Source organism: Manduca sexta, chromosome 23 (genome assembly GCF_014839805.1).
Source record: "Manduca sexta isolate Smith_Timp_Sample1 chromosome 23, JHU_Msex_v1.0, whole genome shotgun sequence".
Lineage (NCBI taxonomy): Eukaryota > Metazoa > Arthropoda > Insecta > Lepidoptera > Sphingidae > Manduca > Manduca sexta.
Window position 1 is genome coordinate 6351707 of NC_051137.1, and position 273494 is coordinate 6625200.

Here is a 273494-nt window from a genome sequence, read left to right on the forward strand (position 1 = left end):
TATTGCATAACTTTAACCGTTTACGCAGCGCACGCAACGGAAGCTCTCAAAACTAATAATTTTTCCCCGTTTTTGCAACATGTTTCATTACTGCTCCGCTCCTATTGGTCATAGCGTGATGATATATAGACTATAGCACTCCGGGATCAAAGGGCTATCCAACACAAAAATATTTTTCAGTTCAAACCGGTAGTTCCTGAGATTAGCCATTACTGCTCCGCTCCTATTGGCCATAGCGTGATGATATATAGCCTATAGCGCTCCACAAATAAAGGTCTATCCAACACAAAAAGAATTTTTCAGTTTGGACCGGTAGTTCCTGAGATTAGCCATTACTGCTCCGCTCCTATTGGGTATAGCGTGATGATATATAGCCTATAGCACTCCACGAACAAAGGGCTATCCAACGCAAAAATAGTTTTTCAGTTTGGACCGGTAGTTCCTGAGGTTAGCCATTACTGCTCCGCTCCTATTGGGTATAGCGTGATGATATATAGCCTATAGCACTCCACGAACAAAGGGCTATCCAACGCAAAAATAATTTTTCAGTTTGGACCGGTAGTTCCTGAGATTAGCGCGTTCAAACAAACAAACAAACAAACAAACTCTTCAGCTTTATATAATAGTATAGATACATATATAACATCACGCATTTTATCCCCGAAGGGGTATGCAGAGGCGCAACTAGGGCACCCACTTTTCGCCAAGTATGTTCCGTCTCATGATGTGATAGGGGGCGAGCCTATCGCCATATCGGGCACAAATTCCAGACTCCGGGCTGATACTGAGCAGAAAAACCCAAATATCACTTTGCCCGACCCGGGATTCGAACCCAGGACCTCAGAGCGCTATTGTACCGGACGTGCAATACAACTACGCCACCGAGGCAGTCTAATATATAAAGCCGAAAAGGCTATTATATAAATATAAAGGCTATTATATAAAGCCGAAGAGTTTGTTTGTTTGAACGCGCTAACCTCAGGAACTACAAGGGCGAATTTAAAAAAATAATTTAGTGTTGGATAGCATTTATCAAGAACGGCTATGGGCTGTATAATATCACGCTATGACCAATACATGCGGAGCATAAATAAAAAATGTTGCGAAAACGGAGGAAACTATCCATTTTGGAAGTCTCTGTTGCGTGAGTTACGGAACAATCATGTAGATATGTCGGAATTATTTCTCTTAAAATGTTCTATAAATATATTGTAAAAAGAGGTCCCCCGCTGCATTTGTCTGTTTTTCTGTACGCGTTTATCTCATACACTATCTAACGAATTTCGATGACATTTGATATGGAGACAGTTTGAGACCCTAAGAAAGATATAGCTTGCTTTCTATCCCGAGAAAATATATATAACCGGACTTTTATCCAGGAAAATTCTTTCACGCGAGCAAAGCCGCGAACAAAAGTTAGTTTATAATACATATAGAGAAAAAATTAAACACATTTTGTGCAATATGTGATCGTTACATTGATTGTTTTAATTTTAAAATTTGGTTATTGTCTCGTTAAGTTGCCAACTTTCATAACCTCAGCGGGCCCCAGCTCGAATATAAATGGTTAATAAAGTACTTACAAATAGCAGTAAAAGAACAATAAACTAAAACTCATTGCTCTTCAATTAGGTATGAGTAGGATACTTTAAGCTTCCTTAGTCGGAAGCTTAAAGTATCCTTCATGCTATCCCGAATGAAATATTCAATGGAGTCTAAAATAAACGCTACAGATGTCGACGGATAAATAACAACCGTTCCACTCTGGAACTGGCTTCTAGTTTTAAAGTTTGCTATCGATTCGTCTGAGTGTTCGCCGTTGTTTGGATATAAGTCATTTACAATATCTATTTTCGGTTTTTGACAATAAAATATAAAAGTAATTAAGACAGAATTCAATATTTTTCTCTTAATATTTTATTAGTTTGGTTTAGATAGATTTTTTTTAAATATTTTCTTATTCAAAACAATAATCATTTGTGTAACATTGTAAAAATGTTTTTTCTGTTTCTATACGTTCCGCTTTTCAGTTTTTATCTCACTATGTTTAAAATTAAACTACATAGTATTATTCTGTATTTTATAGTTAACCTCACCGTATAGACGTTGTGAATAATATACAGAGCTATATTTCCAAAGAATAAGACAGGTACGTGGAGTAGGTAATTCATAACATAGTAGTGACTACTTTTAAACCAATGAGCTCTTATTTAGATTGACGCACCTAACGTGAATAATACTATATTTAACTATTATAATTATAATTACATATAAATAAGTTTTATTTTTGTGTAGAAATTACGATGCAAATTAATTATTGCCTGTCTTTATTGTAGTTTGTAAGAGAATTGTCTTGCAGCTTCGAAACTCTGATTAAAATGCATGGCCAACAATAGACATTGTGGCAGATCAAACATTTTTGTCCTTTGTGTTTAAATCAAACGACAATGCGACGAGGGACTTTCAATTTACGATATTCTTTGTTCTTTGGCTAAACAGTTTTATCGAATGGTTAATTATGGAAAAGCCAAAGCTCTATATTTTTAAAAATTAAAATTTTATTCTATGGGTCATTTATGTACATACTCTGCTTTTAATATTTTGTATAGTTCAATACAAATCTGCATTGGAATTTAGAGTTTTTTATAACACACAAGTCATTTGATACAATATAAAATACCTAAATAATTAAGTTTTATAATGGTCTACATAGGTATTAATAAAACTCTACGTAAAAATAATATTAAGCTAAATAGTACGTTTCATTATCGCGTCACTGTATATTCTGTAAGATTCAAATTGATATGGTCCTAGGTACAACCTTTCATTTCAAGCATATTTTTTTAATACCATATAAAGACATGATTTACGCGAGTTTATATTTTGTTTTGTGTTATGACAGAACTTTAATACATTAAAGTAATAGCAAATAGAGGTTGACTCTCTGCTAACCCCTTTAAATATACTAATCTGAGATTTATATAGACCTAAAGACTGAGACTAGACTCCCAGACAGCTAGGAGCCTATTTTCATTGTGATCCAATGAAGATAAAAGCACTCAACTAGGACTTCAATATTAAATAAATTTATAAAAAAATTACCCAGTAATTATTTTGGCAAATGATATTTTAAATGTCCGGCAAAAGTTGAGGATGATTTTGTCACGTTTAACTTCAACGTTCAGCGAAGTCTGTCGGCGGAGGACCGTCTGAGGGCGCTTGCAGTGCACTAATTGTCAGCCGCTGTCCTCGGACAGTTTGTATCACTCAGCGTCTGACGCAGTACACTGCTCCTGCTGCCAGTTAACCTGTTTTCTTGCTATTCCCACTTAAGTCACATAATATAATGTTTTTTTTTTTTTTTTTAACTTTCTATGCTTACAGTTATGTAATAATTAGAATTATAACTCTTTTTATTCGATCCATAGCCATTGGGTAATGTGATTATTAATATTAGTTAATGAACTACAATGAGTTCCTATGTTTACATGAATGTTAGACTTTGAAATAAAACTATTATTGAATTTTCCTAAAATTTGTTTGATTTTAATGAACTATATTTATTTGTGACCTAGTTTAGGTCAATATATTATGTTTTGGTATAAACATGTAGCGAATATATGAAATAATACCAATATTAAGCTTATCTGAAATTACTTTTTAATTTAAGTAATTTGCTATCCAAAAATAGATACTGTGCATAAACAATAATAGATACGAGCGTTTCACAAGTTAGTTGTAGATATAATATAAGTACCTTTATAATACAAATTTAAATGTGCTCTTTAAATTAAGTCAAATACCACACCAACTTAGCATTGAAACATTAATCAAATGTCTTATTTAGTGGAATACCAATGCTATTTAACTGAGTTTACTAAATATTTTTTTCATTTAAGACCATTGCTTTTTACTTTTTCCCGCATTTAATCTATACTATTATATAAAGCTGAAGAGTTTGTTTGTTTGTTTGAACGCGCTAATCTCAGGAACTACCGGTCCAAACTGAAAAATTCTTTTTGCGTTGGATAGCCCTTTGTTCGTGGAGTGCTATAGGCTATATATCATCACGCTATACCTAATAGGAGCGGAGCAGTAATGGCTAATCTCAGGAACTACCGGTCCAAATTGAAAAAATCTTTTTGCGTTGGATAGCCCTTTGTTCGTGGAGTGCTATAGGCTATATATCATCACGCTATACCCAATAGGAGCGGAGCAGTAATGGCTAATCTCAGGAACTACCGGTTTGAACTGAAAAAATATTTTTGTGTTGGATAGCCCTTTGATCCCGGAGTGCTATAGTCTATATATCATCACGCTATGACCAATAGGAGCGGAGCAGTAATGAAACATGTTGCAAAAACGGGAAAAAATTATTAGTTTTGAGAGCTTCCGTTGCGTGCGCTGCGTAAACGGTTAAAGTTATGCAATAATGATGTATGACGGGATTGTTCCTCTTAAAAAGTTCTAAAAATATATATTATAAAAACAAAAGTCCCTCGCTGCATCTGTCTGCCTGAACGTGTTAAACTCAAAAACCACCCAACGTATTAAGATGAAATTTGGTATGGAAACAGTTTGAGACCCTGGGAAGAACAAAGGCTCCCGGGAAACTACTACTTTTATAACGGAAAACTTTAGCCTGAAAAACTTTATAACGCGGGCGGAGCCGCGGGCAAAAGCTAGTATAATATAAAGTCCATAGCCAAAACCCAAAACTGCTTTTAATTAACTTTGTTTACCAGATAAGAAAGGTATATAATATTACGATTAACTACTATATTATTGAGTTAATTTCCCATAAAGGCAAAGCACAATCCATTTAAGTGGGTACGTTATAGTGACTTGCTTGTGAATATTTGCCCCATCAATCTTCTATTTGCTGCTTTCGGACGATAAATGGATTGAACTCTACGTAAGGGCTATGGATATTAGCATCTGTTGTACACTCATCACTATTTATTGTTCGTACGTTTGATTATTTACAACCCGCGTTATCACCAATAATACCTAAATCTAAAATCAAAGTAGTCACTTATACTAAATCCGCTTTGTTCCACGGTTGTCGGAACTAGATTACAATTAAGTCCGATTTGGTTACATTATACCTAGTCTTGCCATAAATATTGTAATAAAGAAAAAAGAAAATTGTTAACTGCAAATAACATTTATTACTTTTACAGTGTGTCAGTTTAATACATAAATATAAAACAATTAAAAATATAAAAAGCTTATTCGAAGTGGTCTCCATTGGCTGCAATACAGTCCTTTAAACGATGAGGCCAGTTATCAATAGAAGCACGCACTCTTTCCATGGGAAAATTCTTCACTGCCAATCGTATAGATTGTTTTAGGGACTCCAAATTATCATGGCGTTTAGAGCAAGCTGTACTCTCTAAAACTGACCACAAATCATAATCCAGCGGATTAAGATCGGGACTAGACGACGGCCAGTCTTCAGCTCTGATGAAGTCCGAAACGTTCGATTCCAACCAAGACTGCGTGGACCGAGCTTTATGACCCGGCGCCGAGTCTTGCTGGAAGGACCATACTTGGTTATTGAACATGGTGATGTTAAGGGGCTTAACTACCTTCTCAAGAATGGTATCTTGATACACTTGTGCCGATGTTTTGATACCTTTTTCACAAAAAATATGGCTCAGTCACTCCTTCATAGCTAACACCCCACCAAACCATCACTGAAGTCGGATAATGTCCACGTTGCACTCTGTCGACTAATTGGGAAGCTTCCTTAGAGCTTTGAGCATAAATACGGTCATTTTGTTTGTTAAAATGTTGCTCAATTGTAAAAATTTTCTCATCCGTAAACAAAATTTTTCTGTGACCTCCCTTTGCGTACCGCTTCAGTAGTTGTTTCGATTTTACCACCCTATTCTTCTTTAAATTATCAGTTAAGAAATGGCCAGTGCGTCTCTTATAGGCTGCAAGTCCTAAGTCATCTTTTAAAATACGCGACATGGTTCTAGGTGCTATCTTCATTTCCCGAGATAAAATCTTTTGCTTTCGGACAGGATTTCTTCGAATTCTTTCCCTTACTGCTTTGACCACCTTTTTCGTACGAACACTACGTGGACGGCCAGATCTTTTTCTGTCACAAACAGAGGAGGTCTCATTGTACCTATTAATAGCCCGGTACACAAACATTTTACTAATACCAAGTGTATGGAGAGTTTTAAAAATTGCATTTGGCTCCATACCTACTTTGTGTAATGCTATCACAGCGATTCGGTTCTCTTTATCACCCCACACCATTTTAATATCGCAAAATATTTTACAATGTATTGGCGCCAAAATGAGAAAACACAATGAACAATCGTATAAAAATGACAGATTCGAAATTCAAATGTAATATTTTTTTATAATTAAGTGTAACAGTATTTATGGCCAGACTAAGTACATTTAAAACTTTCGGGTTAACTTAGAACCAAACTCTTACACATGTTGGGTTAAATAATTAATCCATGCACAATGCCTTTAGATAAAAATATCCGTACGAAGCAGCTAGTTAATTATATATAAATCATATTTTAGTCAAAGGGTAAATTGAGGGATAATGTGACGACGGGACAGCAAAGTCACGGACCTAAATAACCATGACCAGCACCGAATTAGCCCCTGTGCGTCATCATGGACGACTGCAATAAAAACTCTTTGGATACAAGTTGCAAATGTATTTGCTTTAAAGAATAAATTATTATCTACTTATATTATGTTTCTCTGCTTTTTTTTTACGTTCATTCATTAGTGAGTTATTAGTGTTGAATCTTATTACTTTCAGGTATTAGAGGGTATACAGTAGTACTGTATAGTGTATACCCTCGGGAATAAAAAAATGACAAAATAAAAGATTAGTGGGCATATAGCCATTAAAATATTAGCATTGAAAATTACATACACATCAACAATTGCAAATTCAGTACGGCGCGGCGGTAACTAACAGGAGATAGTCGTTTTTAACGTTTATTTACAATTAGTCGAAGCAAAGGCCGAATAACGATGGGAGCACTTTTTGCTGATTTTGTAGAAATTCCTATAGTCCGTGCAATCTACTCGACAAACTGGACGCCGCGCGGCAATCGCGTAATTTAATGAACACTTCGCTAATCGAGTGACGAGACGAAAGCCGGCCGTCAGGAAAGTTACATTCTGATTGGATTATGAAAAACTCTTTCGACCTTATTATGTAGTGATTAGTATATGTGTTGAAAACATGATGTTGATTTTACACCGTAACGAGCTTAGCGACGAATTCAGTTTAATGAGCTTACTGTTTATTTTATACTGGATTAAAGGTAACAAATAAGAATTGTATTTTTGTTTTGGTCGAACGATCGATTGAAATTTATTTTATTCTATGTTAAATATAATATATGAGATTGATAATATTGTAAGTAGATATATAAAACGAAATTACCTAAAGATATGAAAAGCCTATGTACTTTTTTCTAAATATTTCTAGGTAAATTTAGGATACACTGAACATTTTCTTTTTAAGATCTTCTTTATTTTCTCATTTAAGTGTTTTATAGATGTGAAAAATCCCTAAACTGTAGTTTTTCATGCTTATTTCTACTTTAATATTATAGTTTTACTTATAGCTCAAATGTATAAACTTTTTGACATTATTACCGCTTACTTTTGAGATTAATTATAATATACAAGAATAAAAAAAATCACTTCAATTATTCTGATAGGATTATGTAGAAAACTATCATAATATTTACTTGAGTATAATTGTTTACGAACGTATTGGTCACGTGATGCATACTTCAACATATTTTAAAATCGAGATAGGTCTTTGTCATCAGCCATGTATCCAATTTATTTAAATAACCAGAAGATATTACAAGGAAGCATTTGCAAGCAGGTCAGAAGACCGATTCATCACTGCGAATATGACGTTTACGACTGATACCATCTGATTTGTTCCAGATCAAATGTGAATCCGATATTTACGTAACGTAATCATAGGGGTAAGGAAATATTTGCTTGTACGCATAAGGAATATAGTGTTGTACCATATTGTTTCACCACATGTCGCATATTTTATCAAATTGTATTTTGGGTATTGCCTTTGCTATTATGTATATTTCCTATAGTAATGTGTTTTGCTTAGATGTTTAAATAGCATTTAAACTATAATATTGGCGATATTTATTGGAAATTAAAATGAATTAAAGTTCTTTAATTCGTACTTTTACGATTAACGTGTCATTTGTGTACTCAGTAAAGTGTCAACAGAATTATTTATAGGTAAATGTCCCACAGTTTTGTACTAACTTCTGTAAAATGTATTCTGTAAATTTTTGTTTTATTGTTTAGTCCGTCGAGAATAAATCCATTTTAAAAATCATTTATTAGTGCTCATTTACGTTATCCAAGATGACTGAAATTTACGCTTCTAAACCCACGGTTCCCCCTGAGGCAATTCTTGTGTGCTCAGTCTCCACACTGAATGCACGCCCATGCATGGCGGGACATTTGTTACGGGCCTAGGCACATAGTAAAATGTGTCTACCTCATGGTTGTAAGTTTACATTGAGGTCTATGAGGGACTCGCGAACATTTACCTTCCTTCTCGGCTCCGCCCATCCTAAGATAGTCCTTTTTCGTTCCTCAACACTTCCTTCGTGGTTTCCTTTTTCTAGTTTTCCTCTAGGACCCTGCAGTTGCTAAGCTGGAGGAAACTGGTATCCCGTTCGCAGGTTTTTCTCAGTGTTGATTGTGGGGTCAGTAACCAAAAAAAAATCCCACTTTCAGCAAGAACTAAGCGTAAGTTCGAATTTTAAATTCAGAAATTAAGTATGTAGGTATTGTATTTTTTCACATCTCCTTGTTAACTTTGTCTATTTAAGTATAATTCGTATAATGCGCTACTTCATTTACAACTTAACGTTATTATTATCATAGAGTAAACGTCATCGTGGTATCCCTCCTGATGAGGAGTAGACAAACTGAACAGTGCCCAAAGAGGCGGTAATTCAAGCTGCCAGTGTTAGATAACTGGGTTTGCTATTCACACATTGTTTAAAATTTAGTAACTTAGTGACATATTTGAAACCCAGTTTTGTAAATCTTGTATTTATTTTTAGTATGCATCGTATATGGGTACTGTTTGTAGGTTCTTACATATTACTATTTTTGATACAGGTACAACAGAAATACAGATAAAAAACGTAACACGAGTACTGGTTAATTCGTTATTTGTATTCTAATAAACTTATTATAACTATTGATTCATCAATTAGACCACCCAATTCAGTGGCCGAAACAATGCTGGTTTACGTCAATTTAATGCAACAGCTGTAAAACGCGGATTAAAAATTTAATGTTACATTAATAACTAAAAGGATTAATAAGTAAAAAAAATTACACGGTACAAGCGTCGCGTCGCCGGCCTTACACTGGCTCATACTCGCTTCGAACCAACTACGTAGGTACCTTTAAAAGTATAAGCATTTGTGGAGTCAGTGACGCGAAAACTACGCGCGTACTATGTACCTCAGCTTTCATCAAACGTTGCGTTCATTTTTTTTGCTATACCTAACTGCGACTGTGATCCTCCTTTCCGCCCTACGTACCTTTCGATTATCCAACGAAATGAGGAATAGCTTCAACGTTGTGTTCCATTAAAATGTATCACTAGCATATTTCGATCGTACATTGCAAAACAAAGCACTTATTTTATCAATTTGCTGACAAGAGTCAGTGAACCACGAACAAATCTATTTGGTATTGTTTTTGTTGGGTGTAATACCAATTTGCTTTTGTTTTATTTTTATATTTTTATGGTATAATATAATATAAAGTAAGTAATGTGTAAAATAACGTAATATACAAGCAATTGACGGTATATTGACGATGCTGCATATAAATAATTCATCTGATCTTTTATTTAATAGTACTATCGTATTGTGTCTTAACAGCTTTTTCGGAATACAAAGATTGTCTGATTGACTGTACTGCAAATCGGGATCTAAAGCTCTAAGGCTCACAAAATGCCGTAATAGATGCAAGTGTAATTAGAAAAGTAGTAAAAAATGTAATCGTTGTAAACACCGATCATTTTGCGAGCAAACATTTCGTTATTACGATCAGCTATTTGTTAGTTTTACATCGCTGCGAATGCACACAAAATAACTTCTAAAATAAACATGCAATATCGGTATTGAATCACGATATTAATAAACTTGGAACATCCGCTGCAAGGTTTACATATTTCGTTTGTCTGTTAACGAAACAACGAGAGCTCAGCTAAATTGAACAATACCTTAGCATTTTTTGATATTATAATTTTATGTTTCCTTATACTATTTATTTAGGATTATACACGGGTATCTTTAAAGATAAAAAAAATTTAAACATATTCGCCGCGCTGAGTTGTTTACCACACCTGGAAAAATACTTGTCTGTCCCACAATTATTTGTTGCGGGCCTTGGAGCTATAAGTCTAAAAGCTCGATTACTTATAATTATGGATTGTGACAATAGTGAAAGTGATCAGGGCCCTTATTCTGTATGATAGTGTAAACGCGTAACGCGGCCGTGTCATGTTATCTTCGAGAAATGTGTGTGGAATGGTATTCTGTAAGCCAAATTTCTATAGTCCTAAACATGATGCGTTGTGTTACGTGCTTGTTACACACTGTCAAAATAACGTGCGGGATAGAGAATAAGGCCTCTGATTATGATGATATTTGGAATGAATTTATGTATTGCGTGTACCTTTAATTATAATAAATAATTTGTGTATATTGTACTCGAATAATGTTGCTGCTGTCACTTCAGGTAGACACGACTTACCAAGGAACAGTGATGGATCACAGTTCTCCGCGAATATTGTTGTTATAGAATGCAGGAACTGGCGACTTGTCGCAACTCACAAGTGATAGATCGATTTTGCCGAAATTGTGTACATTTTACATCTGTTTACCTTAAGGTGGTAGCTCAAGGTCCATTTTCATACATTTTGTTTCGGCTTTAATCTGGGTAACTAAACAAGTATTGGCAAGTAAAGAATTTAAATTCACGTCTAGTTAGTGATTAGTTCTCGCAGTTGAAGAAAAACGTAAAATAATTAATAATCATGGATATTTCGGCCTTTAAAATTTAATATGACGAAATTTTAAAGGCAGAAATATCCATGATTATTAATTATTTTTACATTTTTCTTCAACTGCGAGAACTAATCACTAACTAGACGTGAATTTAAATTCTTTACTTGCCAATACTTGTTTAGTTACCCAGATTAAAGCCGAAACAAAATGTATGAAAATGGACCTTGAGCTACCACCTTAATATGATTCTCCATAGCTCAATTTTCTGTTTCATGAGATTCCAATTCGTTGTATTACTAAATTACAAATACGACGAGAGTTCTATCTGCCCGAGGGAATTTAGAACGCAGTTGTATCACATTGTCATGAATTTTGACAAATATTAAGTATATGATGTTAGATAAGAAATAACTTTATCATGTGAAAAGATCAATTTTAAAATATTTTAGCGACCAATAAAAAATAATAATAAATATAATATGTTACATATATGTCTCCATAAATACTTACATCGCGTCGCGTTGGTGAAAAATTCCATAGTATCGAATCATTTGTAAGAATCTTATTCACACGTAGTAATATAACGAAACCAGCTTTCAAATGTGAATATTTTGTTTTCTAGTTCGATGTATACAAGTTTTTCTATTTCAATGTAGGTCATTTGTTATTTAGAAATCTAGGTTTTAAAAAAACTAAAAGCACTTTGGCAGAATGCATTGCTTGAGGCAGGACTTACACACGGTAATAAGGTTAACGAGATGGGTGAAGGCTCTAACGAGCAAAAGGTTTCCTAGTTTTATTGAATTAAGAGAGACGTGAAAACATAGAAGAGGTGAGAGAAATAAAATGTTTCCATACTAAAATCTGATAGAAAGTGGGGCTTATACAAATAAAGCTGCAACTGCTTTTGATATGAGCAATTCTAAGAAAAACTTGCACAAAGTCGTCGCCTCGTCTTTTGATCCTCGCAAAGTTTTATGACTTGGATACGATAGATCGGGGATCGGAATGAATTATTGGCTATTCAATATTGTGTCATGGGACGGGTTTAACTCAAAGGTGTTAAACAATTCACACATATTCCATTCCATTCACGTCATATTTATGTTGAAATTCTTCCCCATTAGGACATATTTCATTATATCTTGATTTAGCCCAAACCATATATGCAGTCAAAGCTGTTATTATGAGAGCTTTAAAAATAAAAAGGATATTATTAATAAATAGGTTCTTAGAGGGGGTTGTTTTAAACTATTATTACTGTCCACATTAAATATTATAAAATTACGATTACTTTGGGACAGTTCCGCGCAAATAACGGAAGATCTTTTAAAATAATTAAGTAAAAAATTGATTAAACATCATATTTGAGCGTCAATTTTGTAAACCTGTTTTTATTAGAGTCGATTACCAGGTATGAAATCACACCCGGAAACCAAAACGCTTAGAGGCTTGATGGGACGTATAAATTCTAACGTAAATGTCTTCGAGAAATTAATAGATTTCGAGAACAATAAATATTTAGGAAAGCCTTGATTCGTCCCAAACGCTTAGAACTCAGGAAGATTGAACAAATATCCATAATTTAATAAATCTTTTATTCAGACATGGTAGCGGATAAAAATGATAGGTATATTCTAGTTAGCGCTCTCTTGGCTCAAGTGTATCATAGGAAGCAATATGTAAGTGTGCTTGTATTTATATAGTAACAAGTCTATCAGTGAACAGCTGACGCGACGCGACGGCTCGAGAGGCGTCGTTGTTTCAAGTAGACTAACTTCGTTAAATCATCGCTCTAATCCTTACAGTGCAGCTCTGTTTACACTCAAACTGCGAAATTGAAATGATTAAGATTGAACTGCGATTGTGCTAAACTTGTTGGAAGACTTGGAAGAGCCGCCCTCTCATTCGAATCAGATTTAGGTCAGACGTCAATTGACTTCCAACAGAATAATTAACAGACACTTTCACAAGTTAGATTGCTTGTTTTACTAATAAATACCTTCAATAAATTCGTTGTTGTCACGTGACTTTGATTGCCGATAATATTAATTATTGAAATAAATAATATTATGAAAACTTAAAAATGAACGATGTATTATACGTACTTTTCCCCATCCTAAACCGTATTCCAATAATATCTCACTGACATTTCCTCATTTCTTATCTTATTCCATTATAACGTAGTATCAGTAATATGGGTTATTGGCGAACTCAAGTAACAAAAACGATCCTGCTTCCGTCGGTGTCCAAGAGACAATTATTCTTACTCTTTCCATCGGGTTATAGTTTTAAGTTTATCATAAACATACCCACAGGAACTGTCCATCTGAATAATAAATGCCGCTGGATACAAGTAGTCTTCCGGAGCAGATTTATCGTTTCCTAGATCGAAAACCCCTCTATATCCGGCATCTTTAAAAATAACCATCGCTTTTGTTATACGGAAACACCCCTTCTCTAGTAAGTAATAAAACATTCACCATCAGACATGAGATCCCTCGTTTGGATATTAAAGCGGAAACGTGCGTTACTTATCATAGATCGCGTTAAGCAAGATTCGCGAAGGCGCTGAAGGTCTGGCAGACGAACGACTCACGCCCCGTAAGGTCGTTGACCTCACGCTATTCCGGGTTCCCCGCCCCACATTTTTCTATCGGACGGTATACGGCTGGCGCGGGCCATTCTTACAAACAAAATGTGCTGCGTCGCCAACATGCTGAATACGAGACTATTGTTCTTCTTTTACAGCTTCACTATATGACGTAATCTTTATCATATTTATGTAAACACACACGTCTGAAAGCGCGCACTCTTATGTCCGTAATTGGTGTGTACAATAGCGATGTGTCCAGACCATATTTACATGTTTTTATGTAGACATATAATAGCGTATTTTTTATGATCCGTTATTTATAAAACACGATAACATGGTTGATGTTTGTTCAATGTATTAGCTCGCAGACGGATTATTTTAGCTATTATAAGGGAAGCAGTCGTCAAAGAGATATACATATGTACAAGAACCATGATTTTTCCGATACATGGATTTTATAACGCCGGTAAATATTAAGCTATAGCAATAAGAGTTCTCGGTAATAAGTATTCTATTCTTGGAGTCATTAGCCAATTGTTTAAGACGATTAACAATTTTAACAGCAGTGGTCACAGTAAAATTTCATGAAGCTGTGTTGATGAAGAATGAAGAATGAAGATGATTTGGTGAACTTTGAATTCGTGAAATACCTTTTTTTATTATTAAAAAATATCAAATTAGTACGTAGCAGAATGTGTATGCCGTAATAATGTTTTATTGGATCATAGGGTTACATATGTAAAACATACTTTTATCTTAATTTAGGTTCAAGGTAGAGTTACATAATTATTCTACAAAAATAATTGAGTAAGTATTATTTGAAAATGAATAAGTGAACTATATTGTCAGCACATGGCGCGACATTTGAAAATATGATGCCTATTTGGATTCTTTTAGCTAAAAATATAAGAGAACTGTAGTTTTTATATTTCAGAAAGTGAAGTTCCAGTACTCATTGAAGGTGATTCGGTTAGTCTAGCTGGAAGGTTCACGTTAGCGTGCAGGCCGCCACCTTAATGATGAAAATCAGTTTAGCAGTTCGCTTCAACCGTGAAGCGTCAATTTGAGGATATTTGAACACAGCCCCAGACATATCGTTACTTTAAGATCTTTCTCTTTAAGTTTTAAAATAATTTTGTTTTATTACCATCGTGCTAATGTGTTATTCCTTATTTGTAATTTAAGGTCATGAAAAAAAAATATTGGATATTACAGTATTGAAAATGTCATAGATAATAAAGACGTGTAATTATTTATTATTGTCTATATTTGTGCAGGAAAGAATGTGTGAGGGTACAAACTGCGAACAAAAAGAACGTATCTACATTTAAGCGAACTAAATATATTTCCATGACATAATAACCGATATGGGATGAGTTTATTGCCACACTCAGTTTATAAACACTAATCCTGGTTAGCCCCTTAACAGACAATAAAAAATGAGAACGCGGGTTGTCATGGATTTCATGCATTCATAAAAAAAATAAGACACCGCATTTCAGACGTGTCATTTTTTTTATTTTTGAAATCAATTAAACCAGTTCGATAAATGTATATAAGTTATATACAGTGTTTGAACAATTGTCCCCTAAAAAGCATGTCTTTGTATTCATGTAAGACGTGGTCTTTATGTAATTTCGTGCTCTAGCCCCACTTACCGTCAACGTACTTAAAACAAAGAAAAGAACGCCACAATTATATAACTGTTTAAAATCCTAAGCACCATCACCACTGACTAATTATGTAGGTCAAATGTCATTAGGCGAGCAGGTAACGCGAATCGTAAAGTTTTTAATTGTATAATTGTTATTTGGGTCCGCTATTATCCCGCCCGTGTCCGACCCAACTGTCCGTCCGAGCCGTTCTAAAAACAGTAACAATTTTTCCATTTCTCTCGTCAAAACAAAATCCACATGTGCACTCTTCTCCAACATCCCTTTTCAGATCTGTACATTATTCAGACGGTTCCCATTTCAAAATTGAAGGCATCGAAAATAAGAGTGTATAGTCATCATGTAAGCAATGGCCGTTTCATCCTTTGTATAACTACTAACGAAATATTAGTTTTGTAATTAAACTTAGTATTATTACATTTATGACGGCAAAAAAAATATTAAAGGGCGATATTTTGAAAAATGTAACTGATGATATTTAAGTGTATGTTTTATACAATTCAATTATGAGATAGCAAGCCTTCGCCAAAAGGCGAAACATCGCCACCGACAATTTTATACTGTAAAGCTCACTATCTATGTCACAAAATACTTCTCAGATAGATTCTCAGATGCGAGACTCCATTTATAGGGTTATATTTTTTACTTAAAATTTGCATTATGACAAAACTTTTTATAATCGGACTTTATCCACTAACACCTGAAATATTTGATCTACAATAAATAACTGCTGATACAGCTTTAAGTTATTTTTATTACTCTACTTTGAATTCATGTTTATCCTGCCCTTAAAAAAAGTAGTTTTTAAATAATATGATTTCTTTTTACTTACACTGACATATAGAGCTTGAATACAAATTTATTTATGAAACATTCTCGTAATAGTCATCTAAGCCGAGGCCAGGAGGTGCGCGTAAATAAATAACAAGCTTTGAACTGTGAAAATACTCCGCGTATAAAATAAAGCCATTTAAATCTAAACTAGTGTGCCATTCATTTCATGACTGGTGTTGAATAATTTTATTTGCCATATTTAACTTTTATATAATGAAAGTTACAACCGCACTATGGCTGTGTGAAGGTATTTGAAACGTAACCAGCTAATTAGAGATAGTTCCGACTCCCGCGAGTGTTAACGTATATTATCAAGGATTTATAAACGGGTTTGCGTGAGTCCTCAAAGCCCACGGTGTTCTTCTATTATGCAGTACTGTAACACTGGATAAATAGCAGGGAGCACCAATGCAAATGAACGTTTTTATGTCTCCCGGCGTTGTGCGGCGCGGCGCGATGCGACGCGTGGAGCGCGGCCCAGCACAGCGCGACCGTTGCCGTGGTGTATTCGTCTGGCGAGAATTAAACTGTGCGCCTGAAAAGGTTTAAGATGAATGAGAGCAGCTCGCTTACAATGCAACAACAGTTTAGAACAACTTATTCCCGTGGAGCGAATGTAAACAGTCTGGATTTTATCTAGGCAGCCGTGTTTTCGCAATGTTTTGTAGCCACAAAACCCTTTAATTTTCATTTTATTTGAGTTATAATTTAAAGCAGGCAACATTAATTATTGTAATAGCTTTACATGTAAATATTTTTAATATCAGTACGTAGAGGCGGTGTCGGTATTGATTCGTGATATTGGTCCTATATTTAGGGTTAGGGTGTACGATGTCTGAACCGTGTCTGAACAGGAAATGGCCCGCAGATGAGTTGCGCCACGCCGTATAGCTGTGTTTTGCTTATATTTGTGTGGTGTTGTTAGTAATTATTGAGTTACTTGTCATAGCAACGTAATTGGCTATCAAGTTATGAATCAGTGATGGCTAGGTGCAATAAATAAATGCATTTAAACCCGTTAACCGTGTTAAAAATGAATTCGATATCTTTTACGATACATAATAATGGTTTAATTAAAGCATTGGTTGAATAGCGGACATGGCGGGACGTGAACAGGGGCCCGTAGCCAAGAGGCCTTTCTACAATCCGTAACGTCAAAAGAAAACCAAAAACATATATATTATAATATACACATATTATAATGGTATAAGTTAATATAAAATATGTGGCATAAAGCCGTTGTGTTCCGCGCTCTATTTCGAGCGCCTACGTCGCGTCTCCTTCACACCCGTCTACTGTTAGACAAAAGCTTATTTTATCCTTACCTGTATATAATATTTATTATCAGTCCTATATTATATATACTGTCTCACTGCTGGGCACGGGCCTCCTCAACTATCGAGAGGGATAAGCTATAGATATATAGAATATTATATAGAATATAAGCCATAGATAAGATGGCCAAGTGCGGATTGGCAGGCTTCACGTACCCTTAAAATTCTTAGTGAAGATCTCAAGTATGCAGGTTTCTTCACAATATTTTCCTTCACTGTTAAAGCAAGCGATAATTCACAAAGAATACATACATAACTTTAGAAATGTCAGAGGTGTGTGCCCTTGCCCTTGGGTTTTGAACCTGCGGACATACTCCTCAGCAGTCCATTTCACTCCCAACTAAGCTAACGTCGCAATCCTTACATGTACATAATTATAATTTTAAGTATATCAATTGGGTGATTGGCACTTACAAATTAAGTAGGTAGTTGGTAAAAAGCGAGCAACAAATAAATAAAAAATAAATCTTATAGCTTTCTACTTTCTAGTGATCTTATAACTTATATGTAGTGTAGGTGGATCTAACTTTTTACTACAGCGAAAATACATTATCTATATAATTATAATATGTACTAGACATATTTATCTGACCACGAGGGTAGGGTAAATTAGGAATTCTAACCCCTTCTGCAGGATACCTAATAAAAAGGCATGGCGCTACCACGCCGTCATAGCAGGGCTCGAAAGATTAATATTTCGAGAAAAAAATTGCAAACTATTAATCGGTCTATCCGTGTGCCAAATTTCATCCAAATCTGTTCAATTGTTTCTGCTTTTATTTCTAACAAACATCAACTTTTTTCTTATACTTTTGCACTTATAATATAAGTAAGATAACATATAAGATAAGACCGCCTCGGTGGAGTGGCGTAGTTGTATTGCGTGCGGTCTGAGCAGGAGCAGCCGGGTCGAGTACAGTAATATTGCTTTTTTCTGCTCAGTGTCAGCCCGGAGTCTGGAATGCAAGATATGGCGATAGGTTCGCCCTCTATCACACATGGTACGGATCACATATGTCGAAAAGTGAGTGCGTTAGTAGCATATCTGCCTACACCTGCGAGGATAAAGGCGGGATGTATGGATGGTTTTGTATGATAAAAAAAAATTGCTAGATAAGTAGCGTCTAGGGATCAGATAAAAATGTATACCATTTTAGTCAGATTTCAGAAGTGCAACGGCTGCAATTGGTAGAACTGCTTAGTCACAATATATAATAAAATATTCCAAAAATATGTATGTATATATAAATTATACTTACTTCTGAATTTACCTGCCCTTTATGCTACTCCTGAGTGGATAGCACAAAACTCATAAAATCCAAGTAGCAGCATGTTTCGGGAACCGAAGAATGAACAATAATAAAAGAATTGCAATTGGAGACGAACTGTAACAAAGGAGTTTATAGAGGTATAAATTGAACGAGAGTACATTGTAAATGCCAAACATAAACTGTTGCATGTAGCGCGTTCAGTATAAGGTTTAATTTCACATTTACCGAATCAAACGCCGCCTGCCGTGAGTCGGCACGACGACTTTCGTGGAACTCAGGTCAGTGGGCTACCCCGGTCCCCATGAGTGAGACTGCATCGTACTTCGACATTATAGTTTTATACTTGCCTCTCTCTTCCTTACCTGCAAGTGTATACGGTTCACAGTTACGAATACAATAAAAAGAAGCCGATTAGTATTGGTGGAATCTTAATAAACATTTCCGTTTCGCCCTAACGTAAAGTTTTGTTCTTATCCTAGTATTTAACGCTTAGCTGACAGGAAAATACAATAAATTATACATTGAAGCGATGCCACTCTACTTGTCTTGATATATATTTAATATGATGGGCGTTGTAAATTTCTTGCCAAGTCTTTTATGATAAATGAGTTGGGAAGTGACAGTGACACGGCGCAGGTTGCACCCTCGGGCGCCGTCAGCTCTATGATAAAGACTCAATCACCCGATCCTGACGGGCCCAGAGACGCCGTTTGATGTATCGAATTTTGACTGCCAAATAAACTTTATTTAAGCGATAAGTCACACTCTACAAATATATAATTAGAATCTTTTGTTAAAAAGCTGCGTAACATAAAACAGCGCTTTACCTTTAAAGTTATCAAACAATAAGTTAAACGAAAATTTTAAACATATATGTTACCTTTTTATTAGGTACCGTTTTGATTTTTTTTGTCATTTTAACTCTTGGTTAATAACCCTTCAAAATGAGGAGCGAGGGACACTAGAACCGGATGATTTAAAATAAAATCGAATCTACCTATCCAAGTTTTTTCGATGTTACTAAATTATTTATCGACAGAGTTTAATAAATGAAATACGTTTTTATAATTGACTGTAAATATTAAAAAAAAAAACAATCTATTACTTAATAATGTTGGTATACATGGGAATAAGTTATAACTTAGATTAAATTTTAAGGAAAATATCCAATATTGAATTCGTCTATTTGCTGGAATAATTACAAATAATGATTGTGTGGTTTAAATGTTGTTAAATTAGTCCAAATTGGTGTTACGATTTATATATACGAGGATAGGCGCGCGCATTCAGTGCCAGTTGATGCGGTGGCGGTGGCGGCGAGGCGCGCGGGGCTTCGTCCTCGCCACTCGGCTCGCGGCGCCCTCGCGAGTCGCGACTCACTCAGTCAACGTCTGTTCTCGGAGAAGAGAGCGTGTCTCTCCACCCGGCCTAACGACGACTGCACTGCTAATCTAACAGATACATTGCATTTTTTAGGCTATAAAGGTGACATGCTATAATAAAACATTAAAATTTTATGAGAACTCTTGTTTCATGCAAGATAAACGCTTTTACAAGATCGGCTTCGAACTTGACCTGTGATTGTTTGGTTGAACTGTCAGTGCGCGTGTTGTGCTTTATCGATAACATAACCTATACCTATGATTTCAAGGGCACAAGACTTTTTGAGTTAGTGCTGTGTGTAATGTGCTGTTGGACTGTAAATAAAGCTTAAGCGTAGTTGGTCTCTAAGATATTAGTGGGCGTATTCGAAAGTTTGAAAATCGATTGGGTGACGTGCTTGCGTGGGTTTACGTTTACGTAATCTTTGTTTACCTTGGAAATATGCACTGTGCTGACTGCTCACTGTGATATTTCAATTTGACGTTTCTATGCATTGAACGCAATCACAACATCGGTAAGCCAATCACCATTTAATCACATAATTTATGACCTTTTTATTGACTGTTTACTTTTGCATTTACATTTTATTTTGTAAGTATTGTGTGTACATAAATCGACAGTTTGTTGTTTATGTTTCGTATTTAATTTCTAGTTGGCTTTTTACTTAGAGTAGATCATGCGGAAGAAATGTCAAATTACTAAACTTTGTATCTTAATAGTGAAAAATAGGAAGGCTTGACTTCCCTTTATTTACTTCTTTACCGTTGAGAGCAAAACCAAGAAAATAGCCATTTGAATAAAATTGGAAGCATGAACATTAAATAGCTAATTTTAAGTTGTAAGACTTTTACTGAAATTATAAATATAAGTATATTTAATACGAATATAAATATGTTATAAAAATTATAATCATAAATATGTATTTAATATAACGCTTAAATTATAACTATATCGCAATTTTAGTCAAAATAAATATCCATTTGCCATAAAAAAAACTGTCACAATACTTATTTGAGCAAAATAAACCCAATTGTATTTTAATATTTTTAATAAGAAATACCTTGATGACCCTATAAAAACAAATATAGATTTAATAAATAAAACAACAAACCGACGTTATTTTTATTAGTGACTAAACTTGATGTGTTGACATAGTTTCAATTTGTAAGTTTCTATTCTACTATTCTAAATCACTAAAGCATTATGTTTCCCCAGTATCCCCTATTATTGACATGGGTTATGTTAAGAGCTTAACTAAAGCCCAAATTAAAATTTAAGTTAATCATTTAAGTTCGGATGTTCCTAACAAAGAGGAAAATGTGTTTGTTACAAATTTTATGCTAATTTCGCTATGTAAAAATTGAATCTATGGTTATTTAGTAATAAGAACAGAGTAAGTTTAAAATTACACTTGAAGTCTAAATTCAAAAGTACTATGAATACTTAAGAACCTATGAAAAAAAAACAAATAAAGTAATGTTACTTATAAAAGCTAAATATTCGTAATTATTTCAGCTTTTTTTTATTTTAGCTTTTTAAATATTTTTTTAACAAAGGAAAGCCCTTGATTAGATGAAAGAAACGCATGCCGTATTAGTTAATAGTGTAGGTAAAACAATCAAAGTATGTAAAGAAATTACAAAATACTTATAATAGTTAGGTAACATTATACTTTTCATAATATAGATTCAATACGTATTCATCATTTTAATGTCAAATCCATTAAAATTTATGTCCTATTATTTTGATAAACAGACGGATTCGACAGCTTAATAACCGTATTGCATTCAGAAAGTTTATCTGGGCAACTTCTGCCAGAAAATATTAACGAGAGATTTACTTAATCAATATTGTTGGGACTATTTCACCAAGTTTTATTTTTAACATGGTCTCTAAAATATTCGAAGGGATGGGATTCGGGAACGTCAAGAATGTTAATAAAATGAATACTTTTATTGTAATATATTTCTCTTAAACTCTACTGTCCCTTTGATTCCGAACCCCTTAGAAACAACTTGACCAGTTCTGTATAAAAACTACAATAAAAACAGGTTTAATAAAACGTGAAGAAAGGAGGAAAGATTGTTGGCAAACGACCGTTACAATCCGTTATGCGTCATGTATTATACAATAAATAAAGTTGGAATCGAAATTTTATCAATAAAGATAGGACTAGGAGCGTAGAGAAAGCAACGAGTTTACACACCGTTCTTTCAGAGGCGTGCTTACATATTTCATGAGCGGTGGTCGCTGCCACAATGGCGTCGCGATGAGGTCGTCTGGCGGATACCGCTTACCTTTGGCTCTTCCATTACATGCATGTAACTTGGAGTATCTATTTTACCGCACGGACCAAGTTTAATTGAAATGAACATGCTTTCCAGTTCACCAAAGTTGTTATTGTGAACAATGAAAATCTTTTTCGAAATTAAAACAAAACTAATTAAGTATCTTCCTAATCATATTCGTAATCAGGTTTTTTTAAAGAAATGATGTAATGTTGTCACTATAATTTCCTTCGTTAAGGGAATAAAAAGTAGATATTATACCTACTTGTTGTTGATTAGGAAACTAGTAACTGAATGATAGAATAGGTTTGAGTGAAATAAAGTTACTTAACGCCCAAGTAATATCAAGCCTATGCTTACGCGTAATCTATATCCCTTTTACTACACAGGCCCTTTAATGCGTGTAACCGGAATCAAATTAATACTTCAGGGGTAGAAATTCAAACCGAAATTGCCTCAAGACATACGTATAGGTACTCAGCGTGCCAGGAACCGAAATAGCTTTTAAGGGCATCATTAGTCTCAGGGGAAATTACAATGAATTACAAAGCGTAACAGACCTAACGCTCGCATGTGAGTACAGCATGAATATAGATCCTCGGAATAAAGAAAATAATTATGCCCTAATTACAATGATTTACAGATCACTATCGCTAAAATCAACAACTTTGATTGAAAACAAACAGGCCTACGATAAAATAGATTGCGTGTTTGCGTAATTTTCTGTTTGGAGTTAAATTTTACGATGTTTGTGAGTACGAGTACATTTTAAAATCGGTCACAACGCAAAGAAGTACGTCAGTCAATTGGGAAGTCTGTTTGTATTCAAAAGGGTGTAATTGGCACAAGCAAGCTTACACTACCCGATAATATCATATAAAAGTTTTACTATGATTACGCAAATTGTATAAATTTAAACGACCTCAACTGCAACAAGAAGGTTCGCAACTTGTATATACAAATTACGTAATACATTTTAATGGTTGTATTAATTCTTAATGACGCCACTCTCGCGTTGGCGTTGTGGTTAATGTGCATCAAATGTAAAGTTAAATAAAATCTTACATTAATTTCTGTGTGATACATGCATACACGCCGGATGTTACTTCAATCACGTGACTAGCGAAATTCTTTCGAGTATTACTAAAATTACATTACCCACATTTATCTAAATAATATGCGTTCAACTATAATTGTTTGTATAAATTTATATTCATTAACGCAGTAAACTTGTATTTATGGAGTAGTAAATAAAAAATTAAAGCCTCTGCGCCATTCGTGTGGTTGGATTTTGTTTCGAGGCTCTTGCAAAGGTATTTTGCAGTAACATGCGGAGGCTATAGAGAAATTTTTGTTTAGGCCTTTTACAAGGCACGCACTTATAAATATTTAAAAATAAATGTACATTCCTGATAAATGTTCTTCTGTTTCAAAATCACAGTGAGCGTTTTGAAACTTTTTAATATCGGCTACTGGTCCATTTTATTGGTCTCAATTAAAATACTACATAGATGTTATAATGTTGCACAAAATATTTTTTATAATGGCCTAGATTTATTTTATATATCCACCATGATTGCACTTAATGGTCTAAAGGGATACTTAGGTAACTTTACGGATTGAATTATTCATGGCGTTTATTCAATAAATTTTGAATTAAAAGCTTGTATATTGTAATGTAACGCCAATGGCAATACATAACTTTGATTAAAACAAACAACTTCGTACAACGTCGGCGTATACCTTGGAAATTGTATTGTATTGTAGTTGTTGTCGAATAATATTTACCATAAAGAATACGAATATAAACATACTTTATACTCTTTGAAACCAAGTACCTATATGAAGTCAAGGTCCGCTGATCTTAATTACATTAAAATTAACAGGTCAAAGTTTAATTAGTTTTCACGCGACTTCATTTTCGTAAATAGGTAGTTAGGAAGGTCGAGGTTACACTCATTAGGTATTTCTATTTAACATAGGTAAATGCATGAACCCTTTCTTACCCTACTTATGGATAGTTTTTAAATTTTATATTATACTAACTCTTGCTCTCGGCTTCCCTCGCGTGAAGGAGTTTTCCGGGATAAAAGTCTCGCTATATATTTTCCCGTGATAGAAAATTGCCTAACCTTTCCAGTGTCTTAAACTATAGCCATACCAAATTTGATAAAAATCCGTTCAGTAGATTTCGACAAAATCGATAACATACAGACAGAATAGGGCTCTTTGTTTTATAATATGTATTAGAATTGATTGTAGTATGTATTATATTATTATAAGTTACACACAGTCTCCTGTCTCATTCGCACACTTATTTTTCTGAGATTTTGTAAAATTTGCTATTTTTTTTCATGAAAACCTTCTCCTGCCAACAACGAATATTAAAGAGAGATTTATCCAATTTGGTGCAATCGCTTGGAAGTTATGCGCGTAGAAACATTTCGGTGATTAATTTTTATTAATATAGATGTAGATAAGCGATAAGTGCCGGTAGAGCTACTCCATATTCTGTGCTGTACGTCTCTTAGATGTTATGTGTAGGTAAACTAGCAATGTACTCTGTCCGAAGTGATCTCAACGTGATGATCTCATTACAATTGCGTACTATGTGTATATCCTAACTCCCAAGCGACGTTGTAGAGAAACTTCTTCGCTCAATACCTTTGGATTAATCATATTATATGGATGAAACAAAGAATTTTACTTAAGTTAGTATCTACACACAATATTGTTATGAACTATGAACTTCCAACATATATATGTAGGTATCTGACATATTGACGCGGAACAAAGGAAAGTAAGGACATGTGATATGAAATAGGCTTATATGAATGACCAAACCAACCTTAGAGGAGGACATACATATATTTTTCTTTTTTTTTCGAAATTGCAAAGACGTCCTCTTTGAAGTAAGTACTTATTTCTTTAATACCTACCTAAGACACTTCATAGCTGAAAAGAGTAATTTTGTTTGTAGTACCCACATGACGTAATGCGGCCATTGAACTGAAAATAAATCGTGATTTATTTATAAATCTGTGTAAAGCTGTTTCTAAACAATTGACGTCATCGTAAGAATCACACAATTAAACACCCAAGATGTTAATAGCTATTTCTATCGATTACGTCGCCTCTCGGTTAACGATTTAATGTTGTTTCAATAAAAATTATAATCTTCTACAATTTAGCTCTCGACAAACAGTTTCAATAGGGGACCGGACAAATTTTCAGAAGGCGTTTTAAATTGATCATTGTGGATATAAATAGCCAAGAAAAATAGTATTTTGCACAAATAAAGCTTAAAAAGTACATAAAACCATGCCTAAATGTTAAATACCTATAATTCCCGCGCAAACGCTACATTATGTCATTTCGTCTCGTGTGACGTCATACGTGGATAAAGCAACTTGACAAGTCTTGTCATTTGAACAGTGATTCAATAATGCCAGATTAGGGTTATTTACCCTAGATTTAGGGTAAAACTGAATCAGCAGGGTATTTTTTTTATGGTAATTTTGGGGTAATTCTACGAGTTAAGGTATTAAAGCTATTGTTTCACGGTATTGTAATAAATATTGAGCTTAGAGAAAGATGTTTCCTACAAAAATTGTAGGCCATGAAACAATTATAATTTTTATTCAATACAATTTTCGTGTACAGCTAGTTGTTCCTAATAAAATGAGATAATTAAATTAATAATTATTGTAGTGGAAGTGAAGAAAGAAGTGGCGTCTGCATAGATAAGGATATAGAAAAAAAAGTACCGAATTATTTATGATTGGTTTAAGGGTAAAATTTTAAATTCCAAATAATCCTGGGGTAAAGAGAAATTATGATCTGGCAACACTGCATAGACCGTGTTAATCTCAGGCAATCTCAGGTTACTGTGTAACAACCAGAATTCTATATAAATAAATATTCCATTCCATATCATGTGGCAGCTAAAACATAAATAAATACATCTCATAACCATAACCTCCCTGGGTGTACAAATGATTTAATTAATTGAAATATTCATCGATTTATTTTAAACCGAAACACTATTTTTATTTACTTATATCAAAGTGATCCTCACAGAACTAAATCGGTGAGTCTGCAGACATTCCGTCGTAGGTTCGTCTTGCTAACTGCAACCACTTTATTCGTATATCTGCTTTTCGTGGTACATCAATAAATAATTTGTTTGGTAAAGATATTGAAGTATTATTACATTCAGGTACGACGCACCAACGATATTTTTTGCGGTCTATTATGATTAACGATTAAACAATCTGTAAACGTTAAGCTGGAAGATAGTAACAACGTCCCGTATAAATTAATATAAATTATTAGAGCAGTTCTGTGTCAAAAAACACCTTTAAAGCATTAAAATAACACAACGCGGTATGACATCCAGATGACGTCTGTTTGTTTACATTTTACCCACGTGTGACGTCATGCGCCGTGATTGGTGTTTCATTTGCCGTAAAGAATAGACTAAAAATATTATAATTATTGTATTTTATTTATTGATTTAAAAATACAAATCACAATTCTTTTACAAAACCAAATATGAGATAATATTTTTAATATTACAAACTTTACTTTAAACTGAATTTCAGATTTTTTGGTAATACCTGTCCGGTCCCCTATTAATAACCCTATATTATATTAAAAGGCTATAATGAAATAGTTAACTAGACTAGCTTGAACACTTGTTAACCCTATCTCTTATAAATTACACCTCGTTTACTTTCTATTTACTTACGTAACATTCAATATGAAACGCCGTAACTACGTGACTTTAAATTAACACATCTGCAGGAATGTATCTAGAACGAAATGAGGCGGACCGGAACTGGCGGCTGCACTCGACCGAGCACATCTCAAGGTCGCATAACACCCGCCTAAACACGCCACAAAACACCTTTATCATATTTTATGAACGTTTCATTTAGTTACGAGTGCAATATACACTATTTTGCTCTTTAAATTTGGTAACAGACTTGTCCAAAGCGGAGTTTTATTTTACTTTTAAATGTGAAACTTCGTGAAGATATTTGAATGTTTGTTAGAAGTTATTGCAAACGGTTCAATGAATTTGTATTATTTTGACATACTACACCCAGTCTTAAATGTGACTATGGCTATGATAAAGTGTGCAGAGAGACTTTAAATGAAAAATAATACAGGTAAGTAGTTAGTTTCATGTCATTGATAAAGCAGTGTCAGATATTTTCTATAAAACTGCTTCATTTATCAGTAATAGTTTTAAAAACCATATCTTATTCTATGTTATTTAAGATACCATTTTATTCGCTTTTAAGTATATAATAGGGTATGGTAGAGTCGGTAGAGTTGTGTAATGGCGTGAGTGAATTGTAATTTTGTTGATAAATGCGCATGACATTCATTTAAAAGACGTGGTTTCTATGACTAGATAAGCAGCTGGCTATTATGAAGTAACATTAAAGGTTACGCATTCTCACAAGCGTTAAAAACTGGTTATGTCGCATAATATATTATTTGTAAGCAATAGTAAAATATTTTTATAATAAAACTTTAAAACTAGTAGCGAAACGTATAATAGTAGCAATTATTTAGCAATTTACTATATCGTTGACTAAATCTAGACTAGAATTGCTGTTTTGACGTTATCAATCAGCGTATCGGATAACGGCGCGGTCAGCGTCTCTCTGCAACTCTTTATTATGGAAAACGAGCGCAGCCACGCCGCGCCGCCATCATTTATCAACACTATAGTGATTGCACTGTTTCATGACAAACGCACCAGCGACGAAACTTTCCCCAACAATACTGCAGTTAAATATGTAGTTAATGAACTTACCGCTATCTTGTTTATGTTTTACGCCTATTCATAAACAAAAAATATGGAAATCGAAAGAAAAAAATATTCTTTCAAATTAATGTTTGTAAGTGGTCGCGTGACTGTTGACGATTGTAGCGAGATTTCTCTGCAAAAACAAGATTGTTTCAAATCACGGGTATTACGCGAATAGCGCCGAAATAATTTTTCTTTTTTGTCAATTCTTAGTTATTTAAAAAAATGCCGGTCGAACATGCGATGAGAACGTAATACACTTCCTGAATAAAAATATTGTGTAAATTCTTACTTTTTAGGTGAATACGAATTAGGGAAAAATTGTATGGTTGATAATAAAACGTGTAACGAAGGTGAAAGTTTTGCGCGTGGTGTTGACTTGAGCGTTGTTAGTAGGAGCGTGTTACGGTAATACCAATTGTCAGGACCCAGATCACGTCACTGCCGCCGCCGCGTTCACAATGATAAACTATTTGCTGACCTTGCTCTTTAAATTTCTTTAGCTCCTTTACATCTGTGATATAGTATTTGAAATCTCGACATTTTTTATTTTTTATACTTATTATAACATACCCTTTCTATAAGTTAGCAAGCCTAATTTTTGTGCTAAATATAGGTATCTATCAGTTACAAGCAGATCCAATTAACGTCGTAAATCAAAATTATTAGTGGAAAGGTATTTATTCGTCATTATTATTGCATTGGCAATCATTACAAAGGTTCAAAAAGCGACCTCAACTGATAGTTGAGATAATTTGTGCGCGGTGCTCGATCAGCCTCGTTTATGCCGCTTGTAATTTCACTGGTGCGGCGCGGCGGGCTTTCTTGTTGATAAGATTTTTTTTTTGGAAAAGAAACAACCTAAGTTTCGTTGAATCCGGTCACGGCGACATTCAGAGCGCGATGTGCGTATCAAGTATCGATCTGGTGAGCGGCTCAGCTGCGTCGCCCCACATTTTACGCTCGTTGCCAATCGCAACGAACACGTTCGCTTTGGTAAGCTTTGCTCTCGCCGGCCCATCGTGGTTCAAGTATTTATGGATCAAAACAATCAATACAAACAGAACACGCGACGCTATTTGTACCCTAAAAATGGACCTCCTATATTTTATTGTTCCAATACAGTCATCAATTTGGATTGCAGAGACTAATGGTTTGCGTGTGCAGATTTAAAAGTAGTGAATTTTATCATATACAGTAATAAATAACGTCTTATTAGATCATAAGTTAGTTGTTAGAAAAACAACTTTGAGTAGTAATAGGTAATGCTAATCGTATTGAGTATGATCGCTGTACTGGTTCTTTCGTAATACCAGATGTTCGCTGACTCACTGCAAGTAGGTGGCAGTCCTTGCTGTGACTTAATCAGTTCCCTTTATTATTCTAACGATCACATCATGTTCCTTTAATTGATTGTGCAAAGAGCCACGAGTTCATTTATTTCGAAATTTTCATGTTCAACTGTTCTACATATGAGTGAAATTAGAGTGTGTATTAATAGCCGCAATGTACTCGTATTATATTACTGCGTACATTAATGATATCATCCTTGTTGTCTCCTCGCTATTCATGAGTACATCGGTGCTCATTTCGCAAATACATGGTAATGACTACTTAATCTAGTTTCTGCAATTGAACAAATCGCTCGCGATTATGTCTATCACACAAACGTCTGCGTTTGCTCGAGAAGACCGTGAGAAACATTACAGGCAAATTAACTTTCCGTGATTACTGTCACGCAAGAAAGAATATGCAGTAAACTGTACATTAACTTTTTCTTGTATTTGTTACGTGTTGGTCATGATTGGCAGTATTAATCAATTACCACTAAAAAGTTTCACGTACCTTAGCGATTATTGTAGTTGCATTTGGGCCATTGAACCAACAGAATAAAGAATGGGGCATACAGAATACGAAAAACCCGTGATTAGGTAAGTTTAAAAAATTAAGTTTTTTTTGCACATGTTTCGTTCGCGCTAAAGCGCCGAAATAAGAATCCATCTCTGTATATTTCGAAGATAAAAGAGAACCATAGCATATACTCTAATAGACTAATTTAGGATTTGGTGTATCTACTGCCTATGTTGCAAAATATCGTTAAAATCTATAAACCAAACATAAGAATTATTGAAACATCGTCAGGTGGTATTGGTTAAGTATCACAGTAGGAAGTAAAATGAATGAGTATTGATGGACGTGGCTTGTCCTATTAGTGAGTTGTCAGTTACTATTATAATCAATATTCCCAATCCTGTCACTGCACCGCCTGGACTGCACGGTTGTGCGTGGCCCGAGCTGTAAGTGGATAAAGTCGTGCTGTCACGATCGCTCAGTTCGGATGAAATAGATTTGACAGATACTTGGATCATGGATAAAAGTATTTTAAAAGCGTGCTGGGCCGGCCCGACGGTGCTCAATCAAAGAGGATTTGGACTGCCTATTTTACAATTATTTGGAGATCAATAAAAATTTACTGCAGCGAACTAAATTAAGACATTAACTGATAAGTAGAAAGATATTAGCTAACTTTATTGAAATAAGGCTGAGAGATATACCTTGGCTTTGATTTTATAAGTTAAGACCGTCGCGATATCATTTCAACGAATGTAATTTACGGCGTAGATCTTCCACTTTTTTTTTTCAATACCAATAAAAATTAAGCCACGTATTTTTGGTGAGGTGTCAATGGTTTATCGTATGGATTTTATGGCGCGTCAAACGATCGGCACGGCACAGTAGCGTAAATTACGTTGAGCTGTAGCGAGACCTACTGACATACAATTAAAAGAACCTAATAAATAAAATGTAAGCACCTAATGCTTCGATATTATGAAGTTCTTGCAATGAATTGAAAAGGGGTATCAATAAAAACGATTCCTGAGTCCTCTATGCATCCGGATTGAATCTGCTGATAAGAGCGCGGGTACCGGAGCTGGCAGGATCACAGAGACAATCGGCCCAAGCGAATAATGGCTCTATTGTTTGAACGCCTTTAATTAATATCGATCGCGATGACGTACGAGTTACATGTAACAAATTGGAGTGGAACTGCTTTTTGCCAATATTTGCGACTAACGTAGCGGCTAATGCTGAACTAACAACATTTGTGCACTTATTTTTATGTACCTAAGTATTAACTATAACAGCTTATTCGTCCAAATCCGGAGTCTGCTTTAATATCTTGACATATATCTCTCCTTTAATATGCAATTTATCAAGTTAAAGTTTGGATGTTAAAAAAGAGTTCCATATTGCGTCAATACAAAACCGTGTGATTTAAGTCTTATCTTATTATTAATTTAAAACAGATAAATTAATCAATGATTAGTCCTACTATCTTAATATTGTTTTATAATCGTGATAGTTTGTGAAGATATTAGTTTCTTTGTTCAATGTTAACGCGCAAACCCTTGAATAAATTAGAATTAACATAGGTACACAGATAGAAGAAACCCTGAATTAAGGTATAGGACTTAAGCTACCTTTTACGGAGTTACAGTGGGAAGTATTTCGGGAAAATAATTTCATGCGGGACGGGTCACGACCATTAGCTAGTGATATATAAATAACTGCGCACTGTTTTTGTTTTTCAAAGAACAGTAAAAAATGTTAACGTCTTATTTCTTACTCGTATATTTTGTCTGCATTGAACTTAGGATCCGGTTCATCCATTTTGTCTGGATAAAAAAGAGCTCTTAACACATACGTTTGTTGTGTATGCAAACATGTTGGTTGACAACAAATAAGGCGAGCCAAGGTCTCGGCGTGACCGGTGATATCATGCTATCGGCAGTGATTAATTTATTCCAATTGCACAGGTAAATCACTGGTATAACACTTTTTTAGTAGCGTTATAATTTTGTGTAGCAGTATTGTTCTATGAGCATTTGCTGTGTCAGACTCGCATTACACATAATTTTGTATTCTGTGCCTGTTGTCATTGTTAAAAGCATCTGCGCGTCGAGGATCTCTCCTTTTTTATTTCGTGTAACTAAATTAGTTTTTGTGGTTACTTTGGTATTTCAGTCGATGATGCCTAGATTACATCATATGCGATTTCCTACATGGTTTGTTATTATTCGTCGTCGATTTTTTAAATTTTATTTGTCGATTTCTTCTTCAATAATTGGTTACCATATGCCACAGAAAAAGAACGAAAATACTTTATTACCTTTAGTAGAATTGCTCCATAAAAACAATTAAATACAAACTGAAATGTTTGTGACATTTAGTGCTTACCATAATTATATACTGACGATGAAAGGCTTTTTCCGAGTTATATTAGATTACAAAATGGTTTACTGCATATTTCGCAAAAAATAATATCCGAATCATTTAGCCCAATTTTTTATTCCATGAGATGGGTAAGCAAATCCGCCTTTCTCGGCGTTTTACCTTTTTCAATCTCTTCAATTTATGTTCCACAACGCTGTTGGTCCGGAAATGACTAATAAAAATATCGCAGCCCACATTTGCGGATTATTGATTATATTTCCGTCAGTCTGAGCAGAGTTCCCCATACAGCAAGCGCGAAACGTTTATTGAAAGGCTTTAGCGAGGGGTATTCACATGCTGTTTGACAAATTGCGGCTGATCCGCGCTGGTGATGGTTCGAGCCGCGCTCCATACTGTACGCTACTGCAACGCTCGTCACTGACAGTAATGATTAACCCGCCAGTCGACCCGTTGGACCTGATTTCTGGTATCATTATATTTATCAGCAGCGTAATGACTTCGATAGCCTTTTTGCGATTTGCCTACACGTATTATAGTGAAATGGCTGGGTAAATATACTAAAAAAGGCGTTGATGGCGTCGTTTATTAGTAACTTAATGACGTCTTGTTGCGTTGTTTATTTTTTAAATTAACGCGTTTAAATATGGTTTTGATTTTTACTGGTAATTATTCGTAATAATAGTAGTTGTATAAATACTTCGTCATATTTTTTGAATATTATGTTAAAGTTAAAAAGTGTTGGATACACTCATCATAAGTTATGAACAATCGTTGCAATTTAGCAAACAAGAGGTAATAATGTTTAATTTTATTTTATCTGCATTGAGATGTTTCGTTTTGCTTGCGGTTCTAACTCAAGGAAAATGTACAGAGCATACTCGTATGTAAATCAAAAGATTAAACAGTTTTGCTTCGTTGATTCTTTACGTCACAAAGAAGAACGTGAGAATTTTATATACATCGTACATTTTAATATACCTAACATGTATGTGCTTATCGTGTAATAAGGCAAAATGTCTCGAAAGAATCCATTTCAATACAACCTTGTGGATATTCATCAGTAATATATGCCTTTCAATTTGTAAGTAAGATTATTTTATTTTGTTCTTATTTTTTTTGTTTATGCTTCTATAAACAAATAAGTACCTAGTATATAGTAGTATAATCTATTTTACCAACCCTATCGATGATAGTAGTATAAATCATCCTTCTGGATGAAAAAGTGAGTTGTGTAAGTCATATAAACGACTCAAAAAAATTCAATGTATAGTACAATCAAGTATACTTGAATTACTGTTTCAAACGGCTTAACACAACAACATCTCTCTTGGGCTTAAAAGATGTTAACATTCTTTACAATTTTCAAATTTGCATAATTAAGATAGTATATTTTACACCGGACGCGCTAGTCGACTAGTTTATTATCTGTGGTCATAATAATATACACCAGTGTTGGACATAATCGGCAGTAGTAAGTACTTAAGCCGGAACGAATCATCCTCGCAGACAAGTGTTGTACAAAGCTATTACACTCTTTAGTTCGCTTAGTAACCTACAATTTACGTAATTATGTTACAAATGCAGTTCAATCTCATAAAATGCTTACTAATTTCTTTTTAGGTATGAAAGGGAATTGCGTACATATGAGGGCAAAGATTCGCGAACTGAATAATAAAGGATACCGTTGTGCTTGTGGAGCGGAGGTCACGTCCGCGAGGCCGCCTGTGCAGCAGTTCGACGGCCCGACCGCGCCGGGAGTCGGGACTCGCATTGCAACTGACACGTCCTAACAATAACAAAACAACGCAAACCGTGTGACCGTCGCACATAAATCGGCCATGTCGAAAGGAAAGTTATCGCAACATCAATTAGCAATTAAAGTATCGGTGATTATGCACTTAAACATGCCATGTCGTGAATATTAAGTTGGAAAGTATATTATAGTGGTGATCTTTAATTAAATTGATGCGTTGTGGTTACAAACAATGATCTAAGTGTAGCTGCGGTCAATAACGCGCACAGATATATCAGTATTACCGAGGAATGTCGCATCACATCACGCACTGACAGAAATCAATGTATGTTTTTGTAAGACTATCACGTTTAATTAGCTATGTGTGCGGTAATATGCAATTAATAACCACATTCATTAAACATCACACTACCTTGAGTTCACATTATTATGCATTGTATGAAGATGGTACAAGTAGTTAATACTTCAAAACAATTTGCATCGTTATAGATTAAACTTCTATTTTTAATTTATAATGATGCAAATCATTTAAATTATAATATGTGTAACTGAAGAGCGTATTTTATTCAAGCAAATCATTCTAAGATTATAACTTCCCAATCGGCTCTGCTTATACAAAAGGTGAAAGAACCGCAGCACCACATTTAGAAACATCACGGATTGAAAGCACTACAATGCCAACTCAATCTTAAACTGTGACTTGTGTACTTGTAATATGCGATTAATTTCGCACTCTTGCGTACTAGTTTACAACAAAATTAATGTACGTGCACCTGCAGTTTACATAATAACTACTCATGAGTACATCCGTATAGCAGCATTTCTTAGACGTGGTGAACCATTTAATTCCTGCCGGCTCAGCAGACAGATACAAAAAAATACAACGCCAATTATACTGTTGTGTAGCGGGGTCATCGATTGTTTATTACTTTTTGTGCCGGATGTTTCCAATACACTATTTGTATTCCATGTTTATTTTTATATTGCTACTGGTCAAACAATATGTCAAACATATCCGTTGTGGAATAATAGTTATTAGTATATTGTGTTCCTTAATTCAACACATCACTGTTGATCTGTATGTTTTAGAAAGCATTTACTTTTCACTTTGTGGGGATTTATAGACTCAAGTGCAGGCCAGCCGTGGTGTCTGGTGTCATCGCGACTTTCTAGTGATAGTTCTAGTTGGTGCAGCCGGGCCGCTGCCTCTCCTGACCGCATGTTGAATTGCGCCCAATGAGACCAGTGTAAAATGACACCATGACTATTTAAAAATATCTCTAACTTTACGCTCTAAAATTGTGTCGATCAAAATTGAAAGAAAACAATTCCTTATAATATACAATATTTCATGTTTACTACGGTATTTTTTAATTTAAGTATTATTATCATAATATTATGTTACACTATTCAATTTGCTTTTGCTTGCTTAAATCACCGTAACCTCAGAGTACCGTATATTTTTACTGTGTAACTATTTTCGCTTATAATAATATTATAATGTGTTGCCCCGAATGTTTCTTTTATTTTAAAAATAATATGTACTTATTTTTGTTAATCGATTATGAAGAAAGGTTGTGCTAAAACAGATAGTAACTAGCAATGCAGGCGATGATTTGATAAAATATTTTTTAGGATATGATGCATTAAATATACCGTGTTTATTAGCAGTACTTAAAGTGGACACATGTGTACTTTAAGTGTATCTATTATGTTTGATCTTGGATACGGTTGTCACCTGTGACTAGTTTTATCTTTTGAGATAAATAAATCACTCGAGGTCAGTGAACTCAAAGTGGAAAAGCATAAATTAGACTCGGATGTTAGTCACGGTGAAAATATCGAAAGTGCCTCGTTTTAGAAAGAGCCATCAATAGTTCAGCTCGATGCTTTCAAAGGCTCTGTAAGAGCCAATAATCTACTTTTATTGCGGCCATTTCTGTGGAGTCGTGGTTCGCACTTCGCGGATTCGGTTTGTGGTGCATCCGATGTGACATCTTGCGACTTCCGTGGTATAATAAATGTTTTTACAGCGAGTTCACATGGGAACACTTACGCTTTCGCCCGATACAATTAATTACTGATGTTATTCAACACGTGGTGCATTATTTTACGCTTGGCGTGCCCGTCGCTCTTCCGGCGAAGCTGTGCCGCGCCGGGGCATACGCACGCGGCACAGTACACGGCACTGCCTGTGTTCCACAGCCGTGACTCCGCTCTCTAAGTCGAAATATTATCCACACGATTCTGACATTTTTAGCTCACCGGCTGCCACTTGCATCACACGACTTTGAAATGCCGCGCTTGTGACGCGTGTCGCAATATTGTTTATACTGTAACTTTAACCTGACCCTTTTATAGAAAGTTGTTATAGAAGTGTTAAAATTTCGACTAGAGTGCACATGTGATATATAAAACTGGATGATGTTGAACTCTCGTGAGATAAACGATCCTACGTTAAGACATTGCTCGACCATCATAAAAACAGTTACAAGCACGGTTTTCTATTGCTGTAATATAGGAAGGCTTTGTTTATTCACCTAGCACAAATAAGCAAAATGTATAATATTGATCCATATATCAAAAGTGCATTATAATAGACGCGTGCCGGAAACGTTCGCAGTCCGCACTTACTTACGTACTTGTGAGACCACCTTTACGCTGTCACTGTCGTTTACGGTGAACGTAATCGAACCAGTGTTTTTTTTATTGCAGATCTCATGTTGTAACGATGTGAGCACAATAATCGTAAAAACCGGCCCCCTTGTTGAGAAGTACGGAAACTGTCCGCACGGTGATAAAGGAAAATGCATTACTTCCCTGCGAGGGCGAAAGGGGAGTTTTCCTTAAAAGAGCCCTTCAAAATGGCGGGCCTGGTCATTAATGTTCAGCTTAGGAGCTGCCCAAAATTTTAAAACTCTATGTTTAACTTCGTTGTTACTGAGTGTCTTATCTCGACACAATGCGTTACAAGCGAAGAGAAGATAAGGATAAGATGCTCAAGATATCTTTTCCTTATTAAACTGGATGTAATTCAATTTGATATTTTTTTATTTCATAATTTTGGACGCTAGTAAATATTTAATTAATGGAAGTGTGCATTGGCTACATAAATGGCGAACAAAGTTCAACTTATTTAAGCACAGGCCATCCATATTTTAACAATGTTGAGGAAATTGCTAAGTAAAATAATTTAGAGAACGACATAAGTAATTAGTTTAGTTCATTCATGTTATTTTATTAATCTTGGAGATATTCTAATTTATAAAATTGCATATTCCCGTCATATTATCGTCGTTTATACAGATTGGTAATCGTTTGCGTTCTAGTTTCACTAGGAAGTTGCCCTGACTTCCTTGTGCGGTCGTTTATTACCATTCAGAGCAGTCTTGGTTTTGTTAAAAAGAGATAAAGAAAGTCGTATATTATGATTATACCAAGGTACTGTTTACTTCGTATTACCGTTGTAAAAAGACTTGAAACTGTCTCGCGTTATAAATGACATGGAAAAAGTAATTTTCAAAGTAAAGTAGAACAATAAATTGTGCACGCAGTATGTCGCTGTTTGGCAAACTTACCACCTACATAGAGCCAGTCGGCACTCGGCACAGAGGGCGTTATATATTCTGGGGTAAAGAGCAGCGCGAAGCCACTAACGTCGTCGCACACCTGTCGTTTCTGCTTTATCTCTTCGAACCTTGTGATCTACACACCTTGTGTCATATTGTTGAACATGTTGTGCTTTGTAGACATGAATTAACGCGATTGTTATAGATAATTTACAATTGTTTATATCTTGATAGTATAACCTCTTACTAGAAGTGTGGTTCCCTGTCGCGAAAGTATAACAGCAATAATGATTTATAAGCTACTGTAAATCGTATCTTACGTTCTATATATACATAAAAATGAACAATAGATTTCAACGTATTTTAACAATTACATTTGTTTTGACAGACAAGCAAGATGAGATAAGTATTTAAGCTAGTTTTATTTTTTCCGTTCAGAAATTAATAACTTTATATCGCAAATTAACAATTAAAATATTTAAATTGTGTGAAGTTTCTCTATCGACACTTACACTATAATGGTATTAGTACTATCAAGCGGTTAGTAATTCCATAATCCAATAAGTGTTGTATTGCGGCATTATCGGAGATGTGCGAGGTAAATACGTTAATGCGATATACATTACGTTGGGCTCGTCGAGACGTACTCGCTCGCATTAACCACGCTTGTCAACTACGTTACACTATGAAATGACTTATTTATCTCGACATGTACAATTGGCACTTGCGGACAGTAATGTTCTATCAATTTTCACAAATGAAATAATTGAATGAATAGAAACTGATTATGTATAAATAAGTACATCTTCCGATGTTGTAGTATATCTTTCACGCGGTTGATATTGCGTGTGTTGCCATGTTTTATATAACTATTTTATGTATCATCTGTCACATTTAGGAAGTAATAACGCAACGGAAAATGGGGTAAACAGGTCGAGTTGGGCAATATAGTATGCTATCCCTCCGTATGGGTTGCATTATCGTAGACGTTAGCTGACATACAAACACGCTCCGTGAAAAATATTACACGAACGTTGTCTTAATTTATGGTAATGATAAGCATTCCAATTGCTTTCGTTCTGTAAATGTATATGATAATCAAAATAATGGCCACAGTTGTACGTTTGTGTTGAACGTCTTAGTTACAGTAATTAGTATAAACTGGCTTGAATATTGCAGCCGCGGTGTGGAACGAGCCGATACAAGCTGATTGTTCTCTTTAGTATGCGTTATTGTTTTCCGCCGTTTCCTAATTACACTTCATTGCACGTACTTGCATTGAATATATAAATATTTTACATGTAGGTAAGTTTTATTTGCAAACCGTACTACCGTTTACCAACAAAATAATATATATCTATAGCGAAAGGTAGGTGTAGCAGGAGTCTGTCCAGACGCGGGGCTCTCACCCCAAGCGTTTAGAGCCGAACTCACGTCGATAGGAGAAACTTTTCGAGGGGATGGGAGGGGGCGGCAAGGAGGGACGTGACAAGTTTTTATTATGAACACAATCAGGACCTGTGGAGGCCACGTTCGATCCACGTGACTGTTTAGTGGTTTTGTAAATGCGTGTGGCCCATATACGTAAACGTGTTACCTATGCGTGTATACAACTATTTGATTGAACACATTAATACAAATTGCGTCAACAAAACAGAATAGATGAATTACTGAGCTTGTTAATAGGCGTTAACAGCTGCGTGAGCCGTCGCGTATCTGTGCGAAAGTGGTTAACGGTATCTTTAAATTTAAGGTCATTGACCGGCCCTTGCTGCGACACGTGCACTTTGCATTACCTGAATACAATGAGGGTAAAGAGAACGTATACCAGTGATTAACTACTGTTTTTGTTTTTATCACAACCGCTATATTAGGTCATAATTTCCGGTGTAATAATGGAAACAATTTTGTTAAATAATGCATAAAGTTTTAATGAATGGGCGTTTAAATATCTAAGCCATATTTAATTGAAAACTTTGTGCAATTTTTGTTTTCCTTTTCTTCCTTTCTTCTTTTCCCTTTAAACACTTTTAGTATGTTTAATATTTTGCAATTTTTTTTTTGGTTACCTGATAGTGTTTTTAAGAGAAATGCTATATTGCTGAACATTTAGATAAGTTGTAAATTTTCCAAAGCAAATGGTATTTACGTTACATTAATTAAAATTTTAAATTTAAGAAAAGTAAGTATTATAAAAGCACACTTTTATGAGCCTTAATAAATATTGTATTTAAACCGAAACAATTATCTTGAAAGGTAATAATGCAGTTGAGCGATATAATGAATGAGCTCTATTTGTGGCTCATAAAACGTGTATGTAATTATAGTGCAGCGTACTGTGGTCTGTTATGTATATAAATATCAATCATAACACGCACTGGCCATCTGCTACTGAAGGCACACAGTATCGTTGCGAAGAGCGGTACACTTGCCATTTAGTGTTAAAACGTATGCATATCAAAGCCTATGCAGACAACGTGTTTCATGTACGCATTTTTGTTTCTCTGATTTCTTTGAATTTCCAGCATGCAATTTTATCTGTAAAAGTACACATTCCCCGACATCGTCTTTACTGCGTATTTAGTTGCGTTTGTAGAGCTTCGTTGGCGCAAACCTTCTCAAGACGTCTGCGTCTGCCCTATACTCTAGTACCCTTTCTCGAAAAAACAGCCATATATAAATAATAACTAACTAGTCAGAAGAACATTAAGTTTGAGTGTATAGTATGGTTTCCATATTATTATAATCTTTAAATTGTGCTGAGAAAGTGACACTAATTTTAATAAATAGATACAGCAGCATTAATGTAATAATTTTTAATCACTGCTATATAAACAATAGAAGCATATCTATATCTTCGGAAACAATGCCTTCTAGGGCTGGGCTCCTCGACGCCGAGGGCAGGAACTCGGGGGCCGGGACCCCTCGGAATAAGAGTACCTACTCCTGTCAACTGTGCACCTTTTGTCTCTTTCTAAGAGTCTGGGAGCACCGTAAAATCAACGAGACAGTTTTAAATTCGCACGGTTCAATGCGTTATAGTCGATTTAAAGCAGATTATCTGTCGCGTTCTGTATTCTGGAATAGAACACATAAAATCTTGTCGGTGCCACAATCTATAAAATTGTCGTATAAAATCGTGTTTCTAGTCGATTCTAACGAAAGATACATAATTTATTCTAAATAACATTATTATCTAAACACCTAATGCTTATCTATACTATTATATAAAGCTGAAGAGTTTGTTTGTTTGTTTGTTTGTTTGAACGCGCTAATCTCAGGAACTACCGGTCCAAACAGAAACATTATTTTTGTGTTGAATAGCCCTTTGTTCGTGGAGTGCTATAGGCTATATATCATCACGCTATACCCAATAGGAGCGGAGCAGTAATGGCGAATCTCAGGAACTACCGGTCCAAACTGAAACATTATTTTTGCGTTGGATAGTCCTTTGTTCGTGGAGTGCTATAAGCTATATATCATCACGCTATACCCAATAGGAGCGGAGCAGTAATGGCTAATCTCAGGAACTACCGATTCGAACTGAAAAATTCTTTTTGTGTTGAATAGTCCTTTGTTTGTGGAGTGCTCAAAGTTATATATCATCACGCTATGACCAATAGGAGCGGAGCAGTAATGGCTAATCTCAGGAACTATCGGTTTCAATTGAAAAATTCGTTTTGTGTTGCATAGCTCTTTATTTGTGGAGCGCTATAGGCTATATATCATCACGCTATGACCAATAGGAGCGGAGCAGTAATGGCTAATCTCAGGAACTACCGGTTTGAACTGAAAAAATCTTTTTGTGTTGGATAGCCCTTTGTTCCTGGAGTGCCATAGGCTATATATCATCACGCTATGACCAATAGGAGCGGAGCAGTTATGAAACATGTTGCAAAAACGGGGAAAATTATTAGTTTTGAGAGCTTCCGTTGCGTGCGCTGCGTAAACGGTTAAAGTTTTGCAACAATGATGTATGACGGGATTGTTTTTCCTAAAAAGTTCTAAAAAATATATTATAAAACAAAGTCCCCCGCTACATCTGTCTGCCTGAACGTGTTAAACTCAAAAACTATCCAACGTATTAAGATGAAATTTGGTATGGATACAGTTTGAGACCCTGGGAAGAACATAGGCTCCCGGGAAACTACTACTTTTATAACGGAAAACTTTAGCCTGAAAAACTTTATAACGCGGGCGAAGCCGCGGGCAAAAGCTAGTCAAAATCAAAAATAATACTAAATACACCCAATCAGAAAACCTTCATTTATAAAATTTTGAATAAGTAAAAATGATGTTAAAACCGTTAGGAAACGTTCGCCGTGCCGCGCCGGTGTGAAATTCGGATATTATGAGAAAGGATCGTGCATTTATCCCGAAGTTGGACAAAAGAGGTGCGGCGCTGGAGCGTTCGAGACAGCGCCATATTCTACCTTATCAAAGGAAATTTTCTGCTTATCATCCTTGGCACGAATTTAGCCATGTCTCTTTAGATCTAAAATGTTTTACAAAAATAACATTTAAATACACATATTGACGCTAAGATAAACGAAGGAAGTGTTAAAGAAATGCCAGAAAATATTTCCCACATGTCGAAACTCACAAGAAACACTTTTATTTTTTGTATGAAATTGGGTCAACTCATGTAATATGAGAGTGAAACAGGAACAGCGCAGTCATGCGGCCATAGGCGTAGCATCGTTCATACATTTTTATTTGCCTACTCAGTGACCGATGACAGATATTGATGGGAGTCAGCCGCCAGCAGACCCGCAGGGTCCACGTAATATTTGTCGGTGATCGCAGTCGAAACTAATGGGCCTCGAGTTTTATTTATATGACAGCCACATAAAGAGAAGCCAACGATAATATGATCGAAATTAATGGACGCATGCCGAAAACGGTCAAAGTTTTCCCTAAACTAATTTAATCAGTCCGAATGTTTTTCTTTGTTCTAATAATCACAAAGCAAAGTTAAAGTTGTTATACGGTGTTATTCGGGAGGGTGTTAGCTGAATTGATTTAGCATAAAATGTACAGTTACGTTGTAAATTAGGTAATTGTTAACATTAGGGGTTTCAATATTTAAAACACAATTTAGTATATTGGTAAACATTGTTTTACCACAACGGTATATCGACTATGTGGCCTATTATCAGTGGAAAAAACAGATAACAAATTAAAGACGTGATACATCTTACATAGACATCAAGTCTCTTCACCCTTACTTACTACTTTGTCAGCCTACATAAATGATTATATTGAAAATCAAACAAGATTTTGAATTACTCAACGTGAATAATTGGAAATATATTTTTAACCAAAAACAGTAAAGTAACAATTAAATCCAAATCTCTTGAATGCGGTTAGAACAATGGATGAGAGAGGATATTGTGAAGAGGCTAAAGAATTGTACACAATTTTATTATTCAGAGCACTTGACAAGGTGAAAAAGTGAAGGCGGCCGGAGTGCCTATTGTGGATGATGCGTGCTGCGATCCCACCGGAACTCTTCAAGCGTGCCTGCTGCGTAAGGAACATGGTAATTAGGTACCGCGCCGGTGGAGACGCTACCGGACTTAACGCGTCGCTCTTAGTCCAACTTATTATATTAAATTACTTTTCATCAGAATTAACATATTTCAATAATTAGATTTGACAAGTAATATAAAAAAACCTAATATGTGCACTGTCTTAATATTATTTACTTAAAAACTTGCAATTTAACGAGTAAAATTTTTGTTTCAGGTAATCCGACATATTTAAAAGGTATCTAAACGTATTTCATCCTACTATTTATGTTTTTTTTCAAAAACAAAGAACGAAGCAATTGGCAGTTACAAACTACAAATATCATGCGAAAAATATTCGAGCCAATACCGTCATGTTAGTGGCAGTTGCAACATCTTGAAACTATGATTTTTATGTAATCGGTATCATATACACAACTCGTTGGCAATACCGCTCTACTTCACTTGCTAACAAACAGACACTAGACGTCCATTCAGTTTATTTTGAGGGTTTGGATTTCCCGCTGCGCTTCTATGTTTTATTGAAAAAACTTGTGGAATTTAATAGGCGAACGTCATAGGGTTTTTTTTGTCGGAGCCGTGCATTGCCCCGTGTTATTATTGCCTCGTGGCAGCGCTTATTTATGTTTTTAAGGTACGCTAGCACGTATTGCAGTCGAAGGCTCCGTGATTAACATTTGTTATCAGAATAGAACATCGATGAATATTTCTCACTATTGTAAATATTTCCACCATTAAAATAGAAATGTTTACTAAAAGCTGTTATCTCTTTCTATTTCCAACAAAGTTAATCGGGATAATATTATACATATTTTATGCCACGAAATACTTCTACTTTTTAATAATATTTACTTGTTTCCTTATTCTATAATTTGCGGTTTAGTGAACATCACTTCAAAATGTAGAGTATTTCAACACCAGACAGTCCGACGTCGTAGACATAGCAATAGGGTTCTGTCAGCAACCCAAGGAAATTTTATTCTAAAGACAAAGTGAAAGTGGTGAGATATTCATATTAATCAAAATACGTGAATAGATCTTGCAGATTCGCTACAGTGTGCCTCTATCAATAACACCATGCTTGCCTCATTCCGTGGGGAACAGGTACATTATATTCAACAATGGGTTAATAAGATGAGTTAAATCTCAGTGAAATTCAGGAGACACGGCACTTTGTGTTCTTATAAAGTTGTCGTAATGTCGTGGTGTTTGTTACGCGGCTCGCTGCGAGTTTGCTGTGTGCTGACTCCGCTGATTTAGGGTGGAAACTTCACTTGTTTTGCATTTTACGGGAGCGCGGGGAAAGTCACCCCCGAGATTTGCATATTTTACAAGTAGGGTAACTTGCGAAGATGCGGTCCTTTACACAAGTTTCGTGTAGTGGGCTGAGGGCTCACATGCTTTTAGGGAGAGCCTCCCATAAGCGTGGTTAATTGAAACGTGCCTTATAATCCCAAGCTAACAGTCATGCTCAAGGGAATGGAGCGTGTATTGGAGGTTGTAAATCGAAAAAAAACTTCAAATGGTACCGACCAGTTCTATTTCCCGTTGCTAGTCATTTATTTGCTTTGTCAGCGGCCGTGTATCATCGTCGAATGAGTGCAGGTTTTGTCTGCTTCGGAAACGGGTTAAGCAAATAGTCCGTTCGTTATTCATATTCGACAAATTAAATTTTCACGTCCATTCGAATATAGTTTGCATTTCATCTGATCCAAACTTTAATTAACTGTCGGTGTTTTATTGAAAAACATATAAAATATTGAATTATTTATAACGCAATTTATTTAGAGAAATTAATATTGTTTTAAATATGTAATAAAGTAAAATAGCTGTGTTAAATTAGTAATTATAATATTATTGCCGTAAGTAGAACGAGGTGGTTTGGGACGAATACCCAACTTATAGTACATGTAGCTTTGCCAATTACGTATTGATCCCTGCCCTCGTAACTTATACAATACGTTAATGTCCTACATTTGTGCGAGGAATATATTTCGGTCCTTTCATCTTATATCATATTTCTGTGCGGATTTGTGAGGATTCTGTTTCATTAATTTTTTGGTACTTTGGTATTGGAAATGTAACATTTTGAATCAAAGCAAAATCATTGATTTTTTAAATATAATTACCTACTTATTTTCTTATAAATGTTTCTCTTAAGTAGTTGTTTAAACCAACTTAAAAATAGGTAAAGGAGAGATAAACAATTATATTAATTGAACACGTTTCATTTTAACCCAGTGAACAATAAAGATGTATTATAATTAAAGTAAGGAAAATAATTACTGGCCTTTATCTTTGTGGTTGGAGACAACGCAAAGCTATCCTAAACCTCAAAGGTGCAGGGACCAGAAGCAATCTGGGTGTTATTTGATTATTATATGAAACGTTGATATATCATTAATGTTAAATAATTATACTTACAAATGAAAATGCTTCATAATTACGTTACAATCATATCAGTATATTTTAAAAACGCTGTCGCAACTAATTCACTGTTTCGACAGTTTATCAGTTTGTAGACGGTTGCAAGTTGTATGCGCTACATATGTCACCCGCAGTTCTTGTTTGCATTTCATGATCCCCGGCTCGTATGTGCAGCTCGTATGCGCTGCGGTGATTTTCGCTATTGTTAACGCTGGCTGTTTTTATTTTTTTTTAGACATTTAAATCGTTTTTGTTCGAAAGGCTCACACTGATGGGTTTGAGGTTTATTGTTTTTTCCACTGGAAACTTGATATTTTTATCTATGCAGTTTCATTGTTTTTTCTATTGTCAATAAAAATATAACTTGAACTCTTTATTTTATTGCATAAAACCTGATTTATTAAACACAATATCAACTATATCCACGCCGTACTTATGAACATTCAAAATATTCTTAAAATTCCATAAGTGATTTACACGATAGAGGTAACTGCTAAATTGTTCATAGAGTCGACTAGCCATAGTCGAAGCCGGCTTGCCCTCGCGCCATCGGCCACGGCCAATAATCCAGTTAGAGCGACCGCACGAGCCGCCGGCGCTGGCCAGATCGATTCGTAATTGGGTGTACTTGCCTACCGCACCAGTCTGTTAAAACAAGCGATTTTTACAATTACTTACTCGCCAACTGTGATTCATTAAACACTGATTAATGAACTTCACGAAAAGTGTTTTGGTTCGTTAGAAGTGTCTACTTGGCTATCGGCGTGTTGCATGTTGGAAACTGTTTCCTTAGAATTAAAACACTTTTTTTAAGGTACAAGAAAAGAATTGTATTTATTTTATAGAACCTAATATAAGGTTGAATACATATTATTATTACCGTGAATGAAGGGCCTTACAAGCAAATTAATAATATTTGCTTTAATTTTAATAGATACAATTCTTAAGTATTGTAAATCTATTTGACTTTTGTGTAAACAAATATTTGTAAATTTGGCAAGTGGGATGCATTTTAAATGTAATTATAACTTAAAAGACATTTATTTGGTAGAGTCGTGCTGAAATAATAGTCTTCAAAATGAAAAGGTCGACTTTACGACTGATTCAGAGAAAATGAGCGTGAACTGACAGCTCACTTTTGTTTATTATGAGAGTTTCCTGAACGCTTTTTCATAATTCCTATCTCTCCTCAAAGCCCAGCAGCGAATTCATGCTTCATAATATGAAAAAGTATTGCAAGCATGTATTTTAACATAAATGAAATGTTGCGGATTTAGTTTTGTAGTCAAGTTTTTCAAATTACCCGGTAGAAAATTCAATGCGTTCCGTCACGTCACGTTAACAAATAACATTTATTTTGCTAAATCTGCCGTATTTTATTTTATTATTTGAATACACGCCTGGTAGCAAAAATTTAATAAATATTTGTCTTACAGACGGCGACCGTTGACGTAATGCATTTAATAAAATATGCGTCGTAAAACTGTTAGTTCTAACATTCTGTTTAATATTCGTTATTTATTCTCATAGATGGTTGGTTCCCAAGAGAAAGATATAAAATATATTTGTAAATATTATGTACTTATACAATTAATTTAAATCAAAATTCATATTTCATTACATACACCATTGGAAGCACAAGTAATTGGGGAAGTTAAATTAATTCAAAGTTAGTTTCTCGTGAACCATACCGCTAACCTAATCTCACATGTTACTGTTTGCATGTTAAAACTGTCACTGACAACTGTGTACAATCAAATCTAGTTTTCCTTGACTTGCGACTCCAACCGCAAAGTCGAATTGAAATGTCAGCGTTTCAAATATTCACTTCACGTAGTCGTGCGAGTGCTCACTCGTGGAAGTGTTCTTTTTGTACCAGATATCCGGCTTACAAGCGTAGGGGTCGGAGGATAAGTGATACCCAACGTCTATAAACGTACACAAAGCTTCAACAATCATGGAGAACTCAGACTATTAGGAAAGGAATTAAATGATTGATGTCTCGAGATTTTTTAGGCTCCTTGGCGTTGATTTTTATGAGACATAATGCTGACTGGTAAGTTTATTCATTCGGCTTCACATGAAGCATCTTCTCACTATATTCGACACATGAATAGTACAAATGTAAAAATCTTTCGCATCTTCTATATGTAGCGGAGGCGGTACAATTGTTTTTTTTTTTCGAAAACGCTATTTTTTTCTGTTTTAAACATGAGTTATATGTAAGTGCAAGCAAGGCTAGAGTAATTAATTATGTTAAAGAAAAAACATAAATTGAATATATTTATTGAGCAGAGTAAATTATTACGATTTAAAAAAAATATTAACTTTATCTTAATTTGCTTCTCTTGAACCCCCAAGAGGGGTAAATTAGGATAAACCTGATAAAATAAAAGTAGAAATTGTCGTTTCGCGTCATGACTATTAAATACGAAAGAAAAAATAAATAAAAAAAAAAAGATAGTGTGTTCAAAATTGCAATTTATGCTTAATAATTATGAATAGTTTTGTTTATATTTTTTTCCTTTGTCTTGATAAGCCCCTGCGCTATGTTGTCTCCTTCTCCCCTATTATAAATTTGAAATAGATAACTTCTAAAAATATAGTTAGCGCGCCATCTTCCCAGGAGGAGGGCCTTGAGAATGTTTGGCATTTGTTGCTTACAAATAATGAAAATGTGTTTTGATGTAAAAAAATAATAATTTTGCGCGTGAACATTGATTTCATTTAGTGAAGATGGTTAACATGTAACTTGAACGTACGTACTAGGTAATGATAAAGAGGCGTTATAATTATATTTTATTGCTGAAGCTGTTGCATTTAATTTTATAATGCTCTATAATCTAGTCAAAACCAAAACTGTAATAGAACTGAACTGTCACCTGGGTGTCTGTCTATCATAAACATTATTTTCAAAGACTTTCGTGTATATGATACAAAATTTGTGTACTTATAAATTATCTTGTTATACAGATATAAACTTTTTACATAAAGTACTGTATTTCAGGGAGCGCAAAGGATTTTATAAATATCTATATTGTTATCACGCGTAATGTAGTAAATTAAAGCGCAATTATAAAAAAGCGAAGGAATTGTAAATGTGTCTTTACATCCAATGAAGAAAAAAATAGTTATATTAACATAAGGATTTTCAAGAAAATGTTTCAAAGCAACCATTATTTTTTTTTCTGGTATTGGGGATGCTAATAAAAACTGCGATACCCCTCATAAATAGATGACGAAAATTCTCCATTGCTCCTCTCCTACAAAAACAATGAAACAAAGTGCATATATTCCTAGTACCTTTATATCTTGTAGTATTTACAAAATCCTGTTTGTGCAAGAACGGATTGGCTGGTTTTTAGCAGCTACGAAATAACTAGACTGTACTAGATTGAAATACAGTCCAGAAATGACAAAGCCAAACGAAAAATTAGGTCAGGTTAAAATGCAACTGTGTACACTGACCGATACCGAAACGTGGTTCGCGGTAACAAGGCACTGCAGGTTTTTTATTAGGTGACTCTGAAACAAATTATTTGCTCGGATTGATTTGCAAGCGTTGGATATATTATAAAGGAGTAATTCAACGTCGTTTCGGTCTTTAAATTTTGTAAAATTATACTCAAATTATAGTTGAAATCTTTAGTAGCCACAATTTTATATTGAATGAAGTTTTTATACACTATTATATTGTTAATAGCATACTTTTTCGAAAATATATCCTGTTAACACATCTTGAACATGACTACGTAGTAAGTAAGTACATGGCGCGGTGTGAAATGTGTGATGTGTATTTGGTACCTACCTCTGCTATTCAGGGGCCTTATTCTCTATCCCGCACGTTATTTTAATAGTGCCTAACAAGCACGTAACACAACGCATCATGTTTAGGACTATAGAAATTTGGCTTACAGAATACCATTCCACGCACATTTCTCGAAGATAACATGACACGGCCGCGTTACGCGTTTACACTATCATACAGAATAAGGGCCCTGTTTATAACCTACTTAGATAGCGTAAAAACGTCGCCGTGGGATATTAAAAAAGACAACTATCCCTATCCGTCCTTTATAACGGTATCGTCTTTATACTTTCTCCAAGTGAACTCTTGCTGCTTTTATTGTTAAAATGAACGACGGAGCAAAAACTATGCAAATCTAAATTACTCGGTAGCACATGCAACATATTTCAAAATATTAATGTTAATGCAGTGAAGCAAAGTTGTGTCGCGAACGTCGGAATTTCACAATAAAATGCAACTGAGATGAGAAATTATTTAACGCAATCTGCTCTTGTCAGTTTTTCATCAAACTGCCGGATTTATTCTGACGAAACTCGTAATCCCCGATTCACTGCGGCCTGCGGCTGCTTCCTCTACTGAAATATGGATTATGTCTATTCATTTGAAATTCAGAAGAGGTCTCCATCGCTTTCTCATTCCTTATGATGAACTCATTCCTTATACCTAATACCATTATATCTTCCCTTAGAAAACGCAATACTGAAATAAATTTGCTTTCGTGACACCTGCTGCTTATTCAGGGACCGTTTGTTTTTATTTGTTTGCAAATACCTATCCCACGCGCACTTGCAATATTTGCCGTCGAAGTTCTGTAACGATTGTTGTAGTAAATCCAAAGAAATTCCATTTAAGAAAGAAAGAGATCTTACGAAATATTAATATTAAACAATATGAATTTAAATGCTGATGTGTTTAGTAATGTCTCAAAATATTTTCAATACGTTTGGCGCAAGATATCTCCGACTTAATCTTTACAATTTGTTAAATATTATAAAGCACGTCCTTATGTACATTTGTGTTCCGCGAGATTTAAGAAACGTCTGCCATAATTATTTTCCACATTGATATTTAGGTTATCTCAGATAAGCGTCGTCTTGATCTAGTTCGTCCAGGTTATATTCAACAAAGCTAGCTCCGGCGCTGTAGAACGTAGATAACTAGCGTACAATAACTATAAAAGGGTGAAATAAATAGGAAACTGAATGCTGTCACGCGATTCCGGGACGTCTGTGGCGCCTCTCACAATGGCGCTCTAGCCTTGTCCGACTTCTGCATGTTTCACAATAGTTTTCAATAAACACCGCTCGTGTAACCTTTGCCCTTTTGCTTTTCCTATTACTGGAATTCAATTATAGGCGATCATGGCTAATTAATAATGCCAATACAAATTATTCGAATGAGATGCAATTATCAACGAATACTAATTTTAATATTTTTTGACTACTTTATTTTGTTTTGTTATGGCGCCAGTGGCGTCGTACGAGTGTTTGATAAACGGCGCCTTTTCCTCTCCTTGTTTTCGTCATCCTGGAAAAGTTCGATCATTATTAATACAAGCAAGCAAGATTATTTCTTTTTTCCATTTAGTTATTAATAAAAAGTAGGTACCGCTCCATTTTCATAAATTTTAGCAACCATATCTTGCGGTACACTTTCTGTATTAGCTTCCGCTAATAAATCTACGATGGAAGGAGGAAGGGGCGTTGTAGTTCCTGCAAAATACCATAGCAACGAACATAATGAATATGCTATTTTACCATAACAGATTTTTGGTATATCAATAAATATAATCAACTTACTTTGAAATTCAGATATAATTATTTTGTTGAAGTATTCCGCCAGTGTTTCAATTCTTTCTACTCCTTCTAAACGAAATATAAAATCACTTTAATTGATAAGTTAGTTTAACATCGAGTACTGGAATTTAAATTTAATTCTGATAATGCACTCACTCATGTGCGGCGGTCTCAAGTTGATGATGCGATTCTCTACTGCAAAAAATGTATGCTTTAATAAACTGCGGAATATAAATTAATTTAAATTTACTTACATATTTTTTCCACCTCCTCATCCACATCAGAAATGCGCACTGAAATAATTTCCATGGTGACTTTAGGATAATGTTTTTTTTAAACGCTTTTGGATATACTGATATTTATGAAGATGGAAGAGCAGAACTTAAAAGAACCGAAATGGTAATGGTAAAAGCATAAAAAGATCTTTTTGAAATACTTATACATCTAGCTATATTTGTAAATTGATAATATTATACGTGAAATAAGCACCTCAATTTAAGAATACGTAAAGAAAATAAAATATTTAAATTCTAGTGCACCCTTAGTTTAGACAAAACGACCATTAAACCTACTTACACATTTTACGAAACCGTTTCAGAGCTAAGGTGTATTCTTCATTATGGTTATCACCAACTATAAAAATATGTTATCACTTCTATTAATGCCCCAATGAACGCCTAACATATAAATAAATATATTCCTTGCTTAACTTACCTAGATTATTAGCGGGTTTGTTTACTTCTTGTTTACATTTTGTATGCAACCTACAGGTGTCCAGATTTGACATATCTTGGCATTTATATTGCCAACGGCATGCTGGTGTAGACGTATTAGATATATCTGAACATAACAAAATCAAGATACTATGAATAACACGATTAACACTATGCACCACGTCGCGTCATACTCCTCGTCTCTCCATTGCGCGGTTTAGCGTTTAAAAATTATATTATTTTTGGCTAGTTCTGATAAACTATCCCAACTGCTAACTACGCGCTTATAATAAATTAATCAAAATTCCTATCTGTAAGCGTGTCAATAAAAAATATTCTGATTGGTCCATTTTCGCCAGGGTTCCGAAGGTTCGTTCGTTTATTCGGTTCGTTCACTCGTTTATAGGAATCACCCTGAACCGCCGTGTATTAATCCACTTAGATACCAAACAATTAAATTTGTTGTTACCTACCATTATTTTTAATACCTTTCAAGCTGTCAGCGTTATATTTATTTTGATTGCTTCTTAAAACTGTAAATAATTTCGCGTTTTAAAACATAATATATTTTTAAGTGCAAAATTATTACAAAATGCATTTTAAAGATACCATTTGTTTTACTTTTCTTGAGATACACAATGTTCGGCTTCTGTTTCGATCGTATCTTGACACGCTTTTTCTGTTGACCAATATCCTTAGGTGATTTATTAGCATTTTTTATTTTTTCATCTCTCAAACCCGCTTTGACGACTAATCGACGTTTTTTCGCCAGCCTGCTGGCTAAATCTATAACTATAAAGGAAATGACATCCTAATCAAATCCTAAACAGTAAACAGATAATCTTATCTACAATTAAGTTGCGCTTTGTTACCTTGACGACGTTTGTTTTTGTTTGGCTTTGTACGTCCAGTGTTATCTTTCTTTGTTATCACTGAAATAAACACAGTGTTAGTAAATAGCAGCTGTAATACTACGTAATTATTATAATCACTTACGTCTGTAGTGGCATTGTCTCGGTTTGGTGTCAACGCCTACATATTGTCCTAGAATGTAGATAGTTATTCAAAAGTAGTATGCAAGTACTAAATATGTACTTAGGTGATAATAATTATAATATTAACTCTGTATTAACCTTTACTATTTATAACTTATAAGCCATTTCTTTACCATTTGGTTGTAATATCGGTTCCTAGAATTTGCATACTTTTGTAACACGAGATAAAAATTGACAGGTATGTATTGTTACTTTTAAGCAAGCTATAATTGAAAATGGTTACGTGTAAAAATTCACGAAGGAAGTCTGGGTTTTAGGCCAGAATACCTATGTAATTTAGAGTTATCCTGTCCTTAATCCGTTCATTGCCTGTACACTAATTGCTGATTACCAACTTATAAGAGCTATTTAATCTTTTTAATTTTACAATAAATCAGTTTACTGCAAATTTTTCAATCGTCAGATAAAAGTTAGCTATGAAATAATTTTGAACTAACCGAATATAAAAGTTAGAAAAATGCACCAGTTATACATGCATGTCATTTTTAATAGTTTGTGTTTAACTTTATCGTATAAATAAATTTTATTTGATGATATTAAATTCTAAGAGCTGAATTAAACATAAACATACCTTCGAAATTTAAAATTCTATACTTTGGTGTTGCTGTTACCGACTCTGATGCAGTGCGCAGATTTGCAGCTGGTAAAACATAAAGAATAGACTTAATTAACATATTCCAGAAAGGAAACAAACAAAAAAATGTTACTCACGCTCTCCGCTCAAAGCAAGAGCTTGTAATGCATCCAATCCGGAAATATCAAAATCTAAAAAAAAAACAAATTTTACAGTTTTTTATTGCTTGTAATTAGTCCAAAAATTACCTGAACATATAATGCATTTACAACATTTTGTCACCTTTTAACGTCACTATTCTTTTATGTGTAAGAACTGAAAACAATAAAAGTGTTTAAAGTCAATCTATAGGGAGTTTTAAACAAGCGGCAGTACGTTATAAATCGATTATACGCACAAAAAGCTTCAAATAATCTGTCGGATAACTCTTGGGAGTTTTTAGCCGAGCTCACAATGCCTTTGCCCTCTAGAACAAAAAGAGAGCGATGAATTTAAATTGATTTATCACTTATCCACACTTTACCTTATTTGAACATTAAACACCACTCACCCCCAGGGTTTTCAACTGAAATAACAATGGTTTATACATAAGTGTTCCCGTGACTACACATAATAATAGGCAAGTAATTATAGCAAATTGTTTTGCTAATTCAGTTCCTATCACAATTAGCTGTCCAATCAACAGTAATGGGTTTAGGTCAACCTAGATTGACTTAGTCGTGATTTCTATGCTTTATTAGAGTAGCAGTGACTTATTATAGCCTCGTGGCTCATTAAACAGGCCCTATTACCGTATCACGTAATGACGAACAAAGAATGACATGTCACGTGGAAGATTGACACATACGTGACGATCAATTTTAATTACAATTTGCATAACCTATATTTAAATATTGAAAGAAATATTCGCAACATTGTTACGTGATTCGATTCAACTTAGGTTTAACACTGCTATTGTGTTGTATACTCCCATAGGTAACACGGTATTACAGCTATGCATAAAACAAAACATTAACTTGTCTGTGATATTATGCTAGAGTATATTGGCGAATGATTCTTTGAAGGCACGGAATATTTTGTCTCTTTGGTAATTTATGCCTCCATTCGCAATATCCAGAAAGTAACAAATATATGTGTAAGTGTAGGTATACTAATATACTAAATACATCCCCAGCACGCGATAGTGTGCTCAAGGTGGTTTGCCGGCTATTATACAAACGTGCTTTATGACCAACTGGATGCCAATGAAATTTAACAACTTATATGGACACGTTCTTTTATAGTGTTAATAATTCGCGTTTCTTTGAATACCTTGTATACTAAACAAAATAAAATATACGCACCCTTAGATAACAGTTTTTTTGCAATAGGTAACATTTCGCTAGGAGTAAAAGTGTCACCTGAAATGAAATAATATTTACAGTTCTCTCATTAATTCATTAATTAATTTTGTCAAATAAAAAGTTGCTGTCTTTAAGTTGCTGTGACAATTTAAATAAAGATTTACGATAATTATTTTAATTGAGTTCTTATAAACATTACAAATAGAATTCATTTACCTGCCATGACTGATCTTTTCTCCTCTGCAAAAATATAACATTATAAATATTATGTTAATTATTTAAGAATAATTTTATTAACCCGTGTTTGAATTTTATTGACCAACTTATCAAATAGGCAGTTTGTAGGCAGCTGCCACTAACCACAGTCCTTCACATTTATATACCATGACAATCTATATATTATATAAAAAATATGAGTATTAATGTTCTCTATGGACTCAAAAACCGCTGGGGTGTTTTTATATATTTTTTTAAAATAATCTTCAGATTATTCCAGCAATTGGTTCAGTCAAGTTTAGTAGCGATCGAACCACCAGAAGTCATCTGGCTGTAGATTAGTAAGTAAATTAGTAGCAACTCGTGCGAACTCATCGCGGGTCGCTAATTACTTTATAAAAATATATAAACACTTACAATGAAATTTAATCACCAATTATCTCACCTTTTAGTTGGAATCTGGGGGTGTCACTATCTGGGTCGTTGTTAGAAGAGTCATTTTCGTCAGTTTCTTTATTATTTTTTGACTGGTTTAAATCATTTTCTTCTTCTTGGTCACTAGCATCGGACCCTTGATTGATTTCATTAGATTCTGTATTTTGCTCAACAGAATCCGAAGTTTGGCCAACTGTGGTTTTAGCATTATTATCAGAGTCGTTTTTTGAATAATTAGATTCGTTTTTGGAATTTTCAGAACCATTTTTAGAATTACTTTCAGGGTCGTTTTTAGAATTATTATCAGAATCGCTTTCTATATCGCCCATCGTTTCTTCCTTTTTTAATCTTAAGTAGCTGGTTTTCTTTTCTGCAACTTCTTCTGTAAATGGTTGTTTGTTACAATGGTAATAATTAACCGACACTAAACATTCAAATATTAAGGAAAAATGTACTTGCTTAAAGCATCTTTTTTAGGATACGTTGATTTCGCCGTAGTATACGCTACCATAAATATAACACCCTAAAAGTAAAATTTAAATTAAATTTTGCATTGAAATGAAGTTGACTTATTATAAAAATATATTAGTGAATAATTACTATTAATAAAGAAAAGATCAATCCTCGTCCTTCCATTTCCAGCCAGTTACATGAGTATGTGTACAAAAAATAATCATTTCGAATAAAAATAATTGGAAACGATAATGAAAATGCAATGACCGTGTAATCCGAGTGAGTTATTGGCTATCGTCGCCATTGTTTTGTGAGTTGGGACTTGTAACAATACGTCAATGAGGTCATCAATTATTATGTCCAGAAGATGACACTTGGTAGCACAGCATATTTACTCCGATAATATTATTCTATTATTAAACGTATCATCTCATTTGCTCGTATTATGTTATAAAAACCCGCAATAACAAACAGTAGTATATAATGAATATCATAAAACAATAGTTAAGTAGGTATCCATCTTTTTTGTTTAATTGTACAGAAAATGTTGTCGAACGCTTTGACTTAATTTTTCATATATCAGCACATTATAAAAATAATGTTTTACTTTCCTACCCAACAAGATATTAAAAACCTCGAAATATCAAATTACAAGGTTGCTTCTTACACACTCGTAAAATAGATAATTTATTCCTCTTTCTTGCTTCACGCGCCATTCTTCCTATATGTTATATCTTGTATTTTCCTTCCTTTCATTTTCTAAGAAGGAAATTGATAGGCATATAACTATTGGAAATAGAGTGTAGGCACATCTCTCACTTGAGTTACGAATACATCATGTTCTATCCGCCATTTTCCATGAATAGTTATTCATCCTGTATAGTTTGTGTTATATTGTATTGGACATTGGACTGACAAGATTATAATATTTTTCGCTGAATTTAGTTTAGTAAATAGTTTGTATATTAAGCACAATATTATGACTACGCGTCATACATAATACACCAATAAAAATGGTCCAAAATATATAGGTCCATGGTAAAGTCTTACATAATTTTACACTATTTATAAAACGTGTTTACAAAGTGCAACCTTAACTCGAACTTATCTGTAGGCGTTGACAAGGACATTTGTTGTGCAACAGCAAAGTTTAATTTAATACAAATCTACTAATTATGAAACCTCTCGGAACGCTTTATAACGCGAGTGTCAGATATGTTGTTATTGTGTACACGTAACCGCAGGTCTCGCCTCAGCTTAGGACATGTTGCTGCAATAATAAAACTCAGTGATCCCTGCCAATCTCGCCTTAGCATTAAAATCGTAACGTATTCTACAAGCTAATGTTGCTATTCTCATCTTTCTTATGATTTTTATAAAATTCTTATGATATAATTCAATTACTTTTAGAAAAAAGTAGTAGGAAAGTAGTTTTAAAATATGTTTTAACATACCTACTTTGCATAATGATTTCTTATGTTTACGCGAATGTTAGACATTGAAATTAAACTAATTTTCGGATTCTATCGCGGTGTTAGTATTTTATTTTCTCCCGACGTTTCGAAGACTTTGCAGCCTTCATGGTCACGGGGGGGACTGAGGTGTTGTTCATCCGTAAAGTCAAAGTTACAATATCTACCTACATTTTACAATTATACAAATATTTAATTTTTTTTAAAAATTTTAGCTGTTGGTGGTCCGATCTACGCAGAATGAGCTCACAGTGTCTTGAAGTCTGGCAGCCGGTCTTTTGGGTTCCGATTTAATTAAATGTAGAACTGGATCCCAGGCTTGTGCAAGCTCCTCAATCCTCGCCAAAGAACACCGATTCCTGCCTAGGATGATTCGCGAGGCTATTGAAATTAAAAAACATCCTAATTTCAATAGGGAAGATGGTTGGAAGCTTGCACAAGCCTGGGATCCAGTTCTACATTTAATTAAATCGGAACCCAAAAACCGGCTGCCAGATTTCAGACACTGTGAGCTCATTCTGCGTAGATCGGACCACCAACAGCTAAAATTTAAAAATAAAAAATAATTTAAAAGTTGTATAATTGTAAAATGTAGGTAGATATTGTAACTTTGACTTTACGGATGAACAACACCTCAGTCCCCCCCGTGACCATGAAGGCTGCAAAGTCTTCGAAACGTCGGGAGAAAATAAAATACTAACACCGCGATAGAATCCGAAAATTAGTTTAATTTCAATACCTACTTTGGTAGGTCAACTATCTTTACTCCACAAAATTGTATACACATACGATTTGTTGCAATGACCTTAAATACAATTATCGAATGTGTTTTGTCATGGAAGTTCAAACTGATGTTGCTACATCATCGGACCTATTTCGAACAGTAAGCTGATTAACACACGGCGAGTAGTGACGCATGTCGCATTGCCTCGCGACCCCGCGTTGCAGTATGCGAAACTAATTATCCGATTTTCATCTAAAATCATACGGAATTTTGATATTACATTATTATATCCATTACCCAATCGCGTATTCCGACGTCATTGCGCTTTGACGTGTGATAATCGTCTACTGGTAGACAAAGAAGCGCTTTATAATAATTCCTCATACTGTTTACGCAAATGTTGATTGAAATAAAAAAATAAAAATCAGATTTTACCACGTGACCATGAAGGCCGCAGTCTTCGGAACGTCGCGTCGCGTCGGGAGACAATTTTAATATAAAAACCACAATAAAATCCGAAAAATTGTTATATTTCGAAGCGATTAATAATTATAATCTTTGTTACTAAAAAGGTACATTTTTTAATAAACCATTTTCCATTCATTGTAGGAGTCCTATCAGTGATCTTTGATGCGGTCACGAGACAGCGCACCCAATCTGTATAATTAAAACCCTGTCCCCAGCTAGCGGTCAGCCGGGAATATGATATTTGTTCAGCATATTCCTATTAAATAATATAGCACCGTCTCGATTACTTTTTACAAAGACTACCGTTTATTGGTTTTTGCGGTTTGCTTTGCTATTAGTAATTTATAGGAGAGATGTAACGTGATACAGAATGTCCTTCTGTTTGATTAAGGTTATTCATGCATGCATATGTTACTGTGAAGAGGGTTCTAAAAAAAATGGACCACATATAAACACGTGCGTATCTGTAACAATGGAAAAGCGGTTAGATCCAGTTTTTATACTTTCACTTACAGTTTGCATATTTCAATTTCCGAGTCGTTAGTGGCGCGGCGCGGCGCGGTGTGTGGTAATACAATAACCCACAGTACAGATCAATCTAGTTGTGAGATTTGTTGATGCCGGCGTATCGGATAGCAGCGAGTGCAAGCAATGGTGAAAGGTTGCAGCACGATGACCTGCGAAAGATATGCTCCCGGTAGCGAACACTTTGTTCCATTGTGGAGCCGTCAGTTTCGCCACTTAACACTACTCTCACCGCAAGGAAAAGTTGCTAACATCTCACAAATTACTAACGAGTTTCGTAAAACACTCATTGTCCGTTTGATCTAGATTTCTTTGTTATTCAGCTGTTACATTTATTCCAGCAATGGGTTATCTCGGACGACCTCAATTGTGTAAAGATATGAAACGCTACAATCTTAATGCACTGATGCATATAAGTGTAAAAGAATATCGTATGTATAGGGTGTTCTTCTATTTCGTTTCTTTAACAATGTAGTAATATTAGGAACTGCAGTATAATATATAACATATTTTATTTCGATTCCGCTTTCTGATTCTTGGCAGGTTTATACGGAGTGGGTAACAAAAAAAATTGTTTCCATAATATGTCTTAAGAAAAAAACTTAACCACGTAATATTTTTATAGCCTTACAAAACTATTGTATCCTTTTTTGAATTGCACCTACGTATACTTTTGTATAATCAGAGCATTGAACTTCTAATCACTTTAAAAGGAATCCTGAACCCACGTTTCCTTATACAAAAATAGTCTTTTCGTATAATTGAATACATTAGATCTAATTGAGCTTTTTAAAGAGTAAAAAGAGGGTGAGCGTTTGCGATCAGCAGGCCGAACACGACAGGTCCATCCAGAGCCTGGCGTGCTCGCCGCCCGCACCGCGCGCGTCCCCAGCGAGACGTGCCGCGACTCGCTACTAAACACTTCATTTACCTCGTTGGTTTCTTCCTTAATTGGCTTTAATGGATTCACCGAGAGCACTTACTTTTATAACGACTACTTACGTTGTTTTGCACTAAGATATTTACTAAGCGTTTCCTGCAAATAAATGTAACAAATTATGAAGCTGACAGACCGAACCGAAACGGAATTTAAATTATTCCGAGTAAATATTCGAAACTGTGCAATAACTATGCCCGGTGACTAGCGCTATCCTACGACAGTAGATGCTTTAGCTACCCTCAGGTCAAATATTTATTTAAACACGATAGGTTTGCTGTAAATTAAATAAATATATAAATATCGAATTTAGGCGGATATCTTGAAACGGTACGCCGAGCGTCGCCCTCCCACGTCACATAATTTTACGGCAACTGATAGAGATCCGACGTGCGCCGTCTAGACGCGACTGAAGGGCCAGACTAGTTTTACAACCGCATAGACGCACCCCCGGAGCTTCCGGACTGATCTGGCAACAGATCCGATTTAAGAATGCAGATGGTAATTCGTAGGAGGTGTGATTTCCGATGGAAACGGACGCAAACTGAACCAACGGCCCGGAGAGATGTCTTGTGACATTTCTGAGTGCATTTTACGTTTGAACTAAATTGATGTCTTTCTAGCGAAATAGTAGAGATTTGTCTCAATACATACAATGTTTCTGTTTTACTAATACATGTTATCATGCCGATATAATTGAGAATAGAGTAGTATGGGATAAAAATAGATCATTAAGCTAGAGTTTTTTTACCTATTACAATAATATTAAACATTCAGTTTATTGTTCGATTGCATTCGTATATATCTTATAAATATTTTTTCAGTCCATGTTCTATAAACTAACATGAATTATATAATAAATATTCAAGTTATACTTTATAGTCGGGAAGTTTCTATTTACATTTTAATTTTATCTAAAATCATTAATGCATATAAAAATATAAAAAAAAAATATATATCCTACTGTGGCTAGGCTCAAGACCCAAGCCACCGGTTGTTAGGGATTCAAAATGAAGAATCTCACAACACTCACAATGCGTGCCATGTCTATTCCTGCCTCCTACATTGGGCTCTTGACTCTATGGCCAATTGAGAGCTTCTGGAGATGTTGGTCGAGGATTTTTATTATCAACCCATGGACAGAAACGACAATCGGAACACAAATTTTATAATAGTAATAATAAGTTGTACTTATTAGCAATATGCGGAGACGTACCTTTACATAGATTCTTCCATTTTTACTTGAACATATATAAATTAATATAATTAGTTATATCCGTAATATTTATATTATTACTCCGTATGATATACATTATTATTTTTTTAACAGAAATAATATACGTATGTATCATCTCATCTTCAACGCACCTTATCTCTCCAAAATGGGCTTGACTCTGTGTAGAGCAGTCTTAGAGCCCGGTCTCTACAAGCGCCTGTGTAATGCCAACCCCTCTGGAAGGTCCAGCCTCTGTTAAATCGGCTTAGTAGAAGTTAGAAGAATCCCATCGTGGGAATCAAACTAGATACTCTAGATTCATAGCCTATAACATACGCTGCTAATAAATCAACAAGGCGACACAACTATACGTTAATAACACTAAAAACAGTTAGTACGAACACCACATATAAGCAGTTACGAGGTAAAGTATAACATAAGCCGCCTTATTACAAAACGAGGTTTAACTAAAAACTCTGGTTTAAACCTATGCAAATTACGGTTTATATAAAAATGGTATTACAAAAAGTGGTTTAACGATAAACCATGGACTATTTGATGGTCTAATCTTAAACCTCGGCGGCCCCTAGTTTGACGATGGTCTAAATCGTAAATGTCAAATCAAATTTCAAATCATTTGGCAGATTATCTCTTAAATTGGCGTCTGTTTCGTTGTCTCGTGTTATTTTTTATCGAAAATGGATATTAACGTGGTAGATTCCGTCGATATTGAGGATATTGAAGCCGTTGAGCTACTGGAAACGCCACGCCTACGCAATAGACTCGCCTCAGTACTCCAATTTTCAGATCTTTTTTTCTTTCGTTGATCCATCACTATAATACAAAGAGTCAATTGTTCTATACAATAAGACACTGATAATAAATTTCAAAGGTATTTGCAATAGTCACCGCAATAGTTTTCTTTTAATGTTAAGGTTTCATATAATGCGCGGGAAGCTTACGTTTCGTAACACGCATTTTGATGTATTACCAGCTAATACAACATTAGTCAAAACTTGAAACCTAAACAAAATTGCAATCGAAGTTACAACTATTATTGATCTTGGAGCAAAATAACCAAGTCTGAATATTTTTTATACTCCTAAATTTTATTTAATGATTAACATTGTATGAAAAGGTTTTCTTTTTTGAGTATATCGAACGTTGCGATTGAATGATGTCGCATTGAACGAATGTTGTTTGTAATTATTTGTGGTTTATATATAGGCCATGGTTCAAATGGCGGTACTAAGAAGTCTACGGTTTTTATGAGTTTTGTAATACGAACAAATTTAAACCGTGGTTTCCCAGATAAGCCTGGTTTTGTTAGTACAGGTTTAAGCTAAGGTTTATTTCGCTTTTTGTAATAAGACGGAAGATGTTTAATATTTTTGTTGGAAAATTTAAAAACAGAATTTAGTGGCTGAAGTAATTTGTAAGTAAAGTTTTTAGTTGCACAATATGTGTTGTTTTATATGGGTAAGTAAATACATTAGCCTTGTGGATATATATTTTTTATATTAACTCTCATAATATGTAATCTCACACAAAATATGATTAGTGCTACTTACAAATGAACGAAGATGACCGAAATTAATTTATACAATTGCACAACTAAAGAATGTATCCGAAAAGTGAGATGTAGCAAAACAAAACAAATAAATTTATTTGAAACACAATATTGCCTTTCACTTCAACACACAAGCATCAATCAAATTGATGCAATTTTAGGGCATTTACTGCAAAAACAATGAACCATTATAGCTTCCTTTACAAGTGGTGTGTGCTGCGCGGCCAGCATTGTACATTCACCTTACACACAATCTCCGTCATGGATTTATAAATTAATATTTTTTGGGTTTTGCGAAATAAAGAGTTAATTGTGTTTGAATCAAGCTGTGGTGAATCAAATGAAGTGTTACCTCACAGACACTTGAAGTACGTTGAGGGAAGCGCAAACCAAATAAAATACACTTTTTTATTTTACTCGTGAATGAATCCAAAAAATAGTAATAGTTGTTAGGCAGGATGTAAACTGAGAGCCAACACGGAACGATATTGAATCGTATTTTAAAATATCGGACACAAGTGCTTTTGTCTCTGAACACATTCCCACCGTCTCAGTCCACTTGACAAAGAAAATTGAAATCCACAAGCTTCTTGTTGGCCGTAAAACGGTTCAAAGTGGCTTAACAAAATCCGCAAACGCGTATACTCTGCGGACCGCAGAAAGAAAATATGCCATCTGCGTATTGTGGCCTGGACTTCTGTTATTGCAGTTTTATACACTGGACGAGCGCGTTTATGAAAGTAACTTGTTACAGTCACTAGCCATTTAGTTTATTGTTGATTTAGTTGACGAATAGAGTTATACAGATAAGGGGGTATCACTATGTTTTGGGTAAGCTGATATATATCTGCTTATAACACAGAACTCGATGAACACTAGAGACATTCATATAAAGGTTATTTATTAGTATAATATTAATTAAATTGTCTACTTAATGTCCGTATTTCAAAAAACCTGTAAATGTTAAAGAATTCGTACTAAGTTTCAGATTTATAAATGCTCATTCCTTAGTTTGTCATTTCTTGTCAGTATTAAAGCAATTAAAATTTTAAAACATTAACTCATACAGAAGATTTGAAGTAACGTACTGTGTACAATATTTTCCATATTATTACTACACTACTTGTATAACGCACTCTAAACGCTTTTTATAAAATCTTTTTAATTCTAAACTTGATATAACTATATTATTAAATGCATATTTTATATATCACTTCCTTTATTAACGGTTAAACTAGTTTTAAAGGCATAAAGATATAACGGGTTGGCGGTTAGGTATTAAATACAGGCAGTTTAAAAAACCTGTAATAAGGTACAGAGCCTGCCCAGTTACGCGAGGTTGCGTGCGTTTATATTATAAATAATGTTACATATTAAAGTTATTATGCTATTTATAACGTTGGTAACAGTATATAGTTAAAAGATTATATCAGTTTTTTTTGTTATGTATTTAGTATGAAATATATTTTGCACGTAAATATTCAATAGGTCCCACTAAATTATATTAATCTGTTCATATTTACCTTATGGTTTTTTTGTGAACAATCTATTCATATAATTAATAACCAGTTCTTGGATATTATTGCTTTAATTTATAGAGTCGTACGACATTCGCTATATATTCTAAAACTGTAAAATGTATTAGTTTTTCAGGGATTTTAAAAAATCGGAAAACTAAGCTGAACTGTTTCATTTAGTGACAAAAACTGAGCGAAAGATTTATTGCAACAAAACGGTTGCTACAATATAAAACCAACAGCGAACCGTAGAGCCACTCTAACGAACACGAATATCAATATCCGTTCTACCGCCGTGCCTCCAGCTACAATATTGTCACCGTATATTTTTTTAACCTATCTTTTCGAATATCAAATCCAATATGAAACCCCAACGCCTATCGAATCAGTAAGCTCAAAGGATACCTCCATAAAAATTCGGGTTCAATTCCCAGACGCGATAAATATTTACTTAATTTTATGGTGCTGACGCTGAGTGTTTTTGACAAATAAATTTATTACATTTCTCAACATCTCGTTTAGTATCTTAAAATAATAGTCGCAATATTGTGTTTCGTGTTAATTACATTACTAACACGTGCCCGTTTTTGTAACGAAAGTAAACATTATATTTGATATTAACATTCATAGGACGTGGTTATATCAAATAAGATTATTATATTTTAATAATCCTATACATACTGACACATATGATCAAGTAGAGCCAAATTTGCGGTACTTAGATATGCTATCGAATGGCAACTCATTTATTCTTACATATAAATGCTCCTGCATGTATAAAAAAAAATATGAATTTTTGATAGAACAATAATAAATATTGTTACTTTCAGTTGATATGCTAGTTAAAATATATTAGTTGTAAAATTATAAGTAATATTTTTTTAGTTCTATGTTTTAACTTTTACTCTATTTTTATTACATTAAAGCAATGCAAGGTTTCGATCTATTAAATTTGTTTCACATTTACTTTTATACGCATAAATGTAAAAAAAAACTGTATTGATATGAATTAAATAAACTTGAAAGCTATAAAATTTCCTCTACGCCGCTTAAAATAGTGAAAGCTAAATTCGATTTCTTTTATATGCTACAACACTATATAGAATACCAAGAAATAAAAATATTGTCATCGTTTATGTTATACAATTTCAGTCCAACTTCAATGTGTAGTCACGGAGATTGATTTTATATAAGCACAGGTAGATTGTCAATCATGTTTATTTTAGATAACTTGATCTTTTTTATATCTATATAAAAGCGTTCCAGTAAAAAAGTATTGGTAGCTGTTCGAAATCCATTGAAGCGAATGCTATTTATTTCTTATGCATTGGAGAAATTAATTATATATGTAATTGATTTATAGTCGACCCAATATAAGATTTTAGTTCTTTTAATTAAAATACCAGTAGGTACACATCAAAGCTGTTTTACTGTGTGCATAATGCTCATATACATTTTATGATCAAATACTCTGATGGCAGTGTATGTTGTATCAGGATTCCATTAATACTCTTGAGATCTGTGTTTATTATAAATCCTTACTCGTGCTCCGCGTAATCCCCCAGTGTTTTCACACCGCGTTATGCATTTTCATGAGTTATAACATAGAAATAGAACAGCGATTACACTGAAGTCTAAACCAGACAACGAATAGAGTAGAAACTTATGGCTTCCTTTAGTTTTCCAAACCACTAATCCAATTTACATTTATATTCGTTAGGTATTTGTATCGTACGATTTCGTATGTTCTGGTTGTAAATATTGATGGTAACGGTGATTGCGTGCTGTCGGTGCTTAAGAATTATTGAAGCTATTCTGGGCTTGCGTTTTCGCAACGATAATACTGCCACCTAAATAAATTTTAATGTCATTTTCACATATATCTACGGTAAAATAATCAACTGAAATCAATGATGGTGGCCGACACACTGTCTCGCATTCATATGGTGTTTAAAAACAAAAGTAAGTCAAGTTCATAATAATTGACATTGAATGTCGCAGTAGTCCGAGAGCGTAGGGAGTGAGAGCGAGCGGGGGCGCCGATTTCCCAGGCTGGGGATAGTGACGGGCGACAGCTGCGTCCGGGACGACTGACGTCACTATCGCCAGCTATTACGCCGTACCTATTCAGGATTTCCTTTATGACACTACGTGGAAATTATGTTTGAAAATCTATTTTCATATTACACTCAAGTGGGATACTAGGTGTATGTGCCAATCACGGAGAAATGTCGGAAATTCGATTCACGACATAATTATAATGTAGTCTAAATTAATTTTCTATATAGAGATAACAATGCAATTTAAACGAAAAGTAACTATTTACCGCCTCATGAGGCTTTTTTGGAAGCGTGTGTAGGCTATGAAACCTATAATCAAATACCCTGGCTGACCAATGGAAATTCGTTTGTTTTTAATTTTGAAATATCCGTGAATGGCTGGGTATTGGGCGCGATGTGCCGATAGCCCCGCACATATTCCATGCATCATGGGTTCGAAATTAACTCAGCGCAACGAACTGCCAGTGTATGTAGATACTAGTTGCACTTTCTATGAGAAATAGTTGAAATCGTGTACATTGGAATTTAGTAAAAAGTTATACTTCATTTAATACATTGCAAAAGATCTGTCAATGTTGATAAAAAGGTGAAAGTGCACTACAGTTTTCTATGTGCTTACAATTTAGTCTGGTTCTTAAATATGGTTGTTTGGTTGCGGTCGATAAACAAGTTTGATGGAATGCATGATTAGTGGCGACCTTAGGAGAAGAGCGCGGGGGGGGGGGGGAGTTCAAACCGAGGACCGCCCAAGGCCTCGTGCGGTGCCTTGGACCACCTTTTATTTAGCATCTTACCTATGAAACTGTAAAAATCGGGAACCTGTTTTTAGATCCCCCCGGGGCCACGCGTTGGTTTAAGCTGCCTCCGTGCACGATAGCCTATTAACGAAATTATTGCTCAACAGTCGACCAACGCTTGTAGGTACCTATGTTATTCTTACAGGTTTATAGTGTACTAACAATAGTCAAGCCTTTAAAGCTTATGATGGACATACTGCTTTGATTAGACGAGAAGGATATAATAATATAAATTGGGAAAAATTGTAGGGGCTTCTCACTTTGGTACACGTATACCTATAAGTGTCATCTATATGGTTATAATTCGTTTACCAATTTTAATATGATTAGGTCTGAAAAAGCGAATATGTCGAACTCAGTAATTCTTTGATGATAGAGAACTTTATTTAAATTAATCCATTGCTGTAAATGGAATTCGTTCAATATTTAACAAATTTTTTAAGAGTGATCGCCCAACTGTCGGCCAGTCGGCGCATCAACCACAAACCACGCTATTTAAATTCATAACTTTCATTATGTTAATAATTGCATAATAAAAACCTGTTAATTTTCTAATATTATAATACCTACGTTACGAAACGTAGTTTTGATGTGTGAGATATCCACATTTATTATAATAACTGTTAATTTTGAAAGTTATTTTTTTATTTATTTTTATAAGAATTAAAAAAACATATGTAAATGCTAATAAAAAACATAATCACCATCTGATGGCGAGGCTAAAGACCCAAGCTACCGATGATTAGAGATTCAAATTGAAGAATCACAAAAAGAATCTATATTCATAAGCGTCCGTGACGTAAATTCCAGTTCACAAGATGTAATACATAGACCGCTTCTTAAATTCTAACTATAACACTTAAGTAGTAAAGATCCATGATCGTACAGACGCCGTCATCGATTATATTCGTCTCGATACAGCCGATCAAGTTGAACAACCCTCAACCACTTTCTGTCTTCGCGTAGGTTTTAACAAAGCGGGATTACAATCTACGGCAGTGGTTGAAGAGGTTTGAGCACCAAGTGACTCGATATCGCAACAACCTAAAGGGCACTGGAAAATCAATGTATATCTCTTACACCCATCATTTTCGTCCCTCACCCTCTCACTGCTAAACAAGGAGGTCGTGATGCGTCGGTGTCAAATTCATATTTTGTCTGTCCGTGTCATTAGGTGGCGAAAGTTTTTTTTTTTTATAATGAGATTAATAACATTATTATGTAGCATTTATATTTCGTTCTTAAAATATTTCAGCTTAATATCAAACGTCATGAGGGGCAACAAGCAACAGAATTCATACTTCAAAAGCTTTTAATATATATTTGCTGAAGTTCAAAAGTTCGGATATTATTGGTTGCTCATTGCAGTTCGGTTGAAATTACGTTTGAGGAAAGTTATAAATTTTTACTTAATCGTATACTAGAGCTTGGACGGGGGAAGTTGGCGGATTGCCAATCGGAAGCTAATCCTGGCGCGGAGTCAGTGCATTTTGAAACAGTTCGTTTTTATCACCATCCTTATGTAAACAAGATACGTCTGCAATGTACAACACCGTGTTTTTGTTATACATTTGAAGGATGGGACCGGCAAACCGCACGGTTGACAGAAAGCGATAAGTGTACTGTAGTTTATACCTTAAACTAATTTTGAAAAGAGCAACACTAGAGTTTCTTGTCTGTTCTTCTCTGGTAAGAACAGCTTTCCAAATTGGTGGTAGAGTTAATATTGAAGATATCTAAGTAATTTATTACATTTTACATAATCAAATAAATTATTTCATTTCATAAGACTCTCATAAACAATAGTAACGTTATCAAATCGTAAAGCACTACGTTACATTGCACTATTCTACTCACTTTGAGACAGATGTAAAATGCTCGTAAATGCTCGTCGTGTTCATGTTTCAATAAGTAATCGTTGGCAATACCACATATATTATAATACGCTAGGTAATATATAATGAGAGGTTCATAACCCTTAATAATAGACAAGTGTCAAGTGCGATTAAGTGGCGGAAGTTTCCTTTGTGAATGGCGAGCGGGGGCGTTTGGTAGTTACAATGTTATCCAGTACACTGTAAGCCAGTAGGAAAATGAGCAAGGGGATCTCTTGATGATAAGCCACCAACACCGGCTCACCATATCAATAACAATGAAGTCTTGAATACGAGTATTTTCGACTTGTGTGAATAGGAATAGAAATGTGTAATAATACTATTGGCACTGACACTCATTTATTACATATCGGTCATTTGTCACATATTTCCATCCAAATCTAACAAAGGATTACGTTTTACAAAAGTGTTTCTCCTTCGATAATTGATGAAGAACTATAATGCACAATAGTGATGTAACGAATGTCATTTTTTGAACATTCGCGAATGCGAATGCGAATGCGAATATCTGCTACCGACATTCGCGAATGCGAATGCGAATGTTTAGTTTTTATTCAAATTTGGCGCCAATTTTCTATGATGATTATCTAAATTTTATTATTATCTAAGATGATAATTATCTAAACATTAGAAAGTTATGCAAAGACTGATAAAAAATTATAGAAGAATTTGTTTTGTTTCTTTCAATTGCTTTTAATTTCTTAGTTGCTAATGTGTTACAAGTTCTAATGAGAATTACATTTTTAAGCTTTATTAAAGTAAACGAAATAATTTTTGTTTATTTTTAAAGTTTAATATTCCTCTACTCAAGTTTAATTACTAACTTAAAAACATGGTAAAAATAGTTAATTAATTGGTATGTTTTAAGAAACAGAGGTATTTTTCTTTGAGAGTCTATAATTTTTTGTTTGTTTGTTTAGACTATATTTATAGTTTATTGTAGAAGAATATTGTTTTAGTTTAGATTTTGATTTTATTAACCTACTATTACACACACAGTATTACGAATATTATCTCGGAAGGGGTATGCAGAGGCGCCAAGTGTGTTCCGTCTAATAGTGTGACAGGGGCGAGCCTATCGCCATGTCGGGCACAAATTTCACACTCCGGGCTGATACTGAGCAGAAAAACCCAAATATCACTTTGCCCGATCCGGGATTCGAACCCAGGACCTTAGAGCGCTGCCGTACCGCACATGCAGTAGAACTATGCCACCGAGGCAGTCTATTATTATCTTCAATTTTTTTTTTCTGATATTGACATTCGCAAAACATTCGCAGAAATTTTGCGAATGCGAATATCCAAAAATATGCGAATATTCGCGAATGCGAATGCAAATGCGAATATTCGTTACATCACTAATGCACAATATTAAAACCACGGTTTAATTATGATTCTGAGACGGTTTTGACTTTGGTTCCCAGCTCAGGCAAACAAAAAATTGATCACAATTTGTCGATCCAAAAATACACCATGTTTTTCCGAGATATTTTATCCGCCCTCTATAAAATCATGGAACGGAAATACCGTAAGCTAACAGTGAACAAACTCGATGCACATCTGCCTATCACTTCGTGTATACGGGCGTGACGCTATCTAATGTGAATGGATCTTTCTCTGGATTATTTATGTTCAGACATTTCCCTTTATCATCATTTCCCTGCATCAGTATTCATCGAACGCGTCTTGTACTACATATATTCTTTTTCAGATTCATTGTTGTTTCTGTAGAACTGTTCTCTTATTTATATTTATATGGATACAATTGATGAATAAAATATCCATTAATAATACAAAAGGCAACATTAGTACGCTACGCCGGCTAAATACGAAATAATCCACTGAGATGTTACTCAAAATTCAACATCAATGATTTTAAAACGTTCACAAAATATTCCTCATAAAAACTATATTCGCTTCTGTATTTATTATTACGCAACAATAATTCAAAAAGTGTACGGTAATCCGGAGGCGGTCGGTTCTCTAAATGAGTCGCCATTAGTTTTTATGGAGAAGGAGTTTAACAGTTTCGTCGAGTTGAGTGATGCAAAGTTAAACTATAAAATTACATTCCAATGCTATTTTCGCCTGTGTAACAAATGTTATGAGTTTTATATTATTAAAGTGTATAATGTTTTAGAATTATAAAAAAACATAATATGTATCTACATATTACCTACAATCTTGTAGGTAATGCAGATAGTAACTGATACTCATTGCTCAGCTTGACTGTATGCAAGATCTTCATTAATTGAACTTTTGAAATGAAAGAATACAGTCATTAAAGTGGAGAATTATCATCGGACATGCCAAAAAATTGCCTTCATCGAGATATGAAATGATTTTTCTGAAAATAGCCACCTCTCCTTCAATACGTATCTACTTGCTTATAAAAGATTTCAATGACAATATGCGTTATTTTGCGCAAAAGTTTAGTTTCGTAAAACCTTTTAAACCCAAATTAAATTGCGCTGCAGTAGGATCTAACATTTACGCGTTACATACGTAGTTTTAGATAACCAAGGCGCAACTTTGGTAAACTAAGTTGAACGTTTAGTAATCCCTAAACTCGATGCAGGTGGCGCTATCTTAACCACTATGATATCTTCGTGAAGAGCACTATCTAATTGCTAAATTTAGGCAATGAGTACTCCCTACCTCTCCACTTGCGTTTACATTTACGTAAGGCGTTTAATGACGATGTTCCACGCTCATTAAGTCGACTGAACAGAGGCATTTTGTTAACGGCTCTGTGAAATGCTAATTTGTTCCCGTACATTCAATATGAGCCTGTCAGGGAACGCTTTGGCTACGTTTTTCAAGGATCGAAACCAGAGTTTTACACTTTACAACCTTTTGTTTGTATATGTTGATCCCAAAGCGCTTTTCTAAACCGATCGCGCGTGCAAAAAACAATGATCGGTGCTCTGGCCGAATATATTTATAACTTGCGTGCTAACTTGTTCAGACTTCCTTTATAAATAAGTTGTTATGGCTTCGAGGTAATTTCATTGTGAAAAGGCGGTTTATACGGGCCTCTAGTTTAAATATGGAGCGTGACATAAATATCCTACAGTTTATCCCAAGGCGCTTTGGGTTAACGATTTACGCATAAATAGGGCAAGACTTTAAGCGGCTTTACCATTCGATTCTAAAATGGGCAGTGTTTGTGCGAACTAAACATTGTTTATTTTTTCTAAACACGATATAACACTGCAAAATGTTCTAATTTTCGTATCCGCCTTTTCAACGTAACGGAGAAAGGATATATTAATTGGACGATCTTTTTAATTGCGTTTCCTAAGTTGTCATTACTTGCGGCAGTAAACTCCCTTAAATAAGAGCCACCTGAGCGGAACCCTCGTCAAATTATAAAACGAGTGGAACCCTGAATATTTCGCGAAGCTATTCGAAATTTGTTAGTTTAGCAAATTGCAAAACATTTCACGTTTTATTTATCAATAAAGCCACGTTAACAACCACTGTGATGTATACATAGTGGAAAGTTGTCGAGGTGCCCTAGGATTATAGTAATTTAGTAATGTAATTTTTGTCTTGAATGTAGGCCTAAATTATGCGTTGTCCTAATAAAAACATTAGGACCTACTTATTGGTTAATTTATTTTACTATCTATTTTGCCTTATTATTTAATCCATGGGATCTGTTTTTTGCTTTCTTTCCAGCTTTCTCACAAACCGACGTTCTCGTTAGCATATAATTTATTATATAAAAATAACTAACTTTCACTAACAATATCAATATATATCCAAAAGTATGAATGTAACAAAAAACAAACTGCTCTAATCGTGAGTTACATTTGATATTTTTATACTCATTATATATCTGCAGTATCAAATAGCACTTCATACACACAAAGTTAATTAACGCGTCACTTCAAATAAAATTGTGTTTAAAGCAGTGCCATTATGCGTTTTCATAAAGCTAAAAGTTTATAGGCCCATTAAAAATTAAAGAGAATAATGCCTACATGATTTATTTGTAAAACATTATGTTAGGTTCTATAAGTTTATAGCGTGAAATATTAATAACAATTTATTATAGAAAGTTAGATATGGATAGCAGTATCTTTTATTTATTAATATGGTATATTGATGCTTAGAAAGTCAAAGCAATAAATACGTATTATTAAATAATAAATAGGTACCTACCCGTGATATATACATTAAATAGTACGTATAACTTAAATTTTCTTTTTACTATGCCGACGTTATGTTGCACTACACAATATTTTTTTTTGTTTTACATATATTTAATAATTCAAATGATAAACTCTTACTTCACAATACTTTGCCATTATATAACCGGTTCATGCTCAACAATTTTAGTATTTAATGTCGTTATTCGGGTACGTGTGTTTATATACTAAGCTTAGCCGTAGCCGGATTTCAAACAAAGCATCCGTGGCAGACTACGTGGATCTATCTAATGGCATTAACAGCCTTTCAGCTAGGTCATAGTATCTGGGTCACGCTGCAGCCTCAGCTTATTGTTAACTGAATATATCAAGCCACTATTCCATTGTGTCCCTTCGTCTAGGTGTTTACTCATTAGTCATTATGCAGGGTATCACGAAGCGGCGCCTCTAGACAATTCCTAAGCTCGGGAATAACTGACGTTGAATGATTGTGTAGGATAAAAAAGGAAATTTATTCGAGTGTGACGCGCGCAATCGCGCCACTTTCCAGATGCTGTGAGTGTTTAACTTTTTAGATTATTGATCATTGTTATGGTGTATTATTAAACGGTCATTATACTGGGGAAATTTTAAATTCCTTTTTCGTAAGGCATTCGCTTGATGGTGAAGTATAATAGCTCGTAACACCTGACACACACACGTGCTTTAAAGTTTTTTTCTAGTTTTAATAGAAGTTAAATGTAAGCTTCAGAAAGTAAACAGAAGATTGTTACGTAATCGTAAAATAAGTACTTTTTAATAGTGTTGTTTTAAAGTAACCTGTCATGAGTTATGCTGAAAGTCCGCGCTGTAATAAGCTAAGCGGGATTAATTTGGTTTTTTAATTTAAATTAATGGTTACTGTTTACTGTTTCTTGTTCAATCTTCCCTTTCACAGAGGAACGTAACCATCTGTTCCTCTACAGTGGCGGCAACCTTTACGCCGCCAAAAATGCATCTAGAAATAAAAAATATAATTTTATAAAATTCAGAAGATAACACAAACTAAATGACTGATTTTACAAAAAATTCTTTATCCATTCTCGTTTTTAAATAAAATATAAGCGAGTGCGTAGAATTTATAGAACGCGTTTTTATAAGAGATAAGATAAACATAAAAGCCAATTTGTATACATTTTAAGTCGCGTGTTGGAAACAATACCTCATAATTTTAACATTAAAACCAAAAACACATTTACGGCATAACAATAAATTTCGGGCCACAATTATATGACGGCTAGGGAAATGAAATTTTAATATTTACATTGCAATAACAATGTGACTTTATTACACAGGTGATTATCGTGCCAAGATTAAAAACATGCGTCACTTTAATAGATATAGGTCATTCAGCGAGAAACAATGCACGAAATTGTTTTGAAGATACCACTTATAGCTCGCTGCTTTCACTAAAGTATGACCTTTCTTTTATGCGTTAGCGATTTCAAAACAAACTTCGTCTTTAAAAGAAAGCTTTTGTTCTCATTGATGTTGATGTTGCATCGTAATTTGAGTAAATATTTATAACAACGCGTAGATTAGGAACATATTCATTTAACATGATATAGGGAAATAATAGAATATATATACGATTATTAAAGAAAAGATTTAGGAACATAATATCCAATTTTAAGATAATACAGAGTGATAATTGGATATACGTATATGATTATTAAAGTAAAAAATACAGCTATTTTTCGGATTTTATTGCGGTTATTTGTATTATAATTTTCTCCCATTTTTTATATTATTATATAAAAAACATTTCATTTCACACTGGTGTACACATAAGAATTAATTATAAAAAATACAGGTAAATTGTACGATGTTAATTTATTTATGTATAACAAATGTGAAATTCCCGTGGCACTAGCGTTTTCGACAATTTGCGCATAATAAACGACGGTATAGGTAGGATGACCGCGAGGGAGTCTTTAATTGATATGTTTTATTTTTGTAAGTCTAATGGGGTCTGAACCTCTTCAACTCGACTTCCTTAACTTGGGCAAATACTTTGTTTATTATTCACGATGAATTACTCGAATTCTAAATTTTTTCCCCTGCGGAAAACTCATGCCTTTTTATTATTCAATACGATCCGTAAAGTTATGACATAATGTGGAAATATTCAATGATTATAATATATTTTACATCTAAAATTCGTATTGAATGTAATAATACGTTAATATTCTGTATTGTAGTCCTTGATGTATATAACCATCTAATATAATATAAAACCAAATAAAATGTATGAAATTGTTGGAAAAACCCTTACCAGAAATAATATAGTGTACAAAAGAATTGAGAGAGCTTGATTTATTCCTATTCTTGTGTTTTGCATCCTTTAATGCTATTAACATTTCCATTGTTAATTCTCTTAAAAGGCTCCATTAGGAATGTTTTAAATCTTTTAGGAAAGATTCATATTTTTCATTTCAATGGAGAACTTAAAATCCCTAAGTTTTATTTGCAAATATTCAACCGACAAATCTCAAAGCAAACATGTGCGTCAATGATGGGATTGGCTTAAATATTTGTTTTAAGTCTTTATTCGGAATCCGCGAAGCTAGGGGTGGGTTTAAGTGTAAAATTTGAACTAGCTGCCATCTCCCTCACATATTGAAGGGGGCCACCCTGACGCGCTTCCCTCTATGTGGCAACACTCGTCTTTGATATACGCCTTTTGATGTCTGCTTTCCGTGCGACACAATGACACTGTTTACCTTCAGCTCTGAAACAACTTTGCTTTCCCGTCAAAAATAGAGTTTTTAACGAGACATTCAACACAAATATTTACCTACACACTCATGCATATGACTGAATCTCTCTATCTGCACACATTATTTTATTGATACTTATAATATGAAAGCATGTAGCATAGTGTGCGGCCGTATAGCATAGCACTTTCTCATTCGAACTAATATGCTATCCAATGCAAATATTTTCTCAAAATGTACTGAACAGATTTTTATGAAATTTGTTATGGAGACCCTGGGAAGGTTATAGATATTCTATCCCGGGAATTTTCCCGGGACAGAAAGGGGTCCGTTCAGTAGGATCCTGCTATATATTTATATATAGGGACTTTTATCCCGGAAAAATCCTTCATGCGAGCAAAGCCGCGATCAAAAGGTAATATTTATTAAACAGTATTGATAACCTTTTAAAGAAAAAAAGAGGCAAACGGTATGGTTCACATAAATTATTAAATATAATAAAGTAATTAAATGACTCTATAATTATAATATCATTGAGGGATGTAGTCCATAGCATAGATAGCTAATAATTAAAATCCCATTAAAGAAATTACAACTAAATAACAATGTTATATTAATTAATATTAGTTTCAATTTTATTCACAAATATCCCCCCGTAAATCTCCAGCCATGTTTATACGCTGTTTTGTCAAAAAAATCTCAGTTGAGACATAAACTGATAATAACATTTCAAGTGTGTTATTATGAAGTTGATTATAGCGAGATGAAAACATTTATCGTGATATCGCGAGAATTAGGCGGGCTGCCGTGCCGGTCGGTTTCTGGCACGCACAGCGGCACAACCATCTCCACAGTAATCGAGCTATAAAAAACTTTTACTATCCCGTTTTACGTGCCGCCTGTGAAATAAATGACCTAGTTTATTACACAGTTGTAAGCTTATTTTGAAAAGAAATGTAATCCCGGTGAGTACTGGCGAACCGGACGATTTATATTAACTTCCCTCTTTGTTTCTGAATTACAGGAAAAATCTATAATCACATCTTTAACAATAATATTTTAATAGGAAGCAGCAGAGTTTTTATAAATAGGCGTCTTTCTTTATTAAAAGTAAAATTGGTTTTTTAGTCTGCAATGGGCACTTCATCAGATAACAGTCGCTGACTTTGTAAAGCTACATTTGCATTTTCTTCAACAAAGAAAATTGTTGAGTAAAAAAATCTTTTATTAGTTTTATACCAGCATTGCCAGCATCGTAGAAATATTCTAGAGAGCGCAAAGTAGACAATTCCGTGATGGAATTTGTTTTAGGATTCCATGTTGTGTCAGTATTAAAAATTACTTATAGTCGAATAACATTTAAAAAATAGTTAACATATCATCTATAATTAAATTTATTTCATACAATTCGATGATTAAAGTTCTATGGTGTCTATAAGTGTGTTATGTGAAGCCGATTTGGGTCAGCAGGCGCGCTTGCAGCCTCGATAAACTCAGTCAGGAGGGTCTTTCAATATTGTTCATTGTTTAGCTTTATCAACGATGCTCTTTGTATGCAGTGTCAACATTTGATAGATAAACGCATACACGCAAATGTAACATCATTTACGGTCTATGAAATTGTCCATAGACACGTAAAAAATAGATTTCCAAAGTACCTACTTTTTTTAAATGTTATACGAATTACAAATATAAAACGCATCTGGATTTCAAATCAGGACTAGGCTATTTATGTGCCAAATTTCTTCCAAATCGATTTAGTTTCTTATGGGTTTATTGACTAAAAATAACAAGATTGTAAAATTATAGGAAGAAACGTAAATTTTGATTTAAAATAAATCAATCTAAGAAACAGTGTAAAAATAGCGAACTAATTATTAATTCACTTTTTAAATATACGGTAAACTTTATTAAAACCCCTTCCAATTACAATCGAATGTATGTACAACGCTTTAAATAAATAAGTAATTTAGGCAATTGTTCGTCATTTACATGTTGTTGCACTCAATATTTACCGTCATTGTAAACAGTTTCATCGAAATGTTGAAACAATGAGCTCATTTATCATTAATACGTCTACATTAATATAAAATTCCTAGTGACATAAGTTCCAGTTTGGCGGGTGTGTGGTCCGCGGCGCATGGTAGAGGGTTGAATCCGCTCCGATTCCTAGTTTCATTTTGTTTTTCAATCCATTCGCCGCTGTTTAAAAACAAGTAACAGAACTAAACTGGTTAACACACACGGCCGGATCTATTAGTGTTGTCCATTGTTGGTTGTGAACTAGGCCATTGCACAGTAGGATATATCATGAGGCATAATGTTGGACGAAGGCCAGGGGTATTCTCCTGCACGATGCTTTACCCCTGGTATTTCAATTAAAAGTTGATTGTGAAATACATGAAAAATGAATGATCGTAAGTTTAACGAATTAGAGAATATAAAAAGTTATTATGATAACCACAAATTATTTTTGTGATTCTTATTGTAGGTAAATGTATGTTTAATTTTTTTGTTGGTGTTTATTGATTTTTGTGGCTATATATTGAATGTGTTAACACGTCAATTGGGTTTCATTCACTTCAATGTGTTTTATGCGAGAGTTAAAAGTATTCAGCATTCAGTATCCTACACGAGAGGCGCGCGCGGAACGTATGCTCGCAAAAAAGATTTGTATCGATCGATATTTACAATATTTCATTTGAGCAATGTTGGGCGCCGGCGTTGAGTAAGTTTATATCGAATGGGGCTACAGGATGTAGGTCGCGTGCCGTAGATACTTTTGTTCCAACTACCGCTGTAAATTATCTACATTCCGTTCTCCTTCATAACTCTGTATCGAAACAGTCGGTATCATGTCTAACAATAAAACGAAAAAGTGGCCGCTCTTTTACTCTACGAGCGAAGCTTCATTGGATTTTTTAAATTTCCGACTAATATTAGCAGAAATTACTGATAGATGAATTCGTTATTGAACTCGGTCTACAAATGAAATTGAAAGGGACCGCTTATCCCACATGCAAATCAAATTAGTTATCATTTATAAATTTAGATATAACAGTTTTAATACGTAGACCTTCCACGTAGGCACTGAGTCTGCTAGTACGAATTCTGCCGGCATTTGAAATATTTTATTGCATCCATAGCCAACATGTGAACAGCAACGTGAAAAGCCGCGATATTGTGGGATTGCAAACTGCCTTTTATATTACGGAACATGGGCTCCGAGTAGAACTTACCGGTCGATCGACGTTGTATAACTGCCGCCAGGTATTCAAATAGTCCGGCAGCCAGTTTTTGCTGATTAGTAGGAAGAGTTAGTTGGTGAAGTGGTCTGCAAACAGGTCAACTCCATGTAGGTCATATGAATTTGTGTTACAGCCGGTGTGTAACATGAGGGCGTTGATCTTGTCCGGAGTATTGCATAATTCAGTTTCCGGTGTTTATTACTAATACCCGTATTCATTTAATCACAAATTATACTTACTTATTTTAGTTAAACAATTTATTTGTAATAAATAATTAAGATGAGAAATAAGAGAATTTACTTTTATTTATATATTTGTAGTCTTTTATATATTTGTAGTCATATAAAATATTATAGACATTCTTGCAGTAACGAATAGTTTTTAAACATGCGAATTGTATTTATCAACGTCAATAACAGTAACTTAGCAATGGCTATTGCTAAAGACTGACGATTTAAATATAAATATAAAAACTACCAAAAATACTAATTTTCTATAGTGTGGAAATAATATCAGAATAGTGAGAAACAAAGAACCATCTCGGGCGCTTTATTGCAAGCAGTTATTGTCGTCTATGGAAATAAACAGCTGTACAATACACAAGACATTCATAGCGCTCACACACGCCGAGAAAATTTATTTACTATATGTTATCTTTGCAAAATATTATATATTTTTTTTATTTTTATTTGTTTATTAAACACAAAACAGGTTACAATCATGAATGCATCATATTATGACATGAAAAATAATTCCTGGACTATAATTATAACCCAAAACTTAATTTGTATTATTTTGTTGCAGATATTTGGAATGACCCAAGATAACAAACAGCACTACCGACCCCCAGATCGGATGTCCAGGTGAATTATTTCATGATCTAAACATCTTTTATTTCTGTTTTTTGAATATATTAACACTGCAGGGCAGGTCTTTCGTGAAAACCGTTAGGTTCTGCTAAAAATCTTTATGCAATAATGTTTTCAGACGTAAACTATGCTTTATCTAAGTAAAATAAAGTCAACTCTATCCAACAAAAATAAAGTACTTTTTTTTCAAGGAAATGGTGTGTCAAACAGACCGTAGCAACTTATTATCTAAGCCTTCACTTTTAAAATATAAAAATTAAAAGACGACCAAGTTCCATTCAACTGATGTTTAAGGTTGTCAACATTGTGTCGCTGATAAAGAGATCTAAAAGGGTGACCTGAGTACCTAAGTAGTAAACGTTATTTAATTATGTAATAAATATATATTTATTTACACTTCCTTTCAAAAAAATAATATTAGACGGTAGTGTTCGAAAAAAAATAAGGATTTGTAAATAAAAAATTTAAAGAATAAATTTCAACGGGAGTCGGATAAAAATTAAAACCACTTTCACTTAATAACATGAATTTTGTACTTAATGTTCAGAAAATCTTGTTTTATTATACATACCTATACTATTTGTGTGTTCGTTTGTTCGTCTTGCATACGTTAGCAAATTTTTCAATATACAATAAATGTATAAGGTACGGAAAAATAGTTTGATAATTTACCAATTAATTACAAGAAAAAATTACAAACAAACAAAATCTCCAAGCAAAAAAAGGGTTTTACCTAGTGTTCTTTTATAATTTAATGAATATTCTTTTATAATTTATAATCGCGGATGAATATGCCAGTTTTAATATACTCCTATTCCCCCTGAGGCAATACTTGTGCGCTCGATATTCACACCGGATTTTACCGCGGCCCTTGGCACTCAGTCCAGTATTTATACTTCATGGTTGTAACTACACATTGAAGTCTATGAGAGCTCACGAATATTTCCTGGCCTCCTCCACTCCGCCCATCCTAAGAAGGTTCCTTTTACTTCCCTCGGTTAACTGCGGACTCCGATACTCAAATAAAAAATACTCATATATACGCAGTATCAACTGCGATATTGCATTGCTTACTATTATGGACTGGTATGAATAGACATTATGAATGATTATATTATATATAAGTGATATATAATATAATCATTCATAATGTCTATTCATACCAGTCCATATATAAGATTATATATAAGTGCGCCGGATTTAGTTAATGGTGGTATCGCGTGTTACCGAATATCACTCGAGTTTTACACCATATTATACACAAAAGTGAAAGCATACTACTAATATCCATTGTAATCCACTTATAGTTCAAGTCATTGTAGCAGGTACACAGGTGATGTGACATGCTATTTTTATCAGCATTTTTTTCCGACGCTACGAATACATAACGCACAATACTATTCCTGGACTTAACTAAATAAAAATACGAAATTATGAGTAAAATGAACGAAAAATAACTGGCAAGGACAACAATCGCGCACAAAACCCGCCAGTATATTTGAGACATTAGATTATTTTCCCCAACTTCACCAGTACGAGCGAGACGAATTACTTAAAATCGAGCCTCATAAATTTCCAGCGTCGCTCATTGTCTACCTATCGCAGTTGATGTCGCAGTTTAACTACAGTAAGCTAAGCGTGTTAAAGTTCCAAAATATTCTCAACTGGCCATCCATCACGTTCTTCTGTAAATAGATTGTTCATTAAATTTTCAGATCGTGCTACATTGGCTCAAAGGACTAAAAATAAACGCAGTATTCATTGTTTCAATTATTTTTACTAATGTATTTTATGAATGAATTGAGTTTTATGTTTGTTAATAAAAAAATATACGCATTAATGACTGAGTCGAAGGCCAACCGTTTTGACACATGTAATCACTGAAACGATCACAAATTAGAAACGTAATGCGAGTCATCGCAATAATATGACTAGACTGTTCAATCCGATTTCGCTACTTAATTAGATATAATGAATTGCAATTTATGTATTGTAATGAATAATGATAATATAGACAAGAGAAAATGTAATAAGTTCGTTAATATTAATAGAACTAAATTGTAATGTTTTAATACATAGTCAAAGGCAGTTAAATAATTTTCATCTGTAATAATGAGTAGTAATCAAGTATCCAAATAAATAATTCGTTTTTTTGACGTAATATGTAAACTAATTTTATTTAATTTGGCTATACCTATCTATAAATAAGAACAAAACAACTTTATTTAAACCGTAATCCTTATAATTTTATATATTTTTACGGGATTAGTTAAAAATTGATCCTAATCCATGATCGGCTCTTGCTTTAGATAAGACTGGAATCCATAAACAATTTAACATAGTTGGTTTCTAAAATAATATTATCTACACTGGGTTCGGAAATTTGTTGATTTCTTTGATTATAATAAAATATTAAAAACATTCCAACAACAATACAACAAAATAAAAACACTGTTGTTCCTTCAAAGGGTCAATGACACCGATTGCACTTTAAAGCTTATATTTTACAGTATAACTAAATATGCGTTTAAAGCCATCTGTTACATCTTGTAACTACTAATATATAAACACATAATACATAATTAGTAAAATGTATTTAGGGTAAAGACGCGGAAAAGGCTCGCCAACGTCTCGGCGTTAATGGATGGTGTGTTTTTGCAGGGCGTGGGCGTGAGATGGCACGCGCGGGCATGCTGCACAAGGGCGGAAAAAATGGAGCCGAGTGAGTATTTGTTTAATTTGTTACTACGGAATATAACAGAGTTACTGCTCGGACATAGTGCGATTCCTATTTAATTTGGTTTTATATCCAAATAAAAACTTTGGCAGGATAAAGTTACTTAGAGAAACGCAACCAGCTATTACTTGTCCTTCCTTGGTAGCGTATGCTAGATGCATATTCTTGTTTATATACTAATATAACTATAACATTTACAAGTTTGTTAATTACGAACTGTTGTCTTTTCGGTCCAATCTCAGTCGTCAAGGATAAGGTAGCGATATATTCCAGAAATTGTCCGCCTACATTCGTACGACTTTCTCTTGTAGACACGATTTAGCACTTAACATAATTGTCACGTAACTATACATGTTTTAGGCATGGGAGTTTATCCTTATTATTTATACAATAAGGTTGTTTGTTTATCTAAGTCCTTTATATTTCCTCATATGGGAGCATCTGTTTTGGCAGTACGGCTTGTCTATTTCCGCCGTCAAGCGATAGTGTACAGGCACTGTTATGTACATTCCAGTTTAAGACATTGTAGCTAATATTACTAGGCTTACGAGACGTAGCATCCGATATCTCAGTGTGATGAGCCAAGTATATCACTGTGAAGTAATTTAAATTAAACAATATTTCGGATTTTTCATCTGTTTTTTATGTTATAATTTTATTCCGAAGTTTCGAAGACTGCAGCTTTCATAGTCACTGGAAAGATTGCGTAGTGTTTTGGTTATTGATCTTTCTTTAAGCAGACATAGGTTTATCCCCACGCGCGCAACATACTTCTTAATTTGTGGTATAAAAAAACTTTACATATTTATATTTATAGAAAAACATTCATTCCTAGAAATAGCCATACCATTTCGAAAACATACGAAGGAGTAACTTGCATGCCCGGTATGGGATTATCTAATCGCGAGGCCGCATGTGTTTTGGTATTTTATTTTCCCATTCCGCATTAAATGGGTTAGTATAAGAACCGGCCGCCCTTATCGCAAGGTGTTTAGGGTGCGTGCCGCAGCGAAGGGAGCGTCAGGTGCACCCCGATAAAGCAATTACTTATTTTAATATTTTTAATACCAGTCCCCGGGGTAGATTGCTCGTTGCGTCATTTGATAAAATCTTTGCCATTATTCAAAAGTGAATTTACAAGGAAATATCACTTCGTATAACCTTTATTTGTACAATTGTGTGAACAATAGTTCAGCTTTTGTAAATATTTAAAATTTGAAATCGGAAATTAGAACGATTGTTATTCTATGCTTACAAAATAAGACGCACACCTATTGTTTCATAAAATGAAATACATAGCGAAAGATGTCTACTATTGCCTTGTATACTATATATACTTCATTCTAAGTAAAACATATTCAAATTTCTTACGATCGTATAGTTTCTTAAACCTAAGATACACAGTTATTAATTAACAATTATCACCAGCAACAACGGCTTCGTAAAGTTTGTTGGCGATGCATTATTGCATCGACACGCCATTCGTCTTATATTCACGGCCAACTTTGCAGACGGGTTCCCGGCAAATGCTTTCTACATTCCTTTGCTGTAGTTGTCTTTCATTAGGAGTTTTACCCCCCCGGTATGCAGGTAAATAACGAAAGTTTTAAGGAAATTATAAGTTAAACTTTCTATGTTGATCGGGAGGAAATTAAACCGCCGCGACTTGTGTTATTGGATTTTAAATAAGGTTATCTATACAATAAGCGAAGCAAAATCCTAAATAATAGAAAGCATATTTATTCAAAGAAAAATATGTACTTTTATCGATCGAATAGAAGGATGTATTCATGGATATATAAAAGGAAATAAGTGTCAAATACAACAGGGCTTGGTCATCGCAAATATGGATCGGATTGAAACATTTAGAATCTCAAGGAACTCAACTAGACCCCTAACGCTTCCACGTACAAAATGATTTACCATCGTTAGACTCTTGTACTAAGAATGTCCACCGACCGATGCTGACTATGTTTGTATCCAATATCTATTTACATTTTTTCAACTTAGCGTAGCCCTGCACTAACTTTAAATTATTTACAGTAACTTTGGTTCCTGGGCTTTATTTGAAACAACTTTATGTGTGCATTGCATACTGATTTTATCCTCAAAATTTTAGATTTTGATGGCTGGAGTATAGTAATTTTTCTTTTCTTCTGTAGTGTTTACGTTCAAAGGCAAACGGAAGGAATCATGCGAGAAAATAACAGAACTTCTCAGAAATTCACAATTCCGATAGTCGGGGGACTGTAGACATAAAATATATTAATATGAAATGAAGTAGAGCACAAGCAAAGCGTGTTGTAGGACGAGCTGTGCGGGCAGCGTACATCTATGGAAATGTTCCTTGGGGAGCGCAATATTTGATTCCACCTCACCTTATATCCGTCACGTACAGAGCCTTTCCTTTACCGTATCTCTAACATTACTGACATAAATTCCTATTACTTATACGCAAGCCGTTCTTTTTATCTTCTTTAAGTAAGTCATTCTTTTAGACGTCATGTCGAATGGCGATATGGCGGCAATTGATTGATTTGAAATTTCAGAGAATAATACACATAATATAAATTACTAGAGCATAATGTAATTAATTGTAAGTAAGTATATAAAAAAAAAGATATACGGTGGGTCATCGTTTGCCGTTAAAGAGCCAATATCGTCTTTAAGCCGTAATAACAACTCTCTGTGAACTACTACTAACCAGCGAAACATTGTTGCTACAAAGTCTCTCGGGTGTATGCTGCATGCCCCCGCGTTCCACACTGCACCACGTAGCACCATTGCCCCGTCTAGACGCTTCTGGCAGCAAAATGTATTTATGCTATAACTAATTCAATACAATATTGAATTGTATTCGCAAACAAATCGAACACAAATTATACATAATATAACGTTCAAAAATCGATTCAAAGATATTTTAACACAAAGCTTTTAAGTTATTAGTAATCCATAGCTTACTTTTGTTGTAAGAAAATGTATAATGGCTGCATAATATGGTTCATGGTCTAGATTGGCCTCTTCTGTCCACAAGGTTTCGCCTTCGCTCGCCGATTGTGGGTCAATGCGACGTACTCAGCGGCCATTCTAGCCATTCATGCATATTGCATACCTTACATCACCTACTTAAACTTATTCGAATAATTACAAGAAAACAACTACCCTAAATTTTTTAAGCAACAAGAATTCTCTCTTAATGTACTTATAATTTAATAGTATTCCTTTCCATTACCAGCGTCGTATCCAGCACTTTTCTAAAGTTTATTTGATTACTTAAACGTGACTTCAGTTCAGCCGGTCTGTTCTTCCCATCTTTTGCTTTAATTTTATTTAGTAAGCAAACATGATTTCGGCAATAAAGACAAACATGAGATTAGTAGGTTGTGTGACAATAAATCATTAATGATTCAGCCCAAACAAATCGTGTAAGGGTAGATAAACCGGCGCATTTTTGGGATTCAGTGTTACGTGGAGCGAGTGTGAGCCAAAGCCTTATTGTAAATTACTTTTACTCATCGTTCAGAAGTGGGTCAGTGTCCCGTAAAAGTTTCCGCGAATGTGGTCGCCATCCTCGCCGCGGCCGATCAAAGCCAAGCTCTCCACACGATGACCCTACACTCTGTGGAAACTCTTGGAATTCAGGCATTTTTATTATCCCCATTCTTACATATTTGTTGGACGATTAAGCGAATGTGAAATATTTCCGAGTGTCACTCAGTACAATGTTTGATGGCCGCTAAAAGTTTTCTGTCTAGTATAGTTTAATTTGTTTACTTTAAGTTGGATGCACCGAGTCATCGCTTCTCGTGTATAATTATTTCAGTGTTTGCCTCCCATTAACATCTGCCGTCGACCGCGTCGCCGGCTTAGTCACAGCCCACAGGTCGAGTTCACGCAGAATCCGTTGTAGCTTTTTGTGATCTAGTCTAGCGCGTAACACAAAGTGAATATTTTATTCTACACAATCCGGACCAAAATAAATTGCCATGCATTTTGTATACAGGACCCGAATTCCATTACTAAGGTTAACTTAATTAATTTTAGCAGTAGGTAGGAAATAAGTACTTATAATATTTATAAAACGTAAACGTAAGCGATGTAAAAAAAAAGGATATTGAAATAATAATCGCGTCAAGTGTCTGTGACAGAGACACTAACAAAATACAATACACAACTGAAGATAGATGATACATTTTCCAATTTTAAATAACAAATCAGGCACGGCCGGTGTACCTGCCATAGATTTATTGCCGTAGAGCCGCGTATGTTTATATAACACGTGCGAGACGCTGCCGACAGGAGATGCAAATTTTGTCGACTCACCCGGAAAGCAATTACGTGGTCTAGGGTGGCGCTCGCTCCGTTCTTATACGGGACTCGTTAATCAATACAAATTTTACATCTAGGTTTTTCATACAAGACGAAAATGTTTGATTTTCTTTATGCAGCGAAATGCGGTATATTTGCTGTGGATGTTTTAATATTTATTACTAAGTAATCAAATTATAACTTAAAAAATAAAACTGCAAATTATAGAAAACCAGCTTTTGCTCGCGACTCCGCCCGCGTTAAAATGCATTCATGCGTGACTCTGCAGTCATTATATTGAACTTATAGGTTATTCGATTATTCGATCTATTACAATAACAACGTATAAATTAATAAGTTCAGTAAAAAATTTAAAGTTTCACATCTGTCTTTTTTCAACGACTCACTTGTTATTAAGGACCCTGTACTTTAAAAGATCAATAACATTATAACCCTTTATATTATGAACATTACCCTATTAATAGTCCCATAGGTTACGTTAAAGTAGTAAGACTGAAAATAGAACGTTTATAAAAATAATGCAAGGCACTAACGTGTCATGCGAGGTTCATTACCTCGGTCATGTAAAGCAACTTTGTAAAGCGCGTCTGCTAACAATTCAATGTGATACAAATTACATTTGAAGGGAAAAATGGTTTATTCTGGCTTATTTCTTGACTTTGAAATTGTAGCTTCTATTTTATTCTCAATCTTTAAATTGAGACATTAAATTACTTAACGCTATAAATAGAAACAGTCGGTAGCATGCATCAGATCATATCTGTGCATTAAAACGGTAGATCCCAAATATGATTGGGTCGCGAGCCCAAAAAAAATCTTCCTAATTCTGAGCTCACTTCTTGGCTGTCATTGAGTCATTTTTAATACTTGATTGGATACAAAGAGTGCTGTTTCAAAAATAATTTTAATATTTACGTCCATCACGGGCCGTCTTGCTGTAGACCCGATTAGTCGATGGGTTGTTCTATATTTTAGGAACCAAACAATATTGAATATTTTCTCTAGACCACCAGACGTGAAGCCACCAGAGTGGGAAGCGCTGCACTAGATATTGTTGTTGCTATACTTCTAATAAAATGACTTGATGGTGGTGAAATCTATAATACCAATAATTTCTCATAAAACAAGTGACGACGTTATTACAAAAAGACAATATAACTCAAATCCCAAATGTACATTTCACAGTTCCAGGTATATTTCTCGAACCGTCTACGGAATCCAATTTTGATTTTTATGTGTAGAATTCTCTTTTATGGTTTTATTTTTGGGTTACATTCACTAAATGCAAATTATGTCAAATGGAGCCGTTCGGAAATTGCCATAAAATGTGTAATCGCAAGGAATCAACCTTTGCGAGTGTTTCCAATTCCGAGTTTAAGTGATGTAACACACAAGTGATTTCCGATGTTCGATCAAGTTTTTGCTCACTTAACAGATTGCCTTATTTTTAACCGTCTCGAAAGGAGACAGTTTAGGTATCTATTCGTCGTGTTTTTTAATGTTTAGCGATCATTTATTACCCCGTAGTCCGATTAAAATGATACTTTTTACGTTGGTTTTTGTAGATGGATGTGGGGAGTTGGATTTTGTAGAGTTTCGGAATAGTCTAATTTTAATTTCGTTGGTATAAGACATGGAATTCGAAGATGTAGAGAGACACTTCTCAAAATCAAATAGGTTTTTGATGACTTTTTGTTTATCGTTAAATATGGCTTCATGACAATGTTAAAAATGTTTTTATTTAACTAATTTTATGTAATATATACAACATTTTTTAGCATTACTGTACAGCATTATAATTAATAATCCGTCCCGTGTAACAGAAATGCTTGAGTTATTGAGCGATAAACCGAGTTTGATTTTGAGAAGGTTTTAACGTATTTAAATACTTCATCGCGTGCGTTCACGCATAACGGAGCTATTTCCTTACTCGCATTCAATACCCAACAATTATTGTGAAGGAACATGTCGCGCGCAAAATTTTGAGCACAGTAAAGCGTATGATATGCATTATCTTTACAGTCGCTGTATGCAGTGAAGTGACTGTAAACATGCTTAGCATTATGTGAAACAGTGTTGCGCAATGCTATAACTGCGGGGCAAATGCAGATACTATAATCATTGAGAATTTTCCGGACAACAATGTGAATTGAATCAGATAATAATCTCGTTTAATCTTCTTACTCTCCCGTTTTATTCAAAACTACATCCTCTACGTAAAAGGGACATAATATTTTTTTTCTGCTTGAATTTTAACTAATTCAACGATTGGATTTATATTGTTTTATTCGGAAAATTTTATCTTTTTTTTTTAATTTATGGAAACTAAATCTTAAATAACAAACAGAAATATGTCTAAATACGCAACCGATTTAAGACTTATTCCAAAAACACCAAAGACAATGGAAATCATAAAACCATCCAAGGGCGTCGATGTGCAATAAGTAGATATACAGCAAGAAGATTATGAAGCATTAGATAGTGTTTAACTGGTGTCAAACTAAATCTTTAAAGATTGTATAATGTGCTAAATATGCGTATAGTATAGACAACCCATCCTCCACACCTGTCAATTTCCATAATGGAACGACGTCGGCTTTGGACGGCCAGTTATTACACAATTTAATGTTCTAACCCAGTGTATACGATGGAACCATTCTATAAATCCAGACTATCCTTGTTCAATGCATGCTAAATTTATTTAAATGGCAATAAATTATTCACACTTCAGTGATTACTATGCTCGTAGCATTGGAGATAGATTCTTTGAATTTGCATTAAAAGTTAAAAAAGGGCATTTCTTTTAACATTCTAAATATTAAGTACAAATATTTTCGTATGAGTACATATTATTATGCTGTTTAATTTTTTGCCGTTTAATACCTGCGCTATCACAAATAAAGCAGATTGGGTATACCTATAACTCACTCACATAAAAAGATATGGGACAAATACGTGATTGCAATGTATTTCGTAAAACAACATAGCAACTGTATTCATTCTATTTCAGAGATATCGAAAATCGCACGAAAAAGCAATAAATAATACTTATCCCAAGGTTGTATTCATACTCCATGGCGTTTTTTACATAATAACAATATTACGAAAGGTAGACTTGGATCGATTGGGAAAGTTGTTCAGTTTGGAAGGTCGGCGTTGCAGCCGGCGTGGCGGGTGAAAGTAACTCCTCCCAACCCTCCCACACACCCTCTCCGGAGGCCCGATGGGAGAAGAAGCCCCTCATGCTAGAGAAAGTACTTTGAAGAAAATTTACCATTTGTACACAGAATTCTTCTTTAACGAAACATTTTATACGACATAACAATTAAGGCATTTAATTTAACATGTAGTTATTATTTAAAACTGTTTACTATGTTTTTATTGTTATTTTTTGTCAATGTGATTTTATTATAGCATCCAGCGGATTAAGACTCTTTTCCTCGGATTTAAAAACACGACTAATCGCCCAACAGAGAGACAAAAACAATTAAATTTAAATATTTTTGCATCTGTTGCATTTTAAGTAAGTTACGCATGTGAGAGCACCATACAGTTGTGGCGTAATTTAAGCTCTTTCACTAACGAGCAGACCCTCAAGTCAAGCCCCTCTTGCACGCAGCATATCTCCAGACTAGATGATATTGTGAGATTTGTAAGCACATTGTTATGTTGCGTGCAAAACAAGCGCGTACGGTAAACTGTACGCGTGCATGCGGCATCTCTTCCAACGTTCCTCCTCATTCTACATTATTGTTACATAAATACACATTACTCATATTTACTAAGAGCTTAGACCATACAGTGTATCAGGAATAATAAGGAAATGCTCATTAATTATCAAAATACTAATAAAAATACTTTATATGGTATACAATTTATATGGATGTATAAAATTGCTAGAGTTTATTCGTTTACTTTTCATCAAACCTGATGCAATTTTTTGTAAATACTAAACATTTACGCTGCAAGAAATATCACTGACATTTTCGTACTGTAGCATACTTTGTCACTAACTTCGTGTTTGATTCAATTCATTATAAGGTAATAAGATTTTAATGCATTTACCTAACTACGATGGTCACGTGACAAGTCGATGCGATTGGAATAAAATATTTAACACACACTTATCTAATCTACTGTAAAAAAATATATATCAATTTATTAATTGTTTTGTTTTACCGTCTAGTTGCCATAAATATAACTATTTATGCAATTTTAATTACTGCAACGGAGTAGTGCGCACATTAACACGCGGAGATATAAACGCGCATTTATCTTTTCCCCAAATGAGCCTTTTATCCCTCTTTTTTGTCTATTGTTTTGACTTTACCATAAATGTGAATAAACTATGAGCACACATGTAAATATAGTCTGCCTTTTTCTTTTAAACAAAACAATTTTAATTGGATAAACAAAATCCATAACAAATTAGTATTGGTGTTCGATGGTTAAAGCGAAATGATGTATTATTCCTTCGTGGATGTTAATTACACTCTTAGTGCAAATATATGTGGGAGAAGGGTGGCTTTCTTTCACACCGGTTGCTTAACACTCTGTCACCCTCGCTTACGTTTTGTCCCCACTTACCTTAATCATTTAGAGCACATTAGTGTTCGACAGCACACTTTATTCTATGAAATATTATGCAGTCGTAAATGTGACGTTAAAGTTATATTGTTTTTTTGTAAACATATTTTTTATTGTATAATTTTATATTATTTAATACGTCTCTGCGGATCTACCAAATGTATTTCCTCCTTTTCATAATAAATAGCAAATTGACACATTAATACCCTTAAAAATGTGTATGGATAGGAATTTATCGTCTGTATTCTTATCTATTGACGTTCATTCGATGTGCATTTACTTTGTGAGGTTTTAATTAAACTGAATTACCGGGCTCACCGTTTCCAACGACACGCTTGAATCTTGGATCTAACTAGGAAACGGGGGAGGTATTGACATTTTGTGTGTCTCCTCAGTTCCCCTCTGAACATAGATAATTAACTGCAGCCTACCTACAAACCCCATAGGACGAGATCGAATTTTATCTACGACTTTTTGAAGTGTTTAGTTGGGTCGAACGGTCTCGAGTGCACCCCGTGATGGGGTTGGCACAATTTGTTGGGGTAGATAGGTAAACGGTCGTGATTATATTGATTTTTAAAACGACTTCATTTTTGTAACTGGTGACAAGTTAGAATTTATTTGGGGTAAGATTGTCAGATCTTTAGGGTTCCGTATTTAAAAAAAATCCCTTATAGGATCACTTTATTGTCCGTCGGTCTATCTGTCATCAAGTTCAAATGTATATTAAATACTATAGCTTTTTCAGCTGTGAAAAAATGAAAGTTGTAAGTCAATGTGATCAAAAGATATAACTGTTTATGCCGCATAATTTGCGATATCACAAGGGAATCGAAATCTATACGGCACTTCCCGGTGACCCTAAAATTATAAAATTTGGCAGGAAGCAATGTCTTATAGTAAATCAATAAATCTGAAGTCCGTAACGATACACCTACATTAGTACAACTTAACAGCTTACGTACAAGTTTTTACGATACCATCGGTGCGCGAGTCTAGCTCGCACTTGTGTGGTTTTTTTATATCTAAAACAGTAATAATAAACAATATTATAAATGCTACAGTATATTGAGATGTTTCGCATACAAGTGCACCATAACGCATTTTATTCCGGTAAAAAAATCTTAGTCCTGGTAAAAAGAATCTAAGGCAAAATTTGTAAGACCTACAAGATAGTAAGATATTTACATGTATGTATAACTTAATATTACCAATATTATATTCTTAAAATACAAAGCAACTCGTAGACACAACCCCTATGCATTATGGGTAGAATTAACACAATACAGTCGATGCCAGACGAATAAATCACGTAGCTAATGCTGCAGCATCCGGCGTCTCCGTTTATTGTCGTTCACATTTACTTGTGTTTGGTACTCGGTGACGCCTCGAGGGTGCCTTCGGCGATGACACTCACCATGGTAACGACAGACAGGGAGGGGCCCCACGATTTATTATTACGCGCGAATTATTTCAAATGCGATCATATATTTCACCGCGTAAATTAAAAATTAATTACCAGTACCAAAAAGTAGGCCCTTCGTAAAGTGGTTTGGATTTGGTACCTAATATATCTGGTATTTTATTCAATTGAAAATATTAAAATTCTGTAAATAAATATAACATGACATATTAACAGAACTTTAAATTGCAGCGTCCTGAATTTCCACCCGTAAACCAAACAACAAATAAAAGATACTTGAACGATTTGCATTATATTTGTACACAATATTATATGTTAAAAAAAGCTCTTTAAAGTAATGCATGAGTTGTGCAAATACATTTATTTTGTGTATGAAGTACACAACAAAGTTTGTCGATTTACAAATGCGAACAAGTTGGTGCAAAAGTTGTGTGAACAAAAAGCATAGTTTTTCATTGACGCGTCGTCGTCTGGCCGCAGTCCGAGATCGATAGTCGCACTCGGCGGGCACGCTGCAACTTTCTACTCGTACTCTATCCACCTTTGCGACAAACGACAATCTTACTACGTCATTGTAACTGTTCTCACGCAAAGTAAATGTGAGTTTCATAATGATAGTTTTTATAAAGATATCTATGTATAAATATTCCCTAATGTTTTCAAGTAGGCAGGCAGTACTTAGGTAGATTCATTTTATCAAATCGTGTTTTAAATTATTATCTTTTTTTTATTAACTGTTATTTATTAACTCTATCAGTAGTAGACTTTTCTACGGTGTCAATTAATTGATTTCTTCTTACAACTATAAAATATTTCTCATAATATTATATTACTATATAATCTTCTATTTTACTACACAAAATTGGTTTAAAAGAGAAAGAAATATGGCGTGCAGCGCTGATTAAAGGACCTGCCTAGACTTCTCTTTTTCGACATTTGCAAAATACGCGTTTTGTTTTATAAAGGCACATGCTCACAGAGCAAGCAAGAGAAAAAGCAAATTTTAACAGAATAAGAAACTACATAACTGTTTTATTAAATTAAATTAAATGGTGAAATCTGCGGCTTGATTCATGATTGTTGATTTAAATTCATTTGGGAAGGATCAAAAATGTGCCCACGCGATATGCAATTAATTTGGCATATAGAAGGGTACAATGAGATATAGCAACGTAAAGGAAATTACGTAACAACGACCATACAATAAATTAAAATAAATCACGAATAAAACGGTTTTACATTTTAACCAAAACATTCGCGCGTGTAGCGTATTTACACGTGTCGGAACACACAATTTTGGCGAGTTCAGTTGCTCACACATGATTTAGTATCCAAATTAAACGGACACAATACTGTTGCAGAGATATACACGTATGTATAATTGCAATGTATGTACATATGTAGGGTTTTTATAATATATGACCAGCAAATTACCAACCTGGAAGGTACGTATTCACCGCTGCCCGTGAATGCTTTTTAGGTAAATCACGCGTGCAGTAATTACCAATTTGGGAAAATAGGAATACGGAATGGATGAACCAGGATTTTTGATATTATGGAAATCTAATGGGCTAAACAAAATACAACAATAAACCTGCTAAGTTACATCGTCGTCTCGAACTATTAAAGAATTTGACACACAAGTAAATACAACGTGGCTCTTCCATTTACAAAGAAATATGGGCATTTACTTAATATAAGATTAATTTTATTATGTTCTATAAATATTTTATGTTTATTTTGAATTTGTATATTATTATTATTGTATTTCATTGCGAAATTTAAAACTGTCGACGTACTGACAGAGGTTACGAAAACTACTATGTTGTGAATTTGACGATGTTTTAATAAAAAAGCAAGACTTAATATGTAGGTACGAGCCTTGTTATAAATTTCCTTAGAATTTAAAATATCACACGTAGGCATTAACAATAAAACTGTAATGAATAAAACATATTACATTACATATTTATAGAATTAATTATTGTAATGTGGTTTAAGTTGTGGTATATTACATGATAAAGTTGTAGGAAACTGTATCAAGAGTCATCTTCTTCGTCTTAACGCCTTAAGGAGGATTCCGTACCGGCACGTCGAGCAGTTTGAGGCAAGTGACGTGATCAAGTAAATTGCTTAATTAACACTGCAACCAGGACGCGTGCACCTACAAACTCTATATTCAGACGTATGCAATAACTGGACAATACATCTATATTATACAGTTCAATTGTTTGCATGTATGTCGTGAAAATTAATCGTCTTTTGAACATAATGAATCACACTGCGGACTTAGATTGATATATAAATTACAACGGCAAATAGAGTCTGGAGTACAGATACGAAACAGTAAGTGGCTACATTCAATTTTATTATAGCGGAACACATCGCTCCAAGAAGTTGAAAAGTTCAATATTGACTCACAAAATTACTTCAAGTCGGTGCAGTCGATAATAGCAGAAGCTTATTTGGAATGTCAACCTTACCCCCCGAACATAAGAAAGGAATCGCTTCCAAGCACTGCTCGAGGGGGTGTTGGTACAAAACGCCATGCTTATTGGCGTGCCCTCCGAGCTTCCTTTTAACATGTCGTCGTAGCAGATTAGGATATCCCTCATCATCGGTCTAATATTATTGTTACCATAAATATGTAACTACACGTAATTGAATGCATGCTTAATATTGATCATTGCTTGCATTTGCTTGTGTTGGTAAATTCTAAAATTGTTAAGATTCACAAAATATATTTGTTTTGTGGGTAAGTTTTGGTACGTACGTAACTATCTAATACAGTAATAAGTGACGCTATGCTTACACAATTATAATAAGAATATTAATAAATCTATATTGTATAATAAAATAAAAACCTAAATCTTTACTTTCACGCACACAACCAAATAAATCTTACAAAGTTTTACAAGCACGACATAGTTCTAGGATATACATTTCTTTTCATTCTTTATCGCTGTATTGAAGTTCTTGTGAAATGTATTGAAAGGGTATAGTGATATATGGATGAAGTTATCTCAAGTAGTGTACGCACTACGCAGTATTAGACAGAGACCATTCCAGATTGGTGCGAAATGCGGACATGTGTTTCATTTCGAAATAACAGAATTATTTTCATGCGTACTCGAGCAAGGAAAATTAATGGAAGTGAGTTTGATGAAAGGACTGATACGGGTAAAAACTTTTGCGCAGCTACATCATTAGCGCTGGATGTGTTCCTTTATCATATTCCAATTTCCTCTCTTTACATTTCTCTTCTAAGTTCATAATGTTGTTTAGTTTTAGAAGATAACAAATAATCAGTGAGGAGATTTTCTACAATAGATATATCAAATAAGTATAAATTATTAAAGTAAGATGTAGTATCAAACTTATCACACGATTTCTGACTATCTTATTATACTTATTATAAATAATAACTTGTTGCTATAGTTATGGCAGGCGTTAGAAAAATCTACATTGATACTTCAATATTTTTTATTTCGTAAAAAAAATTATTATGTAGTAGGTTTCAACGAATAACATACTTTTTTAAATAACTTCAATGCCTAAATGTACATTATGGAGTTCATGCCCTAAACGGTACCATACCCGCATATTATAATTACATATATCAACATTCGATAAGAAATTGTTAAAATTAATAATTTGCGGTTTAACTATCGGTGCCACATTTTGGCCAAACACTTCAACGTATATTGTCGTGTAAGACTTCTTCTTACATTTTGGTCACGTAAAGCGGTTTACGAAACGATATCAATTTATTTAATATAATACAAACGGAACTATCTATGTGGCAAAATAGATAGGATATTAAGCCAAATGGGGTGTTATAATGAACATATTATCTATTAGACGATAAGACCCCAAAATATAAATCATTCCGTATCTTTTGTTATATTATACGTAACATTAGTATTATGTTACTTTACGAAGTCATAAAAGATGAATAAACCAATTTAAATATTAAATATAAACAATAAAATATGAAGCTCATATTATATTGTATATTTTTCCTTTTTCCAAAATGCTTAGCGTAGCGCAAGTATAAATTATGTTCCATTGAAAATTTATAGGTAAGCTTATATTAGGTACATCAAGAAAAATAAACTAATACATTTTTTTATGTAATTAAGTTCCATTTATTTTATTAACCTAACATGGCCCGATTCTTATCAAAATCCAGTTTAAAGCAATCCTACTCTAAAACTTACCATACCATTTCAAATTAAGTTATTATTTTCATGAAGTGATTTTTTTAAGAGAAAAGATATTAAATGTACATATCTTATCTCTTCGAAATTGAATGGTACGTTTTTTTTACTGTTTTTCGCTTATTCTTATATTCTTACTAGATTTAGAAATCAGGTGAAGTATTCCAGTCAAGACCCACTGCGAGTTTCTCTCACAAACAAAAAGTAACTGATCGAATGTATCTATTTTACTGTCAAAGGGGTAACTTCAGACTAGGGGTTAACTTGGAACAAATCTGCATAGAGGAAATTTGTGTAGGTTCTGCTGGTATCATAACCACGATTCTCCGCCATATCGATATAATTCAAAAAGATTTGGCAACACTGATTTTTTGGTCGTTGTCAGAAGTTACCTACTCTATTAGAAATTAAATTGGACAAAATAAATTGGATTGCATTGAAAGTTAAACTTGAGATTTGGTATCTTTAAGCATAATATGTGTCTTAAGTGATCCAATAGGGTAACTTAAGGCAGCAAATAACAAAAGAATATCTGTAGTTCTATACAATAATATAAAACCCAAGAATTCTTTTTGTTTTTATGAAAATGTTAAAGTTATGCAACAATCAAGGATAGCGGAATTATTGCTCTTAAAAAATTTAAAATATGTATTATAAAACAAAGTCCCCCTGTGCACATGTCTGTTGTCTGAACGCGATAAAATCAAAAACTACCCATCGGATTTCAATGAAATTTGGTATGGAGATAGTATGAGACCTTGGGAAGGTCATAGGCTACTTCTTTTTCCGAGAAAATATATAGCGGAACATTATCCCGGAAAATTACTTTACGTGGTGGAAGCCACGCGCGATAATAGTATAGATAGATAAAAATAAATCTTTATTCACTATTACACAAGTTTTCCTTGCTAGCTAATAGTGGTAATCTCCTTTTAACGATAAAAAAATAAAAGAGCATTCGCAACAAAATATATTTTGTATATAATAAAACCAATAGCTTCACTATGTCGTTATCTTACATCTTCAAATCAAAGCGGAATACACTAACCGAAGTTAAAGCCAACTAATTGGCCAAGTTTTGTACAGTTGAGAACTAGATGGTATTTACTCTGATCTTCAAGTATTTAAATTTTGCACAGCCGACCATAGAGGAATTCCTTTATATATATTTAGTACTTACTACACAAAGTTTCGGACGCCTTTTTTCAAAATATTATTCGTCATCATGAATTATATGTATTCGATCGATGTTGGAGTACCCATCAAGTGGAGTTACATTTAAAAGACGTTACTGCTCAATTGTTATGGTGTATGGCAAAGCAACAAGGTGGCGCGTACGTATGTGGGGTCGACGCCCGAGGGCGCGGGGTTGCGGGGATGCACGCCAGGGTTGCTTTGCACTTCCGCCTCGCTGCACTTATTTCCGCATAAATAGTAGCTGCCGCGTTGTATCATTCTTGGTAGGCCTACTGATAATAACAAACCCTGCCAAAATAATCTACACGCTCGATAGACTGTCACGAGTCAACTTACACGCACATACAGACATAATAGGCTATTCGTTCCGTAATGTGGCCATAAAAATTCTGACAAAGAATTTCCCTCACAGACTACCTAATCAGAGCAAACTCCGTTTAGAAACGCAATTTGAAGATCCCCTTAAAAGTTTCAAAAGCGAAGGAGTGTAAGTGAAATAAAACAAAGGCAGGCACGCGCCCGCCGCGGCACTCATGCTGAGTGCTCTGCTTTGTGGCAGGCAACGCGATACAATGCAATACGCGATACATAACTACAAACGAGACGCAACTCTAGTTTTCCGAGCATAAGCAAATAAGCTTCTGCGTCCGTCGTACGAGTCGCATACGGAAGCGATATTGTATTGACAGTAAATATACATAACTACAAATCCTTGTGGCACTCTTCACGCGGTGAACTTGAGTGTTTCCAGTGAACTTCCGACTTAAATGGCGAACTAAATTCAGAACACGAATTTGCAAATAAAATGGCATTTTCAACGTCGTTCCCGTACTTTTTTCGAATTTTACTTATTTGAATTTGATGTTTCCAAAGAAAGTCCACTTGACTGTGGTTCTTCATATCGACCGACGACCATGCAGCCGAGATCATTAGCGAGGTGAACACTAATGAAGCTCTCGATCGGGAACAGAGATTCCTCGAAGAGACAACTTCGTACATATCTCACTGAATCCTGAAAACATCCTTTTTTACGAAACATATAAATAAGTGACGTTCTATAAGAATTTTTATTGGTGTTGAACTGGCAATGAGATTTTTATGTCTCAGTGAAGTAAACTTTAACCTTGGCATGGTTAAAAGATAAATCTACTATTTATAATCTGCATCAATTAAAATATTATTATACCTCATATTCTTTTCATTTCAATCTTAAGTCCCAATCAATCAATAAAACATTAAAGACCACTTTCTACATAAAATATATTAAGAATCAATGAACTATTCTGGTTTCCGTTTTGCGAGACGTTACTAAGCACTAAAAGCCCACGAACTCTCGTGGAGAGCTTATCGAGAGATGTTGCAAGAGCGCTCATCTTTCATAAGGGTTGCTTTGTGCTTTCCACTAGGAGCACTTTGTGATGCATAGAACGCTGCTTTAAAAATATAAAAACCTATTTTAAATACCACCACCGCCATGAGTGACCCGTGGTACCCCAATTCTTGCCATACGTTGAATGAATTAATTGAAGTTATAGGTATAGACCCCGCTTTAAACTGAAACAATACAGCGATAATCATGTTTAATTTCATTACTTAATGGCAGATTTTTCAATCGTTAATTAGTATTAACCATTACAAAAGTTATAACCTTGCTGAATATAAAAGTAAGACAATTAAATAACATTATCAATACTACTATCACCTGTAATTTGTCAATTGAATGTTTTTTTCCTGTAAATAACTTTTATCTGATGATCGAAATATCAGTCATAAATAATAAATATAGAACACATGACATGACCCTAAAATATAATATGAAATTTTATTACTCCCTCAAATCAATGCACAATGTCGCTTTCTATTAATGAAAGGTTTTTTTTTTAAATCGGTTCATTAATAGAAAGCGACATGGTTACCGGGTTCACCTATTTCGGATAAGTATATAAAAATAATGTTTTCTCTTATGACAATAGTTACACTTAATATTTCCAGCACAAAATCCTTACTTTCATAACCTATTACTGACCTTTACGAGATACAATGTAGAATGGTACAAAGTTTCTTTGGATAACAGCGATCACGTTCGTTCTAGGATCTATCAATATGTTTTGTGTAGGCATATTACATAGATACCTACATTATAAGTACGAGACAAAGTCCAAAGTACACATTTGTATAAATATGAAAGTAAAATTTAATTTAAATTCATTGTACCGTTAAAGGACATATGAGGGGCAACTGGCACCATATCGTTATCCTCTAATTTGGTTCTAATAGTGCTGTTAGGGAAGTGTTTCAAAGGCGGGTCGAGTGGTGCTCGTGAAGGAAATGAGTTCAATTTACCATTATCTCGGGGAATTGGTTGGTGCGACCTCGTTCGCTACTTGTTACACTGAGTTATTTAGTATGACAACCCAAGTAGAAAACCACCACGGAAATATCTGGATAGCAAATTGAGTTGTGTTACATTTTTATTGCAGTATTTTAGCATTACTTTAGGATTTTAAGCTCTAACAAATGCCAGATTTGAGTGATACTCAACGCTGTAGGCACTAATTAAACTTATTGACAACTAAAATTATTCTCAACTTCAAAACTCGTTTTATTCGAAATGTGTACACGTATCTATATTATCTAATAATAAAGTTCAAACATTTATTTGTATATTTCAGCGGGTGCGATGACGTGCAACGGTCTTTGGAGCTGCTGGACCAGGTGCTGAGCGAGTACGACGAGGGAGAGCCACGATCGCTGGAACCGCCTGCACCGGTCACGCCCGCCACCCCGGCCACCCCCGCCACGCCGGCAACCCCCGCCACCGACGACGATTCGCCACTCGCCGGCCATACCTCAGAAGACGATGGATACATGAGCATGAACGGGAGGAGGTACGATAAACACTCACCCCCTTATTCATAGACGTGATTTATCTAAGCTCTATCTTTGCTGTGATAACAAGTCTGTTTCTCAGTGCTGACGGACGGCAGCCTTCGCAGTGCGTAGACATAGGGCCGTTGTGATTGGCTAATATTGAGATACAACTTGAATCTAGTTGGCTGTCACATAAACAAACACGAGCCCAAATACTCTATATCTGCTGTTAGTTGCTAAGGATTTAACTAATCCGCAGACCACTTTATGCTATATCACTAGCTCAAGCTAATGTCATTGATGGACCAATCCTGAAAATACTACCACAGTAACAGTACACAAATTTCAAATCAATCGGACTTGAATGAAAGCACAAAATAAGCTCATGATGTTCAAACGCCTGAACAGGTCATAAATTACAGCTAATAAACTACTTGGTCAATTAATTAATTGTTTATAGCTATAATTTATGACCTGTTCAGCATTTAGCATCGTTGTTACAGACATATAGATCCACAGACACACAGATACACAACTCAATCTTATAACACCGCGCTTTTTGCGCCGGGGATTAAAATTACTATCATCATTGGCTGTTTAATAAGATAATTATTAAATAAAATTTACTTATGAACTTCTAAACAGGCTCTTAGAATCAATGCTGGGTAATGTTCACTGTTGGTCCGAGAACGATTTGATATTTATATTTCTAATCACGCAAGTGTTTATCGGTTCTTGCGTGCTAACGATTGAGTTGATATCCTATTAACAGGAGCTCTATCCTTATTGAATATACCGGTAAATGGCCCGAATGATACATTCGTTGTGGCACGAGGCAGCCGTTTACGAAGTCGTATGCTGGCGCAGTATTATGAATGTCTAATATAATATTATAAAGTTATATTATCTGCATCTATGATATTATATCCTGACCAAAAACTATTCTGTGCCTCAGCAGTGTACGCGTTATGAATGCGCAGAAATCTCTGGCTGGGGAAAACGGTTTTGGCTTTTTCTATTGAGTACTGGTATATTGCTCGGAATTGCGGCGTCTTACACGTCTGCCTACTCCTTGAAAAAGGGGAAAAATATTATGCTATGCCATGAAATACCTATTTATGTATACATATATATAAAATAGATTAAATTACCCTACACAGCGTAGCGTAAGATGTATACTATCTTTTAAAATAGTGTTATGATAAAGTCTGTTATTTCTGGTTGCAGAGCTAAGTTCGCGTTGGGTTTCCGTCCGACGGAGGAACGCGAAGAGCCATCGCCCCCGGACCCGCCGTCGCCGCAGTCGCCCCCGCCACCCGAGGAGGCTCAGCGCATCATATCTACTTTACTACCAAAGTAAATATCATTAATTATTCTATTCCCATCAATTTAGCCGTATTGAAGATTATCGAGACCAGTTTCACAGCTATTGATTAATAAAAAGTAAAAAAGGGATGACTATAGTAACTAACATCAGCTGGCTTAAAAGATTGAAGTGATATAAATTATGCACCTATATAGTTTAAACAATTATGTATGTTCCGAATTGATTGGTAAACTATTATGATAACATTTTTATATATATTCTTTTCAATGGCGTGTATTATGGCCATAATGTTATCATCATCAGAGGGTTATCCCTCTGAAGATATTGAAAATGTATGGATGCTTAAGCATTTCTAGACTATTTATGCAACTTTTAATAATTAGTACCTCTTCCATGGTTTATATAATATTATAATATAATTCAGTACCTATCACAATATAAATACAATTAAGAAATATAAACACGTGACACGTTTGTTAACAATTAATTACACAATTTCTATAATGTCCTTATTACAGAGTATCTCCAGCTAAATCTGTCGAACAACGTGACCCGGAAGAAAAATTGGATTCAATACTTAGTATCAATGGGATCACAACTGCTACACAAACAACTTTTGTAAGTATTGCTTATTGGCTGCAGTAAGTCAAGTTCGCGGACTCTTCCGTCCCGGATAGCAGCAAAAAGTTTGAAAGTTCTTACTTTGCTACAGTATAAGCTGTGGAATAGTTTGTCGGGACACGTGATCCGTTCTCCATATAATATTGAGTACACTGAACAAGTCTTAGACAAGTTAACGTAACTGTACTAAGTACCGAAAATTGAGATAGGCCCATAGACCCGCTTGTTGAGATTTTTCTTGAATTTAACATTAAAGTCATCCAGAGGTAACAAGAAAAAAGCAGTCGTTTTATATCCTAGAGTTTGTATTAAAAACTGAAAATTATTTTTACAATTGAATTTTTTTAATAAGTATTAATCTGTTATTTTTTACATATTTCAGCCAAAAACAAGACACCAGCGCCCATATGGGTGGGAGAAGGATAACGAAACTAATGGCTTTCAACTGCAACAACCGCCGGTGACGCCCCACAGATTCGCGTCCCTGCAGCACGGCGCTCGTCCCCTGCAGGGAGACGTGGCCCCCGCTTGGTTGCCACCTCGGCGTAATGCGCCAACCCCCCAGAAGAAATCGCCTAGTCTCGAAAATCCGCCATTATTCCCTTTCATGGGCTTCTCGAGCGAATTTGCGGATAAGCCATACAATGAACACCCGGTGACTATTTACCCGGGGCCAAACATTCAATACAACAGGCAGTCTCATTCCCCTACATACAATGTACAAAAGGTTTCACCATCGAACACCAAAATTTCGGACAAAAAGGCTAACGTGAAACGCGACAGCAGATCTGATGGAGAGATATTATCACCAAAAGGGAGGATTCCTCCGCGAACTCTCGCTGGTTCTATGGAGAGGCATAGAGAAGTGTGTAGAGGATCATCGGAGGATGTAGTGAGTAGCAGCAAAAGGAGAAGCTCGAGCAAGAGCAACGAGGAAGAGCACTTTTCAGACGACTCCCTAGAAGGGTCGCTCCCCCCACCGCCACCTGCAGCTACCACACCATCGAAACGCAATTCCATTGCTTGGGAAGTGTCACTTGATGGTGACGATCCTCTACTCACTCCTGGAAGCACAAAGGTAGGTATTTGTATTTTACAGATACACCATTCATTTGTGATTTTCAGCCCACAGAAATACGAATATAATTTAATTGTTGGTACTGATATAATGGTCTGTGAGTTCTTTTTTGTTCTAAAGTTTTATGTGCTATATATAATTATTTGTAGTTTTTACCTACTTATACGCACGCCACCTAGTTTCGTTTTACAATGTATTAAAATAAAATAATAAATTCCGATTTTACAATACGTATCTACGACTTTAAGTTTGAACGTAAATCTATTTCAGGTTATTGGCAGACGAAGAAGAAAGTCAGGTGATCAATCGCATTCCAGTACAAGTTCAATACCAAACCGAGTTGATGACGACTGGGGCGATGAGTATTGGCCCCCGCCGCCGCCCCTTGCACAATGCGATCAGCTCGCGTCTCCAACCTCCGACGGAGAACCTGACAGCCGACGAATGCAGGACTTGGCTACCGGCACATATGTTATAAGAAAAGGCAAAACGAGAAAACAGTTACCTAGTTTTAATAAGAACGCGACCAATAAAACATCGAACACCACCAATTTGCTACAAAACCATAGCATAAATAGAAGTATGGATACAGACAAATCCATGGATGGGTCAAGCATATCCATCAGCGGTTCCGGATCTGTGGGCTCTTATAACTCAAGGCCAAGTTCAGATCTTAGTCTACCGCAATCACGATACAGCGTCGATCTCAACTCACGTTTGAGTCGGGAGCTTAACACGCCACATTCAAGATATAGCATAGATCTCTGCACTCCAAATTCCCGACTAAGCAAAGAAATGACCTCACCAAAGTCAAGACTCAGTTTAGATCTCAATAGTGGGCAAGACAGATATATCGCGCCAGAGTATTTTGGACACAGTCCTAAAAGCCGAAAAACTCCCAGCGAAAAAAGTATGCACTCAACAAAGAGTAATGTAGTACAAAATAAACTATCTCCACAGAACAGATTTGCGGACTTCAAAAAGTATTCTTCTACTTTCGACAATATTCAATCGTTGATAAAGGAGGGTAAAGTGGAAGAAACACCTCCGACAGAATGCAACGAAACGGTAAACGAATTAACAACGATACCTCCCAACATGGTAAGGGTAGTTTCGCTGCCAAGTCTCGGGGCAGATGGAGAAGCCAACAGTGCTAGTCGACAAGCTCTAATCACCACCGTAGAAGAAGAAGAAGACCAAGAGAGCGGGGAGCCAGGATCCAGTGGCGATACGTCGCCACTCCGCAAAATTGAGAACAATATTAGTGCTATACTAAGTCAAGGTCGGGACCAAAAACATTTTACCCCGTATATACCTAAAGACTGGAATATTCATAAGGACGAGTACTGTGATGAAGTGTCAAATGAATTATTAGAAAACAATTACCGTTATAGTTCTAGAGAAAGGCAAAAGAGACACGACATTCAGAAGTCATCGAGTCACAATGAAATACAGAATCAGCGGTCTATAGACAGACGAGATCGCACAAGAAGATCTAATAGCATGCACAAATCGACGAGCGCAAAAGACGTTCCTGTAGGTCTGATGAGGCAGCCTTCCTCTTCAGATTCTGCAGTGTCCAGTAGCGGAGACTTCCCCTTAAATGTACAAATAGTCGAACATTCCTACAGGCACCCTCCATTGCCGCCCTCACCGATATTGGGCCATGAAATGGGCCCTTTACCACAAACCCCAGAGTCACCAAAGTTCCCTCCTCTACCGCCCTCTCCTGTGGAAGAAGTGGAAGATGAATACACGGAAATAATGCAACCTACAGAGAAACGTCACATAAAGAAAGCTGATACATTACCAACACCAACTTTAGACTCCAAACGAAGGTATTGATGCATTATTTAATACAGAAGTAAAATAAAAAAATAAACATAAAACTAGGGATATTAACCACTCCATTAGCTCTTTTAACAAAAATCTAAAAATATATTCAATAGAATAAATATATAGCTTACATATAATATATGACAATGGTTGAGTTTCGGCGTAAATCAAATAAGAATCTATTTTATGAAAGCTATCGTGACGCATCGTAGCAGTCAAGCGAGAGTGAAATCGGAGTGGCCACGAGTGCAATCCGAGAGCAAAAGTTTGTGTGATCAGCAAATATTTGTCTCGTAGTGCCCGCGAAATTAATTTAATCTTATAGTATTTTTTTTTTTTTTTTTTACGCGGGGAAAAAACGCGTTATCGCTACCACCACTCAGAGGGTCAGTGGAATGGTTATGTTGGTTTCAATCTTATAGTATGCCCAAACGACTCTTAGCGTGGGTCAAAATTACGCATAATTATAATGTAATTATACATATTGTTATTTATAATATACTTATCTATACTTTGAATTCGATAGACCGTCAGAACCTCCAGCTGTGCCGCCACATCGGGATACCACAAACAGCCTCAAAACGCGGTCAATGGAGACGAGTTACAACAAGAATAGAAGAAATAGTAACTTCAAGAACGGATCAACAGACAGAAGAACACTGCCAACAGGTAGGGCAATTGTGGTATAAACACTTTTTGAAATGAATCTGTTTGAAATCGTATAAAGTATTTAATGGTCGATAGAATTCATCCTTGAATTTCAAATTGGTAAATAAAAAAAAATACAGTTTTGTTACACACATGAAAATAAGCAAAATCTTATTAAAATAAGTTAAATTCATATGAAAACCAAAAAAAAAAAAAAAAAAAAAAAAAAAAAAAAAAAAAAAAAAAAAACGTAACTAAAATAATTGATTATTATGTGTAATTAACAACAATTAGCTAGTGCCTCGATGCTTGTCAAATTACATGTAGATTTCCATTAGAAATTTCCACAAGAGTGAATTACGGCTACAAAAGAAGCACATTAGTGGCTCCACGAAATGCACTAAACAACATGCTTAGTCAATAATAAAATTACTGACCTTATCCAAGCTAAACACACCATCTAGTTAAATCTATACCGGTTTATGTACCATTACACATTTGTACAAACTGCAAACAGTGTCCAGAGAGTATTTGCTTCCTAATTGTCAAAAGAAGATGGCTCTTTCAGATACTAATATGAAACGGCTGGAAAATCCCAAGCAAATATTTGCCTTCTTAACTGGAAATATTATTGCTCCTTGACTTATCATCATGACTGAACTTGCAGTTGCGTAACTAAAGGCTATAATTGATGTGTTCTTCCAGACATTGGCGCGAGCGGCGCCCGGCGGCGAACACTGCAGAGGCAGAGTCGCGAGGCGCTCTCGGGGCGCGGGCCGCTGCAGACTTCAGCGAGCCTCCCGGAGACGCCGGTGTTCGCGCGCGGCTGTGACGTCCCCCGCACGCCGCCTAGGAACTCCACGGGCCCGCCCAGGAATAATACCATCAACTCTATACAGTCAATAGGTGAGCAGTTTATATCTTCTTCGTAATATTTTCTTTACCTATGTATTTCGGACCAGTAAGGACACGTCCAAGGTTGCTTGATTAGTCATGTTAGCAGTGCTCACTTTGCAGCAATTGTTCAGGTACCATTTTGACATTTCATTAACTACTTCACACAAGATTTCAACTAAGTAATTAACAGTGACAATTCAGAAAATTGCAACTGGTTCTCTACCAATTTGAACAAAGGGCCTCTTTGAACACACAAATGATCTGTTACTTTGACTTTAAGTCAGGAGCAATACTCACTTAATAATTATCGTAGCATACTATCCATATTTATTTAAAAAAAAACACTAGGCACTAATAAATAAAAAAAACTAAAACATAAGCACATCCATCCCCTACAATGCTCATACAACTCGACGAAATATTTTCATCCTTAGACGTGATATTAGACGTGATACTTTAAGAAACGCAAGAGTAAACGGTCCCATTATCTCAGTTTTCTGAAACACTGTAATACGGTAGTATAGGACAGTTAGAGTCGATCCTTGCATGATGTAGACAAAATTGTCTGTACTACGAAATTTCTTCTAAACTAATACTCGCCTTTGGGCACAACACGAAAGACAAGGAAATATTAATACTATTTTTTTTGTTGTAAAATAAATATAGAGTTTGATATTACAGCTGATGGTTAATGACGCCTGTTATGTCGCTGGTTAATATGGTATAATGATATAGTTCTGTAACAGTTTATTCCTCAATCTTTTTATTATCATTTATGTCAATTATATTTTAGAATGGAAAGACGAGACTAACCGATCGCTTGACTGATGATAGGAGCCACGCCTGCCCATTAAAAATAGCAACGTAACCCTCCACTTAGAATTACAAAACAAAGTAAAGTGCGGCAGAGTGCTGTGCTCGTCAACATGAGATGGGTGGTGATTCGTAAAAGTTTCAATAACCAGTTATGTCTATGAAATGGGAATACTACAATATCCCCAAATTACTGTGTCGCACTGCAGAAATAACGAAAGTGGCAACATGAGTCGAATTCACGCAGGGTATTTTAGCCTTGAACTTAACAAGCAGTACCAAGGTAGTGGTAGCAAATATGAATCTTATAGCGGTAATCTACATAAGTATGTTCGAACTTAATATAAACAAAATTGAAGTGGCTGTTTGTAGTGTCGAAAACAAATACTTACATATTATATTTTTTTATTTATTTGAAATAATCTATAATCAGTCTTACTTATAAAAAAATCGCATATCTATCTAAGTATGCTTAGTTAAAACACAAATTTACACGATCAGCTGTAAGTCAGAACCCGCCAACTGGCCTCTTAATAAAGTTTAAACTAGGAACCGGGGATATTATTGACAGCTATTTAAGCAATTCTTAACCAGTTCTTAACGCTAAAACAAGTTTATAAGTAAGACTGTATATGTCTAGAATACACTAACAGACACGAAAACGTTTCTAAGAGCATTCCTTTCGCGTAGGATACTAAACAATAAACAGATAATGTCATATCACCAACAGGATATTTGTGTGGGATGAATCATGGCAGATAATAAGGCAATAGATAAGTTTTAAGCTTTTGACGTATGCACTCACAACCGATAACAGTTGATTAGTTTGAAACAAAATGTAAAGGTTTTTGACCTTTCGATGTTTTGCCTGGAAGTTTCAGTGATTATAACGCATTAGTTTTTATCGGCACTTCCTGACATATTTGATCAAGTTGCTATAAAAAAGCACAGCCGTTTAAGTTTTCATGGATAATGGAGTATTACACTCCTCTAAATGCATTTCACAATACTATAATATTTATTTATTAATACCCCTATCGTTAAAATTAGTGCAATAGGCTTAAGTATAAAATTATTTTAAGTCGTTTATGTCGTTGCAGTTAGAGCAAGTCTTCATTGTGTAATTTGTTTAAGATAGAGGCTAGATAACAGCTGGTTTTAAATATACGTCCATGTGGTTTCAGATTGATTTTAATGCTGTTTTGTTAAAAGTATCATTCTTTGCCATTCAGTAGAACGCTGTTAAGTGACGTATGTTGATATATGAAAACCTATGTTTTAATACCTGTTAATACCGTTCATTTAACATTTGCAACTTTATATGTAGCTACCAACAACCTGTAAAGTTATTCACACTACACATTATACACTCCGCATTATGTTGGCATTTTTTTTCTTTTTTTTTTTATTGCCTTAGTAGGCAAACGAGCGAGCCGTCCACCTGATGTTAAGCAGCATCTGCGGCTCATGGACTAAAGCAATGCCAGAAGCAATGCCAAGCCGTTGGCTACCGAAGCGGCCTAATCATAAACTACTCCAAATCATGAACCAAAAATTCTAGTTATTGAATTATGTATCCTCCCGTAGATAGTATCAAAGAGGTTATTTAGAAGGATCCTGATACCAGAAAATTTAACAGGAAGATCTTCGTCATCGTTCGTTGTCTGGTAGAGATCGAGATCGCGTCGAGCGATAAGACCGCTATTTGTACCACCAATATAATCATTTCCACCGTCTGTATACAAATTTGTCTTCTTTTTTTTTACTTTTTCGGTGTACAATAAAGTTTTAAATAAATAAATAAATATCTGTTTAAATATTCATATCCCTATTAGAGGTATTTCATTAAAGACTTCGGTTTCAATATTCATCAGATTCTCTCCTGCATTTTTCATATCTAACCGTCTTTTAAGAACTCTTGACTGGTGCTAGTTAGAACTTTTATATCATAAACTTATAGACACTGTGACTATAGTGTAATTATGTAGAAATATGAAAATACGCACCTATTATGGTAAGTCGTTTTGCTTAACATGCAAGCGCCTTTGCTCGTCTCGTCATTCGGTAGTAAAAATAATAAAAAAATGATTTTATAATCAATCATTGAATTACGCGTCGTTGTTTGCTTTAAATCGGTCATGTTAATATAAAAGACATCAGCAATTTCCATCATCATCACCACCCTTTATTTTAGTCCATTACTGGACATAAGCCTACAATACGCGCCATTTTATTCCTACGTCGATTCTACGACATATATAGGTCGGTAGTCATTTTAATATGCCGATACTATTGGTCAAAGTTCTTCCTGCGATTTTCCGAATAGTTGTTTAAATATATATTAACGTAACTTGATATTCTAACTATTTAATGTTATCTACATCATAGCCGAGGAAGGAAATTACTATAATTTTGAGTTCGCCGCTTACAATAATATAATTTTAATTAAATAAGAGAGCAGTATTGCATGGATTTGTTTGTATGCATTACATTGTATGGAAATATATTTTGCTCTTATTATGATAACGTATTCACTACACACCAACTACATTATAGCAAATATTAAATAAACGATACTTTTATTTTAATTTTGATGATTGTTTATCTACGATATACATATATAATAATTATTATTGTGTTGCCATGCATTAAGATAACTTTATTCAAAATTAAGCTCAAAATGAACATGATTATACGTTCCTTCTGTTTTGCGTGTAATTTTTACTATTATTCAAAATAAAAACAATATGGGAAGAATTTCCATAAACTAACGGGTATTCTCCCTGATACATCTAAACAAAGGCATAATAAGTATTAACTACTTATTTGTGTACATTCCAGTCTTTTTTCCTTCCCTAACTATAGTGGTAAGTTTTATAAGTTTGTTATTTTAAAGGTAAGTATATAATACTCTTATAAATGCCCACTTTTACGTAATTTATAGGTCCAGATAAAGGCGTAAATAGATACATTTAACTTTTATTTTGACGTCTAACATTCGCATAAACATAAGAAATCATCAGGTACACTATTCAGTATTTTATTTCTTCCCTAAATGTGGTAATACAACCGTCCACTTATTTTATAAGTAGGTAATTCCAATAATATACGTTGTACTAAGTGTACTAAATATTTTTTAAAGTTTTTTTCTAATTATAATATTTCTTTTGACACTACACTGTGGGATAACTTAAGAAATGGCGAATATTGAGTGACGGCAACTGTTCCTTCATCTGATAATGATTTTTATTTCCTTATCCAACGGTATCCAATTCTATAAAATAAATATCTAACTAATTTTTGTATGATTCCCGTCAATATCAGAAACTATTTATTTTGGCGTGAAGGGGGCGAAAGAAGAAAACAAATATTTCTAAATAAACTATAGAAAGGTTTAAGGAATATCAAGAATGAGGTCTTCGATTAGCTATAAATTATAACTCAATTTTTGTGTTGAATATTAACCAAAGGAAGGAAATTAAACATAACATTAATATGTGGCATGACTTTACCCTAAGTTATGCGATCTGTTCTTAGAACAATATAATGAGTTCTATTTTTGTTCACATAGTTTTCAATTGAAGTAAGTACCTACCTGCAACTTTATATATTTCCTTCCTTATTTTTGTGGGGTGAATATTCGTCGAATAAAGACTGTCACAATCAATAGTTCCTTATTATTTTTGGTGCTCCTCAGAGACAAACAAACCGAAAACATTTCTGCCCCTTAATTACGGATGAAAGAATATATAGCTTAAAATTTTAATTGTTACTGTCACAAACTTGGTCTGTTATTATGCCAAATTACTAAAATCCATGATATCAAGCGTGCGTTAACAAAAAACGATTTTCTTCTTAAATTTCACATTAACGAAAGCATTCAAATTGTAGTCCAATAAATAATGCACTTATCAGCTCTCTATGAAGTTTTGGAAATAGGTTACACATAATATGTGGGTTGCCTACGATTAAAACATATTAAGTAATATTTCGCCAAACGTTTAAACAACGAATGTCAGGTATGCACGTTTTCTTGCGTTATATTACTAACCAATTAACAATCGGTACCACTACCAAGTATCGACGTAGATTTCAAGTGACCAGCATGTATCCTGGTATCCAGCTCAAGCTTATATTTACTTAGAATTAACCGAAAAAGGAAGGAAAACGTAGAATGATTAATTGTAAATGAACAAATACTCGTACACAAATAAAATACTAATAAAATAGGACAGAAATTGTTACAACTGCAGACTGCTGGTGGTACGATATTTGTATTAGTCCGGATAGCAACCACCGTACAAAAGGTGTAAAACCAGGCATAGTAGGTAATGAAGTATGACGTTCCAGGTTCAGCCCGTATATATCTGGTTTCAAAAAGGCCAGCAAAATTACGTCAAGATTATATAATCATCTCTTTACACCCCACTCCACGAACCGTATAAAAAAGGAGAAAATAGCATTTCATCGTTAAAAAAAAATAGACACATTAGTGATATAAAATTATTGTGCTGCTCCATCCTGTAACAAGACACCTCGTTCAGTTATCATTTTTTAATGCTCTTATTGGTTTTGGCGAATCTCTAGTAGGACTTCTGCAGTTTTTTCCTAGCTCCAACCTGCCTTTTCTCAGGAATACCGTTACGATTCTTCCTAGTTCCCCTGATGTTATGCTTTTCCTCATTTTCCCCTTACTTCTTACCACTCTTTTTGTAGCCCGGTTCTGTCATTTACGACTTACTCTCCTGAGTGTCTGTTCCACTAAATTAATCGTAATCACTAATGAGTATGAAATCAGAAAAACATTAGATTAGACAAACTACAAGTCCCTGCCAAAGAACATCGATTCGCGAGGTTACTGTAATAAAATTAAAAAAAAATCCTAATTTCAATAAAAGAAAATTGTTGGAAGCTAGCACTAGACCGGGGCTTAATTATACATATAATAAATAGTAACCCAATTAGCGAACTGCCAGACCTAGACACCGTGAGCTCTTTCTGTGTTGAACTAACTGTCTAGACGCAAGAAGTTCTTATTGATTTTAAATTTTGCATAATTTAAAAGTTATAGTCGTTATTGTAACATAAACTTTTTGGATTATGAGCACCTTACACCGCGGCGTAATTGTGTAAAGTGTCTTTTACTGTGTAAAAGTGTGTATGTTGTAAAGTATTCAAACCGTCGGAAGTAGAAATAAACGAAAATCGCAGTAAACTCCGCAAAATAACTTCAATTTCATCAACATTCATGTAAGCATAAAAATCATTCATGGTAATGATTTCATTTAAACACCATATTGGTGTTTTTATCCTGTTGTGCACGCTATCTTCAATACCTTTATTATACCAACAGGATGAATACAGATTTAAATAAACATTTTAATTAAAACAAACTTAATCGATAATGTTTGTTATTTGTACTTTTTAACAGGGAGCAGTGCCACTTTGGGTGGATATGGACGGGGATCGATTATGGGTGCGGCCTCCGTGTGCACAGGCGCGGACCTGCTGCGGCTTGGAGGCCCACCGAGGGGATGGTATCCTCGCCAGAGACATCGGTCAGTACTTGCGTTGTCTTATTTATAACTAACAAGTTTGTACAAGTATTTCATGTAGGTACTAAAGTACTTTGCTACAAAAACACCAAAATATTTTTAAAAAACTTTATCAGCCAATTTACGGTAATTACTAAATATTTTACAGCATTTTAAAATACTTTAGCTTCCTAATAAGGCAAATTACAGAAACCATTAGGCGATAAAACGTACATGACGCAAAGGCGATAACCTTTTCTGTTGAAGTTAATTAACAATTATTGTTTAGTTATGCATATAGGTACCGTAACATAATTTAGTAACGGAAATATTGTTACTCTGAAATAAGGATAAATGGGTACACAACTCACAGCAATTAATTAAATGCAAAGTTCGCCTCGTTGTGATTGTATTGTAATAATTTGAATCAGAAAAATAATAAAAAAGAATTTACCATACTTCTACCTACCTACATTTCATTACGTATCTATAATTTTAAAACGTATAGAACTTACTTATTTTAATAAACTATAGCTTCATTAATGTAAATGAAAAACAGATTTTACACAACAGAAATAATGTTTTGTAGATGGAATATAAAGCATTCCATACATTACGGAAGTACTTGCCCAGCCAGTCCATTTCTGATGTGTGAAACCGCGAAGCTTGATTAACAAGTCCACTTGACAGCAGGCCAGCGTCGACTGAACACCTGGACAGACTAACAACGTCCAAGACTGCGACGGAGCAGCCCGCGCCCTGGGACGGATCCACAAACCGCAAGCCTCTCACATTGCCTCCAAACCTCACACCTAAATTCTTCCAAAAGTCACCTCGGGAGGCGCTGCGCAGAGTAACAAGCTTGCTTATACGGAAGGGTGAGCCAAATTTACTTAACGCTATCTAAACACTATTCACAAGCTGTTTTAATTGACATGCCTCGTAATGATTATGAAGTTGCATTGATTAATAATTCGCTATAACGGCGCTGGAAAGACGCTTTTATGGATTTTTAAACGTAATTGTAGCAAAAATGGCAGGATAATCAGTTTTCAGAGAATTTTGTGCTTTAAATTAAAATATTTTTAGTATTTAAGAGTTTAGGTTCTTTTTCTTTTTGATTTAAGGCAGGTAATTCTAAAAAACCTAAATAAATAAATAATATCGTTCATCCGGCGTCTTAAAAAAAGACAACGGTCAAACCTTTTTATTTATTTTGTTATGATTATTTTATTTATTCACTTACTATGATTATTTTTGTGTTGATATTTATGCAAATAATTTATCGAGATGATATAAAATGATTAGGTACTAGTAAAATAATAGTATACATGAACTACATAATAATATTATGTAGTTATTTATTATGTGACTAATTACAGCTGTAATTAATAAAAGATAATAACTTAGTTATGAATAAATTATATACAATAAGTATGTAAATGCTACAAATTCGTTATTATCCTTTGTTGAATACATTTGACTCGTCCTAGTTCGACTTAAATGACCATCCAACCAACACTTTTTTTCCCCAACATTTTGCAGAAACGATTTCGGTTAGTTTTTGCGATGGGCTACATGTCTGGGGTCAATCTCAAATGAATTTTTTAGTCCCTGGCAAATCTCGGTAAAAAAAAAATAGTTATCCGACCAGGGTCTCGAACATACGATCACCCATTACACGCCCCGTATTTGCAGCAAATGCTGCTAGACCACGACCGCTACTTTGTTCATTCTCATTATTCTATCTACAACATTTTACGCTAGATGGCGCTACAAGTACTAAAACGTGCCGATAGTAAGGTTATAAAAATAAATTTTCCGTTTTCCATAAACGAAAACGATAACGACGATATCTCTTTGAATCGTTGCACAAAAACTATGGTTATTAGTATGTAATCGTTTAAATTATTCTATATAATTGGATTAGGGTTACAATTAGCAGTCTTTTAATAAGTCCTACATTATGGGAGGTATTATATACACTACACACCATAGCCACACAACAAAGTTATAAATAGGTAGGTACACATATTTTTCAGACGAGTTGTCACAACAATTGCTCAGTAACTAAGTTAATTAAGGACGCGCCTTCCTGCATAGGTAATATTGTTATAAATAACGCATTTACAACAACTACAATCTAATTAAATTGATAACTCCTGGGATTGCAAAGTCCGCATTTACTAAATAACAAAAACACGTTTTAAATATGTTTTATTTATAAAATGGTCATTGCAATAGTATTTTATAAAATAATATTTATTGTTTACTTCTTTATTTAATGTAATCGCAGTTTACTGATAACTTTGTAATTACGGTATTACGTGGGTAAAATATACATTGAGTACTTACATAAATAAATGAGTCATCATTGCCTACTGCGATATGTTATGTACATGATACATATTATAATATAGGTATCGTCTTTTGTCCGGAGTCTTAACTACACAGACAGCGATAAGGTACCTACATTTTGTGTCTTAGATCTTTCAAGTGTTTTATAAGCTTTTATTTAACATGCAATGTTTGCATTGTATGCATGTTCAGGGCAAATCTTGCAAAATTAATTTTGAAGCACTTATCCTCAACCGAATAAGATCAATTTTTGCACACACGTTTATACTGATAATTATGCATTCTTTCAACTTCTAAGACCTCGGGAATCAGGGATCATAACGGTCAATCTCTGTACAAATAATAAACAACAATTATGGTCAGCAACCACTAAGTAAGTATTGAATACTTTGCTGTCTCTATAAATCTTAAAGTGTATTTATATTTACGAAACTTAAAAATTTAATCTAGGCAGGTGTGTGCTTTTTTGTCTGATTTATCTCATTTCATGGCATGAGCACACTGCACGGAAATATTCCAAATATTTCCCCAATAGAGTCTCACCAGACTGTGCTAACAATTGTCTCCTAAGCTTTACTTACAGCGTTTATGTGTTCTGACGTTTATTGTTCCAAAATGTTATTAAAAACCAACATGGTGATGCGGTGTAACAACTAACAATACGGCGTTAACAATGTATATAGGGGCATAAAAAGTTCGGCTGCACAATAGTGAATAATAGCATACAATGGCGATTCTGTTACCTGCGACATCAATATGTGCATAATAGTATGGCAGGGTACGGCGCGGGCCGGCCTGACTCGGCACGGCGCGGCGTGGCGCGGCGTTATGCAGTGATTCAGACGCCGCGCATTCACCCTGCATGGGTGTCGCTGACGCTGCCGACTCGGCCCGATGTGACTCACTCGTGTACTCGGAACTACGATGGATGCCAAATGCCAATACACCCATATCCTATGATTAATAGACCGGGGAAAGTAGATAATGTTGACTCAAGTTATTTATTACTCGTCACACAAATAATAATTAATTCGAAGAAGTCGCCATCCGTGATTTGTGTCCATCTGACATTGTCAGTCTGAACTTGGCGACTTCGATAGATATGGCACAGTTCAAAGCCACATACGTACTTTGCGTTCATGCAAATGATAGTTAAGAGTACTCTGTTGACTAAGTATAAAGAATATGATCAAGCAAAACCGGTATTTTCCAAAGAAGGCAATCTACGAAGCTTTGAGGTCAAGATCGCATTCGGCAAGACTTACGCGCTGGCTCTCCGCTATAGCTCGATGCCCTATATAAGCCCGTACTGTTATTTTCTTAAACATTATGAAACGAAATTCATTCAGTATAGCCATCGTTATTATTACAAGATATTGTGTCAAGTAATCAACGACTTACAGATCGAAATGATATGTAATTTAATTGTACGTACGTAAGATATAATTCATGAGTAATCATGATTTGACTAAGTACAAATTAAAATAAAATTTATGGCATTTTTATGTATTTTTTCGTAGCGTTTACTAGACATTTTTAAAATCATTCTATTTGTATCTAAACATTACGTTACTTATATATAAAGGTGAAATTTTAATTAGTTTGAAGGTGCTGATGTTAAATAGGACCACTTAAAAAAATCAATAATCCACTGTCTCTAGTCATCGAATTTCTTTAAAATATAACAAATAGTAAAATTCACCGCAGAAATTACTTGAGTATTGTCACTAACAAAACAAGAATAATGTTGGTATTTATTTACAAAACATTATTTTCTGTCAGCTCTACTTTTTTCTACCAGAGTATTCCACGTGGTAGAGATAAAGTTTTATTTTTATTTATCCCCTATGGTGGGATACTTTTAGAATAATATATAAATTTCCTCAAATCCTTTAAATTTCAGAACGCAGAAATTTAATCATATGGAAAATTCCAAATTGTTCGATAAGTACCTATTAGTTTTTTGGTTTTAAAGGATGTTATGGTAGTTCGTGATAAGATAAAATAATGATAAATTCATAAGAAATGTAGATCTAAGAATGAGTTTTAATTACCGAGTGTAAAAATAGGTTTTAATTTAAAAACTGATACACAACTCCGCACGTTCTAAATTAATTTTATAACGGTATTTGTGCTGGCTACAGTCTGTTTCCAGTCATGTGGCAACACTTTCTCTTATTCTGTCCAATAAAAGTCGATAAAGTTTGTAATAAAAATTCAAAAGGAATCCAATTACAATAATTAATGCTAATTAATTGGTTGAATTTAATTATCGCTAACCCATTTACAAAAATGGGTTTCACTTTTTATTTTCCGTTATATATTTAATTACTTATTAATATTGCGATGTAGGTTAATGCCAGCTAAATTTCGATGTAGGTTCGCTATAGCTACTGAGCTATAACGAATAAACATATGAATTATATCCCTTAGATTCATAATAAACTCTCTTTCAGGTATAGTATTTCTAATGAATTAAATAATCAATTAATTATTTAATATGTCATACATAAAAAAAAACTTAATCTAAAATATGACTACTACGAAATAGATGTATTAATCGCAAATTCTTTGTAATCTATCATTTTAATTAAATGTATTATTTCAGCAAAAAATTCAAAAGTCTTGCAACAACTTACCTTAAACTCTTGCGTATCGTTACAAATTCAATATCGATAATGTAATCTGATAGCATTCTCTTATCACGGTGATAATACAATGTAATCAACAAACCGAACGCGCCTTTTAATCGACGTGACCCGTACCAGCAAATGCAATTTAGGTACAATATAGATATCAAAAATACGGCATAACAAAGATTCCTTACACGAAGTTGCAAAGATTCGCATATCAGAATTGAATTCTTCAATTACCGTAAAGATTATTACTTATACTGATTGCCGAATATCGAACGAGCGTGTTCCATTTATAGCCTATAGTGAGAGGATGAAAAATGACCGGGAAATGCAGCCACTTCGAAGTTTTCAATAAATCAAGTTCACTGATTTAATTAATTTATGCTGTAATAAAACCATTACTTCTATACTTATTTTTACCTTCCGCAATATTTCCGGAGGGATGTAAAAGTCTAAAAAAGAATGAAATAAATACCTTTTTACAAATAACATTTAATTAAATTTTGTACGTAAGTAACTTTCAATTTAAGAATGTAATTGTCAATCTGATTACAGTCTCAATCATTAAAAGTAGGTAGAGTAATTTTAACCGGAACCTGTTTTCATCGGCGATAAAACTAACACTTATACTAATTTGGAAAAAAATATCTTTTTGGTTTGTACACGTGATAAAACATGCAACCAGTATTTGTTTGGAAAATGAAGAATAAAATACAAATTTGTTAATTTAACGAAATGAACAATGTAGGTATAACTCAATTACACCAATTAAACATTTTGCGACGACATTGCCCTGCTGGTGAGGACAAAAGTATTTAATAAGTCTAGACAAAGCAGTCATGTTCATCAGATGGTAGGCAATATAATTTATTCTTCACATATTCCTGTTCGTCGTGTTGGTAAAATTCTGTAGTGGTTTGGTGCGTTGTCGAGAACTCCGCGACCTGCATGCAAATGCCCTTACATCCGCCGTGGACCAACAATACAGGTACTCATATCCGGTGCCAACGTCATAGTCCTACGAATTGTGCGTATCTATCGAGATACATGAAAAAATATTTTGATATGTGATACGTATACTACAACGAATAAAAATCAACTAACACCAATCTTTCCGAGCAGATTATTCTTTTTCATTGCAATAAATGGATTGTGATTGAACTATATGAAATTATGATATACTTAATCAATATATTTATAATATATTATAAGTAATAATTATTACGGGTGTTCACCTCAATGACCTAATGTGGCAGTGGCAATTTTAGATTGCGAAACTGATGCAGTCGTGAGACGATGTCTCGTTAGATTTTCATCACCAGGTCCGATTAAAGCAAAATTTTACTTAATTAAATACGAATTTTAGTGTAAATTATTAATAAAAATTAAAATAATTTGTTTCTGTTTGTGTTAAGATCGATACAACCTAGGTACCAACGAATTACCTTTGTTTCATAATATGACATCTTTATGTTTAAAATAAATAAAATTATGATTTCCTAACAAATTCCCTACCATAACTGGTAACATGTACAATATACATGTATCTTATTCAATCTTCTAGTAGCTATGTATAGCTTCGTTTAAAACGCGTGGGCTGTAACTATTTGCGTACATGTTTAGAGCCGAATCTAAAGTTCATACGTTAATGAATAAACTTCGCTGGTTTTAGTAGACACATGGTTTATTCCCAACTAGTATCGGAAAATCTGTTTTATCTCAATAGTCTAACGCCTTCGCTGCGTTCTGCAGCTGGCCTTAGCCTTGAAGTCCCACGTGCTTACCAACTTAAATGATATCCTACTAGCTACCTACGGCCGTTAATGATTGAGTGTTTATAAATATCCTCATTTGTTGCTCAACATTATAAAACAAATATCTAGGGCATTATAATATATTTAACTGTATTTAACGAATAGACTTTTAATGCGTATTGCACGAAACCACTGAGAGGTACACATCGAACGAGTTTATTTACGCGGTGCAGACAGGGCTCTGTGGACATATTGGATATTTATAACATCGATGTTGGAACTGAGAAGCGCTTTGTATATTCTTTTTGTGACGCCGTTCGTTAAACATTAGTCATAGCAGTAAGTAGGTAGTGGCGATGTAAACGCAAGACGCCGCCCATGTCATGCATTATCTTCGCTTGATATACATAAAATATATCATTAAAAGCACTCGAAGCTTCTATAGAACCCTTGGTTACGTAGTTTTGCAGAAACCTATAATTGTAGGAATACAAATTATTTTATGCTTCCTGGATGTTACAGAAATGTACGTTATGACTTTAATTGATAAAAAGGTTGAAATATTTTTATAACATCTATATGTAGCGTGTTAAAAAGGGCACGTGCAGCGGTTAAACATTGATTCAACCCATACGACAGGACCTTTCTAAGCCGCTTATTCTATAAGCTTTGTATAGCGTAGACCTTTTTGTGGTCGTCGACAACCGTTCTTACCATATGGTGTGGTACAATCTCGAAAAAAAGACATCTTATTTTTTGTGTTAGTCGCTTTTTTACACTACTGAACGACGAAGACCGCCTGGTGGTAAGGGCTCCGTAAACATAAGTTTATGTAACGTCATGTAGATTTATTATTAAATATCCTCTATTATAATAAAACTCATACCCTATAACATTAGGCGTTTCTTGAATTTTACTGAATGCACCTAGCGAACCTACCTACACAAATAAATAAAGATAATATAATACCTATATACTTATTCTAGGTAGGTAATCTTTAAGCAAAGTCAAATCCAGGGAAAAAGTGTTATAGTAAGCATAAATTTTATTATAATGGTAACATAAAACCCTTCGTTTATTATTGCTAGAGATGCTTACGCTTACCACTGGCATGTAAAATTACGTCATCGTTTAAACAAAAATGTATGTTTGTGTGTTCTTTCTCATTCTGGCACCATTCATTCGATTGAAATAAAACGTTGCCCAGTTGTTGTTGGCACAGGCGTAAAAGTTTCTGGCATCTTACTACGTACAATAGGTGTCGCGGAAGTCGTATCATGTAATCGCTACTCTTTAATGTGCACGCGCATCATTCAGCAACAGATTGGAAGTGACGGTTATATATGATATAATATAATAGTATAGATTACAAATTTAATTTGAACATAGATTCGTTGTATTTGCTTATTTTAGGATAAATTAATGTGCTTATGTAATCATTTAGATTAAGTTTTTATTTACAAATAAGATGGTACTGCAAAGTAAACCGACGAGTTAATGTAATAAAAATGTAATAAAGGTGTTGTGCGTGACAATACACTATTTAACCTTAATAGTATCCATTTATATCATACGGTCAACTGCGACCTCGCAGAAATCCGATATGGCATGGTGGGGCGCCACGCTCGACTTTGGTTTGATTACTCTTTTGTGGTAACATAGTATTTTCTTTTAATTTACATGACATGCATTAATATTAGGAAAAAATATCTTAAAAGACCTTTTAAGTTATCAACTGGTTAGGATATTTTCTATGCGTGCGGTATTTGTTAAATAATCTATAACCAGAAACACTAAATCATAATTGGTATCACTATCATTAGTAGATTCAAAAAAATATATAAAAGCAGTAGGTTTTCTAAATAAAACACGTTGGTTTATCGTAACTGATAGTGCCGCTTTGAGTAAGAATCAAATTCTGAGAAGTCATATTCATCGATGAATTATAAAGTAAAATGTTATTGCTTTTCCTTTTCTAGGTGCGGGATACATGCTATCAGAATCCTACACAACCCTTCCTTTTAAAGTTTAGCCCTCTTATATTACTACTGTTGACCAACTTTATGATCTAATTAACTTTCAATTGAAGGATATACTTTGATATATTCTAATATCTCCTATTGCATTATTGACAAACCAATTCTATCAAATTTTAAAAACTTCACAGACGTATGAAATTCGCAAACCGTGTAAATTATAAATAAGAGCTTTAAAATTAAGTTCGTGCATGTTGGCACGTTTCGTACATTTAACACTATTCTATAATCCAGTTCATAGTGAAGCATGTTGTAAATTCAGCGTTCGTCTGGAGACAGCTTCTCGCGAGTGGCGGCTGGCGGTGTTCATCGCTCGACCGTCACCCACATACCGTATGTCCAGTTACACCTGTGCACACACGCAACTTGCTTGCCTCCGCTAGTTCTTAACTATCGTCTGATCATGAGCTTATTCCAATTACACAGAGTTAACATTTTGATTCGATCTTATTAATAGTTAGATCGTAATATTCCATAAGTAAATAAAGATTTTAATAAAAAATACCTTTTTAGGTTGTATAAATAATGACGAAGAACTCATGTGCATACGCAGAAGTCGCTATCCTGCAATAAAACTAATGTTTGCATAATTTTCACTTGTAGTTTATAAGTGCCTTTTGCACTGTTCAATTACATTACATTATAACGGTTTATATTTGTTAAAATTTAAGTAATTACTACATACTTTTATTACTATCAACAAATTAATATTAGGAAACCGATATCTCCCAGGGGGTATGACGTCAGGTAGACGGGCAATCGTAAAAACTAAGTCAAATCATGTCTGCAAGATGCTTAAAAAATGTTTTGTGCCGACTCCACAGAGAGCTCCCAGCTGCTCACTAAAAAAGGACTGTAATTCTCTGAGACCGATATTACAATATGAACTCTACCTCTAAACTCTACTTGTACCAATTAACATTTGCACACGCTATAAGTAATTTTTCAATATGTACTTAGGTGATTCTATATACAGGAAAAAGCTATTAAAAAAAACTTATATGCTATTTTCAGCTTTTGTGAATTCATAGAAATCTTTCAGATCGTCTCTAGGTCTGCGCCCGACCTTAAGTGAGGTGGGTGGCCTAGTGCTATATTCAGCTGACCCCTACCATTTATACTGTTGGTACTAAATAAGGTTAATTTAATAAAAATTACATTAGAACTACAAAATAAAACTATATGAAAACAATAATGATTAGAGAATAAATAACATTGGTTATATCACACTAATAAACCAACGAAGTGTGTGGTGTTTTGCGTTATAGGCAAGTATTATTTATAGCTACACAAGAAAATCTTCGTATGCCTATGGACGGTTGCGATTTAAGGTCGCGCGAGTCAACGCCACTGCCAAGGTCGCCGTTGCTTCTGTTGCCTTCACGCGAAACAATCGCATGTCGGGCTTTGATGCAGCTAACTATCAAGTTTATAACATTCTTATCGTTGGTGCCGCACGATATGGCACCAATATTCAAAGATAAACAACTTTGACTGTAATAACAATGGACACAACGGATGTCTAAAAATGTAACTAGCTTGGAGATAATAAGAACAATTTCCTTTCGCGCAAAGCATTTATTTTATCACCATTAAAGAAATATACTAGCTATATAGGCAGTTTAGATTTAAATTTATTAATAATACGAGTTCCTTAGTAAACAATTATACAGGGTTATTTTCCAGCGTTCATATACATAAATGAATGTATAATATACTAGTTATCTTAGTTACAGAATTACTTTACGTTCACGGTGACTCTTTCATTCCTTCGAAAGCGTTATTATTTTTTATATTGTGACTATAAATAATAATACTTAAAGGTAAATTCGCTGTTACTGTTTTCCTTCTAAATGTCATATTATGTGTGATATGTCTTAGGCGTGTGTTCACGATTTGAAACATTGTAGGCAGATGAAAGTCGAATGATGTAAATGTGCAGCGTCTGTTCGGGTGAACGATCGCAATAGAACCGGTCCGACAGGCAGCACAGGCAAAAAGGATCCTCCGGAGAATGCGATCCAATGCGGCGCAGACATTGGACCACTCTACTACACTATTCGCATCCACACGTTTCCGGTTCAGATTTTAATGTTGCTAGCTTGAAACTGTCAAATGTTTTCACTGCCTGGTAGGGACACTGCAACAAATTACATTATTTATTTATGACAGTAAAGCGCATTAACATTTTGAGGACAATATGTATAATATGCGTAACATTTTATATCAAAATTGAAAGGTATCCACAAATTTCTTGAATAAACAAAATAACATATATATTTTTCACATAACTGAAAGATAATGTATTGATTACGATTACGAGTGGGTAAGTCGACATAATAAATTCCGCTAAATGGTGATCTAGACGCTATGTTATCGATGACTTTATCATTTTGACATCAATTTAGTGCCTGCTATCGTTCATCACTATTTGGTGTTGCAGAGCCTTAGTTGGGGAAAGTGGCAACGCTCGCAGCGAGCTCGAATGATAGTTAATATAGTAGGACAGCAGCAGTTGTCACAGTGTGCTTACTACAGCTATTTTGAAAAGTAGGGAATCGTACTTTCGAATCCGGTTTTATAATGTTAGTCATGTCGGTCAATTAAGTGGCATAAAATAAATATTAATGTAATAGTTGCAAATTGTGTCGGTTGTTGGGTCGTAGTAGTATAGTAGTAGTAGTAGTGGTCGACATTACGATACGACTGCAGTGCTAAGGTCTCGGGTTCGATCCCCTGGGTCAGGCAAAGTAATATAGGGTTTTTCTACTCAGTTTCGGTCCAGAATTTCTGCCCAGCATGGTGATAGGCTCGCTCCTTACCAGATGAATGATTACCTTTATGAATGATAATTCAATTGACTTTGGTATAATTTAAATAACCCATTACGATTTAATACGTTATGGTATCTATAAGTTTAAATAAATGCGAACACTACGTGGGACTGAGGACGCGCACAAAGCGGAAAATATTTTAAAATTAATTAATTATAGGTACTTTGTATTTGGCATTGGGTGTAACAATTAGAATGAGGAAAACAAGCTTGTTACTGGAATCTGAATTAATCACTAATATTTTTATGGCAAATTGGACTAAACCTGACGGTACTTAAACCTATAGTCTAAACTTATAATAAATGAATGATGCGTACGTCACCGGTGGCCAAAATTATGCTGGCTAATAATTGTGGTTCGGTTTTAATTTCTTTTTAGGATTGAACCTAAAAATATTTGGGAGTCAATTCCACCCTATACATTGGTAAACATATAAGAATATGAATTTTAAATATTAATAGTTCTTTTTTTTGACGTTGCGTGGTGTATACCCACCAAATTCTTTACAAATAGTATTGAACTAATTTTATCATTTTATTTACACAAAATTAACCTTATTTATAACAATTATTTTAATCATAATTGTAAATAACATTCTTGGACTTATTGCAAACGGGGGCATACACTTCTGACTTTTCAAAATTAGATCAACGTACTTAATATGTGCCTTGACTAGCCCTTGGTGAAAGAGAAAAGTGTAGGAAAATAATGTACTTAAACTAAACTTGCGTTACTACCTAAAATAGCTACATAAGAATTTGAAGGATATGTGAATCTACCATATCACGTTAGACCGGGGTGCGGCCCTAGGCAGGTAACATCACTGATGAGACTTGTGTCTTAACAATGAACAGTATACCTACTATAATATAGGGTTGATATTATAATAATTTAAACATATTAATCAGGATGGGATACAGTCAAATTATTGTACGACTTAGACAAAATCTCCATAAGACTGTACTAAACCCCTAAAATTACATATATTTAAAAAAACGACACGTGATGTACTACAGTTCTGTAGACTATTAGGTACTATTGCGGGAATCATGCCATGTTTTAGCCGCCTAAAAGTCAATGCACTCTTAAAGTTTAAAGCATCTTTTACAGTTGTAATTTGTTTATTTGTGTTATTTACGTATAAAAATAATTACTTTTGTTTGCTTTAGGGAACAACGGGAAGGAGAAAGAAAATTCTCGAAACAAGGAAGCGACTTCACCAGCAGCACGCTCGGCCAACGGTAAGCGCGATTTCCTTTTTTTAATAACATAAAAAGGACACGTTTTTAACTATTTAGAGTCCCACGACATCGTTATATTATAATAGATTCATGAACTATGAAGCTAGCAAAACCATCACAGTGCTAATTTTTTCGGTTGTAACCAAGTTCATAATCGCACGTTGTAGCTAAAACAGACACCTCATAACGGAGCTCTAAATCGGGAAGTAAAGGGTCCGAAGTTTGCAAAGCGTAGGAACGGGAGGGTGTCGGGTGGTGCGCACATGCCGCGTCCCTGGGGGCTGCGGCGCGGTCCGCGCAGCCGCAGCCGGCACCCCTCGAGTAGCGCACCCCTCGCTCGCCCCGCCTCAGGCCCTTCGTTGCAGGGGCGACACTCCGAGCACCCCATCCTTCCATATTTTTGCGGAAATTGGAATCCTCTAGAAATTCGACTACCCGTGTATAAAACTTGTATAGAGCATTTTATCACTTTGCTACTTGATTCCTACATGTCATATTTGCGTTATTATGTTTATATAGTTATGTTCACACTGACTGGTTAAGAAAATATTTCCTGTAAACAGTGATAAAATTAATAATACTGGTCGACTAGTAATAATCGAATAAAGTTCACTAAACGTTGAATGCCTTTACCATAGTGTCAGCGTTGTTTCTTACATCGTAACGTTTTTAAGTTGGGTAGTTTTTGTATACGCATTATTTCTAATGTTAAGGCACCTACGCCCAACAGATATGATAATAGAGCGTTGAAACATAATGTTGCCATGTCATTAGACGTGACATATCAATGGAACAGAAGTACAGATAGCGCGACATCCGCTTTTCGTGTCTACAGCTCGGTGTTACATGTTTTCGAAATAACAATATAATTACGACAAACATTTCATGATTTCCTAAACCGCTAAGTAGCCATGGGGACATTGCTACACTTCGACGGAACTGAGTATGACGGCTTTCCATTTTAAAATGTTTGTATGTAAATTACGCGACGTATCCGTCGTCGCATAGAATATGATTTTTGTATGAAATTATTGTAACCAGCGCGCATCATAGCGGCGTTGCGGGCGGAAGATCGGCGGCCCCTGTTCCGTCATATTGTGGCAACGCCCGCCATATTCCTCAAAGTAAAGTTCAGTAATTTTAGAATATTTTTTTTTTAATTATAGTCATAGAAAATTTCTAGTTTCTACGCGAGACAATGAAAATTTACCTAGTGATTGTTATACTTTGTGGCGTATGTTGAACGAATAAGTCAAGTCATCCGAAATTTTTAATTAGTGTACGAGTTTGTATTTGTACATTCTCAGCTACCAACAAACACAATGTCCTAATGTCACGTGCATTTATAGAATTCTATTAGCTAATCATTTTCCTCCCTTTTTGTTTTATTGAACAGGAAACACATTGTATATATGCACGAACGTACATTATATATTTAAAGCAATATAAATATACCCATTAACGAGAAGGTACAGGGCAGGGGAAGAGGGTATACAATATACATTGTGCAATTGACCCCACTTCCCCTCTCCTCTACCTCCCAGCTATAGGAAAGCCATGAGCCAATAGTTTATAATTGTAGAAGCTGGTGCCTGGTGGTAATGGGTAAACTGACTCGCAACCTATGACGGTTGAAAAGCATGAGCTTTAATTAAATTCCAAGTGTCTAAATAATTTACATGAAAATGTGATAATTAATGACCCACCTACCTATTAATTAAATATTTTTATTCTCAAATAGGTACTAATCAATCAACAATATCAATCAATAGGTAATCTTTGTAGTTCAGGTATATACTGGTTCACGAATTTAAGAACCTGAGTCTGAATCATTAAAAATGCTTACTCAGAATGAGATTTACTAATCAGTACTTAACGTTTATAATAAAACTTAGATCATCGTCCTTTTGCGTCGTGACTGTTTTTTCTACGTACAAAAATGTGAAATGCTGTAACGGTTTCATATTAGTAACTTACAGTAAAATACCTACAGTGTAGACATTATACCGTCACCACTCGTCAGAGATACCAACATGACGTACAGACCTACATAACTTTTCAAGGGCGACATCTAGCCTAATTTGAAGAAGTGCACATGCAAGTCTGGAATGGCGTCGGCCCCACTTGGTATTAGGGGCAGTGAACTTACAGCAAGCATATCTACCTACCGTTTGTCTACAATTAATAATTCATACAGTAATGGCGGCTAACTGCGAACACATTTGGCGAGACTTTTTTCGCACTTGTATCTCGAGAGATCATTCAACTTGGCATAAAAATATCACGATACATACCTATCCTGTAACTTGGGCGTCTCCATTACACGCATTTAATAATTTATATTTATACCTACTTACATACCAGTGAGCTCTTACTAGTTTACAAAGCTATTAAGATATAAAGAGAAATTCTATTCTCCATCTTGTTTCGTGGCGCATTAACATATACAATCAAACCAGTTTTAGAAAGTATTTACTTAAAAAATAGATTATTCGAACTAAATATATACTTAAGTAAGTTATTCAATAAGCAGAAATATTCTGAGAACAGAATACGAAATCACTGGTACATTATCGTTTTTTTTTTCCAAGCAATATTATTAAAAACAAACAGTAGATAAGGTAGCTCCAATTCGGTTCCAAAACAATAAAAAAATGCTTAATACTCTGCAGTAAAGCACATACCGGTCAGGCGAGAGTGGCCCGGACCGATATTGATGTACAATACAGGTACATATACTTAGAAACAAACTTCTGTAAGTACATAATTATTACCATCTACTGCTACTATATGCCTGCACCGAACACAAGGTTATTTATATATACAATACCAGAGAAAGTAAGTACGTAAAAAAGCAATCTTTCTTCTCCAATCATAACGTCGGTTTAAAAATATTCCCTGCATGGGCTACCAAATAATGTCGCAACTTAAATTACTCGTAGGTAACCGATCTCGTGCAGTATCTTGAAGTGGGTGTCATGCTTTCAGAATATGCTATACATAATGATCTTGTAGTTTGTAGTTTTGTCTAAATGACATAAACCTACAACGTGATGATAAAAACATATTATAACCATAACCAGAAGCATTGTTCGCACTTCCTATTTTATGAGAAATGTAATGAAAATTTTAATTCATGAAAAATCATAACAATCTATTGAGGTGTGTACATTATGTTCACGGATTCATACATTCATTGTGGTGTCATATTATAGAAAAATATGTTGAATCATGTTAGGCGATAGAGTCCGGCGCGCCGTCAATAGTTGTTGAATCTAGCCAATCCGTTACTCTCAGCAAACCGTAGACAGACAATACAGCTAAGTGTACTGTTCCTATCTAAATAGTAACTTTTGCTATAAGAGTGCAAAAACATACAGTGAGGCTATCATAAAAAAAACAAATAACAAAAGCTATAGATATAGGTACAATTAATTTTGTATTTCCACGAACGGTAAATACTTTTCTTTCGGCTTTCTAGTTGTTAATTAGTGCATCGAATTGTTAACTACTGTGGTTTGAAAGCATCTCCGACGGTGCATACAGAATATTATCTTAATGTTTGTTTCACTGTAGCTATAAACGTAAATATTAAATACACAAGGTTAATGACTTGTATGTAAATAGATAAAAGGTCACATTGCTAATTATAAACATTTATCGACTGTGGCGACAATTTATGTTATAGGAAATTGTAAATATAACCAATATTGTGCGCAAACATAGACACAACGCTTCTAACTATATAGACGCGATAGTCGTTACATAATATTAGCTATGATCGGTATGTTTGTACTAGATGAATGAATTTAGAATGTTTTGCAAGCAAAACGGCTGCCTTTGCCAACTGATAAATTTGGGAGATTGAATCATGACATATAGAACGAAATACATAAATATATTCATTCCGTGTATCAAATTTCAGTAAAAAGAATTACTTTTCGTATATTTATATTATAATATTTTAAAGCTCGGCAGGAAAATAAAATGTTTTATTTAAAAAATAGAGTTTCTCCGCAGCTCAAAATACGGGTTCTACTCGGATATTTTTAGATATCATGATTTTTACGAATCAACGCATGGTATAATAGATATGTATGGCGGAAAACACACAATTCCGTCTACTAACTAATTCATTAAACATCCACATTAATAGAATCACAAAATAGTAATAACCGATACTAAAAACAGGAATGTCCCTGCTAAGTGAATGCCAAGAGCTATCATGTTGCGGATACAATAGACGGCGCCGATGCAGATGGCGGCAGTCGCGGTCAGTGTGGCTGCTAAAGTAATATTACGTTTCTGTATACTCTTGTATCCTCTTATTGGCCTCGTGGAAGCATACTTGTACTGAAATTCCCAGGTCTGGCTAAGGTATTTTTTTTTTTAGAAAACACTAATTAGTTTGAATAATCATGTCTAGTTTGCCAAGGGACTCGCCTGTATCGAATAAGCTTGACGAATATGCGGTACAATTCTGCTTACCGCTGTAACAAGGATAAGCGGGAGCTTATGATCTAGAAGGTTGTTGAACTGCAAATAGACTTGCCTAGTGATAATTTTGAAATATAATCTCGTATCGCAAATTAAATTAGCTACTTATCTAATGAACCGACATCGCATTGAACAGGGTATATAATAGTCCATAATATTAGTAAAAGACTAAACAGTCTTTTACAAATATTATGGACTTTCCTATAATAACAAAAATCAGAGATCATTTTTTATTTCTGTATAGTATTAGAATACATAATGACAGCATAATAAGTATTACTTAAGTTATCATTGCGAAAACTATTATTTTAAATAGCCCTACTTTATTATGTTATTATAATTTGTGTTTTTTGCATTCTTGAATTGAAGTTTTGTTTAATAATATTTCAAGCGTGAAAAGTTGTAATTAATTTGTTTTAGAAAATGAATCTAAAAATGTCTGAAACGTTTGAATCAAAATTCAGTGAGTGAGTTAATTCATGCGGTGACAAATGTTTAGGAGATCGAGTAGGGATGTAGCTCGGGTTGACTGCGGGAGGCTGTGAACCTGCGATCAATACGCCGCGCCGGCGGGGCCGTCGCCGCCGCCGCGCGCCGCCGCGAGCCGCCGCCATGCTATCGGCGTCCGTCGCGCGCCTACGAAAGCGAACGCACCGACCTCGCTGTCCTTCACCAAAGTGTCGACGACCCCTGAACCCCGCGCGCCGCCCATCTCACCACGCGTCCCTCCTTCCTCTCATCAACCCTCCATACTTCGCTAACACAGCTTTGTGACCCGATTAGTTAAAATGTCTTTAGTCTTCAAAATAATTATGTATATTTTAAGCTATGTCTCATGCTGTACTGACTCATTCACACGATTCACTTTTAATTTAGAAGAAATTTGATATTATGAAATTTGATTAATAGTTATTTTTTATTTTTATTATAATTCACGAAGATACTAAAAACTGTTGCAACAGTGGTTGCAAATTTGTTATCACTTCCAGTACCTATTCGCAGTGAACATATAACATAATTATTTTACCACATGATTTCTATGGGATTAGCGCTTCCTAATAGCTTGAAAGTATAATTCACTGCACATTATAATATATTATAGAGCACATGCACATGTACTATGTGCTCTATTAAATCATTTTGAGTAGATTACAAGAGGTCGTAAACAAAATCGTAAATAACTATGTAATAACAAGTATCACCATATACTTTACTAAATATAAAAAAAAAAAACATATAAATACATATAAATGAAACCTAACAAATAATCTATACTTAATTTAAAAAATACTGATAAATAAAATTTTTTCATCTGCCGAGTCGAATATCAAGTGTAACATTGTACGTGCCCTCGGTTCAAGACTATTTTGGGCAGCGTGCATGGCATTTGGGACGTGTGCTGGAAACTACTCTTACCAGTTTATTTTTATATGCCCTACTAACGCCCCAACTACTATTTTCTAACTAGGTGGTAGGCCATAGGTCTCTTATATGCACCACTGCTTTCTGCCTCTTTCTGTCGACAAACGTCGGTTTGCACGAACTATCGTTCCTGTTGACGATGTGCATGGCCAACCAATGTGATGAAGGAGTTTTATGAGACTTCTTAACATCATTTAATATTAGGGTGACAGTTGCAGTGCTATCTGGGTGGCGTAACACTCGCTTCAAGTTGGCGTGGAAGTTACGCATCCATTCATCCACTTAATGTTATAATGGTTATGTCACCGATACTATCATATATACAAAAATAGCAATTAAGTAAATATACTTGCTGTTTCCTATTTTATTAAAAAAAATATTAGGATTAATAATTTTCGAATACTATTTTACGGTCTCGTGATTTCTGATTTATATCTAGAGCATGTTCATATTTTACAAAAAAATCAGCTAATTAGTTTTGGTTGAACATAGCTCTCTACAACTGAATTTTTTGTGTAATTTATTACAGAACTAAACCAGTATAACGGTGATAAAAATAAGTGAAATTCAAACAAGATAACAATTAAACGTTAATTATCAATTACAACTTGGTTAGTTTGGTGATTACAGTTCGGTCATCGCGATATACATTTTAACCAGTAGGATCAAATATTGTACTGGGAACAGTTTTTGCATGCGACTCCGTATCGACCGTGTCGTTCACCGTAGCGGTGACAATAAAACGTCTTACATAAAGCTATTACACACTTGACATTTTCTCTTTTGGTCTTGGCCGCCGTCTCTCATATTGTAAGCGTACATTTAGTGAAAATGAAATTATTAAAATAATATATAAAATAATTATCCATACCTACTTTAATATTTTATGAAAAAATATATAGTTGTTTGAAACTGCCGGTCCATTTGGTGTATTTGTATATGCGGTGTTCAATTTATCGGTATTAAACTAAAATGACTATTATGTATTGAGAAATGATAAGCTATCACTAACTAGCAAACTGCAACAATTGTAACATATGATGCAGGAAGGACGCGATATGCAACTTGTTATTATGTTCGTTCACCTTGCAACGAAAAATAATATAATAAATTTATGTTTTATCATTTGTTAACAGGAGAGGACCATCCCGGTCAAAAACAACGCAAAGGATTCTTCAGAAGTCTGTGGAAAAAATCGCGCCATTATTCATTGGAACATCCGTGAAATGATAAATACAAGAATTGAAGACCTACATGAAATATACGACTATTCAATAAATCTTGTGAAGAAAATGCAGATATGGAAGCACAACTTCAAATGAAAAACAAATGTATAAATCGTGACGTAAAACTGTTAAATGGTATTTATTTTAACTAATGTGTGTAAACCTCGTGATGCAAACAAACCAATCGAAAACAAAAATAAATACGAACGCATGAAAATGAGTTAAGTCAAACTGCTTAAAGTTTGTAAGAAGACCATAAGATTTAATTTGTTGAACTATATTTTTCACATTATAAGTATCTAATGTATAGTGCTAATACTAATTTGTCTAATCGACGTGTTATTAAACTTATAATTTATTTGTAATCCCATTAGGACCTTTACTAATAAATCAATTTATTTTATATAAATAGAAATGTAGAAAATGTAGATAAAGAAATAGAAATTAAATGTCTTATTTCCAGAATATCTTTGTAAACAATATAGTATTCAATGTATGCAAAATTATTATTGGAATAGAACACATCAATCAAAATACTATTTTTCCTTAAAATGCGTTTTCTGTAATCATTTTAAGGTAAGAGATTTATGGCAATTAATCTTTGCGTGTAATAAAATTCTAAAGAACCAAGGTCACTTTAATAGAATTTGCTACAAGTTTAACATTTTATACCAATCCTTGTATTCGAGTGTACTTAACTCTTATTATTGTAGATTTTGTCAAAAAAAAGTTCATTAGCAATAAACATTGGTTTTACTTCCATCCTTGCACGAGCTAACCTTAAAGGAGTGTTGAAAAAGAAACAATGGATTATAATACAAATCATTTTATTATTAGATAGACACAGTTCCCATCGCTTATCAGAAACAATGTACAAAGCTATAGTAGTAATATCAAATATAAACAATATGCACCCTTCGATTACTGCAAGCCTTGTTTGAGGATATAGAGTACTTGAGCGCTTCTATTTTCGGCAGCTAAGAGGTAAAGTAGAACAGAATGCAAAATGTTTATTTATAACTACACAAGATATAAACGCGGCACAACAAAAAGCATAGCAGATATTTGCAATAGCGGGTATATAGGGCCCGGAGCCGCGCGACGCAGCGTGGGGCTCGCCCGCCGTCTCGCACTGATGTATCGGATTTAACTCACACGATGGTTCCAGTGGGACTAGAGATTTTTCATTTAACGTGTAATACCTTGGGTTACAGTGTCTTCAGTTCTACAATTCGTAACAAGCCCTTACACAAATGCTTATTTATAATTATATGCAGGTAATATAATATAGGTTGGATAACTTCATTCATAATTCCATGACGCGGTTATTACAAATTCTTGTCAAGCATCTCATTTCTATGGGCAACGGTTGTCTAGCTGGATGGCCTCCGAAAGATCAGCGAACTGAACCTTATCATTCGACACTTCAGAATTTTACGCGAGGTAAATTATTAAGTATCACGATGCTTGAAAAGAAATCTAAAAAAAATCTCTATACATCATGCTTTGAGACCGGTTATGCAAAGCTGAAAATGCTTCACTATACTGGTCGATAAAAGCAAATTTATAAAATACAATTTTAAACCATTTTACAATAGCAATTACTTTGTGGAAGCGGTGAGCGTATAAAAAGAGTCCAGAATCCGCAAAGTAATCGCATCTGCATACAGTTACTAAACGCATCTCACTTATGGCGCCATAATTTATCAAATATCAAAACAATGAAACTGAACGGTCCTTATCACTTTATAGAATATACAAAATGCAGTTACTTATTTCCCTGTGGAAAAAATATTATCTTATAGTATTCTTAGATCACGGCGCGCTTCGATCTGTAAAAAAAGAAAGAATTTCCTTTATTTCTATCATAGTGTGCTGCAATAGAACGACCTACTTGAGACAAAGACGTAGCGTGTCAAAGGATCTATTTAATTTTAATCAGATAAACTAATCAGACCAATGATAAAAAAAAGCCCGAAATAAATTTAAACTTCGCAATTTGACAACTCCATACATAATATGATTACCATGTAAAGGATTTAAAAATTAAACTCAATCATTATGATTTTAAGCACACAATAAATCTTGTTATAATATAATTTTCAACTAAAGTATGCTAATAATACAGTTATACAGTTTAATATTCCCCACAGTTCTGAGATAGAGTTAAGTCTACGAAGCGCAGCTGCTGCCTTCGAATGCGCCTTTTGCTACGCAGGCGTGTTTTAATTTTGTTAATAAAGAAAAAAGTCGTAGCAAAAAGACTCAAATCACTAGTTGTTTAAATTATTTTCTACTGTTACATTTATGACTATGTATTACCTACCAGTGGCGGCCTTATAGGGAACGGAGTTACCGCCCCGCGCGGTGCCCTTTGCAAGAGCACAAGTTAAAATCATTAACCTCTTTCGGCAATCGAATGAGAGGGTCTCGCACCGATCTGCCGCCAGAGACTCGCGTTGATTAAGTGTTGCTTGTGGTTTTGCCAGAATGTATTTCTTTCGCGGTATTATACTTTTCCGCGACATAATTACCCAATACTCAAGTACATGGTGTATCTCTGTGCTAATTTTCTTCCTAAGCAGATGTTGCGTTTATTTCTAACATACAGCATCTTAGTAAACTTTCGCAATTATAATTTCAACATTGTTATCAAAATTTATAAATGTATCATCATTAATAAAATTGTAATTTTATGAAATTGAACAATGTGAAACAAATAACAATTAAAATATAAAAATGTAAAGTATTACATCAATGCCTCCGATATTTACGTATAATTTTTCCGGTTTTTTTTATTTTAATACGGGTCATTATAAAAAAAAATGTAGATTCATCCACCTTTTCCGTGTATAAAAAAATATATAATAAGTACACATTTTTTGCTTTTATGGACATTACTTCTTAAAAATTGCGTAGGGTGGTGCAAATAATACACAAATAATTCTATCGCAGAACAATAAAATAACTTTGGTGTAAGATGTGAACTTCTGAATGCCACTGAGGTAAGATTAGTGTAAATAATAGTTTTACAAATGAAGATTATTATTATCTTTGTGGGTATTATTAAATAACATCATTTTGTCGAATAATACAGGTTACGAAAAAATCTTTGGTCATAATTTTCGAACAAGAAACAATTTTTAGTATAGTTTCATAAAAATCACAGCCTATTGAATGAAGTTTAGAAAGTCAAATGGTAGGGTTTTAAGTACATGAACTGGTTTCGTAATCGGAGCGAGTTATTTTTTTTTTACTTCTTGTAGCAATTCTGCATAATATATTTTGTACTTGCTAAAAATTAAGCAAATTTAATCTTATTAATGAATATTGACATAAAATATTTTCTCATACATTTTTTTTTAAGTGTCATAAAAGGAATACCTATTAGTAGCAATCAGAACTTTGTAATCACATTAAATATGTTATTACTCTATATAAACCTAAGATGATTGTTTAAATCAAAAAGGGTGTTAGGTTAAACAAGGGTCATGAACACGGCGATGTTTATATAAATATCGTTGGTTGGTTGATATGTTTAACTTACCTCTAATAACCACAGGTAATTAAATAGTCTCCTAACTTCTCGACTACGGATGCGGCTTGCTGGGGTTGGATGGGTTCTTCATACAGAGAAATAACGACGGCTGCAACAAAATGCATTAATGTACTCCATGGATAAAAATATATACTTTATCAATACAAGGAACCCAAGGATCGGTTGTGATTGTATCCCGATATGCATTATGTCTCAGGTCAACATTAAGAGATCAGGCTACGACCGCGTTTTCAATATACGCTCCAAATTTTAATCTTCCATCCAATATCGATAATAGACACGTCAATCATTTGTAAGCATTACAAATACGTTAAGAGTGGTCCGTTTTCGCGATGGTTAAAAATAACAATTGGGATCGTTTATTGAAAATGGCGCATAGATTACAGAATGGTCACCAAGTCAAATCATAGAAAAAAGTTTTGTTGTACCGACAGGCGTTTAAGAGTTATTGGGATTTCATATGTATAAGGGTAACAGGAATGTAGAGCGTAAATGATTACTTTTGTAATTAGAATAGTACTTAGGATTACATGTAATCAAACTAAATGTAATCCAGTTACATTCACACCAATTGCAATCGTTTACACAAACACATGATTACTTTTGTGAGAGCGTTCCGCATTCTTTTTTTGACAGAGTATTTTCATACGCAATAATGATCAATCTATCGCATCCGACGAATAGTTTGAAAAGAGAGTTGTCCTAAAATCTAATTTTAAAGTACAATTAAGTATTAATAATCTGATAAATAAAATAAAAAATCTAATTGATTCTGCACATTTTATTGTTTTATTTCAACTCCTCGACATAAATCATGTATGGAAAACAAAAATTTATCGTAATAAAAAATTATATAAATTTTCGCTAAGCATTACAAAATTTTCATTATTATTCTGATTGCAAATTACATATTGTAATCGTAATTGTTAATTGTAATCTAATTTTCTAAAATCTAACTTTTTGCTTAATATTGGTTAACAGCACCTCATACTTCTACAGTTTGTAATTTCTAGTTTATCATAGTGTTAGATAATATAATATAATAATATCAGCTATGCCTACATAATAAATAAAAGGTGATAAGGGATCACGTTATGAAACGTCAGTAGAAATGTATTATTCGGAATCTCTACTGTAAAGAAGAAACTTTTGGCTTGATACCGTGTATCTAGTTAATGAAATTTCAATGCCTGATGCTAATACATAATTATCTGCTAAAGTAAGCCAGTTCGAGCGTATCAGATCCTAAATGTTCTTACAAGACATAAGTACCTAGAAACGCGCCACAAAGCTTTCACGAATATTTTAATAATGGAAAATACAATTATTTAGACCCTCCCCCGAGCAAACGACCTTGAGCATTCCTTCCATGCTTTTTCGGCGCATGAGTTACGGGCAGAAAAATGCAGATTTACAATATTTTTTTTAACAAAATCTATTTTACGTCTTTTTAAAAAAATTTAAACTACCCAAAAAATCCTTTTTGTTGCAAACTAAAATGGTATGAACTTTAGGTGGATATCTGCAGAATCGTCAGTTTTAGTAAGATTTTCTTAGTGAAATTATTAAAGCAATATCCAAATTATAAAATATAAGGAACAATCAAAGTTAAGATAGCAAATAGCAGAAATATATTTTTTTCTTTATTTTTCTACATGTATCAATCAATATATCAATTTCTAACATTTGCTAAAAATAAGGTTTAGAGCACAGTTTTGCTACAGTGAGCGCCTTAACCAGGTTCTATGAGATAGTTTACTTTAGAGTATCACAATATTCTGCAATTTATAATATTTTCTTAATTACAAAAACGTACAGTTTGGATTTGGGGTTTTTATCGCTAAAACTAGTAATCCCATTTAAAAATGTTTCACTAATATGATGCTAGATTATGCCAACGCACTATAGTTTGCCATTTATTCGGATCTTACAACTCTGGCCGAAATAAGTGTACGTAGATTTAAAATTTAGAGCTACCAAAAGGCAACCGAAAAACGGTAAATCTATAGTATACAATAGGTGCTCTTATCGTTGGAACCAATTCTTTCCGAACAACGTTTGTATGGAAAAAAATAATAAAATCAGAGGAATGGAGTGACGTACAGAGAATTTTTAAACAATCGTGGTAGTGGTTTGTAAATGTTTTAAAATGTGTGTGCGAGCAACGCTATCATCGAAACTTAAATACTAAGTTCGTGAACTAATTAATAATTTAATTGTTGTATTTATGTATAAATAAGAAATAAAATAAATATAATTTTAATATCATGATAATAAAATGTGCCACTGACCACACGTCACTTCTCGTGCAATAGGATCAGACGAAACATGTATGTGTCATACAACACGCCGAGAAGGAAAAACTGTTTTAATACCCACCCTGTCTGTTTCGTGAAAAATATCACCCCTGTTATTTACTAAATAACATAATATTATTAAACAGACTTTATTGCAGTGGCGAAGTGTCCATACAACCCGATTCCTACCGGCTTCCTTTTTAGGTTTATTCACGTTTGCTTGATTTTTGTTTTCCTTTAAATTGGCCCCAATATGTAAATTAAGGTATTTTTGAAAACCTTTTGAAAAATTTCACCCTTCGCCACTGCTTTATTGATAAATTACTGTATCTATATTTATTTGCTTTTCTAGTACATTGCTGGAAAATACATGAACTAACGCCAATGTTATCATCGATCCTTGTGTCAAATAAACGATGCAAAGTTCAAGAAACTCCTGTCTTTTTACACTTTAATTATTTAGTTTACTCGATGTTATACTAATGTCTAGAGACAATGAACAGAAATGCATATATTACATATATGGCAAACTCACAGATTTACCATTAATAAAATAAGGACATTACATCGGTTTCGTGACCAGCCCTAATGAACGACCACTTTTCAAAAATTTCTTCAAAAACAGGTGATTGTAACCTTTCCTTTCGAAATAAAAACCAATGGTATGCTATAATATTATTTGAATAGTGGTAGCATAATTTTGACTTAATTGTATACTAATCGCTTTCCCTAAAATAAAAAAGGAAACCTAAGTTACGTGTTAACTGAGAGGTAAGTGAAACGTATCCAATTATGTAAAAACGAATATATTTTTATTTCAACGAATGATTATACGCTTTTAAACAGCGGCCATTCCGTATGACGTCACCTCTACGCACCGCCTGGTATAACGATTAACGAACTATTTGGTCAATCAACACTTGCTTTTAGTTTATCCAGTTATACTAAGAAAATCACAATTTTTTAACTAAAATATATATTATTATTATGATATATCTCCTATCATGTAAAATTATAAGCACTAAAATTAATATACAAAAACTTATTCCGCCTGCTGCATTACCCCCATGTTAACGCGTAACACCTACATCTTTTTAAAATTTCTTCATTTCCAAAAAAAGAAGGAAAACAATGTCTCTAATATATAGTGGTATGTTACAGTATAGCGGTTAGCGACAACTTACCTAATGGTCTTGTTATTACGACAAATTGATTCTTTACACATGATGGTAATTTTAGACAAAAATGACGCATCACGGTACACATAATACATCACCGAATGTCATGTTAGTTTCTTACAGCTGTTAGTTAGGATACATACCTTGCTGCGTCTTCATGCAATGCACGCCGACCTTGCCAAGTTTCGCGCGTATGATACGGTCTGTACCACTGAGGTAGATGTACCGCGTGCCCGCTATCGTCACGCCGCCGCTTGTTAAAAGTGATTCATTGTCGAAGCCAGCTACTATTTTTGCCACTTCGTCTTTTGATATCTGCCAACAAAAATTTACGTTAATCATACTTAATTAAGGGGTTATATTACTAAATCAGCTTGGTAAACTATGGTTGCACTGGTTTCAACTCTACACCACATTATAATCATTATACTCTCTGAAATGTTATATCCCTGTACACTAGAAAAATAAAAAAACAATAAAATACGCCATATTCATAAAGTAGTAATATTTACATTAACAAAAACAAAATTATTATTTACATGTTTCTTTCCTAATTATATTTTTTTCAGATAATTAAAAGTTCCAACTAGAGGCAGAACAGTTACATATAACTGGTAATATTCAACATATTCCTTTCCTTTTGTTAATTATTTACCGAAATACCTAGCTATTGGATAAATACTAAGTTTATTCAATTTAACCAAATTTTTACAAATAATTACTAATAAATTTGGACCACAAAACAACAAAGGATAAATGCAAATGTTCAGCAACCACACCCAACTATTATATTGATGTTGCCTAACCCTACTGAATTTACTGTGTTATAAAAATGGGGAACCAAATGATAACCACACCCTATCCTGTTATATTTGTAAATTTTCACATATAGTTTATTTCAAATATCAGAACAATTATACTTAATATGAAGATCTGCCAATTTTTACTCAAATATTCAGTATGGACAAAATAATTTAATTTGCTTAATCAGTACCTCTTAATACCTAAAGGCTTATGAATTGAGCTTAGGTTTATACCCATATACCCTTCAGCCTCCATTATGAGCCTTTAGTGTTTCAGATACTATGCAATCAGTTAAATAACTATAGAAATACACCTATACATGTTAAGTTAGTTAACACTTTTTTTATCTACATAAATAAAAAATATTAGTTTATGATTATGGTGCTTTATGAGGTATGTTGGGTAAAGGCATAAATATAGGAGATTTCAACCTTTGAATTTGTTCAACTACTTTTCAGACTAACTGTGCAGTCTATCACAATATCATACAATAACATTACATCTACATTTTTTAAGCTATATGGATAATTGCAACCAAAGCTCCCACAATTCATTAAAGTCATTTCTATTAATCATGATGACACTACAAAAATAATAGTTGTATATCAACATAAAATAATGTATGGTAACATATTATTGAAAAAAATAATTTATATGTCTTTCATACTATGTAGACTAATAATCTCGAAATCTAATTAATTCTTCTTGAATATCTTATCTTAGGTAAAATATTATGAGTATAAAATAATCTATTTCTATTACATCAAAATTAAAACCTTAACCCACATAAATTATTTCTTGGAATAAATAAAAAAATGTTTGTATTTGATTAAATATTAATACCATGACGTAAATTTCACCTTTTAATTGATTTTTCCAAAATGTATACAATTACAATGAGTTTGTAATTCAACTGCAGTTTTAACGATATCAATAAAAATATGGTATTGGAAAACCCTAATAGTATTCTCTTAATAAACTTCACAAACCTAACAAATTTTATACATTCATATTGTTCACATATAATCTTTACGTTCGGAATTTTTATGTTTCACCATGTGGCTTAATAAGACCTCCAGCAGGTCGGTATTAAATATACCGCACCCGAAATTTTGGAGTCGCATAAATCAATAAGGCGTTGGTTTTCACGACTCAAAAAAACTCCTCGAATCCGACGCTTGATTATTTTTTTTATAACTACGAAAGTTTTTTTTTTGGTAAATGTATTGTTTTAGTGGAACTTTCAATATCGTATGAATAAGTAAATCACACCTATATAATACATTAAAATGATGATAAAAAATATATAAACAATCCATGTCGGATTTATATAATTTGTGTAAGTAATTTTAATTCAATAGCAGACTACTAAATCTATTGGCGTTGGCCTTCGACAAAAAATACCGGCCGGCAAATCGGTCTAACGCTCTTGATGTCCCTTTTAAAAATAGTTTAAATGAAAAATATTAAAATAACATATGACGCCGCCTTTATTGGGAGTAAACTGAACAATTCTAGAACAAGTTAGGGCGGAGAATTACTAGTTTCCAATTTGAATTGCCTGCCACATGTCGCCATCTTGTCAAAGTTGCCGGATAAAGAATTCGTCACCCAAAGATCTATGTTTAGACCTACATGACAATAAAAATTTAGTATTGCATAAATTATACAGATTTTAAGAAATCGATAGCCACAAGGAGCTTTAGAATAAATTATGGAACTTACTTCAAAGCCTTCCGACTTAGCCCAGACATTTCCATCGTGACCGGCAATCGCAGCCTTTGTAACACATCTGGATGCCATTAACTGTTTGTCGACATAATCTTGCCAGCTCATTTTGAATAAGTTCGATTAAAATAAAACTACACTTGACTAACACAATCTACTCCTCACAGCGAGCAAGCGCTCCACACGAACAAAAAGCACTGCCGTTTCAAAATGGCAGGCGTAGACATAGACACAACCGGAAGTTCAGTACTGCCAACGTAATAAATTTAATAAATTGTCTATTTTCGTGACTGTACTACATCCAAAGACAAATTTATTGTGGAAAACAAAAGGGTCCTATTTACGCTCAAACTTGCTGTATGTCTCGACAAGGTGACTGACAATGCATGACGGTGACTAAACCATAGACTTCGATTGATGAATTTATGTGTGCAGTATTGGTAATCCGTCTTGCAAATTCTGCGATAAATATTATTGCCCAAAATTTAACATAAATATAAAAACTATAAAAATATTAAAATTATGTTACATATTAGCCGAATCCTATCTGTCAATCCGTACTAGTTCAGCGTGTTGGAGAAGAACTGAGGCTTTACCCGTCTAGAATCATAAAAAAGACTCACGCCCAACTGAACCGTGATATTAATCAGTTCACTGGGTTGAAATTATATTGATAAATAGTAATAAAATAATGTTGAAGTCTTCAGTTTTTAGTTGCGTGCAGATGCGATAGGATAGACGCTAAATTAATCTAGTCTTCCTCATGATAATGTCCATCATTGGTGTAGCTTCGTATGAATAGTGTTTTTGTATTTTTGACTATAATATAAATATATTTATACCGTGGTATATTTGATCATAAACATAACAATACTAAAATAAATTACTTTTTTTTCCTCATAACAATTAAAGTATTTATGATACTAATATATTTATATTCTTAAAAAAATACTTTAACCAATTTTCTTCTCAATAATAATCCTAATAGTACTAAAATAATTTTAAAACATGTAATAATTTCTTCAGATAATCTAGAAAAAAATAAATATCATGCGTCTTTTCAATATCGTAACTAGCTAAATACGCCTTTCTGAAGTATCGGTCGATGAAACAGAAGCTGTAGGCAAGTTTCCATGAAACGTCGTGACGCACTTCCGCTGTTTGATTTCCCAATAATTGAGTAACATCATCTCTCGTATTTTAAAACATTTTATAATTTAAAAATATTTTTAAAAATCATAAAAAAATATATCAAAATTATTGTAATTCGGATTTAACCCTATAATCAGATTTTTATCACTTTATTTGAAAAGCTTTTGCTAACTCAACTTGACCTTGCTAGTTCTTTTCCGTTCAGCTACCGCGGTTGGAACATGTCTTATTCATCAGAAAGAAGGTAAGTACAATTCTTACGCTAATTTAAACATGTTTTAATGAAACTTTATGCGATAAACCCTTAGTAGAACATTTTAATTATTAGCTGCAGTTATAAGTTTCAAGTATTTTATGTGTTTGTACCATAATTTTATAACAAGACTCGCCGATTGCCAACATGGCGCTGGTAGGAGTACTTTATTACTAGTTAACTTTGTGCACGTGTTTTTTTTTCTAATAACCTAAAGGCATCTCATTTGGATAAGTAATAATGATTTATAGGTTTTAAATTAATAAAAACGGTACGCTAAATAATGGAATCTCTAATCATGGTGCAGTAACTAAATGCTAATGACAGGCGCGACAACGCAAATTTAATGATTTTTGCTTATTCATAAATTTATTTAGATTTGTCTTAAATCAAGTAACATACGAATGTTTGATATTGCATTAACATTTTGGTTTTGTTCATAGATCAGAAGATTGGCCTGAGGATTCCAAAAACGGGCCATCAAAGGATCAAGTGAGCTATGACGGTCCTCCAGGCATGGAACCCGGTGGAGCCCTGGATACTAACTGGGATCAAGTGGTGGAGACTTTCGACGACATGAATTTGAAGGAAGAATTATTGAGAGGAATCTATGCCTATGGTTTCGAGAAACCGTCGGCAATCCAACAGCGTGCTATCATGCCGTGCATCCAGGGACGCGACGTTATAGCCCAAGCCCAATCTGGAACCGGCAAAACTGCGACTTTCTCTATTTCCATTCTGCAGCAAATAGACACCAGTGTCCGCGAATGTCAGGCTCTTATTCTGGCCCCGACCAGAGAGCTGGCGCAGCAAATTCAAAAGGTACGAACAAGGTGTTGCGGTAAATCGCAATCGAAAATCGATTTTAGTGTAAAGTGAATAATGCTTTGACATGTTGTTGTTGGACTAATAGTGAGGTAAAACTATTATAGGTGGTGATAGCTCTTGGTGACCACTTGAATGCTAAATGCCACGCTTGCATCGGTGGCACCAATGTGCGCGAGGATATTCGCCAGCTGGAGAGTGGAGTTCATGTGGTCGTGGGCACTCCGGGCCGCGTGTACGACATGATTACGCGCCGGGCGCTGCGCGCGAGCACCATCAAGCTCTTTGTCCTTGACGAGGCCGACGAAATGTTGTCCAGAGGGTGAGTTCACTTTCAATGTTTGACAAAGCAAACTAACTTGCCTTAGCTTAATACATCAAAGTGCATGTACATATTTTCCAGATTTAAAGATCAAATTCACGATGTATTCAAGATGTTGTCACCTGACGTGCAGGTTATCTTACTCTCTGCTACCATGCCTGATGATGTGTTGGAGGTGTCCCGTTGTTTCATGAGAGACCCTGTGCGCATTCTTGTGCAAAAAGAAGAGGTAATTTATATTTAATTATAGATTTTATTTAAATGCATTATTTTCCTCATCAGAAAGAGGAAAGCAGGAAAATCAATTATCTATTGTGTAAAAAACATTTAATTCTTTGTATCAAATAACACATGTATGTTTTCTTTTATAGCTAACCTTGGAAGGTATTAAACAATTCTACATTTCTATTGAGCAAGAGGAATGGAAATTGGAGACTCTTTGTGATTTGTACGACACCTTATCCATTGCTCAGGCTGTGATTTTCTGCAACACTCGTCGCAAGGTATTTATATTGTTTATATTACTTATTTAAACCACCTTAAAGAAAATTTAACTGTAATACTAGAAGAAATTAGATAACAATATTGAACTATTTTATCCTCTTACTGCCAATGTGTATTTGCATTACACAAAATCAAAGATTGCTATTTGCACTTATTTTTTCTTAAGGTTATAGCTTAAGGTCCATTTTTCATACATTTTGTTTCACCTTTAATCTGGGTAACTAAACAAGTATTGACAAGTAAAGAATTTAAATTCACGTCTAGTTAGTGATTAGGTCTCGCAGTTGAAAGAAAAACGTAAAAATAATTAATATGCATGGATATTTCGGCCTTTAAAATTTCGTTGTATTAAATTTTTATTAAATTTTACCCAGATTAAAGGTGAAACAAAATGTATGAAAAATGGACCTTAAGCTATAACCTTAAGGCATTAAAACTACATTATAGTATTATGGTGGTCTATTGTAGTAATATTATTGTTTATGCTATCAGGCTAAAGAAATACCTGTATTTTATAAAACAAAATAAACATTAGTAATTTTTTACAAGCACAAAATAAAATTACAACCACCTTTCATTTCGTACAATTCCTTTAGTTTTTGTTTGGGTTTTGTTGATTTCTATTATTATGAACTGTATAATCATATGGATAAACAATAGAAGAATATAAAGTAGGATTTAAAAAAAATATATAATAACTAGGAGATTTACAGAATAGAGCACTGATATATATTATAGATATTAGTTTCTGTATTAATTATATTTCATAAACTGGTACAACTGAACACAAGCTGAGTAAAACAATTTTTAAAGCGGTTTTACATAACTGCAGACAGTGACTATGTTCTGTGACAATAATGTATAACTAAACACATTGTGTTCCAATACTGACAATAACTAAAATCATAAACAAAAAAGGACTATAGAAGTAAAGAGAAAATAATAAAATAGTGCCAAAATCAACATACATTGGTTACTCAATAATAAGTGTAGATACTAGGAGTGTCTTGTAACATTGGAAATCAGCCCATAACTGTTATTTCATGCATGCTTATGTGATTCACATATATGCTGACTCATACTTGGGATTAAAATTGAAGTGTGTCCATATTTTATCATAATATCTCACCTATGCCACTTGTTTTATTCTACCTGCTTTGTTTTTAACCGGCTTCAAAAAAAGGAGGAGGTTCTTAATTCAACTGATTTTTTTATGTTATTAATAAGGTATTCAGGTTACTTTCAGTGACTAATTATAGTAGTAAAACTGCAGTAAATAAAAACACCTGCCAAAAACATTGCTTATAAAGACACAATGTAAAGGGACATTGGGTTAAAACTACCAATATCATTGGAATCTTTTGATTATAGCTTCCAAACATAGTATATCATTTTATTAAGGCAAAACATTAAATTGATCCTTATTGTATTTTACTTTCTCCTAAAACATTCCACTAAGCACTTCTCCTTATTTCTTGTAATAAATCAGATAAAATATTTATCAATTATTACAGAACTGCTTTGTTGAGTACACTGGATTTCTTGATTCACCAAGTTATTCCAATGCGTCATGGTGGATGTATCATGATCAAGTATTTTGATATATATTTAATTGCATGTTGTATTGTTTGCAGGTCGACTGGCTGACCGAGTCTATGCACCAGCGCGACTTCACCGTGTCCGCCATGCACGGCGACATGGACCAGCGCGAGCGTGAAGTGATCATGAGGCAGTTCCGTACTGGCTCTTCCCGTGTTCTCATTACCACTGATTTGCTGGCGCGTGGCATTGACGTGCAGCAAGTGTCTTGCGTCATCAATTATGATCTGCCCACTAACCGTGAAAATTACATTCATAGGTAAGCAGTATTGTTTTATTTACCTTTGTTTTCAGGCATTTGTATAATATGAGATCTTTATATTATAAAGAAACCTGGTATGTGAGGGATTCTGTTTTCTACCTAATTGTCTGACAACCATTAGTAGCATTTAAAATATCTGCTGTGGCTTATTCAAGGATCATCTTGATCACATCCAGATACAAGTCTACAAAATTCAGTTCATAATTAGGAGTAATAATTTATCTACTTAAGACTTGAATTACAATTTACTTACTGTATATGCAGTATAGTCACTGTCATTTCAGCATAGCCAATTCTAACTTTAAATATAACATTGAGTAAACTCTTCTGCATGAGAATTGTTTGGAATGTTGTACAGTGTACATGATAGATTTGGCACTTTGATAAATCTACTTTGTAAATAATATTCATCTTGTATTAAATTATTAATTTTAGTTTGGGTTAGTTCGTACAAGCGGCGATAGCCTAGTTGGGTGTGGAACGGATTGCCGAGACGAATGTCCGCAGGTTCAAATCCCAAGGGCACACACCTCTGAATTTTTCTAAAAAATCATGTGTGTATTCTTTGAGAATTTATTGTTCGCTTTAACGGTGAAGGAAAACATCGTAAGGAAACCTGCACATCTGAGAAGTTCTTTATAGGAATTTTGAAGGTGTGTGAAGTATACCAATCCGCACTAGGCCAGCGTGGTGGACTAAGGCCTAATCGCTCTCAGTAGTAGAGGAGGCCCATGCTCAGCAGTGGGCAAGTATATAATACCGGGCTGATATTATTATTATAGTTCGTACATTTTTAGGCATGCTATATTTAAAGTTTTCAAATATTATGCTATTTTTGCTGTGCATTTTGTCAACCAGCACATTATGGGAAGAGTCATCATATTGTTGCACCAGTTTGATATACTTAACTTAAAGAAAAGTATGCAAAAATGCTTAGTGTCATAACAACATGTAATATCATTACTCACAGCATAAAATGTTAATTTTTGTTGATTTTCTCTGTGATAATGCTACTGCTATAGTTTGATCGTAAGCAATGCGGGCCCTGGCCTTGTGTATGGACTAAGTGTGAGGGGAACAAAAACTAAAACGCAATTTCACACTAGATTCATACTGCCAGGATAGTAAAGTTATTAAGTTTACAATATTTTAATACTTACCATATATCAATTTATAGTTATGAGGTAACTTGATTATAATTTTATATAATATATATTTATATTGTTTTTTTTTTGTAGTGATAAATCAGAATAAAAACAAGAAATTAAATTTAAACTGACACACAAAAAGAAAATGACATGTAGATATATATATACATGAAATATTTGGGTCAATACTATATTTAAAGCTTTTCTGACTGCTTCCCTTTTCGAAAACATTCGGCCATATGACCAATAACAGCTTCCAAATTATGAGATAAGCAAGACCCGTCTTTAGGAAATTTCAAGTCGTGTACATGGCGCACGTAGTTCCCGCTAAATAAGGCGTGTCGCCGCTGCGAACATCGAATTCGACGGCCAAATGACAGTGCAGCAGGCTGTACCGCCCCCGCCCCTCACCGCGCAGTTACTCAAGACGCAGTACATCGCTCGCAGTCAAACTTCCCTGGGATAATTGACTCCATTCTCTTAAGGCGATACCTCAAGGTCCATTTTCATACATTTTGTTTCGGCTTTAAGTAGAGTAATCTAGTTAGTGATTACTTCTCGCAGTTGAAAGAAAAATGTAAAATAATTAATAATCATGGATATTTCTGCCTTTAAAATTTCGTCATATTAAATTTTAAAGGCCGAAATATCCATGATTATTAATTATTTTTACGTTTTTCTTTCAACTGCGAGAACTAATCACTAACTAGACGTGAATTTAAATTCTTTACTTGCCAATACTTGTTTAGTTACCCAGATTAAAGCCGAAACAAAATGTATGAAAATGGACCTTGAGGTATCGCCTTAAACCTATTTATTTACAACACGGCTCGACCACTAATCTTAAAACAACTTTAAAAATATATCATATTGAGCTTTGATTTCGTGGGACTGCCTCCCATTTACCTATTTTTTTTTAATATATATATTCAAATATAACTGAATGATTTTATTTTCATATGGTTAGTGTACAACACTAGTTATCTTGGGAAAAGTTTTTATAATTTGAGATTTTGTAACCAGGTAGTATAACTAATATAGACTGTGTGAGAAATATAATGTAAAAATGTAAATCAAAAATTTTCAATCCTTAGTATTTATTAAAATTTATAATATTGTTCGACATTCTCAGAATAGCAATGTTTCTATAAGCAAAAATCGTTCCCTTCTCACAACTTTTAAAATCATTAATTAAAATAACAACTGCACCTTACAATGTGTTGTTTGTTTCAGAATTGGTCGAGGTGGCCGTTTCGGCCGTAAAGGAATCGCTATCAACTTTGTGACTGAAACAGATAGAAGAGCACTCAAGGACATTGAGGACTTCTATCACACAAGTATCTCGGAAATGCCCAGTGATGTGGCCAACCTCATCTGAGGTGTCTGCGTTTTCCCGGTTTATACTTTGTGTCCTGCGTTCTATTGCGATATTTATAAGGTGTGTGTATTAGGAGGAGCCTCCTAATTACCTTTCGCTGTGCCGAATTTTTTTATTGGAACTCATTTCATTTGGATTGATATATTGGTTTTAGTTTAATTAATGATTACATTATATTATAATAGACGTATCAATATAAGTTTAATATACATAGTTAGGAGTAAGCCGGCTCGGCCGGATGGCCCCCGTTCCGCGCAGGCCTCTCTGCCGCTTGCATAGAGGTCTTATCGGGTACTGGAGAGGCTATTTCAATCACAAAACTACTAGAAGAAAACAATGTATTGTAACTTTTTTCCAGTTGTACATAATATGGTAACTGTTTTTGTAATACACTAAATAAATATAATGAAATATCTTAATTGTATTGTTATTGATGCTTGGAAATTGTAGCGCTCCATTCCCGATCGGAACCTTAATGTCTTTGAAGAATTGTATTGAATTGTGTAAATTTTGTTTTACAGAAGATCTACCTACTGAGCCTGTGAAACGCACTTTGGACACAACTATGTGGAAATAATAAATCAAAATTTCCTCAATAACGTTCATTACTTTCTTTTGGCAGGTCCTTTTTGTATCCTGTAATCCCATAACATACATGCTTTTGCATTTTACTTTTTAAAGATTGTTTTCTACATGGTTTTTATGTTCATTTCGAATTATTTATATTTTTGGAATAAATTTTGTTCGAAATATTAGTGACTTTTGACCAAATGATAATTAAGGTTCCTCTTGCTTTAATTTATATAATAAGCAGTGAATGTGGAACTTAGTCAAAATAGTAGCTTGTGTTATACATGCTACACAAATATCAAATGTAAATCTTCGTTTTGTATTTGCCTGACTGCTAGATCCATTTCATAAGCTTTTTGCATACCATGTATTGCAGTAAATAAATTATCGATTCCAATAATTATAAAAATAATGTATAGGTACCTTATGTTACGTGTTTTATTTTAAAAAATGAATCGAAATGAAATACTTTTAACCCCAAAATAATAGACATGATAAATTTATTTACTAGTAATACAATAAAAATTAAACAGTCAACAACGTAGAGATTGCGGAATGTTAACCATAGAAGGAAGCTTGGTAACATGTGTCCTTACGGTTCTAATGTGTTAGTATTTGTTTAGATTTAACGATATAATTTACTTATTACAGTATAACATCACATGATTAAGTTATAAAATCTTAATAAATTAATATCACACTTCTGGTAATGTTCATTTTGACTATAACTACGTGTAAAATGGCTATAAACAAGTATCATAAAAATGCAAAAAGCAGAATTAGCAGAAGAACTGCTATAGGAAAAATAATATACACCGATACCCGAGGATTGCAAACAGATATAAGTACAGACGTTACGTCATCATTTTGCAAACCGTCTTTTGTGGGCACTTCTACGATAACCGATTCATCAGTTAAAAATCCTATATCAAATACACATTCGGTTTTATTTAGACAAACTTTGGATTCGGAATTATTGACATATTGAAACGTCGGTTTATAGATGTCAAATATTGCATGAATATCGTTAACTACAATATCATTGTCACTATAAAAAATATAATAATAGTAACCATCAACTAACACTTCATGAACAACTTTTAGAATAGTAGTGTCTTCTAAGTAATTTGTGTTATTGCATTGAATAGAATATGGAAAAAATTCTGTCATCAATATTTTGTCCTGATAACAGTCGTATAAATTTACTTCAAAGCTAGATACGGACTCGTCCTCTGGTTTGGACGTTGTGTTATAGGCGTTTCCACCATGATGCACACCCGTGTCTAATACGGTGTTAGGGTTATGCAATGGAGTAGTCTTGGTGTCTCTTTTAACTCTATCTGTAGACTTTTCTTTACTGATAATTTCGTTTGCTCCTTCCTCTTGAGACTTAACGCTTACGTTATTTTTTACATTTGTTTCCTTAGATAAAATAAATCTGTTTTTTTCTCGTACATTTGATTTCATATTAGTTTTATTTTCTTTTTTTTCACCAGGATTTAGTACAGTAACCGACAGAGTACCTTGATTTTCTACCAAAGAAGGATCTTTCTTATATTTAAGTCCTTCTAAAATTCCGCAAGTATTTAATATCCTGTCATCTTTGACTACTAATATTTTCGAGCCTTCAAATCGAGAACATGCCTTTAGTTTTACAGTCGCGCCTTTCAAAAGGTAAAATCCCCAATATTCCAGCGTGTCATCAGGAAGCGTCATGGATTTTTTCAATCTGATATGTTTCCTTTTGTCTGATAATTCAGGAATCCCCCTCATTTGGAATGCATTGAATGAAGTATTCATTCTCAAGGAATGTTTTTCACAGAATACAGATGACTGTCCTTTATGAATTTGAATAACATCAGAGTCTGATATTTTATACATTACATCTGCATACCTGATATTTCGCAAATATAGAGGTAGCACAATTAGCATTGTAGGAAGGACAGTTGTTAACAGACAAAACGTTATCACACGCCGGGTTCCATGCATTTTATCGCCATCTGAAAATAAGGTTTATAGACAAATTAGATAATTAATATGGCATAGTAGCTGCTAAGTACCTATATGGTAATTTTTACTATGTAAATATAAAATTATCTTTTAAACATCGGCCGTATAACCAACACATTATACGGGACATACTTTTAATAAGTTAATAATATATACCTAAGTAACACAACTGACACCGCCACTACGCTCAGTAAATAAATTCACAACAAATTAAACGGATATTTACTGTGCACGAAGTCTTACACTAGGTAGTTCCTACGTTCGCTTGTTTTGCTTATCATAGTCTAAATATAATTAATGTTATGAAATTCTTTTAGAAGATTGAGCGTGTTATTTAGCGAAAAATAATATCCTGGCTGTCAATCATCGCCCTGTCATCGTAATCACCTCGCTCGTTCTAGTGTTATAGTACGCATGCTCAGAAATAAATGTACGTAGACGGTAGAACCTTCATTAGTACAAACCATAGATTTGATACTAAGCAAACCTCAGATGCAAACAGTCTAATAGACTACAGAGAACAAAAAACCTTAAGCATCGACTTCACAATATAATTGAATACATACAAGAACACACAAATAGGCTTTATATACCTAAATTGACGGCATATGAATTACTTACAAATCATTTCTTTAAAAATTGTAGATCTTTTTGAAAACTGCCAAAATGTTTCTCCAGATAAAAAAGATAACAGCAGTAAAGTAATAACATAGGTATATATTGTCGTATTATAATTTTTTCTGCACATACGTGCACGCGTTTCATATTAGTGGAGGCTTATAAGTAGCAAAATGTTTAAACAATTGTCTTTATTCGTCGTTATTAATTTGTAAGTCTTCCTAAAAATAAATATATAACTATACATTTTAAATTAGTAGATAGCTTTTAAAATGCGGTTATCACTCCGTTGTGTGCTGGGGGCATCGCTTTAAGGAAAGTAGGTATAAATTATTGAGCATTGCACCGTAACATTTAAATTATTTGTCGTACGATTTTAAGAAACATTGAGATTCTCTTAGTGTTTTGATATAAGGTAGTTATTTTGATGAAATGCTTCCAAAGCTCGTAGAAAAGAACACTGCGTGACAGTAAATAACGGCGCGTACCCCTGCGGCTCCTCGACTCGCGATTCCTTTGAGCTCTGGCACGTATTCAAAATTTGACATTGACGTATAAGGTCAGTCGGGGGAAGTGCGCCATAAAATTTTCACAGCTGGATTCAATGCAAAATAATTTCTTTTTGTGCTGACTTAAGAATGTAATTTTATTAATTTAAGAATATTTGGTATTTTATGATAACAACCTATAACCATTCAAGGAAATCGGACCATAAATTAATAATATTTTGCTCAAAGTAAAAAAAAATGGTAGTAGGCGCACTTGCCTCTGGAAATGGGGTAAGTGCGCCTATGTAAAAAAAAACGCCAATATGAAACATTATAAAGAAAACACTCATTTTAGTCCATAGAGAAATAAGTTTTACTCGCATTGCTCTTGGATAATTTTTAATCACTCAATATTATAACAAACTATGGCTGTCAAATCAAATTCGGGGTAAGTGCGCCATATATATGTAAATCAGGGCTTCAAAACATTTTAGATATTTTTTTGCTATATAAGATTATTTCTATATTAGAGTTTTGTGTGCCTGTAAATGGTAGCCCTAATATAAAATCCATTTTATTTCTAAAAACTAAAAATAACATACAAAAATGTAGGAATTAACAATTTTGAATGCGTTATAACTCAATTACTTAGAATTTGGCCTTATGACATTTGATATGTTTTAGCTGCATTATATCCAGATAACGTGCCTGATCGAACAGTTGCAACCTATTCACGTAAAGTTGCTCTAGACCAAGGTATTTTTCTAAAAACGAAACGGTCTTTTGTAAAAACGAATTAACTAATACGCCCTTTTATTTAAGTCGGCTCAAAACAAAATACCTTGAGTACAAAAAATTATGCTGTTACATTTTAATAATAATAATAATTCATATTAGTAACACTTATTCTCAAAAAAGGTTGGTTATATATGGATCAGGGGCAAGTGCGCCATACGACTATTAACTGTGGCGCACTTGCCCTACTCGACAATTTATAGGTACATTTTTACGTATTGCTAAAAAATCCTTTATTTTAGTATATATAAATAAAATTCAGGCAGGAAGTTAAAATAAAAGGTTTAAACTATGTATTCACCTTACTGGTTTACAGAAATATGTTAAATATCTTGAAATATTTGATGTTCTCTTTTACGGGGTCATCTCTGTTTACAGGTCTAAATGACACTTAAAATAAAATGGCGAATAAATCGTATTAAAATGAACATAGCTATTTATGTTTTTTAGTGGAACTGTATTTCAGTTAGTAGCATAGATATAAGATTACGGTAATTGTATAACATCAATAGTTTTCGATTTTTTTAGGGTAGGTGCACTTACCCCGTCGGCGCACTTGCCCCGCCTGACCTTACTTATTCTATAAACACGAACGTCCATATAAACTATTTGTTCAAAATCTGAACTAAAGTGTCAACCAAAACGTTACTGTTATAACCGATTTATTAACTTGTACAACAAATAATTTTCCTTATTTGACTAATATTTTTTATTCACATCTAGGTTTGCACTTAAAAACTCCGTACACAACCAAAAGCATCAATATTGACACCATGCTAAAATTAGTTTGAATGGATTACAGTTCATATGTTGTACTCATTAACGTATATTCTATAAACACGAACGTCCATTTAACTATTTGTTCAATATCTGGCGCTAAAACTAAAGTTCGCCGCAGCACTAAAACTGAAAACATCAATCGTCTAACCATACTTTTTAATCATGCTGTGCTAAAGCGTTTTAGAGTATAAGTAAAATGGCAACCAAAACGTCACCTTTATAATCTAAGTATTTATTCACTTAAAACAACATATAATTTTATTTATTTGTCTAATCATTTGTATTCACATCCAAGTTTACATTTAGGCTCGAGGTCTTATAATATTATGAGTGCCGTTCCGTACATAACCACACGCTGTCAATGTTAAAAACACACTAAAGTCAGGTATACGGATTGCAGTACCTATAGGAGAGTCTAACACATTCAGTTTTCGGAACGCCAGATCTAGTACGTAGTGCATATATATCAATGGTTGTACTTGTTGAAATAACGAAAATAATCGATTTTTTACGGTATAATAAACAAGCGGTAAAACTGGTTGAATACTGATAAGGTAGAGATAGTAGGTACCTATATAAGACGTAGATGGCACCTTAAGAGTGTATACTGTCTTTAAAATTCACACTTTCCGACATATCGAAATTTTTATATGCTAATTTATAAGTATTATAACAGCATCACATCTTTAATTATAACAAATAAATATGAACCAAAGTGAGACCAAAGTATTTCCAATAATATTAGCATAGACAAAGTAAATAGTCATTACTGAGTGTAGTTGACAGTTGTTATGAATTTGTAGTCGTATTTCCAAAGCAAAACTGGTAAGCAGTTTTTTCATTTTATGCTCGATCTTAGTAACAAAGACTAGTACTAGATGTGACTTGAACGTTATAAATATGATTGCCAAAATAAATATAAATACTTAATCAAAAAGGCCTCCAAAATTATCCTTAAATTTGACCCCCCTAAAAACCCTATCCCACTAATACTCCCGTTAAATTTAGAAACTCACAAAAAAAACTAAATAGGAAACTCTGGAGACTGACACTGAAAGCGTTAGGCCGTTTTGATACAAATTATATTCCTTCCTTGATATAATTATTTCGGTTCTAGTAAGTAATCATCGATCAAAGACTTCGCGCAATCTTTTAAGGACTTAACCAAAAGTCACAATAATTATATTATATCGGTGCTCTTCTAGAGAGAGAATATCTTAACTCCGTTATAAAATGAAATGCAGTCACTATCAAATGTATACGTTCACGGATAAAGACCAAGTGAATGAATTACAAAACAGGTACATCGAATGTCTTCTTGCTAAGTTATATTTTGATTCAGGGCTGAACCTTACGAAGATTGAGTTGAAAATTTTGGGCTCGTAGTCAATATAAAAACAAAAGCATTTAAGTACTTACATCCCCACGCAATATTTTGATGATTCAGTATTTTGTCATACGATAATACATTTCAAACATAGGTAACACATTAGAGTAGCTGTAAAACGTTTATGTACTTACCGTCATCTTTGTTGTTAACGTAACTATAATGATAATTTGTATTGTAATATGAAGTACTGTTTGATCTATTAAAATTCTTATTCATCTTTAAATATTTTAGTTTAAAAATGGGCACACGGTGTAAATTTATAATGTCAGTTTTAACTTACTGAATAAAAATATAAATATTTCCTACGCAATGGAAAAAACTGATAAGCTTATCTCATTATTATCAGTTTGTTAAATAGTAGGGTGTGGGTATAACTGAAGATAATAATTATTAAAGATGCTCTTTCCGCCGAGCAGTAAAGTAGCATAGTATGCTTCGTCTCCAGCTTTATAGGTCTACCAGCGTCCAGCTATGTCCGCTATAGGTACTTACCTATAATTGTATTATCATTAAATATGTTATATGTGCGTGCAATTCATCACGTCTACTCTTTAAAGATTTCAAACTGGGTACCTATTATACAGGGTCATTTTGACATTGCGTTATTAAACGAAACCACATACTCGTCTTCACAAATTAAAATTACTTTTTATTAATATTTATTTTGTTTGAATCTTATTTTTTTTATTTTATATGTACGGATCAAGTAACTTATTATAAAGTGTTATTTTCAAATAGATAAGTATGTGATTTCATTTAGTAACGCCATGTCAAAATGACCCTGTATATTTTTTTACGTCTATATGTGTATTGTGTAGGTAGATACATTTAAAAAAAAAATACGTACCTACTGATTTTTTTTCTGAAAATATAAATACTTATATATTTTAGATTATTTTGTGTACCTACCATTGTATCGACGATGTACCTTATTTATAAAACAATAATTATAATCTCTGTCAAACTTTAAAACGCTTTGAAATAAAATAAGATTATAGATGCATGATTTTTTATAATATAATTTCGTAGATCATGGGGATATGTAGTAACTAGGCAACTACCTAATCATAGTTATGGTAAAACTGTGAAAGTTTTTGGATGTTTGTTAAAAATATACGCAAGCCCATGGCATATACATATTTTTTGATGCTATGTAAACACGAATTGATTTTATTTTAGAATACATTGATTTTTACCAAAGAGAATATAATCACTACGTTTTAAATTTTTACTAACATGACAGTTACATGACAGCTACATGACATTACGCGTGTCAAGGGAATGTAACCTTATTATTTATTACATAATAAGGTTATTTTTCCGTGTTTGCCGGCAAACATTCCGCTGGTAAATGGGCTAAATAAGGGACTGTCACATAATAATATTACAAATATTATATATGATTGAAATATTTAGACCTTACCAAAACAAGATTGCTAAGCCAATAGATATATTCTAATCCAAATTAGATAATTTGGATTAGAATACTTATATCTATCTAAAAAAGAAGATTCTTTTTCTTTATTATCCAACAGAAAGTACATATACTCCTAGGAGTATATGTAGTATAGTTTGCTCTGATTTAAAAGAATAATTTTCTGTTCGATTTTGTATAGCTTCGTAATGATCCCTTTTTTAATTTTATTGGTATTGGAGCTTGGACTTCGAAGATGCAGAGGGGAACTCCTTATAATTATATACGATTCCAATAATGATTTTTGTGTTGGGTTCAGGTTACTTTCAACATACTCATATATTAAAAATATTTTTGTTTGATCTTAAACATCGAAGATACAGCAGTTAACTCCTCAAAAAAAAAATAGGACGAGAATGTTTCTTTTTTTATTGGGTTAAATATAATATTTATCTTGGTACTACGTAGTTACCAACCAAACCAAATGGTTTACATACGGGGGTTTACACTATTTGTCTGGTTCTCATTGAAAGCACTATTAATGACGAGGCTGTATGGGCTAGAAACCTTTGCCTTCCCAATAATAAAGGGAAAATAAAAATTAAAAAAAAAAAGTCTGGTTTACACAATGAGTTTGACACTGTCAATAATGACATAATAACAAAAGTGTTTTTTTAGTGTCAATAATTGATTTGTTAATTGTTTCTGTGGTTGACACACTATTTAAAAGGCTTTTTCAGATATAAAAGCAAAAGAAAATAATTAAATAAGCATGACCGATATAGTTAAACCTGATGTGATATGGATAGAAGGTAGATGTTATCGAGTTAACGACCCTACATCGGAGGTAACTTCATTGCAAGAACACGATACGTATGAGAATGGTAAGTATATTACTTGATGATAACAATACATAAAAATTTTGATAAGGGCCTCAATGTGGTTAATTATGTCTACAGCATGAATGTGACACCCATGCATACTATGCCACTCTTGTAGATCCTCAATAGCATCTTTAGGATGCACCGTAAATTTAATTTGTACTTATAGTGCAGACCGACAATTTAGATAATGTGACTAATTTCATAGTGAACAATATGAAATATAGTAAACAATATAGTAAACATGTGAAAAACTAGCAACAATCATTAACGTAAATTCCGGTTATTTATTTTCAGACACTCCTATCAATGATTTGGATGATGAATATGATGATGATAATGTTGAGGTTGTTATGATGGATGATTCCAGGTTTTGCACAAATTTACATGTTTCTAAGTAAGTAATAAAAATAACAAAATCAACATCTTAATTATGCCACTTTAAATAGTAATTTAGCACTGGTTTGCTTCATGAAACTTGTTTTAATATTGATTTTATAATAAGCTAGCAATAATAATATGCATGGATATTTCGGCCTTTAAAATTTCGTCGTATTAAATTTTAAAGGCCGAAATATCCATGCATATTAATTATTTTTACGTTTTTCTTTCAACTGCGAGAACTAATCACTAGCTAGACGTGAATTTAAATTCTTTACTTGTCAATACTTGTTTAATTACCCAGACTAAAGGTGAAACAAAATATATGAAAATGGACTTTAAGCTATAACCTTAATGTGATTTGACTTGTATTTGCTCAGTTAATTAAAAAAAAAAAACTATCAAGGGAGTAGTTCCTTCTGTTTAGCGCTTTTATTTTGCTAATTCCTATTTAATAAGTATAAAAAAAACTTTTACATCTACACTGAATTTGTGGTACAATTTGTGCAAAAATACAAAGGATTTCACTAATATTACATAAAGATTGTGATTTTTTTCAATTTTCAGGCACTACATGGGATATATTATTGGAAAAAAAGGTGCTGTGAAATATAGAATTGAAAGAGATACTCGAACACAAATAAAAGTTCCAAAGCCAGGGCAGGCCGGAGACATAGTCATTTTGGGACAATCCCCATCTGTAAGATACTGTTTCTTATAATATATTTATAGTTTTGTCTAAAATTAATAAATCAAAATTAACAAAATTAACTAAGTAAAATGATTTTATAAAGAATTGATGTTTCAAATAATTATTTGATATTTTTTTTTGCAATGGCCACCTCACTACTGCAGTGATCTATAGGTGTATACCCAACTTACCTTATATGTTCAGAGAGTAAAGCTTTACATATTTTCAGTAATTCAAGTTTGAATCCTAATGGTTTCCTGGTGGTTTTGATATGCCAATACGCCATGGGTCATACTATGTGATATAATATCAGCCCTGTATTATATACTTGCCCACTGCTGAGCACGGGCCTCCTCTACTACTGAGAGGGATTAGGCCTTAGTCCACCACGCTGGCCTAGTGCAGTTTGGTAGACTTCACACATCTTCGAAATTCCTATAGAGAACTTCTCAGATGTGCAGGTTTCCTCACGATGTTTTCCTTCACCGTTAAAGCGAACGATAAATTCACAAAGAATACACACATGATTTTTTTTTAGAAAAGTCAGAGGTATGTGCCCTTGGGATTTGAAACTGCGGACTTGGCACCCAACTAGGCCATCGCCGCTTTTTCCTAGGCTATCGCCGCTTTTTACTATGTGATATGCTAATGAATATTTACAGTTAGCAATTTTATTATATTTTATCTATAGATTAATGCCCAATTACTTGCAATGAGGATGTATTAAAAAAATAATAACATCTATTGTCAAATATTAAATAATTAAATAATATGTTATACACTATCCCCCTTCTTCATAGATGGTTTTATCTAAGGACGGAGTAAAGCTGTGAAAGCAAGTCTTTCTTAGTGCTGATGGCATGGCAGCCTCCGGTGTGTGGGTATAGGGCTGTTGTGATGGGCTAATATTGAGATACAAAAATCATATTACAGCTTTACTCCATCCTTAGATAAAAAAACTATGAATAAGGGAGCATAACTATAACCATTACTTATGTATTCAGCTCAGCTTTTCATAATTAATAATATTTTAGAGTGTAAAAGCTGCAAGAAGAAGAATAAATATCATTGTGATGTCATCAAGAATGAAGCAAAGGCCCACACATTTTATATCAATTCCAATGAATAATTCAAATATTGTAGCAAATTTTGAAAGATTCAAAGTGAGTTTTTGTCTGTACTAATAACATTAATTGTATAGCCAGGATTACACACGATGGCCCGAGTATTTTACGGGATAAATGCTGGAAAAGGAGCCCACAACGAATACCAATGTATAGCCAGGATGGTGGGCACTCACATATGGAGGCCTGCATTCAGCAATGGATGGCGACAGGCTGATTGATTGATAAATATATTTATTAATTTGTACATTATTTTTCATATATACTTTTTATAACATGTACATTATTAGACTTTATCATCATCATCAGGTATAGGAAGTGCAATGATTTCCAAACTAAATGATTAAATGCAACTTGCCATTCATTTCATGTCATGAATAGCATCAATCATAATTAGCAAAAATATTTGTCAATATTGATAGTGCTTCTTAATTAGACAGTAGGTAAATATAGTCATATTTATATAAAAAGAAATTTTCATATTTTAGGCAGAAGTACTAAAAGAGTGTCCCAATTTTGATGAATCTCTATTCATACGAGCACAAAAATTACACATAACAATGGGCGTGATGTGTTTAATGGACAACGAGGAGAGATTGTTGGCATCAAAACTTCTTACTGAAGCTAACGAGAAAGTTATTGCGTAAGTGTTCTTTGCAAGAAAGCCTACTAATATTTTAGGTAATCCACACTAATCGCACTATACTTTAACTATTTATCTCTATTTGTTATGCTCACCCTTCGGATTTTGAAAACACCTGGTGCTAAAAATGTTGTTATTGTAAGTATGAAAATATGCCAATGTGTTTATAATTAGGATGTACCAAATAATTTTAATGCCTATGAATAAAGAAATTTTTAGCCACAAATGCAAGAAATTGGATGCAATTTTGGGGTATATAAAAAAATACCACACAAATAAATATAATAAGGAAATATAAGCCCCCCCACCCTACTTTGGCAATGAAAACTCAAGAACATGAATTATTATTAAATTCTTTCAATATTTATCACAATGATACTAACTTTTCTATGTATAAAGACATACACTACTATTATCACTTAGTTGAACACTTTTTGGGACATTGTGTGTATATATCAGGGGTGGCCAACTTGGTAAGACCCAAGATCTACTTTTCACTGATGATATTCTGTGCGATTTACCAAGCTACATACATCTTGAAATCTTAAATGAAACAACATAGTTCAGTACACAATTTATTATTATTTCGATAAAAAAATTATACAAGACGATGCGTGCAGCAGTTAGTGATTAGGTATGTTGCGCGGTCTGTTCTTCGTATTTATATTTTTGCCTTGCCACGATCGACTGGACTTGCCGCGATCGAGCGATTGGCCACCCCTGGTACTTATATATAGATTTTTACATTTCATTATGGAGTACTATACAAATAAAGGTCTACTTGCATTAACAAGTCTGTAAATTGACACTAATTTTGACTAAATAAAGATTGGCTGCTCAATAATTTTCGTAATAACATGATCACATATTTAAATGCAATTTCGGGAACAATATAAAATATTGCTTAATTTAAGACATTAAACAAATCTTTGTCTTTCAGACCTTTATTACAAAGTCGAGCACCTCCAAAAATCAAATTGAAAGGACTATCGTATATGAATGATGACCCAAAGCAAATTGATGTGTTATATGGAAATGTCCAAGAAGAGGGCCACCCCACCGGGTTTTTGCAGAACTTGGGAGATTCATTAGTGGATCATTTCTACAAAGCAGGTAAATGTGTTTACTTTCTATTAACCGAGAACCTACAGTTACATACATACACAGTCCTTACTGCACAGCACATAAATCTACAATCATTATAATTATTATGGTGTGATGGTATCTCAGTTTTATAATACCCAGAACCGAAACAAATATTATTCGTCTCACACAAATATTTGTGCTGTTTGTCGCCCCCTCTCTTTCTCCTTTGGAAAGTAATATAGATACCCAGATAGCAGTGGACACGGCCCTTTGTCCTTTCTTTTGTTACTCAGGACGTTTGCGCCTTTGCTTACCATTTTGGCGTAGTGCGCGTTGGCAGCAAATAATATAATGCTAGCTTATAAAATAATGTAATTTGAAATTAAACTAATTTTTGGATTCTATCGCGGTTAGTATTTTATTTTTCTCCCTACGTTTCGAAGACTTTGCAGTCTTCATGGTTACGGGGGGGACTGAGGTGTTGTTCATCCGTAAAGTCAAAGTTACAATATCTACCTACATTTTACAATTATACAATTTTTAAAAAAAAATTAGCTGTTGGTGGTCCGATCTACGCAGAATGAGCTCACAGTATCTTGAAGTCTGGCAGCCGGTCTTTTGGGTTCCGATTTAATTAAATATAGAACTGGATCCCAGGCTTTTGCAAGCTTCCAACCATCTACCCTATTGAAATTAGGATGTTTTTTTAATTTCAATAGCCGCGCGTATCATCCTGGGCAGGAGTCGCAGATAATGATTGGTGCCTCCTTCAGAGTGTCAGCGACTGCAGACTTCGTCGAGCGTCGGTGTTTCACGTCAGCTATATGTTCTTTTACGCGAGTCCCTATGTTTCTTTTTGTTTGCCTGATATAAAAGAGGCCACAGTTGCAATTTATTTTGTATACTCTCGGTTCTTGTAGAGGTATATGACACTTGACAGGTGGTAAAAATTGACTAATCTTCTTAGGCGGCTTAAAATAAGTTTTTATGAAAGCACGCTTCAGGATGTAGCCAATGTTGTCGGTGACTCCTCTCACATATCTCTCTCTCTCTCTCTCACCTTAACTCCATCAACAATAAAATCCAATTTACTATGGAGTTAGAACACAATAAATCTCTTGCTTTAAAATAGGTGATTTAAAAATGCAGTTACTTTATCAGATGGTAAAATTGTGAAAGTATCGTCTACGTACCGTTACGTACGTACCGTAGACAACAAGCTCCAAATTCCACGCCGCCGTCACAGAAACCGAGTGAAACCAGCCACAGTTGAACGTGTTCCGGTTGTACTACCATATGTGAGAGGAGTCACCGACATATCATATTGGGCAAACAAAAAGAAACATAGGGACCCGCGTAAAAGAACATATAGCTGACGTGAAACACCGACGATCGAGGAAGTCTGTAGTCGCTGAACACTCTGCAGGAGGCACCAATCATTATCTGCGACTAGACAAGCCACAAATCCTCGCCAAAGAACACCGACTCCTGCCCAGGATGATTCGCGAGGCTTTTGAAATTAAAAAACATCCTAATTTCAATAGGGAAGATGGTTGGAAGCTTGCAAAAGTCTGGGATCCAGTTCTACATTTAATTAAATCGGAACCCAAAAGACCGGCTGCCAGACTTTAAGACACTGTGAGCTCATTCTGCGTAGATCGGACCACCAACAGCTAAAAAAAATTTAAAAGTATAATTGTAAAATGTAGGTAGATATTGTAACTTTGCTTTACGGATGAACAGCACCTCAGTCCCCCCCGTGATCATGAAGGCTGCAAAGTCTTCGAAACGTCGGGAGAATAATAAAATACTAACCGCGATAGAATCCGAAAATTAGTTTAATTTCAATGTCTAAAATTCGCGTAAACATAAGAAATCATTATAATGTAATTTTTTCAGGTATCATGGATCGAGATCACGGGAGAGAAAATATTAAATTGCACGTTACATTGATAAACTCCAAGTACAGGGGCCAGTCGGATGCAAATATCGATAATGCTACAAACCATAGTAGAAGGTCGAGGCAAAGCTTTGACGGTTCTCAAATTCTGAACAAATTTTCTGAATATGACTTTGGTGTAATGGAGTTAACTGAAATACACATTTCACAGCGGTATGCTATCGGCACGGATGGATATTACCAACCCACTTTTGTTTTAAGTCTTAATTAACTTTAGTGACAATAAACGTTTATACGAAACGTATTATTTATTTATAATTTTTGCCTTTAGGTGCTTACCGGTACAAACAAATGAAAGATATGCATGATCATGTTTCAATATATTGTAACTGTTTCTTATAAAGTTTCAGACTATTTATATTCAAGTTTCATGACAGTACTCATTCTTCTGTTTACATGTAACTTGTCAAAGTTATTTTGTAAAAAAAATAATGCATAATTAATTTGAGTGTCAAAATGCGCGTAAGTATGGAACAGTAAGCTGAGTATATAATTTTAACGGTCCATGTATACGAAATCACTGGGCGTAATTAATTAATCGAAAATCCAACAATTTTATTATACCATCTTCATAAACCTGAAATACCTAAAAGACATATGTACTAGCTCTGTTAATGTTAAATTATTTTTAGTTTTTAGTGGTTTTGAGGGCGGTATAATTTATTGTTAAAAAGTTTTTATTTTTTGCTTTTTTATCTTAGTAAGAAATATACTACCATGGCGTAGTTGTGTTGCGCACGAGGTTTGACCATCGTATGAGGTGTTACAAATTTGCCCACCCCTGAGAAGGGAAGCAGGTGTTATATAAATATGTATTTAAAAAGTAGACACGACCAAACCCAATGCAAAAACAACCGAAAAAGTCACAGAAATGCAAAAATCGCAATTCTTTTCCTTGAACGACATGTTAGTACGTTATTTTAATTTAAAAACCAAACTACTGAACCGATTTTGAGAAATATCAATTCGAACAATCCGGAAGCATATTCTTTTAAATAAAAATATTAATAGGTTTTCAAATCGGTTAATAAATTACAGAGTTTTAAGGTAAAAAACATAAAAAAAATACTCTTCGAATTCAGAACTTCCTCTTTTTTTTTGAAATTAGTAGTTGTATCTTCTCCATGTAGTTGCAGAGTAGGGATTAGCAGGGCCGGCCTAGGGTAGCCGGACACCCCATGCGAAAAAACGACCAACTTATAAAACTGCGATGTCCTCGATTCGGTACGATTTTACAATTCAAATTGATAATTTCCTCACGATTAGATCCGCCATACGTCGGTGATGTCTGGCAAGCAGGCGATTGCAAAAATCTTTGTGATATCTTTACTGCAACACCGAAAAAGTGTTTTTGGTTGTGTTAAACCCAATTTTGAGTTTGATAAGGAGCAGATAAAAAAAGAACAGCATTATTAACTACTTCTAAACAAAATACCGAGCTGGTATTCGAGCAGACGACTCCCCGAACACGGTCCCATTTATGCTGTCAACCAAGGAGAATGACCTGTAAACAAGATGGTACAGTTGCTACATCGTAATTGCTGGAGTATTCAAATATAATATTATGATTAATGTCAATGCCTATTTCTAATCGCGGTTCGGATAAATGGTACCTTTTAGTTATTTATGCTCATCAGCCCAGGGTGCGTGTGCGTTAACGAATCAATTAGTATCAATTTTTATTTTTATTGCTTGAATGACGAGACATACATGCCGTTCGCCTGGCGGTAAGCGATACGACCGCCCATAATCAGTAGAAACACCATCCAATATTTTGAATTACAAATAACTGTTTGGTATTCCACTGCGCCATCCTGAGATATGAGATGTTCAGTCTCATTATGTCAAGTAATTACACTGTCCAAAATGTCCTTCTAACTGGAACACTACAGTGACTACACACTGCTGCTTGGCGGCCAAAGTAAACATTGCGGTGGTACCACCCAGGCGGATTCTAACAAATGGGAGACCTACCACCAGTCAATTATTACATACACACATTAGTAACATCACACCATGTCTCCTTTTCTGGACTAAGGAGAAGTATATGACGTCTATAAAACACCAGCTATTTACTAAGTAACTTTTGGAATTATAATATGCTTGAAGAACTACACTGACTAGAAATCAGTTCCAGTCAACACCGGGTTTAAATGAAGGATGCTTCATACTATTTGACTTAGCGTTACGCCTTGTAAATGATTAATTAAAAATGCTTCAAAGTAAAACTCACAAAATTTTTGCCGTAAAGAAAATGATTAAAGCAAAATTTGACTGTAAATATGGAAAAGGAAAATAGCTCAACCTTTCACTCGTCGATATTGTATTTTGTAAGATATATTCGATCTGGAGATGACTGGAGGAGATATTAGAAACAATAATTCATTTAAAGATTACATAAAAATTTTGACATTGGTACTTAAACTAGAAAGTTATGCACGTAAAACATCGATTAAGTATAACGTTTAACAAAGGCTCTATCAATTATTTTCAATGAAAAGATTTTAACGAGGATGATATTATAAATATAAAGCTATTTTTGTAAGAATTGAGACTTTAGCTCAACTTAACCAATCAAAAAAGATGGAACTAGGTACCTACGCAGACGGGTGCTCGCGTATCGTGTCAGCATTTTCTAGAGCTTAATGCAAATAAGATAATTTTCTATTACCCACGCACGTTAATTCGTTCAAAGGTAAAAATAAATCTTTGTTAAACATTCATGTTGATCGTTAAGGGAGTATGAAAACAAAAGTATAATAAAGTAAACGAAACTGCTAACTCCAGACTTAGAATTGGTAATTTATTTACCACTTTCATAATTAAACAAAAGCTTATTATTATGTCAGTACCTAAATACTGCACTTAATTTATATGCGTCTACATTTACGAATTTTGCTACGGTGAGGTAATGATAATGCATTAATTTTAGACAAGTTACGGCAAGCAGCGTTCGTAGCAGGTTTATTTCGGTGCTCACTGTAGTTCCGTAGCCGACAGTAAGGAAGTGACGTTGCGGGAGGGGGCAGCCTATCTAGTGACTTGCGAGCGTCACCGACAGTTCACAGTAGGGCCGCAATGCCTACGTATTGCGCTTGCCTCAACTCGTCCCGGAACCTCGTAGATTTTAATCGTACAAAAATATATGGATGATGGAATATATGTTTTCGTCGAGATTTTTTGTATGAAACGTAAGTTTTTATTTGTTCATCTATGCTTATTAATTATTTTTTTATTGCTTTATTTTTGTTATTGAAATTTTTAATTTTTTTCGTTTCATTTTTACTTAGACGCAATCTTAACTATCCTATGTTAATATTTAAACACTTTAAAATCGATGTATTGCTAGTATTAGTAACCAATAAATCCTATTTGCCTAATTGTCATGACATACAGTATTTTTTGGGGTTTTTAATTTAAAACTTAATATCTATAAAATATTCCTTTTTTTTAAATTGATATTTTAAAAATTAAAAGTACAAAGAGTTTTTGTAATTGGCATAAAGATGTAACTAAGTGTACTCTTTGTATAAGTAAGTATAGTAATAAGGGGTCGGAAAAGTTACGTTCCCTCGTAAAACAGTGATGTAAATCGCGGTCCTTAATAAAACGGGAGGGCTCTGTCCCCATTTAAATCGTTTTCACAATGAACCTACTGTATTTTATATGCGAGAAATACCTTTGAGGTAAAGCCCGATTTAAATTTTTGCACTTGAACGTATTAAATTAAAATGCTCTACGGTATATTTCCATAATATATTCGTAAGGTGTACTTTATATATAAATAACAGTCATGATGTTTTGTAATTAGCTTTTTTAAATTATTATCTTATTAATAAACTTTTAGCAGCTTTGCTTTGTTTAGTACTACCTTCTATTATTTTTTTAATATATAGAATTATCGTATTTAGTGTTAACCAATACTAACTACTCTAAGCGAAAACTATCAACATCAACGTAACAAACATCTATCTTCATATCTTACACCATATATTTACTTAGAGCCAAATAAACAATATTTTAGTTTACTTAAGAAAAGATATTGTTCTAAGTGTTTTTATTATTTTGTCAATAGATTTAAAACAAAATTTTAAAAAACAAAAACCATAATTGTATGGTTATTTTATTTATAATTTAATAAATATTATTTGAATTACATTTATCTCTGCAGAATATAAATCAAAGGCAGACCGCTTATTTGTGTTTTGAATAGTTGTTCGTTGCGTAACGAAGCGGCATAAAACATCGTAGGCTTTGTTAACTAAGCTCGATCACGCAAACTTTCAGCTTGTATTCGTAGACATGAAAATCTTAACTGACCGGGTAAAAGTGTATATAAAAAATATAAAAGGCATAGTATTAGTAACGAAATATCACAACAGTTATTTATTTACCTTATGTGGGTGCATTTTCCTTTGTCTTGTCGCTTTTAAAAATATAGAAATATATTTTAAGAAATAAAATCTTACTAATAAATAAATACTAACATGTTAAAGGAGGTTAGATCACTAATACTCTAAGTAATATTGTTCATGCGGGGTCAAATGACTAACAGGGGTTTGGCGCGCTCCGTGCACCATCGATCCACACCACAACAAAATTTCTAAGGGCGTTCTAATGATTATATGATTTCACCAAACCACAAGTATATCGAACTATAATTATAAGTAACATACGAGACAAACGGTAAAATAAGTACAGATAGATCTAAAGTATTTGACTCTACATTATTAGAAGTAATTCATGTGATTATATTATATTATTTTCAGTTCATGAAAGGTATCTTAAACTGAAAGGTGATAGTCTGTGTCGGCCAAGATATTAAATTAATGGTCGTTTTGGACTTGTGTATTTTAAATATCTACACGGTAATATTTTTATAAAGTTACCAGAAAGATAATTTACAATTCCTTTTGTTTTCACTTGATGCCGTTATAAAGTGTTAATTTGCTATGAGATCTAAAGGACGAATATTTTCTAAAATTATTTGTCACTTATTTTGTGATTAAAAAACGGCTTTTCATCACAATGAAACACTACCCTGTATTTAAGCATAGAAGTATTGGAATAATTATTCTGATAATCCCTGTGTTTCAGAAACCTGCCATGATCAGCTTAGCGTTTCAAGCGATCAGGAACATTATCGTAGGATCATAAAAGTGCTACAATAAATTCCTACTCTATACCAAAAAGTTCGTAGGTCAAATGACTTACGAATTCTATGCTATTGCAGATATTCATGGACTTCGGTGATCATTTAGTGAAAGTTAACGGACTTCTACATAACACAAAGTGTTTCATATATCAACGTCAAAATAGAAGGAGGTTATAGGCCAAGGACTTGCCGTCCGAGGAAAACTAAAAAGAAATTTAAATCGACATCATTACGAGTTACGTGATATGGTCTGAGGGAGCTGTTTTTACAAACCATACATATAATCTGTCTGAATGCTACATATCAAATTAAAATTATCAAGAATTTTGAAGCTAACATCATAAATTTGACTTGACCTCTGCTTACTACACACGGTAAAGCATAAAGGAGGTAGTATAATATTTTTTTTATTGGAGCTCAAAAGATGGACTTCCACGGAAGCTAGTTTGAAGATAACATGTATATATTGTTGTAATTATTGACTTATCCCTTCTGTTATTTTATGATTTATGAGCATCATTTTGTGCACCATGTATTCTACTTATATAATATAATTATCTTGTTATTCATATACCTTATACCTACATTGCACAATTACAGTTAAATAAATACTTATTTTTTTGATAGAGAAAAATTGAACACGTCCTTAATGATTTGAACAGCTATCTGAACAATCTGTTCTCACCCCTCGTTAGAAACTTAAGCGAGGGCTTTTATTTATGATTTCTTTTTTGATTGCAAAAATACCACCATTATATTTTTTGCTTTGTGTACGAAGAGACTCGCTGAGTGGTCGTATTTTTCATTTCTTGTCCAGATAGAAGTACTCACCGATAATTTAATGTAATGGCGTGGAAAAATGAACCTTATTACCTTTCTTTAAACACTTTTGTAGACAATTATTAACTTTAGTAATTAATAGTTATTCATACATGTAATTTTAACATACCATATCCTAAGTACTGCAGCCAGTTCACAAATATTAATAATTAATTTAATTACATGTCATTAATTATAGAGCTATGCTTTTGATATTAATTCACTATTTATATATAATATAAAAGACTTTTTGTTAATTTCAATGAAGATAATAAAGCAGGTTATACTTATTTTACAGGTGACCTGTTTTAATATGCAAAGTAATGTATACTAATAAAATCTTAACATAACTTGGGTGTTTATCGTTAGCCGCTAGCGTGACCTTGGCCTAATTACAGAACGAATGTAGATGAGAGTCTCCCAGTGCCACACCACTACGGACTGAAGTGATAAGTGTCGTCCGAGATAGGAAAAACATAATTAAGCTTGTCTTACAACAGTGCTCTGGCAGGTTTTCGGAAAACCCAGGTCTACTTATGACTTTTTTCATTATTGCGTAGAGGCTTTCCGGATGCTCTGATATATAGATTTTTTTATCATATAACTTATAAATAAAATTGAAGTCCATTCTTGTACTAGTGTAACAATTATTTTAAATACATATTTTTTACTCGTATAATAATTTCATACCTATTTTAGATCATTACATTTCATTTAATACCTATTTTAGATCATTAATTATTAGAAACTAACAAACAAAATTGTAGAGTTGTGTTTTTGTTTTTTTCTCCACGTAATTTGATTCATAAACTGGGCAGCTGCATGAAAAACAATTTACATCCTTTTTTTAATTTAAATATTACCTACCTAAAGTATGGGACGAAAATTAGTGTAAAATACATTGTTTAAAAAAACCCAAGGTATCTATTATTCATAGATCGAGTGCCGATATTAAAAGCTTATTGATAAGAGAGCTCTACTTTATTTTTGAATTACGTATCTTTATTATAATCGTATCTATTTTATTTTGTATATCTATTAAAACACATTTTTATTTTAATATTACATAGATGATTGATACGATAAAAATTTATTCGCCACAGGCGCATTTAGTCCCATTTGAGACTGCGTCACGGTCTCTGTGATACTTCTTACCGCATAAAATCCGTTTTATGTGATAGATAGTCGGATTAATTTTTATTATGAAACAAATATAGATAAATATAAGGCGTAGTGTATGGATACAAAAATACGAATATAGAAATACAAGTTTGAAGGTTAAAAGCTTTAAGTTTAATAAAATGAACGCAATAATAGACGTAAAACGCTCGTCATATCAAAACTTTGCATCGGAAGATTGTATTTAGCAGTTTCAACTCTTAGGTATGCTTATATGTAAAGTCCGTGCGTAAGGTTTAAATAATATTCAAATTCCAAAGTAAAAGAATTTTTCGTTCCTTTCCAAAGAAAATATTTTTTACTTCTTAAATTACAAATATATGATATTTTTTTACAATTGTGCTTTTCTGCATTATCTCCTTATGTTTTATTTACATCGTCTAAAGCCGCCAAATGCGTAGTGCGGACCCTCTCGTCAGCATTTTTATTTGCGTCAAAGGACTTTATCTTACTGCGAGTTTATGTTAATATTCTGCCGACTGCAACCTCGTAGCAGTTTTTGCTAAAAGAAGATGGCACCGACAATGTCTGAATTAGCTCTAACAAGATTAACTCTAAAATATTAATACTATACCGCATCCTCTTTATCAAATGAGAAGAAAAATGTAACCTAAAAGCCTATAAATTAACTTCTTGAATGATTATTGAAATTTGAGGGTTCTTTTGACGTGGTTGCTTCAAAACGCCATTATTTTAAAAGAACATGAAGGGTTTCATGCGCTGAGGGGTGTAAAATAAGCTTAGCGTTAGACTGTCGCATCGCAGGGTGTCTTCGCACTGAGCCCGAGAGTTACTCTATGCATATATTTCCATTTTACAATTCCGCATGCTTTATACAACGACCGATTCTCGGCTCTAAAAAGAACATATTACTTACAATTTGAATAAAACATTGTCGAGAAAAAACAATATCTCATAATCTTAGCTATATTCGATTGTATACCTATGAATAGTTGGAACGTAACCAATGTACGAAAACATGCGCATACCTACTATGTGTATTGATTTGATTGTGTAAGTAGGTATTAACGCATTCGAAATTCCTCAAGACAATACTCGGTTGTATATTCTATTATTCATTGTTAAAATAAATAGTTTTCCGATTCTACAAAAGCAAGACTATTAAAAAGTATCTATACCCAATGTTCTCTTGTCCTGCAAAACGGGTTAGCGTGATTTGCCTCCCAAACAAGCAACCTTGGCCCGTGCAAACGCTAGTGAAGGAACGATAAATAAAACTGATTGGGACAAGATAAGAATAAGGTGATACTTCGCGTACAAACGTAAAAGGGACTCTGTGCAAATAAAGTTGTAAAGCCGAGCCAGGGAGCTCGTTCCGTAAACAGTGTTGAGAGCGAGTCGCAAATTGTGATTAGACAAACATTACAACCTCTTTTCTTCGAAGTATCATTTTTTCTTGATTGGTGCTTAGAATATAATATAATATCATTATTTACAGAACCTAAAATTGTGTTCAGTAGAATGTCGAAAGTTTACGAAATATAAATACATACAATTTAACACTTATTTGAATATTCTTTGAGATTCACCTATTTATATTTTTATTACTTTTACGTAGATTTATTTCGGGCATAGGCGCTTTCACTGCTCGATCGAATCATAAGAGGTAGGCTCTAATTTATGTTATTGCCTTTTATATGAGACTGTGGAACAAACATTTTGGACACATGTAAATTTAAAATTATGTATTTTCCCCAAAAATTTAATAATGATTATGGTCGAGTTTCAATCACTGGGCGAACACTAGAATTAAAAAAAAAACTTCCCAAATGCGCCTCGAATTCACGAATCAAAGTTTTACTACGGCCATCACCTTTAATTTTATCTTCATAATTTTTTTGGCCCGCAGCCCCACCCACGTCTATAAGTTTTAAGGAAAAAAGGTAGCCTATAGTACCATAAGTAACCTAGCGTCTTATTAATTACAGAATTTTTAAAATCAGATCAATCATTTAAGAAATAAGTCTGTACAATATTTTCCCCTTTTGAATATTAATATGGATTAATATGTATTCTCTGTTGGTTGCTAAAATATATATTTTAAATACACTTAGTTCTTGATATTATAAGCAACGACATCTTACAAGTTGTGAAAACTGACGTCCAGGTGGCGCTGTTACATAAAGGCAAATTAAACAGTTTCGGTTTGTGTTCGTTCGATATTAAACTCTGCGAAAACAACTCGATAGTAGCGTCATCTTTTGGAGCTTAATTCTATATGAAGGTATGTGACCTCCTCCTAGTTGTAGGGCGACATCTGTGAGATCTCTCTCGTTGCGACTTGGGAAGAGGTGCCAGTATTACTAAAAGTTTATAAAAACATAATGTTCCTCGCCTCCAGTGGATTTCTCCAAGAGAATATTAGAGGGCGCTCTTAGGCGTACATAATAGGTATGAAACTCTGCACCACTTCGGTGAATGAAAACTCTGAAGCCACAGAAATGTAACGAACCGTTGAGTATTTTGTTCGTATTGTAGGTCATATAAAATTTTACTACTCTACCAAAAAGGCATTGACTTCAAATAAATTTAACGATTCTTTTTTCAAATTGCAAATATTTTTTTTATTGTAGATTTGTAATTTTTTAATCATGTTGGTTTTGAACAAAAGTTCCTAAAATACTAAGAAACTTTTAGATAGACTTGCGCATTGACACCTTAGAACGTGTATGCAATTTAAAACGTGTGTATAGACATCATTTTTAATATATAACTATTATAAGAGTATCTCAGAATCATATATAAAATTGCCTATTACTGCGACGTTACTAGAAATCAAACAATATTAAGATAATTTCTTTGGAATTTAGTTATTTATAATGCAATAAGAGAGCGAGCGTGCAGCGGATGAAATGCCGGCGAACTCTACACGCGGTCGTCGTGGCGGCCCGCGGGGTGCGCGCCACCGCTCGCCGCCGCCCGCCCGCCGCGCGATCACTTTGTACCGAGAGGCGGGCGGGGTGCACGTCATACGATCACCGACCGACCACCGCCGACACTCCGCCTGCGCCACCCACATAAACCTTTCTTATACTATAACCTCGTTAGCTAAGTGACGTTAAGTTTTCACAAATATAATACTGGACACTGATAGCGACGGCTAAAGGACATGGCGTAGCACCCATCGGAGTGTGGCGTTCAAACAAATACGAGATAACCTTGGTCCGCTGCATTTATTATTCAGTGGCTGCGCTTGTACGGTGTACCCATAGCCAGGATGGCGCCCTATAAAGGTATGTTTTTCAATTAATAGAAGATACAGTTTAATTATTAACTTAATTACGTACCTACTAGTTAAGGTTGACAATATTCAACCACCTTTTTTAATTACGTAGTTTTAATTGCGTACTCTTGGTTGTTAAACTGCATCATTAGTGCAGCCGTGCATTGTGATGTCCTTTTATTCGACTGTTCAACAGAGCCTAGTTTTACGCGGTTCGGTATACACAGTTTTTAGGTCAGCGCCTACTGAACACTATGTTTATGTTATACGCGGATTCTATTGCAACACTTGTGAAATCTCAATAGATAGCTTGGACTGACTGTTCTACAGGTTTTGCCAAACAAACCATAATATGTGGTAGAGCTATGTTGTACGTTGTAACTAAAAAGTGCATATGTATGCGTCTATTTAGGCATTCATAATTATTATATTGTAAAAATTATGATCTCATTACTTCTAACTTCACATTCTACATTCCTATGGTATTAAGTATTAATATACATCGATACACGTATTCGTGTAAGCAAATAGAAACGTATGCATAATAGAGTTTTCTATCCATATCCTAATAATAATAAAAATAATTAGCACTAACCAGCAATGAATTAGTATAGATTTATTCTGGTTTAAAGGACCTTGTAGCCAATGCAATTAATGAAGATTATAAATTGAGGAAAATGAGTGCAGTGCAGTTCTCTGTAATTATTGTAATTTAAATTTCTGGATGACGTTATTACTGTATTCGGCAGGCGTAGTGCTCTCCATTCAGGCAAGTCGACCGCTCTTTTAGTCATTATTCTCGTCAACATAAAAACGAACTGTGAATGTGAGGCGATCCTAATATTCCATTGTGTTTTTAATTGTGAAATCCGGTTTTATAGAGTTTAGTAGGGCATAATGATTTATTAATATATATATTATACACAGGTATTACTCGTGTCCTTAATTTCCCCTAGTACCTCGGAGGAAATAGCCTTGCAGTAAAAATGAAACATCAACAATACATTTTGCTGATGTGTTCAAGGACATCTGATAAGTAAAGTAATATTTACTTTTCATGGAATAAGTGCATTAGAAACTATTTAATGAATTTTAAATTTTCCTCAACTGTTTTCTATTATAGATGTTAGTATGGGTTCTCTTCAAATTAAATTATTTCAATTTTCATTGAGTATAACTTATGACTTGTCAATCGATATAAAAATAGCTAGGATTAAATAAAGCATTGTCCGGTGTAAGTGGGAAAATTCATGAAGCATATTGTACGGAAAGGAGAGATTGAGGTCCGTGTGGAAAAGGGCTAGTGGCGGCCGTAAGCGCTATTTACGACGCAAACGGTTCATTTACCGCCGGTCACTTTATTACCAGCGTGAACTTTACTTAATGCATATCTCGACATTTCCCACGATACTACTTGATTTATATAATAAACTTCTAAGGCGATTGGATATCACAAAACTAAAATATTAAAATAACAGTGAGCATAAAATTACATTACCCGGTGAAATGATTAATAATAGTACAAAACTGAATAAAAAACAAATTATACACAATGATGAGGTACAATAACAACGGTATACATACACATAACGTGAATTCTAGCGCTGGAAAAGTAGGTCTACGATGTCGGCAGTATGAAATTAGTTGCCGCCTAGGGGTCTAATGGAAAGGGAATTCAATGTAATTGAGCAGTTATAAACGTTGAACATTCAGCCTTATTTTTAAAACGAAGTAAGAAGATATACCCTTACTTCTGTTGTATTTCGTATTATTATAAAAGTAAAACTTAAGTTTAGTTAGTTTAACATTTACGAACTGTTTCAATTTAACGTTCGATACTAGTTGACGTCATATTAAGTTAACAACATAAAAAGAATATTTTAATGACGCCTGCGAACGCAATTAGGGAAACGAGGCACGATAAATGGTGCGTCGTAAGACGCTTCTTGCCAATTTTTTATTCAATGAAAATCGTAGGGGCGTTATAATGACAATATTCGTCGCAGAACTCGCGCAAATTCTAACAAAAGCGTATAGTTTCAAGCCGTGTTACGTCATTAGTTCCTACGTCGGTGCCCGCCCCGGCACGTGTAATTTCAAACACAATATTATAACTTTGTATGGCTAGTTTATGAACAAACAGAACATTGTGCAGTGACGTTGGTTGAGTCTCTATCAGGGTCCCTTGGTTGAATAGACGCAAATTTTAACAATGTGATAATGTATAATTCTTCGTTTAGGAGTAAACGGGAGGTTGAGCGGCGTGAAACCTCAGTATAATATACTATCACACCCGCGGCGGATTAGGTCTCAATTCAGAATTACGCGTCTTATACATGACTAGAATGAAAAAAGGGCACAAGCCCGCCGCGCCAGTGCTTCGATTATAAAGCTATATTACGATAATATATGTGGCGATAGCAAAATCTATTTTATAAATGATTTTTTACATAAAAAAAATCTGCGCTTTCGTTTTAACACGACTAGACATGCGACCAGGCACTCTACTTAATCCCGTGCCGCGCGCTCTCATTGCGGTTACACAAATTTTGTAGCATTTTCTCCTACGAGTAGCACTACAATAGCGAGCAAAACGCGTGTTGCAACATTTCTGTATGAACTCTCTCATATATACAATATGTTTTCATTCCGGTCCATGTGCCGCGTTTCACTGACAGTACACAAATCTCTTCTTAAACGAAATGACTTTACACAAGACCAAAAATTGGCATTTGTTATATGTTTCAGTAAGGTCGTATAATAAATTTACTTTCAATCTTTTACCTGATTTCACATATTAATTTATTAGTATATAACTAATTAAGTAGTATAATATTTTTAGTAGTACATACTCAATACCAAAATGAGTGTGAGAAAAACAATATAGAGTCTTTCCAAATTCCGTTTCTTCTACGACATGTAGAGTCGAATGTTTATCGTATATAAAAACTTATTACATATAAAAAAATGTATAACAAATGGTTGATAATTGATTCTCACAGTCAGTATAATTAGACTTGTTTTATTCCGTCAACTGGAAACCGAGGTTAAGGTAACTTAGCCACATAAATTATTGAAAAAGCTGGAAAAGTAAATACAAAAGGTCTTTTTGTATATACCTCATTTTGTGGGTTAAAAGATTTTACACAATAGAGTTGCGAAATGTATGTAAATAACAATTCATGATGGCAGAATAACCTTGATGTCGCTGTAGTCAGACAATCAGATAATGATTTCACTGATGTAGCTGTTGTCTTCCTCCTTCTAAGTTTATTACTTTTGCCCGCAGCTTCGCCCACGTGAAAGAGTTTTCATCGAAATCATTTTAATTTTTATTCATTTTAATTCTTGCGAGACGTGTATGTAAGAGAGTCCAAAGACTTTCTATTTTAAAGTAAAGATCTCTTTTCTAATTGTATTTTTTTTACGAATTTCTGTAACGGTGTTATTAACTTTATCTAGTTTCAACTTCGAAGTAACTATCGGGTAACGGAATAATTAAAAGCGCTGACTAACATATACCAAAACAACCACAAACGTACTTGCTGCTTGCTATCTGCTTAACCTGCTTACCCCTTTGGACATAAAGGAATGATTTGCGTTTTGTTTGTTTGTATTAGTTTAAAGTTACTTACGTTAATAATATACGAGTACTTTATGGTTATAAATTTATATAATGCATCGCTCACAGCAAAGCTGTTTATGTGTATTATTTGATGATAATATTTACTAATGATAATAACTTGTTTCCAGCTATCGATATTAAATGTTCACTCATTATATATTTTTGCATCTTTATAAGTTTATTATTTGAATTATTTTAATATTACTTATCTTTCGAACAATAGCAAGATGTAATAATATCTATAGTTATAGGATAGCGGTCAAAGTTATTCCGGTTGGGTCGTTTCTATAAGAGGCAATTTATTCTTGTCGATATAAGTTTATACCTAAATAGTACATGAGAGAGGATGTCGGGAGCGAGGTGTTTGGCGTCTGTGTGTCGGGAACTGGAGTCTGTCTGGACGACGTGACGCGACTACTTGGCATCACACTCCATTCAACACGCTATACACATTTATAAATAAAGCTTTCTTAACTTTATGTTAAATATTTTAATGAAGCAAAGTATTAACTTACTGTAACGTTCAATGGTATTAGCACTAGCTTGAACACCAATATGATAGGGTAGCTCAAGCGTTACAGTCACCAAATATCTTTAGAAGAGTCGCACACAATTCAAATGAATATCAATGTTAACAAAAAAATGAGAGTGCCGCACGTTTCATATCGGGCGTAAGCTCATTTATAAAACGTCATATGCATAAGCCCTTCAATTTGAAAGCTGTCTAACGATATTTCACATTTTTTATTGGACGGTTTAAGGTTTAGTCTAAGATAGCCGTCCTCAAAAATTTTGCTACAAAAATAAGTATTTTTTTTTACTATCTTTAACTTGTAAAGATGTAGTTTACACAAGATCAATAAAAAATTACACTTCTATTAAAACTGTGCCATATGGAAAGTCAATGTTCTACCCAAACATGTTACATCTGTATTCGAGTATTCCGTGCGCTATTTTCAGGTTATTAAACGATTAATATTTATATCATTGCTTTATAAATAAGGGTTATAGGAGTGTTGGGGTGGTTTTACGTAGTGCGTCGACTAGCCTATCCATCATTTTGGGGGCCATTAACGTACAGGGCGAAGGCAGAGGGCGCGGCGCGGGTCACGAAACACGAATCACAATATCGTAGCGCGTAGCTTCATGTATCGTAGCAAACATAAATACGTGCGGCGTAATATTGACACTGCGACGCGACGCAGCTGAAACTTACGTCTACAAACCACTCTATCTCTTAAACACAATGTTGATTAAGATTTTTAGAATGATAGAATTTTATACGAATTTAACAAAAAGTTAAATGAGACCTTAATTTCAAATTAATTTTCAACAAAACGCATTTTAGGATTTTCAATTTGGGGTTTTTGGCGAGATTAAAATCGAATAGTATTCGGACGCCGGTTCGGATCAAATTGACCTAAGTAACATATAGATAAAGATTCCCTCTATAAAGAAAAAAACCTACATAATTTACGTAACTGAATTAATTATTGTGATATAATAGATAACTATTACCCACAAAGAATTCACACTCGAAATATGTTCTGTAATTTTATTTATCTTTTCTCTGCGATTGATGACGGTCGTCTTCCAAAAGGCAGAGCCCTCCTGGTTTGCTGTAAGAAGACCCTACTATAAATATTAGATGCGACAGTACCTTGGCACATGGGTGTGAGCCCGTGTTGTGAGAATCAATAGAAACTGCCACCAACTTGTTCTACTGGTCGTATTCCAGTAATGTGATTGTTTTAAGAAATTTATATAGATTGGTGTTCTGAATGACTTGTTTACGTATTCAAAATAAGTCCAAAGTATTTGAACAAGGTCTTTTATAAAAATAGAGTTGCGTTACAGGCGTTTGCGGTTGGAGACGCAATTGTTTGATCAATAAATACGAGTACCTACAACGAATTTAAACGCTGGTGGTCTGGAAATACTACACAATTCAGTTAATCGCTTAAGATTTATAGTTGTCCAGTAATTATTCTTTGTTAGACACAATATATTAATATTGTGTCTAACAAAGAATAATTTGTTGATTATCAACAGACTGTATTATATTCCTTGTACTAATGTTTTTGTGGTAACAAAAAGTGTTAATCTCTACGACTTCAAGGCTCTTGAGCTAATTTGTGTTGTGACGCGCCTCGTGTATATCGATTTTAACATTTTCTACACTTGTTCATTTAGATTTCCATTACGACCGGTATCTTAGATTTCTTTCAGAATTTATTTTTACTTACGTTTCTACAGAGCTGCGTACCAAAAGTTCAACAAATTATTTTATAAGGAACTGGTTCTTTCTTAAACTAGGTCGTTCAAAACATGTTTTATTTTATTCGATGATATCATTGTACCTGCGTTAAGATCGGTGATTTTAATAAATTTAAGTCTCCTTCTTAAATACCTACTTAGGCACTTTTTGTGAAGTATTGCTGTAAAGTGAATATTATGAATATATGAACTTTTTATATTTAATATAAAAAAGTAATTATTAAGTGCCAGTTAAATATAGTAGTTGGTGCCTTAAGTTAAGTTCGTGACTAATAGCAATTGGAAAAATTCATTTTACTCGGGTACGCGGGCACAGACCCAACACTTTATGTTAAATTATCCTAAACAAAGATCGTTACAGTAAAGAAATTTACAATTATAAAGCCGAATTACTTTATTTTATCGTCTTAATGTTTCGAGGGATAAAAAAGCGTACATTTTTTAGTAAATATCTTTGCCTCTTTAGAGAATTTTAAATAGAATAATTAAATATTTACTAGAAACAATGTAGTTGTGAAATTGCGGAGTGCCTTCTTCCTTTTGTGTCGGCATGGAACAGTTTTTGGCAAGCAGCCATTCGCCTCCGATGCGCTTTTGTAACTATGAACTCCATTATGGGATTCAATGATTTATTAAGATTAAGGTAAAAGCTGGACCTGTCTATTATCCATTCACATCAGATGAAAGATTTTATTCAACTATCTAAATTGAAAGTTCATGTAATCTGTTAAATTACCTAACATTCTCTGACTACTTGAATTAATTAAAACCAATTATTTTCAAGTTTTAAAAGCTTATAATACATTTGGTTTATATTAGTAAGTTTAAATATATTTTTTATTTTTGTTATGTCCTTATGTATAATTACAAAGACACTTGCTAGGCTAATCTATAACATTAAAATTATAATTTATTGCTATGTATCAATCAGTGTCGAAGCGTCCATACAACCCGATTTACGTTTATCTTAGTTTTTGTTTTTTGTTAAATTGACCGCGATATGTTAACTAGAGTTTTTTTTTGCATCGAGTTAACTTTCGAAAAATTTCACTCTTCGTCACTGGTATCGATATACATTGTGTTGGTGATCGCTAAAAAAAATATTTAAACTTTAATTTGGAGATTGTAGAAATTTCGGAAATTATGTCAGAAAAGTTAACGTAGTAAAAATTATAATAGTGCTTAAAGTAATGAGACCATTAAAGTAATTTGTGTAGAGGCTTATTTTTGGTTATGTTCGTAGCGTAGAAATCTAAATAAACCTATTTTTACAGAAATATGTTGTAGGTAGTCGATATAAAAACTTTCTTAGATCTAACTTATATCTACAAATAAATGAAACACTAAGTATGACGATGATGCCTTTTTCACGTATAACAGTTCAGCTTACTGATACATCCCAGCCCCGAGGAGGGGGGAATGGTTATCTCGGTCTCACCGGTCTTTTGACTTAATTGTTTCGTAATGATTTCTTATGTTTACGCGAATGTTAGACATTGAAATTAAACTAATTTTCGGATTCTATCGCGGTAATTGTTTCGGGTTAGATCTGGTTTGGAACTCTAAATAATAACGATTTCTTACGCTAGGATACTAGTGATTGCGTACCTCAGCTTATGAGGATCTGTTGAGGGGTAGTAACTGAATTCGATTTAGTTGAACCTGCCCTTGGGCACTATTTGCGACCTATGTTTTGGAATGGCATATCAACTCCAGAAGTGTCCATGTCGCTACCATAGTTTCCTGCTACCTTCTCACTTAGAGCAGCATTATAAAAGGTATATTTATATATTCGAAGGCCGTTGTACCAGTGTACATCCGCGATCCCTTTATAGTCTCATGTTACTACAGACTGGGGATACCAGTGCAGATGATAATACTTGCCCTTGATATAACGTGGCCTCACGCGGTTACCTTTGTTATGAAATCATGTTACACCCGCCTTACATCCATTCGACGTGGCTTTTGCTACGTAAAAATAATCCCAGATCGAAGTTAATCTTAATGCGTGTCTAACTATCTAGTGCATTTTACCAGAACAACCATAATTTCTTCGTCTTATGTGTTTTAATTTACATCTCTGGATTTATTTGTATTTAATTATAAATATTTCCCTTTTAGTTCATATTACAACACCAACAATAGTCTTAGCCTATACAACAGCCCTCAATTCTTATTGCATAGCATTAATAGATATAATATGTAGTAGGTACAACATATTATGTTATATAAATTATCGTATACATAATTTATGAATACAATTCAATTCTCAGTAAGTTAATTAGCTGGACATACCTATAAAATTGGAAAATTAATGTTCTTTTATGTGGACTTACTGGTCTTAATTTCGCTGTGGTGCACGAAAGACGTCAAATCGTGTTTTTTTTTTGAGACAAATTGGGTCGGCGTCAGTACAAACTCTAGGATCGCGGTCTCGATCGAAGCTATTACTAGACGGAAGCACATCATGGCAGGAACTTTGTAGTGCTGAGAACAAATATTTTTACAGGGTAAATAGTAATAGTAATAGTAAATCCTTTATTTGCAAAAAAGTGGATGAACTTAATTTTCCGTATCCGTATTGATATTTATTGTATAGAGCCTGATTTCTATTATCGACTTTCTTGTCCAAGCTTACCAGTGGCATTACCATTCGAAACAAAGGACGGTAATACAAAATTCATGAAACAAAACTATTTTGCGGATTTTATCTCGATTTTTGTATTATAATTTTTGTCCAGACGTTTCGAAGAATGCAGCCTTCGTGGTCAAGGACTAATTTCTTTTTTTTGTTCCGTGACTATAATACTGTGTGCAATGTTAATCTATTTATTACAATGAACCATAGCAAAACTAGTGGTTTTCATTGTATGCCCATACCTACTTGATTATAGGTACAGCCGCGGTGCGGGACAGCTCTACGAGAATGACCTAGAAATCGGTTTCACCGCTGCTCGCTCCCACTTTAGTTGAGAGCACGCCCAAGAGTGTATTCAAATTAGCCGAAGAGCATCGCGCTGCAGCCGCGTGGCTCTTTGCGGTTAATTTGAATGCACCCTAGGGTCAGCATGAGTCACATGACGAATAGAGCGCGCACGATTGAATACTTTGTATTGATTATAAAATTAAACTCTAACCAAATTATAATAATAATTTATTTAGCTAAAAATAACATGTAACAGGTTCTGTTCTCTAACGGATTAGTTTTGGATCCAATAAGTGGTTTTTGTGTGAAGCCATTACAAACAAATAAACACACCAAAGAACAGACAATTTTTTATAGACTACCCACTTATTCATAGACTCATAGACGTTATTTATCTGACAGAGCATTGCTGTGGTAACAGGCCTGTTTCCTAGTGCTTACTGCATGGCAGCCTTCGCAGTGCGTGGAAATATGGCCGTTGTGTTTGGCTAATATTGAGATACAACTTGAATCTAGTTGGCTATCAGATAAACAAAGCTGAGAAACAGACTTGTTATCACAGCAATGCTCCGCCCTTAGATAAATAACGTCTATGAATAAGGGGGTAAGGTTTTATTATATGTATATACTTATAGTTAGGTATAAGAATTGATATAAATATTATTGAATGAAATCTTTTTACGTGTTATTGCACATATTAGGTTGTGCAACAGAGAGACATATAAAGGCAATCAATTTCGTATAAATGAAATAAGTAATTGAGATCATGTTTTGGCAAACATCCGTAGAGACGTTTTCCCAAACAAGCATGAAACATGTCGATGCCAGTCCGTAAAAAAAATAGGCGAGGCGAAATCATTCTGACGCGTCGCAACAGTGAACGATCTCAAGAGTAATTATGATCCACTGTTTTCTGAACAAAAAGTTCTTTAATCTTGCGACTTGCAAGTCTAGGTATATCTTTTAGTCATTCTGATTAATTCTGCCTCCGTTCCGTGATATCTCTTCTGAGGATAAAATAAATATTATCTCCAGCTATCCCGGATTTACATAATATTAGTATCCTAGTAACACAAATTTTATTTTTCTCTACAGGTAAACATGAGGATCACGCAAGAAATTAGCAACGGTAACATCGCGGCATTCGATAAAGAAGCGACATCATCGCAAAGAATCAATACGAATTGGGCAATATCACGTAACCCGAGCTCAAATAATTTATGTGAAAATACGAACATTGCACAGTTTAATACCCATTGCAATAACTCCATTAGCGATTCACTGAAGACTTCGGAAACTATAGAGACGTACACATTCCGAGCGGATGTTGAAAATTTAGAGACTGCAAATGTAAATATAGAACTTTCTGTGTGTAACAGGCAGTATCGTATAAACACTTTAAATAACTTCGTTTCATGTAAGTCGAGTACCAAAGAATCCATAAATCTGGAGGACGGTAAAGAAACGCTCGTTCCTCGTGAAAGCACTTTAGGTAACACTCTTTGAATAAACAAGTTTAAAATATCAAATATTATATAAACAACACTGCAATGCCTTGTAATATCGATCAAGCAAAAGCCTTTGTGCCTATGCATATGAAATAAGCCACGAATTGGTGATAAAAGATAGGATTTTTATTTTGTTAGTTATTATAATTTATCCGTTTCAGAAAGTCCTAATGTTTATTCGGACGATACACCTCTTGATGACGAGCGGGTATTTGAACACTCTGATACAGATGAAATGTCAGAAAACGCTTTACGTAACGTACCAAGAGGAATCGTGAACCCCAATTATCCTGGTTTTCAACATTTAGCACACACTTTGCAGGTAAAGTTAAACTCAGTAAAAGAAACCTTGAAAGTGCAAAGTTTTGCCATTACGGAACCGCAAAAGAAGCCCCATTTTTAACTATTACTTGCCTTTAATTTTTTTCTGTTTTTTACCTAAGTAATGTTATAGTAATACGTGTGTAAATATGTAATATTTTGCTTTTTTATAATAGATATATTTATTATGTCACGTTTATGCAGGATATAAACCCTGTTTAGTGTTTAAAAATATGTTTTTTCAGGATTATTCATCAACTATAGAACAATTTTACCAATCGGAAAATGACATGACTGATGATGACGCTGATATAGAAATAACAGACCTAGCTTATGAGCCTGATCAATATGAAATATCATCTGAATTTAAAAACATTAACAACAATAACACAAATAATATTAAAACAGATTCTACATCTACGCAAATTGAAACAGCCATGTTAGATAGTCATAATCAAAATGAAATCCCAGATCTTTTAAAAACAGTTACTAAAAATAATAATAACGGAGATTCGTACTTCGATCTAAATTGTTCCGATACAGATATAGAAAACAATTTTCATACTAAAGATATCATCGGCGATTTCAATAAAGAAATAGAAGACGAAATAAGGCAACTCTTAAATTATAACATAAATATCCAAGACGACTTAGAAGAACTACGTAAAGATATTAAAGACACATTCGCAAAACCTATTGAAAATACAATCAATAATATAAGTGAAGTGGTAAATCACGTTATAAAAAAACTTGTTGAAACGCAAAGTGATGTATGCGATGAATACGAGAACAGTATTTTAATGGAAGAATCTTCTACTAACATAAAGGAGAAGGAAACTGCGGAGGAAATAAGTAAGATTAATAAAGAAAATGAAAAAAATACTAGAACAGAAATGAATCTAAGTAGGCCTACGTTTTTACTTATAGATAATAATACTAGTAAAATAACAGATGCCTTTTTATCAGATGGAAAGGACGAAATTAATATCAGTGAATACGATACTGAAAAATTAAGTCTTAACGTTGAGAATACTATAAAGCAGTTAAGCACTGAATTGAGGAAAATAATTCCTAAATTAGATGAAATGCGTGAGCGGGATAGATTGTGGGCCGAAAGTAACAGAGACACAATAACAATACTGAGAGATGGCAATTCTAATGAAATTGAGAGTTCATCGAAATGTTACAGCTTTATGAGGTCAGTAAGTGCGAAAGACAAGGCTGATGTGAGAAATGTAGGATATTACGGAATACACAATACTGTAAGAAATAATCACACAAAACTCCAAAGGTAAGTAAATAGTAATAAACCTAGGAGTACTTAAATGTCGACTATTAAAAATATACCCGCAATGCACATCACAACTTAAATTTCATTTAAAATACAAATTCATGTAATGCAACATGTATGGGTAACGCATTGAAAATAGACGTGACGGAACACGAGTTAACACGGCTAAATGTAGATGTTAACATAATCCACACGATACGGTACAAAGTTGTGACTCTATAATTTGTTCGTGTATCTTGGATCTGTATGAGATGTTTAATTAAATTAGGCGTGGTATACGTACCGATAGGCAGTAAATGTACCCATAAATATAAGCAAGTGTTAATATTACTATGCAATTTCACTTCAGTGAACCGAGAGGAGGTCGAGATTGTCAAAAGGAAGTAAAAAATAATTATCGCAGCGCTCAACGTAATCCTTCCGTCCGGAAAAATGATATTGAGAACACAAAAGACACTGAGTTTGGTAAGTTATGAGTAAGAACCTTTTTTTTTGTATGTATCTTAATGTGGAATCGGGTCTGGTAACTACGTGGGTAGGTACTTTGTAATATTTTTTAAATTCAATAAATATAAAGTACCTAAGTAATGCATATAGCATTAGGAGAGTTCTTTAAAAATAGACTAGCGTTAATTTTTAAGTAACCTCCTACTTTTGAAGTCGATTAAATACTGGAAATTACTAACATGTATTTTAAATCGGTAGTGGTATGAATAATACATAAAGTAATTGTAGGTCAAGATCGATATAATAATATGAAATTTAATATGCTTGTGTTACCTATTTATTTTTATAATTCCTGTTGATCTTAAAATTACACAATTCTCAACATCAGGTAATTGCAATTTATTTAGGTTATACAATAACTTACCTATGTTTCGAGTATTAAGGAAATACTAATTAAGACTTAAGTTCCTACTTATAATGTATAATATCATGAATCAATACCAACGTTTCATTCTATGTTCTACATTTAGAGGCACGGTGTTTGAAATCAATTAAGGTGCACAATAAAAAAATTATAACGGTATATTCCAAACCGTAAACTGTACTTGGGTAACATTAGTATGTTTAAAGTTATAAAAAGAAAATATATTATGATGCTTATTGTTATATATTTTTCCATTTCAGACAGTTTCGATGTTTACAATATAGAAACTGCGTTGCCCAAATTAGACTTGGATGCTATTGAAAATCATTTAAAGGCGGCAAAAGAAGCTGAGAGAAGGGTAAGAAGAAACATAATATTATTGTTAATTACCTAAGTACTTAGGTACATATCTTTCTGTTAGGCTTTTTATTCAAGTGGCACGGCAAAATGACCTCACTGCATCTAATGGTTAGTGGAAATGGGGTTCAGATATAGTCTACACAATTATGACCACCACCTTAGTCCGCCCCGTGACCATGAAGGCTGCAGTCTTCGAAACTTCGGGAGAAAATTATTATACTAAATATAAAAACCGCGATATAGTCCGCAGAATAATTTTATTTCAATGTTTAACTTTCGCGTAAACATAAGAAACCATTAGGTAGATATACTTACTTAGATTCAAATATAATAGGATTAATCTTACGCATACGGAAAAGGTACTTTAAATTAAGATGTAGACTTAATGTAAAAGCATTTATAATAAATTTATTTCTTCAAATTTCCGCGCTATTTAGGTAACGGTAAACGCACATTCGCGTTTGAACCTCCTGCAGCCATGTGTAACAGTTAATTACCAATAGGTAGTACGTTTAGCTTTCTACGGTGATTCAGCGGCGCAGCAGACCGCCAGTCTCCAGTCCCCAAGTACCAACTCGTTCAGCAAGTTGTGCGCTCGCGTTCGTTCGGTGTATTTTTTATTACCCATTGTGTTAACGATGGCATCAATGCCGTATTTCAATTCCGAACAAAGACATTATAAAAAGGATACAAGGTTTCTGTTGGATTTGTACACAATTACTTACGATAATCATGAATCCGTGGATAATATTTGTTGCCTTGTAAGTTTGTACATAGTACTTATTAATTTTATATTGGTTTTAAGTTTTTATAGTTACAAAAGGGACGTACCATAGACAAAATGATGAAAATACGAAAAAGAAATAGAACATGGACATGACCTTGTCCTATTAAATGTCAAACTGACAGGATTGACAGGACGGCAATGCATTTTTTTTATTTACTTTCGTTACAGATATTGTGTTCCAAAAACTAGTGCCATATTTTTGCCAAAACAATTAAGACTGACTAGTATTTAATATGTTTGAAAGTTTAGTTACTAATATTAGAAGGAAATTTAGCAAACCCACGGTAGAAGTTTGTGAAAATACAGAAACAATAGAAAAATCTGGATTTAAACGCAGAATATACTTGTTGAAGTTGAAGCTGACGAAACATGAGGATGTGAATTCTACCGTCATCAACTGTGATGATACTGCATTAAGCCCACGGGCCATTGGCATAGGCGAGAGCGCTCAAACAGAAATTGAGTGGACCGTCCTGCCGGACAATAACCCCGATATATTAGATAAATTTACTAGGATTGTTACAATAACAGACAATGCGCCCTACGATAATAAAGTACAGTTGTTTACACTTAGCTTCGTATGGTGCGTACACATGTGATTAGTCTCATGGAAATCCATGTGGGATATAATAGGTGTCTGATTGTTTTGAATAAAAACATTTATTTCGTTATACCTATTGTTTTGTGTGTGTACGTGCCATTTAAAATTGGTATATACGAATTATTATAATGTTATTGCTTATGTACAATTTGCTGATTGTACATTTAATTACAGAAACGCAATGACAGGGAAGAGATCAGAAGGAGGTTGGCCATGGGGGCTGATGCTGATGAATACTACAGTATGGGACACACAGACCGTCCTGGCAAAAAGCCAAGCCTACACTCTAGACTTCAAAGTGGTAAGTCCCAAGTTTTTACATTGAAAGTAACATTGTTTTAAAGGGCAATTTAACTGTATGAAAAAGAAAGTGAATGGGTTTAATGCAGCTTTGTATGTTAAAATTATACATATACTTTGTATAATTTAACTACATATTCATATTCATAATGCTGTTGCAATATTGTGAGAGAGTGCTTGTGTTATTTGTACCTACACACTGAGTGCAAAAAATTATATGTTTTTACACTGATTTGAATACATATATAATTCAGGTGATGTTAGGAGCATGTCAAATATATAGTATTGGTTCATGGCTTATCATTATTTTTGGTAAATAATAATATTTATTACAAGACATTATAAAAACAAACACATAATATGGATCTATTACCTATTCAATACTTTTTCCATTTGTACCATAAATAAAATCCTCATTGAAAATTCATATGTTATGTACATAATATTATGTATATTTTAAACATTTTATTCTCAAATATGACATGTTCTTTAAATTATTTACCAAGGATAATGGTATTATAGTCTGGGTTTAATATTTCCACTGTAGTAGAGTCTTATATGGTTTTCTGTGATTAACTGTTTTGTGTGTTGTGTGACGGATACAGGGATGAATCTGCAAATTTGTTTCATGAATGAGACAGCGTCTGACAATGAATCTCAAGCAGATCTGGACAAAAATGTTAATTACAATACAAAAAATTCCTCATATTCAAACATCTTCAGTAAAACAAATTACAACCATCCGTATCAGACAAGGCCACTGTCGGTGAACATAACAAGACATGATAAAATTAGCACTGTGCAGAGTGGTGAGTACTGCATTATGTCCTGGGATTACTCTTTGTTGGACTCAAACTTACTAATAGAACTATGTTCGGTCAAATGTATATTTACATTTTCAGTATTCATTACTAACAAATTAGGTGCTTTTTGTTTCTATGATGTTTGTGTTTTCTTTATTACTTTGTTTTTTTTATACATAATATTTTCTAACTGAAGCCTTGATTATATACTACTTTTTTATCTTATACTTTGTTTAAGAACCATAATATATGAAAATATTATTAAACTCAGGGGATATGTAAGAAACATTTTTATTACTCTTCCAGGAGCCAAATTGCGACCTTCGTCATTTATACAAAAACACACGAAGTCTCGGTCGTCACATTCCTTGGGTCACATTGAACTTAAAGAATCAGACTTCTATGCTTTACAAGCAACTCTACAGACTGAGGCGAGGATTGCATTAGCACAAGCTAAAGAGATGGCCCGTATACAAATGGAGGTATATACATCAATATGTATCTATATATCTATTATTAAATAAAGAATCATTAAAATTAGCGAAAACTTAGGAAGTTGATTCCTAAATTGGATGATTTGCAGTAACATTAATGAGTCAGACTGACATTTTATTCCTCAGTTTTGGTTCAGTACCAATTTGGTGCATCTACCCACATGTGTGTATTGACACAAATTACAGATTGCATCAGTTATGCTAAACTTAGAATAACAATTAAGTTGTGACTCATTATTACCTCAGGGCAATATCCTTTCATTCATATAATATCCATACATTTACTTAAAGATGTTTGGTGCCTGTTAAAATATTATACCACATAATAATGACTGGATGGATTTTGATACAGTGAAAATTGGTTCTAAGAATTTCTGAGTTTAAGAAATACCAAGATTGTCACTATTCTTGGTTACCCATGATCTGCCACAGTCAGTAACACAGTTTTGGTGAAAAGTTCCACAATATGTCCCCAATCCATAGGATAGTAACTATTAAAGAGTTGAGAATTTTCCACTCATAATAAGCAAAATAAATGGTATTATAATCTAATCAAAGCAATTAATCAGTACTTAACAACAATCGAAAATTAAACAGAGATTGAGTACTGCTGATAATAGGGTAGTTTTCTATTTTTGATTTAGTTTATTTATTTATTAAAATTAAAATAACATGAAAAAGAAATTCTTCTGCGAAATCAGCAACCAATTGGTTTAAAAATAAAGCAGTTATTCAAATTTGAAATATTATTGTAAGGTAAAGTGGGGGCGTGGTGGGGTTATCGCGCTGTCTTTTTCTCGCTCACGCAGCGTTATGGCTGATAGCACGGGGTGACGTCACATTTCATTACTACTTTATTTGACAGTTTCCCTTTCCACCAAATTTCAAAGTTATATAACTTATTTATTGTTGCGTGGATTTTGAAAATTCTTTTTCCGATGGATGAAATATCAAAATCAATGTATTGAAAAAAAAAGTTGTCAACTACCTTATTATCCTACCCGTAGTCCACTGAATAAAAATATATTGAAATTTATTCTGGTATTTTGCTATAGTTGTGATTTGATAACATTTTGTATTCAATAAAACGTATAAACATTGTGACTATAAGAGTTCGAAAGTCAACGCGTTGTATTATATTTTAAACATTGTTGTGTCCACATTCAAAAAGTATTGGCTCTAAATTATCAAGATTTTTTGATATTAAATACTGTAGAAGTTGATTGCCTTTTTTTGGCATAATTATGAGTAGTATTCAAAATAAAAGTATAGATAGTTATCCGTTACTTTTCGGCGAGTAGTTGAAGGCAGATGTTTGTATGGTGTTATGTGTGGTGTGGCAGCGCTCGCGGCGCGCGCGCGCGGTGTCGCCGGTGACGGACATGCTGCGGCGCTCGCTGCACAAGGCCGCCGCGCCGCTCGCCGCCGACCGCCGCCGCGTGTCGCGACAGCTGCTCACCGACATGAACATAGCGCAGTTGCAGGTATTACTACTATATTCACTGCTAGTACTAACAAGCCGAGCAGCGCAACTAGACAGTTATATTTCTAGTTGAATTTTAATAGTTTTCCGCTGTAGTTTATGGGTAAACGTTTTTGTTGCCAAAACGGCCAACTATGAAAATGTAAAATTACCATTACACAATGTTTTATGACTAGCAAAAAATAAAAAGATCCTGCTATTTGGCTTGTATGGTAGGATTGCTATTTTCTTTATTCATCTATATTTAATGTTTTATAAGTATCTGTATCTGTTATTGATAAGCATATGGAAATTACCAACTATGTTATGTATACATAGTCTGCGGTGGCATGTAAATGTGTGCATTGCGTAGTTGTTATAGAGTTTAATATAACATACAATTGGTTGCATTATAGAGTGTCTCTACCTACGCGCTTCTTTGCAATGCAATTTGTTATTTGACGCACGTTCAATGTGAAATGAATTTTAGTAAATAACCTAGTTGATTATGTTTCCATTATCTTCTCGTTGGAGAAATCACGTTCAAAGTAATTTCACACTTAATAAACTTTTGTCAATAAATTTTTAACTAAAATGATTTTCTCTTAATTATCTTTTTCAAAACTCAATCAGATGTTTCTCACAATAATTGCATTTAATTTTGCTTCGTTTTGGCATTGCGGCAAAAAAATGTTTGCGTGAATCTCATGAATAAATGCTAGAATTACTACGGTTAGCTTTATTATTCTATCGCACGACCTTGCTTCTGATCTTGCTCTTCGCGTGAGTTGACTCATGCTTTTGCCATTATTATATACTATACAAAGAATTTATTCTTCAACCACAACGAGTTTGTTTTTTGCTGCTACTTTAACATAAAAACTAAATGACTGTTTTCGTCTGCAAATTGTGCTGCTGACATTGGTGTCGTGTTTATTATGTGTTTTTAACCGCTAATGTGTTTTACGGAAAAATAGATTGCGGTAATAATCGGACTAATATTCTAAATGTGTTTTTTTTTTAGAAAAAGTTTATTTAAACCAAAGATATCACGTAATAAAATGTATTAAGTTTCGTATTTACGAAAAATATATGGGTTCATATGCATGATATTATAACATTGTATATATGTTTTTCAGTCTATTTCTCTTTATAATTTGGAAAAATTCGCTGCAGTCCTGCGATAAAATCAGAACATATACTAATTGCTTATGCAACAATTATATTCGTGATAAAAGAAAACTATTTACATGGTGTTTTTTATCGTTTTCAGGTGATAGTGAATGAGCTGCACTCTCAGATAGAGTCGCTGAACGACACGCTGGTGAAGCTGCTGATGGCCCGCGACGAGCTGCACATGGGACAGGACTCGATGCTCGTCGACATAGAGGATCTCACACGCTATTTGTAAGTATTTTCAATTTACGTACTTTTTCATGAAAGTAAATATCATGCGGCATTGCCCACGAATTGCCCAATCAATACTTCGTAGGTGAAATAATATTAATGTATTTTTTATACCCATAGACTATTCATATTTTTTTTTGTGCAGCAATATACTTTAAATTATTTTTTTTATTTTTTGTCTATATTCCGTCAGTAATGGAGAATAATGAAATGTTTTGTTAGTCTATGTCTTTCGCTTAACCAAGGACGTAACCTTGATTGGATAATTTCACTTACGACATAAAAACTGCATTGTAACATTAACGCTTAAGTAACTCCAATATAAATGTATTTATGTTATTGCATTTGTGATATCGTGTAGAGAAACTTAATGTGTAATACTAGTCGTATATTTGTGTCCGCCGATATGATAGTTTCAATACTTGCATTAATTAAAAAGGAACATGAGAAGACATAATCCTACATTTTAAAGTAGTGTTATATCATTTAGTGATAAATGTTTTTGGGAAGTCATAAACTCGACGTAGATGAACGTCCACCCGTTTGTATATTTTCCTTATTGTATTGGGTTTAAGGTTGTGTTTTGAAAAGTGTTTGTGTATGTTTAATTATTGTTTCCAAGATTTTGATAAATTAACTTGAATTTAACAGATAAATCTTACATATTTTTTTCTTGTTCCTATTACAAAACGTATATTTATAATATTAATAAGAACACATTCTCTTGAATAATGCGCGTCGAGTCGCCGCGCCGTCCGCCAAGGTTTTATACTATTACTTATGAATAACTTCTATTGCCGACAAAGTATGCGAGTTTTATTGTATTTACGTTTATTTTAAATTTCATCGACAGCGCAAATCTAGTCACATGAAAAAGATGTCAGTAATGTTCTCACCGAAAATATTTACGATGGCTTTTGTGGAGGTTAATTTTTGTTATTGTCATTATAACTGTAGTGTTGATAATAATGATGTTAATATGGTAACTAATTGTAGTTTTAATAAAAATGTATTAGTCGAATATTTAGTTGGTTATAATATGAAATAGTGTAGTTTTAGGTATCTGGGGTCTTTACCTATTTATAGGCGGACAATTAATACACAGGAATACACTAAGACGGTTTATTGACGACTTACTAACTTATTCTACTCACTGGCGGGCGCAGCCGCTTCCACACTATACTATACTTACATAATATTATATTAATTATGTACCTATATTATGTTACATTCGTCACTCACACATACTTCACGCTGCCGCAACTTTAAGACACTAAATTATATATGTGTAACATAGTCTTAACATAATATTACGTAATGGTGACATAAACATTGTAATTGACATTATATTTTTTGCTTTTCAGAGGCGTAAAGGAACAGACTAAGAAGACCAAAGGTTCAAAATCTGGAATGAAAAGACTCACGTCTTTAGTACACAAATAATTATGTACACATTATTTAAAATTAAACACAAAATTAAAGTTAAACGTATTTAATAAATATTTACCGTATGTAGCACCCGTGCCATTTAACATCGTCGGTCTGAAGTTGGCTCCGGATCGTTTTAACTTTAATCTGTTCCAACCGTTATATTCGAGCTAACTTCAGACTTATGATTTTAAATCGTACTAAATGTAAACTGCGCAAAAATATAGTGAAAAGACGATGTACTTACGCGTATAAATACATATTTTAAAATCTGCTAATATTTGTATTAAAAATATTAGCCTGAGGTAGATGTGAAATTTGAATACACGTATATTTGATGATATTCAATTTAAATTGTGATTGATAAAAGCATTTAAATATTGAATTGTACACGATGTAAATTAATTTTTAAATCTCACTCGTATAATTAGTGCGTTAATACTGTGGTCTGTGGGTACATACACATTTGATGTTGATATATTATGATATAATTACATTGTTCAATGTATTGTTTTCTCTTTACTTGTATGTTATAAGACTATTTCCATCTCACTCTCGGTGATTGGTGTCATATATTCGTATACCGTTGTATCTGTATATAATGTTCAGTATATTGTATTGTAATTCCGTCGCAGTATAATTCATGTTAAAGGTATTTTGAATTTACTGTATATTCTCGATTATATCGACGTACTGCTTTAATATAGAATACCCACCTAGATATATTTTATTATTGTTCGCAGATTAGAAAAATATTTTTTCATAATAGAGCTCATGTATGATGTTTGCGTCTTCGATATACAAGAATACTGTACACCTACTACGCATATAGATTTAAACCACGTTGTAATGCAATGTTGCGAAAAACTGGAGGAATTTTATTAGTTTAAATTCTTAATAGATTGTATTAGCGGCTTTATATTAAAAGTATGAAGTATCGAAGGCGCATACACTAGACTACTTGCGTGTTCACGTAATGTATGTGTTCTGTGTAGGCAAGTAGGTGCACGGCGAGGGATCGCGATCTTATTGTCGCTTGTAATCAACGTAGTTTCGTACTAACACTATTATCAAATGCAAAGTACATACCTAGGCTACCGGTAGGATTGATATTTATTGCTCGACAATCTATAGAATTATGTAGCAGTTTTAGGTAACTTTTTCCTTTATGTGCAAGTTGTTCTATAATTGCATATAACATTGTTTTAACATTAATTTGGATTGTTGTCTTCTTGGCATGATTATATTATTTACAGATATGAAAAATCTAGGAGACATAACATCTTACGTCACAGGATAACGATCGAAATCCAATGTCATACAGATCTTCGTAATTCAAAGTTTTGGTTCTGGGTACATGTTTTACTTACTATGGGTAAATGTCATGCGCGACTTACGGACGTTTACTACTGTAAACGATCCCAATCGCATTTTTTGGACCCATCCCGAAAATGGACCAATCAGATTGTAGTTCTTTTTACAAAGTTAGAAATGACTTATTATGATTTGCTCATTCTCGGTATCGGATCGAAGATTAAGATTGCGATTGTTTATTGAAAACGACAGTTACTTGTCTCAACGCGCAGTCTTATAACAAGAGATATCCGGTGTAAAATGTTGACATACTACGTGAAACAGAGGCTCAGATCAGAATCAGAACTTGGCCAGTATTATCTCAACAATAAAGGACACAATAAGTACCTTGAAAGGTCATTGCAACCTTAATGTCTGTAAAACTAAGAATCCTATTAAATAAATTTTAATTTATTTCTCTAATAAATTAGCCATTAATTTTAGACCTTGTAATTGCTTTTAGATCGTTATCTTTTAGTTGAAAATGAGAAATATTAAATACAAAATAATAATTGCACGAACTGCGTAATTCGTAATTCTATAGATTGTCACATAATCAGTTACATTTATAGTAATCCGTGATATACATAGTTGTTCACTTATATATTTTATTGCTCAATATATACCCGTTATAATATTGCAACATCACATTTTTTGTCGCATATCTCTAAATTGCTTAACCTAACTGAATACCATTGAATGTACCCGATCTGTGTTATAATGTGATTTGCCTAGATCGAATAATGATATAGTTGTCCCCAATGTTTTGGCGAACTGGAGATAGTCACAAAACGCGTGAACTTTTCATTGACTAACCGGTGACAGGAGGTGTAAATGGAAAGCTAGGTTACCACAGGCGGGCAAGAAGATTTGAGATAATTAGTTTCTTGGATATTATGAATTTTACTTTGTACAATTATATATAGTGTATTCGCAGGAAAGTTCCAGATATGTTAACAAACATGTACCAACTTATCAGGTATGTATACTGTATTTGTTGTTCCATAACTTGTGCAATTTCATTGTGTAATTCCGTGACATTGTTATCAGAGCACGCATAGTTATTGTATTGCTCAGGAAGTCTGAGTAACTGTTCCTAAAAAAATATATAAAAGAGGGTAGTCTATATTTGTTTACGTTTCCGGAACTAGCATGTGAATATATTATATCTATGTCTGTGTAAGTTACGTGCGTCCCACCCGCCATCTTCTAATTTAAGAAAATAATTATCGATGCGTCCACGCATCGTTTAAATGTGTGTCTACCATTAGGAGTCTCCTTAAATAAAAGGAAGGTGAAATTGACATAGTTTGCAGTTTACATATTGGATGTGGCAGTTTTCTTTATATTAGTTGTAATTATATTGTTTTCATAGTTATTTAGTTAACTAAACAGCTTTTATTTAATAATCTAGGTATACACTTTATGTGTTTCACAATGTATTCGGAAAAATACCATGACAGCCCTCATCAGCTGGTATTCATGTTTATGTTTTTAGTTTTAATCAATAATTTCGTTACTTAATCATTGACGACTGTTGTGTATATTTAGGGATCTCAAATCAGTTTCCTGCAACGTTGCACCTATTTTTTTCTAAGTACCTTTCTAGAGTGTCTTTTACGCTATTTTTAATTTAGTTACTTAGTTACCATCTTAGTTGTATACTTACCTACCCTTTAGCCTAATGTTGTTCAATTGACATGATTTAACGGTCGAATTTCATAAATGTTCTTAATCTTCTATCTCTGGATCTATCGCAGAAATAGACCAATCAGAATAAAGTTTGATTATTTTAGGATCAATCGAGATCAAAAACAAGATCTTTTATTAGTATCAGTCTAAAATAAGTATTGATTGATTTTTATTATATTATTTGTAGCTTTCATTTATAAAGTTGAAACAATTATTAAATCTTAGTTTTTTTAGATTCATTACCATGGATATATTTGATTTCATATATAAATCAGAGCAAAATATTGATACACATTATATTTAATTATTTGAACTGACGTGAAATATCGAACGTAAATCGTGTACATGCAAAAGGCAGCACCGTGCGTTTATTACGTTTCCTTTAAGTTTTACGACGCTTATGTGCGTTTAATGTTTTTTATTGCAAGTTACTGTTCCTTGTTCATATCTTTATCTGATTATACGATGTTTTATTAATGTCCCTTTTGTGTATATTGAAGTATGATAAGTGCTCAACTCGTATCTCGTCGAAAGTTGGCGTTAAATAATGAATTTCACTCATGTAAAGTGTAAATTCTACGTCCCTAGTAACAAATAACTTACGTTATTAAAGTATAATTTTTATTACTCAATCTATTAATATTTGCCTTAACATGATTTGACAAATATCTGCAGTTGTTTGACCTCAGTGTTTAGAATTTTGTAGCCGCTGTACTTTAAAATGTTTTATGGTATTAAATTGTTTTGACATGAATTTATCTTTACTATCCACACCATATCTTATATTATAGTAAAACATATGATGTATACAAATTGAGTCACAAATATTGTAACCGTATTGTATGAAGTGCTTATTGTTAGTACGTATATTTTCTGTATTGTGATTGAAGATTTCCTATAATAATGCATACTTGTATTAAATTATAACAAATCAGAGTGAATACGTCGTATAATGTTTGCGGTTAAGAACGCTTGGCCTGCTTATTGACAAATTCTTACCGACATGTGATAAATACCTACTATTGAATTATTCTAAATAAAGGGGAAAGTATTTAAGTTGTTTTTCATTTATTCCTTTAGTGACTAACGTGCCACTTTCAGGAAAAACATAAATATCTGCTCACTTTGAAATTGACAGATCTGAATATAATATATAATAGGTATTATAAGTAAGTATGTATGTATTTAAAACCAATATTTGTTTGGATTTTGTTTTTTCTTTCCTGAATATGGAATACCAACATTACCAATCAATATTGTTATCAATCACGAATATGAATATAATAATAAAACTAAAATAGCGATCATTATGACTTATACGAAAAAAATATTAACTGATACGTCCGGACTATACTGATACGATTGGATACTGCAGTAATTCACGTACAGGTCCTAAAATAATGTATCAATTAAAACTTTGTTTTAAACTCAATTTTGCTATAATTAATAGAATACAAAAGCCTTATGCCTTGAACAATACACGTTATAAGATACGAAATAACGCACGGAACATGCGAGACCTCGTCGACAATGTTGTCTTTTATTACAATCAAAGACAGTCGAATTTGAGTTACTTGTCTTCTTAATCATTATTAGAACCAGAAAACAGTATTATTTGTGACAATTTTTTCGTAATTAAATCATTTCTAGATTTTACGTGACTCATGAAAACAAAGGAAATTCCAGACATACATTGTTAGTTTTATTGTTGTGTTTTTCTTTTACGTCTCGACGTCTACACCAATGCAAACTTGTCTACTTCTTACGTATGAACAGTTGTGTTTCAAGTTTACTTCGATGTGATAAATTAAACATATCGTTTCATTAAATTTGCACATTTTTTGTTTTTCTATACATACCTATATCTGCTGAATTTTTTTGTATATACTTGCTCCGTCTCTAAAATAATAACTTCATCATGCAGAAAGTGCATGTTAAAAATATAGAAAATCAACAGATTTTTTATAATAATGAAGAATAGTTTTTGATTTAGCTTTTAAGAAATAATGGAATACGTCGCACCAATTCCCACAAGCCAGCAATGTGTCGTTTCGGTGTCAAAGTGCTGACCCCAAATTGAAGCGCTCACCTGCGCGTCCCAGGTGCGGGCACGCAATTAATACTATCCTCTAATAATAGATTCACCTCACTTATTTGTTTTATTGTCTTTATCGCTTGCATAAAAGAATTCGACATTTTTATTGTATAAAGCTGTAATATATGGTTTCCTATGTCGCAAAACTATTATAATAGATCTCATTTATTGAACCGCTTCCTTATCTTAATAGAAAATATGGACGTGGATAATGAATTGCGTTAATTCCGTGGGGTGTTTTAATTGCGTGAATGGACAAATGTTATCTTATCTTTGTTTTATATGGAATTTTATATCAGCAACAAATTGATTTCCTGTGGGAATGGATATTTAGCGAGATCCTTAATTTATTGCACCGCCGTGTTTTGGAGAGAACGTAATTTATAAACTGCAAGGTGTAGTTTAGTACACAATGCTGTTAAATTGTTATCGTAGTTGTAATCTGTTTGGTTGGTGGGGCATGCAAATCACCGCACTATGAACCACAAGCTATATGCGGGCGGTGCCGCGGTGCGTCACTTAACACTGAAAGGATGAGCAGGACATTCATATTTTACTTAAAATATTCAATATGAGCTAAGTGTAAAAAAAATTAAAGGACTAACGTGAACTAAGTTTCTACCCATAGTAAAATATTCTTACCTTACGTCACCTTTGTAAAGCGTTTTTGTAAATTATACCTATTTCTGAAGAAAATTCGATAGTCAAATGCGAGCAACGAATAATTTCGCTAGTCAAATTATACATTTTGCAACATGTTTTCGATTTGTATTATGGAAATGCGGTAATTTGCGTATGTGTATTTTACTCCGCATTTAACATTAACATTACTTTGAATTAACGAAAGAGTCTAGCTATCTTTGAAAATGCACTCACTATATAAAATAGGGTTGCTTAAGTACTCTCCAAACAAAAATCTATTATTGCCTATAAATAAATCTGCGTAAAATAGAAAAACATTTTAAGAAAGTTAATCATGTCAATAGCTTTCCACACGTCGATGTTTAAAACAGAGTTCAATGTCAGAGGTAGTCACCGCGGTCGCGCCATACGGGCCACCACTATCGATGGTAACACGATTTGTTTTGTTTGTCTTCACACTTTATATAATTTATGTTATAATTATATTCTCTTCCCTCTATAAAATACTTAGTTTGCCTCTTTAAACGTTTATATTTTTGTGAAATAAATAGAAGGTCATCGCAGCCTTTGCGATATATTACGTATTTTATGCAAACACCATACACACGTATATTGAATGTTATTAAATTTGAGTATTACGAAATCAGGTTAAACAGAAAAATGAAGATTTTATTTGTATTGGCTTCGGGGCTCTCAAGGAGAACATAAAATATGTGCAAATATTCTGTAACCGAAATAAGTTAAAGAAAGTGGGTATTTTTCTTTAATAACGTAGGTTGATGGGTACATAATATAATGAAGTGATAGACAAATATGGATTATAATTTAATAATTATAATTGTAAATCGATGCTTCTTCGATCTACATGTAATGCATAGGTACTATGCACCCATGAACTAAGTGTACACAGTGGGTTCAATTCTTTGTTAGGCCCACAATGTATGTGGGTTTATTTAATACGGTTTGGATCACATCGGAATTCTAGGAGGGGTTAGGGTCAAGCGGGCAGCAAGTTATAAAAATTAAAGCAAATACTTTAGCAACGTGCCCGCAGTTTTTATACCGCACAAAGTTACAAACAAATAACAAACTTTTACCGCAGTGAGTCGCCAATCTTATTATTACTATTATTACTTTTTGATGTTCGCATCGAAAATGTCATAAAAACGGCAAACAGAGCAATTGGATTCATTTTAATATTTTCATCAGATTTTAAAAGTATTAAAACATATACAATACTTTACTGTGTGTTTGTTCGTACTGATTTAGAACACGGTAACTAAGTTTGCAACCCGAATTATAACATTTATATTGACAGAATTGAGAGCGTTCGAAATCGTTTTATACGTTTTATCCAGTTAAAGCTTAAACCCATAAAATGTATTCAGCAGACTTTATAGATCGATGTACAAAGTTTCACTCTCTGCCCCTATACGAACGCAGGCGAGAAGCCGATTTAGTGTACCTATTCAAAATTTAAAACGGGACTATTGACTGTCCAGCTTTGCTTGGTAATTTTGTTTTAATAGCTCGATCTGTAGTGTTACGTAAACCAGGCTTCCTATATATAGCTCCTGTGTATACCACGTAGAGGCACAACTGCTTCATGATTCTTGCATTTAGGAGCCTTAATGAACTCTGCAGTGACTTTGATTCAGGCTTATTCGCTATCAGTGTATCTCAGCTAAAGAAAAATCTAGTAAAAAAAGAAATTATTTAATGTCTCTATTGGTCGTAGTAAATTTGCCGCCGTGCTGTGCTCTGTGATATTAATTTATCATTGTCTTTTTTTTATTTGTAGTGTAACCGACCCATATCTTTAAATAATAATTTACTTGTGAAAATTTGTAAATGGCCTACTTATTCTTTTTTTAATTATTAATGTGTACATTATAGTTTTAAGTTTCTCAAATAGAGAAAGATAAAATAGAAGCCCTCAGTTATCTATTAGCCTCAGTAGAATTATATATTCATTATTCACTGTATCAGATTTTTACTACACTTAATTATACTTTCTCTTTTGCCTTACGTGAAACACGAATTAATTTCGTATACTTCTGGACTGTACAACTGACTAAAAGCTCGCAACGAATTTACGCCCTAACGCATAAAATTGGTCCATATCTTTTATTCTTGATCATAGTAATGGCATTTGAAATATGAGGTTAGAAATATAAAGGACACGTCATCAGAGCCGTCATCGTTGTTAGACCCTTATTAAAATTTGGGCGAACGTACGAATATTTTTGCACGCTTAATGTTTATGAATTATAATCTATATAGGGAGCAGCACAATGAACCCCGTCGACCGAAAAATGATTAACAACCGATTATACTGACGGATAAGCGGCGTATGAGCACTGGCTTCTCTGACCACAGAGCTAGCAACGCACACAATATACAAATCATCCAATTTATAAACTTACTTCAATTATATAAGATTAGTTTCGGAATATTGTAGTCGAAATATTAGGTATTAGATATAATATGATTTTTTTTACTGTATACCCGAAATGTATACAAAACAAAGTAAGTTTTCTAGCTGTGCTATAATTATTGTGGAAACGGTATGAAATAGTGGAGTTGGATGTGGTGGTCAACGGAGGTGGAGGCGGAGGTGTAAATGAAAATGAAAAAATATATAATCATAATTTATTAAGATAATAAAAAGGCAAAAAAATATGCCAAATAGGCACATATAGGACACTTTCTTATACAAACAAATAATGACTGGTAATCAAAATAAGTTACTGATAATTGAAAATTGAGAAAAGGAAAATTATGTACGGTTTTATCGCCTTCCAAACGAGTCATAGGAGTTAATGATGGTAAAGTCGCACATTATTTTTCTTTTCTTGCTCAATATGTTATTAATAAATTTATTTTTTGTATATTCTATGCCTTCATAATGATTGAAACAACCGCGGCAGTTTCATCCCTGAGTGCGCAGCGCGGTGGATGCGCGGGCGCACGTGCCGCGACATATGGTGGCGCGCCATACTGTTTGTTTGCCAATCATAACGGACATATTTCATCAGATAACGGCCCTCTGCTTCAGACATATTGGCTCGATATAAAACAATGTGTAACAATTAAAATGTCGTCACGCCACTGCGTTTATCATCGTTAATAGGCGAAGATTCGCTACGGTTTTCAACGGTTTGATTTGAAGCTTTTAGATACGTAGTTAGATGTTTTGCTCTCGTTTGGGAATATGAGATATTAATGAAAATATTCGTTAGATTTGTGTGCTTATACATGATTTTAATATCTTTAATGGTAATTAAAAATAATTATTGGTATCTACGCATTATATGGAATATTTCTAGTAAACTAGTACCTACACCATGAAAGAAAATGTAGCTGCAATAAAGATATCGCAGTGATTTTGTGAATAAATTGAATTTTTGTCATTAAGGAATACTGACGATCTATCGCTATTATTATTAAAAAAGGTTAAAAATTATGAATTCTAATAAAATTGCGCATTTGCTTACGTACATGAATCTAATTCAGATCGGTCCTTTAAACGCACCACTATATAAACCGTTTGTGTTCATTATAAATACCGCAATATGTAATTTAAGGTTCAGAAATTACATCTAACACCACGTTTGACATCAGCATTAAGTCCCCCTGTTAAATTCAATGAGACCAATTGAAATAACCTGCAATTTGGTGCATAGGCCGCACGGGCGGTGGACATGTGCCCCGCCATATGGCGTGAATCCATCGTAAGCGATTCGATGGATGACTACCAAACCTTATACGAGCTTGCGTCACAGATATAGAGTCAATGGAACCGCAATTTTTAGTACAGCAAATTACCTCATTGGCCTCGTAGTGGAGTCCTCGAGCTGCCATTAGAATAAGTCCTTGAACCGTGTAGTTATAGTATAAATTCTTTCATCGTGCAGTTAAAATTATATAGCTTTCCGATAAAATATCCGATATGAATAACGGCGCATTATCATTTACTCAGTACGCCGAAAAAGCTTGATGAATTGTGCATGCATTCATTGCACCTTTATCCACTTCCTTGGCGTTAAAGCAATGTAATAAATGTATTATTTATGTTCGACGTAATAATAAAGTCTATTGGTTCAAATATTACGTAAAGATGGATAAACAAAATTTTCCGCAAATTTACCGCTTTATTACTATGCAAAACTTCAGAAAACAGGTGCACAAAATTACGTTAATAATACACTTAAATAGAATGCAAAAACAAGATACCGTTATTTCTGATCCAGTAATGAAACTAGATCGGTGTTTGCAAGCTACGGTTAGTCTGCTACCCCACGACTTTTTAGGATAACGAAAAAGTTCTTGTGTTTTTTACAATTTTGTAAGGCATCATTGTAAAACAAACTGTCGTGGTTTTGTTTTACACATGCTTCTAATACCAGGAGAAAGTTATTTTTAAAATGTTCCTCTATAATTTATTTTGAAAATAAATTTTAGTTATTATTACCGTGTTATCTATCATATATATTTTTTATTATATTCATAAAAATATTTACATGTAAATTAACAAGAATAAAATAAATAATCCAGATTAACAATAAACTATCTAACTTATGTTTGAAAGCTAGCATGCCCATGCGGCATGCGACCATGCACAGACAGACAGCCTACATGGTAATACTTATTTCAAGCTATGATTTTAAATACGCATATTTTTTGCTTCATGGTTTTACGGATCGGTTATTGTCAAAAAATCTTTTTCAGATTGAGCTTAATGCACTAAGGCAAATTAATTAAGGTTTAAAATTCACTTACAAATGTATAATAGATATATTAACATTTCTATTTTGAAGTAGTTGTATTTGATTAAAAATATAACACTAGTTTACGAAGTTAAAATAAGTCGTTATAGCATGTGGAATCACAGCCCTCGCGTCGTTGAAATCTTTTGTACTAAATCACTGCTCGTAGCACCTTTCGTCAATTTTACACGTTCAATACATGGGTAGGTAAAGCTTAATATTTGAAATATGTTAATATTAAGAAATATATTATAAATTGTATTATATTAATAGACATTATCATAGCATTAACAATAATTTATATTGAATATCGTGCAGTGGCGAAGTGTGAAATTTTACAAAAGGTAACCCGGGCAAAAAAAATTGCCTTAGTTAACATATCGCGACCAATGTAGCAGAAAACATAGATTAAGACAAAGGTAAATAAAAGGGAAGCCGGTAGAAATTGGGTTGTATGGACACTTCGCCACTGATATCGTGTTTGTACCTCCGAGAAAACAGTTAGATATTATTTATAAAGATGTGACCCGTGCACACACTTTTAAAACATTTGGTTTTTTACGTGAAAATTGTATTATTACTAAGATAATGAATCGATTCTAGTGCAAAATAGGTCACGGCGACCAATCTAAACGGAGATCAGCCACAGCAGCTCAGATCAGCACAGGAGATATTATAGTGCATAAGTGTGTACGCAATACTCGGTTGCACTCTTTGTTCCTTCACTTTCATAGTCCAGTGAGACGGCAATCCGAAGGGAGAGAGATCACGTAGTTTCCTACGCACGGGGGTATCACACCGCCAACTTTCGACTCCGATCTGCTACTTAGTAATTTTGAAAATGGAAATTCCAGTCAATTACTATTTTTGGCCCGACAAGGTATTTGAAACCAGGAACTCAGCGCGGTAGTCGTAATGGTACCGCGTTGGCATTACACCACCGAGGCAGTCGACTGATTACTAAGTACTGACTTAGGAGTAAGGTAAAAATTTCACTAGTTTTATTTCTGTAATAAAAATAGGGTTGTGGAAATATTTCACGAAATATCCCTAGAATAAATTATACATTGCATAACTGAAAAGTATTAAAGCCTCCGATCATTATCAAAATAATATATTTATTAGTTCGTGAAAATAATTGTTTATAAATATAATTGTAATAGCACCTAAACATACCATAAATAATTAAGTGCGTAAGAGAGTGCAGTTGTTAAGAATACAGCAGTTTTTTAAACATCGGGCGACGTGAGTCCCATCACCCGTCTTAAGTGCAGTGACGGTTAACCCGGATCCTCGCGCAATGTTTTATTGTTATTATAGGCGGGCGTTCCCACTGCCGCCGCCTATGAGAACTATTTTAAGTGTTTTCTCTTGTACCTCTACACGTGTGACAGTTTCGGTTGAATTAAGTGAGAACACAAACATTTGAATATAATTTGTTTGAGCAAGCAATATTGTAAACGACTGCTCGATCCAACATGTACTTTTAAATAGGTTTTATATTGCAGCACATGAGAATTTGCATATTTTTATAGTTGTAAGTCTAATAATATAGACAAAAGCTCGTCGGGGTATTTTATAGGTTATCATATGAGTAACCACAGGCGTCTATTTTATGTAGTCCATAAAACTAAATAAAATTAAGTAATTACAGCATTTTAATGTATACCATGCGAATACATAATGCATAAGCGAACGGATCAAAGACTGTATTTTGCACCTTTAAAACGCCAAAAGAAAAAAAATAAAGACATCCATACGTAATAGGCAATCGCAAGATGTCTTACGAACTAGTCTGGACGCTAACACGCGCCGTGCCTCTTGCAGCTCGTCACAAATAACAAGTCCAAGTAGATTCCTGTGTAAGATAAAATATCCAATGAAAATATCGGCATGTGTATGATTCATCGGTTATGTGACTTCTATAGATATAGTCGAAGCTGTGCGCAGTTACATTTTACTTTTAAGTGACTCCACCAGTAATGAAAGATTTTCGTTCCTCAACTCAGTTATTCTCTAACGGTCACCCTTTATCAGCTAAATATTTTCATGAATAAGAGTTTTCAAAGGAAAATAATTATTTTCGTGCATTAATGTAGTAAATATTCTGGTGAAAATATCATAATTTTAGGGTACGTAATATAAAATTTTTCGCTTCTTTCTTCTCAGATCAGTGACTTTTTCGGGAAAACCGGAACTTTTTTATCTAATTCATAATTGCAAAAAAAGACGCGTAAAATTGCGGCCAAATTATTAGAGAAATGATTTAATTTATTTTGTAAGTCTTATTTTTAAGTGTGAGAAAGATCTTGCCGCGGTATCAGTTAATAATAATTTACCTCAGCGGTACTTAGGCGACGACAAGTCAATTGGTTATTCGAGGCTTTAACTTTTATGTGTATAATATACTTTAATCGTAATCCCGAAGATATTTTGCAGTTACGACGTAGTTAGAGAAATGGTTTAATACCCATCATAATACGATATCGGCTCGCCACTGACTACGTAAGTATATTCTTGATATACCTATTCACTTTTAATAGAGGAGGTTTACGCGCGTATCTGCAGTATGTTAAGCGGCGGGGCGACTTGCGAGTATCGGCGCGCGGCGAGCGGCGCAGTGACTAGCGCCGGCTAGCGACGGCTAGGTCCCACCATTTACCGGCTAACCCATTTATACACCGAAGCGTTGAAAACAGAAGTAAATGAATTAATGCAAATTTATACTATAAAAATTGTCGCAGGTGCGCGCGGACGAGTTCCAGCCATCGTCGGATTCGATTTAACGCGCTTGCGCTGTGCGAAAGTTTTATTTATAGCCGCGCACACTGCGTCGCACTACGATTACACGATGCAACAACTTGTAATTTCGTGAAAAATAATATTTAACTCTGACATTTGGCTCGTTACATTGTTTGGATATGTTTGTTGTTGGCTGTATTTATTATATGCACAACACAATTATAATAATTTTATTTGAATAAATAATACACTTATCGATAAGTTTACCAGATTAATATTTCAGCTTTGTGCAGAATAAATAGGTTTTTTTAATTTAATCATACAGTTTCATAAAATTTACTTAAGTTAGCAGCTAAATTTGTATAAAGCTGTATTGCAAGAATTTCGCTTCAAATTAAACACCATCAAAGCCATTTAAAAAGATGATATTTTAAATCTTCTTAATCTTTTCATCTTCAGCTGCCTTATTGTTGCATGTATTTTATTAATAAGTGTTAGTAGTAACGGTGTATTTGAAAAATATACACATTTCCGACGTGTTGGATCGTAAAAAACTGTTTGTTAGCAACAAAATACACTTTTATTACAAATATCGAGTTTAACTTGCGACGTATTATTTTTAACTAATTGAAAGCATAAAATTCTTATCTTCGTTGTTTAAATGCATCGTCTGCGATACAATGAAATTTTAATAAGGATTCAATTTTATTATTGCGGCATTTAAAGTTTAAATTAAATCAACACACGCCTTTTCTCCCCATAAGGGTAGGCAGAGGTTTAACTAGGGCACCCAGGTTTCGCCATGAGTGTTCCGTCCCATGATGTGATAGGGGACAGACCTAAGCAGGGCTGGGCTACACTAGCTCCGGACTGATACTAAGCAGAAAAACTCACTTTGAATCCGGGACATCAAAGCGATGTCCTACCGGGGACGCACAACTAAATAAGTCCCCGAGAGTTGAGGCTTAAATTGAGCGTTTGTGTATATTATCTACACGTTCTACCAAAATGTATGTACTTTTTGGGTGTATAACCTATATATACGTTATTATAGTACTATAATAATTGTACAGATTAAGATATAATATTTGAAATCAACGCATTTTTTAAATATATTTAATGCTAATACTTCAATGCCCTCCGCATAATTATATACCTACTACAACTGATTCGAAAGTATTGAAGTGTAGGTATTTATTTTCTATTTTTCAAATATTATTTACGTCTGCGCAATATTATTGAAAAATAAAATATCCTTTAAATCGCCGCTTCGAGAATAGATTCCCTTGCAAGAAGATTTAAAAGAATGCGAATTTACAATAGTAATTAGCGAGTATTAATTTTGTTTCTGCTTTAGAGATCGTTTAGACAGCACTAAGCGGCATTACGAGTGAGTTTAAGCCGCGTGCTGTCTCTATGAAAATATGTTTTTTGTAGAATCATAAATACGAGAAGTACAGTCATCATGATCAAGATTGGACTGCTAGAAGCGTTTCGTAGATTATTGTTTATTTATATTCTTTTGTTACTTTTCCAGGTTTATTGAGTACAACTAATTAGTTACGTGAGAATATTTTAATACAATTGAGTTACAATTCAATAACCTCTTCTTCTTAGTTAGGCACTCTTTACTGTGGTCGCAGTTGTCGCGATGGTGATACAAGGAAAGTTGTCGGCGTCGTCAGCCTTTTCGGCGATGTTCGCAGATCTGCTAATGCTTCTCTATTCATGCCGGTTAGTACTGTGAACCGTAGTGTCGAAAGACTATGTTGCCATTTTTTCAAATCAGTTCAGCGAATGAGGAATTTGCCTCCGATTTTTTTTCGTTCTACGGTTCCTTGAACCACCAGTTTTTCCATTGTCTTCGTTTTTGGTGATGTTACTAAAGGACTAAGATACGTTGTCGAATGGACGTCGACAATAGTCTCTTATTGTAAGTGTAAGCTTTTCATCACCAACTTAGCGCCAGTCCAAAGACAGAAGAAAAAACGCCCTAATCTTTAAATTAATAAGTATTAATGACACTGCACTTGTTACATCGTAATTTAGTGTTTAATAATTACGCTAGCTTCATAGCCCCTCGGACAGTAAACTATTACTATATTCATTGTATTTAACTGTATCTAGATGATTTAAACAATTTTCAGATTTGGATTATTGTACTATTAGGTATCTACTTACCTAACTGTTATAACAGTAGCAAAAATAGCAAACCCAAATATAATAAAGTCTAATTTTAAAGCACTTGTTTTACTTTTAATGCTTGCATTTGAAATAGTATATTTTTTTTGCAAGTCTTAAAAGGCTTATAAGAGCAAACCGTGATTTTGTACATGAATGTACTTTTATAATAATATTGTAAATGCTTTTAACGATTCCATTAAAAACATCCGTAAAGATATGCAAAAAGGTAAACCGAGTGCCAACGTTAAGCTTTCATATTGGCATAGTAAATTATACATAGTATGGCGCCATTGCAAAATGAAGATATTTTAAATATTTTATGTGTTCTTATGAGTATGCTCTGGAGCATTGATTGCGTTTAATATATTCGCCCAGCAATAAATTAACATAATTTTCTAATATTTAAATGGTAAGTAATTAATGGAAAAATTATACAAAAGACTTGTGCACATAAACGGTGTTTCGTTATTTACTTCATAAAATTATTTAAACTATTTCTAAATTAGTTGTAAAAAAAATTGGATTGAATTGTAATATAATATATTAAATAATTTTATATATTTAATAATTGCAAATATGATATACCAATTCTTTGTTCAAATATTATTTACATAATGCATAATAAAATAACTTACTATCACCATTAATCACCGTATAATATGGTACTTTTAACTTAAATGGAGAGCTAGTACAGTACTGCGAACATTCTAGCCATAGTTTAAGGCTCTTTTTGTTTCAAAAGGATATTTCAGAGGTATAAAGATATGACGTATTTTAAAGTCAATGGTCACGGGGGGACCATGAAGGCTGGTCTAATGGTCATAATAGGTAGGCATAATGGTCTCTTCATTTTTTAATAATCAATAAGAAAGACATAATGTGGTAAAGCCATGCTATTACTAGTTTGGTACACAAGGCAACGGATACAGCTTGTCTGGGCTGGTACTATCTGATGAATATTACTTATTACAGAAATAGTTCTGAGCTCAAACTTTTGAAGCAATTTTCTTTGTCTACTTTCATTATACATAAGTCATCCGTATTTCCGGTAACACTTTTGTGTCGAATAATAAAATGTTATAAACATTTAAAGTCAAACTTATAATTTTATGCAAAATGGGACATTCAAACGCATGTGTCATGATTTATTTAAATCAAGACAGCAGATGGTGTCTATTAACAAAATCAATTTCCAATTAAATATTCGGCCTCTGAAATAAAGACATATTTACCATAAAGAGTTCGATCGGACACTTTGGTTAATTATTAAAAGGCAATTACACGCTGGAGACGGCATGTGGTGCAAAACAAAGCTTCGGTGAGTAGAACGAGTATGCATTTCATGATATAATAAGGGCGAAGCAGCCGCTGTGCCGCCACTCGTCATGGCGTGTCGCGCCTTTAATTCAATCACTTTACTGACCGTTTTTTGGCGTCGTTATTTAGTGCAAAATAAACAATTAAAAAAGAAATATAATAATTGTAAAATTTATGGATTTTGCTTATAGATTAGATCATAATGCGGCTCTTTCTATGAAACTAATTAATTTCAAGTGATTAGGTTCTTCTAAAGCAATAATTATTTTAACTCCTTCATAATCTTTTTTAGTGAATAAAGATATGTCATTTAGTGGAAGAAAACATTGAGGGTAATAATACGTACCTGAAATTTTTCTGTAATTATTGATCATCGATTTCCACACTAGAGCTAGGATTTTTATGAACTAAAATTATTTAACTATAATATCTTAGCTAGGTTTATCTGCTAAGTCTGGTCTGTTGTAGCTAGGGGATTCAGAAAACCAATTTCTTGCTTAAATAATATTATTATGCATAAATCATTTAAATAAAGTAAAACTGTTAATAAAAATTAAGAAACGTTTGATGGAAAATAAGTAAGTGTAGACGGGCCCGGTGTCGTATAGAGTCGCGGAGTGGGGTGCAAGTACGCAGGCGCGCGACCAACGCGCGGCGCGAGTGGCGCGACGCAATGTGCGCGTGCGACCTTTTGCGCGTAATTATAAGGCACGTGCGGCATCGCGCAGCGCATCGCCTACGCGCTCGTCGCTCACGCACATTGCACTACTGCCCCAGCCACCCGCACAAGCAGTGCCACGTACTATACGAAAAAGACTATAAATGACATTGTACATAGAGGAAAACCGAAGATTACACAAATGTAAGTTCTTTTGTAATATAACGTTAGATTCGCGATTTTGTAAACATTCTTGGGCGAAACTCGTCGGGAACAAAAACAATACTGGGGCAGAAATTGCACCGAACATTATTAAATGTCATTCTACCTAATTATTATTATAATAAAAAAAAACATTCTTTATATATTATTTAGTAATTCATATTGTTTTGTAATTGACCATTTTGGGAAAATATTGACCGTCATAATAAATCATGCACGCGTATTGTAAGGATATTTCGTCTTCACATAAACCATAATAAAGTAGAAAAGACGGCGTGTTTTTTAAAATCAATTGTAATGTAATAGAAAACTTTATAATAAGATATTTGGTTATAAGTTTATGAAATACCAACTTTAGAATCAGATGTCAGTTTATGAATATTTTACACTATTTGGTTTTTACTTAATTAACGTAGGGGAGCGAGGCCCTTTTTGAACAAAAAAAAATATTCACTGCGATTTTCAAACTTTAGGCTATAATTATAGAATCAATATAATCTATGTAGTTATTCGGAATATGTAAATACAGTCAGTATTATCTTAACCTGGCGTGAAGTAGCCGCTTTATTATTGCGTTACAACTTAAGCGTTTAGTGTGATTGCTGAATACTTATTGAGTCCTCTCTTTCTAATTCCTATTCCTCCACCTTAGTAGTCAGCAGCAATATTCTGAATGTATGGGTTTTTAAGGACGATGTTATTATTTGACAGAGTCATCTACTTAAGTTGTAGAAACGATTAGTTCTTAGACTTGATCACTAGGTTAGTAAATAAAATGTTACTTTATCAATACATCAAATCGGAAACAAACACGACTTGGTTAATAATATTTATTTACAGTATGGTGAGAGGTTCATCTCTTATCCTACTATGAAATACACACATACACACACAACACCACGCATTTATCCTCGAAGGCGTATACAGAGGCGTAATCAGGGCACCCATTTTTCGCCAAGCGTGTTCCGTCCCAGGATGTGATAAGGGGCGAGCCTATCGCCATATCGGGCACAAATTCCAGACTCCGGGCTGATACTGAGCAGAAAAACCCAAATATCACTTTGCCCGACCCGGGATTCGACCTCAGAGCGCTGTCGTACCGCGCATGCAGTACAACTACGCCACCAAGGCAGTCTGAAATAAACGTAATTAAAGATAGTAGTATAGTTAATATGAGAAAATTTACTAAATTAATAATCGATTTCCTATTCTTTAGGATATAGTCTAAAATCTATCACATTTCTGAAAGAGTAATTATTATGAAAAAAGTCGTTCCATCCCCTCTCTCCTCTATATGTCTACAAGTACCTACATACATTTTTGCCATGCCCAGTGGAACCAAGAACAGCAAAAAACATTCGAACGTGCATGAATTTAATTAAATAAATAAATATTAATAACTATGGTTTTAAAAAATCGTATGACCAGAAAAATGGCGATGGGCACTTAAATAGCCAATGAGCAGAGGAAATGGTCCTGTCCACGGATTAATGGCAGCAATTAAATCGGTTCAGTTCGACGGCGGCGGTCCACGTGAATCGAAAAGCTCGTTTTTTCATACAACCGCTTCTACAAGATCACTGCACTTAATGACAAAGGGCGCTATAGCATGGGACCGCGAAACACAGATTACTAAAAGATAAATACATGCTTCGCGGACGCTTTATGTTACCAAAGATTGCGGTGTAATTATTGAAAGCCAGTGATTATTAAAATTCATCCGCTTATAAGTTATCTATAGGCAACAATAATATCTATATCCACACATAATATTCCACAAATCTCTAACGTAAGTATCAATGAATTAATATCGCGTCAAATTCATTTGTCAACAAGATCTGAGATTTACATTACACCATTAAAAGTAAATGCAAAATGGCAGTTAAGGTTTTTTACTACGAGAACGTAAACAAGTCCGTTATCGTCCAGCCGTTTCATAATTACCAGAGAGCGAGAGTGGATCTTAGTTATAGTGAATTATCGAGAGCCGTTCTTCAGATTGGAATCAATTAACTGGAGACGACGCGCTCCCGGTTCCTGCACGGCCTTCGCGCCACCTGCCTGCACTACTCCCCACTGAGCGACACCGGCCCGAGCCATGAGGCCCACCGCGCCCCCCACTGCACCTTACCGCAAAGGCCTCCGAGACGCAACTCCATTGAAACGCGAGGTTATATTAATGTGGATGACGTGTTAAACTTATCAAAGGTGTGTGATTGCTCATTCATTATACGTCGGGAAATTTGCGGCACCTTTTGGAGGTTAATTGTCCTAACCTAATTTCTTGTGCACGAATTTTATTTTCTACTTAATATTTATTTAATTTCAAAAAAACAACTGTAATATTGATGTTATCTTATTGTATTACTATGGCAATTTTTGATTAAAAGTCTAAGTTTTGTGCACATTATAAGACTATGCATTTAAAGGCCTAGGTAATAGAAATTCTTAGTCCTAAAAAGCAGCACCAAAAATGTTAAAATATTTAAATTTAGATTTAATTCGTATACTTTAATTTAATTTTGCTTCTTATTCTGTATGTTTGCAAATTTTAATGTATCGTTTTATTATGGTTGATTATAATTATTTCAAGACTTGAGTGTGTCATCATTGCCCAGCTGACTTTTGCCGACGTGTATGTTAGCCCGAAGGACGTAAAGGCATGATTTACCAACAGTAGTTAAAGCTCTCATTAAGCGAACATGAGCGGACCGCAGCCGACGCCGCGGGGCACGCGTTAACTCGCTCGCACTTTTTAACCGCGCTTGCAAACCGCCCGCCGCATAAACTAGAAGCAACTTTTATACGTAAAACAATATAATAATATGTAAAATAAATAAAATTGACATTAAAAGCGACTTCAGTTGCTATTATTGCAGATGTACTTACTAAGCAGTCATACGAAAGTGTATTCGTATAACACATTATGGATACCATTGGCGTATCAAAGTACGTTTCCCGGGGGAAGCCTGGGTCGAACCTTCTGATGCCAGTTCTACCAAGTAACTAGGCTGCGTACAATTAAGTTTGTTATACATATTTTAAACATGCCAAGCATCAGTTGGAAGGACGTGATAAAATAAATGTTGGTATAATATTTTCAAATATTAAGTAGTCCCCAAGATGATGCAATGATTTAAATTAAAAGATTTTGCTCGTAACTCAGTTGTATGAGGTACAGGCGCGCTGTAGACTATTATCTTTGTCTAAAGAAAAAATATGTATATTAATCACTGTAATAAAATTTCAGGAATAATTAGTATCAACTGTCGCATTTCATACGGTTAGTAAAATTGCCAAGGCTCAAATATCATCTGTCAATTTCCATACATTAAATTAAATGTAATTATACTAAAAACGTTATTATGCTATATTTAATCGGTAATGTTTCAACAACTCATACTTATAAAAAGAACTATAAAGATGGTAAAAACATCCTATCCGGTGACTCACTTGTCCGTTTCAAGACTTTTGCTTCTATTCAAAATTTACCCTTAATATTGAGAATATATAGAGTTGATTTTATGAAGGGTATACTTGAAGCAACCTCCATTCCCTGTGGCATCTACATACCGATATTTGACTGTGCAGCGGCTAACATTAGGGATATACAACATACATTCTTCCACAACAAGCACCATGGTGCTTCTTAAATACTTCATACAGTTGTACGGTCTAATACAATCTATGCAAATGTTGAGTAGCAGATGCATTTGAACTGGTTTTTCATATTACTGGATTAATACCAATGGATTAGCTAAATAATGTTATGGCATAACTATAGTGGCTAATTACCTTCCATTACATTAATAAATATGTTCGTACGTGATATGTGAAAACAAGACATGCTTTATTATTAGATCAGCTCGCCAGTGGAATGACAAGAAATCCAAGTATGGTCATACCACATTATAGAACATAACGCAAAGGGCTTTTAATGCACCTTTCCAATCAATTACCAATAAATAGCGTATAAGATAGGCCTGGAGGACCGTCGCGGCGACGAATTCCGCGCTTCACTGCCTGAAGCGTGCACCTACTTTTTGCAGTGGCAGGTGTAAGCGCATATGCTATTAAATTGTCAAAGAACACACGTATGCGTGCCTGTGTTTATGCCTCTGATAGCTTCAAATAATCAAAAGTCAAGTTCCAATGGAGACCGTTTGCAAGTATGCATTATTATACGTTTTAGTACAGATACTATAATCATGTAGTATGTATAGTCAATAGTGGCACTCACGCGAGCCTCTCATACGGCCTGATCCAGTCAGACACCCGCCGACCGCAAACCTTAACTGCGGCATGTTTATTAATTTATCAATAAAAGCTTTAAAATATTTATAGTGTACAAAGCTGATTTTTTGCAGGGGACGTATGCGATACTGTACTTATTACACAATTACTTGCAGTAATCGAAAACCACAACATAGCAGCAGTCTGCGGCCTCGGAGACGGGAACATGTGCTCACTGAATATGGGCCCGCGTAAGAATCATCGCAATTAGTGAGGAAGAGCGGAATTTCGCATAGTAATAAGCGGGCGTGATGTGGTGAGCCGGTGGCCGATGGCACACAATGCTGATCTTTGTGTGCCGCGATCGCTTGCGCAAGCTTGCGTTCCGCAAGCTTTTACGGTTTCTGCCGCTTGTCGCCCGCCATATGACTCCGTGTTGAGCCCGCGCCGTGCGCGTAACTGTGTCTCCCAACTGCTCCAGTGTACACGCCGTCATTATTTATGAATCAATATTATGAACTTGAAGATTCGATTGAGACATATTTGTCATTATGGTAAAATGTGATTTAAAAGAAAATCGACAGGTGAGATTTGTGATTGATGTATATTGTACATGTATCTTAATGCGACCATTATACGACTTCGAAATCAATTCTGTTTAAAAAAATTATGCAAGATTATCGTGAAATGCATGGATTAAAAGGAGAATCCAAGAAATATTTGTACCAAAGGATTGAACTGGTGTCAGATAGAATGCCTTAGCCACTTAAGCGTCCCCGAGAGAGTTAGTCGCGTTTGTCATATTTTATAAAATTATTGACATTGGATGTTAATTCTTTTCAATATCACTCGCATCAACAATTAAGCAAAAGCTTCAAACAGACACTTGACAAACGGGTTTGATGCCTCGAGAACCCTTCAAGTAATTATATTCAATGTATTTAAATAATAAAATTGAAGTAGGCTACAATCAAGTTACAGCCGATTTTATGGAATAATAAAACAGCATTGACATCTTATATAACGAAAACCATTAGTATGTAAAAACAGTGGTCAGTAAGAAGCGGGCGGGGTTGGACGGTAGACGGAGTGTTTTAATAAATCCGTTAAGGGCACACATGCCGCGAGCCTCGAGCCGCGACCCGCGCGGGTGGTGAATCTTGTCGTTCAAGACTTAGGGCGCTACATAGTTAAGGCCGCACGTCGATAATGAGTTATCGATAAATTTGATTTCCCATTATTATGTATATGAAAATGTATCCCATGTATAGATAATAAAATTATGTTGTATGTGTAAATGTCTCTTGAAACACTTCTGAAACTCAGTCAGATTTTTGACAATACTGAATTAGTGCAGTGTACAATGTACATCAAAAATTTATTTCTAGTGAGCTTTATGTGGTGATGCCCTCATATAAAAGTTTATTAGTATACAAAATGTGATTAGATTACTCGCAGAGACATATTCTACCGCATAACGACAAACCGCAAAAAAAAATACGTTTTTTCAAAGATTACGCTAAAATAGCAGACAAAAGACATTTATTTCAAAATCATAGAAATTAATTTGATGTTGATATAGATGACATTAAGAAATAATGTACGTAATAGGTATCTATCTTGTTAATCGCTTGGACAATGTTATTTAATAAAATATTCCATTTAAGAATTGGGTATCACATTTCAGTAAAGAAATTTTTAATTGAAGTCGTTGTCAGATAAGAAGTAATTCATACGTGGTATCGATGTGATATGGGTGGGTTGGAGCATCCTTATTCCGCAGCCACCTGCCACCCGCACCCCCACGCTATATTTTATTCCACTTAATAGTCTTTTCCGTTATATTACCTTTTTTATTCCTACATAAAGCAAATATTCCCGTTTCTATAAACGCTCCACTGTCAGATAGCCTTTTAACTGGAATAGACGCTTTTAATTGTGAATCTATAAAAGGTTTGGCGAACTGTTCCCCATATAAGGGTTAGGCATTCATCATGGAGGCCTCGCTGCTTCTCTCATCTGCCCAATTAATAAAAGTTGACTGTAAGAAATGGCACAGAGGGACGGGGACAGCCGCCGGCCGGTACCGGTTCCCGCAAGACGCCTGCAGCTGAAACATGCTTACATTTCAAGCGTTTTATTTTGATTTAGTTTTATCTATCAGGCATGCACTTATGTTCAGTGCGACTGGAACCTGTCCCACCTTAGGCGGGATTTATATAAAACGTCTGCTTAAGCAGCAGTGATTAAAATTTCTTTCGATCGTAATGGAATTATACGTGGGATTATTTTAAGAAAAATGTTTTTTATGTTAGCGCGCAGTATTTTGATTTTTATATAGTGTAAAAAGTATCATATAATATTTTACCTTTAGCTGTTACTGAAAATAAAAATAGGCAGCAACATATTTAACTACTTCGACATTTGTAACAAACCTTAATCCTATGACCTAAAAGTAATCCCGCGATAGTCTGTCTCATTTCGGAGAAATCACTGAAGAGGCTTTAATTTGTAATTCGAACAAAGGGAGAAAACAAAAACGACATCAGAAAAAGGCCTATAAAAAGCGGTGCGGGCGCGTGCCGGAGCGACATGTGCACGCGCCGACGATCCGCGCTAACGGGCCGTGACGCCCCCCCTGGCGCCGCCGCACCCCGCTGCACCCCGCCGCCCGCGAGCCTGACACGCGCTCGCCGTTATGTTTACAGCCCTTCGCACCTCCTCACCGCGCCCGCCGCCACTCACTGAAGCACTTCCCCTCTGAAACCATACATTGCCCTAACGTAACAATAGACGCAGTAACCAAAGCAGATTAGCCGGCTAATTGAATTTCCCGAGATTGTTATTGTAATGGGTTAATGAAGTGAAAATTGTAACATTGCTTATTATATACCTTTATGATAAAGTAATGAATGTTATCGTTTCTTCCTTTTTTATTTTATTATCTATAGAAAATTTGTAGAGTATTTCTTCCCAACATGAGATTTGCATATATATTAAAATAAAATTACTTTGCTATTTTTTTCGCTATAAATATGTTGAATTTTTAGTCTCTCGACGTTTCGTTCATTTCAATATCAAACATTCGCATAAACATAAGTTGATTATTCATAGATATCGATACATATTTTGTCTTTACGCAGGACAATCGGATCTAACAATTAAAAGACGATAAAAATGTGGCCTTGTAATAATAGTTCCACTTTGAGTTTCGAATATTACTTTTACTAGTTACAGATATCTTTATGACAAATTTTATTCAAATCCATTGACCAGCCAGTCCAATTCAGTTTTCACAGGTTTCCCATTATTTATCAACCATCATCAAGTAGGTAATCGAATAAAATGTTGAAAGCGATCATGAAAATTCTTCACGAAGTTAAGGCTCTGTCAGAGGTAGAATCACCAGATTAACTTCTTTTCTTCAATCAGTTCTGTTTATTTTTATATACATATTTTATATAAATCTCATTGATTATCACATCTTATTTCTTACTGATATAAATACGTAAGTGTAAATCTTTGTATGTTTATTAGAAGTAGACACAGAATAAGCTGAAATTTGATGAAATTTAGTACACCTTTATATTACGGTCTACACAAAGACTACTTTTATTCATGATCATTTGATTCAATAGACAATGATGCAGTTTAATTAAATCTGACTTCTTAAATAAATGGCATTGGAGTTGTACGAGTGGAACTATGAATCAGTACAGTGACTTACGGACTTTTATAGCAGGAAAGGTTTTCACTCGGGAAAAGCCGCGTGCAACACCTAGTCAGTAATAATACAATCGAGTAGTTCTGAATTGAGCCTGATTGTACGTGACATGTTTGATGATAAACAGTTATATTGTTTGCCAAAATTTTATATATATAACGGCAGGCTTGGTGAATTGTCGTTATCGTCTTCCATAGCTTGTTACTACTAAGTATCGTGGGCGTATGTGGGGATATGCCGGATCACAATAGCTGATGTCAGATTTTAGTAGTTGTAGTTTTTGTCCCAAAACAATTATAATTCCAACAACACAAACTACTACGGAACGCGAGACAGTCTCCACGCACCCACAGCACTGGTCTCCAATAATATTATTCGATCACTTGATCTAAAACCAACTGAATTACTAATTTTTCATAGGCTTGTCATTCTCTTTGACTGCTAGCTTTCCGGCCTTCTTGATGTCGTCTGACATCCTCATTGCACTGTGTAGCGAAGATTCTGTCGAATGCCATAAGATGGCATTGGCGTTCCATTTAAAAATCAACTCGATGACGACACGGCCATCCTGCTTGCACACGTCCACGTGTGTTAACCTGTCGACAAAAACCAACACCAAGTATCCTTGTTGCATAACGCTCGGTCATACCTGACCATGATATCTCTACTAAATATCACAAAAATAGTAATACAAACAAGCTATGCAACCTTATAAACTCTAACGTACATTTCTTCTATCGAACCCATTAACTAGATACCTCAATCCTCTTTCACTCATCACAACATTGTAACGCGAAGAGCCATGTACCATCGTTATCTCTTATAACAATTCACTCTGATCATTAATAAACTTGCCAGTATTTTTAATTCTTAAAATACCCGAGTAAAAACTTCTATCGCCACGGCCTCTCTCAGCCGAAGAGTCATCACCAACTCTCTCTCTGACGCATCTTTACGATCCACGTAAAACGCACGTGTGCATCCCTCTCAGACTACACACGGGACGGTCTCTGCAGACCACGACCTCCACTAGAGATGTACGCCCACCGCACACCCACGGACTACTTGGGTTACCCCAAGAGACACCGACTTCCAACGGGCTACGACTACGTATCATCCACTAGCAGGTCGACTATCTACGGCCGATAGAGTTCCCACTCGTGTTCACACTTGTAATTAACATAACGTTACTCATCACTATTGAGAATCTCATGAATTTCTAATTCGTCTGGTACATGTCCCTCTGGCATCTTACGTAATCGATCATAAGAATTTTTCTATTTACGTTTAAAATTCAAAGCTTGCAACGTGTAACGAAATAATCACCACGCAAAACTTCAGTCACCTTAAACGGACTTTTAAATTTTGGGTCTAATTTAGTCTGATTTCGCTCCTCGTTTTCTAATAAAACGAAATCACCTTCAGAAAACTTCGTATAAGCAGATACTGTCTAAACTATTTTATAGAGTTGACAACAGCGAGCGTCTAAAAGTTCTTTCACGCGCTTACGAATAACCCTACGTTAATCAAACGACATTCTATATTGTCGCTATTGTACCCTACGGTTGGGATGTATTACCTTAATTTTAAACTTACCTATAGTCACGCGAATTGTCGGCATACCGGTTATAAAACACTGCATAACTTCTTAAAATTTTATCAAAGTTTAGATTTTTCAGTACCTATGAGACTCGTATCAACTACACTAGAATTAATTGTCTATTTGGCAATGTTACACATTGAATTTAAAACTTTAACTTTATGTAAAGTAAAATCGGTCGCAGTCATGTTTATAGAAAAGGCTAAATTTAAAATCTCCCGACCAATCATTATGCCACTTTGTAACTAATCATCTTGTAAAACGTGAAATAAGATTTCATTAGGATGATCGTTAATCATTATGTAATACAATGTTTGTTCTGTGCATAATAATCACGACTGTCCGATACCAGTCATACCAATATCACATTACTAAATCGTTTACCTGAAAATTTAGTACTAAAACTCTCTTTAATCAAAGAGCACTCAGCACCAGAACTATGATAAAAACAGTGCAACTGACCATTATACTCTAAGGTCCCATAGGAGGTTGAATTGCACACAGGTCCACCCGTCGCTGTGTACGCACCTCGCTCTTGCCGCCTCCGTCTGCTTTACTACCACCGCTCGTACAGCGCATGGCAATGTGTCCTGGTTTGCCACACTTGTAGCAAACTAGGGGCTTCGCTACCGGCTGCTGTGCTACTTGACTAGTCACCGTCGCTACTGTAAAGTCTTCCTTTACCATCAGTCGGTTTGTCACTATGCAGTTTTATGAGGGTACCAGCTAAGGTTTCCGTCGGAACAAATCGGTTCGTAAAAGTTCCTTGAACTCACTCCAAGCTATGCACTCCGTGATATACAATTTACGATAGCCATTTTGACGCTGCCCCTTTCAAGGCCTTGCTAATCATAACGATAAGTTGGCCTCCTTGCATCGGATTATCAGCAAAACATAAGTCCACTGTTGCGCACCAAGATCTCGCGTCCGTTTCCGTCTTATTCGGGTCAAACTCCGGCAAATTAACTGCATTGGTCGTCTTTTGCGTTTGTAATGCCTCAATCAATGCTCGCATTTTTTGCATTTTGTTGTTCAAATATAGCACGCCAACGATCACTTTCCGAATTATTATTTTGACCCGACATTGATCCCACTTCTGATAACGGCAGGCTTGGTGAATTGTCGTTATCGTCTTCCATAGCTTGTTACTACTAAGTATCGTGGGCGTATGTGGGGATATGCCGGATCACAATAGCTGATGTCAGATTTTAGTAGTTGTAGTTTTTGTCCCAAAACAATTATAATTCCAACAACACAAACTACTACGGAACGCGAGACAGTCTCCACGCACCCACAGCACTGGTCTCCAATAATATTATTCGATCACTTGATCTAAAACCAACTGAATTACTAATTTTTCATAGGCTTGTCATTCTCTTTGACTGCTAGCTTTCCGGCCTTCTTGATGTCGTCTGACATCCTCATTGCACTGTGTAGCGAAGATTCTGTCGAATGCCATAAGATGGCATTGGCGTTCCATTTAAAAATCAACTCGATGACGACATATATATATATATATATATATATATATATATATATATATATATATATATATATATATATATATATATATATATATATATATATATATATATATATATATATATATATATATCATTGTGAGATATTACATTTACATAATTTCCAGTAATTCTACTAACTTTTAAATCAGAACACATCTGTATTCGTGTATTATTGCTCGGCGTTAGAAATAGCCAATGCCAATGCATTCTACCCGCTTAAATATATAATAATAATAATAAATACTCTCGCATACAAGGGATCTATCATCTAGATAAAACTGTTTTAAAAACAACATGTCAAAGCTCAGAACAAGGTCAAAGACAGCGCTCATCAACTTAAAACTGTATCTAAACAATTCAAGATTACGTCAAAATTCGCGCTAAAATGCTTTCTATTTCCCGAGAAAGTGGATGATGAAATTGATTATAATGAATCAAAAGGCGTTCTATGTTATTGTAATAAGAATAATTATAATAAACGTATTTATTTCAAAAAGGACAATATTAACAGTTAAACTCTAGCAGTCTGAGTTGGGCGTGTAAAATACTATTTTTCCTTTTAAAATAATATAGGAGTGTCTGTAGCCGCACTAAAAAAAACTCTATTTAATATAATAAGGTCTAATAAGTATTCTAGTATAATAAAAACTTAGTTGTGTAAAAGTCCTCTGTTAGTGTGTAGTATTAATGTACGTGTGTGTGTATGTCAGAATGTAAATATTATCATATTAATAATGTATTATATCCTTATTTCACCAATTGCCTATATTACTGATATACTAAGAAACAAAATCAAAGTAATAAAATCGTCTAAATTAGAAGTAAGGGCTTTGACACACTTCAAAATGCCTTATAGGGGCGAGTAGTATTAAATGCTCGCTATTTGAAATTACGACATCGAATTTAGATGTCATTATACTCTGAGATTATACTAGTGCATATCTTTGTTGAAAATTTCCACAATATGGCCCCAGTTGTTACAAACAATATTACTTATCACTCTACATATTTTAAATTGGTTATTTCTTCCGGTTTCTTTACAATATTTAAGTAAGTAGATATATTTGATATTAATGTAATATCCCTTTTTCCAGCGAGCTATTTCTGGAAAGAAAACTAATTTTAATAACATTATAATGATACATTAACTGTACAGACTCCGTTAAAAACAAATTTCAATAATTCTCTACATTGTATGAATATGTCTATAGAACATTCTGGTAAAATAATTCGCTTGCTCATCGTACACTTTAATTACAATAATTGTATATTACTTTTAAATATGCAGTTTTGTAAGTACATATATCTTAATTGTTCTATTTGAGAGTCTGTCTGGATGCCTACGTAAATGAAAACAATAACGCGGTGCGGCACGGCAGCGCAGGCGCCGAGACGCGACGTACGATTCAGTGGTTTTCGTAGTCAAACAAAATTTCGATTTGCGCATGCGCTTATCGCGTAAATGTAAGTTGAAGCATATTACCCATTTGTACAATAATTTGAAAAGTTACATTTCCTTCATGTCATTAATGTTTGGTTTTCGATTAATTTCACATTATTTTGGACTAAGTGGCGAAGGATGAAATTTTCCGAAAGGGAACAAAATGTTGGTACTAATATGCTTAAATGTTGTCTGCAAATCATTCTAATTATTATTAAATTTTACATAATTTACGAAAGGGAAACCGGCAGGGTCGGGGTTATATAGGCCCTTCGCCACTATAATGTACTTAACTATATCAAATCCATGGTACGAAAATATTAAATGTAAAATGTGTACCCTTCTTTAATTATCTCTATAGTAAATTATCATTAAATTAATATTAAATCTGATACAAGATTCCGCTTGATAAACAGGTAAAAGAACATCAGTAACTTGATTCTCGATTGACCGTCTCAGAGATCGTGACGTCAGTCGCTACTGTACGTATTAGACACAAAATATCACTAAAACGGAAGCGTATTATAATTTATATACTTATATACTTTATAAATATATACAAAATAAATGATATAGTGTCAAAATTGCAAATAGTATACAAAAATCAACGTCGATCCAAATAAAGTTTTCAATCTGTATCTAAGCAACGCTCCGCCCCGCGTTAGATGGCGGCCAATGGCGCGGAGTGGGCGGAGCGCATTGCTACAACAAATCTAAGCTCGCTACATTTCAGATCGACTCTGATTCACTAAGCTTACAAATCCTTACAGAATTTCAAAGATCAAATATGGTCATGTCATACGTTATAGTGGCATGCTCAATGAACCACTTCATGCAACTAACTTTTGCGATACATAATAATGCTAGGGTTTTAATGTCACTCGGAGAATAACCGCTTATTTGCGGGCATTAATACTTAAAAGCAATTTTTCAGCGCGTCCTCCGCGACGTCAACGCAAACGCAACCAACAATTAAACGTTGTAAGCGAGGATGCGACGCGAGCCACCTGTCAAGTGGTCGTTTCATCAAATCATTTCTTTATTGCGCAGCCTCCGTCCGACCTCTTTTTTGTTAGCAGAGTTTTGAAAAAAGAACGTTGGTGTGGTGGAGTAGTCGGGTAGGTCGGGGCGCGTGAGCCTCGCTTCAGTCAGGTGGCAGGCGCCAAACGCGACGCACCTTGTGTAGGGACGTTTTGAGTTCCCACGTAGCCTCCCGATATCGCGCCGTTGTATTTATCGCTGTGGAAGCTTTATCGCAATCATAATAAATTGACAATGTATTTTAAAACGTAGTTTATATTCAAACTATTAGTGCACAAAGACTTATATTAAATCTACGCTGTGCATCGTAGCAGTGAGTGCAATAGAAATCGTAGCAGCGTAGAATTAGTTCTCAAGGTAAGTCCGCCCTTCTACTGAAAGCCCGTATATATTTACTTATTTTCATTTCACAATATGGAGTACGATATTAATCATATTTAAATTATAAATTTGTTGTTTCATTGATTTGGATATATATTATTTTAAATAATACCTATTATACCGCAATTATTTAATTCCTTTCTTCTATCTAACTTTAACAACGGCACAACCGACTTTTATAAATATTCCAAAAAGGTATTGAAAACTATAATAAGACCGCTCATCGGGGTGACATTGTTTCCTTCTTGTAAAATCTACTTCCGTCGAGGAAAGTTCATCATATTTGCAAAATAACCAAAAATCTTACCCGTCCTGAAATTCAAAACATCGACCTTTAGAAAAGTAATATATTAAAACCGCGATAAGATTCGTAAAAATAGTTTAATTTAAATGGTGCCATGAGTTTTTCACTGCCCGTTAATAAGTATATTATGGTAAGTTTCAAAATACGTGTCATTTACATTTTTAAAAGCTATTTATAATTATTATTACAGTTAATTTTTTATTTGTTTATTCTTTATTTGTATTTTTACTTACAATTTAATTCCATTAATCAGTTTGAGTTAATAATAAATTATTTATACGTATTTTCATTTTTCTAACAAATTAAACTTTCGACTATAAGGTAACGAAACTCTTGGTGGCTCACTTTATATTAAAATTTTCTTTAAATCGTTTCATACAGAAATATAAACAAATATCTTTGATTACATTTTAATTTAATCATGACGACTTCACCTGAGTTCAGTAAAGCCTTTTGAAATAAGCTAAAAGTTTTAAAACTTAACTATAATTCAATGTCGCACAGATTAGGTATATGTATGTTCGAATAATTAAAATTACGCAGTATACTTTAAATTTATTTTATTAAATAAAAATACTTCCTGGAAATAAATAATTGGCCACTGTCACTAAACACTAGAGAAAAATTACTGATATTTTCAGAATGGCGGTGCTTTTGGAACCAATTGTAGATGCAATTTCGTGTGTGATCGCAAATGCATAAACCCGCATAATTAGAGGTGATTTGGTTTGACTTTGGTCAGATTACCTTAATACAAGTTTACTAATAGAACTTTCAGTAAAATATGTTTCCTGGAACCATAATATTTTGTTGCTTATTTCTGATTATACCAAATCTGGAACCGTTGGATTGTAAATTTTTATTCTATTGATTTTTATTTTAAACATTTTAAAATATCTTGCGAGTGTCTATTGGTTTTTTCTCTTACATATAATTAATATTTGCTATTGCAATAATTTACTTTGTTATTTTCATTTTAAGATCTATAATATAGTAATATCACTTATAATATAGTGTAGCAGCATATTGATAATAATCTGCCGGTTTGTCCTCTCGGAGCGACAAACAAGAGAAAACCAAATTTGTACACGTGTGTCAGACACAATGTATCCACAGGGTAATCGACTGAAACAGTTGTCAAAACATGCAACCGCAGCGCATTATACTTTTACTCTTTTTGTAACAACTTGTCGTTTTTCCGGTAGTATATCATTACAATAAGTTAAAATTGTTAAGGCATTTTTCCTTAATTTTACGTGATATAAAATCACTTGCCCTGTCCATGAATTACAAGATTTACTATCTTACGCGCTGAGGTATAAAGCGCACGTTAGCATCCATAAAGCTTTCATCAGCAGTGATGTTTCGATATAAGTCGGGAATCTAGTTATTAAATATCTTATTTAAAATTTTCATACAATATTTTTTATACAAGTCACAGTTACAATCATCTTTTGTACTATGACCATAACATAGGAAAAAATTTATAGATCGTATTTGCACTTTTCAATGGAAAGATATGAGCTGTTTACCGATCAGTTTATATACTACTCTTTGCGTAGTATGATAGTGCATATTAATAATATTAGTTTGAACGATTCTTAATACTTAGTCACCTGTCATCGAGATAAAATATTTATATTATATTGTTGTATGCTTATTGCTTAATCGTATATTATGTAATGAAAGTAACTAAATATAAAACAATTTAGATTAGGTGCTCCTTTAATAGTATTCAAACCCTTTCATCACATTCATTCATGATGTTTAACTAAAAAAAGTTTGTAATATTTAGGAATATCGATTTATTTAACTATTTTTGGTTGTCTATAAAACGGAATATTATAATGCTGTTGTTAACGGTAACATATTTTGACCCAATTCCGATGATTAGTTACATAATTACTGTCACCTGGCTTCACGTATTTTCTTTATATCTGTGCTCTTTTAACTGTTACTTTACATTCATAAAATAAATATAAACACCTGTATCTAATATTAACAAAATTGCGGCGCTTTCACTAGATTTTTAATAATTTCACCTTCGATTGGGTAAAACAAACAAATAAGGATGTTTTTACGAACACAATAAGTGTATTAACTAGTCTAGATTAAAGAGTGCATTGCTAATATTTACTGTGATTGATTTTCTTGACACTTGCTCAATTTCCCACTGTTTTATGCGGTGAATAAAAAGTTGACTATAGCGCAGACTACGTACGTAATTGCTAGTTGCGATTTAACTCGCTTTATTACAAGAAATTGAGATACTTGCACAATGTTCATAATTATTTCGCATTAAGTAATGATAATAACATAATTCCCACATATTTTGTAGGTAACAGAAAAATGAGTCAGTCGCACTACTCAGTTACAGTTTTTTTTTTAGATCCCTATCACAGTTACTTGGGCGCGCATTATTGTAATTAGGATATTTAGCAAATCATTGTCATATATCTTCATATAGTTTTGACAATTTGCCTTTTTATAATCATTAATATCACACAAAAAGTTGATTTCATAATGGAATGTGCTGAGTTGAGCGTAGATTGGATTAGAGTGGACACACAATCGTTTATTTGGTTAATACGTAATGTGTATTAGTGTAATGAAGATTGTTTTAGTCGACACGTGAATTATTAATGCGCGCACGCAGTGGGCGCCGAGGCGCGCCGCGTCGCCTGCCCTCTACTACCATTATTGTGATTCTTCATTTGCTTGATTGAGCTTTTAATATGATTTGCTGACAACAAACAAGCGATCAGATTAATCAGCGAGTGCTGTCAACTAACATATTTTGCGAAAATGAACTTTAACGTCAATAGTTCACTGGTCTGCTATTAAAGCTTAAAAAAATTTTTGGCAGGTGTCTAACATAGTTAAATATGAAATCTCTTCTCTTCAATATTTGGACTCGCTTGGCCAGATTAAATTAATGTTCAAATATTACCTAGAGTCATGATCCTATATTTTGTGCAGGATGTCTCGGCACGTGCTCCTGTCCCGGCTGGCGGAGCAGTTTTGGCAGTCATCGTCACCTCCGCCAGCCCACAGATACCCGTCGCCAGAGCGCAGCGTATCTCCGAGATCACCGTCGTCCACACGCTCACCGCCACGCTCTCCTGATTTGCTCTCCCACAATCGCATAGAGCCGCTACAATTGGGAGACATTGAATTAGCAGGAAGAGCTCTCAAGCAATATGCCAGAGCTACTGGTCAGTAATTCATATGTATTTGAGAGCCAAATATCTGATGAAAATTGTTGAAACCAAAATATCCAGACTCACAACGAAAGTTTTTTGTAGTCATAATTTATTGTAGTAGGATCATCGATAGTAGCATCGTTTACGCAATTTTACTTTTTAAATTTAAGGGTACAAATGTGATATAAGTCTTATACTTTCATAGAGCTCGGAGCGTTGATGTACTGCAGCGGGCTGGGCGCGCTGTACGGCGGCGCTGGAATGTGGCCGCTGCTGATGCCGCGAGCTTCCCCGCAGTTCGCGTGCTCTTCTGTGGATCCCGTCAGGCACACACCTCCCAGAGACGGTAATATTATAAAACATAACTAATCCTAAACAACCTAGTGGTACTGATCAATGTTGCTTTAACTTAGTACTATGTTATAATAAAAAGCTTTAATCGGCGTATAGCACTATTTATTGACTATCACTATTTATTAATACGTACCTGGATATTTTTTTGGTTCAATTAAGTAAATTATCATTTTAAGACCTAAGCTTCTTGAAATTCCATTGAACTTCATATTAATTATAATCTGGATCGATCCATCGATTAATTATTATACCCCACTCTCAACAAGAGTAATATTGCGCACATAATACGCCAAGTATTTGCACGCGCTAAAAAAACTTACTTCAGAACTGTTGAAATATTTTAAGAATCTAAAAAATGCAAATTTTCTTCTTTTACAACGTTACAAAATGTTTCGCCTCGGCCTCCTTACGTGGCTCACTTCTCCTGAATAAGCCTCATTAGAATAGTTATCAGTGTAAGGCACCGATTAATAACTCGCGACGCGATGTGTCGTCGTTAACATGTCGTTTACCTTACCAATACCTGCTCGCTTGCCTCCTCACTAAACATCAAGGAAATTTCACTATATATGGTGTTGGTATAATGTTTAACACACTTGAAAATTAAAAATGTATTGTCATTAGTATAATGGAAAGCGACAATTTACATACGTGTACGGATATGATTTCGTAATAAGGAACTTTTTAAATGTTATTCAGAAAAAATCTAACGTTCAGCATGCAATAAATAGGTAGTCATGTACAATCTTTTATTCCATAAAAACCGTTTTAATATTTCTCAATTTATGCTATTCTTAAAATACGTTGTTCAATTGATAATGAAACGTAATTTGAAACATTTGTGGTAAATGTGTTGGCATTTTATTTCACACCTTGTGTAATACGATTGTGATCGTTTTAAATTCTTGAAGTATTCTAATTGGTTGTTATCCTCGTCTGTACCGGTTCAACCTCGTAGATAACGCCGGAAACAGCGCTTCGTAAACCAATGTGTACTTGATTTTCGATTTACGCTCAACCAATTACTTTATCGGAATAATTATAATATAAATTCCTTACTTTTCGGTTTTAAATGCGAGTATTATTTTTATTTGTATCGTTGTTTTTATTAGGAACATGGAATCGTAACTTTTTATGCCATACTTAAGTTATTTGCTAATAATTGCTAATAATTATATAATATTAAGCGAAAAATGTCTTATAATAAAAAAATATTTCGAGTTATTTTATAGTGCCAATATTTGTATAAATCTTATGAAGTACAAAATGTTTTCTAGTAGGTACCTATCTACTTTGTATGCATTTTAAAGGGTGAACTAATCAAAATCATATACCGTAATGGACGAATTATTCGAACATAAATTTGGACCGAAGTGAATGTTTGAATATAGCTTAAAGTCGACTTTATAATTGATATTGTATCCAATGCCTAGTGCATTTTAGTGCATTTTATCCAAACTATTGTTTGGAGTCGACATTGCAACGGTGCGACGGGGAACAAACATTGACGTAACAGACGACAAACAGTAGCGCACCTGTACAGATTTCATAAGTCATTTTACAATGACCGATTTGACTCGACCGACTTTAATTTTAATGTTATAAGCGTGAAGAACACTCAGAAGACAGAACACACCTAAATTCATTTGTTTATGTAGTGAAAGACAATGCTCGCATATGCCAGTAACATTGCCACACATCTGCCCCATGCAAGTGGTTACAGAACAAATACGTACATATGTATCTGAAACTTCTTGGAACCTCATCTCAATTTATTACATAATATTTTTAATTTCGTTATAGCATTTTAAAATTAATTCTTTGTAATAGGTTTTTACAAATCGTCTTTTGTTTATAGACGATGAAGAGGAACTCCCACTCAATTTATCAACCAAAAACCGCCAAATTTGGTCACCTGGGAGTGCATGCGAGCGAGAACAAGATGATTTGGGATCGCCTCTTCTGAAATGGGATCTACGTGGAGATACTGATACACCATTGGAACTCGTGAAGAGATGTCGCAGCAGCCCGGACACGTCGGAGCGTCCCCCTAGCGAGGAGCCGGTGCGCTGTCCCTCTGCCCCTCCCCAACAGACGTACCAACTGTCCGCCCCGCAGCCAACGGACACTAACTTCTCTTTGTTGCTGAAAAACGAGAACAAGAACGAAAAATCATTCCAGGTATTTATTTCGTTTTGCATTTTAGAATCACAACCGGTTGTGCCGATGAAGGGCGACATCCTATAACAAGTCCAGAATAACTGTACAGTTTCCGTTCAAAATGCTTTAAAATAGCAAACCAGTATCAGTTTAGTCTCTTTAACAAATCAAATAGCAAAAACTGCCCCTGTCTTAATAAGTATGGGTGTATCAGAACGAGTCGCGCGTCCCCACACGCAGCTTCCATCGAGCCTTCTTGCTCGTCTCTCGCCATTTTTGTACCTTTCGTTTTTTATGCACTGTCGTTATAAAAATCCGCATCGGTTTTAATCAAAATTCCAACTTTTAATATCACAGCGCTGCAGCTTATAATTGGAATGATAATTACCTTGTGTCATACGACGATAAATATTATGTTGCATCGCTGGATTTCACACATTAGCGTGAAGGATATCTATATAATATGGCCAAGTTCGGTAAAATATTATCACAAATATATCTGAAAATATAATTCACTCCTCAGTTAATTAACTGACCTTACTAAAAAAATTATATATTTCCGATATCTAGATAATTTCGTGTCTTTATTATCGTTGCCCCTTGCACTTCAAGTCTATCGCCATATCGTTTAGAAAAATCAATGTCGAGAAACTCATTAGTGTTTTCGATATAGTAAATCTCATACCAGCATATTTCAATCGCTTAGGAAACCAATTCAAAATTACCTTTCGACTTCCCACTAGGTCAATTTAGCTTACTTGTTAAGCTATACATATTATTATAAATTTAAGGTTTCTCCAAAATCATAAATTGTAGTTAAAATATTAAAAGTTTTATAAATTCGCATTCATATTTAAAATAAACAATAGAAATCGATATATTATTATGTATCGATTACGTCTTTAATGAAAAAACCAAACAATTCATACATAGGTAAATTCGTCTAGAATTACATTTGTAGTAAAGAGCTAGTTTTGAGAAACAATTAATTTGCATTATCCGATGATCTTGTGCTAATAATTATGAAGGTCAAAGCAGTATAAAATCAATATTGAAATAAGTGCAAATGACAACCGTTATTATACGCAGCGTACACTCTTTATCACCTTATATTAGAATATATTATACAATCTCTCCACTGTATGCAGGTAATATGTTAGAGGAATATATAATGTGGCGCATGCCTGCCACGTGCCATTTACACAAGGATGCTAATTATAAAGATATTATATTATTAAATAAATTTATCAAAAAGCCTTTCATACGACGTGATTAACCAAACTTTTCTAATGCGGTTCTGTCTATCGTAAAAATCACCATCAAATTGTACAAAGCGCTAAGCACATGTGGACGGTCATACCCTAGCACCTGTGTTATTTATAAGAGTGCATCGATATAAAAAGACGACTAAAAAAGTAGCGGTTTTTGTGAGGCGCGAGGCGAAGCAGCTGCCTCGCCAACTGTCACAGAGCCGCTACGCGGATTTGCCTTATAGACCACGGATTATCATGCGACGCATACTTAACGTCTATCCACTCAATTAAACACACTGCAACGGATTCTTGGTAATATTTATACTAACACACGGTCATTTGATGTATCAAATCATTTATCGGTAACTTTTTACCGGCTCAATGTCCATTCTTTTGCCGGTTAAGTATCCCTTTTAACTAAGTATGTATGTATATACAAAGTATTTGTCATTTCCTTTTATTTATATTATAAATTCTAAGGTGCATTTTATAGTTAGCCCGTTGTTCATAAAAAAATATGTAAATGAATGACCTCAAAACAAAATTATACTCTCTACTGCGTTCTAAACCATCTGGTTAAACAAATCTGTTTTAGAATCAAAGCGCCTACTTGAACACTTCTGTGATATACTTGAACACTTTTTAGGTGTTTCTGTATTTATTGTTATGACACAAAGTTGTTGTTTTTGTTGTGATCAATAAAATTATACTTTTAATATACATATACATATATTGACATGAATTTTTAAATTTAAGTTTATAGACTTTTAAATACGGATTTAAAAATTATATAAGTAAATCGAATCTGAACGGATCTGCATGAAATTTGACACAGTGATAAATTATATTTTGTAATAGCACATATCCTACTTTTATCTCGGGAACACATATACCGGAACTATAATCCCGGATAAACTGTAAACCGTCCGCGAAGCCGCACGCAATAGCAAGCCTGTAATCAAAATCAAAATTTACATTGAGTTTTACTACTCGGGTCGGTTCACTATTTCGCCGCACCACCCTATATACAAAAACGTGACCATGTAGCCTTACAAAATACCGAATGCATTAAACACGCACCACAATTCACCGGAAAAATAAAAAATAATATAAATATATCATAAACCGCTCTAGAAAATTATATTAAATACCACAAACCAGTAGAACGTAGAAACGTGTAGTTTACGTTTCTTTTATCATTATTTTTCAATGTGAAGTATACGTGTATAATGACCCGTTGACGGGGACTAATTACTGGGCAGAGAAAAAAATCCTGTAGCAGCTATCGTGGCATTAAGGAAATCAAAGAAAAGTGTAGAAAGGGGTAGAGTACAGCCCTGTTATTAGTTTATTACTAGCTGTCACTGTACTGAAGGTGATAGACGCTGTCTGTATACGTTTAATTATCCCTTCCCTTAGATTAAGCATTTTCCGTTATGCATTTTTAAATATATAATCGAGTATTTTTGTTAATATTATTGTGTAATTATTTTGCTAAGTGTTCGATGATTATAAATGTGTACTTTTCCTTTAGTGCAAACAATGCGGCAAATGCTTCAAGCGGTCGAGTACGCTGTCGACCCACCTGCTGATCCACTCGGACACGAGGCCGTACCCCTGCCAATACTGCGGCAAACGATTCCACCAGAAATCCGACATGAAAAAACACACCTACATACATACAGGTTTGGTTTTTTATACTTTGCTATTCATAGATAAGTTTTTCTATTCTCCAGCAGAATATTCATATTAAGACTATTTCTTTACATCTAGGAATTAAAAAAATCTTGAATATCACAATAAAATCAATCGCTGTCATATTTAACTATTATAATTTTAAATCCTGATTTTTATTTCGGGGTTTTTATTTTTAGGGAACATGACGACCCTATCATAATTTATTACAATGTAAATACGTAATTTAATTTAAAAACATAATCTTAATTATTTGGATAAGTACAAATAAATAAGACGAATCACTGCTAAATGCCAGTTAGTAAATTACAAAGCTGTTTAGCGACCTCTCTCTCTATATATATATTATTATTGGTTTAAAACCACTTTTAGAATTGACACATCTTATTCTATTATACATTTAGAATGATTTAGTTAACAATACCATAACAATGTCTTCTACAAGAAACAAAACTAATTTTGAAATACGTAATATTATGTAATAATAAATAAGTCTATATTCTTCGAACCTTCGTAACGTGTACAAAATTATCTACAATTCAAAACAGATTAGTGTAAAAGTAAAATTATTATGACAACTGTTTCACGTAACTTCGTCGTGGTGTTAATGCGACTGTCCCTTGCTTGTTACAACTCGCTTAACCTATTATTTAGTACTAAAATATTCTCGCAGAAGTTAAAACGTAATTCTATTTAATGAAATCTAGCTACCAACTACTTCGTACCGTGAAATGTTACTTGTTCTATAAAATATGTTTTCCATTTATAAGATCTGTATTTAAAATCAGTACCTAGGTTTTTAAAATAACTAGCGTGTGTACTCTTTATCGTAATTATACTGCTACTGAAGATGTTACTCGACTAAAATTTATTAAACGGAACCTACATACGCGGAACTTAATACTCATACTGATTGTGAATAGACCGGCTTTTCGTGCACAGAGACAAGTTCATTTAAATCGAAAAAGTATAGGTATGTGCCCAATAAAAGCAATCGCATGACACATCACTGGCGATGCCTTGGGAATTAAACATTTAAATGCTGTGCAATTACCTTTTTGACGGCAAATCGCAGCCGGTTCATGGCGCGTAAATGAATTTTCAATGAGCAAAAACTAGCTGCCCAGTACCCGGGAGTCGGTTCCGCCACTACCTTCTTGTCCGAGGTCGTGAACATATTCTACATACCCACACTACTATTACTACATAATATACTAGGCACTGTCTGAATTTTTTGGATTTTAAATTGGATAACAAAATTTTTCATACCTACATAGGTCTATGTATAGTTCTTTATAGGGTCGTGAAACAATTATAATATTGAAATCATAAATTTGGCAAATAACTACATTAAAATATTTTTATTGAAACTTTAAAGGCAATACACATCAGAGTAAATAAAACTATTGAATGTTTTTCAATGGCCTGATCGCTTCGAGTGAGCTCAACGAGACGAATTATAGTACCTAAAAAATGTGGCGGACATATTTGTCTTGGCCGGAGACATCTCGTCACGTCTCTACCCTGTTCCGAATGATTTACAGCGGCCTTACATGGCGTCCGTCCTCCCGATAAATGCCTCATCATCAATATTCCAAAATGCTGCTCGGCCTGCAATTAGCCGGGCAGACTTCACAGGCCTTCACGTGCAACACGATCAAGGCGCAAATAAGAAATAAACTTAAATCCTGTTCTATCCATAAAATTACATTTGCATTATTTTGTTTTCATTAAATGAGTGTCGTCCGTAGCTTTGAGGGAAAATAATCTTGGACAAGTCGCTACCGAGTCAACAATTACCGTTAAAGTTAATAAATACTAGACTACGAGCCGATGTTGCATATTAAATCAGTTCGGAAACCGCGCGATAAATATTAAATGGCCGATGATATGACAAGTATTGGTCCACTTATACAAGCTTTAATTACCTGTCGATGTGATAACTGCTTATTAGCTACTTTCACGAATAATAATTATTAGGTGGATATCATAAGGTCTTTATTTTTTTTTTGCATGTTTTTATCGTAGAATCTAAAATTAGATATGGGAGATAATTTATATTTTATTTGGGATTATTTGATTGTTACAGGAGAAAAACCCCATAAATGTGTAGTGTGCTCGAAGGCCTTTAGCCAGAGTTCGAATCTTATCACACATATGCGCAAACACACTGGGTACAAGCCCTTCTCATGTGGGCTGTGTGACAAAGCATTCCAGCGCAAAGTGGACCTGCGCCGGCATCGCGACTCGCAGCACTCGGAAGTTAGTGACGGGCCCTCCGTCACCCTGCAAGTGCCGCACCGGTACAGATATTATGGAGACGAACCTCCAGCACCGCTCGCACCACTCATCACCAATTGATTTGTGGCCAATTCTATTCTATTGTGTGTAGTTATTCCTCGATCGATATTTGACACAATAACTGTTACTTACATAAATAGTTATGGTTTTCTTTGTTCTATGTTTCGCTTTAGAACCTCGTTTCGTATTTGGGTACCCAAAGTGATTAGAGAACTTATGTTTACCATAGTAAGCAAAATATGGAACGCGCAAATTATATAAAAACTTCCTTTAAATCAAATAAGCATAAAAAATATGTGTTTAAATTCGTGTAATGTTTAAAAGTAAATAAATTAAGATTTATAAAGATGTAAATTTAATGTTTTGTAAATGTAAGTTACCCTATTCTAGTGGCTAAAAATAGTCCGGAAAATTTTACACATTAATTATGCGTTGAAATAAATAATTATTATGTTGCATCACAGTAATCTCAGTAAGCCATGAATATACAAAACTAACAATCCGTCCTTTGAAAGTGATATTTGTAATCTTACTTAAAGGTAAAATTAATTGTTTATATGTATAACCTGCGTGTCTGTGTGACAGCATTCTGGTTATCAAAATAGACCGACATTTACGTAATTAGATATATTTTGTGTTGTCTAATACGAACCAAAGTACCTATTTTATTTTTATATAGTCGAGTGTGAAACGCTTTATTTATTTTGTCTAGTATAGGTTAGTCACTTTTCTTAAAACATTTAATATATTTTAATTACCAATAAAACCCTGAAGAACACATTAGTATTGATTATAATAAGTGTACCCGTGCATTTAATCGTTAGCCGTGCTTTGAATTATGTTATCGAATAAATCAACCTACATTTTTACGATGCAAGGGGATCACAACATATGGTCCGGTGCCTGGCGACTGAGCGTTGTCGTAGGCGACTATTAAGTGACGAATAGTAATATAGCTAATTTTTATTACTATTATAGACAACATTTCATACCGCTGATTAAGAATTGTTGCCAGTATTCAGTATCAGTCAGTGACTGCAACTAGGAATGCCGAAAGATTCTTTTTTGTGCACTCCCGCAAGTGGATACTGGCCAGCCGGGCCTAAAGTAACTATCATGAGTAATTAGAACCAGCTTCACAATTTGCTACTGGCGTGGTTAATGTTAACGCCTCGACTTTACAATGAGGAAAAAAATTGTCCACACGTAACAATGTATATTCTATGCGGGTTCAGCCCGCTATCATTATGTTACCAGCAAAGCATCTGACACCAGCAGAATCAATCTAAACGGGCCCTTAATTAAAATAATTTGCCGTTTTTTATAAAAATTCTAAAATTATTCAGCAGTTCGCCTGTTACCATTAATTGACTCGTTACCATTTTTAATCAATAAACCCAAAAAACCTGCATCGCGGTAAATTTGAGTGTAAATATATAAAATTAACTTATAATGCATTTATTACCAGAATGTACGAAGAAATGAGGAATATGTTATAAGTATTGTAAAATGCATATTGAATTTAATAAAATAAGTGTAATTTTAGTAGAGGCTATACATAACTATAACTAGGAGAACAGCACAGCACTTGATATAACAACTTATTACTGAAGACTAATCACTATAAGTCTTTCTAATTTAAATATTACCGATATTCCGTTCTTCGTGTTATGAATGTGATTTTGTATACTAAATTTAAACAAAGTATTCTTTATAACTTTGTGAATGTTTAAACGTTGGAAATATAATACTACCTATAATATATTTATTTCGAATATTTTTGTCAGTTACCTTTAAGTCAAAATTAGTCAAGTACCTATAATAATTGTATAAATATTTGATGTTTAGATGTACATTTACTCGGTAAGTTTAGAAGGGTATAGTAATAACGATTGAATTTCCTGATAAATGCTTATTAAGGTGGAAACAATATACCTACGCGAAGTTTTAACGGCTAGAACACCAAAGAAAAAGAACAGCTCTATAGCTATGTCTTATAAACTATACCGTTAACGACTTTCCTGTGACTGATAAATTATAGCGAGGTGCATTTACCGAGTTACTTAGTGTAAGATTGTTTACTTCGTTTTGTATACCAAATTGTCGCCGACGAAGTGTAAGCCGGTGAAACCGTTGAAACGCTTAACTCCTCTCGGATGTAATATGTTTAATGTTTTAGTCTGTGTTTGAAGGCAGTAACTACAAGTACAGCTTCATGATTTCTATTCTAATTTGTAATTTATGTAGGCCAGTTCGATATAAATATTTATAAAATATTACGCTGTTTTATTTTTTGTATCCTTATACTTTAATCACTTTATAAAGTAATCCTGAATGAAATATTGACAAAAGTACCTATACATCTACCTAATTCAAGAAATATCTAATATGGAATAAAATTTACTGCAGACCAATCGCAGAAAACCGCCTTACTATAACTATCATTATTATGTAGTCAATCACACCATTATTCCATATGTGTTTAATCTATGAATCCGATGACGTCAGGAACGAAAACCTCGTGTTTTATTTGCTATTCGTGATATGTCTAGGATTAGAATTGGCGGAATTTCACCGTCTATAACAATCGTATGGAAATAAATTCAACGATTAATGTAGTTCTGTATAGGTACATTTTTCCTGTCCCTATTCTATAAACCTAAATAAAAAAAGGATTTGTATACGGATATTATGTATTTATATTAGGGAATCCATTTGCATATCCTGATATTTCTCATATTATCCTGATAAACATCATCGACAGGTACTGTAAGAACCCTTTGTTAAGTATAATAATAAGTACTCTTTCATACCGCATCTGATAATTATTTATGTACTTACATAAATAAAGGATTTATTTAAGCTATCCATAAAATATGTATATATATAAATGACAGTCAATATTCACATGTTTACTCTTCATAATATAAGAATAAATTTATTACAACACTGTTACCGCGGCAGTGTGCTTATTTTTTAAACACTATTTACTTACAGTATGATTGATTTATTTACAGTATGATTTTTTTCCGAAGAAATTAGGCTTAGCCCCCTGATTTTTATGATTATGCGAATGTTAGGCATTGAAATTACATCATTTGCAGATTTTATCGTGTTCTTTCATTTACTATTTTACTCTTAACGTTTTTTTGACTTTGCAACCTTCGTAGTCACGGGGCAGACTACAGTGTCGGTCGTCTGATGAGTTAATGTTTTTAGCACCTTTATTTTAAAATTATACGAAATGTTTAAAAATTTGCTCTTTACGTTTCGATCTACACCAGCTGGCTAGAAGCTTTTAATAACAAAAATAAAGTTTTAATTGGACACGCACAAATTATGTTTTCAAACATATAATATAAAAAAACGGTAGTGAAGTTGTAGAGTCCTACATTTATTTTACATTAATAGATTAATAAAAGAATAAACCATAGGAATGTAGCCAGTGTAACTACTGGACATAATGAGACTTAACATCTCACGTCTCAGGATGGCGAGCGCAGTAGAATACCAAACAATACTTTGTAATTCACGGTGTTGGATGGTGTTTCTACTGCTTATGGGCGGTCGTATAGGCGAACGGCAAGCTCGTCTCGTCATTCAAGCAGCAATACAAAAAAGTAATACCTGTATATTACAAAACGATAATCGAATATTCAATTTCTCCTTATAATGCAGATCTAACACCCGCATAAGAACCTACAAAAAAGTAGTTTCAATGACATAGAGTCAAACAACAAAACAATCACCAAACAACATCAGCACCTAGGTAAGTATTAAACATCACAACGTAAACAATTACGGGATATGGAATTGATATTACACACGGCGACCGGCCATTCCGAATTAATTGTTTGTCATAGCATTTTCATTTCATTTCAAAAAGCAGGCTGCTGCTGAAGAAATCAAAATAACGGTCGCGTGATGTCCATCAATTCCGTTGTATATCGCAGCGCTAAAAGAATTTTGTAATTTCGTCCAACCCAATTAAGTCAATAGCTTTATTAATATGTAACATGGTCGTCGTGTCAACAGAGCTATTCACTATTAGCGAAGTACTTAAATCTTAGACAGGTACTTTGATATTATGATTGTGTTTGTGATTATGTTCGTAACAATAATACCTACATATAATATAGAAATTCCAAATATAAGGACTTCGATTTTCGCATTAGAAGTTGTATATATATGTAATGTAATAATCGCATTGGTTTAGTCTAGTCCCACTAAGTATTCGTCGAATCCGTTATAAACCGTGAAGTCCTGGGTTCCATTTCCAGATCGAACAGCACTGTGTGATTTTTGCACTAATGGGATCAGGCATGATTAATGAGACATGGACAACGGCTCAATCGCAACGTGACACTAAAATACCGTTGTATTGGTAAAATTAAGGTGTAATCATTGCACCTCTGCAAGATGTGTTTATGGCACGTGACGTAGAACAGCCGGTGTAATTATAGGTAATTGTTTGACACAAAATATATTAAGCCCTTATTTGTTTAAGTAAATCAACATTTCACATGAAACAACTAATACAGAAGTAAGCTATCTAAGGTAAGGTATATACTTCTATAATTATTAGTTGGGTTTTTAGTGAATCATAATATTCAAACTATGAAAGACCGTGGTAATTTTAATTTATTTTAATTTAGAACATATTTGTGACTGCTTACCCAAGTTGACTGGCGATGAAAAAAATATAATTAATCACGCCCCCGAGAAGAGTAAAATTAAGAAAGTTTTCTTGAAACCCAATGGATAAAGGTACAGTATCTATCAATTGTACAGACAGCTAAGACTCAAGGTACCTGTAGTAACCTACTTGTACAAGTTGCCCACGTTGAATTCTTAGTGCGATAAAACTAAACAAAAAACTTAATAAAATGAAACAATGTGTTCTGTCGCCTAAGAGAAGGTCAATCGCAAAAGTCGTGTGATTACATCGGGGAAGAAAAAAAATGATGTCGATGGCGGACCCCTGTCATCCGCGCGGCCAATTACGCCCATATTTTGCCATGTTTTATTTGGTTTTGCGATACGTAAACTAATTATACTGAAATATTTCTCTATTTTAAGCATTATAATATTATATTTTATAAATTATTACCTGCCATGTTTTACCAAATTGTAAACTTGATTATATTTTATTAAAATATTAATGTTTCAAAATATTTACGGTAGGCAGACCTGCAGACTTCATAATCCGTAACTGGGACAATGACTTGAAAACGTAAATTTTACAAATTTATAATTATTATCTCTATATCAAATTTCATTATAATCGGTTAGGTGGTATAGTCGTGAAGGCGTAACAGACAAACGGTCAGACATAGTTATTTTTGCATTTATAGTTTAGTATTAGCTTTTGCTCGCGTCTTCGTCTGTGTGGTAGAGGTCTTCCGATGTAAAAGTCCCACTATATATTTTCCCGGGATAAAAAGTAGCCTATATCCTTCTCAGGGTCTCAAACTATGTCCGTACCTAATTACGTACATACGTAATTATTAATCGAAACCTGTTCGGTAGTTTTTGAGTTTATAGCGATCAGACAGACAGACGCGACGTAGGGCATTGTTTTGTAATATGTAAGGAATATAAGTATGGATTGTTTATCAAATTAAACGATGAAGGAAAACATCGTGAGAAAATCTACATACATAAGTATTCGACTATGGGATTTTGAAAGAAGGAATTATGTGAAGTGTGCCAACCTGTAATTACAACAAAAATTTGGTCACTCTAGGTAACGAATTCATCAACATAGAATTTACAACCCATATATTATTGTCCGTCTAAGCTAAGAAGGCTTTTCCACGTAAATAAAGTTGCAACTCTACCTACTCTAATAAGTAAAAATGATTAAAATGGGACATACCTACTTATTTGCGTCATCAGCAACTATATGAAAATTTTCTTAACTTGTATTTTGAAGCATATTAAACTTTATTATTCCAAACGGGATTATAATGAAAACGTATCTACATAGTTTGTTTTATTATAAGTATAAAGACATGGCTGCCCCGGATAGGTATAGATTGTTCACCATATTTACCCCAGTGGCGGAAGCCTTATATGACACTATTTACTAAACGTGCACTACCCTTTTACTCGCGTCCAATACGATTTTGTAATACAATTAGGTAAGTAGGCAGTAAGACAGTGAACGACATCAGAATCCATACAAAGAGCTGGCTGTGCATCGCAAGGCCCTAACAAGATTTTTACCTACTACTGCCTATATCAAGATGTCTACATACTATTAAGACAAAACATGATTAATAGTCGTTTTCATGATACTCAATTTTAGTTTGCCAAAATACGTATATAAAAATATTATGGTAGAGACGCGATGCAGCTATGAATAAATTTTATCTCACCACGTACCTATCGTCCTTGTGGCAAGCGCCTTGTTCTCTATCTATAATATTTTATAATCATTCATATCATCATTCTAATCTATAATATTTTATAATCATAGGTAATTTTTTCCCCAGATGTAGGGTATATATAAAGGCATTGCTACATAACGAGCAACTTATTTATAGCATAAACAGATCCACAAACAAAAAAGTAAGTCAACCAAAGTTGTATTATCATTACACTACCCAAAAACACCGCAATACTTAAATAATCATATTATTAATGGCATTCTTTGCCGTCAGTGAAGGAAAGGAAATAGGTATATATGAAATTAAAATATAATAGGATGAGAATGATTATTTTTGTATTGGGTTCAATTAGAAAAAGCAAAAACTAGGCATCGACTCTAAAAAAAATATTTAATGTGCAATGAACATAAACACAGATTGGAAGGAACATTACACTGCCTGTGTTTAATTTTATTTTTTAACCCTTTTTCCTACAAGAAAAATTGTGAGTATTATCTATAGATTTTGAAATCTCTATTAAACATGGAGTTTTTATGTAATTCGCAGGAACAGCCTAATACATTTTTTTTTCACCAACGAAGTACAAAATTTGTGTAAGATAATTTTCTTAAAAGAAATGAAGAGGTGAAGAATAATTTTGTTTGTTTAAACGTACTAATCTTAGAAACTACTGGTTCGAATAGATTTTTTCAATGTCAGATACCCCATTTATCAAGAAAGGCTATATATCATCGTCTATATATCATCACGCTATGACTAATAGGAGCGGAGCATTAATAAAAAATGTTGCAAAAACGAGGAAAATTGATTCCTTTTGAGCTTCCGTTGCGTGCGCTGCATAAACGGTTAACGTTACGCAACAATCGTGTATGACGGAATTGTTCGTCTTAAAAAGTTCTTAACAATAATTACATGTATACAACAAAGTCCCCCGCCGCATCTGTATATCTGTCTGAACGCGATAAACTCAAAAACTACTCAACGGCTTTGGATGAAATTTGGCATGGAGATCGTTTAGACCCTGGGAAGGACACGGGCTACTTTCTATCTCGGAAAAATACATTTATCCCGAAAACCTCTTTCACGCGAGCGAAGTCGCGAGTAAAAGCTAGTATTCAATAAAATGATTGTTTAATATTCAATAAAGTGATTTACATAGTATTTGTTACTTACTTTGTGTTGTGTCCATAATTTTATGCATGATTCAAGAAAAGTACGTTTCCTAAATCATAAATAATCCTTCGAGTTGTTTCTGCAGCACTGGTACCACGGTGGAACTGATACTCGTAATTATAATGATATTTCATGTTTTCCATTGTTCGATATGAAAATCGCCAAAGAATAAACAAATCAGAAAAAACAAATATATGACTGTTTTCAAAATTCAAATGTTCCAGTTAAATGCATTTATAAATTTGAATTTGGAATTCTTAACCAGAGGAGATATTCAGATCAAAGTGGCCAGTACGACAAAATGCCAATTTCATATATTATAAGGACCTAATATATTGTTTCATTTGCCATTCGGGCGCCTCGGCGAAAATATTTCGGCGGCTCTGGGCGACCGCCCGGCAAGCCTAAAGACCTACACTGACTACGGTGACATACTTGCTGCCACACGCCAAGTGGATTTTTTTGGGATATTCTACAAGACTTGCACAAATATACGCCACACAAGAACTACAAAATGAAAATCGTCAGTGGTTTCGGAGAAGTCACGTCCCAAGGCTGGCCGGTATACTAATGGGTGTTCTTATCTAAGTGGGCACATCCAGTAAGCCATGCCAACAGAATTCTGACAAACTTAGAGAGACTCATAATGGGATGTCTCTCATTAGTTGACATTTCTTTCAGAGTTTGGATTACACTCTACATAAAAAATCGTATAATCACTTTGCCATGACAATAAAAAACTAAATAGGTAGGTACTGTAACCAGACTAGTGATATCGTGAACATTAGGGAACAAATATAACCGGTGAGCTGTTGGTGTAAGTGCAATTTAACTTAACCCTTGAAAATAAAGGCGTGAACTTATGTATGTTTTATAGTGTTTTGTTTTAGTTATTTGCGAACGCAGACTCGATACTACAAAATAAGTCAGTCGTGAAAACTGCTTACCTACGTAGTAGGTGTAATTTTTTAACAAAAGCAGAAACTGAATAAGATACAGACCTTTGATTACATACTTACCTATATGTTTTAGTAGATTTGACATAGATGGATTCAAGTCCAATAATTCGTATTTTTAGAGTAAATATGTTATGTTGTGTCTTTTAGAGTAATACTGAATAAAACCAATATTTAAGAATACAGTAAATGATGGCTTAAGTCCTCGTTCTTTGGATTTAGTAAATATCTAAATATATAATATAGATAGTAATGACCTATGTACGTAATAATAATAATATTGTATTATCTCGAACCACACCACCAACGCCATCTAACTAAAAACACGAAACTAAATTGATACAAGAGTTAGTAAGTTAGAATATGTAAAATTAATAATTTCATAAGGAAAATAATAAATTGTGTTTGAAGAGAGGTAATTAGTAATATTGTTATTTAGGTACTTATATACAAATTTTCACATATATAAAATGAAATAAGGTATATTTAACAGAATCCTTATTAATATTGGATATCCATTCTTTGTGATATTATTTCCATATTTTGTTGTAGATCATAGTATTTACTATACTATTTACAATAATGAGTATAGATTGCTACCATATTTTTTATCTAGTTGTAATTTTTTTTTATTATATAAACATGTATATTACATCATTTGTTATGAATTTACTTTCAAAATTTTAATGTTTTATATTTTTTATAAGGTTACACTTCAACACTCAATCGGGAGAAATGAAAAGTATTGAATTCAAGAAAAAATTATATAATATAAGTTTACAGTGCATGCAACACTTATCACAGGATCTCCATGGTTACAAATCTAATAACTTTTAACCATTACATCCTTAGATTCAATCATCCCAGTTGACTTGATGGCAATCATGCCAAACAAATGTGCCCTTCAGTGACTGTGGAGCCTCCAGGGCCAAGTACAGAGGAGCACGCGCACCGCGCTCTGGTGTGAAGTCACCCATGCCTTTTGTCATGTCAGTCATCACAAAGCCTGGATGGACACAGTTGATAGATACATCTTTGCCTTGTTCATTAAACTGTCTCTGCTGAACAAATGTTAACGCTGACATTGCTACTTTTGAAACTTTGTAATCCCCATAATGTCCAGCAAAAGACACAAATGAATTTTTACCACCTCTAGCTGCATCTAGGAAATCTTCAACAAAATGTAATATTTCCTTAACTGTGAGATCGTCTTTCACCAATGTATCCAGCCAAACTTGTTTTCTTATATTAGATAACAAGCCCCAATCACTGCTCAAGTTTATTATTCGAGCTTTGTCTTTAAGTAATGGGTATAAAATTTTTGATACAGTTAATAAACTCATAAAATTTGTGTCAATCAGCCTTTTAGAATCTTCATACGACGACACAGGCTTATCAAAATCAAGAATGCCGGCGTTGTTTACCAAAACATCGATGCCGGAATATTTTTTTGAAATGTAGGTAGCAAACTCTTGAATGCTTTCAGTATTTGTGACATCCAACGCATGAAACAAAGGATTTAGTCCTAATTCTTGTAGTTTCTTTACAGCCAGCCGTCCTCTTTCTTCGTTTCTGGCTGTGAGGTATACAGCACCATCGAACTTTTGACACAATCCCTTTACTATCTCGAATCCTATACCTTTATTGCCGCCAGTCACAACTGCCACTTTGGTTTCCATTTTGTACATAAACTTATGAACCTTTTAATATACAATTTTATTATAATATAGATAAGAGAAAAGTATTACGTTATAAAAAATTAAAGCAATTATGTATTTTATCACTGATTACAAAATATAAGACATTTTTATGACATTTCTTGATTACCTACTGACAGTGACAATTAGGAATTGTCAACTGACATTGTAATTTTTTATATTCCCACAATAAAGAATCAGCTAAGGTAAAAGATCAACCTGCCAAGACATAAAATGTACATTTTGACTTTTATTAGACTAGACAGTGGTAAAATATAATAAATAAAATAATATTTGTTTCTAAATTAAAATTCTAACGCCGCATTTGTATTGCGCACATACTCGCATGTAAGTGAAACATTACTCTTTCGTGCAAGTTTATGACCAGAGAATTATAATATAAATTTTCATAACTATCTGCATTCGTGTTGCTTGCAAGTATGTTTTCCATTATTCAAGCTGTATTAAAAATACATATGGAAACTCATAGATATTGGGAAGAGTTCCTTTATTTTATAGAATTATCAAATTACAATTATATAGCACACACATAGACGCACCCTCAAATTACAATTCAATGTTGTATATAAATAAACTTGAAGTAAACATGAAATGTGTAATTTAATAAAAGAAATGAATTGGTTTAGGGATATTTATTGTACATTATTAAAAACTGAACACAGCATGAGACACATTAAAATAAAGATATAAAAAGGCAATAAAACATAATACAAGTCACAGTGATATCTATGAAGCAATTGCAATACTTTGTAGTCAAAATGAGAACTATAAAAAGATCTTTTTTTATCAGTAAAATTGTTGAATTACAACCTTAGCCTAGGTATTTACACAAAACAAATGCATTTTATTAATCGCGAATCAACACACATTGTTCATTCTTCAATCATACTAACGTAATAGACATCTTCAGCATAAAACTAATCTGAATTAATCTATTTTTACGGCCCCATATATTTTCCTAATAAATGTGTATGCAGCAAAGAAACCTATGGTGCCAGTCAAAAGCCAGAATGTCAGCACCATCAGACCTGAAACAATTAAAATAATTGTCAACAAAGGCGAAATAATAGATTTTATAATTATGTAATGCAGCCAAAATCATTCATTACCTGTGTAGCCTATATAAAGTAGTGTGGGTATAAACTCTGTTATTTCCAGCTTTTTGAAGAAATAAAATATTGAATATATCAGAACATAGGCAGCAGATCCCCCAGAAATGAAGAAACTCTTCCACCACCAATGATAATCCTGAAAATGGAAATAGTCGCTATTATTTGAAGTTATAGTAATAAAGGGATAGGCATAAAATTATGTCTGGGTCCTATGATAGTGAGTAGTGAGCACATAGCTTAATTTCACACCAATTCCTTATTGAAATTAAACTAATTTTCGGATTCTATCGCGGTTAGTATTTTATTTTTCTCCCGACGTTTCGAAGACTTTGCAGCCTTCATGGTCACGGGGGGGACCGAGATGTTTTTCATCGGTAAAGTCAAAGTTACAATATCTTCCAACATTTTACAATCATACAACTTTTTAAAAAAAATTAGCTGTTGGTGGTCCGATCTATGCAGAATGAGCTCACAGTGTCTTGAAGTAAGAATTCCTTATGTTTCGAAACATTCGATCATAGGGGACACCACTTACCAAGGTTAACATTAATATGTTATATATCATAATTATATATCATAATTGATAAAGCGAAAGCTGCGTGGTCTAACTAAAAAGATAAGATCACCCAGAGGACATCTAGGGATGAGAACGGTACAGTGCCGATGAAGGCCTAGTTGCGTTCGAGGATTACACCAGGGTAATAATTAGGCGAGACACTAATTGTGCGCCAACACGATTCGGAGTAAAGTGCGCTTGTGAGATAATTTACAGGTCTTAAAGTCTGAAGCTTGCAGCGTTTTCTTTTGTATAGGATGAACTCAACTCTACATACTCACAACCATTTGAATTAACTGCCTACAGATGACTTTATAGCGAATGCGCATGATGCGCATTATATATCTAGACTTCACGACACGACGCAACAAAATACATTTTATGATATTAAATTTAAAAGTAGACAAGTATCAGGTACATTTACGCAAAATATTTACTATACATATGTAAAACCATCGACCCAGATGAAGTTGGCAGCCATTTTCAAATGAAAATAATTTAGTTATATTTACCTCGCCACAAAGTTGAAAGTACACCATCACAATGGATATTTGTGAAACTGATATAACTAAAATGCAAAATACTAAAAACAAAAATCCAAAGAGGTAATAAAATTGATTTTCCCACAGTGCATTGTATATAAAAAATAGTTCAATGTATACTGCTCCAAATGGAAGGATACCAGCCATCAATGTACTGAAAAAAAATATTTGTCAATAAGGAAAATTATTTATAATGTATTGCATGTAATTTAACGCTTTTTGTTTATCATTACTAATTACTGTTATATTCATGTTGTTTATTGGTAATAAATACACAGACAAGCCTTTTTTTTCGAAAGCGTAGGCAGAGATGCAACTAGTGCATTCAGTTTTTGCAGTGTACATTCTGCCCCATGTGAAAGAGGACGAGCTAATGACTATATTGGGCAGACATGCCAGACTCCGGGTTGATACCGAGAAGTAATACTTAACTTACCTAATATCACTCGGCCCGACCCGGGATTCTAACCCGAAACCTCAGAGTGAAACGCGTACCGCACACGCAAAAAAAAAACTATGCCACCGAGGCAGTTATATAATAAGTCCGATAAAAAAGATATATGCTTACCATACAAAGACATTCATATACCAAAATTGCTCAGGAACTTTCCTTGGAATAAAATTAGTTCTCACTGGATGTTGGAATGGTTGTTTTCGGCATCCAAAATAATATCCCAAATACACTAACGGCAATGATATACAGAACCACAGGCACAAAAGCGCCATCATTGTCGAAAAAGGTACAGCACCACTGGAATGCTTTCCCATGATAAAGAAGTTTAAAAAGAAACATGTTCCAAAAACAATAGCAGGGTATAAAGTGGCTGTCAGGAACGCAGCTTGTTTCCATTGCTTCCCTTTCATTGTGTTGTACAACCGAGCGGAATAATAGCCGGCTATCAGACCCATGAACACATACAGGAATATGGCGGCAGTCATCAGCGCGCCGCGGCTCGCTGGCGACAACATGCCAAGCATAGCAATAACTGAAAACAATTACCAAGGGTCGTATTAATAATCTGATCTTACCTTTGAGTAGAATCTTAAGTAGACATTTGAGGTACTTTACTATTTAATAAGCAAAACTTGATTTGCCATTTAAGCGCCTGTTGTCAGTTGATTCGGCGCAGTTTAGTTAAGAAAACTCAGTAGTTAAAATCCGTCATATGCTACGACTTAAGATATTATTTGAGATGTTGATAATATCTATTCATTAAATACTAATAATAGTAAGTTGCCCCAAGTGTTAGTAGCAGGAGCTCAATAGCAGCAGAAAAATCATGGATCTAATCTCAGGGTAAACACATCTGTCTACTCACCTATTCATAGCACAGTAATGACAGTCACTAGTAAATTGTAAAGACAATCAATGTATTATTTCTAGTGCATATCTTATCATCTATTTTATACTATACAATACTTGTATATTTAAGAGCAGTTTCAGAACTATGCATAAAACTGTTGTATGTAGACATTTTATTTATATTTTCTTATATAAGTGATACCTAATGACTGCTGTATTTATTAAAAGTCTTAACTTTAAATGTGAAAAAAAATAAGGAATGTCTACCTATCCTTAATAAATCTGGATGGTAATTATACATTATACAAATCATACTAGACTATAAACTGTCTTCATAGTAAGAATTAAAAGACTATTTTAATTTCATTCAAAAAAGAAATAATATTTTAATAACTTTTGATCAGATTTTTTGTATGAATTTATAAGTAGTTAATAAAAAAAAATACTTACAAATAGTGATAAGAGCCATTAGGAACACTTGTATTCCGCTTCCTATGATAGCAGCAAAGAGCATCCTCTTTGGTGGTGGGCGAAACACATCCCCATGGACCAGTTTCCATCCTGTTTCTTCTATCATATCATCAATTACTTCATCAGAATTGTAGCGAGCTATATCCCGTCTTAGGGTACGTACCATAATCATTGTTAATATACCTGGAAAATTTTAAAACAATCTATAAGATAAAATAAATTACGTAATTTTTTTTAACAGCTCTTACATCATATTATAGAGATTTTATTTTACAAATAAGTTCCTCATTCACTTTTACAAATGAGTCTAGTCGCCTCATTCACATAATTTCTAACCCCTTTATTCATAGACGTTATTTATGTAAGGATGGAGTATTGCTGTAATATATAAGATAAATCAAATATAGGATAACAAGTCTGTTTCTCAGTGCTGATGCCATTGTGATTGGCTATTATTGAGATACAACTTCAATCTAGTTGGATGTCAGATAAACAAAGCTGAACAAACAGCAAGCTGTCACATAAAAAAAGCTGAGAAACAGACTTGTTATCACAGCAATGCTCCGTCCTTAAATAAATAATGTCTACGAATAAGGGAGTAAGATTTTATAATCTATATACTAAAATAAATTGTTTAAATGACCATCATAACTTAGTACAATTACTAACAGTAAGAATCTTAATGAAAATCAACAGCAATTTGTGCTCTTAATGATAACATTTTTAGTTTGAATGTTTCTATTTGTTTTTGTAATTGAATAAACCCTAAATACAAAGTTTAGTTATTATTATTTTAAAAAGCGAATTCTTGTCGCATTTTCTACCAAATGTATGGTGTACATATTTTGCCATTTCTAACTTTATAAGTACTACACAAACCTGTAATGGAATCATGGAGTCTTTTGATTCTTATAAACAACATAGTTTTGCAAATAACACCACAAAAGGGTTTTTACAAAAATTGCCTTTTTCTTGCTGTCTGTAATTTTTTGTTTGAATTTGTAAATGCAGATCTTAATATCTTTACAAATGATGGACAGTCTCCTAAGAAAGTTTTCAAGTAGCTTCGGCGGTTAAGGTAGCTGCTCTTACCAACTATCTCAATAATCCACCCTGTATATTTACAATCTAATAAAGAAAATTCTCACCTGACAGAAAAAATAACACCACAATTGAGTTGACAATTGAAAACCAATGAATTTGTACATCTTTCATTCCCAAGTATATGTCCCATCTAGATGCCCAGCTGATGTCAGATTCACCCCATTCCACAGAATATGTGAAGTACAGCTTTGTGCCAGTATCTTCATTAACTAACTGAGGCTTTAGATCAGTAGGTAATTGACAAGACTCATCAACAAATGTCAACTCATCTTTATCTACAGAAAGTGTTTCAACTTCAAACCCAACCACTCTGTACGATTCCCTGAAAAATTTGTAATTGTATGTCACCCTCATATGACTTTAATCTGACAAGATGTATAAGTTGCACTTATGTAAGTTACAGAAAAAAATACAATATGCAGTTTACAAGTTTTTATAATAGACATAACTGTTAACAAAGTACAGGGTTCGATATAACGACAGGCTCCTCACTGACCACATTATGGGGTGGTTAACCATAATGAAAAGTGAATATATTTTCTGAGTACTCATTCTGACAATCAAATAACTTGTTTATCATGTATACAAATATTACTAATCAGGGCCATTAACCCTAGATAACTGGCAGCCTGTATAGATAATATAGTTCCCAAATTGGCAACATTCTTATTGAGATATGAGCATTCTAAGTAAAACCAAAATACAACAATTTATTATGTAGCTATTGCCTCATAGCTATATATAGCTTAGAACTATTGTACATGGGAAGACTTTATGTAACATTCTTGGGTGGCTTATGTCTACTGTACCCTTTATGTACAACATATAAATGACAGATGCATCCCCCTAGCGTAAGAGGTGCAAAGAATAAAATCAGAATATTTTGCAAAAGTAGACTAACACATGGTGTCATAGCAAATTAAACAATCACCATAATATACATGTCTCAAAAAGTGGATTACAAAATATGACTAACGCATACAGTAAGTTTGATATCTAGCCTGGGAGTATCTTAGGATCCGATAAATACAATCTGTGAAAACTAAAAGTCATAAGATAAAGGGGTAAAATAGTATTAATTGACACTAACAACCCTACAAAATAAATAAAAAATTTACTTACTGGCTGTATTTGTGATATTTCAATAACAATTTCAGATGATTATTTATGTATGCTTTGCCTTTGGACATAAAGCCAAGACGGTAGCCTTGTTCAATAATCCTCTCAGATGTTTCTGGATTTATAACTTTAGTGGCCACCGGTAAGTTGTCAACTAATCTGTAAGCATTTTATTAAACTACTTGATAAAGAGCTAACCGCAATTAAAACGTTTCAAATAAAAGCAAAGACTTAAATATACTTACAAATGAACAAAATACTCATGTTCAATACGACTCGCAACTTTTTCCGATTCCTCAACACTCCAATTCATTGGGTCATTTTTCTTATGACACAGCAATCTGCACTTGATATTTTCTGCCATATGAACTTCGTACGGTGTGTTCACAATGCGATCCCCCCGCAAAACTTCGCCCAAGTTCTCAGACTTGTACAAAAATGTACCGTTTTTAGGTAAACACAAAGGCAAGGAGTAATATTCATATGGGAGCTGGGTGTGTATGCTGGTCATTTTAACTGCCTTAACTTCTATTCTTTGGCCTTTTTTGAATTCGACCGGAGCCACTCCAGGTACGTAAAACCCATAACTTATAATAATCAAATTGCTAACTAAAAACCACCCTAAATGAACCTAAAAATAGTAAAATAAACAATAGATTACCTCAGAGATTATGAGTTTATCCGAAACCAATAATATATTACTTACTTTAAACATATTTATTTTGTTTATTCAATCAAAATAAAAGAAAAATCAACATTCTCGTTTCTCTTGTCTCTCCGCCTGTGTCTCCGTCAATCAATTGTCAATTGATATTGATATTTTTGACATTTCATATGCTACCTTTTTCAAAATGAAGTACATATTTTTTAAATACTGATTGTCGATTGCATAGGTAACTTTATTCTTATTCTTTTAAATATAATGTAGGTCAAACTTTTATAATAAAAAAAAATATCATCGCCTAAATTTACAATGCTATCCTTAATATTTTCTAGTAGTAAATCAAATCAAATCGATTTAAAAAAAAAAATTATATATGTTTCCAAAAACTATCTGTTAATACTTCGTTGGTACAAAGCACAGCAGTAACAACCTCAAGTTGATTACGAACAATATTCCAGAACTGTTATTCAATGTGACTGACTGGAACAGGTGTAACAAGTATCGAATTTTGGCCGTTATTATTGGTTGACATCGTCATGGAATAAACTCCTGAGCATTTAAAATTATGTATGTAGGTATGTAGTACCATAATTAATATTTTTTAAGTCTCGCTTCTAAAATTAAAATTCCCTGTGCTTAGACCGGGACTACATGGTATGGAGATTTTGAGGCTATGATATTCTGCAACCGAGATGAACCCGGGACGGGTCGCCAGTTAAAAAATAAGTTAAAAGAAGCATTTGAGGAACGAAACCATTGTGGGCAAAGATAATTTTATAAGACGCACACCTCTCTATGCGCATACCTCAATTTGACTCAAACGTAACCGTTTCCATAGACTAATATATAGTACTGGAATTCGGGAAAACCGTTTCCACCAAAGAGAATACAAATACTACGTGTTTCCACATAAGTATATTATAATTCTCTTTGCGCAACCGATTTTTTATTTGTCAACAACGAATCAAATACATAATTGAATTTAATTACTGGTCTAATATTATTACAATATCGAGTTTGATATCGAGCTTATACAATTTCGTGATATTTTTAAGCTTTCTTATAAAAGCGAATTAAGAAGGGAAACCTTTAGTTGGTACCGAAATGAGGACTAAAAATCCAATGGCAAAAAAACCTCAACAGATTTTATTTTCTAAGAACACATATGGCTCACATGTTAAAGTAGAGAATTGGGACTTTGCTAACCATGCTGAGAAGAAAGATAATTATGTATACAGGGACAAATTAAGTAACCATTTGAGCACATATGTCCGTTGGGGTAATGAGGACCAAGGAGTGAAAGTGACGGAAACTCGCCACATGCTTGCTGAAGTATTCACCAGGACAGATCCTGTATATTCTTTTAAACCGCTAGTAAATTTTACATCCTATCCGTGTACGGAGTAAGTTTTTAAAACGTATTTCCAAAACACTTCTCCCGGAATTCGATAAGCAACATCAACTAAGGTCAGTAGGGGAAAGTGCGCCATAAAATTTTCATAGCTGGATTCAATGCAAAATAATTTCTTTTTGTGCTGACTTAAGAATGTAATTTTATTAATTTAAGAATATTTGATATTTTGTGATAACGACCTATAGTCATTCAAGGCAATCAGACAATAAATTAATATTATTTTGCTCAAAATAAAAAAAAATGGTAGTAGGCGCACTTGCCTCCGGAAATGGGGTAAGTGCGCCTGTGTAAAAAAAAACGCCAATATGAAACATTATAAAGAAAACACTCACTTTAGTCCATAGAGAAATAAGTTTTACCCGCATTGCTCTTAGATAAATTTTAATCACTCAATATTATAACAAACTATGGCTGTTAAATCAAATTCGGGGCAAGTGCGCCATATATTTGTACATCAGGGCTTCAAAACATTTTACACATTTTTTTGCTATATTTAAAAAAATAATAAAAAAATGGTAGCCTTAATATGAAATCCATTTTATTTCTAAAAACTAAAAAAATAAACATATAAAAATGTAGGAATTAACAATTTTAATGCATTATAACTCAATTACTTAGAATATGACCTTATGACATTTGATATGTTTTAGCTGCATTAGAATCAGATAACGTGCCTGATCGAACAGTTGCAACCTCTTCACGTAAAGTTACTCTAGACCAAAATATTTCAGTTTTTCTTTTGTAAAAACGAACGATCTAAAACAAACAAATATACGACGAATTAACTAATACGCCCTTTTATTTAAGCCGGCTTTAAACAAAATACCTTGAGTACTAAAATTATGCTAAGTATAACATTTTAATAATAATAATTCATATTAGTAAAACATATTCTCAAAAAAGGTTGGTGATATATGGTTCAGGGGCAAGTGCGCCATACGACTAGTAACTGTGGCGCACTTGCCCTACTCGACAATTTTGAGGTACATTTTTTCGCATTGCTAAAAAACCTTTATTTTAGTATATATAAATAAAATTCAGGTAGGAAGTTAAAATAAAAGGTTTAAACTATGTACTCACTTTACTGGCTTACAGAAATATGTTACATATCTTGAAATATTTGATGTTATCTTTCACGTGGTCATCTCTGTTTACTGGTCTAAATGACACTTAAAATAAAATGGCGAATAAATCGTATTAAAATGAACAGAGCCATTTGTGTTTTTTAGTGGAACCGTATTTCAGTTAGTAGCATTGATATAAGATTGCGGTAATTGTATAACATCAATAGTTTTCGATTTTTTTAGGGCAGGTGCACTTACCCCGTCGGCGCACTTGCCCCACCTGACCTTATGTACTTACATGTAGCCGTGTAACATTTTGAAAGGACACTTTTTGTGGTGCTAATTAATATTATCATTAAGTATATTCCGTATTTCGGGGATCTGTAAAGACCCTTACTCAATGCCCTTACAACAGTAATGTTATCTATCAAGTATTGAGACTGCTCTATCCTTGAAATAATTACCTACAGCCGCGTATTTACGTACAAATACGCGGTAGGGCTGCTCACCTACACTATTTTAATTTCATCTACTTATTGACATCCGCAACAAGATTCGGATCTTTACCACGCGTATAAGGCCGATAATGACATACGCGCCTACTAGATTTCAGCGTCTGCAGGTCTTGCAAAACAAATTCTTATGACGTGCTCTTGGTACATTCGCAACCGTAACCTCCACATGGATACCAATATGCCGACCATCAGGCATTTTATGCAAACGGCCAGGAGACGCTATGTCGATCGGACGGTCAATTATCCGAATACATTAGTTATGCAAAATTAGATTTACAATACATTCACAGTTTAAACGGACCCAGAGGACGATATCGCTCTGCAATTTATTTGATAATATTTTTTGGTCAGCGGCTCAAATCCGTTCTCGGGGGACAGGCTTTGTCCAAAGCTTTGCGACGCTATTTTACCTGAATGCGCAAGGAGGGTAACGTTTTTTCTGTGCCTCTTACAAGGGCCAGGCTCTGTGTGATTGCCCCATTCGCCATCTCGTAATGCTACTGGATATAAGTAGATAGAAATTATAAAACCAAATACTAAAATATTTAGGACATAGCCTATAATTATTATTGACTGGGTACGTTATTTTTAGCACACCAGGACGAAATAAGTTGATGAAGAATGCGGACTTGGCACAATTACCTCCGGATTTTGGTATAATGGATTACTTGTCTACTCAACAAGATGACTACAGAAATCCATTTCCATCTGTTACCAAACCAGTATGTTATGTTGAAGCACCTACTAGGAGAAAAATATCGCACTGAGTCTAGTCTTTTAGTGATAGTCTTGTTGAGGAAACAGATTGGGTAGTTAGCAACTTCTTAAAAGATATCTGAAATGATGACCACTCTTTATTATATCATGAAAATTAGGTAGCCTATTCAAAAATGGTAATCTTCTGTTTTTGGTCATGAGTGTTAAACCATCAGGATGCAAACTACAATAAATAGGCGTAGGTATGTGTGGAACGAAATATCGATTCAGGTTTTCTTCCTGGAAATTATTTAAAGGGGACAATTTTAATCTCCTATAAGTCAAAATACTCTGTCTTGTAGATACTGTAGGTATAAATGTGAAAGGTAATTGTCTAGTTTTTGAAATGCAGACGAATATAAATTATTTTAGGTATCATGTACTACGTTCATGGGCGCCACCAAGATTATTTATAGGGAGGTGCATTTATTTGCACCTACGCAAAAGTTAGCATAATATCATTAAGTTTTTTCATATTCAAATCGCGCGGGTTTTTGAAAATGCTTTATCATAGAAAACCTATGTGGTCAATAGTTCCCATTGTTGCAGAATTATTCAGTGACTTACTTATATTTTTTGTGAATATTGTTCTTCAACCCCTAGGTCAATAGCAAGATTATACAGTATGGTTTATTTGTAAGAGCAGTCATAAAATCAATAAAAAATATACATGTTTTGTGGCTTCTAGTTGACTATGGCGTCGCCGACGTGGTTACTGAATAGAGTTATCCGCTCAGATCTGACACACAGCGGCGGCACGGCACCGCCGCCTGGCGACTACCAGTGTATGGATACTCACACTCCTATTGGTCACATCCGACAAATGCGACTTTTCCGTTATCAATCATTCAACCCCGCAACTTGTTTGCAAGATTTTCCCAGGATTAACACCAGATTAGACAGCAATTAAAATACCATACAGATAACTTTTTGAGTTACTTATTATTTCGTAATATAAAAAAGGCACAAACAAAAATCCAAAGTAGTAAAATAACAAAATTGGCAAATAATGTAACAAATATTGAAAAAAACATACATATTGAAAAAATTGAAATAATATTTAACTAAAGTTTCAATTTTATTGTTATTATTTTATTATTGTTTCACCACTATTTCATTCAAAAATATATTGATGGTCTTACAACAACAAAATGTTTTAATTTACTATTAAGTGTTTTCCTCAACAGCATATTATAAATTGTCTCATATTAAAATTTTATTATTGACAGCTGGGAAATATTTGTAAGAATGTAACATTACATAGTGTCATACAATTGTTATGAAAGAATAACACAAATGCCACTGTAATGAGTATTGTATAAAACATTTACATTTGCAACAAATTTATAAACTTAACATATAGGTACAGCAACAGATTTTAGTGGAATTCTATGCTGCTACTACTAGCAGCATAGTTATTAAACACATTGATCTGATTATCTGATTAATTTAGCACCTGACTGGACGCATGCTGCAGACTAAATTAATCATTTCATTTATTTACATGTAGGTTTAGCACAACCATTATTTTAAATTCATTTTGCCATGTGTATACTTAATATACTTGTGCTAAAACAAGGTTTGAAATTTTTAATATAACTATGACATTTTAAAATTTATGAATCATTTGAAACAGAATTATTTCAGACTATTCACCCTGTGACCTAAAGTACTGTGTGACTTTTATACTATTTTACATTGATGTACAATAAATTTTCTGATAAAACTGATACCAATAAGGATTTCATTTCAATCTGAAAGAAAAAAATCTGTACATTTAAAACAAATTTAAAAGGTCACTTATGAAAACAGAAAAAGTCCAATATAAAAATAACAATATCAACATTTAAGGAAACTCAGTCAAAGATTGTTAAAATGCCACACAAGTCTCTTATTGAATGTATCAACAATCTACAAAAGTTGTGAAATTTAATGAGTACGCCTTCTTTTAAAACTTTTACCCTTCTTTGATTTCATTTTGTGTTTACGTGCTAACCGTCCACTACTGCCTGTGATCTCGTCTGCCAATACTCCTACTGTGGTCAATTGCTTTCTTCTGTTCTTCTCTCCTTTAGTTACAGGCAAGCGGGTCAGATAATTTTCTTCATACTCAGTCTTCTCCTGTTCAAACTTAGATATTGATTGTTTGACATAGTTTCCTGTGGTTACCTCTAATGGAGCCTCTGAGTATTCATCTCGGAGTTCTCGCATTACACTAGAGTTAAGGAACTGCCTCCTAGACTTTTCTTTATTTTTCTTATCACTATCCACTTTTGATGTTGTTTCATCAAAGTGTACTGCTGCTAATTTTGGAGGAATATAAATGTTTGACTTTGATGTTTCTTTCTTGTTGTCTCCCTCATCTGACTCTTCACTCGTTTCTGCCTCAGAATTATCTAGTTTGCTCATCAAGTTTGCAGGATTTGCATGATATGTCTGTGGGTCATCCTCTGATGTTGCACCTACAACTGCTGTTTTCACAAGTTTGTCAATTTGATATTTAAGTTTTGAATCTATAGGACGAATTTTTTCGAGCACTGTTCTTATTTCAATAAGTCTATCAATAGATGGATCCGATTCAATTTTTTCTCCCGAACATTTCCTTAGTACAATATATGTTAAATTTATTAGATAGCTAAGAAGCATTTGATATTTCATTTCAAGGAAACTAAGACCTTTATCAGTTGATATTTCCCCGCTTTTTACACGCACAAGCATACCGTCGACCAGCTGTGAGACCTGTTGTACATTCATATTCATCTCCTTTAGTAGTTTTACAGCTTGGGGCAGATCCGGTTGTTCCATTTCATCTGTAGCCTAAAACAAATATAAAACGTCATCTTTCATAAGATACGTTCATTTTGTAATATATATTTATGGTCTTTATTACTTTTAGCATTTTAATTTATTGAAATCAGGAAGTATGGGCAGTAAAAAAAACAAGAATCACATGGGTCGATTGACATAAAGAAACCAAAACAATTTACCTGAACCATGTTGCTTACTAACTTAGGCTATATGAAATAGCAAATTTAAAATATACTTTTACGTAAAATCACCGGGTTATTTATGCTTCCTTAATAATGAAATGGAAGCCGAAAATCTCGAATTGAACTGAAGCAAGTAGCAAAAAACAGTCATCACGACCGACGACGCGCTTTTTTCTGAAATAAATAAAAATGTTGCCAGTCCTAATATTATAAACTACGTTCCACACAATCGGCTAAATAAAGATCAATTTAAATAGTTCTATAGGTAGGCATCCTTAACTCAAAGAGTTTTAGATTATGAAAGCATAATCGTAATATGCTCGGGTACATTAGGGTGCACCGAAAAATAAAATAAAATCGTCTGACATCACTTTCATGTACATTTTATATGAAGTATTGCACTCTAGAGGCGGGCCGCACCAAGCCGACGCGCTAAGTGGAGCACAATTAGCAAAAACAAAGTAGGTGTAGATTTGGCCTTACATCTCAGAACAATGACAAGCATAGAAGTAACACTATGACATTTGAGTGTACTCTCGTCTTAGACAGCAAGAAATTTAATTGTGTTGCGATCCCTTCTGACATTTTATCGATATCGATAGATGCTTTGTCTATAGGCTAAGGTAAATTCACAGACCTGCTAAAAAAAACACTTTTCGGTCAGTCAACTACAAACTGTTGCAAATTGCTATTTTAAATACAGGTTAAAAAAAAGATATCAAAACCCTGATTTGGTATTCAAGTACCAAATGAGGTCTGGGTATATAAAAGCACTCGTTAAGAAGCTGTTAAATTACAACAAACTATAGAACTACCGCCTTTCTTCGAACTAAATTTTGTCCAATTTTCATTTGCTATTTACAGCAGTTTCCATGCCTTCCGAAATGTCATTCACACAAAAATGGTTTAGCATTTAGATTATTAAATTAAGAAAATGTTAGAAATTTCGGAAGGAATGAAAACCGCTGTAAGTAGCAAACAAAAATCGGCCGGAATTTCGTCTAGGAGAAAGCCAGTACACCTTCTGTTCTTTTCTAACTTTCTTAGGGATTAAAAGATACCCAAGAGACACCTCTTGACAGAAGCTACTAAAATGGGACAGTAAAATTAGAACACAGCGGTATCATTCATGTCACATATGTTTGATAACTTATTTCAATGTTAATAAAATAGTCTTCGTCGAAATGCTTAGAGCAAACACGGTGCTGTTTTTTCCAATTGCAATTGGGACGAGCGATCGGTCCATTTTTGCCTCATAGCATCATCTGTGGGGAATCTGCAATGAAACACATTGTATGAAACACATTATGAAAATCAGATAGTTTCCTCGACCCTAGCCTTTGCGTACGGTTTCCAAGTGGCTTTTACCACTACACCACCGTATATTGAAAGTAAAAGGCAATTTATGTAAACTACAATATACTAACATCTATGTTATCGACAGAATATGCAGCGCAACATTATTGAACACGACTACCTAAATTGGTAAAAATGAAAAATACTTAATAATTACTGTATCGAATGGCCAACAGCAGATTATAATATGACTACAGCATAATAAAGTGTAATTAATAACACTTTTTGCACTTATGTACAGGGTTTAAGCAAATATATTAGGTTTTTTGTTTACTCACCGATGGAAGCTGATGATGTCAGTTTCATTTTCTTTACGAGAAGAATGAGATTTACACCCCACAATAACGCAGGCCATTGCTTGTTCGTAGGGCTATATTTTACTTAAACAGCACTGTGCATTTATTAAATTAACAACAAAAATATTACATAACATGTAGCCAATTTTGAAAAGTACGCGCTGAAGTATAACGTAACTAAATTGTGTGGGCGCGTTTATGACATTGTTTTCAAAGAGAATTATAATATATATGGAAATAGAGAGCCTACTCGTTGGGTTTTTGTGCCAATCGACATTACGGCTGCTTCATACTTGTGAGGTAGAGGGCGTTCGCGATTTTCGTTGCGTTTCACGATTCAGGTTTATTGTGTTTTATTATTTTGCAAACGGTTTTAAAAGTGCAGAAGACGGCAATCCAAGTATTAAAATACTTAGAAGCAGATCTGTATTTGCTATGCCGTCGTAGTATAATATTTCTGACATCTTATTTACAGTGTACTTCTATCATTATCAATACATAATAATTCGATAGTAATAAGATCGTTAATCAGACAAACATCATATTGAAAATATTATTTTTATTTTATTTTTGCTATAACATTTTGAGTACAAAATGCTTATAGTAAGTACTAATGATATTCACATTCTATATTAGATTTACAAAGTATTACACCTCTATTAAGCTATGTAAGCGCTGATAATTTGATCTTAGTTATTAATTATATTCAATGGAAAAGTAAACGATACTACTTTAAAATAAACTGTAATACACTGTAAAATTCCGAAATACTAAATAATAAAATATACTTAAAATTATTTTATGTCTAAAAATACATACTGTGACGAATAATAATTAACATTGATATTTATAATATGCTAAAACATTCTCAATTGTCAAACTATATTTTTATAACAATTGATTTAACTTTATAAAAAATATATGAATTCTTTTGTATTTCGATAATCATTTTTAATGTATCATCAAATAAATATCAAGTATCAATGTTCAAATAAAAGTGAATTTATTATTTTTTATAAAAATTGCCTAATAATATACGATTCAATATAGAAATACATAAAAATTTACAAATCTAGAACAGCAATTAACTCTGAAACATACTAGCTAGCCATATTATTTATCTTTGTCTTCATCAAAAGGAAATTCGGATTCTAGCATTATCTTTCTACACAAACAAGTGAAACTAATATTAACAAGAACAAACTTATTCTAAGCCAAACAAAATTATTTCACAAATAAGTCACGCTACTTTTAAAAATTGAAAATGTTCACTGGAAAAGAAATTAACATCAAGTTTACAATGATCATTATACTTATCCATAGAAAAAGGAACTATAAAGATTAGCATTCATTAAAATATACTTTCTTCGTCATGCGAAGGTTGTTTTACTTATGATAATAATATAAAAATATTTTATGTAGATATCAAACAGATTAATTTAACAATTTGTTAAATAAGAAAGATTAAATAATTATAATAAGAACTGATTTAAAACAGGTCTATGAAACCGGGTAGTAATCAACAGCGAAATGCGAATGCGATACAAATTGCCAATACATATTAGATATATACCATAACAGTGGGTATATGATCTAAATAGAGTATGTACTAAAAAAAAGGAGAGATTCGAACAATTAACGCGATAAAAGCAAAATAATTTCGCACTTGTGTACATGATATTATCTTTAAATTGCCATCACTTAACTATTAATTATGGGTAACGTGGTGGTTAAATTACAACATACAATAAACACAAAATGAGCATTATGATCAAACAACGAAATCATAAATAAGTCGTATACAAAATGATAATTGTTACATAAAATATAAAGGAAGTAATGCGAATTGCTGCAGAAATGTAGGTACCAGTTGTAACATTAACAAAACATCAACTAAAGCAAGCAGGTTGACGCAGGAACGATTGAATATTTTCTGAACGATGCAATATTATTAGGCGACACAGAAGGTATATATTTTGTATAATAAATTAATCCTCTATCAACCTGGTATAGCTGGTCCTTCGTTAATTTGACACCTGTATAACTAAAAGACTTCATCGAGCCAATTTGTAATTATATGTACAGTCATGATGCTATAGTGAATAGTGCGCCGTTTTATGTGCAATTTTGTTAGTCTATGACGCGTCTATTTGTAAAACGTCTTTGCCGGTGCCACACACAGACAAATATTAGAACACTTGTTTGAACTCATGTTTGGCACGGGTATTTGCGTATTTGTATTCTATTACAGACACTGACCAAATTAAATTTTTATGGCTTTTACTTTTAGGTTTCCATATATAACCAGTTCTCATTCAAGCAACTCTATAACTTTGAACGCTTGATGTGTGGTCGTAAAACCAATACCGAATGACAAGATAATACGTAAACATTTAAACAAACTTTGCACAAATACGAAAATTCCCGTGCCACACATGAGTTCAAATATTTTTGTTATCTGTGGCGCCGGCATAATATTATCTTTTGACATTGATAAATGACAATGTCTTAGTTTTTTAATAAAAAGAAAGGTGGACCAAGGAACAACTTTATTCAACTGTATGTGTGACGTCATCAAGAATTTCTCGGTTTTTTATTTTTTTGTTTCTTTGAAATTAAGTATTCAAAAAATATGAAAAATACATAATCGTACTCAGAGTAGAAAAATTAAGAAATGGTATTTTTGTTTAAGGCGATACCTCAAGGTCCATTTTCATACATTTTGTTTCACCTTTAATCTGGGTAACTAAACAAGTATTGGCAAGTAAAGAATTTAAATTCACGTCTAGTTAGTGATTAGTTCTCGCAGTTGAATGTTAAAATGTCGTCATATTAAATTTTAAAGGCCGAAATATCCATGGTTATTAATTATTTTTACGTTTTTCTTTCAACTGCGAGAACTAATCACTAACTAGACGTGAATTTAAATTCTTTACTTGCCAATACTTGTTTAGTTACCCAGATTAAAGGTGAAACAAAATGTATGAAAATGGACCTTGAGGTATCGCCTTAAGGCACTTTAACATTTTGAAATGTTAATTTTACGCTGAAGCTGTTGTCCATGAAGGATACATCAGTAAAAGAATCACACTTGGACTTGATAATTTATCTATTTTAAACTCAAATCAAAGTCGTTTGCCCTTATGGTAATTTTAAAGGATCTTTTAGTAAGGGACCGTAAACACTGTAGTCACAAGAAATCAATCTTAGGAGACTGCTAATCATTTTTGTAGATACATATTCTATTTTAAGATGGGACAGCAAGGGCAGCACCTTTTACCATTTAAATATGAACGTGAAAGATAAAAAAATATCTGTATAAATAATAATAAACAATACGTGAACAAAAAAAAAAGCGGCGTTGGCCTAGTTGATTGTGGAACGGACTGCCAAGACGAATGTCCGCAGGTTCAAATCCAAAGGCACACACCTCTGACTTCTCTAAAAATATTATGTGTATATTCTTTGTGAATTATCGCTTGCTTCAACGGTGAAGGAAAACATCGTGAGGAAACCTACAAACCTGGAAAATTCTCTAGAGGAATTTTCGAGGTTGTGTATCACTACTACTACGTTGTGACTATAGGTTATATATCATCACGCTATGATCAAAAGGAGCGGAGCAGTAATGAAAACTGTAGCAAAAAGGGGGGGAACTTTATAACTTTTGAGAGATTTAAACGAAAAACTATATCACGCGGGCGGAGCCGCGGGCAAAAGCTAGTTTACAATAAATAAAAATCGCTACACCCGTTCAATGAATTAAATAAATTGTTAAGTAAAAGTGTGAAATCTACTAACTGACGACAGTCTGCTGGAATTCTGCTCTTGCCGTTAAATGTTCAGCCGCAACAGCTCATAAACGGGGTTGTTATTTGTCCTTTAACGCGTATTATGTCATGTTACCAGTATTTTCCTTTCCGTAAATATACAACTTTAGTTACATCTTTCTTTAACCAACTCTGTTATGGGACCGACATTAACGGGTGCCTGGTCGCATGTTGTGTTGATTACGTTAAGCCCAGCATCAATGGCATCTTCCAAGACAGTTCGTATTAATATTTTTAGCTCTATCTTATTAAGTCCATTTGTGAAATAATATGCTATTGGCTGATTAAAATATTTTTTTTATGCCTTTTATTATAAAAACCAAAGCGTAGTTAGAAAAAGAGCATTTTTAATGTGAAGCAAACTCTTGTATCTTTATATGGATCATATGACACAGACAAAAAGACGAAAGCAAAAACAATCTTTTTCCTTTATTTCCAACAGTGGAAAATTATAGGATTTATTCCTGCGATTATATTAATTTGGCTTTTTACAGTTCTTGATGATGGTAGAGTAAAATACTTGCATAAAAGTTTGTAATATTTAGGATGTTTTTTTGAATAAAGACAATGACAATTTTTTTTCCTCTGGTGAAAATCGTCTTCCCTTCGCTTTCGTAAATGTTTTATATTTTTTGGAATAAACCAATTTGAGTATTGTATACCGCGTGTCTTCGGGACCTACTTGTAAGGCAGTAGATATGGTCCGAAAATACTTTAGTAATATCTGAAAAATAAAACATTAATGAATATTACTGTTCGAGCAAGGAAAAGTAACTTGTTGAGTAGGACATATAAGAAGCGGTACATTTGTCCCGTACATAACGTCAAAAAGGAAGAGTGGCTCAAAATTATATATTGTACTACTTTAAACTTTATGTCGCGGCAGTCGCGTTACTCATTCTCCGTGGTTAACTATAGGACGAGGACAGAGAGGTAGACAATTACAATAGGACGTTATTTTACAATGACCATTATGGTACTGCGTTTCGAGTCGCGAGTCAGAGGAAAGTATTTTGAGTGTTATCATTACAAAATACTGTAAGGCGCACATTAAAGCGCCTCGCCTCAGTACGCCTCGCCTAATTTGAAGTAGGACATTGTACCGGCTCAATGTTAAAATGAGGCTACTCTTACAAACTCGTTTTCATGTCATGTCCTACCCAATTCTAATTAGTAACTATACGTTATCAAATATAGGATGATAATTTTGACAGTTCCTTCACATGAAGTTTCGTATTTTTTCGGTAAAATTTACTACAGGTAATATCATATTTTATTTTGAAGTGCCACTCATTATCATAATGAACAATCACGGACTATCGCAAATCGCCATTGAAATAAAATAAATCGATAATATAAAAATTTGCATTTAGATTTAATTATATTATTTTTGCAAATATTCGAGTTGTTTGTAATTTATCACATTTATTGGTAAAATAATCTATAATTAATATATCTAATGTTTTCACGATTTAAATAGTTAACACAATGATAACTGCAAGTGGTGTAGGGTTTAAAAACATAAATGGAAATGGCTTACCAATAATAAATAGATAATTCAATAAAAAATATTTATATCATCTGAACATACCAAATAATTATGCAACTATCGATATCAAGTTTTATAAAAATGGTAATCGATAATCGAATACGTTCAATAACGATTATACCTTAGCCTCATCATTAGTGTGATTTGTCAAAATTAACATCCTAAATTTTAAAAAGTTTATGTAAACATTTTTATAACTTTAAGAAGCGTAGCATCTCTAAGTAATCTGTGACTTTAAGTAAGATATGTATATAGCATTACCGGTGAGATATGTTTCTTTCGGCCATTAAATCCATGTTTTCATGAAATGAATATCCGGTGTATAATGTTCTGTAACATAATTCGATATGAGAGACATGAACGGACAGAAAAGTGAAAGCCGAGATCTTTAGAGAAGATTTTCTCGTAGTGTCACGCACGTTAAAAGCCCTTCCCGCTAGAAAAATACCTAAACTAACAGTATCGATGCATAGCACTGTCTTATTTTATACTCAGATTCACAATTAAAATACTATCCAGGGATAAAAAGCACCCAGCCTATCTTATATTATTGCAACTTTTTTCCGTGTGCCAAATTCGCTTAGCACACATATATTATACACACATTATAAAAAATTAAATAAAATTATATTAGTAAGCACTCAGGCTGCTGTTGTGCTGTCGCCTGTACTTTTAGTCCCAACTTACATACTTTTTAATACGGTGGCATGTAACCACGGCAATATCCCTTTTTAGTTACTTTTCCAATTAACAAAGCTAATAGAAATGTTTCCTCATCTGAATTCACTCTATTACTAACTGTCTACAAATGCGTAGCCAACTGTGAGCCCTGCGTGAACGCTACGCACCACGGCTTGTTCGCTGCACGCCCGCCGCGAATTTACAGCGAATTCATTATGCATTTGATATATCAGTGTGATATATCGTATGCCGTCAGTGTGATATATCTAAGGGTACAACATCTAGTCTAAGCACTTTTAAGGAGATATATAATATATAAGTATCTGAATCAGTTCCACCTGTAAATTTCTTGGCGCAACATGTGGAAAATATCTTACCTAGATTCAAAGTGGGAAATGGAGTTCTACATAAAGCACCAATATATAATTTATAACAGCTCTCAAAGTGCTTATGTATATGTGTACCGCAAGTATTATTTATGTATATTCTTGTCCTCAGTTAAGAGTTTTGTCGAGAACTTTAATTCAAACTTGAAACCTTTTGTCCTGCCAGGATTTCCACCTATAACTAGTTGCTTTAGGGACATAATGTAATGGTCCTGAAAAATAATACAATAATTTATTAAAATATAATAAATAATAAATGATGCCATGTATTTATAACACAATACAAATGCAAGGAATTAGTCCATTAGAGATACAGCTCTGAAATTTGTTTATTCAATAGTCAAACCAAAATAAGTATATTAAACCAAGATGACGTAATAACGACAATCTTGTCTACCAACAGATTTTTCATAGTTTAAAATCAAAAATGAATATCGCATAATTTTAAGGTATGCAGATTCCCACACGTATTTTAAAAAAGACTATTTAAATGCGCAGATTTCGCCATCGCGGTGACTAAGTAAATATTATGTACGATTTTAATGAGTACTATCGATATTATTTTTATAAAAAATATAAATGTCATTTACCATCAATCGCACAACCAAGATAACATGAGACATTTTGTCCAAATATTTTATCAGTTCCTTATCGCGTGCAAAACAAATAACAAAGCCCGGGGTGAATTAGTAAGAAGGCAGCGGTGGTCCGTTTGAATAAGCAACGTTCTTTCATTATTGAGGAAATCGTAATCGAACTTATCGCACACAAACTGCAATGGGAAATTTGAAAATTTTCAACCGGAATTCAAATTACGGAAACAAGGCGATATTGCCACTTAATGCAATAAATATTTTAACATGCTTATGAGAAAATAGATATGTAATTTATTGGAAACTAGAATAAAATTTAAAAAGTATGCGTTGTTTTGTTTATAATTGTATTAATAAAATGGAAAAATTAAATTAAGCTTCAGTTGTCATGTTACAACAAAAAGAGAACTTTAATATTTTACCATTTAATAACAATCATCAGAGATTGTGGCAACTCGTTTGAAATTGTGTCAGACGACTTGCCACAATCTCTGTCATGTGTCAGTCAATTTTTTATAGTATTTCGTTCGGAATTTTCAGTAATGCATATTTTTTAATTAATTAAAATAGCCTCTGACATTTGTTTTATGTTTTTACTTATCTAATTTAATTACGTACATAATTATTTTATAAATAGGGATAAAAGGCATGATTAGTGTTTTGAAAACTTATTCTCCAGTGTCATCTAACTGAAAGTATCTTACAACAAAATTAATTTGAGGTTAGACCAAAACAAATAGAGTGACTGTTTGAGAGTGACATACCCCTGCATTGTTTTGAGGTTGGCAAGTTGAACATTTGACATTTTATTTGCTTTAATTCGGCATCGTATGGGCATCTAAATTA

General features: G+C 33.9%; 12 protein-coding genes and 2 long non-coding RNA genes across 25 annotated transcripts; 6 read left to right on the top strand and 8 right to left on the bottom strand.

The window, feature by feature from the left end:
- Positions 1 to 16339: 16339 nt before the first annotated feature.
- Positions 16340 to 20126, bottom strand: LOC115451289. The gene is made up of 4 exons (XR_003939356.2): positions 20042 to 20126; positions 19012 to 19148; positions 18775 to 18900; positions 16340 to 16716 (listed from the first exon to the last, which is right to left on the bottom strand). It is a non-coding gene; the product is annotated as an uncharacterized LOC115451289 (long non-coding RNA).
- Positions 20127 to 20211: 85 nt separating this feature from the next.
- LOC115451286 lies at positions 20212 to 135268 on the top strand. Of its 3 annotated transcripts, none has more exons than XM_037441973.1 (15): positions 20212 to 20683; positions 43588 to 43608; positions 80337 to 80395; positions 83063 to 83123; positions 101567 to 101782; positions 102993 to 103121; positions 103611 to 103710; positions 104096 to 104791; positions 105062 to 106629; positions 107154 to 107296; positions 107981 to 108181; positions 114417 to 114543; positions 115210 to 115397; positions 127307 to 127378; positions 134434 to 135268. In XM_037441973.1, the coding sequence occupies exons 4-15, from the start codon at positions 83077 to 83079 to the stop codon at positions 134520 to 134522; spliced, it is 3576 nt and encodes a 1191-aa protein (XP_037297870.1). In that variant the 5' UTR covers positions 20212 to 20683; positions 43588 to 43608; positions 80337 to 80395; positions 83063 to 83076; the 3' UTR covers positions 134523 to 135268. The 3 variants fall into 3 exon arrangements, with proteins under 3 accessions (XP_037297870.1, XP_037297872.1, XP_037297871.1); XM_037441975.1 differs by having other exon boundaries at positions 115213 to 115397; XM_037441974.1 differs by lacking the exon at positions 43588 to 43608 and having other exon boundaries at positions 20330 to 20683.
- Positions 51016 to 56460, bottom strand: LOC115451288 (probable serine/threonine-protein kinase DDB_G0282963). 2 transcript variants are annotated; one of them, XM_030179567.2, is made up of 21 exons: positions 56338 to 56460; positions 56197 to 56260; positions 55748 to 56119; positions 55303 to 55326; positions 55087 to 55143; positions 54294 to 54308; positions 54141 to 54209; positions 54026 to 54058; positions 53881 to 53934; positions 53741 to 53809; positions 53111 to 53158; positions 52987 to 53046; positions 52724 to 52906; positions 52588 to 52647; positions 52116 to 52241; positions 51978 to 52034; positions 51656 to 51694; positions 51558 to 51596; positions 51405 to 51467; positions 51214 to 51317; positions 51016 to 51132 (listed from the first exon to the last, which is right to left on the bottom strand). In XM_030179567.2, exons 1-21 carry the CDS (start codon positions 56371 to 56373, stop codon positions 51064 to 51066), a joined length of 1641 nt encoding a protein of 546 aa, XP_030035427.2. In that variant the 5' UTR covers positions 56374 to 56460; the 3' UTR covers positions 51016 to 51063. The 2 variants fall into 2 exon arrangements, with proteins under 2 accessions (XP_030035427.2, XP_030035426.2); XM_030179566.2 differs by having other exon boundaries at positions 51405 to 51470.
- On the bottom strand, positions 125427 to 144355 carry LOC115449698 (profilin). Of its 2 annotated transcripts, none has more exons than XM_037441976.1 (4): positions 144087 to 144355; positions 141701 to 141872; positions 138071 to 138170; positions 125427 to 125443 (listed from the first exon to the last, which is right to left on the bottom strand). In XM_037441976.1, exons 1-3 carry the CDS (start codon positions 144195 to 144197, stop codon positions 138073 to 138075), a joined length of 381 nt encoding a protein of 126 aa, XP_037297873.1. In that variant the 5' UTR covers positions 144198 to 144355; the 3' UTR covers positions 125427 to 125443; positions 138071 to 138072. The 2 variants fall into 2 exon arrangements, with proteins under 2 accessions (XP_037297873.1, XP_030033425.1); XM_030177565.2 differs by lacking the exon at positions 125427 to 125443 and adding an exon at positions 135334 to 136355.
- An 838-nt stretch (positions 144356 to 145193) lies between these two features.
- Positions 145194 to 152529, top strand: LOC115449707 (eukaryotic initiation factor 4A). 3 transcript variants are annotated; one of them, XR_003939195.2, is made up of 8 exons: positions 145194 to 145485; positions 145938 to 146316; positions 146427 to 146641; positions 146723 to 146870; positions 147013 to 147144; positions 148780 to 149003; positions 151388 to 151592; positions 152054 to 152529. XR_003939195.2 is itself a non-coding variant. In XM_030177585.2 (7 exons), the coding sequence occupies exons 1-7, from the start codon at positions 145463 to 145465 to the stop codon at positions 151530 to 151532; spliced, it is 1266 nt and encodes a 421-aa protein (XP_030033445.1). In that variant the 5' UTR covers positions 145194 to 145462; the 3' UTR covers positions 151533 to 151951. The 3 variants fall into 3 exon arrangements, 1 of the variants encoding a protein (XP_030033445.1); XR_003939197.2 differs by having other exon boundaries at positions 152057 to 152284; XM_030177585.2 differs by lacking the exon at positions 152054 to 152529 and having other exon boundaries at positions 151388 to 151951.
- Positions 152530 to 152585: 56 nt separating this feature from the next.
- On the bottom strand, positions 152586 to 158540 carry LOC115449705. 3 transcript variants are annotated; one of them, XM_030177578.2, is made up of 2 exons: positions 158315 to 158540; positions 152586 to 154102 (listed from the first exon to the last, which is right to left on the bottom strand). In XM_030177578.2, exons 1-2 carry the CDS (start codon positions 158397 to 158399, stop codon positions 152859 to 152861), a joined length of 1329 nt encoding a protein of 442 aa, XP_030033438.1. In that variant the 5' UTR covers positions 158400 to 158540; the 3' UTR covers positions 152586 to 152858. The 3 variants fall into 3 exon arrangements, with proteins under 3 accessions (XP_030033438.1, XP_030033440.1, XP_030033439.1); XM_030177580.2 differs by lacking the exon at positions 158315 to 158540 and adding an exon at positions 154339 to 154555; XM_030177579.2 differs by lacking the exon at positions 158315 to 158540 and adding an exon at positions 154269 to 154552.
- On the top strand, positions 157416 to 166607 carry LOC115449709 (activating signal cointegrator 1 complex subunit 1). Its single transcript, XM_037441886.1, has 8 exons — positions 157416 to 157618; positions 160338 to 160481; positions 160776 to 160875; positions 161427 to 161559; positions 162585 to 162713; positions 163163 to 163317; positions 164258 to 164430; positions 166303 to 166607. The coding sequence occupies exons 2-8, from the start codon at positions 160370 to 160372 to the stop codon at positions 166572 to 166574; spliced, it is 1074 nt and encodes a 357-aa protein (XP_037297783.1). The 5' UTR covers positions 157416 to 157618; positions 160338 to 160369; the 3' UTR covers positions 166575 to 166607.
- A 9889-nt stretch (positions 166608 to 176496) lies between these two features.
- LOC115449704 (schwannomin-interacting protein 1 homolog) lies at positions 176497 to 201322 on the top strand. 4 transcript variants are annotated; one of them, XM_030177572.2, is made up of 12 exons: positions 176497 to 176770; positions 186684 to 187080; positions 187258 to 187418; positions 187663 to 188708; positions 189058 to 189173; positions 189840 to 189937; positions 191502 to 191628; positions 192233 to 192436; positions 192737 to 192912; positions 194268 to 194408; positions 195660 to 195793; positions 197158 to 201322. In XM_030177572.2, exons 2-12 carry the CDS (start codon positions 186690 to 186692, stop codon positions 197234 to 197236), a joined length of 2673 nt encoding a protein of 890 aa, XP_030033432.2. In that variant the 5' UTR covers positions 176497 to 176770; positions 186684 to 186689; the 3' UTR covers positions 197237 to 201322. The 4 variants fall into 4 exon arrangements, with proteins under 4 accessions (XP_030033432.2, XP_030033433.2, XP_030033434.2 ...); XM_030177573.2 differs by having other exon boundaries at positions 192269 to 192436; XM_030177574.2 differs by lacking the exon at positions 192233 to 192436.
- Positions 201323 to 228525: 27203 nt separating this feature from the next.
- Positions 228526 to 242377, top strand: LOC115449712 (zinc finger protein 572). The gene is made up of 6 exons (XM_030177592.2): positions 228526 to 228814; positions 232122 to 232357; positions 232551 to 232691; positions 234558 to 234880; positions 237647 to 237797; positions 239897 to 242377. Exons 2-6 carry the CDS (start codon positions 232123 to 232125, stop codon positions 240166 to 240168), a joined length of 1122 nt encoding a protein of 373 aa, XP_030033452.1. The 5' UTR covers positions 228526 to 228814; position 232122; the 3' UTR covers positions 240169 to 242377.
- Positions 242378 to 249379: 7002 nt separating this feature from the next.
- LOC115449710 (carbonyl reductase [NADPH] 3) lies at positions 249380 to 250457 on the bottom strand. The gene has a single exon (XM_030177589.2). It carries the CDS (start codon positions 250315 to 250317, stop codon positions 249484 to 249486), a length of 834 nt encoding a protein of 277 aa, XP_030033449.2. The 5' UTR covers positions 250318 to 250457; the 3' UTR covers positions 249380 to 249483.
- A 506-nt stretch (positions 250458 to 250963) lies between these two features.
- On the bottom strand, positions 250964 to 257439 carry LOC115449700 (transmembrane 9 superfamily member 4). Its single transcript, XM_030177566.2, has 9 exons — positions 257261 to 257439; positions 256800 to 257185; positions 256558 to 256713; positions 255480 to 255757; positions 254311 to 254514; positions 253126 to 253543; positions 252528 to 252711; positions 251457 to 251595; positions 250964 to 251375 (listed from the first exon to the last, which is right to left on the bottom strand). The coding sequence occupies exons 1-9, from the start codon at positions 257267 to 257269 to the stop codon at positions 251275 to 251277; spliced, it is 1875 nt and encodes a 624-aa protein (XP_030033426.1). The 5' UTR covers positions 257270 to 257439; the 3' UTR covers positions 250964 to 251274.
- A 691-nt stretch (positions 257440 to 258130) lies between these two features.
- LOC115449702 lies at positions 258131 to 262114 on the top strand. Its single transcript, XM_030177568.2, has 3 exons — positions 258131 to 258621; positions 260804 to 260933; positions 261656 to 262114. The coding sequence occupies exons 1-3, from the start codon at positions 258323 to 258325 to the stop codon at positions 261875 to 261877; spliced, it is 651 nt and encodes a 216-aa protein (XP_030033428.2). The 5' UTR covers positions 258131 to 258322; the 3' UTR covers positions 261878 to 262114.
- A 27-nt stretch (positions 262115 to 262141) lies between these two features.
- Positions 262142 to 264160, bottom strand: LOC115449701 (neuroguidin). The gene is made up of 2 exons (XM_030177567.2): positions 263955 to 264160; positions 262142 to 263784 (listed from the first exon to the last, which is right to left on the bottom strand). Exons 1-2 carry the CDS (start codon positions 263961 to 263963, stop codon positions 262897 to 262899), a joined length of 897 nt encoding a protein of 298 aa, XP_030033427.2. The 5' UTR covers positions 263964 to 264160; the 3' UTR covers positions 262142 to 262896.
- A 1012-nt stretch (positions 264161 to 265172) lies between these two features.
- LOC115449713 lies at positions 265173 to 265813 on the bottom strand. The gene is made up of 2 exons (XR_005112857.1): positions 265592 to 265813; positions 265173 to 265233 (listed from the first exon to the last, which is right to left on the bottom strand). It is a non-coding gene; the product is annotated as an uncharacterized LOC115449713 (long non-coding RNA).
- Positions 265814 to 273494: the final 7681 nt, after the last annotated feature.

Bases quoted from the DNA above. Each gene is read 5' to 3' on its own strand.
- LOC115451288 (XM_030179566.2), bottom strand. From the start codon at position 56,373: ATGGAAGGACGAGGATTGATCTTTTCTTTATTAATA. The intron at 53,047-53,110 runs GTAAGTGATTAT...TGTTTATTTCAG, and splicing joins GAGACAATGCCACTACAGAC to TGATAACAAAGAAAGATAAC. The intron at 52,907-52,986 runs GTAACAAAGCGC...TTTCCTTTATAG, and splicing joins CAAAAACAAACGTCGTCAAG to TTATAGATTTAGCCAGCAGG.
- LOC115451286 (XM_037441973.1), top strand. From the start codon at position 83,077: ATGGCACGCGCGGGCATGCTGCACAAGGGCGGAAAAAATGGAGCCGA. The intron at 104,792-105,061 runs GTAGGTATTTGT...AATCTATTTCAG, and splicing joins TCACTCCTGGAAGCACAAAG to GTTATTGGCAGACGAAGAAG. The intron at 114,544-115,209 runs GTCAGTACTTGC...TCCACTTGACAG, and splicing joins TATCCTCGCCAGAGACATCG to CAGGCCAGCGTCGACTGAAC.
- LOC115449698 (XM_037441976.1), bottom strand. From the start codon at position 144,197: ATGAGCTGGCAAGATTATGTCGACAAACAGTTAATGGCATCCAGATGT. The intron at 141,873-144,086 runs GTAAGTTCCATA...TTTTGTTGGCAG, and splicing joins CTAAGTCGGAAGGCTTTGAA to ATATCAAAAGACGAAGTGGC. The intron at 138,171-141,700 runs GTATGTATCCTA...ATTTTGTTGCAG, and splicing joins TTGCATGAAGACGCAGCAAG to CCGTCGTTATTTCTCTGTAT.
- LOC115449707 (XM_030177585.2), top strand. From the start codon at position 145,463: ATGTCTTATTCATCAGAAAGAAG. The intron at 146,871-147,012 runs GTAATTTATATT...TTTCTTTTATAG, and splicing joins TTCTTGTGCAAAAAGAAGAG to CTAACCTTGGAAGGTATTAA. The intron at 147,145-148,779 runs GTATTTATATTG...TATTGTTTGCAG, and splicing joins TCTGCAACACTCGTCGCAAG to GTCGACTGGCTGACCGAGTC.
- LOC115449705 (XM_030177578.2), bottom strand. From the start codon at position 158,399: ATGAATAAGAATTTTAATAGATCAAACAGTACTTCATATTACAATACA. The intron at 154,103-158,314 runs GTAAGTACATAA...CCTTATTTTCAG, and splicing joins CGTTAACAACAAAGATGACG to ATGGCGATAAAATGCATGGA.
- LOC115449709 (XM_037441886.1), top strand. From the start codon at position 160,370: ATGACCGATATAGTTAAACCTGATGTGATATGGATAGAAGGTAGATGT. The intron at 162,714-163,162 runs GTGAGTTTTTGT...TTCATATTTTAG, and splicing joins CAAATTTTGAAAGATTCAAA to GCAGAAGTACTAAAAGAGTG. The intron at 164,431-166,302 runs GTAAATGTGTTT...TAATTTTTTCAG, and splicing joins GGATCATTTCTACAAAGCAG to GTATCATGGATCGAGATCAC.
- LOC115449704 (XM_030177572.2), top strand. From the start codon at position 186,690: ATGAGGATCACGCAAGAAATTAGCAACGGTAACATCGCGGCATTCGAT. The intron at 187,081-187,257 runs GTAACACTCTTT...TATCCGTTTCAG, and splicing joins TCCTCGTGAAAGCACTTTAG to AAAGTCCTAATGTTTATTCG. The intron at 187,419-187,662 runs GTAAAGTTAAAC...ATGTTTTTTCAG, and splicing joins ATTTAGCACACACTTTGCAG to GATTATTCATCAACTATAGA.
- LOC115449712 (XM_030177592.2), top strand. From the start codon at position 232,123: ATGTCTCGGCACGTGCTCCTGTCCCGGCTGGCGGAGCAGTTTTGGCAG. The intron at 234,881-237,646 runs GTATTTATTTCG...CTTTTCCTTTAG, and splicing joins AGAACGAAAAATCATTCCAG to TGCAAACAATGCGGCAAATG. The intron at 237,798-239,896 runs GTTTGGTTTTTT...TGATTGTTACAG, and splicing joins ACACACCTACATACATACAG to GAGAAAAACCCCATAAATGT.
- LOC115449710 (XM_030177589.2), bottom strand. From the start codon at position 250,317: ATGTACAAAATGGAAACCAAAGTGGCAGTTGTGACTGGCGGCAATAAA.
- LOC115449700 (XM_030177566.2), bottom strand. The intron at 255,758-256,557 runs GTAAGTAAATTT...CAAATTTTTCAG, and splicing joins AAATATCACAAATACAGCCA to GGAATCGTACAGAGTGGTTG. The intron at 254,515-255,479 runs GTGAGAATTTTC...AAAATTTTCCAG, and splicing joins GGTGTTATTTTTTCTGTCAG to GTATATTAACAATGATTATG.
- LOC115449702 (XM_030177568.2), top strand. From the start codon at position 258,323: ATGAGGACTAAAAATCCAATGGCAAAAAAACCTCAACAGATTTTATTT. The intron at 258,622-260,803 runs GTAAGTTTTTAA...CGTTATTTTTAG, and splicing joins ACATCCTATCCGTGTACGGA to CACACCAGGACGAAATAAGT. The intron at 260,934-261,655 runs GTATGTTATGTT...TGTGGCTTCTAG, and splicing joins TTCCATCTGTTACCAAACCA to TTGACTATGGCGTCGCCGAC.